The sequence below is a fragment of the Onychostoma macrolepis genome, chromosome 21 (assembly GCF_012432095.1).
Source record: "Onychostoma macrolepis isolate SWU-2019 chromosome 21, ASM1243209v1, whole genome shotgun sequence".
NCBI classification, from domain to species: domain Eukaryota; kingdom Metazoa; phylum Chordata; class Actinopteri; order Cypriniformes; family Cyprinidae; genus Onychostoma; species Onychostoma macrolepis.
Window position 1 is genome coordinate 11,057,810 of NC_081175.1, and position 288,358 is coordinate 11,346,167.

General features: G+C 37.4%; 3 protein-coding genes and 2 non-coding genes across 17 annotated transcripts; 4 read left to right on the forward strand and 1 right to left on the reverse strand.

Annotated features, from left to right (window-relative positions):
• The first annotated feature begins 14,243 nt into the window (after nt 1–14,243).
• Nucleotides 14,244–14,316, forward strand: trnav-cac (transfer RNA valine (anticodon CAC)). The gene has a single exon. It is a non-coding gene; the product is annotated as a tRNA-Val (tRNA).
• Nucleotides 14,317–14,801: 485 nt separating this feature from the next.
• trnav-aac (transfer RNA valine (anticodon AAC)) lies at nt 14,802–14,874 on the forward strand. Its single transcript has one exon. It is a non-coding gene; the product is annotated as a tRNA-Val (tRNA).
• A 340-nt stretch (nt 14,875–15,214) lies between these two features.
• Nucleotides 15,215–21,028, forward strand: mat2b (methionine adenosyltransferase 2 non-catalytic beta subunit methionine). Of its 4 annotated transcripts, none has more exons than XM_058759088.1 (7): nt 15,215–15,312; nt 17,996–18,190; nt 18,313–18,427; nt 18,515–18,661; nt 19,496–19,692; nt 20,081–20,194; nt 20,515–21,028. In XM_058759088.1, exons 1-7 carry the CDS (start codon nt 15,283–15,285, stop codon nt 20,689–20,691), a joined length of 975 nt encoding a protein of 324 aa, XP_058615071.1. In that variant the 5' UTR covers nt 15,215–15,282; the 3' UTR covers nt 20,692–21,028. The 4 variants fall into 4 exon arrangements, with proteins under 4 accessions (XP_058615071.1, XP_058615072.1, XP_058615070.1 ...); XM_058759089.1 differs by having other exon boundaries at nt 19,499–19,692; XM_058759087.1 differs by lacking the exon at nt 15,215–15,312 and adding an exon at nt 15,782–16,094 and having other exon boundaries at nt 19,499–19,692.
• Nucleotides 21,029–21,806: 778 nt separating this feature from the next.
• LOC131529394 (cysteine-rich and transmembrane domain-containing protein 1-like) lies at nt 21,807–28,461 on the forward strand. The gene is made up of 3 exons (XM_058759092.1): nt 21,807–22,076; nt 27,139–27,429; nt 27,921–28,461. The coding sequence occupies exons 2-3, from the start codon at nt 27,165–27,167 to the stop codon at nt 28,025–28,027; spliced, it is 372 nt and encodes a 123-aa protein (XP_058615075.1). The 5' UTR covers nt 21,807–22,076; nt 27,139–27,164; the 3' UTR covers nt 28,028–28,461.
• A 134-nt stretch (nt 28,462–28,595) lies between these two features.
• tenm2b (teneurin transmembrane protein 2b) lies at nt 28,596–220,482 on the reverse strand. 10 transcript variants are annotated; one of them, XM_058759075.1, is made up of 29 exons: nt 220,222–220,482; nt 202,104–202,379; nt 109,669–109,878; nt 96,598–96,823; nt 80,858–81,096; nt 68,735–68,857; nt 63,951–64,156; nt 62,226–62,421; nt 59,442–59,543; nt 56,713–56,907; nt 56,179–56,379; nt 54,964–55,149; nt 54,085–54,231; nt 50,651–50,861; nt 50,450–50,569; nt 50,095–50,356; nt 49,478–49,745; nt 48,983–49,126; nt 47,679–47,931; nt 47,141–47,161; nt 46,617–46,849; nt 41,914–42,068; nt 39,891–40,765; nt 38,589–38,764; nt 36,869–37,104; nt 36,314–36,610; nt 34,587–36,207; nt 34,337–34,467; nt 28,596–32,007 (listed from the first exon to the last, which is right to left on the reverse strand). In XM_058759075.1, the coding sequence occupies exons 1-29, from the start codon at nt 220,445–220,447 to the stop codon at nt 31,270–31,272; spliced, it is 8,274 nt and encodes a 2,757-aa protein (XP_058615058.1). In that variant the 5' UTR covers nt 220,448–220,482; the 3' UTR covers nt 28,596–31,269. The 10 variants fall into 10 exon arrangements, with proteins under 10 accessions (XP_058615058.1, XP_058615068.1, XP_058615059.1 ...); XM_058759085.1 differs by lacking the exon at nt 109,669–109,878 and adding an exon at nt 203,829–203,873; XM_058759076.1 differs by having other exon boundaries at nt 220,236–220,399.
• Nucleotides 220,483–288,358: the final 67,876 nt, after the last annotated feature.

Sequence of the window (288,358 nt, forward strand, 5' to 3'; positions counted from 1 at the left end):
CATGAGCCAATATTTTATTCACAATAGAATATAGATAACATAACAAATTTTTAAACTGAGAAATTTTACAATTCTATGCGCAAAATGAGCTCATTTCAAATTAGATGCCTGCTACAGGTCTCAAAATAGTCGGGACGGGGCATGTTTACCATGGTGTAGCATCTCCTCTTCTTTTCAAAACAGTTTGAAGACGTCTGGGCACCGAGGTTATGAGTTTCTGTGTTGGAATTTGGTCCCATTCTTGCCTGATATAAGTTTCCAGCTGCTGAAGAGTTTGTGGTCGTCTTTGATGTATTTTTTGTTTAATGATGCACCAAATGTTCTCTATAGGTGAAAGATCTGGACTGCAGGCAGGCTAATTCAGCACCCGGACTCTTCTGCTACAAAGCCATCTTGTTGTAATAGCTGCAGTATGTAGTTTTGCATTGTACTGCTGAAATACACGTTGTCTGGAGGGGAGCATATGCTGCTCTAAAACCTTTATATACCTTTCAGCATTCATAGTGCCTTTCAAAACATGCAAGCTGCCCATACCGTATGCTAGGGGTGTGCCATATCATACCGTCCACGATAATGCCGGTATAAATTTTTACATGATAAAAAAAAGTGTCATATCGCGATATCAATGATATAACGACGCAATGACGTATTTACCGAAATAAGAAATTTGCCAAAAGACCGAATAAATTGTACCGAACAATGACGTGACGCTAACAAATAGAGACGCACACTGTATTAGAGACTGTATGAATGCGTTGGTTGCTGTTACGGTACTAAATCACCTTAGAAGGTCGGATACCCAATTAATGTCCAGGGACCAAGAGAGGAGTAAAGAGCCAGAGCCTTTGAATTAGAATTCACTCAATGTATTGTTCACCAAACAGAAAATGTAATGATTACTCACACTTGAAAATGCCCATATATAAATTCACATCCGTATTGATTAAAATACAAACCGCGAGGCTCATGCAAACAATAAGCAATCAATATAAAGAAATAATATACAGAGAAAGGATTCAAAGATACAGAGATACTTAGATCTTGCAATGAGACAGTTCTTAGTTCTGATAAGTCCCAATAGTTCCAGGGAAAAGTCTACTTGAAAGGAGGGATAGGTGCAGACAGATGTTAGGACTCGGTGTAATCTTCACACGGAGACTTGAACAGGCGGATGTCCGTAGATATGTCCTCGTCTGTGTAGTGATGTACTGGATGTGTGATGTGCTGACAATTCTTGTATAATTCGTGAGATGTGTGTGGTTCTAGAGTAAATAGATAAAGTGCAATTAGTTTCTAATGCGATCGGTGTAACAGGTACCGAGTCATTATAGCTTCACATGACTAAACACGTGAGAGAAAGCAAACATATAAAGATACACGAAAATGTTGCAGCATTTCTTTCATAATTGAAGAAATGTGTCAACACATCTGATAACATATCAGATCACAATATTAAGATGAATAACAATTAAACAACACTTACAATCGTCAATGACGCACACAGAAAAAACCCAACGGGTAATACCAACGAACTCCGAAGCAAATCACAGCATCAGCCGACCATCCGCGTGGAAAACTTCAGTCAGTGTACAATCTGTATACTTATGTCCCATCCCCAACGCGAAGGCGTCAAGTCAACCTCATTTTTATCATTTCTGACAACAATTGCAAGTTATCGTCTTCTCTCTGCCGCTGCATCTGATCTCTCAATCTCTCTGAACTCGCGAGACTCTCTCTAACCACGCCTACTCAGCTGACGTAGTAACTAGAATAAACTGATTGCGATAGAACTATTATAATTAAATAAATTGAAATTAAGCATGTCCTTTTGCACACACACTAATGCAGCAAATATGACGGCAGTGTGGAAGCATTTAAAACTGTCAGAGAAAGACGCAAAAATCATTACAAGCACCGACAGCGAGAGACTATTTTGTACTGCATCTCATATCTCCGATGAGAAGAGGAAGGGTGGTTTTTGCAGGTTACTGTATGATGATTAAAATCGCGAAATGGCCTTAAACTTTTAAATACACTGCAGAATGTTAAGTTTCCTAATACACGCATGAATTGCATGTGTTCAAACAGTGCTGCGCGAGCTCACTCGCGGCGCTGTCAGTCTCGTTAGCCAGGGTTCAAAGTTCAAACCGCGAGGCTGAAACTGTGTCACTCGTCAGTTGCTCAGTAACACTTTTATGAATTTTTACAAGGCATGTGACAATGTGATACGTGCATCTTCCCAAATTAGTAATGAGAATAATTTATAAATCTGCTGCAGTCAACAAAAATAAGCACTGAGGACTTCTTGCGGGTTTCCGTCAAAATTAAAGCTCCATCAACATTCATAAATGTTAGTATTGTAATATTACGGTTGTTCTGTTAAATAAAATTAAAAAGTAAGACAATAATAATGATAATAATTACAACAGCTCCATTAATACATTTATTATAACGTTCACACAGTGTTCAAATTGGGATCTGTAATATTTTCTAATGTTTTAAAATAATTCCCTTCTGCTCAGCAAGGCATGAATTTATTTGCAAGCCTGATTCAAGAAGGGGGTCTCAAAAATGCCCACAAAATATTATTTTACTAACTTATTAATTTTAAGTTAAATTGTGCTTTGTTGGTATAATGTCTGCTACAATGTTAAAAAATGTTCAGTGTTAAATAAGTATTTTTAAATTGTTGTTTTGTATTAGTGTACAATGTTTAAAAATAATAATTTATTCCATGTAGTGTCCATTTCATTCATTTAACATTTAATATTGGAGGCATCCAAGTTATTTGACATATTTGAACTTTTTTTTTTTTTTTTAAGTAACGCAATAGTTACTTTCCCTGGTAAGTGGTTACTTTTATAATGATGGAACTCAGTTACTAACTCAGTTACTATTTGTGAGAAGTAACTAGTAACTATAAGTAATTACTTTTTTAAAGTAACTTGCCCAACACTGGTCACTACTATTGCACTATAATGATGCTTACTACCTTATGACAATAGATTTACACTTTGAATTACACTGTAACAAATTGCTGTAGATTCTACAGCAAAATTCTACAGAAATTTATTGTTTTAGCATTTTACAAGTTATTGCTGTAATTCGCAATGCATTATGGGTCAAAAACAATATTACAGTTGTTAACAGTATATTTCCCTGTCAACTGTAAATTGATTTACAGGTAAGAGGTGTTTTCACTGTAGTTCATACATTTTACAACAATTTACTGTGATGTGGCATTATGGGATTGCGCGGGCTGAATACAAGTTTGAAAACTGGTGGACTGGAGCAGGGCAAGAAGAGTTGAAGATAAAAGGCACTATTTACAACATTTTTGGTAAGTTAACTTAAATTTACGTCCATAAATATTACAATCTAATGTATTACTTAATGTTGTTTAAGCGATTCATATTTTGGACAGAATTCATAACATAGGCATGTTAGATGCAATTAATTTTATCAACTTAACAGCTGTGTTTTCAGGACATTTGGTTGTAAAAGTGTTTGATTCCAATATTTATTTAGAAATATTTAGAAATAAACGTTACGTTTATTTAGTAAAGGAACGTGTCTTTAATTTTAAATTTCTTGTTTCAGGCGTTTCTTGACAGAGCCATAGAATTGCGACGGGCGCCATAACAGTGGTGAGACGAAGCTGAACTGTTACAAGGTAAAACCATCGTAAATGTTATGGACGAATTCTGCAGTTTGTTACAGTTTTATTCGCATTTGCTCTCAAGAGAGTATTTTTTAGAGCATTTGCAGTTTGGCAGACAAGACAAATCCACTGAAGTGTTGGTGAGACAAAACTATACGCACGTGCAGTTAGCTTTCTTGACGAAAAACATTAGAATATAGCCTATAGCCTATATGATATTAACGTCGTTGGATGCTGTTATTTTCTCATTTATTTCACCAGTTTTGATTTCTTATCGAGAGCATGTAAAACCAGTGTTTAACAAAGGCCTGCGTCATAATTAAATTTAACGCAAAGCAATTTTTGGTTACGTCCATACTACAATCTAATGTAGGCTACTTAATGCTGTTTAAGCGATTCATATTTTGACAGAATTCATAACATAGGCATGTCAGATGCAATTAATTTCATCGACTTGTTAACAACTGCGTGTTATCAGGACATTTAGTGTGATGTAAAAGTGTTTGATTCCCATATTTATTTCCCCCGAAACATTACGTTTATTTAGTAAAGGAACGTGTCTTTAATTTTAAATTTTTTGTTTCAGGCGAGCCATAGAATTGCGACGGGCGCGCCATAACAGTGGTGAGACGAAGCTGAACTGTTACAAGGTAAAACCATCGTAAATGTTATGGACGAATTCTACAGTTTGTTACAGTTTTATTCGCATTTGCTCTCAAGAGAGTATTTTTAGAGCATTTGCAGTTTGGCAGACAAGACAAATCCACTGAAGTGTTGGTGAGACAAAACTATACGCACGTGCAGTTAGCTTTCTTGACGAATAACATTAGAATATAGCCTATAGCCTATATGATATTAACGTCGTTGGATGCTGCTATTTTCTCATTTATTTCACCAGTTTTGATTTCTTATTGAGAGCATGTAAAACAAGTGTTTAACAAAGGCCTGCGTCATTAACTAAATTTAACGCAAAGCAATTTTTGGTAAGTTAACTTAAATTTACGTCCATAAATATTACAATCTAATGTAGGCTATTGCTTAATGCTGTTTAAGCGATTCATATTTTGAACATAATTCTTAACATAGGCATGTCAGATGCAATTAATTTCATCGACTTGTTAACAACTGCGTGTTATCAGGACATTTAATGTGATGTAAAAGTGTTTGATTCCAATATTTATTTCCCCAAACGTTACGTTTATTTAGTAAAGGTACGTGTCTTTAATTTTAAATTTCTTGCTCTCAAGAGAGTATTTTTGAGCATTTGCGTTTTGGCAGACAAGACAAATCCACTGAAGTGTTGGTGAGACAAAACTATACGCACGTGCAGTTAGCTTTCTTGACGAATAACATTAGAATAGGCTTTATATGATATTAACATCGTTGGATGCTGCTATTTTCTCATTTATTGCACCAGTTTTTTTTTTCTTATTGAGAGCATGTAAAACCAGTGTTTAACAAAGGCCTGCGTCATAACTAAATTTAACGCAAGCAATTTGCTGCGAACAATATGAATATGCCTATTCGCCTTTGCTCTCGAGAGAGTATTTTTAGAGCATTTGCAGTTTAGAAGACAAGACACAATTACTGAAATGCTGTTGAGACAAAACTACATACAGTAAATACGACGGGCAGTTAGCTTCGCTGATGAAAAATGTTAGAATATATGATTTTAATTTCGTTGGATGCTGCTATTTTCTCATTTATTTCACTAGTTTGGATTTCTTATTGAGAGCATGTAAAACCAGTGTTTAACAAAGGCCTCGTCATTAACTAAATTCAAAATGACTGGCAAAAGATTTGAAAGTTCATTTTATAACTGTTCAAAGTTCCCATAGTTATCGTTTTGTAATATAACTTGAACCTAAATCTAAATGAGAAATGTATCACTGTAAATTGTGTCAACATGAGAGCAATACCATTGTAGGTTTTACTAAGCATATGAAAGGTCACAGTAATGTTCCAAACTGCTGTTTTACCTGTGGTGTACCTGACTGTTCCGTGCATTTACAAAATTTGCAGCTTTTAAGTCTCATCTATATAGAGACCATACAGGTTATCGGAAGTCTCGTAAAGGTGCCAGATTTGACCAAATAGACACAACACTGATTTGCCAGATTGGATATTGTCATTTCACATGTACAACTCTGAATGACTTAATTAGGCATTTAAAAGGCCATATTGATGAGGGCAGGAAATAAAATGCCCCTTTAAGAGTTGTGAGAGGACATTTAGTGTAAAATCCACATTTGCATCTCATATCTCAAGAAAACACAAAACAGCCCACCTGAGTTTCTAAATGAAGCATTTTTGCAAACCCGCCACAACATGCGTGTCAGCCCTGTACATCTCAAGATGAGAGTGAGGGGCCTGAGCCATGTGAGGTCTTTGAAAGTGTAGATGAAGATTATTTTCTGAAGAATTTGACTTTGTTTTATTTGAAACTGCAAGCAAAGCTTCTTTTACCTTCATCTGTAATTCAGACCATCATTGAGGAAGTCCAAGGAATTCATGATCTGGCCCAGGCAAGCGTCTACTCAAATCTTAAGGACAAATTGTCAGAACTTGGGGTGTCTAGTGACGCAATAATTCATGTTATTGAAGACCTCAAAAAGAATGACGTACTTAAGGCAGGCAATTATATGTTGCGTACAGATCAATGTCGCAAGACAGTCTTTAAAAACTCCTTCAATTACGTGGAGCCAATGCCTTTGTATTTAGGTACCAATGACTCTGGGAAAGAATGCTTTGCCCAGTACGTGCCTATAAAGGAAACTCTTAATGCCCTTTTTGAATCAGAGGATTTCAAAAAGCAATATGAACTATCTCATTCTCGACTAGCGAACAAAGATGTGTTTGAGGACATTTGGGATGGGCATAATATTGCCAATAATGCCTCATTTAAAACAGACAAATCATCTATGGCCTTAATTCTCTATCAAGATGCTTTCGAGGTTGTAAATCCTTTAGGATCAGGTCGAAAAAAACACAAGATTTTGGCAGTATATTTGACACTTGGTGACATTTTACCATACAACAGGTCCAATGTTGATCAGATGCAGCTTGTTCTTCTCTGCAGGGAACAAGATTTTAAGAATTTTGGACAGGATGTTGTTTTTAATCAATTGATTAAAGACCTAAAAGACCTAGAGGAGTGTGGCATTGCACTGAAGGATGGTAAAGTTATTAAAGGGACTCTGTGTGCAATAGCAGGAGACAATCTGGGGTCACACGGTATTGGTGGCTTCCAGGAGAACTTTAGCAGGAGTAAATTTAGCAGGAATAAATTTTTGTCGATTTATATTTTGCTCTCATATACTGCATTTAATTACATTTACAATGTTTTCCTTTTATTTCCTTTTTTTCTTGTAGATGTCAGCAACAGCAGCTGATGTGGAAAAAAGTTCTACACTTCCAGACTCTCCGAGACTGATTGTCTTAGGTAATGTACATTCCAAAATTTTTAAATTACTTAATACATTTTGCCTGTTGTATTTTAGCATACATTTTTATAAAGTGTTTCTTATATTTATTATTTTTAGGTGAAATTCTCACTGCAACCCAGTGGATGCTGAGTGTTGAGGGCCAAGTGGTTATGAATCCACACCCCAATTTTATGGCTGGATTTGCTGCTTTGTTTGCGACTTACTACAACTTTAATCTGGTGTACCAGCACGAGGCATCCTGCACACTTGAATTTGTTCAAAGGTAACAGTTTACTTAAATATAAATGTGTATATGTTAAAGGATTAGTTCACCCAAAAATTTAATTTCTGTCATTAATTAACTACTGACCTTCGTTCACTTTCGGAACACAAATTAAGATATTTTTGATGAAATCCTAGAGGTTTCTGAATCACACATAGGCAGCAAAATCATTGCAACTTTCAAGGTCCAGAAAGGCAGTTAAGACATTGTTAAAATAGACCATGTGACTACAGTGGGTCAACCTTAATGTTATGAAGCCACGATAATACTTTTGTGCGCAAAACCCCCAAAATAACGACTTTATTCAACAATCTCTTCTCTTCTGTGTCAGTCTCTGACGCTGTTAATTAAGCAAGCACAGTGCAGTGCTTCCAGGCTCTACGTTAACAAGTATTCTCATCACTTCATAACATTAAGGTTGATCCACTGGAGTTACATGGACTATTTTAATTATGTCTTTACTACCTTTCTGGGCCTTGAAAGTTGTAATGACATTGTGGTCTATGTGTGGCTCAGAAACCTCTGATTTCATCAAAAACATCTTAATGTGTGTTCCTGAAAATTAATGAAGGTCAGTAGTTAATTAATGACAGATTAATGAGTAATTAATTACAGAAATGTCATTTTGGGTTGAACTAACCCTTTATAATACATTAGTAGTGCAGCAAATGCGTATTGTAAAGTGGTATATTTTCATTAGTCTACACATGATCCTAAAGCTTCTGCTTGTGTTTTTCTGACTGATTTTTGTGTAGATGTTTTGTTGGAATCAACCCATCCACTGGTACCAAAACAGTCAAAAAAAGTGGGAAGAGCTCAGAGAAGAGGAACAACACAGTCAATCCTCATGTGTCTACTCTTCTCAGAAGGCTAATGGACTTTGAGTGGTTAAGCATGTAAGTTGTCAAATGTATATATATATAAAAAAAAAACTACAGGAGGAGATGTCTATAAAATGACACATAATTCTATAATCTTGTTCAGTAAGGTCTTGTTCTCCTGCCAAAGTGTTCAACTTACACAAAATGTAAAAAAGTATTTTACATTAAAACAGTTAAAATGTTTTTAGAGGGAAAGTTTAATGTTTTGTTGTACAAAAAAAATAATAATAACAAAGCAGAAATGTGAGTTTTAACAGGAGATGTGAGATAACCATAATGTCATTCGGTTGATTGTGCTTAAAGGAAAGTTCACCCAAAATGGAAATTCCGTCATCATTTACTCACCCCATTTTGTTCCAAACCTGTATGAGATTCGTTCTTCTGTAGAACACAAAAGAAGATAACGTGATCAAACAGTTGATGGTAGCCATTTACTTTCAATTGTCTGGTTACCAAAATTCTTTAAAATATAATTTTTTGTGTTCAACAGAAGAAAGAAACTCATACAGGTTTGGAACAAATTGAGGGTGAGTAAACAGAATGATGACAGAATTTTCATTTTTGGATGAACTGTCCCTTTAACTTTTATTGAACCCAGAATCTTGCTTTTAAGTCTTACAAGATATTTGTAGTTATTTTGTGACTGATTTTGAAAAGATTTTCTGTACTTGAAAAAGTAAAATTGCTGTTATTGCTGTTAAAATTACCAGTCTTGCAGTAATTTGCTTATTTTAATAAATATTTTTCTACAACAGCTTTGACTTTGTGTTTGTTTTTTTAAATGTTTATTTTATTGCATTTACATCAATATAATGGTAAATAATAGAGTAGTGTACTGTTAAAATTATTCTTTTCAGCTTTTTAAATGTTAAAATATTTACAGCAGCATCTTGAATTTTGGGTGTATTTACAGGATTTTATTGGCAATTTTATAGCCAGGTAAATACTGTACTTTAGTGAAATTACAAAAAATTGCTGTAAAATATATTTACAGGATTTTATTGGCAACTTTATTGCCAGGTAAATACTGTACTTAGGTGAAATTACAAAATATTGCTGTAAAATAAAATACAAGTTTAATTCAATGTTACTGTAAAAAACCCTACTAATTACTGTATTTAATAAACAACAATTAACTGTAAATTGCTTTACAGTATTATACTGTAATTAATTTTACAGCAATTACCAACATTTTTACAGGACTTTATTGGCAACTTTTTTGCCAGTAAATTCCTGTAAATTCTACAGGAAATTTTTTACAGTGTAGGTAATCTGTCTTCAATGACAGTAGCTCATTGGAAAAGGATGGAAAATGCTCTTCATTGTGTTTGCACTAATAAATGCTGCTGCCAGCCAGCTGCCCACCCCTACCGTATGCACTTATGCACCCCATACCATCAGAGATGCTGGCTTTTGAACTGAACGCTGATGACACGCTGGAAGACACATGACAGAATCATGAAGAAGAAACATGAAGAGAGAAAATGAAAGGAAACACTGACAGATTTCTTTTGTAAACCACCTAAAGTTACAAATAATGTTGTTATGTGTGTGTGCACTCTCTGTAGGTGTTTGGTTTGGTTTGGTTTTTGCAATATACTCGATAATGTCAAATCGCACATCGTTAAAACAACAATTATGATATTATCGCAGCTCCTTACGTGAGCATCCTGACAATTAAAGGCCTTAACGATTGAACCGCATTTACAGTGCGTTTTCACTGCATGATTGAGTCTATTAAAACGCAAAAACAAAATTCAAGATATGAGGGCTTTATATCATTTCATATAGTTAATATCACACGAACAGGGCCGTTTTTTTCCTCCAAAAATCAACATGATTACAAATGTGATATTGATTTTATACAACAGATCAATAAACAAGAAGTTAATATTAAGAGACTTGCGTCTTAGAAGCCATATTTCCTGTTTTTGCTCCATTTCAACAACAAAAATAATTCCCAAACAAAACCACAGCACTGTTTCGCGTCTCTGAGCAACATGACGGTTTTTTGTTTCATTCCTGAATGAATCAACCGTTTAAATGATTCGGTTCAATCGCAGCGACTCACTTATTAACAGTGACATGATGCCACCTACTGGCTATTGTAATTTCACATTTAAAGTATCTTGATTTTTTTTAAATAATTTCAAATATCAGTATTCAACGTTTTATGTTTACAGTATTAAACCATTATATATGCATGTGTAACTGCAGGTTAAATGCATTCATGTCCTGCATTAAGCAGGATGTAAGTGCATCTAAATGCCACTTCAGAAATTCAAAAGATGAATTTTGTTGATACTGATTTCATCAAGAACACCCCAAATGTCTTCTTATTCTAATTGACTGATTAAATGTAAGAATTTGACTCAAATGATGATGCACACTTTTAGTAAAAATGGCTTAATTGTGAAAATGACCATAAAAAGGTAAAAATCAATTTAAACTTATTGGAAAAGATTAATTTCTATCACTGCTGTGAACTGACCACCACACAGAATATGAAGAATATCAAAATCAGCTAGACTACCAGCACAATAACACAAGATCAGCACAATAACACAAGCAAAATATTGTCAGATAGCAGATTAATTTTGGTGGTTTACGAAAGAAATCTGTCAGTGTTTCTTTTCATTTTCTCTCTTCTTCAGCCCGCGGTAGTTATAGCTCCCTGTCACCTGACAGCGGAAAGCAGTGACTGGGTGATTGACAGCTTAATATATTAACCAATCTGCATTAAAGTTAAGAATGTAAAGATTAAATCTGTTAATATATCATTTGTAGTTATGGTGCTCATTAATTTTTGGTGGGTGTTCCTAAATTTTTGCTGGTGCTCCTAACTTTTTAAAGTTGGGAGCACCAGTGCTACCAAGGAAAAAAGTTAATTTCGAGCCCTGTTTTATGTTACAGACCTGATGTCAATTAACTTAATTAGTTGCTAGATGTTCTCCCAGCTGAATAATTTCAAAATGTCTTGCTTTTTCAGCCCTTTGTTGGCCCCGTGCCAACTTTTCTGAGACCTGTAGCAGGCATCAAATTTGAAATGAGCTCATTTAGTGGATAAAAGTATAAAGTTTCTCAGTTTAAACATTTGTTTTGTTATCTATGTTCTATTGTGAATAAAAGATTGGCTCATGTGATTTGAAAGTCTTTTAGTTTTAATTTTATTCAAATTTAAAAAACGTCCCAACATTTCTGGAATTCAGGTTGTATTTAGCTACCTTATTACCATCAAATCTGGAATGAAAACATCAAGAACCAATATGTGAAGTTAACTCTAGCGCCCCTTGAGTACTGAGATGTGTTACTGCCACAATAACGCACATTAAGAATGTTAAGAGCTTCAGTCTGTTCCTGTCTGTTGTGCTGCTGAGAGGTTTGCGATTGTAGCTCCGTGCTTTTTATTGAATCTCTACCTTACTTTCACTCCCTGTTGTTTAAAGTGATAATATATAACTTAATTCCCACCATATTTCTGGTGTTATCTTTCAAACTAATCTAATTTGATCGTTCGCTTTTAACAGTGGGGATTTCTTTAAGACTGCAAGGGAAGCTCAGCTTCCCCTATAATGTCAAAAAATTAATGGTAAAATATGTACTATTGTGTTAACATTTTATTGACTAGAAATGCTTTAGAACTCGTTCATCTCGAAGACGAGTTCGTTCAGAATCAGCTACATATAGCAGGTCGGACTCGATTTCCTTCTCATACATTCCCGTAGCGTCAGTGTATTTCTCTGTTGAAGCTTAGCGTCCATTGACTTCAATGGGGCTTCTTTGAACAGTTTTTTTCAGTGCCTCGAAACTAGACGGTCATTGGATAAATGCTGCGATTATGTCCCGCCCACGGACGCTCAGCGTCTCTGGGGGTGAATGGAGGAGTGGGCTGGCCTGGACGCTGAGCTTCTGCGTGATGATTGGAGGGTCTGTATCTCCTTTTGATTGACAGCGATTGTGTACAATAAAAAGTCGCTGACGCTGAAGCTATTCGAGCTCAGTTCCATAGCGGCTTTGCACTTGGTTCTTATCAATCATTATATATATTTTTTTAATTTATTTATAATGTTATGTTTTAATATACATGCTGCTAACTCGGAAATTTCAAGATATGCGAGCAAAAAATGCTCCCGACACTTAGGCAACACGACACGAGCAAGAGCGCTGTTTTTGTTTCGTTTCTGTGTTTGATCCAAATCCGCGTTGATTTGGGCGAATCACTGATTCACTGAGCCATTCATAAAAACAGTCATTTGATTCGCTCCTGAAGGATTCAGCCGTTTTGAAAGAATCATTTGAATGACTCAGCGATTCAATAACGAACTTCTGCCACCTGCTGGCCGTTTTTAAGTTTCCCATCTAAAAGTAGGCATATTACATTATTTTCCAACATATTTCTATATTCAGAATTTAGTATTTAAAACATTAATCTCATAACATTATTTATGAAATTATAAATACGGTCTAAATGAATAAATGCCACATCTAAATGTCACTTCATGCAGCTTCTGTGCAGTGCTAAGATGAGTTTTGTTTAGATAATTTCATGGATAACAATAGCCAGTCATTCATTCACATTAATTAAGTATTCAGAGAATAATATTGTCTGTTTTCACTTACATCTATTTATTTATTAAATTTTGATTCATTTTGTAGAATTGAATTATAAATTAAGCTGGTATAGTAATTCCCACATTTCCTTCGTTGAGTTTAATAATTAATACTTTACAAAAAATAAATAACAAAGAAAATAAATAAAAAAAACAACAAGAAAAGAGAGACAAAGAAAGAAATAATAATAACAACAAATAATTAATAAAGAATAAAATTGAAAGAAAGAAAATATTAAATAAAAAATAAGAAGAGAGAAAAATAAAAACAACAATAAATAATACAAAAGAAAAAAGAAAGAAAGAAAAGGAAAGCAAGGAAGCAAGCAAGCAAGCAAGAAAGAAAAAGAAAGAAAAGAGAAAATAACAGGGCAGTGATACAATACAATCAATAGAAATGCACTTTATGGCTGCATTCACAGTTACTGTTTGGGACTGACAGCAGTTGCTTACAGGTGAGAGACTTGAAATGTTTTATTTATTCAGCAGATTCAAACATCTACTTGTATACATATCTGTATGAATGAACAGCTGAAGTCATAACCGCATTCAGGACACTAGAGCGACAGAATCAAAAATGGCGTCATAACACCAGAAAGTTTTATCACAGTCGACAGCCCGTTTTTAAATAAATGAGCCCAGGCGAGGCTTGTCCAATCCATCACACAGTTAAACAACTAACAATGACTTTAAATGCTTTGTTAGTGAGTACAGAGAGCGCGTTTGTAGCGCGGCCACGGCACTGACGGCAGCTCCAGTGGATCTTCAGATGAAAGCGAATCATTTCTCCTTCTCCGTCTCTGTGGGTGAATTAAACCCGTCATGATTATATAGGAAACTTGATGTCCCATGCTGTTCCGTTCATTCAGCGCAGCTTTGAATGCGAGAATGCGGTTGTGAATCCTGACAATGTAAAGGCGTCAGTTCAGCTATATATATGCGGTTCTGACGGTCGTATAATAATAAAATGCTCTATTAACGCAAGTCTATGAAGTGATGTTGCCATACTAGCCTTTACCTTCTGCTCTAGAGTCTTGTTTTGTGCTAACCATGGCAGAAAAACAGTCTTAAGTAGGGATAACTGCAGGCTCGTGCAATGGGCGTGGCTAAAAGGTGCGATGTATCGACGCATCCCATGCTAATCGACGTATTTTCATAATCGACGTAATCGATGACGTCGACGAATCGCTGCAGCCCTACTGCAGATAAAGTTCTAATTGTTGGTGATTTTAATATCCATGTTGATAATAAAAAAAAATTTGTTGACCGAGTTAAGCTATATTGCAAAATATGCCTATTTGCATTTGTGTGTAAAGTATCTTTCTAAGTATGATGGATTCCCAGTAGAACATAAGACCACATACAAAGTTAACAAAACATGTGGTTTCCGTAGTGTAGTGGTTATCACGTTCGCCTCACACGCGAAAGGTCCCCGGTTCGAAACCGGGCGGAAACAAATACTTTTTCTTCTTAGTCTTTGTTTTACTGCCTACCTTTACTGATATTTAATAGTACAGTACCTGTAAAAATGTGAAAACATTACAATTTTTTAATGTTTGTAATCAAATCTCTTATATGCACCGAGGCTGCATTTATGTGCGCAAAAATACAGTAAAAAACACTAATATTGTGAAATAGTGTTACAATTTAAAATAACTTTTTTCTATTGTAATATATTTTAAAATATAATGCATTCCTGTGAGGCAAAGTGTAATTTACAGCAGCCATTACTCCAGTCTACAGTGTCACGTGATACTTCAGAAATCATTCTAATATACTGATTGGCTGCATTTCTTATTATTTTTAAGAAGCTGAATTTCTAAGAAACACTTCTATTTTATTCTGAATAAAATAGTGCTTTACAGTGTGCAATGTTATATAGGTTTGCTAGACAGGAAAAACATTGACATATTCAAAAATACCCACAAGCCCTTGCACAAGGTTTCCGTAGTGTAGTGGTTATCACGTTCGCCTAACACGCGAAAGGTCCCCGGTTCGAAACCGGGCGGAAACAAACTTTTCTTCCTCCTGCTTCTCAGAATACTAACCACACTAAGAAAACCCAGTTAAATACACAGGCCAGAAACATTTAAATATACAAACATAACATCAGCCAGTAAAATAAACACCTGGTTACCCCTTTTCACCCTATCCCTACAAAAAAAACAATTATAAATTAAAATTAAAATTCTTGAATATCAATTTTTGTTACTGACAATTTAACTGGGATAAAAATCAGGTATTATCTTAAAAAAGAAAGAAAGAGAAAGAAAGAAAGAAAGAAAATGGCCCACAGTTGGGACTTCTATATAAAACAGACCAGGACTTTTATACTGAAATCACCATTGGAACAGCAGAACAAGGACTTGAAAAAACATTTTCATGCTGTAGGCTTCACACTTCACCTGCATATAATCCAAATATGCCTGGTTTTAACTACGGAGATGATCAGGTAAATTTTACATGGATTTAAATGGCATGTATGTGATTTAATGTAGCCTCTATATATATGTTTAGAGATTTAGAGATTCCAGCTGCATCTCTGTATGAAGCTAATAAAGCAGACAATTCTATTCTTTGGTAAATGGTTTATTCAAACAACGTTTACATTATAGAAATCTGTGTTTCAGGGTGAAAACGAAATATGATTTCAAGCTGTTTGGAAACGTTTCCCGGCTATTAGCGTTGTATCAGAGGCTTTGGCTCTATTTTGAGAACTCATTCACATTCTGCCGTTAATCTATTTTTAAGTTTTACTCCTATAGAGTGTTTCAGTATTTTGTGATTTCTATTACATATTCACTTGCGATTATGCCGAGATATGATATTGATAATAGTCTTAGATACTGGAAGATAAAACGGCTGACGTGAACTATAGCGAAAGTCAGCCGAATAGGACCTGCGCAAAAGTGCGCAGCTATGATGCGCTAGAACACTTGTCTTTGTTTTGGTCAAAAGCCGCTGTTTACACTGCAAGGATGGCATAGAGATTCACTAATCTGCACAACATAAACAGGCGTCAGCGTTACGTGCGTATGTTCTATCGATCATATCGGACGCGGGCCTAATTTGATAGCAAGAGCCACCCGTTCCAAGAGGGTTTAAGGATTGAGTGGCGCATTAGAAATAGAGGTATCTCCTTCAGGATATGATAACAGTAACCACACTGAAATGAGTATCAGAGATAAAGAGCTTAAGATACATTTCAAACCCGGGCACGTTGAGCTTGTTCAGGTAAGACTGTTGGTCCATTTCTAAGGAAGTACCTCCATGGTATACAAGCCAAAACAACTTTAATTCAGATGAATGCCTTATAATTCGGTATAATTTTCGGGTTTACTACAAAAAGAAACACAAATCGTGTGTTATCGTTATGGCATATTTCAGTTGTGACTAGCAGATGAACGCAACTGATGATGCTTGACTTGTTTACCAGCACTTTAAACTATAAGGAATATGAGTGCTACCTAAACATTTGACAGATAGTGCTTATTTTTCATTTTCGGCCCATCCAAACTCCGTGAGACTGGTGTGTATACAGTGCCATTCAAGCCCTCTGTAGGTTAATCCTATTAACCAGTTTCGTTTTAGGTGTCTAGATACTAGTCAGTTGATTTCGAGTTGCAGTACAATATGCTCGAAAGCAGATATAAACGGAAAACCAAATTTAATCTGTACAAATTAAAAATCAGTAAAATGTAATTAAAAACGCATGTCTATCTAGACAAAAAATATAATCTATGCCAACAACGTGTGTAAATGGATTGTGAACATCTACAATGAGAGAACTTTCTACAACCTAAATCCAACCCAACTGTAGTTCCACTAACTGTCCTGAGGGTGGCGCTTTAGCAACTAATAAACACCTGAGCGCTGCAGCTTCAGCATCGACTGCACAACAACATCGAGAAATTTCGAGTGGCAGTTTGTGAGGCTGCAGATTTCAAACGTTTGCAAATCATGTAATTTACGAATGCAAAATCTGTATTAAAAAGGTTCTTTCCTTTTTTTAAACTTTTATTTTAGAGGGTTAAGCTGGTTGAGGAAGGTTACAGGGCCGTGAAAGCTAGTTTAACACCGATGTAATTTTCTAAGCCAATTTCCAATTGTCTATAAGCTCGGTGAAGAACTGTAGCCTACAATAACAATCGAATAATACAAAAAAAATTACCTCCTTTCTGTTACAAATATCAATCCACTAATGTATAAGTTACTTGGACTGAAAAGTGGAATTTCTTCTAACAACAACCACGGCTAATTTCAATTACTAAGACAACGTCTTTAAAATAACAAAATATTAAGTACAAGTTACCTTACACAATGAAATAACTGACTTTCAACATCTGAGGTAAATTGTATATGCTGTCTAGTATCACGTACTCCGCTCAAAGTCTTAAACTTTAACGTAACTTACAATTCATCAACACAACAAAAGCTAGATACTTATTAACGTCTCAAGAACGTTGTAAAGTCTTACCTTTCTTCACTTGTTTTGCTGTTTGCAAAGTAGTCGCACATAACCCAATTACTCATCGACACTGGCTTTTTCCATCAGTTGTCATTAAACCCCGCGAATTCGTCTGCCAATGATGTTGTAGGGGCGTGTCCAGAGTCTGTAAGAGACGACTCTCATTGGTTTTTAGATTGTCAATCACATCTCGGACTTGATATCGTTCTATTCAGTATTTAAAATAAATAATAATAGTATAATCAAATAAAATAAAACATCTCATAGACACAACGATCATGTGTCTTATAAAATGCATCCCCTGGATACAATTATTAAGAAAATATGCTACTCAGCCAGATTGCATCTGTTTTCTACTACAAACATCTAGATACAAAGATAATTTGTGTTATAAAATGGGTTCCATGGATTGATTCTTTCCAGCAGTTTTAAGTTAAGAAAACATGCCACTCACCCAGATTGCTTCATATGGAAAGCATTTGTTGTCTACTACAAACATCTAATAAACATATTTTTTTAAAAATCACAAAAATTCTAAACCATAAACTTCTTAAAGACATCTAAACGTTAATTTAACATCTGACATCTTGCAGATGAAAATGTGCACATCATACCTCAGCTATGTATGCATACTATTAGGGTATGTTTACTTGGTTCTGTCTTTAAGGATGAAGTCTACACTCCATACCGGCGCGTGCTTGTGACTGGTGCAACAGGGTTACTGGGCCGTGCTGTTTACAAAGAGTTCAAGAACAATGACTGGAATGTTTTGGGGTGTGGCTACAACCGTGCACGGCCTTGTTTCCTGAAGTGTAATCTCCTGGATGAAGACGCAGTGCGAGGGGTCATTCAGGGGTTTCAGGTAACTCATTACCATAACCAGTAAGATCACCCACTACCATTCTCCTACCACCAGCATATTTTTTTCCATACTGTACATGTTTGATGTGTCAAAAGTATTTTTCTTTATTTTTTGAATGTCAGCCTCATGTCATTGTGCACTGTGCTGCTGAGAGGAGGCCAGATGTTGTGGAGCGTCATACTGAAGCAGCCATGAACCTGAATGTTCATGCATGTTCTACTCTGGCCAAAGAAGCAGGTTAGTAGAGTGACAAATATGTGTTAGATATGGTTAAAAAAAAAAGTTAAATAGCTCATTAAAGTTCTCCATAAACCTTTCCCACAGGTGGCATCTTCCTCATCTATATCAGCACAGATTATGTTTTTGATGGACGTAATCCTCCCTATGGAGAAAACGATGCCCCTAATCCTTTGAATTTGTATGGGAAGTCCAAGCTAGAGGGTGAACGGGAGATTCTTAGACACTGCCCAGGTATATTGTTTTTCAACCACATCTGAAAGGATCTAAATGGTTAGTTACGCCTTCATCGCAAAAGAAAAACATTTAACCCTGTTAATTTTGACCTAAAATGACAGTCTAGGAACTGTTCATTGATTCATTAAAAAAAACAAGTTTGCATATGTATTTTTTTAAGGAGGATTTTTCATCTTCTTTTTGATTTTTATGATATAGGACAATATGGAGCCCATACTTTTATTCAGAGGCCCAAACTTATCAAAAATATGCAGTTTGGTGCAGATCTTATTTATTTGGCCAAAAAGTGAGATGGAATTCTGATATCTTGTAATGTAAATCAGAAGGATCTTTATAACAGCATTACAGGCAACTTGGGCATCAGTTGTCACTCTGTGTCTCCCAATAATATGTCATAAGATAATTTAAATCTTTAGTTTAATGATGAAATTTTTGTTTTTATTGTGGAGGTAAAACATAATGCAATGCAGTACAAAGTTGATTGAGAGGTATACAAATAAACATCAGTAAAGATTTCACAACAAAATGACACATGTACTACCTACAACCTTACATTTATTAGAATTATACTAATAAATACCTGCAAAGTATAAACTATTAATCAGATGACAGTAGGCATGTGTCTAGATTGTGTACAACAGGATTTTCAATGAAGTTTTGATCATGTTAATAATTTAGAGGCCTTAGAAATTTATAAATATAATAAGATACAGTAGGCTTTATTGTCCTCCATTTATAGAGTTAAGCCTGCTACTATATTACAGTATTAGGAGAGCATAAAATGTATATTCCCTTTAAAAACAATCTCTGTTCTCTAACTATTGCTCCAAGCAGGTGCAGCTGTACTACGAGTGCCCATTCTGTTTGGAGAGGTGGAGAAGGTTGAAGAGAGTGCAGTGACCGTGTTGTGGGACCGTGTTCAGGAGGGAGCTGAGAGCTGCACCATAGACCACTGTCAGCAACGCTTCCCCACTTATACTAATGATGTGGCACGTGTCTGCCGGAACATGGCTGAGAGAGCCCTTCAGGTGAGCTGCTTGGTCTATACCAGTGGTCTCAAACTCAGTTCCTGGGGGCCACAGCTCTGCAGAGTTTAGCTCCAACCAGCTCCAAATCAGACCTGCTTGGACGTTTCTAGTGATCCTGAAGACCTTGATTAGCTGGATCGGGTGTGTTTGATTAGGGTTGGAGTAAAACTGTGCAGAGCTGTGGCCCTCCAGGAATTGAGTTTGAGACCAATGGTGTATACTTTATAGCAGGGGTGTCATGCTCAGTTTAGGTCAAGAACTGGATTGAAATAAGTCACTGCGGTTCCCCTGTGTAGAGAATGTATGCACAGTATATGATCTACTTGAGCTAGTTAAGTGTAGAATCAACTTTTGACTTTTCAATACAGCATGTTTCTGTTGCCCCCAGGACCAGTCACTGCGTGGAATCTTCCATTACTCTGCCAAAGAGCAGATGACCAAATATGAGATTGCCTGTGCAATAGCAGACGCTTTCAACCTGCCCAGCAGTCATCTAATACCAGTGAGTAAACAAAAAGTTGAAAAGATGCCCTCAATTAGGGATGCACGATATATCACATGCAATATATCATGCAGCCCTACCCTCAATATATCCTCTGTCCTTTCTAAGTCAGTACTGTCTGTATATATAGTACATTCCTTACCCTTGCCTGTAACCACATGCATGTTATAGCAATATGTAGAATGTGGTCTGTTCATGTAAACATGCTGCCTTCTATTTGAAGAAATCTTTAACTTCAAATTTTTTTCTCCTAACTTTGGTTTCATTATGACCCATTTTGATTTGTTTTGGTCATTAACTTGGTTTATGTATGTGTGTAGATGACAGAGCAGCCTGCTGGAGCAGGGGCCCAAAGGCCGCAAAATGCCCAGTTAGAGTGCTCACGTCTGGAGCTCCTCGGTCTGAGTGCGGAACCCACCCCTTTCAAGACTGCCATACGGGACAGCCTCTGGCCCTTCCAGCATGACAAACGATGGAGGCAGACTGTCTTTCATTAAGGCAACAACTCTATCGCAAACTCAAGAAGAAAACAGGGCCACACTCTTTAAATGTTTAGCATTTCAATAGTTCACTGAAGCACCAATCCTATTTCACAGTCCTGAATGAAAACAGGTCCACGCTTTTTACAAGTCCAGCAGCTTTGTTTGATGTTTCAAGTATACATTTATTATAGCCAACAGGTATTTCACCTTTATGTGTTTTTGTGCGAATTGCACTGCGGGTTACTGAGTCTGGCCTCGACTGTACTTTGTGTTTCTTTCCTAACTGTATTACTTTATGTAAATGATAAGTTGAAGACATGAATGTTTGATAAAAGAACCGATGATATCCTCAGTTTCTGTTGTTCTCTCTTTTTTCCTTAAAAAAAAAAAAATTACTTGAGGACAAAAGAATGCAATATGATAAAATCAAACCTTTATCTCTTGTGCATTTATTTTCTTTTTTTTAATTGACGTTTTTATTACTCTTTTTATAGTTATATACTTTAAGAGTCAGGATAGATAAGGCTACAAACACTTGGAGATAACCGCAGCTGTTTTAACGTGATATTACTTTGTTCCAAAAGCACAGCGTCAAGATATTGTGGCTTAAAAGGTATGCCAGTAACCCTGCCTCATTATTACAGTATAAACATAATTCTGTAAATGTAAATGATGATGATTATTTTGTTTCTCTCAAATTTAACCATCACAAATGATGAAATGATTAAAGTTCCCTTTGTCCTGCTGGTTTTTGTAAGATCCCTTTACCTAACAAACGCCAGTTCCTTAATTGCATAATTTTGGTATTACTAGCTAATACAAATTCTGTAAGGTTTGGTTTTAATTGGTTGGTTTATTTCACTTTATATATATATATATATTCCATCCTGTTTCATAAAATTACAGCAATAGGTATTTAAAAGATGTTTAAAAACATGTTAATTACCTCGCCATTGTGTAATCGAGGTATTATTAATAAAGTTTAAGTGCCTGAGATTAATCAGAGCATTTTTAAAAGGCGAATATGATATCTTGTAATATCGTATAAGATAAAACGTTATTTTTAAAACTTGTGTTATCAAAGCTCGTGACACCGAAGTGGTGGTGACGTATCCTCATAGGGGCGGGGTCAGTGGGTTGCGGTGCACGCGTTGCTGTATAGCGGTCAGCTGATATTACCGGGAGTAACTTTCCAATGGGAGTCCGCGCACCGCTGTCTACGTGACATCACCGCGTCCGTTCTGACCTAATCGAGAAGCGTTATTTTGTTCGTGGTTGCAGCTTCAGCGGTTTACGGCCGACTTCAGCGACGAAGTAATAAATGACCAAACACTGAAACACAATAGAGGAAGTACGTTATAGGGCAATTCGCTGAAAAGAAACAAATTTTTCTTTCAAAGGTAAGGAAAATAACACTTTCTCTGCCTTTTCTATGAAAATATATTAATTAATTAAATAATTATTTCTATATATATATTATTTAGTCTTTTTAGATGGCGAATGTATTTGTATATTGATCCTGTCAAACATTGACTACTGAATGGTAGGATTGGTCTTCAGGGTCTTACCGCCCCTCCATTTTCGTCTAAACATTGTATGGCGTACAAAAAAATAAATTCATTTTTGTCTTTCTCTATGATGATATGATGCTGTTCTATTATTATAAGTCATGGAAGGTATAACGTATTTCATGGTTATTCCAGTTTTTGTGTTTGTGGTGTAAACTGCTGTGTTTTCATAATGTGTCGCACATTTATTCGCGTGGGCGCATGAGATCCTGACCTTTGTTTGGCAGCAGGTGAACAATCGTCTTCTTGTTGTGAATGAATCCGATCCAGAGCAGTCGCCTGATTCTCATTATTACTGTAACACTATACTGCATTCAATGTCATAGAGAGTGAGGCTTGTTAATGTACAGGTCAAAAACAATGTACTTGAGACTTTTCATCGTTCTTCTGTCAGAGTCAGCTCATTTTAGTTGGTGTGTCTTGGTTTAGCTAGTTATCAGAGTGTACTGTGCTCCCTCTGATAATTTGATTAGTCATTTGCCCTATAATTATCAGAGTGAGTTGTTTTGATGTTTTCAATAACTTTGTGCACATTAAATGATTTAAATTATAAAAATATCAGTCTGTTTTATTGGGGCCATGGGGTTTCAAAGCAGAAGTTTAACATACTGTTATGAATTATGGTTTTCTGACAATATTGTCCGGATTCACGGCAATCGTTTTTTTGTGGAAACAATCTCTGTATAGAGTGGATTTGCTGGGTGTGTATCAATCATTTCATTGAGTATTGTCTCTGTGTTGTTTGAGCAATGCATTGCCAGCTTGTTCCATTAAGAGCCATTAAGTTAATAATTTACCATCACTGAGTCGAGAGCACCGTTTGACTTCAAGCTAGATCAAATACTCTGTTAACTCATTGCTGTTGTAAGTATATTTGTCATTGCTGATGCTTTTTCCATTGACAGAATATTCCTGTTCATGAGACTTGATATTCACTGATCATTTAAAGAGGTGTTTTTGGCCCATGTACTCAGTGATATTTAGAAATTATGAGTCAACATAATATGATGCATCCACTGATTCAGATCAATGTATCATATTTAATGGAGTAAAGAGAATGCCTCTTATTTTCAATATATTTTCTCTAAATGCAATGCTTAAAATGTGATTTGAAATATTCATATGACTGTACTTTCGTTCCTTAATAGCCTCATATACTGGTTATATACAGGTATTCTGGTTAATCTACATATGTTGGGGTAAACGTACCTATTAAGCTCACGTACCCATTAAGCACACTTCCATTTTTTGAGCTCAGATTATAAAAAGAAAAAATAATTTATTTTCCTACTTGATGTCTTAACCAGTTGATATGTTTGTTACTATATACCTCCTATAATTTCAAGTCAATCAGATCATTGCACACTGAGATATGGGTCTCCATATGTCCACACTGTATGGCGTCCATTTTGAAAGCTGTCTAAAAACGTTCACCAAAACAGAAACCCTTTAAATGTGCTTTTTTTTTTTTTTTGATGTTTAAGCCTTTATTTTGGGTAAGTTTCACTACTTACTGTAAAATTAAGAGATTAATGTTTAGAATTTTGCATATTATAACCTGGAACTTGGATGGGGGAAATAATTACATTAGATCCAAAAGATAGTTTTTGCAACACAGCGCAGATGCTACAGAGCACAGTTAGCTGACTAGCTGTATAAGATTGTGTGCTACGCTAATATATTACTTCACAGGCATTACTGGCTTGTACTTTTACATCCATAATATTATAAATTGACAGTTTATTGCTGGTCTGTGGTTTTATACTGCTGTAATTTTTAAAGATTCCATATTATTTTAAGGTGAGCTTAAAGGGTGCACTACTATGAAAATCACACAGCTTCAGTGTGACATCAATATGTGTTAACATAATACATGACCTAGAATATTTATTTAGCAAAATCTTTAGAAATTTATTAAAAATTGTTGCTGCTCCCATTAAGCTCAGTGTGCTCTCTTTAAGCTCTTCCACATTGAACGTCTATGTAAATACTTCATAAACAGACTTTAAATATTAACTGATGGTCGTCACTTGAAGTTGATCTTTATAAAATGATTAATAACTTATTTTAACAGCTTTAAGATGACAAAATCGAGACATAACTATAGTTAATGCCCAAATATGAAAGAGGCATGTCGTCCATTCAAAGAAGGAGCCATCAGAAACCTGTCATATCTGTCCAGGAAAAAAGCAACTAAAGGCTGGAATACACTACACGACTTTTAAATGTGAACAGATTTTTAAAACACTACTTTGTAAATAGTTTATTTTATTTTTGAATGTGTTCGCTGAATGTGGACTAGTCTAGATGTTGCTTAAATGAAACTTCATTATGAATATATAACTGATGAAATCGAATGCCTTGTTGCTTGATTTTAGTGTTCGGTTTTTTTGTGATTGACTTTGTACCTTCAAAAACCATTTTATTTTATTTTTTAAAATAAACAATTTTTAATAAAACGTGAGCTTAATGGGAACAGGGGTGTGCTTAAAGGGCACAAAAATTTACCCATTAAGCACAGCCAGACTTTTTGCATTTAATGATGTATATAAAATATAAAAGTGTAATGGTTTTGTTTGAGAGATTAATATTTTATTTTAACATAACTCCTTGTACTGAAACCAATATCTTGTGCACTAAAAATGACTCAATGTAGATTTTGGTGAGCTTAATAGGTATGTTTACCCTTTATCTCTTGAATACTATGCTGTGTATGTTTATATAAAAGTTTGGGGAATGTGTGTGTATATATATATATATATATATATTACAGTGGGGCAAAAAAGTATTTAGTCAGTCACCAATTGTGCAAGTTCTCCCACTTAAAAACATGAGAGAGGCCTGTAATTTTCATCATAGGTATACCTCAACTATGAGAGACAAAATGAGAAAAAAAAAAAAAAATCCAGAAAAATCACATTGTAGGATTTTTAAAGAATTTATTAACAAATTATGGTGGAAAATAAGTATTTGGTCAATAACAAAATTTCATCTCAATACTTTGTTATATACCCTTTGTTGGCAATGACAGAGGTCAAACGTTTTCTGTAAGTCTTCACAAGGTTTTCACACACTGTTGCTGGTATTTTGGCCCATTCCTCCATGCAGATCTCCTCTAGAGCAGTAATGTTTTGGGGCTGTCGCTGGGCAACACGGACTTTCAACTCCCTCCAAAGATTTTCGATGGGGTTGAGATCTGGAGACTGGCTAGGCCACTCCAGGACCTTGAAATGCTTCTTACGAAGCCACTCCTTCGTTGCCCGGGCGGTGTGTTTGGGATCATTGTCATGCTGAAAGACCCAGCCACGTTTCATCTTCAATGCCCTTGCTGATGGAAGGAGGTTTTCACTCAAAATCTCACGATACATGGCCCCATTCATTCTTTTGTTTACACGGATCAGTCGTCCTGGTCCCTTTGCAGAAAAACAGCCCCAAAGCATGATGTTTCCACCCCCATGCTTCACAGTAGGTATGGTGTTCTTTGGATGCAACTCAGCATTCTTTCTCCTTCAAACACGACAAGTTGAGTTTTACCAAAAGTTCTATTTTGGTTTCATCTGACCATATGACATTCTCCCAATCCTCTTCTGGATCATCCAAATGCTCTCTAGCAAACTTCAGACGGGCCGGACATGTACTGGCTTAAGCAGGGGACACGTCTGGCACTGCAGGATTTGAGTCCCTGGTGGCGCAGTGTGTTACTGATGGTAGCCTTTGTTACTTTGGTCCCAGCTCTCTGCAGGTCATTCACTAGGTCCCCCCGTGTGGTTCTGGGATTTTTGCTCACAGTTCTTGTGATCATTTTGACCCCACGGGTGAGATCTTCGTGGAGCCCCAGATCGAGGAGATTATCAGTGGTCTTGTATGTCTTCCATTTTCTAATAATTGCTCCCACAGTTGATTTCTTCACACCAAGCTGCTTACCTATTGCAGATTCAATCTTCCCAGCCTGGTGCAGGTCTACAATTTTGTTTCTGGTGTCCTTTGACAGCTCTTGTTCTTGGCCATGGTGGAGTTTGGAGTTTGTTTGAGGTTGTGGACAGGTGTCTTTTATACGGATAACGAGTTCAAACAGATGCCATTAATACAGGTAACGAGTGGAGGACAGAGGAGCCTCTTAAAGAAGAAGTTACAGGTCTGTGAGAGCCAGAAATCTTGTTTGTTTGTAGGTGACCAAATACTTATTTTACCGAGGAATTTACCAATTAATTCTTTAAAAATCCTACAATGTGATTTTCTGGATTTTGTTTTCTCATTTTGTCTCTCATAGTTGAGGTATACCTATGATGAAAATTACAGGCCTCTCTCATCTTTTTAAGTGGGAGAACTTGCACAATTGGTGGCTGACTAAATACTTTTTTGCCCCACTGTATTTATTTATTTTTTTTTCAGCAAGTACACATTAAATTAAATATTGTTTATCAAAAGTGACAGTAAAGATATAGCCTAATATTTATAATGTTACGAACAATTTCTAATTCAAATGAATGTTTTTTTTTTTTTTTTTTAAACTTTCTATTTATCATCCTAAAAATATATAAGATATTAAGCAGCAAAACTTTTTCAACACATAATAATAAGAAAGTATTCTTGAGCACCAACTCAAGAAGGATCATGTGACTTGAGTAATGATGGGGAAAAATTCAACTTTGCCATTACTGGAACAAATTACATTGTAAAATATATTAAAATATAAGACCGTTAAAAACAAACAAACGACAAAAAAGAATGAATGAATTTTTTTTTTACCTTTTTCTTAGAAATTTTAAGATTTTGTAATAACTCTTATCTGCTGAGAAATGCATTTTGTAAGTTTAAGATGATAAAAGAACCAAAGGTCAACTTGATGTCACATGTCTTAAACATGTTGTATAACTTTATTGCTCTCTTCCAGGTAGTCCCCTCATCTGCAGTGTGCAGATGAATTACGAGCAGCCTCCCCCCTACACGGGGCCGGGCCCCACCGCTCCAGGATACCCCCCTCCCGTCGCTCCCGGGTACCCTGCTCAAGGATATCCTCCTCAGCCGTACCAAGGGTATCCAGTCAATACTGACCAGCCCAACCCTGGTTACCCAAACTACCCTCCTGAACCCCCTGGGTCATACCCGGTCCAGCCAGGATACCAGGGATACCCACAACCACAGTATGGTGGCCCAGTGTACGGGGAACCTCCTAAAAACACTGGTAAGATCCTTGAAGATCCTTACTGTCATATTCAGGTTATATTCACTCTTAACTTCCTCATAAACATCCTCATTTGTAAAAGTGAGGTCAACAGATTTACACAAAACACAGCTTGCACAGTCAGTGGACGTGTTTGTTGCTCATAGTTTCTGCAACAGTCATGTAATCATTTCATTTGTACAGTACTTGAATTATTATTTTTCATGGTGTTCTTCATTTTAACGAGTTTAGTAGGAGGTTAACACAAGTCAGAAGATTGCAGTATGTTTTTAGCTGTTTAAATTACATAATTCAATTGTTTAGCTTCTGTGACCTGCTTGGATTTAAATGACGTGTTAATTAGATATTGAGCTAGATTTTAATTAGGTGTAAATGAAATGTCTAATGGACTTTCGCATACAGTGGAGACCCTCTGAGACCAAATCTGCTTTGCAATGAACTTGTTGCCATTCTGAGCAGTGTTTTTCTCCATCTCTGTGTTTTTTCTCCAGTGTATGTTGTGGAGCAGGGCAGGCGGGATGATTCTGGGGAGCAGGCATGTCTAACTGCATGTTGGACAGCCCTGTGTTGCTGCTGTCTCTGGGACATGTTGACCTAGAATAATACGGAAACCACTGTGAGCCCCTCTTTTATTTGTAAAGATCTTTCACTCCATGTTTCAATCCTTATTTATGTGTGACTACTGAAAAAAGTAATTGAGAAACAAATAAGAGTAATGTTTTGGTTGTAGAGTCCATTTCCAGTAGTCCAGCTTGGAGCACCACTTTTTATTCCTTCAATGATGCACGATACGCACTGAAAGACTGACATGTGTCGATCTTATTTGTAGAGGCATATTAAACTGAATGTTTTTATTATTTGTCTTTTGAAAACAATACAGATGTCATCTTCATTAATGAATGCAAACATTTACATTTTGCTTGTTTATAGACCAGATTTGATAACCAAATATGGCCTTGAATGTTTGAGCTGTCTTAATATGTCAATCACAGAAAAAGTTTGTTTCTATTAAATAAAATAATGGAAATATGACACGTCATCACTTTTATTTACTCAAAATGTGTTTTCTGTGTAGTTTCTGCACGACTAACATACACCAAATGGATGTCCAAAAATATTGAGTCAGTGTGGCCTGTTCAAGATGTTTTGAAAGCGCTACTCTACAGAGCCACAGTGTTTACACTTTTTTTTTTGGTTGTTGAGGAAACCAACTTCTAGTTCCAGCATATTAAACTGATAGGGGCCATATTTAAATATTAAAGTGTTTTCTTTTTTTACAGACACAAACAAAATGTAACATTTAACAAAAAACATTGATCTCCTTTGCCCCGGTGAAGCAAAAATACTACTCTGAACATTTAATTGCAAATCTTGTGAACATTTTAAACACAATATGAGGGAACAGACCTTATCATTGGCTAATTTATCATCTGCTTTTTTTCTGTCTGCATTTCAGCTAGAAAGTTAATGTGAAATTGTAACTAAATTAGTATTGACTGCAAATCCTTTTAGGAATTGTTTGTTGAGCTGCAAATGAATTGTTAATGAGTAATTCTTTTTTTCAGCCATCACACTTCACTGGCTTTTCATTGTCTTCTACTGAAGCGCTCCACCCCTTAGATACTACAGATGACATGCTTTTGTCTACTAACATTCAAGCAAGACAAAAAATATTAACTGATTGGAATCTAGGATAGGTTGTTGTATTCATGTTCATAAATAAAGACCTGTAAAGAACCTGTAGATATGTTGACCCCATGGCTTTCCTGGAGCCTTTTTTAACTTATGTAGGTGTGTGTTGAAATACACAGGGTGACATCAAGTTCCTGGTAAGCAGCATTTTTTTAATTGACGACATCCTTTGTTTGTTTTGAGTTATTTAACATGTACTTAGCAGAATCTCGAGAGAAAAGTGCAACACTCTTGAGTGGTCCCTTCCCCCAGCACCAGTGTGCATCACTTCACTGGAAGTGGTTCCCATGGGTGTAAACTTAACACCTGCACTGCAACAGGCTATTTAAAGCAGAGCTGCGCTTACCATTTTCTCACTGTCAGCAATGACAGCTACAGCTGGTCTAATCTTTGGCCATTCAGTCTGAAACCTCATGGAAATAACAGCAAAACTATTAATAATTGCTATAGTGTTTCAATTCAATGGTAGAATTATTTTTTTTTTCAAAAGGTCAGAATTTTTAAACTCTGTTTATGTCCTTATTGTCCACAGAAATCTTTACAAAACACTTCCTGATGTTCTCAACCTTACTGGTCACAGACAATCATGGTTTTGACTTCTAGTTCTCTGGCATTTTAACTACAATTCTGGATAAGGGTTAGGGTTAGGACAGGACAAGTCATTGTTCTCTGAGGGTTCACAGTGTAGTAATCTTATGGAACTGCTGAGCCTGAGTAAATTACTATATAGACTTAAATGTAGAGCATAATGCTTGTATTTTTACACTGAAAAGAATCTGTTAGACGGAATGCAGTTTTCATGAATCTTTTTTAGATTCACGTTGGCTGATTTTTAAGTCATAAGTACAAACAAATCCAGACCAAATCGCATTTTAGAAATAAAAAAAAGGTTTTCCCAACAAAAAAATGGAACCATCTACATTTCAATAACCTTTTTCTTTTGGACAAAGATTTGTTGGGATTGAGGTTGGTCTACTGTGTACTGCTCTTAGATATTTTTGTGAAATTCTTTTTGGAAATGATGAAACATTTGTTCTTCTCAGCTGTAAAGGAAGTAATTCAAATTCAAAAAGCACAAATGCAAATGTTTTATTTTCATAGAATTTCCAAAGAACCTCCTTCCACAGGTGTCTGAGTGTGACTTTGCAAGTTGAAGCTCATATCCACACTGACTTACCACATTCAGAAGAGATTCTACACCAAGAAAAAAATGGTCAACGGCTGCTTTAGCTTTCGTAATATTCAAAGAAATCGACCTCTGCGATGAGTCTTGCAATGGATTTTCACACAACGTAATGATGAAGCCACTTCCTCGAAGAAATGTTCTTGATTTGATACACCCAAACTGTCGAGTCAATGAGAATATTTTACATGTGTAATATGTTTCACAGTTTTAAAAGATTTAAAAAAAACAATATTACGCTTTCATCTGTTTTCACTTGCCAAGTTGAATTTAAATTAATAAAATAATAATAAAAAACCCAGACAATCAATAGTCTCTTACATATTATACAAAACGGTTGGCTCATGTACAGTTTTTTGATCAATGTATCAGCCCCTGTGATTGTCATATATTGCGAACAGAAGAGGACAGACGGTGCGAGCTGATGATTAACACATCCAACGAAGGCCAATCAGAAAGCTCAGCCTCACACGGCGCAATTCAAATCTTAATACCGAACACTGCATTGACGTATACCGAGAAAATTCATGAGGAACGATACTTAAAGTGTCGAGACACTGGCGTTCCTTTTGAGTATGTTCCAGTGTAGTTTCACAAACACGTATGGGAGCAGGTGATGCTGTTTTATTGAGCACTGCGGCATGAAAGTGCGGTGAACTGATTGTGTTTTTTTGTGATGGTTTGATATGCAGTCATGAAAAACCAAAGCAGTGAGCCATCACACTATCATCACTTGAATGTCCGCCACTCACAGCCAGTCCGAAATGACTAAAAAATATTTACCACTTTCTATAAAGTCAAAAGGTCACTACAAAATCATTGTTCACAAGTGCTTTTTTCTCAATATTGGGTCATAGTGTTCTTGCTGCTGCCTGTTGGTTCTCCATTTTTGGGAAACGTCTCTGCAGCGCTCTGTTGTTTCTCTCCGTAGGAGATGGTGTGGCATCAGCGACGGCTGAACTCTGTTACCTCCTGCCCATCTCGTTCTGTTTGAGGAACTGGATGTTAGCGCTGCTGTCCGCCAGTTCAGGGTACTGCTCTACCGGGAGAACGTAGTAGCCCTCGTAGCCCGCGACCTTCCCAATGGCTAACAGTTGTTGCTTCTCATTTTCAGCCCACACGCGTCCTCCTTCCCTGCCCTCGCGCACTTGCCGTTGCTCCCTGGCCCAGGCTCCAGACAGCGCCCTCTGGTGGGCTTGTTCCAGCAGGCGGCTCCGCTCCTTTTCCAGAACCTCTGCTGACAGCCCGTACCGGATGCTGTATGTGAGTTTGGCGGAGTGGATTTCTAAAGTGACACCCCGGCGGGAGCGCCCGCTGACTGTCACATTGATCCCGCTCTCCAGCGTCTTATGGCCGCTGCTGAGTCCCAGGGCCAATAGGTCGCTGTCAGCCAGTCCGAGCTTCACGAAGAAGTGGCAGTCTCGTCCATCAATGGTGTAATGCGTGCCGTCCAGGTAGATGGCGTTGCTGAGGATCTGTGATATTTTGCGACTGTCTTCGCTAGCTGAGCTGGACAGGTCTGTTAATACGTGACCATCCTTGATAGCGATCATCATGCCTTTGCCTACGATGGGTGTGCTGGTGCCAAACCAGTAACCGGGCTTGTCGCGCTTGGTGCGCCGCTGTTTGTTGAGCCGCCTCCCCTCAAGAACCATGAAGGCCTGGTTGTGTCTGTCCACTGAATGCTGAACTCCAGTGAAAAGCTGTAAAATGGGTGAACAGTTAGTGACACCTGATAAAAGTGGTTCAGCAATACTATGATACATATGGCCACTTTCAGTTTTAGGTTGTCTGATGTGTCTAAGGTAGGGTTGCCACACGTCCCTTAAAATACGGAATCGTCCCGTATTTAAAGGTAAAATGATGCATCCCGAATCAAATCAATACGGGATGCGATTTGTCCCGTATTTTACAAATGCCAACATATAGTTGAATCAACAAATAAGTATTTTGCCCTGTTTATAATACTAATAGCAATTATAATGAAATCAATTTTATACGAGGTATTAGATAAGCTCATTTGCGCGTGATTGCATTTTGACGGAGTTTCCAGAACACGCACTGTTAAAGCCCTTTCACACAAGCGCAGCATGCGCTAAACAAACCGGTGCGGTTTTAAAACATTTAGGAGGTCACATCCGTCCTCTCTCCAGATGTAGGATTGAATGGGAAAGTTATCAATGGGTCTGTGCAGTAACTAATGATGAACGCGCAGTTCGCAGAGAAGCATTTCAGTTGCTCACGGTGAACTGTCTGACTTAAAGGGAGAGTTCACCGCAAAATGAAAATTTTGTCATCGTTTACAAGCCCACATGTTGTTCCAAACCTTAATAATTTCTTTCTTCTGTTGAACATAAAAGATGATACTTTGAAGAATGTGGGTAACCAAAGAGTTTTCTAGTCCCCAATGATTCTGATAGTATTTATTTATTTATTTATTTTTTGAAGTTACCGAGGACCAGAAGCTTTTTGGTTACCTGCATTCTTCAAAGTATCATTTTCATTTTTGGGTGAACCATAAAGTGACAGACACATCTGTGCTTCAAGGTATAGGCCTATTGTTTTATTAAAATTTGGATAGTCTGTTAATATAATATTCCATACATTATCAGAGCTTGGTAGACATAATTATTATATTTTTTTGACATTATTAGTTTGATTTAATGGATTATAATTAATGTTAGACCCTATTTATTAATTTATAATTTATATTAATCATAAATATATACATAACAAATAATCAAAAATGTCATTTACAATTTTTTTTTTTTAATGCTAAATTATTTAGATGAAAATGGGACAAATAAATATAGCCCTAATTTGAGCAAATTAATAAAAATAAATAAATAAAAACTCATCCATCCAGGTAACAGCTGCAGAATTGTCAAAAAAGACTAATAATAATTAATAGTTATAAATAATCAAATTTAAAGTAACAATATTAATATGTTCCGTTGGAAGTTTACATACTTGAGCATGTTTTTTTTTTTCTTTTTTGGTCGTGAATGGGTGTCCCTTATTTTGCCTCGCTGAAGGTGGCAACCCTAGTCTAAGGTACAGTATGTGTGAGAGCATTTCAGACAATTTGACAGAAAAGTAGTTTTTTTTTTTTTGTCCATTCTATTGCCTTACAAACAATTAGTTTTCTGTGATGTATTCTACATTGTTGTTGCAAATTCTGCAGATTTGCCCCCAGGATAATGTTATTTAGCTGGCTAACATAAATGAGGTTTTGTTGAAATTGCAAAAATAACTTTTTTTTTTTCTTTTTTTTTTAAACATTCACTACTGTTCAAAAGTTTTTTTAAGTTTTTGAGACTTAATATTTTTGAAGGACGTTTTTATGTTCACCAAGGCTGCTTTTATTTGATCAAAAATACAGTAAAACGGTAATATCGTGAAATACAATTGCAATTTAAAATAACTTTTTTCTATTTGAATCTATTTTAAAAGGTTATTTATTCCTGTGATGACACAGCTGAATTTTCAGCTATTAGGCTACTCCAGACTTCAGTGTCACATGATGCTTCAGAAATCATTCTAATATGCTGATTTTGTGCTCAAGAAACTTTTCTTCTTTAATCTTTATTATAACAGTTGCACATGCTTTATATTTTTGTGTAAACCATGATACGTTTTTTTGAGTAGTTCAAGTTCAAAGCTTGCACAGCATTTCTTTGAAATTATAAATTACTTTCATTTTTATCAGTTTAAGGCTTCATAACTGAAGAAGTATTAATTTCTAAATAAAAAGTCTTACTGTTTTGAACGATACTGAACCGAAAGATTTGAATGGTAGTGAACATATTTGTAACTAAAACATTTTGCAAATTGTCTTCATAAATGTGTTTAAAAATAATTTTTGTGAAGAAAAAACATCAAATTAAAAAATATATAAGAATACATGGAGTATAATCTGATAATTCTAAACATTATATGGTCAGTGAAAATATTGAATGTAAAATGGTGAAGCCATTTGCTCAGTAAATGTTGACAATTTTAATTGAAAAATGATTGCCAAATCAAACTGACCTGAATGTTATCAGAGTCCTGACTGGCAAGTATCTCATAAGGAGGGTCAACAAAGTAAAGCGAGTGTCTAGGAAACCCTGGAATGATGTTGCTGAGCTGGAAGCCAAACATAACCAGCCAACTCTTCACATCTGCAAGACAAAACAGGGAAAAAATTGCTTTTACAAGCTGTCACAGGAACCATGTGACACAGTCATTTACACATCTAATCTCAAAATATACAAAGCAGAACATTTGGTCACACTCTCACCTGTCACATAGTTTTTCACATCAATCATATCGCTGAGTGGATTATTGTTCTTAAACATATACAGGTTGAATGGAGCTGGCTCTTTGCCTATCTTTGGCCACAATGTATGGTCAGGTGCGATCCATCTTCCTGCCAGCACGTCGTAGTCTCTCTGGGCGAAGTGCACCAGCTTTGTGAGAGGATCATAAAGCCCTCCATGAAAGCCCAATATGAGCTGGAAATCCGGGTTGGAATCATGATAGATCTCTCCGTACGCCGTGTACTGCATCTGCTTGACCATCTGCCCATTGCTGCTGAAGATGGCCAGCGGAGTGCCTACGTTGTCAGAGGCGATGTAGTATTCCTCCCCACCGCTGACCTCCATAGCAAATAGATGACCCTGCAGGTCATAGTAGAAGGAGGTGATTTCGGCTCTCGAGTGGTTGTAAACATGGGTGACCCGAGTGGGGTAGTTCAAGTCGGCGTAGAAATACTGCTGATGCTCGCCTTCGTTAGTTCTGCGGGAGACACGACGGCCCAAGCCATCGTAGCGGTAGCGGACGCTCCAACCTCCTGCTGTGCGGCTGTAGGCTCGCTCGAGAAGACCTTTGGAATTGTACTCAAAGATGTCCGAGCCCCTCTGTGCAAGCACACCATCCTCATCGAGCTGATACTGCATATCGCCGAGCCGTGTGATTCGGTCTCGAAGATCGTAGCGTAGTGGCAGCAGACGGGCGCTGTTACCGGGGTTAAGCAAATGGAGATTTCCGTTTAGGTCGTAGCTGTAGCGCCAAGTAGACCAGTCATCAACCTTGACACCAACAAGCTGGCCGTCACCATCATATTCATAGCGGTACTGTGTGGTGTTAGCATATGGACCGATCTTCAGTTCACGTTTAATTACACGACCCATACTGTCATACTGCACCGTCATCCAATACATCAACGAGCGGAAGATCTCGTACTGCACTTCCTTGATGCGGCCATGTGCATCAAAATGCTTACTGAGCGTCATCACTGCTGTGGTAATGATTTGGTTGATGTCGTAGTATATGATGCCAAACTTGCCGAAGTGTTCGACCTTACCAGAAATCTCATCGTAGCGGTACAGGTCCACAGGAAGTGGGGTTTCCCCTATTACTGGCTTTATGCTGGCCACCCTGAAGCTGTTGTCATGATAGGTGTAGTCAAAACGAGCATTGACCATTCCTTCCTCTGAGAAGCGGTACATCTGTTTGTCCACTAGGGGGCCAAGTTTGCGATAGCGAATGGTGCAAGAGAAGCCTCCGCTCTGTAAGTTGACCATTTTAAGCACTCCAGTCGTTTCATCATAGCCAAAGGTGACGGCAGTGGCATCATACAGCACCTCCGAGAGCTTTCCGAGCTTCCCGTACTTGTAGAGCACACGCCGGCCCGTTCCGAGGTAGAATGTAGCGCGTGGACGCCCATCCTCGCTGAAGTCGTGGATAATGGTGGCATTGCTCTCAGGGGGGTTGTAGGTGTTGCGAATGTAACCAACAGACACGTGGGTGGCCATAGTGTGTCTGGCCATGCTTGGCATAGTGACCGCCGTGAGCCGTCCCGCTGTGTCAAAATCAAAGACGTACTGTTTCTGACTCTGCTGGAGCAGCAACACCATGGACTGCAGAGTGAAAGAGAAGGAGAAAAATGAAAGGGTGAACAAAATGAGTATATTAACACCGTAGGAAAAACAAATCTTTTGTTGTGGCTGAAAAGAGTCAACTCACTTTGTCCATGTAGCTGAAGCTCCAAACTTTCCCATCAACAAAGGTTCGGGACAGGATCCGTCCAAATGTGTCAAACTCACTTTTCTCGCTCATGCTGCCCCTCTGCAAGCCCACCAACCGGCCAGTGGGTGAATAAGACACATTGACCAGAGCTAAGCTGCTGCTGGGGAGCCAGGTGGCCGGTCGGCCCTGGGCGTCATAGATGATGCGTAGAGTGAACTTTCGGTGGTCATCGTAGATCTTCTCTGTTCTGGTGTTGCGGTCATAGTCAATGGACAGAAGGTTTCTGCTGTGGACCTACGGGAAAACATTTAAGGTTTCTAGAAGTTCTACATTCAAACATCAAATGTTGCAGTTTCCATAGCAAATTTCAACTGATTAATTGTTTATATTATCACAGAATGTAAAGTATCCCATTGCCAAGCTTTAAACTGCTAAATGTGTATATGTGTGTGTGAATTTCTGTAAAGCTGCTTTGAACACTGAGCACTATACAAATAAAATCGACTTTACTTGACTTGACAACTAACTTCAATCATAAAAAGAAAAGCTTACGCGCAACTTCCTGCCAAACACTGTGACCTTGCCCTTGGTCAGCTCTTTTCTCATGCGCCATTCGATAGAGTTGAGGCCACTGTCAGTGGGTAGAGTGATGTTGCGTCTCCCAATGGTCGGGCTCACTGATCCTGCAATTATGTGCGGTTCAGTGTGAAAGCTGATGCCCATTCCATTAGCATAGGACACTCGCAGTGTGCCGTTGTGGTACAACTGATAGCTATTCCTCACTTGGTCTGTGAAAAGGCAACAAGAATATAGGCAAAGAATTATAAAGTCTGATTATATTCTTTACATTATAAGCAAACATTATATAATATTTCACATATCATTATGAATGTACACATATAAAAGTTTAGTTAAGATTTGTTTTTTAAAGAAGTCTCTTACACTCATCAAGGCTGCATTTATTTGATCAAAAATACAGTGAAAACAGTAATTTTAAATAATCGTTTTATATCAAAGTATTTTAAAATGTAAATTATTCCTGTGATGCTGAATTTTCAGTATCATTACTCCAGTTTTCAGTGTCACATGATCCTTCAGAAATCATTCTAATTTGCTGATTTGGTGCTCAAGAAACATTACATATTATAAACATTAAAACATGTTTTGCTGTTTAATATTTTTCTGAAAACTTTGATACAGTTTCTTAGGGTTCTTTGATGATTTTAAATTTAAAAATAAAAATGATTTTGTAACATAATAAATGAGTTTACAGTAACTTTAGATTTTTTAAATGAATGCATCCATGCTGAATAAAAGTGTTATTTTCTAACCTGACCACAAACATTTGAATGGTTTTAAATGGTCAAATAAGTTTTTTAAGTAAAACAGAAAAAAAGAATAGTAAAACTAAATCAAATATCCTAGCATCTACAATCCAGAGAAGTCCAGACAGATAAAATCATGCTGACACCAAACTTTTAAATGGTAGTGAAATTCTTATGAAAATATATAAATATTGTTTCATGGCATTTATGTACACTAACTATTATCTATCTGTGAAGTATGTGTGTATTAAGGCGAGTTAATATGAAGTGTTCCCTAAAACCAGCCTCATTTAATTTAGTATGAAGCATTGGCTCTGATCTGACAGTCTATTGTGCATTAGGGGAAACGCAGCACTGTGGGGCGGATGTGTATAATGCAGCTTTTGGTTATAAAGAAGATTTAGCTTTGGCTAAAAGCAGCACAAACATCTTCAGTTCGATTTACAAGCTATAATTGGATCAGACGCTGTTTTCCACAGAAATGTACCTGGGAAACACAATCATGTACAATTTCAAAGTCATAAAAAAAATCCAAGTGCATTTTGGTACACTGTTAACAAGCAGAGGGCACCCAAAGGGTTGGTTTTCATGTAATTTGTCTTGAGTAAACAGCAAAAGCATACTCTTTACAGGAAGTTACAAGTAAGTTGCGTGAGAGAATCCATCAACACATAATCCACTGGATATAAAAGAAGAGTTTAAGCCTTCAAGCTTTTGCCTTCTGAAAGAACCCCTAAAGGCAGCCTATGGTAAATTGTAAAATGATGATTTCTCTGCTCTGCTGGACTCACACATTCAAACAATGTGGCCTCCCTGTGGGTAGTAAAGAGAAACATCCGTCTACCTGCCTGCTGTGTGTTTTGGTCTTAATGGATGTGATTTAGAGGGGAGACGGGGGGCATCAGCATGAGATCTGGACTGAGATATGTTCCTTCTGTGTTGTGTACCTTGAACCACAGTGTAGGACGCCTCTACGGACGAGAGATTAGTGATGACTGTGACATCATCATCTCTGTTTGAGCTCTCCATGTCAATATTGATGGTCTCCTCCATCTCACGATGCAGACTGGTCACCACACCAGTGGGATATGTGACGTTGGTTAGACGACCTTCACTGTCATAGCTGAGAAGAAGAGATACAAGACAAAACTCACTAACAACACGAATACAATAAATAGTCAGCACTGTCTTTGCACAATTATTTCTTTAATTAATTTATAATGAATTTTTTATGGTTGAAATAGTTTGAAACCAATGTTATTTTAGCACTATTTATATCATTTTTAATATTTTAAATGAGCTTTTATTTTGTATTCTCTTTTTTATTTTAGTTTGCGTTTTAGTAATTTTGTTATATGCTTTTGTCATTTTTTTTATTATTATTATTTTTATCTTCCTATATACCTTTTTATAATTTAAGTATAATTTTAGTGATTGTAGTACTTCAACTTTCAAAAAGGCCATTTTTTTTATTTTTAAATTTTCAAGTTTCAGTTGCCAAAAACGACTGGTAATTGAAAAATGCTAAAATTATATATATATATATATATATATAAAACACTGTTTGAAACAACCACAACTGTACATCTATTTAATGTCTAAAGCAGTTCTAGCATACAGACACTAGATGGCTGCAGGACCAAAGCGGTGCACTAGATGAGGATTCAAGTCAAGATGATAACCACAGTGCTTAGAAACAAAAGAAGTCAAAATTCATTGTCTATAACAACATCTATGAGACACTGGGGGCCAATTTTGAACACTCACACCACTTTTACACTGAAAATTTGACCACAAAAACCATCATTATATTCTCTATCCAGCTTAACAAAGTACTAAATGCGCTGAAATATCACTAGGTCATTTTAAATTAAGTCAATATCAGTCATTTCAGTGCAAACAAACCACATTTCATGTAAATTGGGTTTAATATAGATTATCTTATTAACAATGCCCAATAAACATGGTGTTATTACTACCCACGAAAAACAGATGTAAACAGAATTTTATTAAAAAGAGATTTCCCTGCATATTGCAGCAGTTATTCATCAAATAATAACCAAACACATGTCTAGAGATCTAGTGCAGTTATTACCCTTAACGTAAGAAAGTTATTCTCACTGAATTCCCCCTGAAACTTTGCGACTAATGAGTTTTTATATTTTTGAGTGTTTTAAATGAATTTCCTTAAGATTTCCAGATTTGCCTTTCTCTAAGTTCTATCGTCACACTGCACATTTCATACTCACTTGTAAAAGTTTGTCCATCCGGTTTCATCTGACTTGGAGGCTAAAAGTTCTGTGTTAGTGTAATAACTAAGCTGTGCCACTTCCTGGCTGAGGGCAGACACTGAACGTAGGCTGCCGGCTGGGTCCATTCCCAGTGTTACCACCTGGTTCTCTGGCAACAGCACAAGCCTGATAGAGCCAGACGCCTCCCTCCTCACCCGAAGTGTATTGTTAGAGGCATCGGTAACTGCTGCCAACTCTCCGTCCAGCCCGTAGGTAAAGTTATACAGGGCCAAGCCTGTAATGAGGCTAACCGTTTGCCTATGAAGGCCGTCAGGACCAAACACATATAGCTCCTGTTCCAGAGATGAGCCCACTTCATATTGTCCGCTTGCTGTGGCGTTAGGGCGGTTGCTGCGGACCGAACGTACACGGATATTGTTCAGGTCAGCGATGTACAGGGTACCATCTGGTGACACAGCCAGCGAAGCAGGACAATTGAGGCTGGCGTCCGCAGCGTAGCCCTCATCTCCTGAGAAACAGTTGCAGTTGACGTCATTCTTGCAGTCGCATTCAGAGGCAGCGCCAGCAAGCAGGGAGATCTCGCCACTGGTGCTAACTTGCCGTATGCGATTGATGCGCTTCTCATCGGTTTCGGCAATATAGAGCACACCTGTGTGGGAGATGGCGATGGCCGTGGCACTCTCCAAGGCAGAATGGATTGCTAGTTTGCTGAGCGAGTAATCAATGCCAGGGACCTGGCAGTGCATGGGCCGCCCTGCAATAATGCTGACCTGGTGGTTCTCAGAGATACGCAGGATGACGTTATTCTCCAGCACATACAGAGAGTTGTCCATAGGGTTGATGGCCAGGTCTGTAGGCCACTCCAGACGTACCTGATGTTAAGAAACATTAAATGTGAAGAGTACATTAACACAAAAAAGGACGATATGGGCATGCTGAGCAGTTGTGGTCTTCGAGTGTAAATTAAGCTTTGCCCAGTGGGATTTCCCTGCCTCTGCTTTTGATATCTCCCTTTCTGTTCGTTTGATCCCCAAAGGGGATCTGTTTTATCCTTGCTTCTGGTCAAACTGAATGCATTTCCCATTTCTGACAGCAGATTTCCTACTGGCATTTATAAAAAAATATGTGTTACAGATTCTTCCGAGTGGAACGAATCAGCAGGCCTGTGAATTTATTACAGTGATAGACAAATGATGACAGCTGCTTGATTGATAATCCAGTTCCATTGTTTGTCACTACCATTGTCAAATGTTAATACCCAAGGAGACACTCTGACAAGCAAATACTGGCAAGCGCAAGCTCAAAGACGCAGGAATGAAACATGAAGAAAAATGCATTCCACAGTGCAAACTGAAATAAACAGGCTGAAATGTGTTTACACAACTGTGTTTGACAATTTATCTTTATGCTTCATGGGGCCTGTAAATTGTTTAAAAAATAGTATTCAGTAAGTTACTTGTTAAATTTATTTAGCTTAAACAGTTAGCCTATTTCATTTACTTTTATTTTCACTGTATAGTTACATTGTCAAAACCTCAACGATGACAAATGTGTGTTTTTTTTTAAACAAGCATGTTTGATCAATATTAATTTACATAGCGTGCCATCAAACTTGCTCAAAAGAATTTATAATATACTCTGTTAAGCAAATTATCTGTCTCTGATTTTATAAAATAATCTTGATAATTAACAATGTTAATTTTAATCGATTGTTTCTATGTAAGGACACACATTTCATTGCTTCTGCATTCTGCATTACAAATGACAAATGAGTGATTTTCATATCCATTGAGATTGGTCAGGGCATGTATGTGATATTCAAGAAGTTAATTTGAACTTGCACACACTGCAGACAAATTCAAATAAGATGCAATACATCTATACACATTATAGGGCATCTGAACTAGGCATTTTAGCACAGATTTCAACAACCATTCATTTATTTTTAGGAGCATGAACCTATCTTGATAGACCGTCAACTGAGTGCAAGTGCAAGAGAGTTGAGAAAAGTAATTACAACCTGGCTGACATCCATGCTGGAGTCACAGCTGAGGGGCCTGACTGCAGTCAGGTCATTGGTCTTTATCAGAGTGGAGATAATGCCATTCTGATCTACTTTTCGTATCATGGTAGCATCCACAAAGTACATCAGGCCATTCTTATCCAATGCAACACCTGCATGAAAGAACCGACAGTGAATAAACTCAATACTGATAAATGAATATCTGTTTCACTCAATAATGAAACAAAGAGATCATGCTTTAAAGATTTTTCTTAAAACTAGACATGAAATAGACTTGCAGTTGTTTAAAGGACTGAGAAATCGAGTAACTAAGGAATTTCGTATTTTAAAATCAAATTACTACATTCACATATTATCTGAAGCTAAGGGAAATGGTAATATAATATGGAAAAAATTAATAGTTTAATAAAACCAAAAAGTAAAGCTCAGGATAAATATATCTTTAAAGTTGGAGATGAAATTGTTCATGACTAAAAAAGAATTGCAAATATATTTAATGATTTTTTTATTCAATCAGTAAAAGATCTTGCATCTAATTTTTTAAAAGTTGAAGTTGATAGGCAGTACATAGAGGTGGATCAAGATGCTAATCAATTTGAGAATATGGAGGATAACATTAAATTATTTGATATTCAGGAAGTGGATCAATCTTTAATTTTGAGAACTATTAATGAATTAAAAACTATATATTCTAAAGATATACAGTGGGGCAAAAAAGTATTTAGTCAGTCACCAATTGTGCAAGTTCTCCCACTTAAAGAGATGAGAGAGGCCTGTAATTTTCATCATAGGTATACCTCAACTATGAGAGACAAAATGAGGGGGAAAAAAAATCCAGAAAAATCACATTGTAGGATTTTTAAAGAATTTATTTGCAAATTATGGTGGAAAATAAGTATTTGGTCAATAACAAAATTTCATCTCAATACTTTGTTATATACCCTTTGTTGGCAATGACAGAGGTCAAACATTTTCTGTAAGTCTTCACAAGGTTTTCACACACTGTTGCTGGTATTTTGGCCCATTCCTCCATGCAGATCTCCTCTAGAGCAGTAATGTTTTGGGGCTGTCGCTGGGCAACACGGACTTTCAACTCCCTCCAAAGATTTTCGATGGGGTTGAGATCTGGAGACTGGCTAGGCCACTCCAGGACCTTGAAATGCTTCTTACAAAGCCACTCCTTCGTTGCCCGGGCGGTGTGTTTGGGATCATTGTCATGCTGAAAGACCCAGCCACGTTTCATCTTCAATGCCCTTGCTGATGGAAGGAGGTTTTCACTCAAAATCTCACGATACATGGCCCCATTCATTCTTTCGTTTACACGGATCAGTCGTCCTGGTCCCTTTGCAGAAAAACAGCCCCAAAGCATGATGTTTCCACCCCCATGCTTCACAGTAGGTATGATGTTCTGTGGATGCAACTCAGCATTCTTTCTCCTCCAAACACGACAAGTTGAGTTTTTACCAAAAAGTTATATTTTGGTTTCATCTGACCTTATGACATTCTCCCAATCCTCTTCTGGATCATCCAAATGCTCTCAAGCAAACTTCAGACGGGCCCGGACATGTACTGGCTTAAGCAGGGGGACACATCTGGCACTGCAGGATTTGAGGCCTTTGTTACTTTGGTCCCAGCTCTCTGCAGGTCATTCACTAGGTCCCCCCGTGTGGTTCTGGGATTTTTGCTCACAGTTCTTGTGATCATTTTGACCCCACGGGGTGAGATCTTGCGTGGAGCCCCAGATCGAGGGAGATTATCAGTGGTCTTGTATGTCTTCCATTTTCTAATAATTGCTCCCACAGTTGATTTCTTCACACCAAGCTGCTTACCTATTGCAGATTCAGTCTTCCCAGCCTGGTGCAGGTCTACCATTTTGTTTCTGGTGTCCTTTGACAGCTCTTGTTCTTGGCCATGGTGGAGTTTGGAGTTTGTTTGAGGTTGTGGACAGGTGTCTTTTATACTGATAACGAGTTCAAACAGATGCCATTAATACAGGTAACGAGTGGAGGACAGAGGAGCCTCTTAAAGAAGAAGTTACAGGTCTGTGAGAGCCAGAAATCTTGCTTGTTTGTAGGTGACCAAATACTTATTTTACCAAGGAATTTACCAATTAATTCTTTAAAAATCCTACAATGTGATTTTCTGGATTTTGTTTTCTCATTTTGTCTCTCATAGTTGAGGTATACCTATGATCAAAATTACAGGCCTCTCTCATCTTTTTAAGTCGGAGAACTTGCACAATTGGTGGCTGACTAAATACTTTTTTGCCCCACTGTATATAATCTTGACACTGTCTTTTTAAAAAAAATGTAAGTGCTTTAGTCAAGCCCCTTACTCATCTAATTAATCTTTCTATCAGAACTGGGCAGTTTCCTGATAGTTGGAAAAAAAGCATTGGTAAAGCCTATTTTCAAATCTGGGAATTCAGATGACATGGTTAATTATAGACCAATTAGTCTTCTTCCAGTTCTTTCTAAAGTGCTGGAAAAGGTTGTATCAGAACAATTTTTGCATCACTTAGAGAATAATAATCTTTTACATCCTTTACAATTTGGTTTTAGACATAACTACAGAAACAGCTACTTGCTTATTATTAGAAAATATTAATAAAGGACTCAAAGTTGGTGCAGTATTCCTGGATTTGAAAAAGGCATTTGATACCGTAAATCATAATATTTTAATGTAAAAAATAACAAAGTACAACAAAGGTTTGATTCGTATCTAAAAAGTTGTGAACAAAGTGTTGTCATTAATAATGTTAAGTCAGTTCCTCATAATATCAATATAGGAATTCCTCAGGGAACAATTTTGGGTCAGATTCTTTTTAGTATCTATATTAATGATCTTCCAGAAATGTGTCCTGATGCAAGTCTTCAAATGTATGCTGATGACATGGTCATCTATGTATCTGGTAGGAATTGTGTGGAAATTGAAGAAAAGTTATCAAGAAACTTAGAGAAAGTGTCAGCTTGGCTTGATGCCTCTTTTTTAACTTGAAATACTAAGAAGACAAAGTCCATATGTTTTTCAATAACAAAATTACTGGTAACAGAATCATTAAATATTAGAATTAAAAATGAGATTATAGAATAAGTATCAGAAGAAAAATATCTTGGTATGATTTCAGATTCTCAGTTAAATTTTAAAAGTCATGTTAAAAAGTTATGTAAAACAATCAAGGCAAATTTTACCAGCTTTAGAATAATAAGAAATTGTTTAACATATGATCATGCTTTTTTGTTTTTAAATTCGATGATATTATCACATATGGTATATGGATTATCTATTTGGTCTCAGACAAATCAATGCATAACTAATCAGGTTGAATGTCTTTACAACAGAGCTTTGAAAGTTTTAGATAGAAAGCAAATAGGATACCATCATTGTCAGATCCTCAGTAAATATAAGATGTTTAGCTTTGCTCATTTTGTCTTTTTTCATTATGTAAAGCTTGTGTTTAAATGTTTAAATGGACTTGCTCCTATGCCCTTATGTACATTTTTGGTGAGATTGCAGGGAAGCAGTAGATCCACTAGAGCAGCTTCTAGTGGAAACTGTAGAGTTATACATTGTAAAACATCATTTGCTCAGACTGCTCTCTCAGTGAAAGGTGTAAAATATTTTAATTTGTTGCCTGATTATTTAAAATCTACTGCAAATTATAATTATTTTAAAAAAGCCACAAAATCTTGGTTGATACATCAACAAACTTGTAGTCATGTTTAGTGTATTAGTATTATAAATTTGTGTACTACTTGTTTATTTTTGTAATTGTAATTTATAAAAGCCCTCCTAGGGACAAGTGTTGCGAATTAGCTTTGGCTATAAGCACTATGGTACATGCATGGGATTACTGTTGTTTCAGTTTCATCTATGTTTATTGTATCTGTCCCTAACAAATAAAACATAAATAAATAAATACTTGTGCATGATAAAGCTCATATTAAGACATTCTATAAATATATATATAATATTCAGCTGGTATTAAAAGGACAGTTGAGACAGAATTATCTATTGTTGTAATTGTCTAATAATTATGGTAATTTTCTTCTTCTTAAACTTCTCGTCAATGTCACTGCAGACTCTCCTAAAGAATTTCACTGCTCCCCAAGTATCTGATTGATTTCCCTCCCAGTCCGATAGGTGTTTTTTAAAGGCAAAATAATTAGTAGTCTGTGTGTGTGGGAGCAATGACCTGGAAAAGAGTCAGACGCTGTGCCGCTCGACTGCTACAGTTTGATTCACGCTGTCACGGTGATCATGTCAGAGTGCGTTTTATTCTGAGATAAGAAGGCAGAGTCGGTCTCTGAGTGCAGTCTGCTAACCTTACGATCTCTCTTTACCTTCTGTGTCATTTATTTTCCTCACATCAGTGGCCATGCTGGGCTTTAAGAACGATGTCTGGAGTCTAGAGAATTACAGGTTACTGAGGTTTGTGATAGCATAGAAAATGACAGCGCCTGGTAACTGTCTAAGGGATTAAATGTTGATGCTTTCTAGGTTCATGGAAAATAAAAATGTGTCTCAGTCGTAATTGTGAAGCGTCACAGCGTGGAAATGATACTTTGTCTTGCGTAAAAGCTAACTCTGAACAAGTTCAGGATGTAGTATGAAGTAAGGTGCAGTACTGTGTGTCATTTCTGCTCCTCCCAAGTCACAGATCGAGAAGAAAACTGGAATATTTCTTAAAAAAACATCACCTCTTGGGCTCATTAGTGTGGCTTCTACTGCCTTGCCTCCATCACCGCAGCGAGCCTCATCGAACGGGACGCACTGCTCTCCCGTCCCCGCCACCACCTGAGCGTTATCCAGCAACGGCCGTGCCCCATTCAGAGAGCGAACGCGGTAGATCTGCCGGGAGTTGGTGTCTGACAGGAACAAAGAACCCGACACCGGATCCACTGCCAAGTAGTACTTATGGCTTGGACTGTTGCTATGGAAATAGGGCAAATGGGAGAATGTCTCTTAATAACATCCTCTGACAAACAGCATGGTTACCTTGGTGAACATGATGAAATGTGAATAGTTCATTGCTGGTAAAGTAATTGGAGCTTGAAAAAGAAAACACTTTGATAGACAGGGGAAAAAATTCCGCTACATGCAATGAACTGTAGAAAAGAGTAGGACATAAGCACAACAAATCTCAGTTTTCAGACACATTAGCATGCTATTTAGACATGCACACATGATGAATATTTTTACATTATGCATTTATTTTAATTACCTGTGTCTCAAATCTTTATTTCTTCATGAAGCAGGGGAAGAGAAAAGAAAAAAAGTGCATCAGTTAGAACAAATTATCAAAACATCTAAAAGCTATTCCAGTTGTTAAAAACAACATTAATACTAATTTATTATCATAATAAATGTCCTTGGTGTAGTAGTGTATGATTTATCAATGCATGTCAAGTGTTTATTATTATCTTTCATCAAACTGCAATAACTGTTGACTTTGTGGTCAGTGCCACTGCTCTGACATATTGAGCTGTGGTGCTCATGGGAAACCCTTGATTTCACAGAACAATATCAAATGACAAGTTTGAATAATTATTTATCTTCTGAAAGCTTTTCCTGTCAGTGGATCTTGGAATTTAAGCCTCATGCATTTTTGATTTAAATGTGATTTGATTTAGAACCAACTCCAGACAATTATTATTGTAGCAGAATATTCAGTTCTATTCTATAATGTCTTATATTACAGAGGTGAAATTAATTACAAATGCAGTTTTAATGTTGTCAGCTGTGCATTCTATCAGCTTTACCTGAGCTCCAGTACAGCTGTGGTATTGAGGGACGGATAGACTCTCCGCACAAAGTTAAGGTCACCCACGTACAGGTTGCCCTCTCCGTCACAGGCTACGGCCATTGGCGCCAGCAGCTTGTTGCCCTCAGCCATCCCACTGCAGCTTGGGCACGAGATACTGCGTCTTCGGCCGTTACCCATAATACTGTTAATGATGGGCGGCTGCTGCTGGGAGAGGAAGATATTCTCACCGCTGCCCTTATGAAGGATGCCTGTGTGAAATAAATCAAACACTGTCACTAAGCGCAACTGAGTGAGATTTCAAACTTGACATATTTCTAATGGTCTTTACACGCACAAATGTGATGCTTAAATGAAGGCATCAATTTCTACAGTGTGACATATTTATTGCATTTCATGATCAATAGTGTGAAACCAGAAGTCATTAAAGACCTCATAATCATAAATAACAGCCAAAAAAATGTGCTGGTCCCGGAAACGAAGATAATTTTACCCTAATACAGTGATGAAATTATGAGCAATGGCAAATATGCATAAAAAGAGCAATATTACACAGAAAGTGTGAATTATTTTATAGTGCACTGGCATTGCCGTGTCCTTATTTGACTTTCCACTAGCCAAGCTCCAATCACAATAAACTGTTTTTCTTTTAACACGAACCTCCCTATCTCCTAAAGCAAGGGAATAAGTCTTCGGAAGGAGAAATTTAGTTGCTGCAAAGCTTGAAGATAAACAGGTGTGAAAAAGCATGCAGTAACTTCTGTTCAATAATGTTGCTTAATACCAACACATTGCACACAGTGTGAGTCAGTAATGGACTTTTTAAAAACGTTTTTGGAGAAGATTGTTAAACCATCAGCTGCAGGGATGACCTGTCCCTTCTGCATTGTCAAGTGTATTTCACAAAACAAGTGCCTCATAGGAAATACATCCTGGCTCATTGTAATTAGCCTGATCATTCAGGGATGGACAATTCTGGTCCTCGAAGACCACTGCACTGCAGAATTTATTACTTGAAACTTACAGAAAGGTGCCCCAGACAGCAAGCAGTGTCGGCCCAGATCTGGCCCACGTCTGGCCCGCATGGATTTCACATGGGCCAGATGTGGGCTGGATCTGGGCCAAAACTATGTTGCTGTCTGGGTTTGAGTAGGTATGGAGCTAAAGTCTTAAGAATAGAAACGTCTAGTCCAATAGTGAATTTATTTTCCATTGCTGATCACTGATGTCACTTACAAGTTCTTTTGACCTTCACTAATGAGTGTATTAACTTCTACATGAATAGGTGTTTCCAAGTCATACCGCTGCGGACGTTCAGCATGTGGTGTTTGTCTAGAGACCAGCCGCCCAAGTTTGAGGGGTTGAGCTCGTATCCCTGCAGCACAGCTGTCCTCTTCTCCCACAGGATCTGACTGGGACATGTCTCATACTCGTACCCCACAGACACTATAGAGAAAGATTGACAGATAGAAAGAGGGATAGGAAAGAAAAGTGAAGAATGAAGGCGAAAATGACAGAGAGGGAAGACACTTAGAGGAAGAGCAAAGCTGTGCTATCTTAATTAAACACTCCATCACCGAGCGGGGACATAACAATTCATTAGCTCACAGGAGGAACTTGCCGCTGGCACACACCATAATGGATGAGAAGACAGACAGTCTCATTAAACTACAAACTATCTGTGTTTTGGAGCTCAAATTAAGAGAAGACACTGGGAAACAGACAATAGCATAGACAAGAAACAAGATAACAGTTAAAATACACCTGTTTCCTGACATGACTCCATACCCCACTTACCCAAAGCCTCGGTCAGGCCGTGGACCCTCTGCCTGTAGGCGTCAGTCTTGTCCCAGATATAAGTGTAAGCCAGGTTGGGAGATGCATGGAACCATTTCTGAAGGAGATGACCTTCCACGGCCACCATCAGGTGTACTTTGGCCAGGCTGAGAGGCACTAGAGCTGGGGTCATGATCACCTTGAGCAGTGAGAGGTAGCCTGAGGTCCTAGAGCTCAAATAGCAAAGTTTAAGACTGGTGCCGGGAATCTCCACCTGCTCGTGAAGCACCTGGACAGTGAGAGGAAGCGAAAAGTGGGTTAATGGCTTCTCAGAGTGCTAAAAATCCAAAATTCTTGCAGCTGCTGTCAGTCTTTAAAAACTGCCTTAGAGAGGACATTAAAGAGATGAATTGTCAGCAGCAGAGAGAAACTGTGATTGCGAGAAGGTATAAGGACATGAATGAGTCAAAAGGAGTTCAAGAGCAAAAACGAAGATTAACAGCAAATGACCAGCCGAGAGTGAAGAAGGAGAGTAATAGAGAAAATAAAACGCAAATAAAAAGCCAACAGAAGAGTGAAATGACCTACGTGAACATGAAAGAAATGAGAAGTGATGGTAGTGGTGTTGAATGTGGCACCTGGCTCTCAGGGAGGATGTGTCTCTCTGAAGGGTTGGAGCTGAAGAAGGAGGACAGTGGGGAGGGAAGAACCACGGGATCGGGCCTGACAAAACCACTCAGGTCACATCTGGCTGTGGTTTTCTCCTCCGTTTGTAGCACCACAGTGTCCATGGCGTAGAAGCGATTCCAGGGCAGCCACACCGTTCGTTCCTGACTCAGAAACGGAGCCCGTTCAAACCGCAAAGTCAGAGAGCCTCCGCCATTGGCCACCAGATCAAAACTAGGGAGAACCGGGACAGGAAATAGACTTCAGCACATATTCAACTGCATGTGGAAGTATTGAAAGGGGTTTAAATAATGTGAAGTTACTCACGTGCCATCCTGGCGGGTCATGGTGTGACCATAGTGAGGGTACTTCACAAAGGTCACATTGACACCCACCAAAGGAGTGCCGTCTGAGGTCAAAACCTGACCTCGAATTAGAGATGCCAGGCTGAACGCACACAAAAATACAATATTAGAGCATGATAAATTTAGTAATTTAGTCCATCACAGTACAGGGCAGATGAGGTACCTGGCATTAAATGGGTTGATTCCTGGGATGATGTGAGTGCTGTCTTTACCCACAAGCATCTTGATTCTGTCATAAAAGGAAGGGACTTTTTGGACCTCTGACTGGCTCTGCTGAATAACCTGAAGTGGGTCACGTGATCCACGGCACAGAGGATTGGTCACACAAGAGCTCTGCGTGCAGCAGTCTGGATCCATGCAGTCAACCAGACCATCTGAGTGGAAAAGATGTCACCACATGTCATAAGATTTAGGTCTGTAACATGCATTAGCAATGCGACACATGAATTTTGTATGAAAATAAACCCACACTAGGGTTGTCGTCAGACCAAAAATTCAGTACTTGTTAGACATGCTAGGGCATATCTAATATATGCCATCGAACATACTAATTTATTTTACATAAAATATATAAATATTAATATAAGCATTTAGAAATAAAAGAAACAAAAGAAATATTAGCAATGGAATAAAGCCTTCATATATTTCTCAGTCAATTTTAGCAGCAATTCTGCTGTAACGGTTTCTAACGTACACTACAGTTTAAGTAACATGTTTTTTGTTTTTAATAAATTAATATTTTTATTCAGCAAATACACATTAAATTAATCACAGGTGACAGTAAAGGCATTTATAATATTAAATAACGATTTGTATTCCAAATAAAAGAATCCTGAAAAAAGCAGCATAACTGTTTTTAACATTGATAATAAGAAACATATCTTGAGCAGCAAATCAGAATGATTTCTGATGATCATGTGTGACATTGAAGATGGGAGTAACGATGCTGAAAATTCAGCTTTGCCATCACAGTGATATATTACAATTTAAATAAATTACATTGTAAAATATATTCAAATATAAGTTATTTTAAATTGACACTTTTTTTCAAAAAAATAAAAAAAATAAAATTACTAACCGTAACAGTAGTGTCTAATTTACAGATTGGATATTTAGACACATATCTGATTTTTATTAATTAACCTTAATTAGCCTTGCATGTGTCTATATGAAAACAATTTTACCTTTATTTTTTCGTGTTCAGCTTTATTTTACCAAAGTACTGAATTGAGTTTGTACTCAATGTTATCAATACTATAGAAAGATTTTTTTTCCCAGTATCGACTTGGTTCCAGATATACCAGCACATTTGACATCCTCAGCACACACATTTTCATGGTTTCAGAGTGGCAGATGGTTTAAAGGGACTTCTGAAGTCTCTCTGTTCATCTGCCATCTTATTCTCAGAATGTGTACTTTTGATGAACCCTTCTCAGTTCAAACCCCTGTGCTGCTTTGATGTCAAGAGAGAGAGAGACAAATAATATGATTAAAATAACTATAATAAGCTCAAATGTAGAACTTCTCATCATTATGGAAATGAAAATGAACAAATCTATTTATTTATCCCCATTGGGGTAATGAGCTCAACTGATAGAAGTGATCACTGAATTGAATCATGCTCTAGTTTCTCTTTCTCTCTCTCTCTCTCTCCTGATTTCACTTTTAGAGAACTTACATCAAAGTCACAGAGGGCATCGCTCACACCCCTGAGAGCTTCCCTTCCCGTTTCATCTTCCTCTCTCTTCCCGTCTCTTATTTGCTACATATCACAGTTCACTGTACATACACACCCTTTCAACCCTTCTCCCTAAATGGGTCTTTCTTGATCCGGAACAAACTCACAACAAGCGCCTGTTGCCAAAGACTTTTGCTCCATGTTGTTTTGCCTGGTGCTCTCTGATCTCTGAGGTTTCTGCGAAGTAACCCCCAAATGAAGAGTAAACAAAAGAGAGAGAAGAAAGAAGCAGGAAGCTGTGTACGTCTGGAGAACGCTTGTTTGTGTCTGGGTCAGACTGAGCAGTAAGTTCAAATGCCCGATTTAATAAGTCTTTTGTGATCATACTGTGTCAGTTACGTGAGTCTCACGCTCAGAGTTGGCAGTCCTGCATCTAAACATCACAGATTGACCTCACTGCTAAATTCAAATGACACAAAATTAAAATTGCTATGGTTTGCATGGTTTTGTATTATGGGATCCAAAGTATTTTCACAATGCTTTATGAAAAGCCTGGCCGTTTGTATAAGAAAGTGAGAACACTCAAAAGAGAAGATGCAGTGGGGAAAATGAAAACACTTTAAAATGAGAAACAACAAATAGTTCTTTCTAAAAGCCTCTCTGTGCTCTTAACTGGTCTAGGAGAGACGCTCAGTGCTTAGGGCTGACTCTGAACATCCACCTGTTATATAATCATTCTGCCTTGGGGTAGTTTCAAATCCCTCACTCTGCCAGCCAACAGACGCATCACCTTTTCATACAGATGACTGGAGCTTCTCTATTCATCCGTTCAGATCATCTTCATATTGCACATATCTCCCTATAAATTGCCACAAAGCAGCACTATATAGACAAATCTCAATCTACTGTATTAAACTGTATAAAATTCCCTTGATCTTTACATATTTCATTGTACTATAAAAACATACTGTAAGTTTCAGGACTCTAAACTTTCTCGTTAGTCTACACAGAACCCAAACAATAAAGATTGCTCTGAAGACAACAAGATGCTGTGCAGTGCCAAGTTGTGGAAAAACAGTCGTTGCATTGCCTTCCTTCTAATCCCAACGGATGCACTTTATTTTCAATGGAGTTCCAGACTGCGTCAGTAAGAACTTGGTCCTTTGTTCACTTCATTTTACCGCGAATTCGTTTTCAAACAAGGAACAATTCGACGCAGAATTTTCAGAAAGACTGAAACTAAAAGATGATGCTGTGCCGACTATATTGGATCCAACAGTAATGATGCAACACACAAGTGTGAGTTACTGTTTTTATTATATGTTACTATTGCTTTGTCTGTTAAACAGATAATTTGGTATGAGTATTTATGCGTTTTTAACCTAAATCACTAGGCTGTCAAATGTACACAACTGTTAGCCAATCATAGCAGTGGGTGCCTATTCAAACGGAGCGTTTTGATGCAGGGGGTCAAAAACAGGACAGAAAATAGCATATTACTTAAATAGTTTTTTAATGTAAAAAGGCAGTTCATGAGCCATTTAAAATGCTTTTAAAATTATTTATAGTTTTTATTTTTATTGATAGTTTTTATTTTTGCATTCAATTGTTTAGATCAGTGCATAAAACAAAATGGTAGATGGGCTGAATCAACATGTGATGGCAAAGAGATCAGAACACCTCTCTGTAAAAAATGGTCACCTTAATGCCATATGAAAGTTTGTCTGAAGTAATAGCCGTTTATCGCACCAAATATTCGTTTTTGTGTGAACAGGCCTTTACAACAGTTAAATAACAACTGTTCTAACCAAAATTTCTGCTTCTCATCAGTGTAGCTTTTTTCCAAGTCTTGACAGATGTGATGCATATGAGGCCAAAGGGGATAGAAATAATTTCTGCATTCAACATGCATTTCTCACCTCCTTCATTGTCCTTGTTGTCATTGCAGGAGGTCTCCATGGCAACACTGCAGCCTGGCCCTCTCCAGCCAGTGTGGCACTCACAGTGCCAGCTGTTCTGACCCATGATGCATTGCCCATTCCCATTGCACAGCCCCGGACAGCCATCTGCAAGAGAGGAGGGAGAGATTGATCAACTGTGTGATTATTTTGGATTTTGGCTGATTTAGTTTGGTGCCTATAGGAAATGTTACTCACCACTTAAAACTCATTACCATAATAACAACATGCATGCCACAGACCACTAAGAAAACCTGTCAGACAAACTTTTGATGGACATCAATTATCAATCAACCCAAGCAAAACCATTAAGGATGACTTTTGGTTGACTGCTACATTTTGGCTTGTGAATTCAGCGTTAACAAGTGTTGTGTGCATAGAATCCATCAGCTATAATTGTCTGAAAACAATGACGTGAAAACAGTGGTGGAGAGGGAGAGCTGGACTCATTAGCATTAAAACAAGCATCCTGACACATGCAACCAAAGCGGCATCCATTAGTATTCCTCATCCAGCTGGACTCCAGAGCTCAAAAAGTCATTTAATATTCTTATAGATGCCGATCACACAGTGAAGACCGTGTCCTTTGCTCTGAATGAGATTATAAAATAATGGCAACACACACAAACATACACCTCCGCACAAATATGTTTTTGTACTCTATGTGTGCTGATGCAAACATGAGCAAATCAATCTAGACCAAACAGCAAAACAGCAGCCGAAAAGTCTTTGAAAAACACTGGTGTAAAAGAAGTCACAGAACCAAGGGAAATGCCTTTGACTAGCTCAAAGCTTCAAAGCAGGATAAGACCATATGTGTTTGTGTGTGTGTGTGTTTACCGATGGTGCAGTGCTCTCCGTTCCAGCCCTGTTCACATTGGCACTTGCCATCCCTGCAGGTCCCATGTTTCACACACTGTGGGTTACACAGTCTCTGGTCACAGCTTGTGCCTGTCCAGCCCTCCTCACAGTGGCAAACGCCCCCGACACACACGCCATGGCTCCCACAATCTGCTGAACACACCTCTGGAGAGAAAGAGAGAGAGAGTTGTTTTTACACTTATTTTTTCATCTCTTGCATATATCTTTATTTTATTCTTCTTAATTACTTCAATTATTAAGTTTCTTTTTATTCTGTTATTATTGTTTCTTTTTTATTCTGTTATTTACTTAATACTTGAATCTGTTATTTAGTTATTTACTTAAGCAAATAAACTATTTGCTTTTGCACTGTTTTAATGATCTGCAAATGCTTTGGCAATGTAAATAATTAAATTGCTAAAAACAGCACTGTTATGAAACTGTCAATAGCACACTAAAATATCTACATGGTTGGGGTCAGTCAGATCTTTTTTGAAAGAAATTAAAACTTTTATTTAGCAAGTGTGCATTAAATTAATCAAAAGTGACAGTAAAGACTTATATTCTTAAAAAAAAAAAATTCTGTCACATAAATGCAGTTCTTTTGAATGATGCATTCATCAAAGTAATTATAGTAAAAAATAATGGCTGCTGAAAATTCAGCTTTGCCATCACTGGAATACATTATGTTATAAAATACATTCAAATAGAAATTTCTCAATATTTCTATATCAAATCTTATTCACTAATCACCCACAATCCATTATAACAAGTCACTATTTGTGCTGGTTGTGCCATGTATATTTTAATCAAGTCACTGTCGTTATTTTCAGTTCAAACAAGTCTCGTTTATATAAATTATACATTTTATTTTTGAATATATATTTTAAGATTATTATTATAATATTTTATTTATGAAGATTATTTTTGATTGCACCTTATCAACCAAAGTTGGAACTGCGTCCACCATTTTTTTTGGGGTGTGTTTGTGCCGTTACCTGATTTGCATATGAATCGGGTGCTAAAACAGCACACGCAGCGAGTGCAAATAAACAACGCTATCAGCGGGCGCAATTCATGCTTAGTGAATCCCCCCGAGAGTGTAGATGGATGAAAATGAAAGATTACAATATATTGCAGCACAGCTTGAGAAGACAATAAGTGAGAAGGTGAAAATGGCTGATGGGAACACACCCGTGGAGCAGTCGGGGCCCATCCAGTTAGGGTCACAGCTGCAGAGGCCCGTGTCAGGGCTGTAGGCTCCGTGACCGTTGCACTGATCTGGGCACTGGGCTCTGGATACATCACATAGAGGTCCGGACCAACCTGGCTTACAGTGGCACTGACCGGACACACAGCTGCCATGTCCCGAACATGTGGGGTCAAGACAATCCACTGAAGAGAGAGAGAGAACAGAGAGTTTGAAAAGACTTTTTGATTCTACTTGCTTTTTTCTTCTCTTTCCTCCTCATCTTTCACCACTCTCTTCTAAACTCACCTCTGGGATCTCTCCACTTTCAAAAACCAGCTGCAGCTCATATGAACATGCGCTCAGAGACTCCATTTCTGGCCAATTTCTTAAAAGCCAGATCAATAGACTGAATTTCATCGCTTTAATAAAGTTTATTATGCTTGTACCAGCATGCTTTTATAGCAGACATTTGAAAACCGAGATTCTCAGAGGAAGAGGTTTTTCTGAGTTTTGAAAAGAGTCGATGCGCTCACTACCTTCCTCGCAGGACTCTCCACGGTAACCTGCTTCACAGGTGCAGCTGCCCTGGGTGCAGGTCCCGTGACCGCCACAGCTGGGGTCGACGCACTGGCCCTGTGGCACGTCACACTCTAGTCCCTTCCAGCCGCTGTAGCACATGCACACACCCTTGCTGTACTGTCCATTCCCGCTGCACAGCACGGGACACGCCACTGTAACGGAGACAGAACGAAAGGATGCAGGAGGGAAAACAAATGAGGGAGTGAGGGAAGGACAGAAGACGAGGATGTTTGAGAGGAATTAGTGAAAACCAGCTTCATTAAGAGAAGTTCAGGTATGAAATGTAAGATAAGATAAGAGAAAAGTAAAGCATAGAGTTAATCCAAACAAATACACTGAACTGTATGAAATCACCTCAAACCTGAATCGCCCTCCTGAATTGTTCTGTCATAAACAGTACATAGCTTTGTCATGTCTGACATGTTTTATTAATAAATTGGTTCATTTGGATGAACCAGATAAAAAGAAATGATTAGTCTCTCTGTATAATCAACTTTCTGGTGGAATGTTACATCTTCTATATCCACATAGAAATTCATTAACTTTTCTCTTCATGTTTAACCCTATTGATTAAAAACCCTCACTGTTTTTAAATGATAAATTATATAATGTGATACATACCATACACTACCGTTCAAATGTTTGGGGTCGGTGAAAGTTTTTAACGTTTTAAAAAAGTGCTCACCAAGGCTGCATTTATTTACTCAAAATACAGTAAAAACAATAATTATTGCAATTTAAAATAACTGTTTTCTATGTTAATGTTTTAAAATGTAATTTATTACTATAATAGCAAAGCTGATTTTTTTTTTTTTTTTTTTTAGCAGCCATTATTCCAGTCTTTAGTGTCACATGATCCTTCAGAAAGAAATATGCTGATTTGGCAACCATGACACTTTATTTTTTTTTGCCAAATATGAAGTTCGAAAGAATGCATTTATTTAAAATGGAAATGTTTTGTGACATTATAAATGTCTTTATTGTCACTATTGGTCAATGTAATGCATCCTTGCTGAATAAACAAGTCTTTAAAAAAAGTCTTACTGACACCAAAGCTTTGAATGGTAGTGTACATAGATGTCTGATTTGTTTGTAAATCCGTTTATTTGAGTGAACCAGATTAAAGAAACTATTCACCAATTCCAGTCTCTGTGTAGAATAATCAAGAGTCATTTATTATAAACCCTCATATACAGTGATTGAATTAGAAAAGTTATAATTTGACATCATATATTGCCCTCTAAATTACATAATCGGATACATACTGTATCATGTCTTGTCCCTTAAAAAGTTGCAGTACTGCATAGCTGACTTTTTTTTCAAAAGAGTATCTTTAATTTTCTATTTTAAATTGGGAGTAGTTTTTATCTTGACAAGTTAAACTTTGTTAGATAGTTTCTCCAGCAGTAGCAGGCATACAGTCTTCTGTTACAGTTTCTGATGAAAAATTGCCTGGAATGAATGAATGAATGTAGGAAAGGAAGAAAAGAATCATCCCTCGCATTTTTCCCACAGAATGTTCGCTATTCAGCCTCAAAGGCAGCATAAACACTGCTGAAGCTGTCTGAATATGGTGATAAAGCAGACTATGCCTTGTGTAATTAAGGTAAGAGATTCAGAGGCAATATCAACGGCACTCTGCTACTCAGAGGAGACGCCATTCGACAGTAATAAACTAGCTGTCTATAGCCTCAGGTGAGCTTAAACACACACACACACACACACATTTCTCTTTACGAAGCTTCCACTGAGAGCATTTCATCACTCAAAAAGATTGGTCTGGCACAGTAAAGCCAACAAACCCATCAGACATTTTGGCATAACTGAGACGGGATTAATCAGTGATGTTGTAATTCATCCGTCTGGATCTCAGAGTGATGTGACAGTGTCATAGAGCCGCTACGACGAATAGCCAGAGCTTATGTACACTGATGATCTGATGACAAATGCTGAGCTCGAGGGAAAATTCTGACATATGCTTCACACATCTATAACTTCTTCACAGTTAAACATGCAGCAAGTCAATTTAAAACTTATAATACTAAATAAAAAAACTCATTAAAAACTCACAAATAAATCCAGTAAAGTCACTGTAAATAAAATTAAATATAAAACTAAAGGTTTTCTAGCAACACAGCATGGAATGACATAATGATTAAGTTTGATATTAATTACTGATATTAATTAGTTTACAGATCACATGTAAAATGACAGGGTGACAGGTCATGTTTATTTTTATATTATTATGAATATGTATACATTTATATAATATTATTTTGCATAAAGATATATTATAAGATATGAAGAAATATTTCACTTTTTTGTTGCAACACATTAATTATAAATTATTGCAAAGTCATTTTACTGGGTGGATATGTGCTTTCTTGACTTACAATAATGACACAATGCAAAAAATAATCCTATTGGTTCTAAAATAGGCTTAATATAATTTCTTATTTCTATGCTGAATAAAGAATGTTTTTGACTTTGTGAGAAGAATCACAAATGGCAGGTAAATCTCTTTGCAATTAGAAATGTGAAAGTAAGGTGTTCTGATTTAGTGAACAAAATGTTATTACAATGCAGCTTTTTTTGTATGACTACGAAAATGTTTTGACAAATGCTGCAAAATGAAGCATAATTTTTTCCAGCATAAACATTCCGGCAGTGTGACAGTAAACGGTACCTTTGGAACAGTCCGTGCCGTGGAACCCTGGGAAGCAATGACACGCTCCTGACATGCACTCTCCGTTGCCATGGCAATTCTGGGGGCACTCTTCCACCGAATCTGAGACAACACATAACAGATGCGTGCATTTTACAACCCTCAGCTATTAATGGGGGACAGTGGAACATAACATTCACAAATTCAAAAGAATTTAAACGCTGCTGCCTGACAAAAAAAATCAAGTCTCAGCGCTATGAACTGTCTGTCTTGCATTTTGTGAAATAATCTCATACACAGCATGGCACACTGTGAACTTTCAGCCAGTGTTATTGATTCAGTGGCAATGTGTGAATTACTGTGACACATTTCACCAAAGCTTTATGGGAAATATAACACTATGACTGTGGTAAATGCTAAAATAAATGATGCTTTTCAAATCAACAGTAGCCATTACCTGAATAAGATGCACAGACATTCATACAGTATGTGATCAGATCTAAAATGCCTCAAGAGCAAAATGTATGTGTGTGTGTGTGTGTGTGTGTGTGTGTGTGTGAGTATGTATGATTAACTATTCAGTTTGAGGAGAAACAGTTATGAATATAGTGGACCCAGAAAATAACTTAAGCCACACTTAAAAATGTATGAATGTCATTGCATTAGATAAATATCAAAATGGCATCTGCAAACAAGCTTTTCTCCAGGCTAATTTAACTTTTCTGAATCATTTTTGCAGAGAACTGTAAACAACTGATCTCAAGGTGATTTTGAGTGGATGTATGAAATTGGTTCTTCTCGAGTTCACACAGGTGTTCTATGAGAGCAACTGCAGGTGCATTACTTAAAATGTTTAATGCCTGACAACCAGAAAGTGTGCAAATACTGTACATTTTAGTCTTTTTTTATTTTTAAACCAAACACTCTTCTTTTGTGAAATGTGTTGAAAAGTGTGCTTGTGCTGTCTTTCTTTAAGATAAATGCCACTTGGTTTGATACTCTGTTATCTAATGCAATGGCATTCATTCATTTTAAGTGGCTTAAGTGCCCAAACACTTTTAGCACTTGATCTCTATGGATTTATTCAGACAGCAGACAGGCAGCAAAAGTCCTTTTTCTGTGACATACTCTACTCAAATAGAGAGAGAAAAAACATATAGTTCAAAATTTTGTGGTTAAATGTGTCTGAAAGAAGACTACGTTTTTTTATATTAAGGGTCCTTATGTACTTACATCTAAATTAATCATTTAATATGCACTCATTGTGTACATACATGCTATTACATTGCACTTATATTTGAAAATACTGTTCCTGTCATTACATCTGAAATTAATTACACTCCTAACCTTACCCATATCCCAACTCAATAACAGCAAAAGTGTTCTGCATGTCAACATGAATACAATAGGTACATTGTACCTAACAATTCATTATTTTATTATGTAAAGACACCTAATAGAAAATACAACCGTCAATAAAAAAATTATTCACAGTATAAATGTGCTGTGCAAGTAATGTTAAATGTAAGTAATGTAATTATCAATGTTAAAAATTGGTGTTCTGCTTTAAACAGTTTTTAGAAACTGACACTTTTTTTTGAGAATTCTTGAATTAATAGAAAGCTTAAAAACATAATTTTAACCTTTATTTAAACATTTATTTTTTAATAATATAAAAGTCTTTAATAGTGTAAAAGTCACGTTTGATAATTTTATATAAAAAAAGGGTCACACTTTATATTAAATGGCCTTAACTACTATGTACTTGCATCAAAAAATAAGTACAATGTACTTATTGTGTTCATATTGTATTGCAAAACACTTTTGCTGCTATTGAGGTGGGATATGGGTAAGGTTAGGGACAGGTTTGGTGGTATGGGTAGGTTTAAGGGTGGGTTAAGGTGTAAGGGATGGATCAGCAGTGTAATTATAAATGTAATTACAGATGTAACTACATATAGGTATTTTAAAAAAAATATAAGTACAATGTAAGAACATGTATGTACACAATAAGTGCACTGTACCAAATGATTAATTTAAATGTAAGTACCCAGTAGTTAAGGCCACCTAATATAAAGTGGGACCAAAAAAAGATTTAAAAAGTCTATGATATATACAGTATAAAAAAATATTTACAAACCTCAAAGCACATTTGTATTACATTTTTCAAAACATTACATTTGGGAAACAATTTCTATGTTTTTTACTTATTCATTGTCCATTTATTGAAGCGTACGCCAGTTGCTATGTTCTGAATATTGAATGAGTGAACAAGTGAGCGGTTTATGCATGAATATTTAAGCACACAATATATAAAGTACATGAATATGTAAAATACAGCAAGACCTCCTATACGCTTCATGAGTTCTGCATCACTGCCTGATGTCATGACAGACATGAGGCCAAATTTCCGCTTTGCTCTGACAGCTCCTCTCAACTGTTGTAAAAGAAAGTCTCGGAGTTGGCATTGTGCTTATGCTAAGTCATCACTATAGCAACCGTTGTAGAGAAACTGCCTGAACAAACATATTTCAGTGTTTACTTTTATTTTATAAATACAGCTATTCCTTCTGTGACCTAAAGAGAAATGTAAGTGAAAGGAATAAAACCAGCTCACCCCGTTCAACTGCTCACATTCAAACTGAAATATAAAATGAGGTTAAGGGTAGACCAGGTGTACTTTGCAAGCGGCTTGCAGTGAAACACATCTTCTAAACAGCAGGTCTCCAAACAACCAAGTTTCTATTTACCATCTTCCTTTTAAATGTTGACTTTAGTGTGTAAATAAAAGCTGGAGGTGTCTACCTAGAGCCACAGTGCTGAATGAGACAGGTTCTTTCTCTTTGCCGTCGTTGTAGAAGGCCAGGTGCCAGGTGCCCGGGTCCAGATACTGCACAAAGATCGCCTCGTTCTGGACAACGGTCTGAATACTGCGCCGCTCGCGAGGAGACTCGATAACGCTCCACTTCTCTTTTCCATCCAGCCTTTCCATGTAGTCATACTGAAGAGACACAGAGAGAGGGGGAGGTGAGGACAGAGGGAGAAAACTATCAGCGAGGCAAGTAGCTGCGGGACATCACCTTCACTAAAAACTGTAATGACAATCAAAATAGTCAAATTAAATCAAAATGTAGAAGAGATAACAACTCTGGAATGTGTCAAGACAAGTGTAAGAATTCTGCAGACAAATATGCAGCGATAATTTGGAAATCATTTACAATTCATAAAAAAAAAAAGTTGCAAACAAAAAAAGTCCATCAGCACAGATGGTCTCTTCATGGTAATTAACAAAAACCTGTCTTTTTAAAGAGGAACATCACAGGGAACCAGATTTCCTTGCTCTGTACTGTCCCAACAAATGGCAACCAGCCCCAATTTCCAATGGTCGTTGGGTTTTGTCAGATCAGTATGTTGACCATGTTGGCATTTGCTGGGTTAGTCTGAACATAACAGTGTCAACCATTAGAGTTACTGTAGATATCAACATGCTCATGAAAAACAAATTAAGACAACACAGTAATAAATAACTCTTAATAAAAATCCTGGCATAAAATTACCAGCACCTTTTCTGTTAAGTTTATGGACATTCCTTCAACCCTAAAATATACTGATATACTGATTTACCGTAAGCTCACGAGCATTGAAAGGATAGTTCATCCCAAAATTTAAATTCTGTCATCATTTACTCACCCTTATGTCGTTTCAAATCCATAAGACTTTTGTTCACCTTCGAAACACAAATGAAGATACTTTTTATGAAACCTTAGAAATTTCTGTCCATCCTTTGAAAGTCCAGTCCAGGAACTTTCACGATTCAAATGTCTATAACGAGATCATAAAAGGAAACCATTTGAATTGAATGGTTTAATCTAAAGAGACATCATTGCTTTATATATTGAGCAGATTTAGTTTAGACTCTTATTAACATATAAAAATCTATAAACATACATACAGCACATCAAATATGGCAAACAGAATTTCAAACATGCTTGACGCACAAGATCTATCAAGGTTTGTTCTCACACAAAAGTATGTTTGAGCTACTGTTGACCATATTTGATGAGCTCTATCTATGTGCACTGATTAATACGCAAATCAAAGTCTAACTTTTTAAATCATCATATTAAGCGATCGTGTCTCTTCAGAAAACTTGCTCAATTTAAGATTTCTTAAAGGCATTTATACAGTATGTCTTTATGAACTTTTTGAATTGTGAATGTTTTTGAGCAATGGGCTTTCAAAGATTAGACAGAAATCTCTCACATATCATTAAAAATAATTTAATTTGTATTTTTAACATGAACACAAGTCTTATCGGTTTGTAACAGCATGAGGGTGAGTAAATGATGACAGAATTTTCAGTTTTTTGAGAACTAACCCAAAAAAAACAAAAAAAACAACAACTGAAAGTCATTAAAATGTCATGCTTTTTACTATTTAAAAACTGGAGAATCCAGAGAATCAAGCTGTGATTATGAGTGAACCAGGCTCTTTTAAAAGAAGAAACAAGACATGAGGCGATTTGCTCACCTGAGCATGTGAAGGAGGCAGGCCTTTCCGCATGTAGACCCCAAACAGTGCATCCTTGCCCAGGGAGATGTTGAACTTGAGAAAGTGCGGCTGACGCAGGTGAAGCAGAGACCTCCAGAAGACGCCTGGAGGAACATCCTGACTGACACGCTGACCCAGCTCCAGCTCCCCGCTGTTTATACTGCTGTTCTTCAACACCCACGGCCCTGAGATGGACGCCAAGAGAAGAAACAAGATTTGTTTGAGGGGGGAAAAAAACCACAGATAAAGTCTTTCAAAGACACAGAGAATGGGGAATATCCTCCGCTCCATGTGAAAATATTTGCAGGGTGTACAAAGAAAAATCAACATATATTATTCCACTGAGACACAGCTCTGTGCTAATTTGTGTGCGGTGTGGGCTGCCAAAGTCATCAACCCTAAATCAAACCCTGTCTTCTCCCTGGAGATCATAATACCTCTGCATGACAGAACTGGCCACACACGCACTCCTCCCTTCCCAATACACCTGCTAAGTCTGTCCTCTAGAGAGAAAACTGTTGCTGCTTTGACAGCGCAGATAGATCGCAGAAACTCCAATAAGAAAATAACCGAGTAAATGGGCCTTGATAGTATCGGAAGCAACACACACACGCGTTTGTTTTTGTGAAAAGTGGGGACATCCCATAGGCGTAATGATTTTTATACTGTACAAACTGTATGTGCTATTGCCCTACACCAACCCTACACCTAAACCTACCCCTTACAGGAAACTTTGTGCTATTTCAGATTTTCAATACACTCCATTCTGTGTGATTTATAAGCGTTTTGAAAAGTGGGGACATGGGGCAATGTCCTGAAAAGTCACCTTCACCTTCTAATACTTATTTCATACCCTTGTCATTATACAAATTTATGTCCTCATTTGTCACAAAAACACGCGCACACACACACACACACACACACACAAACACTCTTTTGAGTCTGAGGGGCCAGTGCAACACGAGTGGGCTTGGTATTAGCTGTCAGTCTAGTCTGCTTTCTCAATGTTTGATGTGCCCTGATAAGCAGAGACAATCTGTTTCCCTGCTTGCTAAAACCTCTGGCTGCATTTAAACGAGTTATGGAGAGAAAGGAATTGAACTGAGCAAGCGCGAGCAAGCTCTTTTCCTAAATGGATCAAGTCTTCTTTTTGCAGGAAAACATGCGCACGCACATGCAGTGTCAGGTCTGAGTGACAGGTCGGTTAAAACAGCTCGGCCTGGTAACCAGTGGGAGTCCACACCAACCTCCCTCATTAATACAGAGCATGGATGGACAACTCTGCGCTTAACGAGAGCACCACACTGAGAGAGCAAAAGAGAAAGATGGAAAAAGTGAGGTAGATAAAGAGAGAGAAATTGGCAAGCAAAAAAAAAGGGTGCGAGAAAGTACCCTAGAGAGGGGCATAAGAAGAGTCTTGTATTCTGGAGCTGAAGTTCACACTCCTCAAGCTCTCATCCAGCCAGAACTACTGACATCAGAGCCACTGAAAAAGGCACTTTCCTCTCACGAACGAACACTCACACCTAAGTCTTGATATATGTGGGCTTTCTTGTTTAGTGTAGATATGACTAGGTCAGTCACCTCAGATTCTGCAACCTAAAACATACAATAAACCTACAATAACTCTTATAATTTTCTAAAATAACATCATAAATTGTTACCTAGCACTACAGAAAATGACTGAATGTATCAGTATGTTAAAAGTTTGAAGGACTTAAGAAAGGTTGAATGCACTTTTCCTCAACTTTTTTAACTTCTTTTACTTTATTTTTATGAGAATTTCCCCAGAAGCAAGTTAGTCAGATGTAACTCATTTCTGGGCACAAATTTGTTCCCAAAATATTGTTGATTAGGTACATACGCACTTTTATCCTTATAGTGTTTCTATACTTTGTTTCTCTACTGATCCCTATGGCTATATTAAAATACAACCACTTAATTAGGTCTACTTGTTCAATTAAAATCAAATTGTAAAATGATAATTAGTCAGTAAAATATTTCATTTTAAAGAGTCATAGAAATAACCACAGTACAGTTGAATGGAAATCCCCATAGAGATGTCCGAGTAACAAATATTCTGAATAATTCCAGAATAAAAATGTTCCTTAGATCTTATTCTATTGAAATAAATAAATATGTAAATAAACAAATACATTAATAAAGTCTAAATCTTCTGGAATAGAGGGAGATATTCCAGAGCGATGTGGAGTGTACAGTATGTTATTGTATAAAAGCCATTTAAAGAGGAATGCCATATAAAATTATATGGGTAAGGGACAAATGTAATCATTTTGGTTCGCATGTAACATATCATCCTGAATTACTAAATTGACTTTTAGTGGATGGCATCCATCAGAGGGTTAAAAGAAGCTTAAATAACTTTTTTCACATTTTTATTATAAGTCCATAATTCTGGTATGTAATGCCCACTTTTCTCAATCCAATTGATTCCCAATGGATGAAATGAAGTTTTGCACTACATTTTCTAGCTTAATGTCTTGTTTCACTCAAAAGTATGTCACATTACAGAAGTCAAATGGCCTGCAAATGTTGCTTTTGTAGAAAACATAGGTGAAGAATCAATCACCTCAGCAACCGCAAAGGCTTAGTAGCATCAAAGATCCCTCAAGGTTTCAGCAATGTGTTTTTTCAGTCACGAGCTCAAATGCATGTTAGTTCTCTTGCTTGCTTTCAATATCTCAAACTGTCAAGCTATATATACATAAAATTGGACTTCTGTGATGATATAAGATGCACTTTTCATGTCAAGGTCAAAAAGACACATGATGCTTGTGTTGAGAGGTTCTGAAGGCCTGACATGAGTCGTGTGAAAGGGCCTTGTAGATTCACATAACAACAACGTTCAAATGGTGTGAGTCTAGAATCATGTTTCTCCTCCCCCACTGACAGCACACTACAACACACGTGTCTGTGTGCATGTCTGTCTGTAGGACAGCTAGCCCTTCTTCAGAAACTCTCCATCAAAGTGAAGGGGAAAAAACACTTTAGAAAAATAGAGAGAGAGATAGAGAGAGCAAATGCACTCTAAAGCCTATGCACACAATGTCCTTCCTCCCACATTATGTTCATCCAGTATCAGACAGGAGTCATTCCATTACCAACCCAGACTCACTGGAAAAACATGCCTGTTGTGACATTTCTGCAAAGTAATATTACACATTTTGCAACATTTTCAAAGTGAAATGTCCAGTGGGTGATGCTAAAAGCATGTTCAGTTTTATCTGAAACAGATGAATGTGAATGTGGCAAGGTTTTACTACCTACAAACAAAAGCAGACATGAGATAAAAATGTTTTAGCTTGATTCTACATGCGTTTGATTCAGAATTGTGACTCCTGTTTCACTGGACTCGTATAAGCACGTACCAGGTGAGCTAACAAGCAAGTTTACTACATCAGAAAAGCCATATATATGGAGCTGGTGATGCAAATGCCAAAATGTATTAGGTAAATGTGTTTTCTGTTCATAACATAGAATTATGCAAGGAATTGGAAACCGCGGTTAATTGTATGTATATGTACGTTTTTGGAGTTTTGGAGGCACATATTTTTTCCCCAATGAGCCTATGTTACACCCCAAAACAAATTTTGGAGAATTGTGCACACACATTCTCCACAGTTAAACCTAGATTTGCACCTATGTGTTCTCTCTCATAAAGACCCACTCTTTTAGACCAACGCGAGAAGAAGCTGTACTCTGTGTGAAGAACGTCAATACCGGCACTCTCTAAAGGTCAGCGGCAGTCGTTATCATCTGAACGTGTTGACACTGATAATGATAAATCATTTGAGGTGAACGCACAACAAACGGGGAGGTTCTTTTGTGCCGGAGCCACTGAGAGTTAGCCAGAGCTTTGAACCATTAACTAAAGTCCACTGAGATCCAAAACGTCTAATTTAAATAACCCAGTTTATCAAAGGCTGTCGTTAGAAAAAGACACACTAGACTGTGATTTTACACTAATGTACTCTCTCAATATACAGTACAGGACAATCACTGGTTGGGCTCAGATGATTCTTACAAAGCCTCAGGCTGACAGAGACTAACATGTGTTATGACAAGCCAACAGTGAATAAATCTAGTCATCATTTCAAATAAATGCATTATCATTACTTTCTCATGCAGAACTGCAGAAGAACCACTGAAAAGAGCTGAAGACAGTAAAAACCTGCAATCGTAACACATTTAACATATTTCTAAGTAAAATAAAATGTTCTGGGAGAAAAAAAAGAGGTTGGACTAAGTGAACATAGGCTATGATGTTATCATACAAGTTATTACATAGTTATTTTCACTTATCAAAGAGTGAAAAAATATTTAGCTACAAAAATGTAGGGTGGGACTTAATGAACGAGAATAGTTTAGATGTAATTGCTTAATATTTATTACGCTGTTATTAATAAGTTATTACATAGTTATTACATTAGAAAATTTTATTTTGCAATTACTGAACTATTCAGCTAGAAAAAAATATGTTGAATGGGGCTTGAATCGTGATTTTTTTTTTAAAATGACATTAATATGTTATTATATAAAATGAATTATAGAATAATAACCCCCTCCCCCCCTCACTAGAATAACATGTGCTCATGAATTGTGCACAATAAATGACTGACAGGTGTAAACATAAGGCAGTTTGGGCTTTATGTAATCAGGGGGTTTGCATTTCATGTCATCAGGTCATTTGGATTTCATGTTGATCACATTTCAGGGTTTTGGCACGAGTCTTTCGCTTTTACCTCTGCCTCCGGAGGGCACTGTTGCCACGTCTCCAATGCCAGGAATACTCATGCTGAGGCCAGTGTTCACTAGATGCCCTTCAGTAGGCTTCAGTCGCCAATTCAAGCCAAGCAGATTAAGAGCTGTGAGGGAGAGAAAGAGAGAATTAAAAAATAGAACATGACACTACATTACACCTCCCAACCACTTTATGTATACATGGATGACACGTCCTGACAGCCGAGAGCCTGCGACACCCATACAACTATAACTCTCGCTGACAGAGGAGACTTTAGCATACAAATACACTCATTATAGCCAATGACACTTTGACTACAGTCTGTGCTTTGTTTGGGCTCCGTGCCCAGACAGGTTTAGTTGGACCAAGTTTAATCCAAACTGCTACAGGAATACTAAACTTGCCGTAGATATGAATATGTCACCAGAAGCTGGTGGCACATAAGCAACACAATACAGCGTCAGGAAAGAAGTGACACTTATCTTGATATTGCAGAGCAAGGCTTGAGAGGACAAGAAAATTGTCTAGGAAAAAAATAAACTGAAGACAGTTTAAAGTTGGTGACAGATGCCAAATATTCTCAACACTTTCTTGTTTTTGTGTGTGCGCTAGAGAAAATGTTGGCTAGCCGCCCGCTTCTCTCCGCACCCCATATGTACTATAATCAGTGCTTCAGCGCTTCCAAGACTTTGCAGAGACTGATTAGCTCCAATGGAGATCACTCGATATGCAATATTCAAATATGTCAAGTTGTGTTTAAGAAATATGATAATGATCAGAGAAAGTTAGTTTTGTGATGTGCTGGTGGAAATTACGAATGAGATGCCCCAAGGGAAAACAAGTGCAGCCATACACACACACACACACACACACACACACACAATCTTTCGGGAAAACGCTGACGTTCGCAGAATCAACCATAACACCTCACCTCCGCCCCCTAGTTCTTCTATCCCTCCCTCAATCTCATCCACGCAAAATCAATGCCAACTCAGTCTTTCCCTACCTCCTGACTGTACATCTGAGGGCACTTTATCACTCTCGTGTAGAGGGGTCAAAAGAAAAAGCTGACTCCTTCAGGCTGTCAGATGCTCTGATGTCATCTAGTCATTGTCCCACACGCATTATTCCTCATCTTATCTCTCTATACTCTAATCAGCCTTATCTCTCGCTTGTTCATTGTTCTTTTCACCTTTCTCATGTCCTCCATCCCTCCTGCTTTCTCTTCGTCCATTTCATCGCAGCGCTCGCTGACAAAGGTGGCCTGTTATGACCTGAGACATCTCGTCACACTAAGCAGGGCTGTGAAGAAACTCTCTAACATAATGTTTTATTCCTCTGCATGCTGTTGGAATTCAAAGCTCAAATTGCAACACAAATGCAAATATTTGATTATATTTTAGTATTATTCTAGATGTTTTACAAGTTAACTTTTTTAGACAGTTTAAGCAGCAATAAACAAAAGATACAGTTTCCATCTTAAAGTAAAAATAAATTATTGGAATTCAATATGTAATTCAATGAGTCATTTATTTTCAGTGTAATTGAAAGTAAATAAAAATAATAAAATAAAATAAAAGGTGACTTTTCTCTCACAATATTGCAATGTGACTTTATATCTCAAACTATTACATTATATTCCGCAATGTGACTTCATATCTCACAACATGACCTTGTGACTTCCATGTGAAACACATGTATATTTTTCCCTTATAATAGAGAGTTGCATTCATGGCTCAGATGATCGGCCACAAAAATATGCTTCTGGAGTTCTTTTTAAGCAAGATTCCAGTGTCCAGGTCGTATACTTATAGGACAGCAAGTACAGGTGAGCAACAGCCTTTGAAATGAAATGAAAGGCTAATGGATTGCTCTCCTCACATTTATTAAACCTTTTGGAATTCAATCACAAAAGAAAAAAAATCATTCAACCTTTAAATATCACTGAATAGCATTTTAGCATCAGGGTTTCTTCTAGTGGAGCAAATATGGTCAACATAATGAGATTAAAGCATGGTTTCAATACAAAGTGGAGGATGAATCGCAAATTATTTTCACCATAGCGAAAAAAAACTAATATTAAAATCTGGATTTATGTTCAGACGAACTTCTTCAAATCTCTGACCCAATTAGTTTCAAAGGTATTAAACAATATATTACAATGAATTCATGTAAGGTATGTCACTACCTCATGAATTGAAATATGTTCAGCCATTTCAACAGCATGTTTACAAGTTTTCATTTGCTGCAAATGTGTTAACAAGACAACTATTTGTCAACAGAGGATACTCAATTAACAGTAACAACAGTAAGTAACCAAAGTAACTGTAGAATAAATAAATACAATTAAAATAATTAAAACATTAATTTACATACTGCAGTTTCATTCAGCATCCATCTGGAGAATAACACTCATGACAGCACAGGAAATATCTTGATATTTTTGGTCAGGTAAGGGCTGCACACTGGTCTCATGTCTGGCAGCATTAACATTACCATTAGTGTCAGTTTGCACTTTTTTTCTAATCAAATCTGGGGGAGATCTTCAACAAACTCATTTTCGGTCTGCGCAATAAGCATTAATTATTAAGAGGAAATGTGTTAGATGTGAAATTCATGAGATGCTCACTTTATGTAATCACTATGTATAATTCACCTCTTCAAAGTGATGAATAATATTACCTACCTAAAGCATGGAGAGAGAAACAGGAAGAAAGAGAAAGAGTGAGAGGACAGACGGGGATACAGATGACAAAAGTATTCCTCTGTCTTGCCTGAGTAAGTCTGTGTCTTCAGACTGGAGTTCTTCTCGGATTTAAAAGCACACTGAGAAAATGAAATCTATAACCGACATGAGCTGCAAAACTTATTTCACTGAGCTGTACCAGCTGAGTTGTTGCTGACAGCAGCACTGCAAAAGTGGAACTCTTTCTTCAGCAATCCATTTTGAAAATAGAACCGTAATGCATTTTTGACCTTATGCTTATATGCGTCACATGTTCAGTTTAGGGTTAGAGTTGTGACTTTCAACTGACTCTGTTTTCACTAGAAGGTCTAATGCACTGATACTTTAATATGAATATGGATTATCTCTGCATTCATTTTAATGACATTAGGGATGCACCAACAACTTATGGCTAATATGATAAGCTTGCAATTATTTTTATAGCATGGTTAATATCCACTACTGTTACAATATTTTGGGGTGAGTTTTTTTTTTTTTTGATTAATTGATAATCATTTTGAGATTGGTCAGTCAGAGTTAGCACTCTGCACTATTGATCCTGTAGGAAGACTGATATCCTTACATTATTGTACTCTTTACCGAAGAACACATATTATATCATCCTAACCCAGAACTGCTTTTACACGATGTGTGTGGCATTTTAAACCACTGGCGGTCCATGAGGGGCCTCTCAAAGATCTGGAGTGTGTTCAGTGTATGAAGGTGCTGCTGATGTGATCCATGAGAAGCACTGACCTCAGGCTCGGCCCTGAACATCAAACCACGAGTAAGTCAGCTGATCTCCTTCATGAGCTCACGCTTGCAGAATGACTGCAGAAGAGAGCTGACTCACCTCTGACAGCATGAGAGATGCTTGGAAATTGAGGACGACACTAAACAGATAGTGCTGTCAGCTTTATGAAACAGCTATACGTGGCCGTCGTGCTGCTGAGGTGCTCTGCGGAAAGTCTCTGGAGGCTTGACGACATGCGTGAAAGTCTGTTGGAGTGCATAACGGTATTATTTTGCTCTGCATAGAAGCCACATCAAATGGCTGTGGTTACACAGACGAATCTAGGGAGATGTGCTTGAATGGTAATTATTGGTCAGGTGCACAAGGTGAACATGCTAATTGACATGATGGAGCAGCTGTCTGTCACCTGTCTAACTCTAATGTGAAGGAAGGTTTAAAAATCTAAAAATCTTTTTCACTTTGCTCTTCAGGGTTAAAACAGGGGGAAAAACATGTGTCCCTGAATTATCAAAGTTGACAGTACATGCTATTTTCTTTTTTAACCTTGATGAGGATGAATGTGCAGGACATCTGGAAAGTAACTGTCAAACATAAAAAAATGAAAGAAATAGACTCAGGAAGGCACTATTGCTGTGCAAAAAAAAAAAAAAAATTCGATATTGCACCTAAAGACCATAATTGTCTGTCTCCATCAGCAGTACAGTTCCACCCCCAAACCCTTGTGCATGATGTCACAATTTGTGGGTGGGGCCTCATATAATGGTTTTGAGAGACGCCAGGATTTGTGGTCCACCAATGGTTCAGAAAGTCAAAAACACACTTGTCCAATTTGCACAGCCAGCAAACCCAGTTACATACAGTAGCTATTGTGTTGCCACCCTTTGGAACACGGCTCACTGCCAAACGCTTCATATCAGAAACTACTGATATTTGCCCACTGTTCCATTATTTATTAGGCCTTGTGTAGCATTTATACCCCCGAGGGATATGTATGGATGAAACAGGCTGCTCCCTATGGGCACCATTCCAGCAAAAAGCAAATAAATTGCACAATCAGAAGCCGCTTTGAAGTCAAGCTACAATGGCTGGGAGGACCAGAAGACAGTGAGATGGTCAGCGAACCCAGTGAGAGGAAAGCTCACCAGAGGGTAAGAACCCCCAGAGTCTCATCGTTCCCTATCTTTGTCCGGGAACAGTTGCTACCTGAATGAGCTGTGTGAATGAAAACAGTCATGCAAGTGTGTCCCAGTGGAGCGCACATGCACGCACACACACACTGTTGTACCTCAATCAACCTGATGCAACTCATCCTCACTTCACAGCAATCTTCACCTGATGTTACAGAAGGCTTGTTTAATGTCTACACAATGGCTGCACAATTAATCAAAATACAATCAAAGTCGCACTGCAGGCTAGTGCAGTTTAATTAAATAAATCTATAGCCTGCATGCACTGTGTGCTTTAAAGAGAAAAGATGGCATTCTGTCCGTCTGTTGTGTACTACACACTATAAACATGTATGGAGCTCATGGTCTCTTTTTTGTGAAATCAACACAAAAGTGGTTTGTTCGCAAAAAGAATAAAAAGTCTGGGACTCAACCAAAGAAATGTTGCATGAAAGTAAAGCAAATAAACCAATATAAATATTATATAAAATAAACAATAAAATTAAAATAATAAATAATTTTATTTAAAATTTAAATAACAAAAATCTAGTATTAAATAATAAGAATAATAATAATAAGTATATAAAAATGTATGATAATGTTTATTATTTTACAAGTGTTTTGTTAGGGTTTCAAGTGGTGTGGCTTGAAAGTAAAGAATATTTAACAATATTCAATAATAATAACAATAACTATTATTATGTTGTGACAGTATGCTCTTGTGTTGGGCATTTGTGAAATAGTATTGCTTATAAAGACAGACAATTTTTATTTGTGGCAATATTGTGTTAATATTAATAATATTAAACATACTAAAAACTAATATTTAAAAAATTAAATATTCACTTCGACTGGGTTATGAATAAATAGCAGTCTAAGAGAAAACGTAACTAAAAACTGGGCTTGTTTAATTGGAGGGGTATATTCACAGGTGGTATGAATGCAAATATATTTTCCTTAGTTTTTGCACCCCTTAGACAATTTCTATAATTTTATTACTGCAAAATAATTACAATATGACTTGTGACCAGATTATGTGGTCCTACTCTCCGCCTATCTAAAAACTTTCTGACTGACCAAGAAAGAGGAATGCAAAAGCAAAAAACACCCCGGTCTTGCATATCACCTTCAAAAGCAGACACACACACAATCAGCCTCTTGTTGAAGGTGAAACTGTTGTTTTCATTGCTGCTGATCTCCTTGGAGTGTGTGTGTGTGTGTGTGTGTGGCTTTGATGTGTGTTTTGATTCAAGGTGCACGAGTCCTGCTGCTATGAATATAAATGAAAGGCTACAGTGAACCGCCGCACCCCGAGGACCAGCTCCATCTGATTACATCAGCTCACTCAGTCTTGACTGTTGACCAAAAAACTCTCAAAGCACCTGGGAAAACTTCCAATCCCTAGATAAAACTTGTCCCAAAATGCCACACAAACACATATGCGCTCAAAAAAATATATAAAAAAAAATAATAAAAAAATCAAGGATATTGCTTCAGGCATGCAAGGTCTCTGAGTTTAACACACACACACACACACACCTCCCTGAACCTCCTGCGTGGGCATGACGAGATGGATCCAATCTATTCCACTCGGCTTGTCAAATACCCAGAGCACAACACTCACTCCCCACGGTATAAACGCACACACACGTGCAAGCAAATTCACCTCTTCTCCCTCTCTCAGTCCTATGCACCGGCAGAAAGCCTGATGCTTTGACTGACAGCATTTTTTATCGCCGGTATAGAGTGACGATGGGGATCCCACGATCTCTGTCCCACGATCCGAGTGTAAATGCTTGCAAAGCTCTAATCAAACTATTTGGCTCTCCTGTCACTCAGTGGCTTTAATATTAAGCAGATGTCAGAAAAACACGGAATAAAGGGGAAAGTAAATATAAAAGTGAAAGTAAAAAATGAAAAGTGTCATTTTAATCAGCTTCGGGCATGTACGCTGGAGTGTGTCAGTTTGAGTCAGGCAGACGGCGCGGGGCTGCGAGTTAGAGATTGGCTGGCGAACATATTATCTCCACGAGACAGAATCTCCAACATCTCGGGGTGTGTAGGTGTGTGACTGATTGTTGTGTTTGTTTGCGTGCCCGTATAAGCAGAAGAGTGCACCACGAGGCTGCCAGGGTGCGCGCGAGGACAAATATAAAATGGGCAGGTGACAGTAAAAGTCCCTGCTGACAGAGAGCGCTGGTAAGTGGACACATAATGACTCATTCTGACTGACATACAGCATGTTACCGTAGACCTGACAGAGACTTGACCTGTTTCCATAAACAAGTCGCTGTCTTATTGGCAAGAGCTGGAATGGTGAGTCATTACACTTCCTGCTCACGTTGCTCTGCAACTGAATAGATGATGAACAGTCAACATGAAATCAAAGCAAATACTTTATCAATTCACAAGCTGGACTTAATGTACATGATTCATCAGCAGACAAGGGAATCTTCAGTCTCCTCACAATTGATTGCAATTGAGAGAATCACTGTAATGATACTCAAAGCATCTAAATTATACAGCAATAGCATAGGGGCATAGTTTTTACTGACTTAAAAACCACACTAAAATATGATTTTGATATATACAGTGTGGGAAAGTTTACTTTGGAAATGTTATAGGTCACAGATCACAAGCTCCCCCATTTAATATGTAATAAATAGTATAACTATTTAAATTACTTTTTGATTACTTTTCTAAATTTCTAATGAATGTTTTCAACTGATAGTCATTTGAACCAGGAACCGGGCAGGGTTAACCTCACAATAGGACTCAACACTTGAATTAAGATAAACAAAATTAAACCACACCAGTTGCACCGTCCAAAGGACAGCCCTCTTAATAGTTATGATACTGTTTTTGATATAAAATGTTTGCATAGCTATGACAGAAAACACTGGCATCTAACAATGCCTTGGAAAAAAACAGTTAATCTTAAAAAATAAAGCATATACATAAACCCGAGTAGGAAATTAAATAAGCAGCATGTGTCCTATTCTGTCTCCTAAACTCCTGAGACATTGGTCTCATATTTTAGAGTAGTCAATATAATTTGGGAAAGAAATCAATTAAATCTGTATGCATGTGAAAATATTTAGATGTAACCCCTTTTTTAACCATTAACATTCTCATAAATAACTGTAATTTAATTTCACTTTTTTTCTCAGTAACTGTAACTGATTACAGTTATATTTTGTAATTAAATTATGCAATTCCGTTACATGTAACCAGTTACTATATATATATATATATATATATATGACAAACAAGAACAGAATAGCTGGGTATATTACGTTAGACTCTCAGACGGCGGTCCAGATTTCATTTTGTATAGATGAAATGCAGAATAATGTGACCCAAAATATTGTCATTGTCAAAAATTTGTTTTCTGTGGATGCACAAGCCAGTGATCAGTTTTCAAGGGTGTAATATATTATGTCAATGAAAATACATATTTTGGTCCCACTTTATATTATTCTTTAACTACACTGTAAAACAATTTTGTTTAATTTTCTCCCAGGGCATTATCCATAAATTTTACAGACATTTCCGTTAACCATAAAACACAACGCAATGAAGTGCAAAATTAAAAATACAGGTTAAACACCTGTAAAAAAAAAATCAATACAGAAAATTCCTTCATATTAATAAAGTTCATTGTGCCATTTTTTTTTTTTTTACAGTGTACTGTCTATTTATGGCAAACAAATAATGGCAAATAAATAATAAATAAACAAATAAGTAAATTGTTAAATTAAAATTAAATTGTTGTAGATTTACACATGTAATTACAGAAGTAATTACAGATGTAATTACATGCATGTTTTCTTTAATGGAATTTTTATTTATTTTTTGCACAGTAGGTGCACTGTATGAAATTATTCATTTAAATGCTATTACATAGTAGTTAAAATCACTTAATGAAAAGTGGGTGCTTTATTTTCTTTAAATGTAGAAATCATGATGCAGAATGGTTAGTCCGTTGTAAAAAGTGTATTCAGCCTTTCTTGGTCTAGGCTATTAAACTTCAAGTCTGATATATGCACAAAAGTAGTAATAATTATAATTCAGATTAATTTTAGTGGATCAATCCAAAATCATCCGATAAAGAATTGTGAATCATTGGTATATCTGCATTATACTGACACTGTAAATCCAAACAAATCAGATTAATAAATTCATATCTCACCTGCATAATTTCCCTTTGAACATTTACTTTTACTCAAAAACACATCATGTTATGGAACAGAAATGCATTGTGAATGTTATTTCATATTGTCGTTAAGTTTGTCTAATCAAGCGGTCGAATCCCTCACTGTCTCCTGAGAGATTCAGGTCATCTAGACTGTGGCTCTCACTTAACTCTTCATTAAAACTGATGTTCGTATGCACAGAACGCAACACACTCAGCTATCCGCTGCATCTATGTTTGCGTGGAGGCGGTGGGGGGCAGAATACTTCACTTAGCCTTTAGACATCCATCATTTATCTCTCCTTCTTTCATCTGCTTCTTTCATCATCTTTCAGCAATTAGTCCAGATTAGTCACAGTGGCCTTATGGCAGCCAGACGTATCCGCTGAGCCCCGTGTTGAACCCCCACCTCCCCACTTCCTCCCACATCAGGACCGCAACACCTGTCTCCTAGCAACCTGCATCCAAATCTCAGGCAAAGGATGCTGCCTCTGACACAAGAATGACAAGACAAACATTCTCTGGATCAGCCATCCAAGAGCTTGACAATGTAATGATGCCCCGGGTGAGCAGTGGACAAAGCACTGGAATGCTTGATTTTTAATGGGAGCGCACTTGGAATTCTGGAACTGGAATTATATTCTTTTATTAATAATGCAAATGTGTGTTGAAGCTAGTTCATATTACTGCCACAGATAAAAATGAAAGTGACAACTCTCTGCTGACTGCTATCTGGTCAACATATGAAGGTTCAAAATAAATAAAAGGAATTTAAAAAAAAAAAAGGTATAGTTTCAAACACATGTGCCAGATTAGAAATTTATTCATGTTTGTTTCATATGGCTTGGAAAACCTTTTATGATACTTTCAAGAACAAAATAGGTAACACTTTAATATAGAGACCAATTCTCAGTTGCTTATTAGCATGCATATAATTAACATATTGGCTGTTTATTAGTTCTTTTGAACTTTCTATTCATCAATAACTGCAAAAGTTATCATGTTTTCCACAAAAAAATATTAAGCAGCACAACACTGATAATTTTAAGAAATAGTTTTTGAGCACCAAATCAGCATATTAGAATAATTTCCGAAGGATCATTTGACACTGAAGACATGGCTGCTGAGAGAGAGACAGAGAGAGAGAGAGAGAGAGAGAGAGAAAACACTGACAGATTCCAAACTGTATTTATCATATAATAAACAAATGCTTGAGAAATTACTGGAAAATAATATTAAAATATAATGCCAAATTATACTACTATTAGAAAATACAATTAATTATGTATTATGAGGACTATAATACACTATTATTTCTTTTGAAAGAGGCAACATTACTTATAATATCCAAGGAAAACAAAACAAAGCACAATATTATGTGGTGTACGGTATGGACCAGAAGAAGTGCAGCTTTCAGTCCGAGTGTGCGTTCAAATACAAATGTGTTGTGTGAAGTCTGGTGGAAACTTTTCAAGAACCTGTGCGATTCAGGCAATGAACAGTGTTGCTCAGTGGGTGGTTACAGCTCAGTGGACCAGCCACACATATGCATTAAGAGTCCCATTGTACCGGCAAAAAGTCCCTGAGGTTTTGGAATAGTTTACAGAACACTTTACAGGCCACTGCGCATGACACACACAAATACACTCTCATTTAAAAACACACTCACATCAAAAGTACCTTGAGCATATATTCAGAGTGTGTTTATATGTGTGTATATTTATAAATGTCTGACGGTATTGAGGCAAAAACCAACTCGGAAATGTGCACAAAAACTAAAAATAAGGCAGAAGCCAAGTACGCCTGCAAAATAAACAAAGAAAAACAAATGAGATATTGAAATTGTAAATGTGACAGAGCGTTGTTTTCTTCACTGCTTTGTAAAGGTGCAACTCTCTCGCAGACTGGCGCAGACTCAAGGTGCTTGGTGACATTTACCGTCGACTGTGTTTCTGGAAGGGATCCGACTCTTATCGGACTCTACACACAGTCTCTTTTGCTTTTCCTTACAATTCAAGTGCAACACTCTACCACGAAAATACACTAAAATGTGTTTTTTTTTTCCTGTCTTTTTTTTTTTTTTTTTAATTCACTTGAGGATGCATCAGAACAACTTTTTACTACTTTTTGCTTCTCCGTTACTAAGAACTTAACATAAATCTTTTTTTATAAAAAGAGAGGAACTTTAGATTTGAAACTAAGCAACACTCCCTGCAGAGAGGTGCCTTGATAAGACCAAACCCTACTTCCCAAATACATCCGAATCACAGCTCATATCAAACAGCAGATGAATCACATGTTGCCGTCTGAAGTAAACGTCCACACGCTGAGGCTCCTTCCGCCCCTCTGCGTGGGTATTTGCTTTGCTGCAATTGTACCACAACAATAACACACATCAATGGTTTATCAAAGACGCTTTGAAGCGCTTCGTTCTTCGTGATAAATGTCATTCTTCTGAGTGAGTCATCTCAGGGTCATTCTTTGAGCTTTGAAAGGCCATGGTGTGCTAGAGGACACTGAGACTGCCCGGCAAACCCTCTGCTAACTACGCTAATTCGTGCTCATGACATTTAAGGAGTGTCTAATTAAATTAATTGATTTATCATGCCGTGGTTGCTGACTTATTGTTTAGACAGCAATAAATGATCCATCAAGGATCCATGAATTCAGTTCAGGACCTAATTATGCATGATTGAATTGTAAAATGTGAATTAAATATCACAGTTTGCATCATGATAAATTGCTTGAAAAGTTACTGTTATGCAAAGAAAGTTTCTTTGAAGCACGTGGTTCATATAACAAAATATTAAAGACTTGCCTCAGCTGTGTATGCTGAATTTTTCTGCCACTGATCACAACTGAATCAAACACTCAGCAAAACAAATTCAATGCCAGATTGCAATTCATTTGAATTAGTGCTGTCAAATGATTAATCGCATATATATAAATACACACACATGCAGCATATATTTTGAAAATATTTACATGTATTTACATGTATATGTTTATATTCATATAATTTATATTATATATAAATATACTTCATATATAAATGTAACATAATAAATATACACAGTACACATATATTATGTAAACAAAAACGTTTATTTTGGATGCGATTAATCTCGATTAATTGTTTGACAGCACTAATTTTAACATCTACTAATGAAATACAAACACCTCCTGAACAACTGGGGATGCTTCCTCTGTAGTAGATCCTAGCTGCATACAGTATTATTTGGGGATAAAATTTTCCATGACAAACAAAGATTTGAAGGACATACCTATGACATAAGACAGCAGGACGGCCAGCAGCACAGCGGCTGCGATCGCAGACACAGCAGCGCATTTCCAGCTGCAGTACTTGGAGGGCTTCTTCAGCTTGAAGGAGCTCCTGGAGAATGTGTTTCTGGGTAAGAGCCGGGGTGGTGGGGAGTAGACGGTACCACCGGTCAATGGATAACCTGGTGAAGAGCTGCTGAACAGAGGAGTGCTCCCAGACGGCGTCTTGAAAAGAAAGTGCCTACAAGAAGAAAGAAAAAAGAAAGATAACACAGCACTTGTCAGCACCTTTTAAATCAACAGAATAAAAATCTTTTTCTTATCTTACTTCTAGACTAAATGTTCTGAAAATTGTCAAAATGCCCACGGCTTTACTGGACTTTGATAAATCTCATAAAAATCTTCTTTAATGAGCTGAATGACTAAAAAAAGCCTGTTTAAGCTTATTTAATGGCTAACTCTGGGGAGTATGCTATTTGTTTCATTCACATTTTCCAGAAGCTCATGTTATTCATTTTGTTCTCATGCTGTAGTTTTTCTAACAACCAGTTCAATTTTTACAATAATGGCTTTAAATGAGGCTCGTTTAACACAACTCATTAGACTACTACTTTGTGTACCAGCAGTGAAGACTGAATGCATCATAAAGACAACTCCAATCGAATGGTCAGCAGAGAGAATTGATTTTTGTTGTTGTTTAATCCCTGTGCTCAGTAGGATACTGAATAACAGGTCTAAGCACATTGGACTGCATCAAACCTTTATAATTCAAAAGATTATCACTATCAGACATAACACAAGAGGTCATGGTGATGATAAAGTGCTCAGCAAAGCACCGGTTTGCGGTGACGTGGAGGGCAATGTTACTGCAAATAATGCAATAACATTGGAGTCAAAGGTGGGCTAAAAGGGAGAACGTGTGTGTGCGTTTGTGGATGGGGGCAGATGGGAAGGGGATGACAGCAGACGACAGTTGACCAGGAAGCTTTGATGAGCACTAGGTTTGGCTCAGGCTGAGGTCCTATGCTAAACCAGCCTCAGATCTTTGTCCATGTGTCTTGTTCGGGACAGGCGGTCCACTCTGACTCCAACAGGCCTCTCTGTCGCCCCCCTGCTAGGCATCCAACTGCTCCCTGCTGCCCACAGCCAGAACAACCCATGAGCACTGGCCAGAAACTCAACTACAAATCTACAGCTAGAAATACACTAGAATAACATCTAACACCATCTACTCACCTTCATGTTATTCAACATACTGTTTAAAGTTTGGGGTCTGTATGTTTTTGAAGTCTCCTATGCTCACCAAGAGTGCATTATTTAATGAAACATACAGAATTTTATTAATTTAAATATTTTAATTTGTTTTAAAGTGTAATTTATTTGTATGATGCAAAGCTGATTTTTTAGCAGCCAATCAATATATGAATGGCACTGGTTCTTGCATGTCACGTGACTTGGCAGTTGTGATGTGGAAGTGTGAATGAGATTTGACAGATTTTGATTGAATAACAATTTAAATTTCCATTTAAATCCATTGTATGGGTTCAGATGATTGTAGATTATTATCTTTCAAAAAGAGTATTTTTTTTTTCTTTTATTTTTTGAGCTTGTCAGGCCCTGGTCACTGTTTTCTTTAAATGTATGAACTGCTCTTTTGAACTTCTCCTTTTCAGGTCCAGAGAAGAAAGAAAGTCATATGAGTTTGGAAAGACATGAGGGTGAGAAAAAAAGGATAGAATTTTCATTTTAGTTTGAATTGTTCTCTTTTCTGCGTTCGGTTGCTGCTGCTCATTTCAGCGCTGGAAAGAAGTAACAGGTTGTGAAATGGCACTGTCAGGTTCCTGCGCAGCTGTGGGTTGAATTCACAGCAGAATAAGTGGGTGAGTTTGAACTGTGTTTTTCATACGAGCTGGATGAGAGCAGTGAAGTGGGTAGAGAGAAAATCTGTCATTCCCTACTCTGCTGCCTTTACTTTGTACGTGTGGCCTCGCACTAAACAGTGCAATCTTGCTGTGCAGTCACGGCCATCTGTGGACAAGCTCTGGCTCAAGGTAACTCATTCAAGCCTTTACCATTCATCTGAAAGCAGGCAGACAATCTTTTTTTTTCCATTCTAGCTTAATAACACACAGCACAGAATATTAAACATTGTCTTTCCATAGCAGGGACTTGCTATGTGTCATCATAATAGTATACAAGAAGAAAATCTAAAAATAAATAATGCAGTTCAAAATCTATATTTAAAGAGTAGATAATATCCAGGAAATGCTTTGAAGTCCAAACATATTCCATCATATGGCTTGACAGACGTGTTAGATAAATCAACTTAAGAGAAGCGTTAAAGCCAGACATCGGGGCCATGTGAATAATCGACCCTCTAGGCCAAATTGCATTACACTGAAGAGGAGAGATGTGTGAAAGGGAGACGGGGATGGATAAATGGAGAAGGACCGAAAAGGAAAGAGAACTAAGCGGCCCATAAAAGCGTTAGAGTAGCAATATATTCATACTGTGACCCACAGTCATTAACCCCTGAGCTACATCTACAAGGTAATGGAAACAACACTTAGGTTCGGTTTACACACATACACACAGTGATTAATGAGCACACATACAGAGACAGACAGGACAGACCCTGTGGCTATCAGGCATGTGACTCAAAGCTGCATCATATCTGACGGACACTAATTGCAAAATGGCATGCAGAAGGAAAATTAATTGATACTCCATCTTATACGTTTTTAGTGTCGCTGTGCTTTTCACAAGAAGGTTTGGAGGTTATACAGAATCAAAGAGACAGATCTATCTATCATCTATCCATTTATCATCTATCTATCTTTGTGTTACAAGTGTAACAAGTTGGTTATTATATATACTATAGTATGCAGTCAAGTTTTGGTTGCAATGGATTTTTCATTTAAATAACTAGTGTTGTCAAAAGTATTGGTATTTTGGTACCAAGTCAATACAATACATTTAAAAAAATTGAATGATGCCAGTCTTTCTACAGTAGCGGTAGTACCAAGTACTGACCCACTGATAGGCGGCTGCTTTCAAACGCTCCCATATTTGAGTAAGTGAAGAGCATCAAAGGTTTCAATTTACAACGTGTTTTTGTAACAGTGAACATTGTAGCCAATCAAAGATACGTTGGTTGAGTATGTGAACGCAATGGCCATTCAGAGGTGTGTAAGTGAGAACTGCCAAAGTTCATTCAGCTTGAGCGAACAAAGTAACCAACAACGAATAAACAAGATGTGAGCTTCATTGATTAAAAGAGAGTGTCTTTGCTCACTTCCTGTTTATAACCCATTTGAATAAAAAGTAATTTTTCATGCTATGTACACACTGTAAAGTTTCTAAAGTGACAAAAGTCTCTAAAGTGATGTTTGATATTGTGATAACTATAGCAATGGATAGGACAAAACCAATTTGTTGTCAAAATAGATCTGTGCATTAAGTCTTGCAGTGTAGACCGGCCACTTGTTCTGTTACCTGTAATGTGTTTCTTTGTTATTTTATTACTTTCATTTGATCGTTTTAATACTTGCTGCTTTTCCAGCATTAGGCTGAACAGTTCTTGTTGCTTAAAAGGGTCCATTCTGTGCAGATCCAGGCAAGATGGCACAGATTTGGTTTCATTTTCCACTGTGGGGGTGATAACAGAGCTCGTAATTCAACATGTGTCCGGTCCACTTGCTGTTCCACAACTTCCACTCCAACATCAGCTTTAGTAAAATAACCTGATAGCTTTACAATAACTCGTGTTTTTCCCTCTCTCCTCATTTTTTTTTTTAGAATAGTTGACATTTTTACTCACAGAAGATTGTTCTTTGCATGACCATTTCCAGATTATGCCAGAACGAAGCGAAGAGAGGTGAGTGCGAATGCAGAGGTCACCTGATAGATACACAGGTCGTTCAAAAGCAAAATATAAAATAAATGCATTTGATTGGTAAAACAAATTCAAACGTGAATGAAATTTATGGAAAAGCTTCACTAAATAATAGCGCTAATAAGTGGGGGGCGTGGTGGGGCTTTGGCGATCGGCGCTACCAACGACCTGTCAATCTATTCCACAGCCAATCACAGGCCCCCTCCTTGCTCGGGCCCCAGGGGTTCAGCCCCGCCTAGCCCAATGGTTAATAGGGCCCTGAGTATGATATGTAAATAGCAATTACGTTATGGAGGATGATCAGATATTTCTGTTTATTTTGCTCAAATAGCACGCTTGGCCAGCTACAGAGAGAAACCAATAGCTGAGAACAGTTCCTAACCATGCCGTGTCGAGCCAAGTTAAGTGGAAACATAACTGGAATCATTCCTTGTTGTTCTTCTTCGGTTGATGGTGGAAAAGCAGCCAATGTTTACATAATTGAACAATATGTGAAGGCTACATGCTACTGTTTTAACGTCTTTACTTATAATTATTAATAGCATTACAATAGCTTTTACTATGGTACCGAGAACTGTGGGATTTTACTGGTATTGGTACTGACTACTGTCACGGGACGGGAGAGACAAAGACTCAAATGCTGGCAAAAGGAATTTTCTTTATTTACAAATTACAAAATAAACCAGAACACAAATGAAACCACCCCGAAGGGGAAAAAGCCAGAGTAAACACAACCACTGAAAACAAGACATACACAAGGCACAGGGCAGACATAAGTCACAGGCATACCTGGCACAAAAGTGAGACAAACGAGCCCCGAACAGAAAACACAGGAAGCCTAAATAGGGACGGCAATCAGGAAAACAGCTGGGGCAAATTAATCAATAATGAGGTGAGTGGAGTTTGGGGAATAGAATCCAGGAGACAGTGACCTCTGGTGGTGAGAGGGAGAAACGCAGGACCCAGACTCCTGACATGACCCCCCCTCTAAGGAATGGCTTCCAGACGTTCCCAAGCACCCAACCAGGGGGATGGCCAGGCGGGAACAGAGCAGGGGAAGGGGAGGGATGGGGGGCCATGTCCATGTGCTGGTGGGGGACCCGGGGACTGAGGCAGCGCCGCGGGATGGGGACCCAGGGCAGAACCAGCGGCCACCACAGCAGTGTGTGTGGAGCTGCCACCCTGAAACAGGCAGTGGCTGGCTCCGCTGCTTCGGGAGCCTTGTGAACGGGCGCCGCCGTCTCGGGAGGATCGTGAGCGAACACCGCCACCTCGGGAGGATCGTGAGCGGGAGCCGCCGCCTCGGGAGGATCGGGAGCTTTGTGAGCCTTGTGAACGGGCGCCGCCGTCTCGGGAGGATCGTGAGCGAACACCGCCACCTCGGGAGGATCGTGAGCGGGAGCCGCCGCCTCGGGAGGATCGGGAGCTTTGTGAGCTTTGTGAACGGGCGCCGCCGCCTCGGGAGGATCGTTAGCGAACACCGCCGCCTCGGGAGAATCGGGAGCTTTGTGAGCTTTGTGAGCGGGCACCGCCGCTTCAGGACGATCGTGAAAGGGCACCGCCGCTTCGGGAACCTCGTGAGCGGGCACCGCTGCTTTGGGAGCTTCGTGACTGGGCGCCGCCGCTTCGGGAGGAACGTGAGCGGACACCGCCGCCTTGGGGGAACCGCGAGCGGACACCGCCGCCTCGGGAGCATTGTGAGCGGGCGCCGCCGCCTTGAGAGGAACGTGAGCGGCCACTGCCGCTTCGGGACGATCGTGAGCGGGCACCGCCGCTTCGGGAACCTCGTGAGAGGGCACCACTGCCTCAGGAGGATCGTGAAAGGGCACCGCTGCCTCAGGAGGATCGTGAAAGGGCACCGCCGCCTCGGAAAGGCCTGAGATGGGCCCCGCCTCAGGAGGATCGTGAAAGGGCACCGCTGCCTCAGGAGGATCGTGAAAGGGCACCGCCGCCTCGGAAAGGCCTGAGATGGGCCCCGCCGCCTTGGGGGAACCGCGAGCGGACAATGCCGCCTCGGGAGCATTGTGAGCGGGCGCCGCCGCCTTGAGAGGAACGTGAGCGGGCACCGCCGTCTCGGGAGGATCGTGAACGGGCACTGCCACCTCAGAAAGGCCTGAGATGAGCCCCGCCTCCTTGGAGAAAAGTTCAGCGGACACCGCCGCTTTGGGAGCTTCGTGAGCTTCGTGAGCTTCGTGAGCTTCGTGAGCGAACGCCGGCGCCTCAGGAGGACCGTGAGCGGGTGCCTCCGCCTCAAGAGGATTGTGAGCGGGCACCGCCGCCTCGGGAGGATCGTGAACGGGCACTGCCGCCTCGGGAACTTCGTGAGCGGGAACCGCCACCTCGGGAAGGCCTGAGATAAGCCCCGCCCCCTCGGAGAAAAGCTCAGCAGACCGCTTCGGGAGCTTTGTGAGAGGGCGCGGGAGCTTTGTGAGTGGGAACCGCCGCTTCGGGAGTTTTGTGAGCGGGAACCACCGCTCCCCTCACCGACATCAGCGGAGGATCCTCCACGCTGCGTCTCAGCCCGGGGCACCCAAAGAAAGACCCCGAGATTCTGGAAGTGGCTGGCACGATCCGAGGAGGTTCTGGAGCAACAGCCCAGACTGGGAGGGGGGCACCCTCCCGCAGCTCCACCTCCTTCAAATAGATGACGTGGTCGACCATTTCCCAATAGGACCACGTATCTAGCTCCCCCAGCTCCTCCCGGTTGACAGGCTCATCCAGGCCCGCTAGAAACAGGTGGATGAGGGTGCTCCCTCCAATCCCTAGCTCCAGGCCTGCCTCGAAGAGGTCTTCGGCGTACCGCCCGAAGGGGCGATTGTTTTGTGGGCAGGGATGCGGCCCACTGGCTGGGGCTTGGTTCCTCTGTCGACCCGGAGCTGGGTACAAGAAAATTCCCATTGCCGCTGAGTCTTCAAGTGGCTCGTTTGTACTGTCACGGGACGGGAGAGACGAAGACTCAAATGCTGGCAAAAGGAATTTTCTTTATTTACAAATTACAAAATAAACCAAAACACAATGAAACCACCCGAAGGAAAAAGCCAGAGTAAACACAACCACTGAAAACAAGACATACACAAGGCACAGGGCAGACATAAGTCACAGGCATACCTGGCACAAAAGTGAGACAAACGAGCCCCGAACAGAAAACACAGGAAGCCTAAATAGGGACGGCAATCAGGAAAACAGCTGGGGCAAATTAATCAATAATGAGGTGAGTGGAGTTTGGGGAATAGAATCCAGGAGACAGAGACCTCTGGTGGTGAGAGGGAGAAACGCAGGACCCGGACTCCTGACAACTACTGAAATGTAGGTACCATGATAACACTAAAAACAACTTTAAAAATTAAATATTACAAGGAAATTTGGCATTGGGCTAGGAGTTTGGAAAGAAAGAAAAAAACAACACAATAATTTTATATATACACATAAAAAAGTCTGCTTAACCTTAACAAATCTACATTATCAAATGAACAAATATGCTTAATGTTTTTTTCAACTTCTACCATAAAAATCACAATAATTCCTCAAGATGATGCAAACACGTTTATCACAGATTACTGTGATATGAATTCCTAGAGCTTCTTCATCAAAGTGAAAAAAAAAATACCAATCTCAAGTTTTTGCACATTTTTATTTGTTAAAAAAAAACTTGTTTTAGCAAATAAACAGCAGCAAACCAATCAGAGAATGCTCACCCTACTGGGACATCTCACCAGCAAACCTTCCACACCAACCAACCAGCGCAAACAGAGCACGGCCGAGAAAAACGGCAATAAGCAGAAACAAGGCAAAGTTGCAAGAAATCTCACTTTCACAGTAAACACCTTTTCTCTTCTCCTGTGGGAGAAGCGGAAAGGTCCAGAGCAATTAACAAGCAAACATAAGATTTTAACAGAGAACGCCATACACAAACATCTCTCAAGGTGAATTAGTATTCCACACAAATACATAAACAGTTTGAACTGTCCAAAACATTCAGCCTAATTGGGATTTCCGATTCAGTGACAAAGCCTCTGGTTTGGTGTTCAACATGTTTTACAGAGCCAAGGTCCTTTGCTGTTTGCATGTAATGACCAAAATATATGGTCACTTCAAAGATGCAAGTCTGCTGTTTATTTCCACAAACTCAAAATATGATAAATGTCTACACAGGAAGCCCAGCCAACCAAAAATGGTTTTATGTTGAGGTCCATTGAAAGGGCTCACTAGAGACTCTCTCTCTCTCATACAGCACATTGATCTACTGCCGTGCTCAATATAAGATGCAGTGGCAGCATTCAGAAACCTCAAACTGAGGTTGTTACATTCTGTCCACTTTATTCTCATCCGTCTCCAGCTAGTGAAGTGTCTTAGATAAGAGCTATTCCCATCCACTTAAGAAAATAATGTCGCACAAGACGTCTCCATTTTGTACCATCTGGGAATTGAAGCATCCACATTTTGGCCATTGAGAGTGGGGAAAAAACAGCAGTTCAAGTGAATCTGTAAATGCATTTTGAATACACAACAATGTCACAAAAGTATATACTGCTCAGCCCAGATGAAATGTAAACCCATGTAAACGTAAATCCCATAAAAGACAGAATTAATGCATGCACAGAGGTATTAAAGGATTTGTATATTATACTGTATAATTGCCTGATTAGGTACATTATAGTCAGGCCTATACAGCAGCATCTCTACCCGCTGAAATCCTAGGGCTCAACAGTGAGGTAATATTTCAGTTTCAGTTATATTTCAAGAGTAGATTTTTTTCTTGCCTCACCAGTCACCACATATTTCAAAGGACCACCACAAAAGTATATATATATATATATATATATATATATATATATATATATATATATATATATATTTTTTTTTTTTTTTTTTTTATTATTATTATGTTTTTATTTGTCAGAAAGTAAATGAAATTTTTAACTGAACATATTGACAGAAAAATAAAATACACAATCAAAAAACAAATATTATTCACTACAGTTCAAATGTTTGAGGTCAGATTATTTTTAAGAAAATTAATACTTTTATTCAGCAAGGATTATTAAAAGATCCTATTTCAACTAAATACTGTTTAAAAAGAAATCATTCAGTACAGAATCCTGAAAAAAAAAAAAAAATGGTTTGCACAAAAAATATTAAGCAGCGCATCTCTTTTTATCTGTGATAATAAGAAATGGTTCACAAATGATGTTTCTTTAAGAATGATTTCTGGCGTAATGGCTGCTAAAATGATTATATTGATATGAATTATATTCACAGGAATATAATTCATTTCAAAATATATTAAAATAGAAGACTGTTATTTTAAATGTTAATAATATAGCAAAATATTGCTGTTTTTATTGTATTTTGATTAAATAAACGCAGTCTTGGTGAGCATAACCATAATGAATAATAAATATACTAAAATGTATTTGAAACACACTTATTTCTAATTAAGTATACTACAAATACATTTACATATTTATGTACTTTTAGTATACTAAACTGGTATACTTAATGTCTGCTAAATTGGAACAACTCATTTTGTACTTAATGCAGTTTAATTGTACAGAAGTAGTGCTGAAGTCCAACTTATGATATGCTTAAGTATATGATTGTGCTAAAGTGGAACTATTGCAAGTATACTTTAGGAATGTCTTAAATATCTTGCATTTAAAGACCAATATTATTTAAAGATCATACAATCCACATCAATAGTCACATTAAAATACATTTTAAGCTTAATATTAAGAAATGTGCATAGTGTACAAGCAGTACTTCAAATAAAGTTTAATTATTATTTTTATATCAATAGGTCTTGAGCAATATATCAGTAAATATGTTAACAGACTCGAAATATACTTAGTATGAAATCAAAGTATTTTTAAATATATTACTTTTTTACTAGAGAAGATACTTCAGAAACATCAAAAAATCTTACATGTACCAAACTTTTGAATGGAAGTCTATATATTTTCTGCTACTACTGAACATGTACTCTCAGCTTAACAAATTTGACCAAGTTTCATTCTGTCCACAGATCCCCTCCAGCCCAAATCTGTGCACAAAAGTCTGCAGATTCCACCTGATCCATTTATATATCTGGCAATGAACAAAAGCAGTTAGTGATAGCTGAGATTCAGAGCAGGAAAGGCAAGTATTTCTTCTCTGTATTTGTCTGCGGAGAAGTCAGAGGCCTGTTAGGGGTTGACAAGTCATGTGCAGAACAAGTGAGAGAAATGACAACGGTGTTTCAAACAAGCCCACGGGGAGAGCAATAGAAGAGAAAAAGAAAAGAAAAAGACAGCAGGCAGGCACACAAGCTCTTCGCTGACGCCTAATAGAGAATCTTCTCCCATTTCCGTCCACTAAGATGGAGCACACCGTCATTAGCTCCAGCTCAGGGGGGCACTGCAGGAGTTTAAGCCCAAGTAAACCACCTCTAATTGGGCTCCGTCTCTGTGGCAGGCCCAGTTTTTTTTCCACATAAATACTTAGCTTCCTGAACACGAGGCTGAAAACTCTAGACTATGGAGGAGAGCTCCCAGAGCTCAAGTGTTCAGCGCACTCTGATATTGCGCTATTAGCACACACTCAGTTGAGATTTTGATGGTGGTGTGACATCCCGGAGGAAAACAGTTTGAATAAAAAAAGTTTCTTCTCTCTGCTGCTCCTCAGAACTGGGCCATTTCTTATGCACTGACGGGAGATAACGACGGAGATCATATTTCATAAGATAATTACTTTTGCATAGCTAGACACCGTGAGCCTGCATTTTTTCAAACCTTTGAGCATCTGGAGTTTCCCCTCTGTGCAGCAGAAACTGTAAGAGCGTTGAACGAGTCTGTTCATGTAGACCAATAAGCTTGGGAAAACGTGCATATTAAGGTCCACTTGTGTGACTGGCCAGCACAAGGAAATGGTTTATTTTCATCTGTCACCAAGAGATTTAAGACATAGCTAATTACAACTAAAAGAAATGATGCTTCTAATGTAACTAGTATTTTTCAGTGCAGTAGTTTTTGCTTGACAGTAGTTCAGCTGCTTTCAAAATAGAAAACAGCTTTTCCAGAAACAAGCTACTTTTTCCAGTAAGTAACGGTATAGCATGACAACCGATGCTATGAGTAATGAAACACGCTCTCCTATCTATTTGTAATACGGTTGGGAAATCTGATATTTGTTTTATTGAATCCGTTCATTCCGATGGTTTGTTTAGCAAATCAGTTCATTGAGCTTAATTTTGAGCTACAGGCAAAAGAAGTGAAAAATTTCAGTTTTGGTCGAATTTGAAGTTTTCACAAAAATGAGTTTTAAAAGCCCTCTTCTAGTGATCCCGACGCTCAAAATAGTAATTAAACATCTAAAATGATCTTTATTTGTAGGTTTTCTGAGAGTAGTAAATTTTTTCTCTGCTCACTTCTGGATGACTGCTGCTGCTTCTCACCACAAGTTGTAGATCTATTGTTGCAAAGTGCAACATTCCAGCTTTGTGAATATTCATAATGAATTCTCGATTACATGACGAGTCCAAACCAGTGAAATATGGTCAGCTGACTGAAATTTGCAAAGCATGTGCATAAGACGCGCCTCTCAGAGAGCGCACAATGTCCCTATAAAGTTCATTTTTGCAAAATATGTCTCGGTGAGATTCACACAAACATTATGTCCCTATTATGTTCCTTTTTACAAGATGTAATATTGGCCTTGGGTGTCCCCAGAATGTGTCTGTGAAGTTTCAGCCCAAAATACCCCACAGATCATTTATTATAACAGCTGGAAAATGTCATTTTTGGGGTGTGTCTAAAAAAGAGCTGATTTGGAGTGTATGGCTTTAATGCAAATAAGCTGCATATTCCCTCCCCGTCTCCAGAAGAGGGTGTCGCGTATACCTCTCTCTGCATTGCATACCTACAGCAATAGACAGCCAGTAGACGCTACAGAACTGAGAGCGAGAGAACTGGAGTTTAGCCGTACATATGGGAAGTCAAATGCACTGAAAGTAGGACGAAACAGCGCGATGTTACAGAGCTCGCGCCATGCTGACCTGACCCCGGATCAACTGACCGAGCTGCGCGAAGGAATCTCATGCTACAAACGGCGCACACAAATACGGTTAAAATGCTAAGCACTATAACGGCATGACATTCACAAAGGAGTCTGGAGTGATACATGTATTTAGGTAGATTTTGAGGCACATTACCTTGAAAAATGAAAGTAATGCACAGCGTCCTCAGCAGCTCAGATGTTGGGAGAAAATTAAGACTCTTATGTTCAGTCTTGCATCCAAACACAGAGCACAGAGATCGCTTGCGAGACATTGTTGACAGATATTGAAAATGGACAGCTAACTATGCAAACTATAGCAATGCAGGGCTGTCAATCAACCCCCGTGGCCCAGCCCTCCGAAATGTGACGTCACACTGCGGTGAGAATCAAAATGGCAGGCCTAGTGAGACTGACTTGGTTTAAAGGGGATTAAAAAATGAGGAGTGGGTGGATTTTTATTATTGTAGGGTGCTTGTGTTCACACACTGCCAACACACATTTATGTCCAAACACCATGTAAAAGTGGATTTTGCATAATAGGTGCCCTTTAATGTTTGGGGAAAAATCTGATGTGTAACATTATATTAGATCCATGCATTACAGTAAGTCTTAATATAGATCTGTCTCAATGTTAATCATACATTAAAAGAAAAGATGGAATCACTCGCTGCTCTTGATTAAAACACTGTTTATTTGCATTTTTGTTCTTATTTTTAATAACAAAGATAAAATAAAAAATAGCTATATTGTGATTAATAATATAGTAATTATTATTAAGAAATAAATTGGAAGAAAATATGCAACTTTGCTTGGCGATTTTGCTTTGGAATCTTCAGAAAACTTTAACTCGATTTTTCTCAAAATTAACTCTGCTGACTCTATCGCCTTCAAAAAGTTGTACCTCAGTCATTTTTCGTCCGATTCCAACAAGTCATATATCATTCATTTTGAAGGTATTTTAATGGAGAATGTGAAACTAAATAGAACTCATTTTTGAAAATGTGCTCATTCCAACTCATTTTGCCAGCATGGGTCACAAATAGTAAAAAAATAAATAAATAATAATAAAAAAAAATAAAAAAAATAATTGCTGCTTAATGCGCAATTACATATTTTTATATTTTAGAATTTTTAGGATTTTTTTAGGATTCAGTGTTTTCAGTTAATATTTTTATTTTAGTTTATGTATGATGGTACCACCCTAAACATGCTTCCTAAACCAAGTTCCATGTCATATATTTCAGATGTTAAAATAATTTAGTAGTGCTGTCAAATGATTAATCGTGATTAATCGCATCCAAAATAAGTTTTTGTTTGCATAATATATGTGTGTGTTCTGTGTATATATATTATGCATATATAAATACACACACATACAGTATATATTTTGAAAATATTTACATGTATTTACATGTCTATATTTATATTCATATAATTTATATTATAAATAAATATATTTAATATTTAAACATAACATATTTTTTCTGAAATATATACATGCATGTGTGTGTATTTATATATACATAACAAAAATACACAGCACACATACATACATACACCAAATGTTTTATTTTGGATGCAATTAATCGTGATTAATTGTTTGACAGCACTATTATTTATGATCTTATAATGGTCTAAAATATATTTTTGCCTTTAATGCATTGAGCTTCGTTTTAGTGTAGTGTAATTTTATATTTTTAAATATTATTTTTTATATATGTTATAATATTTTTATGTATTTTATATCTTTTTTTAAAATATTGTTGATCATTTGCTAACGGTTTTTTTTTTTTTTCACACATCCTAATAGCCACAGGGCAGACAGCTGCATCAAATAGTGGGTCAAATCACCCCACCGACTCCACTACAAAAACACGGCAGAGCTGAGAGTAGCTCCAAATTGCCTCTGTAAATACCCGATGGTATTTATCTCATGAAACTTTCGTGAGAAGTGCTGGGTTTGCACTTTGTGGCAGACATGGCTGTCTAACAGACAAAGCAATATGAGGTAGAGGGTGTTTGAGGTCACGTCCATATGCCCTGAAAGAAGTCATTCTAATCTGCCAGCCAAGGGTAGAGCTTTGAAGTGTCAGGGGATTGTGGGTAGTCCGTCCAACGTCTGGAGGCAGCTTGATACATTTGAAGGATCTGAGAGTGCATTTGCGTGCGTGTGCATGGAGAATATTGAAGAAGCAAACCTGCGGCCGCTTAAAACTGCGATGAACTGGGATGCAGCTGCATGCGTCGGCGGTAAAAACTCCCTCCAAACTCCACCTGCGGTCCCCTCGGCTCCAGACTCCCGACCACTGAGACACTTCATCTAATGTGACAGCTGCACATTCCTCACTTTCTGTGACTCTCAACCAATCTGTCACCATATGGCCCTATTCCTCTCTTGCTAGTACTCTAGCATTCAAAGCAGAACTTTTCGTATCCCGTGCACGCCGTTGCAGCCCTGCTTTGCATGCGTGCCATCGCATGACCTATTTTTCAGGCGGCGCTTGCTTCATCTGAAAGTGAGTGTCAATTTTTTTATGGGAGAGAGCGACGGAGAGACAGAGCAAGAGGGATCTGTGTGGAGATGGATGGTGACTGGCGCTGATGGACGTGGAGTGTGTGTGAATGTGTGTTTATGCATGTGTGTGGCCTGGCTCTTCATGAATTCAGCGGTGTGAACGTATGTGCCGACATGGTATTGGACATGCGGCGTGGTGCTGGGTGGGGTAATAAAGTAACTGGGTTGTGATGTGTATCGGAGCACCTGGTGAATAAAACATCTGAACGATAGGGGGATGGGAACTGAAGAAAAAGAGAGAGAGAGAACAAGAAATAGACACAAAAAGAGTGTGTGTCTCATAAATAGTGTATACGGCAATAGAGGAGAGTATTGTTGAGTCAAGGAGAGCAATCCTGCAGTCCTGCAAGAAGGGATACACTATACTACAAAATAAACAAACAAAAAAATACAACCCGCAGAGACCCAGCACACACAATCCAATGTGTGTGTGAGTGTGACAGGTGAGGGTCTCAGGGTGGGTGGGTGGGTGATCTGACTTTGTGTCTTTTGTGTCTGTGCACTGTAGACTGGGGTATACTTAGATGCAGTGACTGCCAAAAATCAAAATATGTATATATTATAAATGCTCAAGTGAAATATATATATATTTATACAGTATATACAATATATATTTAAGTCTGGAAGTGCATTCTAGTGATTGAAAATTGTATTTTATTTAGGACAATTACTATATAATTACTCACAAAAATATATAGATTATATTATTTTATATAATTCAATTTAAATATAACTGAATGTAATATAAATGAAAATAATGCATTTAAATAATTATTAATATAAACATAAAATATAAAAACGTATATTATGTAAAACTGTAGTTTTGTAAAAATCTTGTTTTGTATTAGTAGTAAATGTTCATTTACTTTTTCATTTTCTTTTATATGTATATATTTATATTTGATAAAAACACTATACAATTCTGGTATAATTAGTCATTAAACAAATGGATTATAATATTGTATTAAATAATTGTTGGTATTGTAACAGTATGAATGGAAATGAATAATGCATTTGAACAATTATTATGTTTTATGTTGTATTTTATTATATAATTTGAATCTTAATATTTTATAATATATTTTATATATTTTTATAATATAACAATACTGCCCCCTTTATTAAGACATAACACAAGAGATCATAATAACACAATATGCTGTCAATAAAAACTCTATAATTTTCCCAAAATGAAATCTGCAGCCCTAGCAGGTGTCTTTTGGTGTTTTTGTGAAACTTACCGTGTCTCCAGCGGGACACTGCTGTTAAGAGCCCAACTGTCCTGGAGCTGGACGGATTCAGGGGTGGAGGGTCCATCTGGCGGGGCGGCAGTAGGTGCGTGGCTCTGCGGGTTCCGCCGGCTGGCCTGGTTGCTGCGATTGAGGGAATTAGCCGATGATTGGTGGTGGTTGTGCGGGGGAGGTAGAGGAGGTCGCAGGGAGGTCTGACTGTGATGACTGGACGCACCTGAAAGAGAGAGAGAAAAGGGAGATAAACCACAGAACTTCTCTTATAGGATGCTGTCTGTAAAATGTTTTAGACCACAAATTCAGAACATCAAGTTGTTCAGGTTGCTTTGATTCAGTGCAACTCTAATCTGTTTACTGTTCAATAGTCATGCGTGAAACGCTTGTAACTGAAAGAAGGAGAGGTGAAATGCTAGACATAATGCAACAGAGAGAAGGATCAATTACGGATAATAAGATCTAAGCAAACACAAAAATAAGACTTTGATAAAATCTATTGCTAGGTGGAGAAATAAATCATATTCTATGAGTATGAAAACAACAATAAATTTGTATTGCCTTCTAGCTCCTGACAAGCTTGCTACAATAAAAAAAAATATATTTAACATTTATTTTAACATTTATACTTGACTACAGATTAATAATATGAATTCTAAATATAATATAATTATTATATTATAATATGTAAATATATAATTCTATTATATACTATTACATACTATGAATTCTAAATGTAATAATATAATATAACATACTATACAAAATAATTGCAATAATAAGAGAAATAGTCCAGTGTCTTATGATTTAGACATGAAAAAGTGTTTTATTTTATAAACATTTAATGACAGCATGTAGTGTCATTATTATGAAATCATCTTAAAATCGGCAATCATCAACAACCGAGATACATAGGTAGGTACTATGTTTTACAGCACATAATAAACTAAGATATTTGTCCCACCTGACGGTCTCTGAGCAAATATTGTTTTCAAGCGTGTCTAGAGGTTTAACAGATGTGTCTACATTCCTGAGTGTCTAAAGTAAAAATTCAATTATCCACATGAACTACCTCAAAGGCCTGGGTTTATTTCTGTCATATATTCCACCTTTTATTTGTTTTTCTTCAACGTAACGGTTGCAAACAACACAGTGAATATGATAATGCGCGTTTCACACCCTCCGCCGCACCTCCCGGCATCGGCGCATGAGGTCAAACGGAAGCAAATTCTTCCAGGAGCCTGTGAAAAGAGGGGAAAGCAAGGGATTCAAAAGTGCCTTTGTGTCCCTTAAGAAGAGGTTCCGAGATGAAAGAGGATTTTAGACCAACGGGAGATCGGCTACGGTCTGAGGGCCAGGGCTGTGTAATCTCTCTACATGCAGTGTGTCAGAGCGCTCTAAAAACGGAGCGCGACAAAACCCGGCCGGGCACAAAGCCCTGCTCTCTCAGCTTACAGCGCCAGAGGAACTCTGGAGGAACTCTTCGGCTCCAACAATGGTGCTCAAAACACTGGATTATCGCCCAATGACATGCCCATCAAAACCAGCCCAGCCACTTTCCACACACTGGAACAAAGGCAGGGAGGAACTTGTGCTTTTAAGGGTTTAAACCGCTGCCACGACCGAGGCATCATTCTTTGTTTTTTCAAGGGGACCTGGCGTAGTCGGCCGAAATTGATGCGACAGGCGCAGAAGAAACGCCGTCTGAATGGGCTGTTGTGACAGTGGCCTTCAATCGGCAAATAAAGGATGGTGCTTCTGGGATTCTCTTCTCGTTCGCATGTGAGAACGGCACGCCAGGGGTCTCAGTGTGAAGCGCTGGAATCACAGAGGGACAATGGGCCGCTCCTGCGCTTCCATTATCCTGGACGTGGAGCTCACAGCCGGAGAACTGAGCTAAAGTCAGTACAGTAATGCAGAGATTACAGGCGACTACTGTTATTAGCTATTAGTTACGTGAAAGAGCCTAAATACAAAATCTCTCACTGTAATGTGCACATCTTTCCCAAGCAGGAGGTAGAAGTCAGGGGGTCGTTTAAGACGCCTGTGGAAAGAGATATTGATTGCCAGAGTGTGTGGCTATGAATTTGCTCTCTGGAACATTCCTCCAACGGATGATACGGCAACTTAATTGAACATATGACTAGAGGTCAACCAATGGTGGATTTTGCAAATAACAAAAGCTAAGAGGAGGAAATAGGCCGATAACAGAAGAATCTGTTTTTAAAATGAATCATATAAATGAACATTTTCCATTCAATGTATAAAATAGTTCTGGATTTCACTACAATGTTCACAATAATGACTTAAACATTAAAGATGTTTTGTAATTACATAAATTAAATAAAAAATAGCTATGCTTTATCACTGTTGACACACTAACAATTTGTATTATTTTATTGTCATATGACATATATGAATGATGCACAAGAAAGGGAGAGAGAAAAAAAATACATCAGTCTACCCTAGAGGGTAAACAATCAAATAATAAATAAATTGTACAATACACAACAGAAGGACATTCAGTATCCTAATCTCAAAGAACTAAGACAAAATCAGCTAAGGCAGGTCTTCTTCTCTTGCAATAGAGACAATAACAAAATTTCACCCTGGTGTTGTTCATGACTGAGTTCTGTAAAACGAACTAAAAGAGCTTCATTTTGTGCAGGGAAAGAAACTCTTTCACGACACAAGGTCACAGATTCTGCTCTCCTGCAGCTCGTTCCCTCTCAAAACTTCCGCTTATAACACAGGCTCCATAATGCTCGATTTATTGGGACACGAAACAGCTGTGAAGCTATTCTGTCCTCCGTTACTGACATTCATTTATTTCCCACCAGCCTCCATCATCACTTTCTCTTTTCAAAAGGCTGTGTTTCTTTCTCCCTCAGCTTTCCGTTCTTCACCATTTAGCAGTGTTTATGAATAATTGAGTTTTGATTCAGTGAGCGAGCGGCGGAGGCAGACAAAATAGTCGACAAGCAACACAGGGAATGCGACACTATGTGGGTTCAGAAAAGGCCTTTTTGCCTAAATCGAAACTTCCTGCTCTTCCTGCCAGCCTGTCCTTCTTTAAAAAAACCAAACAAAAAGACACATTTACATTCAAGGCATATCAATGAGAAACTGCTATAAAGATAGTGGAAAATATCATTTATTTGGCTTGCTCTGTCTGGCTACACAAGCGACAGATGAAGCCGCGAGAATTTGGAAATCAAGCGGAATAATATAGAAGGTGTGTCTCTTGCCCTGCCCCCAAACACACACACACACACACACACGTTTGTTTCTGTGAACTGTGGGGACTTTCCATAGACTTCTATTACTTTTATTCTGACCAAACGATATTTTCTATCCCCTTACACTAAACCTACCCCTTACAGAAAACCCTATTGCATTGTTACACTTTCAGATAAACATAATTTACTATTTTTAATATTTGTTTTACCCTAATGTCAAACATTTAAAGGTTTTACTACCCTTGTGGGGACATTTGGTCCCCGCAATGTAGCATAAACAAGTACACACACACACACACACACACAGATTATATCTAGCTAGTTTCATTTTATTTGTACAGAACCAGATACAAAAGATATATCATAATCTGCAGATTGTATTGTAATGATCAGATTTTACCATTTTCAAAACGGCTTCGGGTCTGCTACTGGTCGGACAGATGGTTAATTAATTAATTTATTTTCAATTTATTTAAAAAAAAATTGTATTATTATTATTATTTTGATATTTGTTTTGTCATTATCATTTCTATTTATTTATTATATTTAATTTCTATTTTATATTATTTATTGTATTTTTTTTATAGTTGACTGTACAATAAGTAAAAAAAAAAATACACCATTGAGCTAAATCTTTAGTAAAAAGAGTGTAAAAAAAAGGAACAGAAAGAGAAGGACAGATGCGAGAGAGAGCGAACGGGCCAGAAGAAATGAGCTGGTGCTGGTGAGACAGGCGGAGGAATGGAAGAAGAGACATGGGACAACAGCTCTGCATGGCGGCTTCTTGTTTCCAGCGCATGGCAATGGTGAAATTACTGCAGCCAAGCTTTGCTAGGCTATAGGCCATGCCATGACAGGGATTAAAATAAATTGCCCAACATGAGCGGTGGGAACGGTGGAAAAACAATAGGAGTAAAAGCATAAATGTCAATTTGGAATGATAAAAGACACAATCTAAATGTGGCAGGAGGAGCCTGGAGACAGAGCGGGGGCAATTGAGCTCCGTGCTATAGAGTTGAGTGTTTACAGAAAGAGAAGGAAAGAGAAAGAGAAGGAGAGAGCAATGAGGTGTCATGATTGGTGGCCAACCACCTTCTGTCTTTCATCCATCCTCAGACTAATTCTTCACGCACCAACCGCCGTTTTTTTTTTTTTCTTTCCCTCGCTCGACAGATCTGGCTAGACAGTTTATGACAAGCAACAATATTTCAGAGCTTCACTGAGTGGGAGTATGGGAACCTTGTCAATAACATGTTCACACTGTCATTCGAAGGTATGAACATGTGAACACTGAACTAATATACAAAAATATCTGCAACTAATTAAAAAACATATAAACATGTGCTACTGCAATGCATTTGGAACTCAGCAAACTACAAAGTTACAGCACACATCGCCTTCAGAGCTGAGCAAAAAACAACGCCCTACTGGGGTAGGTGGTACAACTGAAATTTTACAGTATGTCATGATATGAGTAATGCATTTTCCTGGAAATTCAACCAAGAATTGATTATGGTCAGTAAGGTTTTCTTTTATTCTGAAAGGATGCATTAAACTGATCAATTGTGACAGTTAATAATGTTACAAAAGATCTCTATTTAAAATAAATTATGTTCTTCTGAACTTTCTATTCATCAAAGAATCCAAAAAAAGTATTAGAGTTTCTACAAAAATATTAACACACGCAATGGTTTCAGTGTTGATAATAATAAGACATGTTTCTCCAGCATATCATTTCTGAAGGATCATGTGAGACTGAAGACTGGACTAATGGCTGCTGAAAATTCAGCTTTTCATCCAATTCCATTTGCCATCACAGAAAATAAAAAAGAATAAAATAGAAAAGAGTTCTTGTAAATGTAAATTATAATTGTATTTCACAATATTACAGTTATTACTGTATTTTAAATTAAATAAATGCAGCCTTGGTGAGCACAATATGTCAAAATGTCAAAAACAATACATGAAAAATCTAACCGATCCAAACCATGTGGTAATGCTTCTGTTCAATTTTTTTTTTTTTTTGACAGTAACATCATCTCCAATGTTTTTTTTAAATATTTGGAACTCAATGGACACAAATCAAAAACTACAATTATAACCAGTCTTGCATCAGTGCAAAACAGATTCTTCAGTCATTTAACACAACAAAAGTAAAACTATATAACTGCTATAGTTGTGACCGGATAAGCCTCATGGGCTTATTAATATAGACAACACATAAACACATACACGCATGACGTGAATCAGTTTGGCAAGCGATAACAGCTATACTGACGTGCTTATCAACACCCTTTGATAACAACTTCTCAAGCTCTCACATGTTAAGTGTAACGTCATTCCGACTGATTCATCTACTGTGGCCGGGTTCCCACACTTTCTGACCAATTAATTTAAAAGTATTTTTCCTATTATTGTTTGTGATGACTAGATAAGGTTTCTTTATTTATTTCTTTATTTTAACAGAACAGACTCAGTAAGAATATTTCAAGAAATAAATTAAAATGACCATAATTTAAAAAAATTACATTGATTATAAAATATCTATTATTTTTCCAAGAATCACTCTTTTAAAGTTACCCGATTTTTCTAGGACTGCGAGAACCAGATTGCAGTACAAACTGTATTGCAAAATCGCAAAACACCAGCTGACACAGTCATGCCACCCATCACTATTTCCTACAATATACTGTCTTGACATATGAAGCGGTTTTATTCTCAGCAAAAGTCAGATCTGCATGCAGAGAGATACAGTGAGATCAGCTGACGTCTCCCTCCTGTGCTATTGAAGAACTGAGGATCCAGATGGACAAAAATAGCTCAGTGCTGGACACCAGCTGGCCTTTCCTTCTTCTTCGTCTTAGTTCTAGGATTTAAAGCTGAAGAGTGTCATATTTAAACATTTTTTTAAATATTCCAGTTTAATATGCAGGTCATATATAATGTACATTTTGAGGATTTAAAGGGTAGTTCACTCAAACATTACAATTTTGCTCACCCTTATGTCGTTACAAATCTGTGTGAATTTCTTTCTTGTGTGGAACACGAAAGAAGATATTTTGAGAAATGCCTCAGTGCAATGAATTAAAATATAGATGATACACTGTCCCAACACAATGTTGAATTGCCCATACAAGTAATTCAATGCTCACCAATATTATCCTTCAAAATACCTTCTTTATTTTGGGGTAAACTGTTCTTTTAATTTCCCTGAAAAGTGTAAACATTCACAAATGACTGGTTTTGTGGTTCAGGGTCACATATTATAAAAGTGAGTGTAAAAGAAAATACACACAGTCTGGTCAGTCTCAGACACTTGCCTCCACTAATTAGGGAGTAATGACATCCTACTCTGATTACAAATGCCACCCAAACAATTTACAAATCACAATTACATTCATTATACTGCAAATGTTTAGGTCCCCTAATATATAATTTATTCTGACGCTTGACTGACACAAATGAAACCGTTTTATTCGCCTCACAGCTGAAAACATAGAGCTCAAGCCATGACACAAACTTCCACCAATTTCCTTATTACCATTTTTTTCCCACAGACAAGACACTCTAGAAATAGCGAAAAGAACAACACAGAAACTAGACATGAATAATTTATCTGCGGCATTAGCACGCTAAGAGCGAAGCTCTTTCCAGGAGCGGCGAGCGGCGAGCCGCACAGAGGGCTGGAAACTGGGTGAACAGGATGACTCGACAGGGAGAGGATGACAGAGGAAGGAGGAACGGAGTGCGCCACAGAAACTCTGACGGGAAGAGTGTAAGGCGATTGAGGGAACGGCTGAGGGAGAGAGGGATGGGAAAAAGAGCGAGTGAACTGACAAGACAGGTCTCCCAGACGCACATTAAGCTCTGGTTCCCGAGCACACCTCGGCCGCGTGGATGACACCTCTGAGAACGAGAGGCTCGAGCACGACCCGTCTCACTGCAGAATAATCACACACACATGCACGCGGAGGAGAAGAACATCAGTGCATACCAATTACTCTCGCTTCAGGGGTGGGAGGAACGGGGCGCAGTGTGCTCTGCTGCCACCTCAGACCTATAATGTATGTTGAACAGCTTGTATGTCTCGTAACTGTGCTTATACAACATACCAACATCGACCATTATTATTATTATTATTAGAATATCAGTATTAGTCAGATAATTTAATGGCTTATTTATTCTATTCTTTCTTGCTTGCTTGCTTTTTCTTTCTTTCTTTCCAGTCATTTTCAGTGCTTTTTTGACAGTGATTTTCAGTATAAAAATTACAACCACTATTGCACTTTATGCATCAGTATAAAGATTTTAACAGATACAGTAGCTGATCTTATTTTAAAGTGTTAGACATAATTGTTTATGTTTTAGTCATTTTTATGCATACATTCAAGCAAATATATAAAATGTGTTCCATGAAGATATTTTGTAAAATATGTATTACCGTAAATATAGCAAAACTTAATTTTTGATTAGTAATATGCATTGCTAAGGATTTAATTTGGCAATTACTTTAAAGGCAATTTTTTTTCAATATTTGACTGGTTTTGTGGTCCAGGGTCACATATATGCATGATTAAAAATCTTTTTCTTTTTTTAAATAATCATATATTTAACTTGCATATATACATTAAAAAGTGTGCAGTCATTATTTTAGTAAATATTAATAATTACATAATAGTTAACAGCTATTGTGTTTGCAAAAATTTCTATATTGTTGTAACAATGGGTTTTGATCCAAAAATGTTTCAGCAGGGGAAAACAATGCTGAATACAAATGCAAACACAGACAGGTTGCATGACATGCCCTCATCCTTACAAAAAAAGAGCAAAAACTATGCAAGGTTATAAAAAATACAACCCAGACTGCGCTTGCAACAAGGATAAACATTCTTTGTGCTGAACACAATGTGTTTGTGCAATTAATTATTGTCTGCCGGAAGCATGAAACCTTTAAAATGAAAGAAACATTTAGAAGAATTCACAAAATGTATTTCTAAAGTAAAAAAGAACAAAAAAAAAAAAGAATTAAATCCAGACTTGGTCATGTTTTTTCAATATTTTGATTTTTTTTTTTTTTTGCACATTCAGATTCCAGATATTCAAATGTATCTCTGCCAAATATTGTCCTATCCTAACTTATTTATTCAGCTTTCAGATGATGTATAACTCTCAATTTCAAAAAATGGACCCTTATGACTGGTTTTGTGGTCCAGGGTCACATACGTATATGCATGATTACATTTTTTATTTATTTATTTATTTATTTTAAATAATCACATTTTTAACTTGCATATATACAAAAAAAGTGCGCATTCATTATTCTAGTAAATATTAATAATTACATAATAGTTAACAGCTATTGTATTTGCAGAAATTTCTATATTGTTGTAACATAGTACAAGTGCAGAAATTGATTTTTCATTTCTTTCATACTAGCAAACATCATCTAAAACAATAAAAATAATAATAATAATAATAATTATCAGCTATCATATCTGGTAAATTATGAGAATTAAGAATGAATAGTCTGCACAGTGATGCTGCTGTTGATATTGATGGCGAACCATGATAATTCACGTATGCTTAGAGCTGACCGTAAAGGAAATTTTCAAAGGAATAACAGTTCTGCATGATCACCCATATGTTAAATATCTGCAAGTGTTTCACATGCACAGAGGAGTAATATGACTGCCTGGTGTCATGTAATGAACCTTCATTACGAAAGGATTACTGAATATAAAAGGAAAACATCTGTGGTATATAATCACATCTTACTTGAATAAAGATAGGCCTATAATTCCACTTCTTCTATAAAATTCTGACCCATTTTAAGAAGGAACAGCGCATGCGGTATGATCTGTCATTTCTGCTCTGCTGACTGATAAAAACACGACTGGTGCAAATATCAAAGGTTTTTTCTCATTCTGCATGTTTTCAAAGAGTGTTGAAAGATTCCTAGTTAATTAACACTCTTAACTTAAAAAGGTGTCAAAGCTCGATGGTAACATATTTGAACTGGAATCACCACAGCCTTCATAATTTAACTAAACAGACTGTTTGTACGCTATCTTTCCCATGATCATGCATCAGGTTTCATCATGTATGAACAAGAGAAAGCATATATATATATATATAAAAAAAATTTTTTATTTATTTTTCTCAGTCTGGTCCAATAAAATATACTGGTAATAAATTATTGTATATAAAAAAAAGTGCTAATATTATCATATTCATGTGGTAAATGATTACAATCTCAAACTCTCCGATTAATTACCCAGTTGTAACAATGATTTGAATATAATTATAATGTATTATTCTAAAAATCCAGTTGCTCTGGCCGTGCCAGTGAAGCATCTACTTAAAGTATTACAACAGATTAGAGTACATTTGATTAAGCAGACATGAAAAGTTTTCAATGTAAAATTCATAAATACTGCAAAAACTGAGTAAAAAGAATCCATAATCAAAACTCACAAGCTACAAAACACACACACACACACACACACACACACACACACAAATTAATGAAATACTTCTATGTAATGATCTATGTCAATAAAGAATATGACTTTTTTTATGTATATATGCACTAAGAATATAAAATACAGTATAATAAAAAAGAAAGAAAAAAAACATTGCGTTAGTGTGAAATGATGTGCCATTTCTCACACATGCATGCAGAGAAAAACAGTGGGTTAAAAAAAACTCTGCCAACCAGGTTTTACAGGAGACACAAAGCTTCAGAATACTACAATACTAAATCTATTCTTAGTGTCTTTAATTTATGAATTATGTTGTATTATGTCTCAACGAATTACTTTGAAATCACAGGCAAATAAAACATATATAATTATGGTACTCTGAATTATAAAAATGTATTGGGGAAAAAACTTTACAGCAGATAGTTTGAGAATATGGTCTGTTTAATTACACACCCACAAATAAAATAATGAATTTCCTAATCCAATTTACACTTAATAAAATAAGCAAAGTGTGATTTTATATTCACATAATAACTATGATGTAAATGGGTATCAATATATTTTATATTATATTAATATAAAATATGTATATATAATATAAATAAATATAAGGTAATAAAGATAAAAAGGTTATCAGTGTAATCAGGATCTCTTTAAGTTTAACAATAGAAGTCCCATTACATTTAGCCTAGTTTAAGAGGTTATGGAGAACAAGAGGACTGTCAATACAAGCGTAAGGAAAGAAAGAGAGTGTGCGAGAGAGCTAGACGGGGGGAAGTGCACAAATCCGCTGTGGCGGGCCGAGGGTGTCAGGCTAGAATCGCCTCAGATCTCTTTCCCGTGACAGACTGTTAACGGCACACAAACTCACCACCCACCCAAATGATCATGGTTTTTATAATAGAGCACCTTCAAACAAAATATCAAACTTATATAGAATTTATTATTGACATATTTATTTTTAATTTTACAACTAATAATGATATGAACCAAACGCTTTAATATTTAGTGATAAAAGCGGCAAAAAGTTCACTTACGCCTGTGGTTCTCAGCTAAAGAATGGGTTTTGATCCAAAAATGTTTCAGCAGGGGAAAACAATGCTGAATGCAAATGCAAACACAGACAGGTTGCATGACATGCCCTCATCCTATGCAAGGTTATAAAAAATACAACCCAGACTGCGCGTGCAACAAGGATAAACATTCTTTGTGCTGAACGCAATGTGTTTGTGCAATTAATTATTGTCTGCCGGAAGCATGAAACCTTTAAAATGAAAGAAACATTTAGAAGTAATTCACAAAATGTATTTCTAAAGTAAAAAAATAAATAAAAAAAGAATTAAATGCAGTAATAATCTTGTGTACAGTAATTTCAGGAAAACTGATGTTTATTTTTGTATAAAAAAAATCATTCTGGTACTGTGTTGCATTGCCACATGGCTTCCGATTCAAGAATGATTTTTGCAAATTCACAACAATTCGATTCGAGATGATTCACAATTCGATTTTGCATTCGTTAAGTGCATTGCCAGGATTATTTAAATGCTTCCCCTAAATTCTTTAAATGCTTAATCAGGGTGCAAATTACACAGCAGCCTTTATGGGCAAAAAAAAAGCACTTTTGTCAATTGTTAGATGTTAATTATGCAATAGCATGACATATGACATATGTAGAAATTTATGTAAGCCAGAATTTAAGAAAAAAAAGAAAAAGTAAGAAAAAAGCTTTAAAAGTATTATTTCTGTTAACCATTGTCTATAGTGTTAATATGCAGGCTGTCATTTTATGTCACACCTTTGCATGATGTGAGCTTCTTTATGTTATTTATCTAAAATAAAATGCTACAGTATTTAACTTTTCCTTCCTATCGGCGAATTATGATTCTGAATGAAAACGCGCCCGTTATCTGTTTGTTATAGTAACGAATGCAACTTTCATGTATGTGATTGAGGGATCAACCTCGTGCTCTTATTTCAAGGCTGTTGTTAATGCTGAAGTTATTTTAATAGTTTCCTTTGTGCATTCAGTTTAATGACATTGTGAAAAGTAATTTATCATTCAATGGAATTGTGCGTATGCTTTTAGACACTGACATTGTTTTTGCTCCGTCCATGCAATAAATGCGCAACCTTCAACTGCTCAGGTAATGTCAATGGTATGACTGAGAGCCACTGAAAAACTACAGAAAAGTCAAAATACTTTACTAGAGCTATGAACGGAGTGCGAGCACAATCCTGTGACGGGTAGTAAATAGTGGAGCGCGTGAAGGAGAGATGTGAGGGCAGAAACAATGCTGTTCATGGTCTCCATTCATTTTTAAACATTTACAAATATTTTAAAGCATTAAATCCCTATAGAAATCGTGATTCATTCAATCCATAGCGTTTTAAATTGCATCGTCAGCTTTTGTAATTGATGCATCGAGAAAACGTGTGAATCGTTACACCCCTCATAAATACAGAAATGAATTATATTTAGAGAATACATTCAATACACTTGATTTTCGATAAATGAATTAACCCAAATGTAAATAAATACTGGATTATATTTTCCAACCACTAAAATAATCAATGCATGTAATTGGTCTAATTCAATTTTTTCTAATAGTGACCAAAAATAATATGAAATTTCTTGTTGCATGATTATGAAAAAATGACAAAAAAAAAAAAAAACACATAATTCACTTTGAATTCTGAAGCAACCTGATTGATTGACTCATCAAACCCTTGGAGAAATCAGAGGTTAATCTTGTTTAAGAGAAAACTGTGATCTCAGCAACGCTGCAGGTCATTGGTCAGCACCAGTTGGGATCAACCAAAATTGAACCTATAATTCTTTTTAAATAAATATCCCTAGATACCTTGTTTACATAACATTTTATTTTGAATGAATAAAATTTTATAATATTTTCATAATATTTAAAAATGATAAATAATACATTTCTCAATCTCTAAAATGACTGCTTTTATGTAACCAAAATTAATATTAAGCAATAATATAATTGTTCACTTTTCATGATCCAATACAATCCCTGTTGATAATTTTCAGTCTTACATTACATTATGCCCCCTTAATGTTTTGTTTAAATTTTCAGTTCATCCCATAATAGAAGTTAAATGCATCATGAACATAATGTTCCTTTTATGTTTCCTTTACAACACAGTCTAATAATCACCCTAATTTAATTTAAATTTAATCGCACCTTTTTCCTAAAATCTGGGTTATGGCAACGGGACAGCATTCATGTACAGGACGGTTGAGTGTCGGTGGAGGGAGGGGCTGGGAGCGATGACAGTAGGGTGCTGGTTATGATGGAGAATGCGGCAGTGCAGTGAGACGCTCTTACCAGTGGTGGGGGGCTGTGCACGAAACAGGTAGGAGTTGGGGGAGAACTCGTCATCGGGAGGGGGGTCCAGTATGGCATGGGATGAGCCGCTGTCCAAAAGGGGCATCTGACACTCCCTGATGGAGGTGGCGGCCTGGTGCAGGGGGGCGGAAGGGGGAGGAGGGGCTGGGGGGAGCAGACTGGATGAAGGCGTGGGAGGGAGGGGGCGACCTGAAGGACACACACACACACATACACACACAGTGGGAAAAGTGTGTTACTTTATGGAGTGAAACCGTTGCTGATTGCTGAAATTCTAACCAAATAAAGTGAATCACAACCATTTTATTCACTTCCCAGTTGCTCATACATTCCCTTCACAGGATCTGTATGATGTTTAGCGTTTATATTCCACAAGACAAAAAAATTCAATTTACATAAATGATCCTGTTCAGAAATTTAGATACCCTTGGTACCGTTGCTTGCAGCCTTTTGTAACAGTTGCGTATGAGTATATCAAATGTTGCAGGATGTGAGGAGACCGTGCATGATGTTAAGAAACTTGCAAATTCAGTACAATAAAATGCATTTTTATTATTCCTCTCATGTATTTTTAATTATTATTATTATTATTTAAAAAGGGAGGGGGGATGAGTATGAGAACTAATGAGCAGGATTGTATGAGCAGCTGTAGCATAAACCCAGAAGCACTTATTTTAACAGACGGCAACACCCTCTGTTTCTGAACTATGTTTGTCACCAAAGACACTTTCTTTCACATCTGTTTGTGCTCTGGATTTTCAATCTCTGCACAAAGTAAACTCTGACACGAGTCATACAAAAACGAGACAGGTGCACAAAAGAAAACATAAATGAAAACTCAGAAATGGAGCATTGAAATACAAGGTAGAGATACATGAAAACCAGAAACTTGTAGAATAAATACCACATTGAAAAGAGAGAAATGTGAAGCTTTGAGATGCTCTAAAAAACCTTCAACTCTAAAAGCCGTGGTCTGAAAGGAGGTCAGCTTTGATGTGGCTTTTAAATTAATGAATAGGGTATGTATAAATAGATGCAATATCCTGACAGTCTATATGCAGAATGCATTCACAATACAGCGAAAAATAATATTCAATATCTTGAAATATACCTCAATATTTATCTATTTGCTCTTCAAAAGCTTAAAGGATTTGTTTTTCAATCAAAACGAACATCTTTTTAACCAAATAAGCATTGTAGCCAAGCAGATTTTGCATGTAAAAGCATCATCATTTAGGAATATGTTTAGAAAGTAAAATTAATTGAAGCATGCCACATTTTCCACATTTTTAGCACTAAATGAATACAAAATCTGTATTTAATCATTTCAATGCATTCAATCGTTTAATTTCAGTTATGTGCATCAATATAAGGATTAAATATATTACACAGTAATAAGCAACAACATTTACATACTGTACAAAAACTTATCTAGACAGACTAAAAACCATAAAATAATCAAGAGATTCAAGATGTTGCTTCATTTTATATTGCCAGTAAAGTCATTGTGAATATATTATGAATCTTCAATATATACAACATCATATGCAGTGTTTTTCTCTTTGTTTGGCTGACCGTGGTGATGACACAACAAGCAAAGAAAGGGATTCAGATACATGATCAACCCATCAAGCACATGCTGGGTTTGTGATTGGGAGCAAGGCCAGCTGATATATTCTGGACATTTTACCACCCCATGCCATCCGCACTCGTGTGCAGCCAACAGTCAAAAGAACTGCTGTGCCGGAGTGGAACTGTGTCATCGGGGCTCTCCATGTCATGTCTACAGTGACTAATTTAATCAATTCTTCTTTCTGTGTCTATGATACCATCCAGCCCTACTGTGGACGTAAAACACACACACACACACAAACACACACACACTCTCTCTCTCTCCAGATGTAATGGCTCTCATTCACTAATAATTATGAACAAGTGCTCTTTCTTACAGCTACATAAAATGTCCTCAAACAGCTAAATTTATTTGTATCCTCTTTCTAATATTAATAAATGTGAATTGCTTAATACAGGGATTCCTAAAATTCAAACTATTTCTTGAAGTTTTTGTTTTAATAATATAAAAACACATTTGCATGTTCATGGTTCTTTGATTTCAGATGGTCAAATGACATGTAGGCCAACAAATCTTTATTTTTATTTAGAAATTATTAAAATGATTTAATATTTTAAATTATTAGCTTCTCATCAACTACAAACCCTAATTTGGAAGCCTAGCTTAGTAAAAAAGTTGTTTTAGGAATTTCATTCTTGTAGTAAGGCTTTTTTCTTCACAATATCAGAACAGATAAATCAACCTGAAATTTTTGACTTTATGCCCACAAAAATATCAAAGTAATTAAAATAATTCACAAATTCTATTAAATTGTATTAAAAGGATACTATGTAATATCATAACAGTTATATCAACCTGATATTTTTGACTTTATGCCCACAAAAATGCAAAATTAATTTTAATGAAGAAATTATATTATATTATATTATATTATATTATCATAGAAGAGGTATATTCAAGCGATTGTGCATACAAAAGGCATTAAGCATTTTTAAATGAAAAAATGCAGACCAAAACAAAACAAACACAGTTAACTCAGTCATGAATCTCAATTTCTGTGAGAAAACGTTTGTGCATGCACAAATATGTGCACACACAGCTAGTCACACTGCGATTATGATTTCACATCCTTTTTCAGATGAGTGAATGAGAAAGAGAAAATCTGCAGTGGCACTTTATTGTCCACCATCAAAGGTGGAAAGACGGGAGAGGACGCAGTCAGACTGTGGGAAAAAGAGTGACAAATCACACGTAACCAGCGCAATTTATCACTCACCACACTCGCCCTTTCTCCTTTATCTGCCGTGTACACAGAGCAGACACCTGTGGCAGGCCAGGAGACAACAGCACACACAAACAAGAACTGCAAACCACACACTCTCTCACACACACACACACACACACACACACACAGGCGATCGTGTTGCCTTTCCCTGTCCTCTGCAAGTGTGAGTTGGCAGGTCTTCAGGCTGGAGTGCAGCAGTTAGCTCTGTTTCAGGGCTGATCCACTCAAGCAAACAGAGCAACTCCTGCACAATCCCTCTTTCAAGCCCTCTCACTCATTCTCCATTTTTCCTCTCTCTTTCTGCTCATCCTTTTCCTCTGTTACACTCTCTCACATCTTGATCTGCTGCATCTGCGTTCACAATGGGTTGGTCAGTGACATTTGCGAAGATTTATCATATCAGTGTCCAACATAACAAACAAAGGCAAAGGAGGGCTGTGAGCACAGAGGGGGGGAGACATTGAGCGTCACCCGCACAAAATGGGGGAATCATAAGTCACGCATCATCCCAGCGACACATGAGGCCGCCAAACAAAACAAATGTTATTGCCAAGATTTTCTCATGGAACACAATCAACGCCTTTCAAAATAGGCGTTCAAAATAACTACAATAATTAACTCATGTCAACTCGGTTAAATGACCTCAGTAATGGCATTTTGCTTATAGACTTTAAAACGCAGTTTCAAATTCGCAGAGAGGAAGACAAAATAACTCGCAATGTAATGAGTTACAGAATGGGATCTGAGTTATGGAGGAAAATGAGAGGTTGCTGTTTCATAGCTCAAAAGACATAATCGAGTTCTCCTTTATGTTTCATATCAGCAAATAATAAATGTGTTGAGCTAAAAACTAAATCGGATCTTGGTCTTGGGAGAATTTGAGAAATGTTTGAGCTCATATTGGAATCTCCAGCCTGATCTCAGGGCAATTCGTACATATTTTACGAGGTGGCTAATACATACGAATTTGTACGAGTGAGATTTTTGCTAAATCGTACATATTTTACGAGTTGCCAATTCGTATGGATTTGTACGAATGACCTACACCTAACCCCGCCCCTAAACCTACTCGTCACTGGGGTTTAGACAAATCGTTCTAAATCGTACGAGTGTATTAGCCACCTCACAAAATACGTATGAATTGGTTGTGAGATAGCGTTGCAAGCTCAGATGTTTGATTGTAGACATGATGGTGTCTTGGTAACACTAAACAGTTGTTAAGATCTCTTGTCGAAACCACTGTGAAATTACTAGTAGAGACAGAATATTTAGCTTGAATATTATTTGTAGCAGTGGTGCTTTAAAGGGAATTTTGGAGACAACTTCTTGGAGTAGATTTTAGCATGCTGTGCTTTAGTGTGCAGTACTCTCAGCATGGCAAGGCCCCTCTCCAAGAAGTTGTGTCTCTAAATCCATCCCTTTTAAAGCACCACTGCTTCAGCCTTCAATTCACAGTTTGTAGGGCTGCAACTAACTAATATTTTGATAATGGATTAAACGAATACTAAAAGGGGTATTTTATTTTCATTATTATATATAAGACTTCGAAGACAGAGAATAAAACGTCAGACCCTATCTAGACATCCTATGAGGCTTAAAACACATACAGTGCTAACATACTAACACAGAGCTCCAAAAAACTTTTGGAAGCTCATATAATTATTTATTTATTTGATATTCTGGCAAGAAGGAATACTTTTACACCAATATGTAAAACAAATTCATCTAACAAAATAAAATTTTAATTGCAACACATGTTAGAGCCATAAGAATTTTAACAATGGGTTTTGCATATTTATGTATGTATATTTTAAATAATTATACTGCATCACATGACTTCATGACTTCACTGATCAATTTTATACAAAATATGCATGTGTGAGTAGCCGTTAATATTTTTTAATTAGAAGAAGGAGGAAAGGGGTTTGGTGAAAGTTAGTCATGTGACCGCTGCTTAAACCCAAATTCAATTTGAAACTTGGAAAAGTGTAATTAGTTGTTATGTTTGATTTTTAATTTTTGCTGTCACATGACAAATGAAAAGTAAATTGTTACACTGCACGTTATGGCTTTGTGTGTCAAATCCTTTGTGGCTGATCCCTATAGGAATGGATTATAGACCAATATTACAACACATTAAACAAAATACTTCACCCTCATGTGTTCCAAAGATGAAAGAAAGTCATTTTTAGGTGAACTATCCTTTTGAGACTGACTTGTTGCTTAAACATTCAGAAAACTCAATAACTAGACCCGAGTCGATTTTGAAAATATGTAGTTTTATACATCCCTAATTAATAGGCTTTTTCTCAGGTGAAAAACATGAGCAAAAGACTGATGCAAAAGTCTTTATTTGCTCTTTTTAATCTCATTGCTGTCTAGGTAAATCAGCTGAGATGCTCTATTAAAAAGATCTCATTTCTGATTTCTTTTTTATGTAGGAGAGCTATAAAGAACAAGTGGAAATGCAGGTGGAAGAAGAAAACGGTAATGATGGTGAAGAGCATATTTGGCCTTGAATGTACATAAAGACAGTGATTCAGCACCACATCAAAACTATTCGTGATAAAATACAGAAGGAGTAACACAGAAGAAAACAAGCTGTGAGTCCTCTCAAAATCTCTAAGACTGACTGTCTGAATGTCAGTAGTGGCAAGCACACACTGGCCAGCTGGAGAATCACAGTCGGGTGGGATTTCAGAATCATTTTTGGGTAACCTCTTTAGAAGTGCAGTAGTTCCCATGGTGACTGAGCACCTGTGGTTTGCAGATAAATCGGAGAGAAATGGAGTGGGCCACAGTACATTCCCTTGATAACACCTGTAAGCGATAAGTTCAAAGCAGCGCGGTGCTTCAGCCTCCTGGATCACTTTGTGAAGTTGTGTGTGGGGGTAATTATGGAGTCGTTAAACTTGAAGAATATCTAGGGAAAAATGAACTGCTTATGCCAAACACATGCAGGAAAATATCAAGAGCTGTGCAGGTGTATGCGAGGATTTTTATTTTATTTTCTAGCTTGGTGAAAAACAGGTGTGGGAGCTACCTTTTCATCTCACCGTCTGTCTCGGCCCATCTGTGTGTTTCCTCGTCTCTCTCTCAGTCTGTTTGCTTACATTGAGTCTCCATTTCAGTGTCGTGGGATGCAGTAGAGCTCTTGACTGCCCAGACTCTGTTTTCTGTGTAATAAATCTCAGCCTTGAACAATACCAGTGGAGGTGCTGTTGGAATGGCTCGTTTGTATGGTAACCTTGGCATTGCGAAACCCCAGGAGACTTCAATTACCAATAAACATCCTTATCAGTAACAATCAAACGGCACTCCCATCAAATCCTGCAAATCTTAAACTGAGTAATAAAGACAAAAAATGATTCTAAATGTCAACATAAAGACAGCCAACGTCAAGTCAAGTCCAACTCTCTCTGATCTTTGCTTTTATTTCAGTGATAAAAGAGGTAAAGTACAGAGTCGAAATGATAGGCAGAAGCTGGATTCAAACTCAGGTTGCCTGTATATTCACATTAACACTGCGCAATATGTCGCTGCTCACGCATGACCCACCAAGCCACATCTCTGACGGTTCTTTGCTTCTTACGAGATCTAATGCACTCTTAACAGAATGCGATATTTGGCAATAATGTGATATGACACTTGTGTCACTGAGATTTGACCCTTTCTTTTTAAAGGCCCTGGGGGAAGTTTGCTGCATCGGATGGGCTCGCTATTTTTGGGAAAAGCGCAACAGTTTGGGGGCACACAGAATATGACATTATGGCTGTGTTCCAAAACCTAGAGAGCTGCCTACGGAGGCAATATTTTAAGGCATCATAGGCATGCTCCTGACATTGCACACATTTCAAAACTCAGTTCTTTGTTTGATTTCTGTTTTCTGTTTTTTTTGTTTTGTTTTTTAAGTCTCTTATGCTGTCCGAGGCTGCATTTATTTGATCAAAATACAGTAAAACAGTAATATTGTGAAATATTATTGCAATTTAAAATAACTTTTTTCTATGTGGTTGCATTTTAAAATGTAATTTATTCCTGTAATGGCAAAGCTGAATTTTACTCCACTCTTCACTTTCACGTGCCTTAAGAAATCAACCTAATATGCTGATTTCATGCTCAAGAAACATTTCTAATTATTACTAAAGTACTGTTGTGCTGATTAATATTTTGGTGAAAACCATGGTACATTTCATGATTCAGGATTTAACAAACAGCATAGCTTGTTGTTTTTGCACTAATCATCAAAAAAGATCATTAAACATATGGATGAGATAGCATTTGGGAAAACACACTTTGATTTTGGTTTAGCTCCCTCTTGCCATTACTTCATCTTCCTCTTTTACTCTTTCCTCTCACATTTTTATTGGCTGTTTCATCATTACTCTCCAGTTTATCTGAGGTGCTCACCTGAAGGCAGGTCAATCAGATTTCAAGCATATCAAACTGGCTGAGAACTGGGGCGCAAAGGCATCTAGCATATACAGTTTTTGACTCTCGCTGAGACAAGTCATAAACATGAAAGAACGATGAGTCAAATCAAGTTCATTTGTATAGCGCTATACATAGTGCTTCAAAGCAGCTTTACAGAAAACCATTCCCTATTGCCCGCATTGAGAAAGCCAAATGAGATTTTGGCAAGAAAAAAATGTTTAAAAAACATCCTCCTCTGGCAAAGTATATATTTGACTATAAATGCACATATGACAAACATTATCATAAAGCATGGTATGCGTAATACTTTTATGAATAAATTATTGTATATGTTAGTAAGACAAATGTTTACATTGTAAGGATACTGGCTGATTTATGGTCTAAGTCAATCCTATAAAACAGAATTATTCAGTGAATCATCCTTCACTGTCAGGCTGGTATAGTCTGTATCTGTCAGTAGATGTCACTCCCTATAGTAATTTATAGTCTTTGAAATCCATTCTAAAAAGACTGGAGGAGATGGTTATGTAATAGCTGTATAGCTGGAATGTTATGACCAATTTTAAAATGCTGCATTATAGAGTCTAAATAAATTGCTAAAGATTGCATTTGTAATAAGTAATTAAATTAGCAGCCTTTTTTTAAGATGAACTTTAAGTGAGCATTAGATGACTGTAAAGGTTAACAATATCAGCTGATTTTGATGAATTAAAAAAAAATCTCGAAATGTCATCCAAAAATAACCAAAAGAGGTGCTGATATATTGTGCATCCCTATAGTTCAAGTACTAAAATGCTTCAAAATGCCCATCACTAGATATTCTACAGATATCCCAAGGTAGAAGCAGGCTTTTTTTCTTGACTTCCAAGCAAGACTTTCAAGTATGTTTCTCTGATTATATTCTGCAAGCTACCGTATTAAGAAACATGGTAATATCAGTACTTATCATTCAATCTGAATGGGTTTATCATAAAAGAGAGTCTGCTAGTGAACTGCTGAGTCTGCTCTCATGTAACACAAAGCAGCACTTAGGACTTCTCTCTGTCATCAGCTTTTGGCTCTTCTATGAGGGCATGAATTACTCACTGCACCAGCCCACCGACTGCAGCTGCCTTTGACGTCTGCTACAACGAACAGACGATATTCTTAACTGGTGTCGTGAACAGAACAAAAGTGCCCTACTTTTTTCACCCTCTCCTCCATTTTTTCCTTCTTTCTCTAAAGCTTCCACCCTTCTCCTTCATACAACATCCTCCCACCGATGCGCCTTCCCATGTCTCAAATCTTAAGAACTCCGCAGCCTTGCCAGGGATCAAAGAGAGATGAGTTTCATCCAATGAGAACGCTCCTCTCCGCATGACAACACTTGGCGCGTTCCAATCAGCTCGCGCCGTTTTTCCTACTTTCCTGTCTGTCTGAATCACTGGCATAACAAAATGCGATTTATTAGTCCGCGCTCTCACATTGTCTCAAATGTTAACAAGGACGTGTTGTTTTTTTCCTCTTGAGCTGTTTATTTTCTGAGAATCGCAGACGGTGAGGCACTTCTAATCCATGAGTAGGGATTACTAAATTTAACTGAAGCCTTTGAAGTTACTGCACTAGATTTGGTCACAGACACACCATATTGCCCAGAGTTTTGCACAGCAGGTCTCAGCGGTAATGAGTTTATGAATCGGCGGCTCTCACAGGATGAGATTATCAGCAACATCTTCATTAATAATTGTCTCTAATAATGCAGAATATTGTCATTTGGAACACATTGTGTAAATATCACACACAAGCATCAGCGACAGAGACTCACTCAACGGACTTAATTCCTGAACTTCTGCTGCTATAACTGGAGAAACAAGTGCTGTCTACGTGATGAATTATTGAAATAAGCTGTGCCTAATCTAATGGAGATCAGGGTTGTTCGAGTGCTGGAAGGCAGATGTCAGTCAGAGCTGACACATGTGACAGCAGTGTGTGTCAGTGTCCAGAGGCGATGAGAAGGGCCCAAGGGAATAGCTGTCTTGGGTCATTAGTGAGGAGAGGGCTAGTGGGCAGGGTGGTCAGCCCTGTATCAGGCCAGACAAAGTGGGTCTGTGACGGATGACACGTGGGGCGGACAAACCCTCGAGTCCGGTAAGGATGAGGAACGCTGCACTGAGGCAAACTCGGCAATGCTTTGCATCATCAGACCCCGAGGAGAAAAGAAGCGGCTGTTGTTCAGCACAGCTCCCCCTATAGAGTATCAGTGCTAGGAGTGATGCAACTCCTGTACAGCTAGGGAGCTATTACAACACACAAATGCACATGCACTTAAAAAGAAAAAAAGAAAAACAAACTGAAAATAACAAAGCAAAAATGGTTTCAATTCTAAAAGCATGTTTTTCTGAAGCACATTATTCTATTAATCTGCCCACTTTAGTTACTGCTGCTAACTCAGACAATTTTTATACAACATCCGATGACTGATCTGAATGAACAGGAGAGTGTGATTTTCAGCAAATGTGTTCATACAGTGGATAAAATGGATTAGCTTTTATTCTTATGTGGGCTTGAATGAATCGAGCACTTCAAAGTATTTTTATCTGTCATGTTTCTTTGAAATAAATTGTTAAATTGCACAGAAACATACAGATGAGAATCAAGGTAAACACTTCTAACAGTCAAATGAAAAGAAACTAAAAGCAATTAAAAGCGAAAACATCTCTGTTCCTAACATTAGTACTGCGCTGTCACCACTGTGACTCTTCAGTTACGATCAACACTATGAAGTGCCATTAAATTAGTAACATTAATTCACCTCAGAATTGAAAAGAAATTTTTTTTTTAACAAATTTCATACAGACATTGCTAATAAATTTCACAAATAATTACAAAGAACTGGCAAGTAAGAAACTGAACTAAATGTGAAATTTTGAAGTAGAAAGACTGAAATAGTATTTTCCTGTCAAGCTTCATATATATATATATATATATATATATATATATATATATATATATATATATATATATATATATATATATATATATTCATATATATATATATATATATATATATATATATACAGTAACAGTGTGTAGGTGTTTCACTTTTTCTAATGCCATAGATAGTTTAATCCACTAATCCACAGCATGAACCTTTGAAGATTTATTTAAAGAAGAAAAAACACACATGCTCTCTGGGTACCGTGTTTAACTATTATAAGTGACCTGGCAGCAACATTTTACCATATTTTTGGACAACATCCATAAAACTGCATTAAAACAAGCCAAACGCGCAGATGCTCCATAGACTTACATGAGAAAAGAGAAGAAGCCTGTTTGAGAAAATGGCGGATGGCAACATTTACTACGGTAGGACTGACGGAAACGTTTTTTAAGGGCTTAGCGATGGGTCAGTAGATGGATAAGAAACACAATTCCCAAGTGCACAACAGGATTAAGTCTTTAAAGACAGCAAAACACATTCTATTGCTGCTTGGAGAACACTGAAGTGTGAACAAGGAAAAACTGCTCTGAAAACAGTGTGCATTGAAGTCTAAATGAAAATGGCTTTATAAATATTAATATTGTAATGAGTCATGTTTTACTTTCCAGATGAAAATATCTCGCTCTATAAGACGCTTAATTAAAATGATTGTTGGAATACTGTACATTAGCATGACAATGATAAGTGCTACAAAACCATCCGTCTTTATTCTGCATATAAAGCTACATACATTCAACAGAGACTGAAAGAGGAAAAGCACAGCTGTAATTAACATGAAGAAAAGACTAGGGATTTAACAGCAAACACTAATTCCTTATGACCTACTTATTCAAAAAGCATTTCCGGACTGCCTCCGGTTGTAGCGATACTACAACAAAACAGCAAGTTCAGATGCGTTGGCTTTCCAATCATACTATCCTTTCGTTCAAATTTCAAATTTAAAACTTATACAACAAAGCGTGAAAGGAGAAACCACGGCAGACGGACTAAACTTAGTCCAGACTAAACTCCTGTCCATTAGTAATGATGGAGTGGGCCTTTGAGACACAGGCCATTAGGCTGGAGGAGTGTGTGCGGAAAATGGGCACCATTTCTCACGCACTTCCTCTTCGACAGCACCAGTGACGATACTCAAAGCATGGGCAGGAGTGAGGGATGAGCGGAGGATGAGAGAGATGAGTGTGTCCCTGGAAAACTGAGGCTGCCGGACAACAGTGACGGGAGAGGGAGTGTTCCCTTGTCTCTAAGCCTGGATGTTGAAATGTAGGCCAGGGAAGAGAGGAAGGAAAATGAGGGGCCGCAGAGGTAATGGCTCTATGACTTTCCATAAATCATGAAATATGGCAGCATGGTGTCTAAAGCACACATATTTAGTTGGTGATGCTATAATGGTGAGTTTCATCTTGACAAACAAAAATAATGCAGTAAGAAGATACAAGCTCCAAAAATGTCAATTACTAAGCTGCCTGAGATATCCTGATAATTACAGTATCACAGATGCAAACTTTGATTGCAATCAGGATGCCACAAGTCAAACTTTACATATGGGTGTGTCTCCTGACATAATCAAAACTCGACGAATATAAATTAGCCCTATCATACATCTCAGACTCATCAGACAACAATAATTACATTTACCAGTTGAACAATGTCAGTTTGAATAGAAATACACTGGCAACTTGCTGTGGATTATTCTCGCGACACTAATGCTTAGTCAAGGTGAACGGTAATTTGATTATAATGAGTAATATTTAACTCGAGTCATTTCTCGGTAAGCTAAAAAGGATTTCGCTGTCTAATTCAGTCCTGTACATACGCGCGCTCACAAAATAACTACTAAATAATTGACGGAGATGTTTACGCTGTCGTGCAGTCCCAGACGCTTGCGTGAATAAAACCAGTTAAAACTGTTCTTCCCATTTTTAGGTCTGCATAAGTTATCTCAGCATAATTATTACGAAACCAAAAATGATGCCATACTGCATAGTGTCCGGATGCATCATTTTAAGGCTCGCGCGCGCATCCTTATCGGCAGACGCGTCTGCATTTATCACTAAACTTAAATGTCTCTCCTCAGGAAAAGAAGAAACGCCGCTGAAAGTCAAACTCTCTGTGTCAGTGAGACGTAAATGGATCTAATATTGACACAGTTAGAGTCTTCTGTCACACGAGAATCTCTTACCTTTCCTTTTATCCATACTGAAAGCACAGCGTCCTCTCTCTCTTTCTGTCACTCAGTCATTGTGCCGTAACAAGAGTTTCGCCGGGCAAGAGAGCTTTTTCCTCAACGGCGCGAATTTTGAATTCCTGTGTTGTTTTCGCGTCGTTGTGTTTGTCAGTCAGGCGGCGGAGCTGGAACAGAGCGCTGATGGTTCTACGGAGAGATGCGCCACAGCGAGCGGCTCAGAGACGCGGCGGGCGAGTGAGCGAGCGTTAGGTTGGTGAGGTGAGCTCATAGTGTGTAATAGTCACTGAGCTGATTTGAATCAGGGCTCCTCCTGCGCGCCCCTCACGTCAATTCTCCTCCCAAAAATGTATGCGCTCATGTTCTGCGCTCCGGTGTCTCGGCTGTGCCTCAGGAAACCAAAACTGATCACATCGGATACGCGGTGTTGTTTTATCGATATTTCATCACTGACACCGTTTCCAAAGATTGATATTCATTAATCAGGTGCTGAAAGATTCATATTTGACATTCCTGCTGCCTTCAAGCCAGAATAAGGTCTAATCATTAAATGCCTTGCTGAAACAGTCATTATTGGCAAGCCTCAGCGGGCAAAATGTAACGCAGAGAAGAGAATTTGCAATCCGGGTTATTCTAAAAACACCACTGGGTATATATTACATGTAGTACTTCATGTTCTGCTATATTTAAGACTATCTAAACTTTTCATATCTGTCACTTACCCTCAATCACCTGCATGCGTTTCTTTCTTCTGACCATACAATAAGATTATTTTGAAGGATGTTGAAAGTAAACCTAGCAGTTTTTGTGACCAGATTCACTGTATAGAAAGCAAACAGACTTTTCTTAAAATATCTTCTTTTATGTTCCACAGAAGACAAAAACGCACATAGTTTTGGAATGGTATAAGGATGGTATAATGATAAACTAGTTTGGGTGAACCCTAAAGAATAAACAGTTTTAGTGTTAGTCAGGGTAGCGCCTATTTAATTTTTGACAGAAATGAAAATGAAGCTGTTAAACTGTTGTTTAAAAACTACGATTGTTGAGCTAATGAAATGTCCTTGCAAAAAACAAAACAAACCAAAAAAAAAAAACACAAAATCTCTAAAGCAGTTTTGAAAGTTGTAAAAATTCGATGATCTAGGACCTTTTTACAGTGTGCGCCATTGAAAAAACTGCAAGTCTATCCCTCACAGCCTTGTTTTCATCAGTGTTAAATTCAATATGCTCTCTAACTTGACACTGAGGAACATGTGTGCATATTTAAAATATGCACCCATTCGCTCTTAATTGTGTGCTTAATATGCTGAAAATAACACTTGTTAATGTTTCTTGTCTCGTCACATTCAGTTATTACTTCGATGAATCATGTAAAAGATACCCTACAGTATATTTTCAAATACAAATTCAAAATGGTGAAATTTGACTAAAGTCAAGTAGCATGCAATATTACTGTTGATTGTCAGATATTAAATGATTAACTACTTGCAATTTACTTCACACTCTTTCACTGTTAAAACTGAAGTGTATCACTGAAAATTATGTTAGGGTTCTGTGAAATGTAAAGTCCGCCTTCTTTTATTTGAGCGGTCATCTCAGTCATTTTGAGATTGATGAGCACTGTTATACCATTTAGACCATGTTTTGTCTGCTCACACATATTAGCTTAATCTTTCTCGCACAGTTCGAAAACGAACAATAGTGGCGGTTGGAACAGGACTGGAAGAATAGGTTGGGTCAGTTGAGGTAATAAACTAAAGCTGATCAGATCATATTCTTATTAGCTATCATTATATAATATATGTTTTAAACTCAATTAAACAAATCAAGAATATAAAAAACCATTAGGTCTGTTTGCTGTCACACTATGACAATAGAATCAATTTCCCTGGAATGTTCCCAAGGATTTCCGGGATGTCACAGTGCCCTCGCTGTGGGCTTGTCAGCTTGTCACTGGATATTATGATAATACATTACATGCGAGTTAGACATTATCAAGGAGCACAAAACATTACCCATGCAGCACCTCTAGCACTGCCAGGTGGCGTCACTTTCCTCCAAGACCAATTTTAAGGCACACAATTCCTTTTAGAGACAACGGCTGTGAACACAAGAAGTGATCTCATTAGAGCTTAATTCAGAGACAAACTGTCTCGCCTAAAACTGACGTTCTTTTGGCGTGGGGATCTATTTGCTGTGTTGCGGTGCCGCGCCTCGACCGTTTCCAAAAACCTTCGCATTGTGCGGTGAGACACTACAAAGCAGCCGGCTCTTCCCACGCGCGGGCATCCGTCCTCATTACCCCAGCACGGGCCCTGCTGCCAGCACTCACAAAGAAGCCAACCGCCCAGAGACAACGCAAGTACTGCTGCTCCAGCACTCTGACAAACAAGGGAGAGAGAGATGGAGGAAGAGAAGAACAATGGAGGAGAGAGAGACGGTGCACTATAGATTTAAAAGAGCAAGAGAGGAGGCCAAGCTCAACTTTGTGTATGCAATTGCCATAAACCCACATAAAACTAGTGGAAGATGTGCCGGCACTGCTATGGCGTGAAGCTCCTCTAAGGAAGCCTTGGCTTGAATGGTTGGTGACATACATTTTGTGTTTTGTTTTGGAGGTATGCCCATCCTGTCAATCTTAACATAAGGGAAATTGAGAATGGTGGGCGAATACCTGCCAAAATGGTTGCAATATTGTCCTGTATACAGAACAACAAAGGCATTGTTCAGTTTTTATGGCAAAATGAAACTTACTCTGTCTTGCTATCAAGGGAAAAGGTACTGATGACAAACACACACACACACACACACACACACACACACACACACAGAGAGAGAAAGAGAGGTCAGAAATACTTAGTGCCCTTGGTGGTTCTGTTTCACTGAGACTCTACAAACTCCTGAGTCTCCATTAGGGGGAGAGAAAGTCAGTCTCAACTGATAGCTACACACAGAGACATCTTTATACACTCACAAAAACCTACACAGAGATGTCTAACTTAAATTAGCAAATTTGCACTGAATACTTTTCATACTGTTCATAAACAGCATCACAAACTAAACAAATAAACTGTCAGACCTTGGCCCAGGAGCAAGACAAATGTGTAACTTACCCACACAAACAAATTATGTTAAAAGGATCGACATCAGTTTAAAATGACATCACCTGCTATGAATGACATCACTGAATATCACCCTCATCTTTTATTGATGTCTAAATGCAATTCACATTTCTATTTAATGACAGCTGGAGGCTCCTCCATGCCAAAATGGTGTTCCTGCTGGACCTTTATAATGTCATTTCATATCGTCGACCTCTGTTATGGGCATAAGCACATGACAGATGAAGAGATACTAAAGTTACTAGCATATTTGTGTTATTCAGTCTAGTCTCTCTCTTCCATATTAACCTACCCAAATGCATAATATGTCCATGCAAACATCGGTGCAACTTTGCTTTGAGTTAATCAGACTTTGTCCCAAGAAAGAAAAAAAAATAATAAAATAAATAAATACAATAAAAAAGAAAAAGAAAACATGAACTCTAGTTTCAGTTGACCCTAAAGTTGCCTAAAAGCAACAATATTCGGAATTAGACAGCATGTATGTATGTATGTATGTATATATGCATGTATATATGTATTTATAATAATAATAATATTATATAATATAATAATATAATAATATTATTTAACATTTGTTAACACATATGAATAATATAAATGCATTTATTTAAAAAAAAAATGAAATCCATTTATTTTAATAAATAAATAAAATAAAACAAGAATTAAAAAAAGAAAAATAATATTCCAAATTCTACTGAGACCACAGAAACGAAGAAAAAAAACCCCTGACATGCATTTGTTCCATGAAAAGTGTTCATGCTGCATGCATGAGCAACAGAGTGTCACTGAACATTCAAAAACAGCCAATCAGCCTTGCACATTGACAGCCTTTGTTTCATCTGTTCATCAAAACTCAATCAAATTAGTTTTTTTCAAGCACGTCTTTGCATCTAAGCAACAGGGTTTCTTTTCAAATGTCGGTACCGTGTCTTACATGCTGCCCGCCACCAAGGGTGGTAGATGAGCAAAATTACTCCCCACTACACAAAGTAACAACATTTGGCTGGTGGGTTTTAATTCCACACCCTGCTTCAGTCTGTCCTTGATTTATGAACTGCAGAGCAAGTTTGTCCTCAACTTGTGCAGGAAAGTCACAGGCAGATCTAATGCGGCGTGGGCAGAATCTTCCTGAGCTCAAACGCAGAGAGTGGAACCAGAACATTAAGCACTCTAATGAGCCACTCAGGTGTTCTGAGCTGACCAGAATGCTGAGGAAGTTCAGCCTTCGTTCTGCCCACGACACACTCTCTCTAATAACCTGCTGTCTGTCCAAGCCTGAAACGTAGAAACCGAAGGTATGACAAACCATTTTTGACCTCAGTTAGCTCTAGGTAAAGTTTAACTAACTTAAGCCCAAAACACACTACACGATTTTAGCAATCGTATAAGATCACTGCATGTCACACTGTGCGACATGGATCTAATAAACTTGGCTAAGACGTTTGTGTATACTGTATGATGATGACACCTATTGACTCGTACGCTACGACGCACGTTACTATAAAAGAATAAAACGTCATCAGCATGCGCTAGTGATAAACAAAACGAGCACGATAAATCACATTTTAGCAGTTGTATTTTTTATTTGTGCTGAAAAAAAGGGGAAGCGGCGAAAGAGGAAGGGATAAGAGCTTGAGGTAAGCAGTGTAATGTTTTAGTGCCATGTCGTGTTGATTTCATGCCACATTTTTATTGGTTGGTCAGTAAACGTGGATCGTACCAGCAAACACACTGTGCGATGATCATGCTGTATGGTAGGCTATCTTTGATCGCAAGACTGTGACAACGGCCGTCTTTGAACCTCTCTCACTGTATGACACTGGACCACCAATTAGGAGCCACGATCACAGAAATCACGATGCCAATCTTTCATCTGGGACAGCCGGAAATCATGCAGGGTGTTTGGGGCTTTAAACTGTTTCATAATGATGCTGCATTGGCTATTCACAAATAGTCTCCCACAAAATGCCTGACATATATAGCACACAAAATGAAATCACCAGCTCAAATCTGACGGCTTTACACAACTTTCTGCAGTCATACAAAGTACAGTTCATAATGAGCACATTTGAGGAGAAAATAATCACAGGATTTCCTCAAATTTACAATTTTAGTGCATCCAGTAGTTTGGTGCTAATTTAAAAAAGATTTACACAGAAATCATTTTTTTGTGTTTTTAAAAGAGTCATCTGAATGGTGTATACTTAAATGAGATGATTATTACATTTTCATACACTCAGCTGTATGTATGGCATACACACGGTGGAAAGATTTGGTGATAGAATAAATCCGGAGTAGTGATGTCCCAGTTGCTTCTTTTTTTGTTGGACAGGTAAGGGAATTAGATGGCAGTGCAGTGAGTAGCGCCATAGTAGTATCGGTACTTAAAGTACATAAAGAACAGTTACGGTAATGCTTGCTAAAGAACTTTTGAAGTTATAATTATTTTCAGACTGATTACAAAGTTTTTGCATCCTTGTGCTAATTTCTTGTTACCTAATTTGTTGTGTTCTGGAACACAAAAGAAGATGTTTTGAAAAATGTTTCATTGTCCACACAATGAAAGTCAATGATGCCCAATGTAGTTTTGGACTGAGCTGATTATATGAAATTATATATCAAAACAGCATTCTTTTGAGTGCCACAGAAGAACGGAAGTCATTTAGGTTTGGAATGACTTGAACGTGAATAAATGACCAGACTGTAGGGTCATTCCATTTACAATAAATGGGTACAGTCTGGTCCACTTTGCTTAGGCAACTTGTCCAAACTATACAGCATCAGCAACCTGTGTAGTACAAATCTACGCTCAAAACTTCTTTGTTCATTTATACAAATAAGCTACATCTGATGATTTTATCTTTTGGCGCTTTAGCTTTGACGAGAAGATCATCACACTAATAAAGGTTGAGTCTGGCTGTCCTTCCCTTCTCTGCCTGCCATCTCTCCGCACACACTGCGTCTCTCCTCAGGGATGCCGAGGCTTCTCCTCATGCTTCTGATCCTGGCAGTGGGCCTATTGTGTGGCAGCATCCTCTCGTCTCCTCTCGTCTCGTATGAGTCTCGAACACATTCACATTCCAGGAGCAGTCTCTTGTCAAAATGGCATCAATGGCTATATGGCACAGAACGGCCTTTGAAAGCACCTCAGCCTCTATTACCTCTTATAATCGAAAGAGGCAGAGGAAAGAAAAAAGGGAGAGAGGGAAAGTCACTGTGGTGTCAGGGACTGGTTTGTTAAAAGTGTCTTTCCCCAAAGGTGCACCAGTCTCTGTTTAAATTCATGTTATCTGCCTCGAGTCTTTTCTTTTACTGTGAAGCGCATTCTTTTTGTTTCTTCCTTTCCAAGATTCGTTTGTTTCTGCTTGGCCCTTTTACGTGAAGTAATTTCTCCTTTTTGTCCTCCCCTGCCACGTCAAAGCTCCCATGCTGGGAACCACTCCCCTATAAAAAAAAATTGCACCAGAAAACCTCATTTTTTTCCTAAATGGAATCTTTCCACACTGCTGGGCGTCAGATAAACAGATCCAATTTGGCCTCTTGCTGGTCGTCCCATAATGAAGTCAAAATGCAATTATCAGTAATGTTTTAGAAAAGAGCAGATATAGAGGAACTGGGTGCTGCGCACATACAAAGCACACACACTCGTACACACGAGCTCTGGGATTCAGTAGTGAGACGCCTAGAACTGATGATATAAACAAATAGAGGGGAACACAATAGACCAATAGCTTGTGTTCCACGGGAGACATTTTCAAGCAACATCATATAGTTTTTCATTCAGAGCAGCAAGATTTGCCGTGTGTAACAGTTCTTTTGTGATGACAGTGAGCAGAAAGCAATTACGCCAGCGTTGTTTGAGTAAACCACGCGCCTGAACCGAATTTGCAAGCTGCCAGGTGCTGTAGACTTTTGCAAGCCTTTGTGCCATCCAAGCTAATAAAACGCTGTTATTATTCTCTATGCGCCCATTTTTATTTTATTTTTTTGCTGAATGCAAATAGATCTCTCATTCTTGTTTTTTTAATTTTTTTTTAAACAATTAAACTGCTTTGTGCTCGGGTCCAGAGCAGCAATGAAAGCTCAATAATTTTCCGAATTTGATGCACTTGGGAGAGCTTGAGGTGGTGAGTGCTTATGAATTTTATTATGTGCAACAAAGCGAGCATTGTGCAGAAAACCTTGAATTTGCGGGGCATTATTTATTCACACTCATATAGTTCCAAACCTTTATGAACACAAATATGACATTAATATTAAAAAAATTTTTATGTGAAAACAATGTGATATTTTTGTCCATAAAGTGATTCAGTGGGGTCCAATGTTGACTTTCATTTTTGGACAGAAACAATTCAAGTATTATGTATTGAAAAAATTAATTGGAAAGACATACCTTACATACGTAAGACAAAGTTACGTCGTCCGCCATTTTAGAGAGTATCACAATGCATACGCACACTTTCGCCTAAGCTAAACAACCCTTATTACGCAGCTTTTGTTCATGCGCGCGATTTCCCCCCAAACGTAAAAAAACGCTGATTACGTCAAATATGTTCTTGGGTACTCTCCAAAATGGCGGAAGACGTAACTCGGGGGAGAAGAATGCTTGAGTAAATTGTAAATCTGTATGTATTTTTGACATAGTAAACTTGCTAGGTAGCTCACCTGGTACATGAGTGCTCTGGTTACAGTCCCGTGAAACACAAGTCCCAAAAAGGAGCTTAAAGACTTGTAGAAACAAGCTAAAAAGGCAGAGTTGCTTCAGCAAATCTGTTCTATTTCTAGAGCATTTTTAGCACCACTCACCAAAAAATTTATTTCTGCACTGCTGTGATACAATAAATGTAATAAAATTTTGTCAGATTCACGTCTGTTTTGAATAAAACCGAACAGGGTTCTAACGGACATTTCACTTTCGAATCATCCCAGAACATGCAAGAAGCAACATAGTGTTTCCAATGAGCTTAGGATAAAATGTCTTCTTTAATGTTCTGCAGAAGAAACTACAGGTAAATCACCCAGGTTTGGAATGACATGATCCCTCTAATATAGATCACTCAAGAGATATCAGCCAATATAACTGCTATCCCTAGCTTTTAAAAAGTATTAAAAAAGAATTACCAGTGTAAAGTTTTTTGAAAACTACGCTCAGGTAATAACCTACATCTTTCAACTACATCTTCAAAACCTTATGTGCACACTCAGACGTCATTACAGGAGCAGTTCTGTTACATTTTGAAGCTCTAATTGAAGGTGCCGTACATTCCCACTCCGTTCGTCCTCAGGGAGTGTGTCAGAGAACATTGAGTCAAAGAGCCACTTTCCATTTCTTCTATGTTGTACGCCCCTGGAGCCCTCACTCCCAGTCCAGATTTCTGCTCATAAAGTGGATGTCCCCGCTCATTAAATTTCACTTAGCTGTGGAACACAAGCCTGGATGCCGGCACCAAGCCGTGCCGTCCCCTCTGAAAAAGGAGGGGACGGAGAAGGACCAGCGGGACTGTGCTTCCCTGAGCACACTGGCAGTTTTCCTCTACGTCTCCTGACTTATTAAACGAGAAAGAGAGAAATACTGAATGAGACTGAATGCTGGACAAAGAAACAGGCCAACAAAAAAAGCCCCAGAGATGGAAGCGTGTACAGGAGAGCAACTGTGCATGTGTGTGTGTGAGCGACCCGCTGAGAATTCAGTACCGTAGGTGTGTGTAGTGCCTGCTAGGCTGTGGAGGAGATTATAGAACAGGTGGTGCACTCTGTAGAAGAGGACACAATGGAGACCAGATACTGTAAAGTTAAACACACACCATAAAAGATCGTTCTCAGAGGGCTAGCCGATGGCAAGAGAGGCAGTGGGAAAAAAAACCCATCTTGAACCTCACCTGGATCTGCTCGTTGGATACAGGCATCAGTTTGCACTATGAATTGCAGTAGTCAATAATCATACAAAAAAAAAAAGATGTAGGCCTATTTCCAGCCTGTCTTTTCGAGGGCATAATTATTGGAAAGTTTTCTGGAGTAAATTTTAATAGAAAGGAGACATTCTGAATAATCCATTGTACTTGAAATGAACCAAAAAGGGATATGAGAACAAACACCATTTTTAAATAAAGTGTATTATCTCAATTCATCTGGCCTGACAAGCTGCTTTGGGACAAAAGGTTAGTCAATGTATGTGCCTTAAAAGTAGGTTTACTCATTTAGCTTCTATCTTTTTTGTAGTAGGCTACTTACACTTCCATCCATCAATCTGTTCTCAAAACTGCCTTTTCTTTTGTTTGTCCAATTTACCTATGATGTGGAAGAAATCCACACTAACACGGGGAGTACATGCACTTTCAGAAAAAAAAAAAAGTTACAAAGCTGCCACTGGGGTATTAACTTTTCAGTAGGTACACTTTTGTACTCTTTAGGTACTAATATTTACCTTTAAAGAACCAATATGGACCTCTTAGGTGCAAAGGTACAGCCCCAGAAAAAGCTTTTGTACCTTTTTTCTGAGAGTGTGCAAGCTCCATAATTAAAGGCCTCCTGGCTCAGCCAGGACTCAAACCCAGCATCTTCTTGCTGTGAGGTGACAATGCTACCCATCAAGCCACCACTGCCACCCCAGTACTTATACTTATCAATAGTGCAATAAAATGTGTGACATTTTTCATGCATCATTGATGATACTAGTCCTCTCTGACACTATGATCTATTGTTTTTGGTGATGCTAATTCTCTGAACACACTGATCACTTGTTCATGAAGCAAGTTATGATAAACGAGTCATAACTTACTAAAGCTTAATTAAAATGCATTCCTGACACTACAGAGAAACAGCAGATGTTAGCATAAGCTGACATGAGTTGAATGTCAAATCATAAATTCCTTTTCATGTCACAATTTAGATTATAATACATTTTGAGAATCACAAAATCTCAGTCTAAAAGCAACACCAAATTCTGCACACAGGCTATGATAAACCTAGACAAAAGTAGGGACTACTTTATATTATTTGTATCATGGTTTTTACAAAAAAATATTAAGCAGCACAACTGTTTTTCAACTGTGATCATAAGAAGATTTATTTTTGAGCAACAAGTCAGCGTATTAGAATGATTTCTGAAGGATTAATTCTGAAGACTTCACTTATGGCTGCTGAAAATTAATCTTTTCCATCACAGGAATAAATTTAATTTAAAAAAAAGAAAAAGTATATATACATATATATATATAAAAAATGGAAAACAGTTATTTTAAATTGTAATCATTTAAATTAAATTTCACAGTTTTAATGTTTTACTTTATTTTGGGCCAAATAAAAATAGACTCAAAGGATAACATACTTTATTAAAAAATAAATAAATAAATTACAGACCCCAACCTTTTGAACAGTAGCGTATATTTCGTCATTTAGTTTACCTAAAGACCATAATTACCATGAATTTTCATATTATTACATTGTTCATATTATTTATTTTGCTTATTCCTTTTATCTATTCACTTATATTTTCAAGCATATCTGTTTTTTTTCATATATTCTTTATGCTTCTGTATTTCCTTCTGCAAAATAAATAAATAAATAAATAAATAAATCTAAATCAACTAGTATTGTATGGTATGCAATAAAACTCTAATCATATCATTTTAAGTGTCTTTGTTTTTGAGATTTGTAAAAGATACAATTATCTTTATTAAACATACCATGTATTTAAAAAGAGTGCTAAATTACAGTTACCAATCCAAAACATTCCTCATCAGCAACATCTACTTTAACCAGCAGGAGAGGCAGCATCTAAGGGTAAAACTGTCTCTGTGTGAAAAAAAAAAGGCTGTAGGTCATTAGTCGGATGTAATCTAATGCCTCCTATTGAGACTCTGCACTCAATTAGACCATTAATTGGACAGAGAGTCACCTCACCTTTCCAAGTTAAAAAGAAAAATAACTAACAAACAAACAAAAAAATGCTGATAGCATTCCTTTGACTTCACCCTAATTAATTACCATGGCACCTGGGGAACATGAGAACAACATTACAGACCTGCAGTCATATCTTCCTCCTTGTTAAGGTTACGCTTTAGTGAATATGAAGCCATATGTCATGCAGTGATACTTTCTATGAGACAAACTTGGAATAACATGCATTTTGAGAAGTGCTGCACAAATAAAATTGAAAAATGTTTCCTTATGATGCAAATTAGAGGTGCTTGTGAAGATCTACCTGCCTGCAGAGTTTAGTTATATCCCTCTGGCAGAGCATGTCTTTCCAATTCATTCTCCATGCACAGGGAACTGTGGGATTGGCAACGTGAGAGCATCAAAAAGTTGTGAAATGCTAAAACTTTATGCAAATGAGAGGCAAATAACCCTGAACAACAGCCAATATCTGTGAAACGAAGGCAAGCCAAGGTTGTAACATTGCTGTCAACAATGCTGGGAGTTTTGCTGTTTATATACATATCAGTATATTGGGTTGGATGGTTGGTGTTTTAATGCAATTCCAGCTTCCTTGGATATTTTCATGGTGAGTAACAAGTTTAAAAAAAAAAAAGAAGCTATTTAAAAACCTATAAATCATATACTCTAAAATGGATTCAGGGTTGACTCTGTTAAAAATTTCTTTGAAAGTGTTGCTAAGTAATATAATTTCCCAAGAGAAACCAGCACAATTTAATAAAATATGTTTAAGAGATACTGGGCTCTCGCATAAGAAGCATTGCAAACCTGTGTGTGATTCTGGAATGTCCTGTTCGGCATCGTGTACATATTGTATGATCCGATTCCAGTTATTATTGCAAATAAAGATATGACTTCACAGTAGGGTTAATTTCATACATTTATCCCATTCAATTTACAATTTTTACAAAGACATAAGAGACTATGGTTGTTTAGGGATATACCAGTGCTGTACCCAGTGCAAATAGATTCCAGTTCCAACGAATTCAAATAAAGACATGAATTTTAATCTGTTATTATTAGGACGTCTTTCTAGTAAGTAGTCTTTATATGGTCTAATGCTAAAATGATAGCATTAGCTTCGGCAGTCAACACTGAACTCTTACTAGAAATTTCCACTTTTATGATGATTAATGATTAATACAGCTGACACGTGTTCTCCAGACTTTGATTCAGCTGTATAAATGCCCTGATATCCAAGATTTGTTGTAACAATAGCAAGATATTCATGTATTAAATATAGAATTTCCCCAAACTTTAATCATGTGTGTGTGGACTTTTTAACCTTGCTTTTAAAGTTCAGACACACCTCCAAATCAGCAGAGTGAATTTCATCTGCACTGTGAACTCATTCGGCAACACACCTGACTGTAATTTTCAAATGAACCCGAGGACCTCGATAAGCCCCCGACCTTGACATCAGGTGTGTTTGATCGAGTTGCAACAAAACTCTGCAGGAAATTAGATCTCCAAGAGTGAGATTGAGCATCCAAGGTAAATGGAAAATCACAGGCCTGCTTCAGTAATGGATGGTAATGTAGTCACAAGCTACGCAGTGTCACAGTGATCCTAATTCTGTTGGTACACACCCTGAGAACTACAGAGGCCCGGCTCAGATCTGTGAAACAATCAGGAGAAGCACAGTGAAGAGAATCTGATTAGCCCCACTCGAGAGTCCAGTCCAGCTCCACCATTATCCCATTACTGCAGTGTGTCCTCTCTCTGCTGCAATTAAGACAAACCTTCAGAGACATAAGAGCTCCATCTCTTTACGGCAAATGCCATCCATCAAACATTTAGCTTCATATCAAGGGAGAGAGTGGTCGAGGCTCTTTATCGGTATGTCCGTTCGCTCTAGAGCTGGTATGAAATCACGGCGGCGAAGCTCTGGGCATCTCTGCGGCAAGTCAGCCAGGATGATGCATCCTACGGGGCTCTGTGGGGGTCGAGAGGCTGGACTGATGAGATAGGATCTGATGTGTCCTTGCCAGCTGTGGAAGTTTAATTAAAACCTGCAGACACGCCACCGTGGGAAGTGCGAGTGTGAGATGAGAGACAAAGCCAGAGTGTGAGAGATTTGTTGTCCAAAACAAGCAGATCAAGATGAGGTAGGCCCTGTGCTTGGCGAGGGACGTCATGGATATTGCAAGAAACAGGGCATGAAGCGATGGTGATTTAAAGTACTTCTAGCTAGTGGATGAGTGGGGATGTAAATGAAGGTTGTGAAGGGTCTTGTTAGCGGGTAACAAGCCATGGCACTGATGTCACTCCTCAGAATGAGATAAGAGGCAGAGAGGAGACAGGTAGAGGCTCTCCAATTCAAGCGTGATTTATGGCAGCTGGATCCGACTGCAAGATTCAATGGTTTACTCCATCTGCATGCACTAAAGCTCAGCAAAACACTACAGGTGATCTGCTCAGTTCAGAGAGACGCTTTTTAAAAAGTGTAGTCAGCACTAAGATTTGGTTTTAGTGTTTTGATAATCTGCTTCAATTAGTTTTGTTTCCAACCTACAGCTTGATATTTTTGGGAAGAGGGTGACATTTGCCTCTCTTTTTAGTCAAAAAAGAGGAATGGGCGGGAAAAGGTTCAGGAGCTGCACAGCCAGACTTGAACCAGGGTTATTACAGTTAACAAAGGGGCAACTCAATTTTCAACTAAAGACAGATTTTTTTTTTTTTATTTAATGCATTTTGGCCTTTCATTTACACATCAACAGCATTTTGGGTGGCCTGAAAAAGCAAACTTTTGAAAACGGGTTTCAAAGTGCAAGTATTTGAAAACGATACCATTATCATCTCTGTGTAAACTACAAAAATTTGAAATTGTGAAATGGGTATGTGTATTACTTGTTCAGTCTGAAAGTGTGTGTACAGGCACGTAAATCTTTCTTTACAAAGTGACATTGCCAACTACTGGTCTGGCATGCACAGTACAGCTTTTTTAGTCATTTTCATGGATCTGTGTGAACAGGAATTGTTTTGACAATGCTGTCATGTTAATTTTTCAAAATCACAAAGAAAAAAAAAATAAATATATTTTTGGGTGTTTTAAGCCTTTAATGTTGTGGAGATATGTCGAGAATCGAACTTGGGTTGCAGGAAACAGTTGTGCTACATGTCGGCGCACTAACCACAAGGATATCAGTGCTGACAAATTCTTTAAAAAATGTTTAGTACACTGATGTCACTGTGTAAACGTACCCTGTGCCACTGTGCAAAACTAGAGAAAAAGTCATAAAAAAATATTGTTACTTGAAATACCCTAGTGAAAAAGAAATATACTTAAATGTATTTGAAATACATTTATTTCATGCTATGCACATTTTAGACTTAATATTAAGAAAAGTGCATAGTGCACAAGTAATATGCCAAGTAAAGTTTAATTAAATTTTTATATCAGTAAGTCTCGAGTTATCTGTCAGTAAATACAGTATGTTAATAGATTTGAACTTCACTTAGTATGAAATAAATGTATTTTAAATATATAATTTTTTTACTAGGGTAGAACAAACATACTGAATAAAATAAAATAAAATATTAAATGAAAAGTTTTATTTCAGCTAGTTTCCATTTCATTTAAAAAAAATAATTCAGTTGAACTTGATGTACTTTGAAATAAAAAAGTCAAAAAATGACAAACACAAAACAAAATAATTAAAACTTTAACTAAAATGAAAATGAAAAACTAATTCAAAATATTTACAAAAAAACTATAACAGTATCTCAACGATACTGAAATAACACTCACTTGAACCCGTATAATCCACATAAGAACCAAAGCTCAATGTATCATGAGCATGTGTGCAAGCTGTTGCACCAAGGCTGACTTCAATATTGATATTAAGAAATAAACCTACAAAACAGCAATTTCCAAAGTCATTGGTTAACTTTAAACCAGGTACTAATCTGGAAATAAATAGTTCCTGTGACTTTCTAACACCTACTTATGACTAAAATCCTTCCCTACCTGGAAATAATTCTCAGTTGTTGTTGTCGCACTCAAGAAGATTGTGACAGGAGGGAAACTTGGGAATATGATGAGATATTTCGCACAAACAAAACATATTTACCTGTGTTGTTGTCACTGTCATTCTCATGCAGTGACACCTTCCTACTTCCTTTCAGGATGGATGAGGGGAGAGAAGAATGGCAGAGATTGTGTTTAGGAGGCAAAGGCAAATGGTGGATTTGGAAAACAGCAGGAAACAAAAACGCGACATTCAAAAAGATGAAGGAGCCAGACAAAAGTAGCTTGTGAGACAAACACTGAAGAACTTGTGGAGGTAAAACAATGTGCAAAGAGGAAAGCAGACAAGAAAACAAGCTAGACAATATGCTGTAGAGCGCATACTCTTGCTTACTCGTGAAAGGCAAAAGCAAACGTCTAGAAATAAATACCTGCTCTAATGAGAGAGGTGACCTATCGATTGTCTGGAAGGGAGGTGAGAGGGCTGACAGAGAGCTGGGAAGAGGATGATAGAGGCTTCTGTGAGACAGATTGAGGAAAGAGACTGTGGAACCATAACAAAGGCCTGATCCTGTCCAAATGAGAGCAGTCAGAAATAATCCCAAAGAGAGCGCCTCTGATTTATGATCTGACAATATCCGCCTGGAACACTTCTCTCTCAAACACCGTGCCCCAGTCACCATTTACAGGCAACCTAGACAGAAAAAGACACACTACAGAGAGGAAACGAGAGGACAGCTAGTGCACATTAATTACCTGCAACAGCAGGTAAATGGAAAGTGGGGAGAAAGCTTAAATACTACATTCCAAGTGAACATTTTCGCTAACACTGACCAGGCTCATTTCTCAGATATACAAAGCTAATTGCTGGCCTTTCCTTTTATTTCACTTGTCTAGAACAGTGGTTTTCAAACCCTCGGGTGGGTCGCCAGGATGATAAGGATAAGGAAAACATATGTAGGTAACCAAGTTCAAGACTCAGGAAAGAAGCAACTAAATAAATATAAAGTAAAAGTAACATAAAGTAAAGTAAACGAAAGTAACTGGCAGCCGCCTCAGGTCAGAATCAAATGTGTATTTGTGTTTGCGCTCTGTTTTTGCAGCGTTGTACATTGTAGCAAATCAGAGACATATCTGTTGATTTCTATAATCCAATGGCCAATCAGAGGAGTTTTAGTGAGTCAGAATCCACTCACCGCTCAGAACGCAAGTGTTCTTGTTCAGTCCAGAGCTCTGGAAGCTCATGACGCGAATCCTCTGATTATAATGAACAAAGTGTAGGTGATGTAAATAAGAGATTAATTGTGTAGTGTTGACAGATTCATTGATTATAGCGGAATTAGATATCACGATAAACTGAAATGAGTTACAGCTTTTTAAGGAAGCGCACTTTTCGCGCTTTCTTTGCTGTATATAGCCTATTCTCCATTCAGAATTTGAAAAAGAGTTTGGTTTTTCATGCTGCTAAGAGGACCAATGTGGCGTACTTGTAACAAACTTTTGGAAGTGACATCCGCATATTCTCTCGAAATCGCAATGACATTGTGATAATCATAACCATGGACTGGACTAAATATGATATGTCAGAATAGATGTGCATGAAGGCAAAGCACCCTCACTAATTTCAGAAGCACCGACAGTGATTTGATTTTGGAACAGAGCATCCTTCCGGAGCTCTACGGTGGGACTGTAGCGCAGTTGTCTTTCTTTCTTTCTATATATATATATATATATATGGGTCGCGTCAATTTAAAAAGAAAAAAATAGGGTCGCTCTTAAAAAAAGTTTGAAAACCACTGGTCTAGACCATGCAACTTCACGTAACTGAGGTGAGCAGAGGACAGGTGTTGATCATGTTGGTAGCTGATCACTCCAGGTGTGAAAGTCTAATCTTGTAACACTGAGTTTAGTTATTTACACGAGTAACACCTGCTTTTGCTAACCACATTACATCTATATAGTTGGTACGTTTTAACTTAAAAACTTAAGTTCCGTTGCTGCTCTAAAATTTTAAAAGAACAAATAATTTCAACTCACTTTATTGTACTTTTAAGTTGATTTAAGAGTAGTGAAGGTCTGTTGATGGCAATAAATAAATAAATACATGATGAAAGCAAAAACATGACAAAAAGAAAAAACATTACAAAAAATCTAAAAGACAAAAAAATCTGACTTAAATAGCAAAATAATTTGATATTAAGATAAAAAAGATAAGTAAAAAAGGTAACAACTTATAATAAGGGTTCCATTTGTTAACATTAAAAATATGAAAGAATATTTTAACATTAAAATATTAAAGAATATTTTAAAGAATATCTTACTCTTAGCTAATATCAAAATTAAAAGCTGTATCTGTTAATATGAATGAACCTGAGCTAACATGAACTAACAATGCCAAGTTATATTTTTATTACCTACACTGTAAAAGAAAGAAGTAAAGGTTTACTGTCAGGGAACACAGACTCAGACAGATGGTGAGATACAAAGACCCTCAACGGGTGTGTTTATTGACAATCATCAAAGTTCAGCAAGATGAAATGGACGAAATTGCTGAGATCGTTGGAGATGAAGTAGAATCCTTGGAAGGAGAGAATCACACTTGGTGAGTAGAGTAGCGTTAACATCTGTGATCCACGAGGGAGACCAGACAATGAGTGAGTGTGTGCTTATGTGCGTGCTGATAATTACGTGACAGGTGTGGCTGATTAGTATTTGGGTGATTGGGAGCGTTGAGTGGTGGAGGAGCCTGGTGTAGCCGTGACAGTACCTCCCCCTCCCAGAAGGCGCGTCCCGCACCGTAACAGTACCACAGGGGAGGGGGGGTGGGCACCCTGGAGGCTGGTGCAGGACAGGGACACTAGGGAGGCCTCCAGTGCGGGTCTGGGGACTCCGGTGGCCATGGTGGGACAGGAGACTCGGGGAGCCATGGTGGGACAAGAGACTCGGAGAGCCATGAGGGAATCAGCCTTTCAGGAGGCCATGACTGATGAGCCATCGTGGCCTTGACCAAAGTCCCGAGCATGGCCAGTATGGCTACCAGGACCTGGCGGCGTGCTTACTTTCCCCGCGGACTTGACTTGGCTGGCATGTTTGGACTGGATTCTGGAGCTGGCGCCGCCTCCCTTTCACCTACTTGATATGATGATACTGCAATCCATAAGGCAAAAGTCAAGTATTGCGCCAATGACCAGCTGGGATCTCCTAGTGGCATCACAATCTGGATTTCCTCATCCAGCCCAACCCTGAATCCCTCCATTAACGTGGGATCGCTGCAGAAGGCTTGGTGACAGGTGTCCACAAACTCCTCCACATAATCCTCCACACACCTGCCATTCTGGAAAATAAACACAGTACAACCTCCAGAAAGTTCATCCTCCTTCCTGGGGCACACATTAATGGAGGCTAACTTCAGCCTCATCTTCGGTATGGGTCTGGTCTTCTGTCAGGGAACACAGACTCAGACAGATGGTGAGAAACAAAGACCCTCAACGGGTGTGTTTATTGACAATCATCAAAGTTCAGCAAGAAGAAATGGACGTCAGGAGACAGATGAGACCCTGAATTGAATGCTGTCTTGATTACCAGACTTGAGAAGCACACACAGCACGGAGAGGTGAGAGTCAGGGTTCCAGAGCTGGGGAACAGGTGAGTAATGGAGAATGTTCTAGGAGATCGTTGGAGATGAAGTAGAATCCTTGGAAGGAGAGAATCACACTTGGTGAGTAGAGTAGCGTTAACATCTGTGATCCACGAGGGAGACCAGACAATGAGTGAGTGCTGGGTGGGTGCTGATAATTACGTGACAGGTGTGGCTGATTAGTATTCGGGTGATTGGGAGCGTTGAGTGGTGGAGGAGCTTGGTGTAGCCGTGACAGTTACCCAAAAATATGCATAAAATCAAAAAGATATTTTAAATATAAAATATTGAAAAGTATAATAAACAAATGTAAAAATAGTATCAAAATATTAGTATTAAAAATATTTTATGAATCTGATTTTAAAAAACTGAAACAGATGAAAACAGATAAACTGTTAAAAATCAGTTTGAAAAGGCTGAAAAAAAAAATATTGTGAGGAGACAATTAACTCCTGCACTGTCACAACACTTTGCAGCATGTAACAAGCTTGGCATTTTCATCTTTCTATATCATAATATTGTATTTGCAGAGAGCTATATGATTCATTTTCTAGCTGAACTAGTGGCTGAAGCGGTTTCAGAAATGCTCACTGGATTTTTCATTGGGAGACACTGTATTTGACTACAAAATCTACAAAAGTTAATGTATCTCATTTCAAAAGTATTGTTCTGTATATCAAAGGACAGATTTCCTTTTTTTTATCATCTTATAAACCTGGAGCTTTTAAAGCTATTGAAGCTTTTACCACATACAACATGACAGCCACTTGAAAAATCATCCCTACATGGCCGACACATGAAAAGCCAATGGGACCGCTTCCAAATAACAAGCAGCACAGCTATTTCTGCAGTAGTGTATGTGCCAACAACACCGCCATAGCACCGTCAAAGAGTGAAATAATTCATTTGCTGAGGTTTAAGTGGGGCTTTACCACAGGGATCCCTCACTCACTCGTGTTTCTTGTTCCTGGGCAGCTGACATGGGTGAAGCTGAATGATCTGACAGCACCGTGTGCTGTCTGCTAAATTTAATCATCTCTGTGTTTGGACTCATCAAATATGAATTTAAAGTTTTTACTTTTCAGAAGAGCGAAAAAAGATGGTGCTACATCTTTGACAAACACGGCAATTTTACTGCAGTGTAATGAAAGTAAACAAGAAAACATATACATAGCAGAGGGGGAAATAAAATAAAAAAATCCAAAAGAAAATCTGATAAAAACAGAAAAAAACAAAAATACAATAAAAAAATACTAAAAGATTTTGAAAAACTCAGATTCTGATCAAATCAGATAAAAAGAGATTATTCTGATGAGTAATCTCTCACACAGCTTTTTCCGTAATTTAACAGCATTTTTCCATTTAGAGGTCATGTGTGAATAAGTTGTTGAAATGCTGGCAAATCAACAATTTTACTGCAGTGTTACAAAAGTGGTGCATATGCCTAATATAATGTCTGAATATACTTATTTTTGGCCTTTATTGAAGGTGAAAAGATATTATTATACGAAAGCAACAATTTAATGCATATACAATGAAGCAAATTATACACAGAGCTATATCAAAGTAGGTCAAGTAAAACTAAATTGCCTCTACAGACTTGTGTGTACGAGACAAGACTTGACTACACACGTAATTTAACACAGGCTTTATGACGTGCCTATATTTCTAATGTGGTGAACAGCCTCAGTAATAGTAGTTCACCTTCATATCTGTGTTTAGCATCTTCGATTAAGCCGTATGCTAGCTGACTGCGTAGCACTGCAGCCCAATGCTTCCCTCATGAGTTTCCGTGAACTACTTGATGCTTAAAGCCCAAGATCAAAGAGAGTGAGATTATTTGATGGTGTTACCACTGCGACAGTGCTGCCCGCTCTAGGTCTATTTGAAGGGAACGGGGTGGCTTACCGAGCAGTGTGGGAATTATCAATTGGTCCTTGAGGAGTTTTGAAGAAAAACCAGCATGTCTGAGGATGGCTATTGGGGAGTTTGAGCTCTCAAAACTAGAGTAGTGAACATTTTCAAGATGGCCTTTGATGACTAATATTGATTTGTTAAATTACTTTTTAATGATTATCTTTTTTTATGCCATTATCATGAATTTTTTATGTTTTGTTCTACTTCCTAATATATAATTCCTTTGTGAATTGAATTACTTGTTACAAATAATCTATTAAATATCTAACATATATTTACATTTCATTTAACTATATACATTGTATGTTAATATAATTAAATAATATATTAAAAATGGTTACACTTTATTTTAAGGTGTCCTTGTTACAGTGTAATTATACATTTAAGTACTGAGTAATACTTATTATATGGTCAGGGTTAAGGATTAGGGTTTGGTTTAGGGTTACTTGCATGTATGTAATTGCATGCATTATGCATAATTCATAATAGTAAGTATGTAATGTGTAACAAGGACACCTTAAAATAAAGTGTTACCTTAAAAATGATTTGTGTTTAAAGGCAATGTTTTAATAATACTTAATGCTTTTTATGTTTGCTAACCACACTGGTGACCTTTTTGTGTTTCAAGTACATTCTTCAACCTTTTAAATAAATGCAAATTAGAAAAGCCTTCTACAGAAATTCATTTTACTCGCAGATTTTCACAAATGTTGCTTGCAAAATGAGAAGAAAGCTATCAATGAATAAGAACGAAGGCCAAATACGATATTTGAAAGCAGTCATTAATGAATACTCCTAAAATACGTAGTGGATCCATGCATTTTGACCATTTTTAGGGTAAAGTCTGTGACCTCACATTCAAGTTAATCATTGAAGGTCCCAATGTGATGGCCAAGGGTTCTATCTTGTAATATCTGGCACCCATTTACTCACCCTGACGGCTGCACCTACATTCAAAGCCGTATCATTCCTTTCAGTTCACTGACCTCCTCGCGCTCCTATTCTTTCCCCTCTTCTATCCCACTGCCTCATCACAGACAGGCATTGTGAGGACGTGCCCGGCAATTAAAGCCAGCCTGGCGCCGGGGCTAATGAGATTCCAGAGCCACACTCTCTCTCTCCCTAACACCTCGCCAAGGTTATCGGCTAGCAAGCTCGCCCCACACACTGCTCCCAGCGGACCCCGGCAGAGAAGCTCTCTACTGAGGCAGAGCTACAGAAAAAGCCAAGATAATGTTAACTCCTGAAATTCATTTGCTCTGCGAGGGAAAGCGAGAGAGAAAGGAAGAGGAAAAGGAAGGGAACAAGAGAGAGCGAAAGCGAGAGACCGAGCTGCCTCATTAGTGTTTCAGTCACAGCATCACTTTCTGCTCACGCCAGGCTTACATACTGAGGAGAAAAGCTGCAGTGGAAAATCACCTCACCTCTGACAAGTGCTGTTCACCAGGCAGACATAGAACAATAACGGTGTCTTACAGCGAGGCCTCCACCTCGCTCTCACTCTCTCTCTCTCTCTCACCTACTTCTCTTTCTGCATGCTGTTCTCTCTTTTATCAATAATGGATATGGTTTGAGAATCTGCAGATTTAAAATCCAAATGGTAAAATATATAGAACAATACATTTTTTACATTACATTATTTAAAAAGTGTCTATAATGGATTTTTGCACCAAAAACAATTAATTAGTTTCATAAAGTATGGCGTTCTAAGATAATTTTTTAATTCTTCAATTTTTTTAAATATATATTTTTTTCTCTAATTGCTAATGGATTTTAATTATTGTTATAGTAATTTTTGTGAGCTCACAATAATTTAGATAATATTTGCACTTCCAAATGTTTGGACAAAATTTTACATTTTTAAAATGAATGAGAGTACAAGAACATCCTTTTACAGGTGACCTTTTATGGGACTTATAGCATGCATAACTAAGGGAAAAAATTAATATCTTGAATAAAACATCATGGACATGTTGAATAATTATGAAACTTACCACTGTTTCTCTGATACTGAGATTTAAACAGACTTTTTTGTTTACTGTACCTTTAAGACTAAACTCTTGAAAATAAAGTTCCAAAAGTGGGTTTCACAGTGATGCCATGGAAGAACCATTTTTGGTTCCACAAGGAACATTTCAGTGAATAATTATTATAAAAAAAACTTTTATCTTAGTATGAAAAACGTTTAAAAAATCTAAAGAACCTTTAGTGAAATAAAAAGGTTCTGTGAATGTTAAAGTCTTTCAATGGAACCATAGAAGCCAATAAAGGACCTTTATTTATATGTATATGAATGGAGATTGTTTTTATTGGTTAATCATTGGAACAGTTCCCGCTAAATGTGCTCATGGTTGTGATGTCATAACCATAACAATTTCTAAATGAATCTTTATGATTATGTACAGCTTAGTTTTGTGCAGTGTAGGTGGACTGGAGAAGCAGCATTGTGCCAAACCTAATCAAAGTCTTATATTTCAAAAGAATAATGTTTGATACTATGTTTCAACCTAAATATGCTGACTTAAAATTGAGAGCAGACAGACACTAACTCGCTTGTCCATTCTAGAGCCAAAACAGAGGGAAATATACAGTATTGGATTATCCTCTGTAAACATAAAAATGTAGCAGGGGATGAGAAAACAAACACTGCTAGCTTCCCAAAAGGAGTTGAGGGCTATTCTTCACAGCACAGAGAGCAGCTGGGGGTGGAAAGCCCTAGTCTCACCAGATTTACTGTTGTGAGTCACATCAAAAGCAGAAAAATATCCACTATAAATAACTTCAGTGGCTAGCGCTCAAACCCATGTTTTTCGGTTTAGAAGAGACTCTTCATGCAGGGAGAGTGGGATGCTATGGGGCCGGCTGTGAAGAGGAGCTGCTCAATGCCAGTTTGTGTCAGTCAGCACAGATGAAACCCCCTTACGGACAAATTCTAAACAAGGCCTACTGAGAATTTCAGAAAAAGGAAAGCTGCCAGAGGTTCCTTTAGGATTAGACTTGAAATTTCTGGGTCAGATTCGATCACAACATGCCGAGTCAGTGGCCAGATGTATAAGCGATTTGGTGACTCTGCTTCAACGAGGCTTATGAATCAATCAAAAGTGGACTCTAAAATGACACATTTGAACATTTAAGGGGGCAATTCACTTAAAATCATAATTTATTTATTTAAAATCTTCTCATTTATGGTGTTCCAAACCCATATGTCATGTCACACACACACACAAAAAAAAATCTGTGGAATGCCCTGGATGCTCTTTCTCACATATAAACAGTAGTGACTCACTATCATGCCTCAATAAGGATATATATTGAAAAACGATGTGTGTGTGTATATAATTGTATTAGGGATGTGCGGGTCTAGTCGTCTAGTCGACTAAACGGTGCAGCTCCTGCTAGTCGACACTGAAATCAATAGTCGATTACACGAGAGAAAAATATTACCATAATTTTAACGTTACATTTAAAACATTTTAACAACAAGCTAAAATAAAACTTTTGAAAAATAATAAATATCAAAATATTTAAATATATAAATATTTTTAAAAGCGTATCTGGGCTGAAACCAAATTTTTACCTCAGACCTCGCATGCCTTTTCTTCATGTCAGTTGTCAAATGACCACGCGAAGAACCAGCAAGGTGTGGGATTATTTTGAATTAAGTTATTTTGAGATTAAGTATTTCAAGTGTAGGCTGTTATACACGCACAGTTTTTTTTTTCTTTTGCCAGTTTTTGGGGGTTTCTAGCTTTTAGATTAGTTGGATACAAAACTTCAGTTTAAACGACAGTCAAATTAGTCGTAGCGCACATCCCTAAATTGTATATGTGTGTGTGTGTGTATATATATGGATATTGTGGTAACACTACACATACAATAATATCATAAATAATTCAGCACCATTTTACACCGGTTGACACTCCAGCATAGTAGGTGGCAGTATTGCACTGTAACGTCTTTACACTTCTCTACAATCTTAGGGAGTGTCCGCAAAAAGACTAAAACACTGTAATTATGCCAACGCTATCTCACAACCAATTTGTAAGTATTTTACGAGTTGGCCAATTCATACAAATTTGTACAACCTCACTCGTGCGATTTTGTACGATTTCTGTGAGGGGTAGGTTTAGGGGCGGAATTAGGTGTTCCACCTTGTAAAATACGTACGATTTGTGAAAAATATGCAAGAATGAGGACATATGAAATTGTGTGAATTAGCCACCTATATGTATGAATTTCCGTGAAAACGGGTTGATTATGCATGCCAGGCCAGTATTTGGCGATGTCTGTGCACATACCTATAGACTGAAAATGTTATACTTATACACGACTTTCACATTTTACACAGAGACAATAATTGTATCATTTTCAGAAACCTGCACCTTGAAACCCATCTTCAAACGTTTGCATTTTCAAAACGCTGTTGTTGTGTAAATGCCTCCTTATTTTAAGTGTGATCCATTGGCCAAAACACCACAAATCAAACCAAATTAAACATGAATTTGACAGATTTTTAAATTAATTTAAGCTTTTTTTATTGAAACTGTCTATAGATAATACAATAATATCATTATTAGTAATTATTTGGCCATAACAATCATGTAGTGAAAATATGTTATTTTTTATATACCAATATAAATCTTTATAATGACTAAATGCTTATTGTTTATTTTCTTACCAAAACCACCTACAAGTAAATAATAAAAAAATTGAAGATAAATTGTAAAATAAGAAATAAGTCATATTGCAAGACATGAAGTTGTAATTGTGAGATACTATTACTATCTCATCATCCTTGTCTGAATGTGGCCAACACCGGGACTGTTCTCCACAGGTACACATTGTCATTACGGGATGTGTCCCCTGGCAGCTCAATGCATCAGACAGTCTCAAAGAGGGAAATCCAGTGGGCGTCAAAGGTGACAGCTACCCCGACTACCTGACTAGCCCACTTCCTTCAACCATGGCATCCGTCGGAAAGAACATCTAGCACTGGAAGACTAACAGACAGTGTCCTCTATTGGGATTCAAATGCTCTTTGGATCCACATGACATTCTGAGAGTATCTTACAAACAGCGCATTATTCTTAATATATTCTTGTAATCAAGTTTCATTAGCATGAGGCTATTCACGCTGCGATGTAGCAAGTAAGCTCGCTATTTCTATGTTGTCGCTATTGTCACTATACCAAGTGGCGGCTGTAACTTAACGTGACGTGATTTAAGAGTATTAGGAGAGGCGGTGATTACAACTCAGACTCACAGATGTGAAGGAGCCCGTCGCTCGGCGTAGTTAGCATGCAAAGTTTAGCATGCAAATTCAACGGTTCAATGGGGCGACAAACATGCACATTAGCATCGCCGACACTCAAAACAAATCTTCTCGCCCTGCTCTCAACGTGACACGTTCCACCAGCCAAAACCCCCTGCAAACAATTAGGCCACAAGCCTTTTAAGTTCACTCATCTTTCGTTTTAGTCACAATTGTGAACAAAACCGCGTTCTTACCGATAAGCCTGATGGAAAGCTTTATTATGCTATTTAACAAAGGAATGAATCGGCCCCTTTTTCTCTCGCGCCGAGCAGCATACAAAGCACTTGACAAAAGAATGCTCTGGCCTGACAGGCTCGGCTCACCTTCGCTGTGGCTCATTTGAATATTCCCATCATGCTTCATTTCAGGGTTCAGCCAGGTGGCGAAATGGGGTAAACCAAACACTTCCAAATGAGAGGCTTTCTAATGCGCGCTAAGAGACCCCTCTTATTTTCATATTTCAGACCGACCTGTGACTTTGTGTCTGTAATTTGCATGAAACACAATTGTTCATCTAATACAGATGGGGCCTGATTGAATCTTTCCTTTTCATTTAATCAAAAAGAGGACAATTGCTGTATTTTTCTCAGGAGCAACGGGGGCCGTACCTTTGGCCCAGAATGAGATGGCAGTGATTGTTCCAAAAGAGTTTTTGTGTTATTTCATTTATTCATCTACTTATATTCATAAATCTTTTATTTACCATTTCATATCAGTATCTAGGAGTTTTCCCTCCCCCGTGGGACTGGTTTGTAATTGAGATTGCTCCAGAAGACCACAGCCTTCTGATCCTGTCACATTCATTTCCTGCTTCTGCCTCACAGGAGAATTCCAATTACACCTGCCATCTATTTGGTAGCCTTAGTGCTCCGTGCCGCTCGCTGTTTGTGCTGGAAAAGTGTTTGCATCAAGGAAAAAAGGAGGGTTTAATCAAGAGGAGGATGCAAAAAGTGATTGCCAGAAGGGAAGATTGCTGAACTCATCAATGACATGCTCGTCAATAGTAAAGTTAGTGGTCAGGCTGCAAATCGATGGAGACTACAGGGAATAGTGGAGAATCTTCTCATGCAATACTTTGGAAATATAAGAATGTGTCATTTTATATATAATATAAAATTTAAGATACAGGAATATTTGCTGAGAAAAGTCACAATACATATAGAACTTCTGACATTACATTTTTGTGACAAAAACATTAAAAACGTAGCTTTAGAAGTGAGTATACTGCTTTTATTTCCATTATGAATTTCATACTTGTTTCAGGTGCAATCTCTAAGCTGTTTGTCGTCAAAATTCGGTCTGTTCAGTTTCTCGATCTGAAAAAGTGGTTTTCGAACTGAACTTGGGTCCATTTGAATAGGTGATCTGTAAATTCATAGGAATCTGTCCTAAATGGCATTTAATACCCAACTTTGGGCTTTGACAATTTTGATGTTTTTAAAAGTCTCTAATGCTCACTTCATTTTGTCATGTCTTCATTTACTTTTGAACATTTGCAAAAATGCATTAAAAACAATTAGATTAAGAAATATATCAATTTAAAATAACTATTTTATTTTCAGCAGCCATTACTCTAGTCACATGATCTTTCAGGAACCATTCTAATATGCTGATTTGGTGATACATGTGGAAATATGTCCCCCACACCCCAGATTTTGTTCTTACCATAAAAAAAAAAAAAACTGTATTTATTTGAAGTATTTTTTTTTTTTTTGTAATATCAATGAACATTTTGCTGTCGCTTAATTTCACTTAATTTAATACAGCATATCATTTCCTAAAACAATTCTCTCTGATGGTAGTATATAGCCTATATGAATAATCACGTTTAATTAACATTACTTTGACAGGCTTTGTCAAAATATTCTAGTCATTCCAGCAGAGAACAGTATATCCCAGTTACTGAGTCTCACTTCCCTCAAGACAAGCTTCAGTTAATGTGCTCAGTAACAGCCTACAGTGGGCACAGTTCACAACCATCAAACTCAATAAAACCCACATCAATCATCACATATTTGGCCCTACACAACACTACAGTTGCGAAGTGAAATCACTCTGGCTATTTACACTCTATTTTAATCTTTTGGATCAGTCTGTGGGTTGTGCTTTGGGAATCTGGGGGTACTAACTGGCAGATAAGTACTCTTTGATGGAGCGGCTCCTCCTCCTGTCTCGTTGTCATGCATGAGTGTGCGTGTAGGACTCTTATGCGTGTGGCAGAGGCAGCAGACTGTGAAACAAGCCTTCTTCACTCAAACTGAGAGCTAATTGGGTGTGGCTGAAACAATATGGCTTCCTACGGCTCAGTAGAGATGAATGGCCCCTCTCCCGAAGATGGCAAACTTTGCTCTTCCAGGGCATCAAATCAGCTTAGACAATCAACAAACATCGGAAGGATCCATTATAAATCTCGCCATGACAGGCCACTGAAATGAGAGATTTTACTCAAAACGACAATAACTGTCAAATAGAAATAGGATTAGGATTCCTGAATTGGAGGCTCACATTGCACATCGTGAGTGAGAGATGTCATCATGACTGTGTTTTGCTGTTTGAATTGAGTGATTTTTCAGGTTGAGTGAAGAAAACCTAATGTTATTTGAGATCGGAGTAATGCTGGAATTCATCTAACAACGGCATGAATGATTCGTACACATTATCAGCAATTGTTTTCAGCAATGAAAAAGGGTAAACAAAGAGACGGCTGACGGGCTGAGAGAAAATTCTCCCACAAGGATGCACACTAAACCGCAGAGATTCAACCAATCTCACATGCATTCGTCCTCTCTTGTCCTCCATGTAATATCCCAGTGACTGTCTTTGAATGAATCACCCATATCACTCAGGAGCACATGCAATAAGCTAGAACACAAATTGAAAGCTAGTTTCTTTAACCATAATATTATGTTCAGTTGAAATTCTCTTTATGCTGTGTATGATTGGGGTTCTGTGATGGACTGGCCATCCAGGGAGTTTCCCTGCTTACGGCCTGAGACACTGGGATAGGCTCCAGCATCTCCACAGCCCTAGACAGGACAAGGGTCTGAGTGGATAGATGGATGGATGAATAAACATGAATGGATAGGTGAATGGATAGATGGATGAACACGAACATGAACATAGATGTGGATGGATGCATGAACATGGACGGATGGATGGATGGATGAGCACAAATAGATGAACATGAATTAATATATGGATGGATGGACGGACAAGAATGGATAGATGAACGTGAATGGAGGGATGGATGGATGAACATGAATGGATGAACACATGGATGGATGGATGGATGGATGGATGAACATGAATGGATGAACACTAATGTATGGTGGGTGGATGGATGGATAGATAAATGATGGATGCATGCATGAACATGGATGGATGGATGGATGAGCACAAATAGATGAACATGAATGAATGGATGAATGTGAATGGATGGATGGATGGACGGACGGACGTGGATGGGTGGATGGGTGGGTGAACGCGGATGGATGGATTAATGGATGGATAGACAGATGGATATTTTGAAAGTGAAAAATTTTAAATTTGAACTAACGACCTAATAATTTTAAGTTCCACTTACACAATGAATATCAGATTAGAGATATTAAAGCTAAATTCTTTGTTTTGTCACAAAGTAGGCATGCACCTTTTATCCAGAAATTATTTTTCATCTAATAGATCATTTTTGGGATAAAGTGTAGAAAAATATAATAAAACATAATTATAAGTAAAAAAAAAAAAAAAATTACTTAATGTAATCTATTACAATCTTGACATTTATATGTTTTATATGCTTTATATCTGAAGTATCTGAGACTCCAAAAACAAGTAATGAAACATTTTCATGGTGGACATTTGATGGATGTTATCATATTGTTCCAAACATATGACTTTATTTTTTCTGAAGAACACAAAAGAAGATTTTTTTTTTGTCAACAATGAATGTTGAAGGGGACTGTACTGACTTTCATTTTATTTGAGAAAAAAAAAAAAAAAACTTTTACGTTCCACAAAAGAAAGTAAGTTATACAAGATTGGAAGAACATAAGATTGAGTAAATGATGACAGATTTTTTTTTTTTCATGTGTAGGTGAATTATCCCTTTAAGCCGACATTTGTTTTGTTGAAAGCTGGCACAGTATAGTCTTTTTATGTTTCATACATTACACTAACCATAACATTACTTTAGTCATTATGTGGTTTTAACCCAAATCGGCTCTATGCACTGCATTCTGTAGTCTGTAGAGCTCTGCATGACATGAATTAGTGAATCACAGCAAGGATTAAGATATAGTAGGCACACACACACACACACACACACACACACACACATAATCTCAAAAACAACTTGTTGCAGTTTAATGGCACCACACCGTAAAAGCCAATAAGTACTAACATTTGCAGTCAGCTACAAACCACAGTCTGGGTCTTCAGTCTCCAGCTCAGATCTTATCGGCGTCCTGTGCAGAAGCAAGACCTAACTTATCTAAATTTGCCATGGACTCAGCTAGAGAAATCAATATCACACCATCTTTGTGCACAACAACACACAAACTACGACCAAAGGAAAACACACTTTACAATCTCTCGAATCTTCACCCTACACCTCTTCTACAAACACCAAATATCAAGCAGAGACAACAAGGAGGATGTACTTGTTTATCTTGGCAGTCTAAAGCGATGCACAATATCCTTTGTGCTATCAGTGTTGCTATGTTGTTGGGTTTCAATTAGCATGTTATGTCCAATACAATAATTTATTGTCCCCACTAAATATGATGTGGACATACAGTAATGCCTTAAAGGAATAGTTCACTCAGAAATGAAAATTCTGTCATCATTTATTCATGTCATTCCAAGGCTTTAAATGACTTTTGTTCAACTTTGAAAAAACAAATTAAGATATTTTAATGGAATCTTAAGAGATTTATTGCAACTCCATTCCACTAAAACAATATGAATCAAGCAGTTTAATCCAGGTCTTCTGACGAAACAAAAACATACAATGTTTTTATGAAGCATTTTTTGAAGCATCAAAATTTTTTAGTGAAATTGACTTTCAAAGGAGGGACATAAATCTTTCAGGTTTCATTGAAAAAAGCTTCATTTATGTTTGAAGATGAATGAAAATCTTAAGGGTTTGGAACAACATGAGGGTGGATAATTGATGACAGAATTTTTAGTTTTGGGTGAACTCTTTAATGCTAATCAAAAATGAAATTTTATTTGAGAAAATGAAATTCTACCCTTCACTTTTCTGTGGAACACAGAAGAAGACATTTTGAAGAGTCTTTACACAGTTCAATGTCATGTCAATGTCAATGACCATAGCTGGTAAGCTTCAAAAATGTCAAAAAGACCATAAAAGCAACTGCCTTAATTACCTAAATTTCAGTGTCTTTTTCAAATAAAGCTACCAAATTATTTGGGCCATAGCGCAAAAGTCATTTGGAATAATTTTATGGTACTTTTAATGGTATTTCTGGACTTTTTTGATATGGACAATTTTTTTGTTTTCCACAATAATAACAAATAATACACATACATTTTTATTCAAATACTATTGTGGCCCACAAAATGAAGTGTTATTTTATGCATTTTTGAATAACAGGAAAGACCTGTTAGTGTTTATCATTTATTTACATTGAACATTTAGTTTCTGTTGTTAAAAGTTTTGTGGTTATTACTGTGCTCAAGAGTAGAGCTTGTGAGCTTGTTCATTTTACTTACGTGAATTGTACTTAATTCCCTGTGTGAAATTTACTAGAAAATGTGCAAAAACTTTCAAAAACCTTTTTTTCAGAGTACGCCATAAGGGCAGTATGCCAAATTAATAAAGTCATATTACATTGTAAAATGTTTATAGCGATGTGTACTCATCTAATTCGTTACCACTCTTAGGCACCAGAAATAACACTGCTGGTCAGGCATTAACTGGCCATAATATCAAACATCAGGCCCTCTACTAACTCCTGCGTGGAGAGGCAGTAAACAGGATATGTGCTGCAATTACAAGTGTGCATTTTTAATCAGAGCAGGGCCTCTGAGTCAGGGATAAGCATGTGACTCAGCCTCACATCATACTATATTATGTTTCAGAACCCAAAAGAGGTCTCACATGTCTCTTTATGTACATTACATCAGTTTTCATACATATGTTCTGAAATCAGAGCCACCAGAAGGTGCACAAATGAGTGGCTGGATCAATTAGTAGTACACTGCGAGCATTTGGAGAGCCCAGCCTACGCTGGCAGAAACCCATAAAGACATATACAAAGAGACAGACGGGCTGGAGTACATACAGCTGTATTCCCGTGAGGGCAGTTAGGGAAAAACGGGGCAGACAAAGCAGCTCAGGTAATTAAACTCCATTCATGCTGTTAGTGAGGATCAATACCGCCAGTTAAACCGCACACACTAAAGGCTAGAGGAACTGGAATATTAAAATCTTTTCATATTTCAAAAAGTCACCATTAAAAGCAGGCCGAGCGATCCCACAGATCCCAAATCTCAAAAATGATTGTGTATGTGTGGCACAATCCACCCTTTCCTGGGTGTCAAATGCAGATTACAGTGATTGTGTCACATGCTTCCCCCAGGGCTAAGCGGTTCTAAATGCACTTCAGAGACGGGGAGAGAAGAAAGCGGTGGCCAGGACCCCTGTGTGCGTCTGTTCCTGGACCCGGGCAGGGGGCGACGTGGGCAGCGTGTTCGCCGCTGCGGGGTGCCCGCTAACAAAGGGGCACAAACTGCATGCCTACTGCTCGGTTTCTCGGGACGACTCGGATGTTTAGGTATTTACCAGGACAAAGCCATCTGCTTTATCAACAAAGTGTAGCGTCTCCGTAAAGACCACAGAGACATACAGAGAATGATAAAGCGGAGCCGTATCACGAAGACCACAGGGAAAGGAAGGGTTCAATCATAATTAAGAGAAACCCCCCACATTTCAGCTAATGAGATCCGGTACCCTGTTGGCATGGAAACGTGACAGAACGTGCCCCCATCACCACAAGCCTCTGGCAGGAACTGCCATCTCGTCTAAGCAACAGCCTATGAAATGAAAAGGCAAGGATAACATTTAAATCTGTGATATCATGGACGTGTTAAGATGGATGTATTTGTGCATGTGTGTGCGTGTGTTGACAGCGCACCTGTTGGAGGCGTGGAAGCGTGTCAGTAATCATTAAGTTAATGACAGGAACAATTATCCAGCGACATGAATGACAGCCTATGCGCCGCTCATCCATCATCCGTCATTTTGACTGACATGTGTTCAGGCTGCTTTTCTTAACCCTTACATTACTGCTAAAGTCCATTATAGCATCACAAGGCAAAAGAGAACTGGACAGATGAATGATGTCATTTATAAGCAATGACTCGTAAGCAGGGTCACTACATAGTGTTCACTGCTCACTACACACTTATGAATTTCACGTCACTTAACAAAACGTATTTTTATGGAATTTCCTGCAACACATTATACTATATTATATTATGATATGTTATATTATATTATATTAGCTATATTATATGTGACCCTGGACCTAGTCATAAGTAGCACTGGTATATTTGTAGCATTAAGATATTTTGTAAATTTCCTACTGTAAATATATAAAAACTTAATTTTTGATTAGTAATATGCATTGCTAAGAACTTCATTTGGACAACTTTAAAGGCAATTTTCTCAATATTTCGATTTTTTTTTGCACCTTCAGATTGCAGATTTTCAGAATGTTGTATCTCGGCCAAATATCGTCCTATCAATGGAAAGCTTATTTATTCAGCATTCAGATTATGTAGAAATGTTAATTTAAAAATAAATTGACCCTTAAGACTGGTTTTGTGGTCCATGGGTCACATATTATATTATATACATTCAAAATAGCATTGATTTAACTGTTTTTTTTGATCAAGTGAATCAAAAATTTTTAAAAAGTCTTACCAACCCCTAATTTTTGAAAGGTAGTGCATATACAGTGGTGGCCAAAATTGTTAGAAAACTTGGCATATTTAAGTATTATAATAAGAGGTTTCAGTTGTTTTTGTTGAATTGGCCAAATACAATACCCATAAAACGAACTATTGCCGGAACTACCTGTGACTGAAGCAATCTGCTGGGACATTGAAAATGATGTACTGCCCCCCTCAAACCCCATTAAGCAAATTTGGGGCGAGTTGGAAAATAAACTGGACAGATCTATTGTACATTCAAAGGAAAGCCTTTGGCTTGAGTTGCAGAAGGCATGGGATAGCATTAGTGTTGAAGTTATATTGACACTATGCCAGAGAGATGTGCTGCTGTAATTGCTGCAAAAGGTTAAAAGTGGATAAAAACTCACTTCATCTGATATTTGTTGTGCTGAGAGCAACCATCTGCATGTTTCATGAACATTATGAAATTAAATCTTGTTTCGGAGGCAAAAATGGTCAGTATTTTCAGATCTGTCAGGTATTCATATAACGGATTACATGGACTCTGGATTACGTAATCTGATTCCAAAAATCTAGTACTCATAATTTGAGTATATTTGGGATTTGCAAAACCCCTATTATTTAGTATTTAAGTCTAAGTTCTTTTGTGATGCGCAAGGACTGGAAGGAATGTTAATGTTCCTCTCCACCTTCTGAAGTGATTTATTTGCTCTGTGCGATCTGGAGTCTCACTTAAGATGGCCGAACACCCTCTAAGCAGGGCTGAGTAATTGGAACGCACCCATAGACATCACCTTGTGTAATGTTCTATTTTTGATGCCCAGTTAGCGTCGTGTGCAGACAGAACGCAGTGTGACACAAAGAGAAATGCTTCTGCAGTCCCACAGACCCACAAGTCTACACTTCTAACTATCAGACACAGGCAGATTTTCCTGCGAAATGACACCCCGGCACTGATGCTCTGAAGTCTGCGTGAAAGCAGACGCTCTGGGCTCTTTTCCTACGTGGGAAGAAGAGAAAATGCAACACGGTTTGACTCTAAACCCCAGACACGAGCTGTCATCCGACATAATGACAGATATCATAAGATTCACTCCTCCCTCTCTCTGTCTCACTTCTCACTTTCTCTTCATTGATCTGTTTGAAATCCAAACCACATGCACCTTTCATCAACAAACCACGTCACTTCTAGACAAGTAGAAATGGAGTGACAAAATGTAGATGTGGCGCATGGGTATTATCTACCAGAGTGTTCTTATCAAGTTTCTATGATTTATGTATTATACAAACAAGTTTGTGGTCAGGACATTTTTTCAATTTTTCAGCAGCTATTACTCCAGTGTTCAGTGTCACATGATCCTTCAGAAATGATTTGAATATGCTGATTTGTTGCTTAATAAACATTTCTTATTATTATCAATATTTTTGTGATCCATGATCCATAACATGTCTTTACTGTCACGGTCAATTAAATAAATGCATTAATTAAACAAATAAAATGGAATAAAAGCATTAATTTGCTTTTTTGAACCTCTTGTCAATTATGACACTCCTGACATGTATATATCGTATTAATTTCTTTCAAAAAATCGTATTGACCCCAAAATACAGTATGAGATTGATACACCCAGACACATGCTTTATATAAACATCATTTGAGTCATATGCACGAACGAACTCCATTCTGTGCTAAAAGAAGAGCACAGAGGAGCCTGATGAAGGTCAAATGTCAATCTCCATCACTGTGACAAACGAACGAGACAGAGACAGAAGCGATGTAAACAACTTTTCTCCCAAAGGTGACGTGGCTGTTTTGTTCAAGAATCCCGAGTGTTTCTATGTGTGTGCTCGCGCGTATGTGTGTGTGTGTGTGTGTGTGAGAGAGAGAGAGAGAACGAGAGAGAGAATGCTTGTTTGTGTGTGTGAGTAGGTCAGTGATGGATGAGGAGGGCATTCGTCTCTCCCCCGACCCTCACCCCCCCAACGAAGTTTAGCGCTGCTTATTTGTCATTGCCATCAGTGGGCCAGAGCTCTCACCACAGGATCAAGCCCCACTTTATCTCTGTCTTACAAAACAAGATGGTACCACTAAAACTACACAAAATATCATTCAGCCACTGAATCCTCTCTTCTTCGCAGTGATCGTTCAGTGCCAGAGTCAGAGAAAGCTGGATGGAAAATCTGCAAATTAATGTTCTCCTTGATCCGTGTTGTTTGTTGTGCTGCCCTGAGCCTTTGTGGAATATAATATCTCACTATCACTGGCGTCCACCTGCCCTTACAGTGATATTTACTTCAGATATTAAACTGCACATGGTAATATTTGTTCATCCATAAACAGTACTTTACATTCATGCTCATATGATGGTGTGCTCGGGCAAATCCAGAAGAAAAGAACATGCACAGACATGATCGTATATAATTTTCACCTCTGCTCTCACCTGTGTGATTGAGAGGTGCTAATGGGCAAGAAGAAAATGCGTAAGTGATTAACATGGAAATAAAAGAAAGGGATGAGATGTGATGAGACAATACAAGAAGAGAAGTAAAATGCAGAAGAGATGATACAACAACGAAAAAAAGACAGGACAACAAAATAAAAGACAAGAAAAAAAGGAGACAAAATGAGAACAGAAGAGGAAAATAAATAATACAAAATGAGAAAAAAAAATAGAAAACAAAAAGAGTAGAAAGTAATAAACTGTGGGAAAAAAAAAAAACATGACACCAAGCACAACAAATTCTTTTCTCTAAAGAAAATAAAAACAGAAAAAGAAAATAAGACAAAATGAGAAGAAAAATGGTGAAACAAGAACAAGAAGAAAAGAGACAAGATGACAGAAGAGGTTTTAGCAGAAATTCACTTGTCAACTGACCAAAATGTAAAAAAGTGAGCTCAGAGAATCTCCTAGCCCTTCACACTACACAGAAAGACAACATGGGTGGCAGAGACTGATCATACAGGGCAGACTGGACCATGTTTCATATGACACTGCAGCTGTGCCCTTCAAGGTCCCAGAGGAATGGCAGCCATGTAACGCTCTTCTACATCTCCATCTAAGACTCTACAAGGACGTGAGCGCACACACACAAACACAACATCAGTTCATCAGAACATAACAACTCTCCAGCCCTTATCATTTTCTTCTCTCTCGTCTTACTGTCTCTGACCCTCTCTCCAGTCTGACCCCGCAACAGTGGCCGTAATGTGCGAGTTTAACACATTAAGTGCTCAGAGCACCATGGATTCACACACTCTTTATAGCTCAGCCTGCTCTCACACAACAGCTCCACGTATCCACCTTCCCTTTCTGAATCACTACTGTCACCTCAAGACTTCTCATCATATTTCTCGGAGTCTAACAAGCATCGAATCGATATCTGATAATGAAGGAAAACTTAAAGTGTTACAGTGTTAAAAAAGCATCGAGTCAGGTCAAAAACTCATCAATAAACCCTAAATAATCTATTAGATATTCCACTGTTCCAGATTAATTTGAGGGTTTGCCAAATGACCGATCAAATAAATCAATGGAGATGCTGCAGTGAGCCCTTAATCTGTGTGTTAATTAAGGCCAGCCATGGGACTGATGAACTTGGCACTCATTTCCCACTGAGAGCAGCAGAGGTGCAGGTGAGCACATCAATGCACACACATACACACTGTGGTCTGCTGCTTTAATTAAAAGTAATAATAATAAAAATATTAGAGCTGCACAATTAATCGAAAGAAGAACACGATTACGGCTGCCAAGTTATAGCATTGAGCAAGACACATCCACTGCATAAATGCAGTGGCCAATTAAATGTATTTAAATTAGTCCATGAGGCTATCGATAGGGATGCACAACGTGTCAGTGGTCATAACCTGTATTGGTCAATATACTGTATAAAAGCCAATAAATGACAGTAAATAAATAATAATGCATTTTCTGCAATATAACCTGTTTTGAAACGTACTTGGTGTCAACTGAAGCGCATAGATTTATATCTAATATCAGCCAATATATTGGTTATTGGCTTCAAAATATAAATAACTAAATTTCCATCGGTTTATCCATACCTATCAGTAACGCCAATTACTGTTAATGAGCGAGGCTGAAGCAGTCTTATTTTTCATATCTGTGGGGGGGCGACGGCCCACAAAAAAGAGAACTGAAGAAACATCACCTGGCACTCAAAAACAAGCTGTATCCTACGTGTCCACTGGCGCAGTAGAAATCTGCTCAAAACGTCAGGGTTTTAGCTCGAGCTGTGTATATACGTTTCTATCAGTGCGGTGTTTATTGCAGCTATCCAAAACACTTTAAGCTGCTCCCAATGTGCCTATTCCATTAAGTTGATATTGATGAAAAATTGCAGTTACACTTAAGACCCTGTAAATTAACAAACTGTTGGCTTATTAAAACAATAATAGATTTTCCTGTGTTGCTCAATTTCCCTCGCCTCTAATGAGATGCCAGCAAGTGGCCCTTGCCTGCAAGGTTAATGGATTCCATATTTTTCAGTTTAAAAACTGGGTTCTTCTAGCTCAAGAACCAATGCAAAAGTATTGCTAATTAGACAGCAATGGCTCAAAAGAGCTTAAGGAGACTGTCGAAAACAGGCAAGCAGCTTGCCGCTCCACATCCACTTCTGGGGCTTTTTTTTTTTCAAAGATTTACTGATATAGGATTTGTTTTTCCCCTCAAACTCTACATATCTTACCCCACCATGTGTTTAAAGCGCAGCTGCTCGTGTTGCTTTGTGAATACACGCTGTAAAACAGGAACACTGATGCTATAGCCATGGTCTTCTCTAGCAGGGGTGTGTGAATGAGGCAGGATCAGGTCTTTGAACGCCGCAGTGTCTTTCTGTCCGAGACAGAGGTGGATGGAGGTGAAGTCGAGGGGTGATTGCCCACTGAGCTCTGAATTGATAGAGACAGGCGGTGAAGGGGAGGGTGGAACTGCCTGCCATTGATCACACATTCTGGACAGGAGGCTTTTCAATCACCCCCTCTTCTCTCTCTGTCTCCTGCATCTGTGGGCTAAGAGGCCTGGGCTGAGTAAATTGCTTCATGCCAGTCTAATTTTAAGAAGCTCGTAAAAGCAGAGATATGCCGCTCTCGCTCACGTTCTCTCCCCGGCTCCCCGAAGTGCACAGCTACGCTCTCGTACAGAGATGAAGAAGAAGGATCTCATTCTCTGCAGAAGACAGCATGCTTTTACCACACACGTGCACACACACACACATACGCTGGCCAGAGCGTCTGCTGGACTTGTCTTAGCGGAGACCATTTAATTTCAGTTTGGACCTCTGGGCAATTTATCCAGCCGTCTTCTCTGTGTGTGGCCTCTCCATCATACCGCTAAATATGAGTGAATCCATCTCACAGCCATTGGGTTTTGCTCTGTAAGCGTTTATAATCAATGTGCACTATAGTTCAGATAAAAATGTAACTGCACTTTGTAATGTTAGTTGCATATAAAACACTGTGAAAAGCTCATTCTTCCCATCTCCCAAGCATTAATCAAAATGAAAGTTTAAAATGGCTCAATGTGACACATTATTAACTATATTGTTTCTTGGCCACTGTTCACAGCATGTGGATGAATCATACTAATGCTGATAAAACAAAGACAGAATGAAAATAAAACACAGTTGGGAATTTAGTCATGGTAATTAGGCATAAGTAGGCTACAGCCTACTCAAATCATTCACTTCATTGTCTTAAAGCAAAAGCTTTATAACTTTTTTTACTAATAACTTTTTTCCACTAGCCTTGTTTTTTATTCTGCGTCTTAGGCATTTCTTACGTCAAATGTCAGACCTTCTGTTTTTGATTAACAGTAAGTGGATGGTGATCTTTTCAGCCATAAGGGAACCCATACAAGTTCAACAGGTCATTGTTCACTGTATAATTTACAGTAGGCCTATCAAATACACTTTCACTGTACAGAGGAGAGTAGCTCAAATATTCTGCCTAAATCTCATGTTGTGTTTCACAAAATAATGAAAATAATATGAGGATGACATGAGGGTAATTAAAAAAAATATTTGGTGGGTGAACTATTCTTGTCTTCTTTTGAATAAAAACAGTTAACAACATAAACCAAGTCTCAATATACCAATAAAATACTTTTTGTGCCATAAATCTGGTCAGTGTCTGTAGGCCTAACTAATGAAAAAGATAATGATGATTAATGGATATTGTCTTCACCAAAAATATAATAAAATAAAATAAATAAACGAAACAACTAACTAAATGTTGAATTTAAGCACAATACAGCCTTCTAGTTAACTCGAGTTTGTTTAACGGTATGCGGAAACCGCTTCCGTCAGGTGTGTGTTTGCTTTTAGTCGGTTATTTAGTCGCGAAATATATCCGAATATAGAAATATACGTGAAATACATGTTCTTTGCAGAGAAATAGGCTATATCGATTTGCCTGTGACAGAGAAAGTCCGCGTTCGTCTCACATGGTCGCGCGCGCTTTGCCGGTGGCACTTTCGCGCGCATCTCACGAGCCGGTATTTGCCGACAGTTCGCGCGCTAATGTCTGTGAAGGAGTGACTCGGCTTTCTTACCTGGATCATGGTGGAGCGCTTTCGCCCTGTGTATGCCCGGGTGGTACATCTCTCCCCGGGTTTTCGTAACGCCGCCGCTACCGGCTGTGAAGTCAGTCAGAAATCCTTAACAGGTAAAACGGATCCTAAAACTTCGCAGGTTTGATAGTCAATCTCAGACACTTAACGATATATTGAATCTCCCCACAGCAACAGCGTTCTGTTGACAGTTCTACACGCCACTCGCAATCATCTCTGTTTCTTTTATTTTGCTTCGTTTTGGTGATAAACGTTCAGAAAGTTAGGCTACATGAATGAAAAGGCAGAAGAGCGGAGAGAATTCCTGGAACAAAAGAGTGTAGTTGTGGAGAGACAGAGCGGAGCTGTGCCTGCTCTTTACTCCACACAAAGCAGATGCTTGCAGCTCTGATTGGAAGGGAGGGGTGGGATGTGGCCGGGAATGTTCATGAAGGAGAGAGTGAGGGATAGCTTAACTCACATTAGTCAAATATTACGATTGTTTTTCATTTAATTCCTACTTGGATGATATATTTGACTTTATATTGTTTTCATTTTAACACATATATGGGCTACAGATGATTTGTCTAGTTTAGTATGCACACCGTAGCCTACCTATTTGAAGAAGTTATCTTATACGAAGAAAATATTCATGATTGTGTGTAAAATGTGTGCAAGTAGTCTGAATCATACAGACTGAAACATGAACAAATTTAAATAATGCAACATATATAATTTGAATTTAACTAAATAAGGTCTATCCTAACATTTAGCATAAAACTATGGAGCAATATTTGTATTATACAAAAAATATTGAATTTAAAATATTTCTTGTTTATTTTGTGTTTATGCATCTAAAATTATAGTGGGTAGGAAAAAATGCATGCACTGTACTTTATACTGTACAAATTCAGTATTTTCCAGAAAATGTTATTGATTTACTACCTTCAGTAACAATATAAAATCTAATTAATCATGTATAATGTGTCTTAATAAATAGAAATATTTAGCTGTCTTTTACATTTTAGTAGGGGTCCCTCACAAAGTGATCATCGTCATATGTGGGGCTCTCTGGTACCTAAAAGTTTGAAAACCCCCGACTTAGTCTACAGAAAACACCAAGTGGTGTAGTAGCTTTTAAAGCCCAGTCACTAAACATTATCCAAAGGATCATGTCTTGTTCAGGTGGCAATCGTAAGGGCATAACTGACCATTAGATGTCCAATGCTCCTGTGAAGCTTCAAGCTGCCACATTGTTGCCCTGTGCCTGCTAGGTTTCACATAGCCAAGCTTGGCCTGCTGCTCTCCATCCTCTCCCATATGGGTCAGCTTCCTGTTCCTGCTGGGCAAAAACCTACTACAGAACCTATCCTTTCATGCTGACCTATGAGCAGTTCTCCTCACCTAAATCCCATCCTGACTCTGAGCCACTTCAGTAAAGCTGCTCTCTGACCAGTGCCCATGAACCTCCAGAGGAACAGGCAGATACCAATCCTGCGCCTAGAGTCTAAGTTTGGACAATACGAGCTAACAGCTTCTAATGCTGGCACTTCACTTCTACCATGGTCTATAACTAGAATGCAGGATCGTTTCATGAATACGTGTGGGATATATGAGAGCTGTCCAATTTCCAAACCAATAGAGAGCACTTTGGGTGGTGGAATTATTCAATGGACCCAAGTGGTGGTACTTACAAAGGCTGGTGCCTTTGTACAGTATGTATGTGAGTAGATGATGGACTAATATGGCTTCTCTTAGCTTTTTACCAGATATATTTGGCCACTGTAGGTCACCTACAGAGTTAAGGGGTCAATGGTATGATATTTTTGGGTCCACATCTATCCATTTATTTAAAATCACAATGGCATGAATATACTCTGATGAGCATGTTTTCATTGTTTAATTAAAATTCATACAAGTGATATCATAACACATTTCTGAAATGTATTAAAGCCCTTATTAAGGGCTTTGACATAGTCTTCTATTTATTTATTTTTTAGGGAAAAAAAATGCTTCAATGCTTTGAAAAAAAGCCTGCCAAATCAGTCGAGGTCCAATCAACATGTAGAAAAAAACATAAAACAGGAAACAATCATGTCAAAATGATCAAATGATTATGATCAACTCTGCACAACCTCATTAACGTCTAAGCATCGTAAAATATCAGATCATTTGACATTTTTATGACATGGCAAGAATAGTTCAAAAATGAAAATGTCAAGTACTCGCCATCATAATGATTCAAAGGTATACACTTTTTGTTTTACTTGTTGCACCACAAGACATTTTTAGAGTTAATCAATTTAAACATCTCTTGAAAATGGTTTATATGAAGTTCCCAACTGAGGAGCCTAATAATCCAGTCCTGTCAATCATCAAACAACCGAATATAAGCAGCAGTCATTGCTCTGTTCAAGCGACAATTCTTCTGGCATCCCTCCACCTCCCTTCTCCTCCTCTAATTGGGGGGGGGTCCTACTCGGAGCTCAAGCCGAGCCTCGAGTTTTGAGCCTCCTTTGCGGACAGCAAACCAAGTTCATTTACCATTACCTGACAGGGCTGAATGGGCAGGCGAACTCGTAAAATGGTTTTCAAAACCATATGAAACCAACATGAATACAAAGAATACATTTCTAAAACCATTGTTGTCATTTTTACATGTCACTGACCCTCGACACCTTAACCTACAGTATTGGCCCATACGCAATCTTTCTTCCACTCAAGACTGTAGACATTGTATATTATGTAAACAGCATCTATTTTGTTTTTCAACACAATCCTCATATACGGAATATATCTAACATTGGAATGTTTTTATCTATGTGCAAGGCTTTGATCAGGTAGACACAATTGGGTCAGCAATTCATCTCTTTTTTTCATGGTATAAATTTCAGGAGGAGGAGAAATACAGACAAAGGACTAAAAAACAGCATAATAAATAACATATATATTATGAATTGAACAATGATTTCTCAAATTTTCCATCAATCTTACAGAAGCAACAGCTGTATATTGATGGGAGAATGAATATTTAATCAGAGAAAAGCAGAGATAGTAATATTAATAATATGAATTTTAATGATAATGTTTATTGGTGAGATCAGAAATAAGCACAAGCACATAATGCAAATGTACTTTGCACATATAAAATACTCTCCAGTAAAAAAACAAACAAATCTAGTACCAAGGGAAAACTGACATCTCTTGAGATCCAGCGGCTCATTCCCTCGTGCGTCTCTGTTCTTACTCTGCAGGCTGTCATGGTTTGGGCTAATCGCTGCACAGGTGTCTGCCTGTGGCTGTCACTCATCTAGCTCACTACGATATGCAAATGATCTTAAATGCCGTCGCCTCTGCTGGATGAATCGTCCAATCCAGTGTCATTTTGCATGGATGGGTTTGTGCCAACAGCATCAGTTATAACCTCCCACTCCTCCCCAAGCTCAGAGCCAATCAGACAGACTCATCAACCACCATTAATTTTTTTTTGTAAAGATTTCCTCCAGCGCTGTGTCTAACTGCCGAGGTCCCCAATTAAGCAGAAAACAGAACGCAGACGTTCACCTTCCCTGCCATGCCGTGAAGCCAACGGCTATCAGTAAAACTGCTTACACAGAAGCTGCTCTTGGCTATGTCACACTAAAATGCCGCTAGCCATGCACTTGACAGTCCTTGCGTATTTCAAATTACTTCCAACATATCAACAGTTAGAGTGAACTGGTGCCATAATTACACACTTAGTCAAATTGTTCAATTTCTGCCCAAGTCATATTAGTGAAATTTAGAGTGGGCAGAAAGAGTTTAAATTTATTAGTGACTCAAAAATGCTGGAGTCATATCACTGAGCAACAGTACAACAGTCATCCAAAAATGTTAGGAAAGTAAGAACATATTACAGGCTTTTACTGACAAACTTGAGATTTCTACTTACTTGAGAAATGAGCAACATTAATAAATTGCTGTCCAATTTTTCAAACGCTCCAAAAGATCGCATTGAGGTTTGGAAGACGGTAACTAATTATAGCATAAATTTTAGTTTCATAAAGCTGATGGTGAAATGAATATGGTTCAGAGAGGTGGCCCTAATCAAATATTCCCTTTCAGCAGAGGAAGAACAAAGGCTATCAATGGCGGCGGGATTACTTATGCCCTTTTCCCTCGTTTCGTGTCCAGTTCTCGCATTCTCTTTTACATGAGAAGCGGCTTTCATTGTGTAGATAAAAGCAAGAGGGTTTGATTAGAATAACCTGCCGTACACCTGCATGCATGTGACGTTCTGCTGAAGAAAGAAATGTCTACTAGAGATGATTTTGCTCTAAGACCAAGATTTTACACTGGACATCAAGCAGTGATCCAAGTAACCTGTTTTTAATATAGTACATGTCATATATATATATATATATATTTTTAGTAGTTCTGTTCACAATTTTCAAGGATGAAGCCATGTTATGCAAACTGTCCTTATTTGCAATGGCCTCAACAACATATTTGAAGCATTTTCTCCCTTTCAAAAGTTACGCTGATGTTTTTTGCACAAAAAGTTCCACGGATGTTAAAGGTTCTTCATAGAACCATAGATGCCAATAAAGAACCTTTATTTTTGTAATATTAGCGTAACTTTGTCTAGCATCTATTTATGAGTTGTAAATGACCAGTTAAGAAACACTGCGTCAGATTCTTGGCATCCTAATGTGTTTGGGATTATAAAACATTGTTTGCTATCTCATAAATGTTATTAAGATTCTTTAATATTCATGAGGCTTACAATACAGAATGCTAAAGGAAAGCTAAGAAAGCGAAAGTCAACATCACTTAGAGGGATATGTCTGTCTGCCTCAACCTTTAACCTCATTGACTAAAGAACATCTATAAACATCAGCAGATATTACGGCTCATTCCGTTTATTCCATTTGTTTTGTTTTGTTTTGTGTTTTGGCAAGGAGCAGCTCTGCAACTATCTTTGTCACATCACATCGTCTCATCGGTGAAACCCCCCCAGCCGTCTCTCCCAAGAGTGATTAATCTTCTAACACTAATTAGATATTTGCTAATTAGCATCTGACATGTGAGGGGAGGAAGAGAAACATTTGCATGCGGACACGGATGACTACAGTCGGCAAATGCCGGGCTCAACCGTAGCAAAGCACCATCAGTGGAGTCGGGTACACGGCGCAGCTCACGGAGCAGGATGTGCTGATGTCAGAACGCCTGCTGGGTGATCTACCTGCATATAAGAGAATGTCAACGTCCAGGGGCTCAGGCATTATTTTATTCATTTTCAGATGAAGTCACCCCCTACGTTTCAAATGAGCACCGTCTAGATTTTAATGACCATCGTGGTGGAAACCTGGAGCTGAAAGGACATTAATCTGGATATTGCCAATTTAGCAGGAAGCCTGGTGGGAGAAAATCAGCAGGATTTTGGTGCTCTGTCTTCGCCTACACAGTCTCCTTCTGTCCATATCCAACTCATTTTATATGCCCTCATCAATTAATGACGACAGCTTATTATCATTTCATCGTGAGGGTTAAAAGATCTGTAGCAGATGGAGAAATGCTACCTGTGAAAATGATAAAGCTGAGCCATAATCAGACTTGTAGATTATAGTGCAGTAGGAACGACTGCAATGACCTCGCTTCGCTGAGTGAGAAACAGAAGATGTTTTACACTAAACCGGCACTATATGTGGATGATATTATATTTGGCCAGTAAGAAAAAGTTACTGGGAGTCATTCATGCCAAGGGATGGGTATCATAAATAATTTAACAGTTCTGGTTCCTTATTGATTCGATTACCAGGTATTTTATATTTATTTATATGTTTTTTTATTTTATTAATTAGTAAAATATTTAAAATGAAATAAGTGCAAGTTACACTGTTACAAAAAAAATCTATTTCAAATAAATGCTGTCCTTTCAAACTTGAAGAATCCTGAAAAAAGCATTAAGCAGCACAGCTGTTTTAAACATTGATAACAACACTGAAGACTAGAGTAACGGCTGCAACGCCATCACAGGGATACATTACTTTCTAAATATATTAAGATATATTACATAGAAAACAGCTATTTTAAATTATTAATATTTCACAATATTAATGTTTTTAAAACATTTTGATCAAATGGTGAGAATAAAAGACGTCTTAAAAAGTACTGAAAAAATATTACCGTCCCTAACTTTTGAATGGTAGTTTACATTTAAAACGGTTCTTGAAAAAGATATGCTTTCATGTTATAAAGACTTTTTGGTGGTGGCTTAATCTCTGCATACTGTATTTAAGTAAACTAAAATGTTAAACTAAAAGTAATGAAACATTTACCTAAAAAAAGTGTGTTTGGTAGGTGAAGGCTTCTCTCACAATCTGCAGTGTCTGCATGGTTTCTCTTCAGTGCTAAATCATCACAATTGGAGCACTATGGGGTTGGCACGATTTTTTGAAAAACAGTTATGTCAAGAGTAATTACTTCTTTTTGTCCTTTGCAACAGCATGTCTGCGAAAAATAATAAAAACACCTTGCACACCATAGAACACATCAGAAAGGAATGACACTTAATCCAGAACCCTTATGTCTTGATACTAATATCACAGTCTTGTCTTTGAGATAAAATGACAGATGTACCATCTGTGAGCCCATAAAATGAGGGTGATTCTGACAAGCTATCTGTTACACGACTTTGGGCTGACCGAGGCAAACATGGGACCACAATTCAGTGTTCGAGAGCCTCTCGATGCCCTGCTAACAATTTTCATGTGTCGCAGGATTTCACAGGGTAATTAAATGCCTAACTAGTGGCAACTTGAGGGGGAAAGCGCCACTGTCACAGGGGGGTGGTTAGCTGGATGCGTTTGAGTTGGTGAAATATGTGATTTCACAGGGAAATCGGCTCACAGATGTCTCATTAACTTCGTGTCATTTGCACCCACTTTTCTACGTCATTATGGAAATTCGCAAATACAGAAAATGATACGAAAAAGTTTGTACTGTAGAAAGTTCTGACTGTGATTTGTCAGGTTCATTAGCATTTCCGGCACAGGATGTAACATACTAAACCATTAAGCTTGTGTACAAACCATTTATCTGGCACAATGTAAAACAAATCCATTGACCAAATGAGGAATTTTTCATTGCACAAACAACTGCACACCATTTCAGCATAGAAAACCAGCCCTGGTGTACAATATGTGCAAAAGCTCAAGCAAACGTGCCTCACAGTAATGATCTGGTGTGTGTGTTTTATTCATGCACTTTAAGCTTCATATTGCGAATGATTTCCATCCAAATTTCCCATCAGGGATCAATAAAGTCTGTCCGTCTGTCTGCCTGTCTATCTATCACACGTGCTTTTGCAGACTCCAGCTATAGCATAATGTGCCACTGCTGTGTGTTTTGTAAACAGGAAGAGCTCCTGCTGACCAAATAAGATTATTCAGAGGACACGTTGTTTTTTTGCTTACAGCTCAAACTGTGAACATAATCAGCCAGCTTCCTCTTCCCCCTCTTCACAATCACTCTGAAACACATCAAGGTCAAGTGGCTGAAGACACTGTCATTACAGCACTGCTAAAAAAAAAAGAGATCAAATTCACAAGTGTTATTTAACAGAACAATGAAAGATCAGGAGAGAATTATTGCAAGCTGCATTTATGCATTACAGATACTTATCAGATCTACAAATTTCGCTTGGCAGACGATAAAAAAGGCGAGTTTCACTGGGCAATCAACCGCTAGAAATTGATCGTGAAATCTAATACTTTAATACTGGCATAAAAATATCGATTTATTTTTTAAATATTAATCATTTTATTATTTATTTAGCATCAAAAAAATTGAATTTGCATCATAAGCTTCAGTGTTAAAAATGAACTTTGCTAGTAAGTTATGTAGGATAGTAACTATTCTGCTCATTTTAAGCAGCAACACTGAAAACCCAAAGTGGTCACAACCAGCACTCAGTCACAGCAGTCACTCAGTGACAGAAAAAAAAAAATGCAATATGTAGTTATTATTACAGTAATCTTTATAGTTATTGTTCTTTGTGTGAACAGACCCAAGTTTCACAAAAATACAATAACATAAACATATACTAATATATACAGTATATATATATATATATATATATATATATATATATATATATTATTTTATTTTTTTGTGGTGAGGTTGATAGAAATCTAAACTTCAGAAATTGTTGAATGAATGATCAAAGTCTGATAATTTGCACCTATTGTCTATCCCCACCACTCCTATTTTCTTGATAAAATGGAAAATTATATAGTTAGATTTTTCACTATGTGTACAAAAAACATGTCTAAACAAACATAAAGAGCAATATAAATAGTCCATGTTAAATTATCTATAATTTACAGTAAAAGATCTCACCCATGCTTATTCTACTTTGAAATGGGCTGCTACGATATTCTGCTGTTCAAGTGTGTGCTGTAGGTGTCAATCTTAAAACTAACTCTGCATATCCAAGCGGCCAATTAGTGTGTGAGGCAGGCAGGCGTCCACGTGGAAAACTACATGTGTGCGTGAGCGGGAAAGAGAGAAAGTCGATGAATTCAAACGACACTGGCTGAGAGCAAGTAACTTCTTTTGGGTTCCTGGTAGTGGACGGTTGCAAACATCTCAGATAAAGCAGAGAAGTAGCCTTGCAGAAAATCAATAATTCATAGGTGACGATCAGATTTCTTCTCTGCCCGTTGTCAAGGTGAGAGCATGCCGAGCTCCAGGCTGAGCCAGCTTTCTGCAGCAGCCTGGAAAATGACAGCAGGCTTGTCAGGAAGAAATGCCTGCTATCGACGCCTGCCTGCGTAATGATGTGCATGCCACTGTGCACTCGTGCAAACGTGCGTGTGCGTCCTCGCGGTATTGCTGACTGACAGGACATCTCTCTCGCTGTGACACTAAGAGCTCCACGGGCTGAAGTTCCAGACACTTTCAGACCAGAACCTCACTTAGATCTGGCCACAGTTCTGCCCTGCTTCTCACCAGCACAAATATTTCAGAAGGATTCAAACCATCAGGCCATTACCGAGACCTCTGGATCTGGCTCTGTCTGTCAGAGCGTTTCCATTTGACTTTGCATCTCGGTGATTGATAGAGAGCGGGCGTTCTTGTAACTGGCTCGGTATCAGATCCGAAGATTTGATGCGATGTGACAGGCAGCCATGAAGCTCCTCGGAGACCCCTGAGGAGAACTCGACTCATTCTCGCGTCCACGGTTCCTCAAGCGCGAGCAGCGGACCACAGCCAGATGGCAGAGCGGCAAGGACAACCCACCCAGCGCAGGGCACGACCAATCGGGTGTAACGAGCAGAACTCTGTAACGGTATCCATGGAAACGGCGGTTTTCTTGGCCTATGGCACGCGAGTGACAGGGAGCTCAGGTATAAGATCTCGCAGCGGTCATCAATCACTTCAAAGCAGAGGCTGCTCCACCTCCGCAGTGCGGTGAACTTTAAACAGAGAACAACAAAGAGACGGGCTTTCAATCAATCATAATGACACGCTTCTCCACGGCCCTGTTCAACCAGCAAACCTACTCGCAGTCAACTACACATCACTCTTCATTTAGCACTTAACGTCCAACCCATCTACTAAAGCATTAATGTATCTCGCCCTCTCAGATGCACACAACAATCAAACTTCAGATATCAAGGTGGTAGGAAAGTTATGGAGAAAGCAAGACGAGACTAGGTTTGCAAGCACAAAAGGAAGTTTCAGTGCTTCAAACTAAAGAGGTTTTGCAAGTAATTTGTCTGCCAACACTTCATTCAAAACTGCTGTGTGATGTGACAATCTCAGTTAATCAGAATATATTTGAAGTTTAATATAGGTCTACATTTAAATGGGACCAATTTTGGACCAATGAGATTACACAGTGGGCGGGGCTACCAGGAGTGTCTGCGTCACTGCAAAATACAAACCGGACAGCTGACAAAATGCAAAATGTTCTACTGCAGCCATTTACTGTACATGGAAAAGGTATCACTAAACATGCATAATATGTCAATGCCATATTGTTTATTGGATGATATTTAAGTTTTTATTATTATTATTATTATTATTGAACTTCTTAACACTTGCTTAAACTTAATAGTCAAAACTACTATCAAGAATGCAAATATTACAAATGAAATTAAATGGCTAACACTCTATTGATTTGCGAGATAACTCGCAACTGAGAAAAAATATATATATCTTGCAATTCTGACATTATAACTTCTAAAAGCAATTGCTTTTATATTATGCAATTCTGAGAAGAAAAGATGAAATTGCGAGATGAAAACTTGCAACGGTAAGAAAAAAAGGCAGAATTGTGAGAAAAAGTCGCAATTAACTTTCATTTTATTTTATATTCAGTGGCAGATATACAAGTGCCATGATATATCAGTTATTGGCTGGTATTTGAGATTAATTGTCACAGTATAACTCAGTCTATTGTAAGTCTAGCTAATATGCAAATAACTGAAAAAAGAAGACCAACTACAATTAAGTATGCAAATATTACATTAAGCTGCAAACATTTTATTGATGCAAATCAACTGGAGATTTTCAAAATTTAATCTTAAATTATGCACAATTTTAAATAACTTGTTTAATATTCAAAGACAAAGAGGAAAAATTAGTCGGAGGAATTTCAATGGATTTTTCTTTTAAAGAAATAAACAAATGGTCCTACATATTCTCAGCAATGAATGCTTCTAAATCAGTTATTTGAAGTGCCTCAGCAAGATGTTCAAACCTAATAATGGCTCACTGTGTAGTTCTGTCTAAAGCGTACTGTTTTAACATGTCAGTACATATTCACAAGACTCTAAAGAGCACAATCATTTACTGCGGCAAGTCGCAGCTGTTGTGTTTTGCATCTGAATGCAAAACAGCACGAGTGATGAAGAATAAAAACAACCTTTTGCTCAAAAAGCAACTAAAATTAGATTGAGACTGAGAAAAAAAAAAACATCAACGGGGTAAAAAAGCCTTTCTAGGGCTCTGGCGAGGCTTAATTACGCTTGTTGAAGCAGTTGTTTGCAGCACACCTTTCTGTCTCCCACTGCCTCTTTACCTGTGATCCCTGTGATTTCTGAGAGAATGTGCTTGTGCATTTTGGCAGATGTATCAAACGGTGTGAGAAAAAATAAAGGCAGAAAAGGATACAGAGAAAAAGAGAAGAGAGATGGAAAGAGAGAGAAAAGAGAAAGATAAGGATACAAGCGCACAGCTCGTTTGATATGGCTGCACTCAACACTGAAGCTGTGCCAGTGCTATCTTCAATGGTACACATTGGCAATGGGGTGTGAATTGTGAGATGCTCCCCAGGCAAGAGCTCGTTTGCTGAGGCCGCTCATAAGGCTTTGAATGCAACTGCGGATCTCTGTGCCTCCTCTCTGGGCTGACTGAACAGCAGATCTGGGCCACTGCAGGGTCGCAGCCCGCTGTGTCCCACACCGAGTGGGTGAGGTAGGGTTACGCACCACATCACTTACGGATCAGCAGGCCCACACGGAATCTGTGGAAAACTTCAATTTCTGTCTGTCCTTCACACAAGCTATCATATGGCTTTAGAGAACTCTGAATATAAGGACTACTTTTATAGAACTTTTTTGTCCAGTTGCAACTCACTTTCATTATACAGAAAAGAGAAGCCAGAAAACTTAAAAAAAAAAAAAAAAAAAGTTTTGATACAGGTATGAAATGACATGACGGTAAATAATAATAATAATAATAATTTTATGGATTTAGATGTATTTGAAGGAGTAGATTATGCTAAATTAAATGCAATTAATTTTGTTTTATTACACCATTACCGTTTTTTAGACAGTAAGTGTTACTATTATTTTTTTATTTATTTGTTTGTTTATTCTTTAAGAAATTGATTTTATTCAGCAAGGATGCATTTAATAGATTTAAAGTGACAGTAAAGACCTAATTGTTACAAAACATTTTCTTTGCAAATAAATGCTGTTCTTTTCAATTTTCTATTCATCAAATAATCTTGAAAAAAGTATCACATTTCCACAAAAAATCTTAAGCAGCACAACCATTTTAAACGTTAAAAAGCATATTGAATGATTTCTGAAGGATCATTTGACACTGAAGACTGGAGTAATTGCTGGAAATTCAGCTTTAATCGAAGGGGGGAAAATACATTTTAAATTATATTAAAATAGGAAACAGTTATTTTATTGTATTATATTGTAAATAATATTTTACAATATTACTATGCATATAAATGCAGGCTTAGCAAGCAAAAAAAATTTTTTTTAAATCTTACTGACCCAAAATGGTAGTGTACATTTTGATTATTATATTTTTATTACTTATTTTATTGTATTTAGCTTTGGGTAAATATCTTCTTTAAAACATTAAATATATTCCATCGATTCCACAGATTTTTCAGAAAAAAAAAAATAAAAATCAGCGAAAGAAATCCAAAAAGTCTGCATGCAAAGTTCATATAGGCCTGTGAATCGAGACCCAAATGCAAACAGATGAGTTAAACAAGCTTGTTTGGAATCCCTCATCTTTCAGGGTTTGTGGATGTGAGGACTTCATGACAGATGTTAAGAGAAGGAAACAGTAAACAGTGTCTAAATGATCCTCATATGATCTTCCGCTCAAATTGTGCTTGCGGGGAAAGAAGGTTGATTATGTAACCACAGCTCTTCTGCATCATGAGTAATCCTGAGTATATTTTTTCTGTCTTGGCCCTGCTGCCAAGCAAAATGTTGCTGGAATGCATCATCAACTCAATCATAGCAGCAAGGGGCAAATTTGTACATTACACTGCACAAATTGGGCTGTCTCCTTACACTGTGACCTAACTCTGCACAATGCGACAAGTTTGTAGTGACAAACAATTTGTCTGTGCACACTGAACATAAAACACTTTTTAACTAATTTTGCTTCATCACTATTCAACTAGTTATTTCTCAGTCTAAAGCTAATAAAGAACTGCTGTGTAATGCAGCATAAAAGTGATCAGAAAGTGTTTTATTTATATACCGTAGGTCAGAGGTGTCGAACTCAGTTCAGCATACTATCATCTCAAAAACATTTCAAGAATTAGATATTCTGTTTCCAGTCAAGACTTGGATAAACTTGTTCTTTATCACCAGCAGGGTGGACTATTGTAATGGTCTCCTCACCGGCCTTCCCAAGAAGACCATTAGACGCTGCGGCCAGGATTCTGACTAGAACCAGAAAAACTGAGCATATCAGACCAGTCCTCAGGTCCTTACACTGGCTTCTAGTTACATTTAGGATTGATTTTAATGTACTTTTACTCGTTTATAAATCACTCAATGGCCTAGGACCTAAATACATTGCAGATATGCTCACTGAATATAAACCAAACCGACCATTACGATCGAGTCAGTTAGAAATACCAAGAAGAGATCAGATGTGCTAAAACACTAGCCACATTTAAATCTAGACTCAAAACTCATCTGTTTAGCTGTGCATTTACTGAATGAGCACTGATTGCACTGTATTTTATGTACTGTATAATCATTTTCTATTGTTAACTGTTTTAATTCATTTTAAATCATTTTAAAAGTTTCAACAGAAGGCTAAAGTATGTGCTGTGAAGGTAAAGCGAATGTGGGCAAAGAAAGACAAGCGTGTTGGTTAATTAGTTGAAAGTAGGACCTCTGAGTTCTACTTGTTTGGTTAATGAGGATCAAAGTAAGTAGTGGAATAGATTTTTCACTTAGTGGGGAAGAGTTTGAACAAAGCTTGAGAATGTTTGTTTCTGTGTTAAGAGCACATCACTAACAGTAGGTTTTTAAATTCCTTGTGATTATTATTATTATTATTTTTAATGATCATTTTACTTCCTTTTATGTAAAGCACTTTGAATTACCACTGTGTATGAAAAGTGCTATATAAATAAACTTGCCTTGCCTTGCCTTGCCTTGCCTTGCCTTGCCTTGCCCTGCAGAGTTTAGTTCCAACCCTGCTCCAAAACACAAACAATGTATTTTTCAAATAAGCCTGAAGGACGTGATTAGCAGAACGCTCTGGAATTCAAACTGGGAGTTTGACACCCCTGGTATAGGTATAGTGATGAAACAACATGAGACACATTACATTCCAAATTGTGTGGTTTTTGCCAAATCATTCAGCGCTTCAGTTACTCCAACAATGAACTGAGGAAATAGTTCGGACTTGAAGCGAAGAACTGATACAAGCATGCGTGAACCGAGCACTTGAATGAAGGAGCAAAGTGAAATTTTTCATGATTTCTCACAGTTTATGTGAAAAAAGGTGTTGTTTAAGAATAGTATGTTTTAGACATGTAAAATATACTCTTTCCATATGATTATTGGGTGCTTCTATAATATTGCATATACACTGTACGTTGTCATTGTGTGATTGCATATCAGTTATTTGACTTAAAAGAACAAACTAATCGTTTCACTTTGCAAGACCTCAAAATATCAAGATTTATTATTATTATTATTATTTTGACTCTCTATTCTCATTTGTATTTGTTTTTTTTTTTTTTTTCTGTCATCTCAAAATGACAGTAGTCATTGACATTATGAATCATCAAAAAGTCACTGGATTAATTTTGGGGTGAATAGACCCTTTAAGATGTATTTCATATAGATTATTAATTATAAATATTTTATGTAAATATAATTAAAAAAATTAAAATGAATTAAAAATGAAAACTGTGTCATTCCGAACCTGTATGAAATGCTTTCTTCTGCAAAATACAAAGGAAGATATTTTAGAGAATGTTGGTAACTAAAGTTTGGTGACCACAGACTTCCATTGTATGGACAAAAAACACTACAAGACATTTCTCAAAATATCTTCTTTTATGTTCCAAAAATCCAGAGTAATTCCGAAAGTATGTACTATATATGGTCAAAAGTTTGGATTGATTGATTGATGTTTCTGATCCATAATTTATGTATGTTTCCGATACATCAATTTTAAATTTATGTGTATTTATGTAGAACATTTTCAATTTTGATATGTTTTAAAATTTACATGTTTTTAAAATGCAGATTTTTTGGTGAGACCTGACCTGTTCTGAAATGGAGGTTTTCGTGACATTTTTATACACAGCTTTATGAAGGAAGCCTTTGGACCAATGATATTTCTCAGTGGGCGGGGCCACTGTGCACAACGCTGCAGAAATAGAAACCGAGCGGTCGACAAATTATCCAGCCGCTTATCACTCTTTCTCTAATGCCGTTGAAGAAATGTGTCTACTCTGAGCTTCATCTCCTCCTGCTCTCGGGGAAACACTTATCGCTCTGCAGATGCCGGGCCAGGAAGAGCAAGAGCGAGGCCCGAACTGCCCCTCCGGCTCTTATCAGGCCATTGCAACCGGGTGGCCGCTTGTGTAAGGCAGAAATCGGAGCACCAGCGCAGCCTATGGAGTCATTGCTCAGGTGGAGGAAGAGGTGATAAGTCTTCACATGCATGCTGATACAGCAGACACACACGTTCTTGCACAGATTAGCATAAATGGTGTAGCAATAAGAGCAGCATGCTACTTCATTCTATAACATGAACTTATTTCGCGTCCAAGTCCATTTCTAAATTTCGCCAGTTAATCTTTCACAAGCTTCTCCATTTCCATAATAATTGCCGTCAAATTGTGCCAGGCTTTATTTGGCCTCACACAATGCCGGAGACTCGCAAGGAGTCGCTGACCCGCTCAGGATGGCTTCTCCGTGGGGTACGAGAGAGCGCGCCTGTTTGTCTGTGTCTGTATATCTTCTCTGGAGAAAGCCCGCTAAGTCTCTCTCTCTCCTGCCCCCTCAGCCCCATAAACAGGCCAGCGGACAGAATCATTATGCTGCAATTTTCCAATTTATTCAGTGCCTTCAACTTCTCATTAGTTTCTCCCTCCTCCATAAAGAGGGCACATTATCAGAAGCTGTCAGCAAAGAGCTCACAGGAGCTTCATCATCCATTTGGACTCTGGCAGAGGAGATGTTTCTGACCACAGGACATAGCTGTGTAGAGACTTCCACTACTGCTCAGAGTCAACTCATTCTGTTCACTGAAGCTAAGTGAGTCAGATACAATATGCCAGATGCTGATTTTCACATGCAGCTTAATTAAAAAAAATGCATTTGAAATGAAAAAATAAATAAATAAAATTACATAAAAATTATAAAAAATAAAGGAAATTTTTACTTTAAAATAAGGAATAAAGTCATATTTACAGTAATACTGAGTGATTATAAAATCATTGTGAAATATAAAATCACATTATGACAGCCTAACAGATATGAAGTTGCAATAATTACAAAAAAGTTTCAGTTTTAGATATAACGGTTGTTTCACATGATTCGCACCATGGGTTCAATGCACTTCTGAACATAAGCGGCAGGTATTTGTACTCCTCATTTGTGAATCGCTTTGGATAAAAGCATCTGCTAAATGATTCAATGTAAATGTGCTGCGACACCTTGACCTCCACACAAACAGCAGTGCAGAGAGCGTCACGGAAGGATGATTTTACGAGGTTGCCAGGAAGCAAGGCAGCAGGAAGTGTACAGAGTAAACAGTGAAAATATTGAAAGCAAACGAAGGAGCATTGGAGTTCAGAAGGGGGAAAAAAGACAGCTTATACTGGCTTATTACAGAGCTAGAAAAATAACAAAAATATCTGAATTTTGTATATCAGATTTTTAGAAGCTACCTAACAAAATATTTTGTACGGCAATACAGTATTTCAAGGTTGGCCATTTTGTTCCTAAATCCGTGTTTTGAACTGTTGAATTTTCTTGTTTTTTTTTAGGAGGGCTTATTGTGGAGTAGAAAAATGGCAAAAAAATAAATAAAAATTGCCTTTTGAAAATAAAAATGTTAGACATTACATTTCACAAAATTGATTTTGTGGCATTTTTTTCACAGCCATTTTAAAATGTAAACCTTTTAAATTCTTCATAGATTTTACAAAACTTATGTCAAGCTGGGTACCATAGTAAAAAGTATGTCTCAAAAATAAAACAAAATAATTAAATTGATCTATTTAAACACTACGAGTGGAACTAGATATTAAAACATTATATTGCATAGTAAGAAAAAGGACAATAATTTAGTTTTTTTCTAAAGATTACATTTAACAGTTATTTAATTTATTCATCATTTAAATAAAAAACAAACAAACAAACAGAAGTTTGGCACTTGACCCATTGCTCCTTTGAGTTGTTGTTGATATGAGACATGTGAAAGGGTCAAAACAACAAATGAAAAATCACATGAGAAAGGAATTGTCTCAATAGCGCTCTGATTGGCTGATTATCCTGTCAATACGTCAGCCTATCATTGGAGACAAAGTGACATTGATCTTTGAGAGCCCTTCACCAAATGACAGTGGTGGTTGTCAGACATTCTCATTATCTTCCATTAAATCCATTGTCTTCTATTTATTTTCCACTACAATCATCAACACACTTTTTACTTTCTAACTGTTTCTTTGATTGAGCAGAACAAATGAAATGTGTGCCAAGGATGTAGGCGTGAAGAGTGAGACTCCATGCTCTCTGTGGTGCTGAGCTCTGGGAATTGAATTAATGGATAAATTTCCCCTCAGAAAACAAGCTCTTTAAGAACGAGAAGGCAGCATTGTTCTCTGTCTGGTGGCTGACGCTGATAAATGGCCGGACACACCTGTAGAGCTGTAGGTCGATCAGGTGGATGTCTAAACTGATATTTTTCTACAGAAGGACCTATATGATGGAAAATCTGCTGAATAACTTTGCTGCTTCTTCTACTGGTGTCTGGTGAGCTGATACACAGTATGGCAAGAGATTTTGCTGTTTTGGATGCTATTGTTCATTTGGTGTTATTAAGAAGAATAGCATGAAAGATGTACATCATAAGTATAACTGAACACAAAGCAAATTTTGTGTTGCTACTAACTTTGATTATTAGTCACATTTATTTCAGACCTTTAGTCAACAAATCCACTGTAAACACAACAGATGTCATGAAGGTGCAGCTTTAATAATAATTTAATAGAGATGAGCAGGCACTAAAAACCAGATCACTCACAAAACATTATTTCATATATCTTATCATAACTTCCTTACACAGTTAATTTGGATTCAGATGTGACTAGAAGTGGTAATCTCCAAGTGGGTAAGTGCAATTCAGCAACAGGCTTAACTATTTTCACCAGACTGACCTATTTAGTCCAATTTTGATTAAATTTGGACAGGTTGTGAACATGGAGGACATTTACTGATTCCTCTCACATGATTTTTCATCTGTATTTTGTCATTTCGCCATCAGATTCACACCACGTTTAACCCTTGGGGGTTGGGGTTGGGGGAGGCATGATATTTGTGTTTTTTTTCAGGTAGTTAAATAAAAATGTTTCAGGAACATTTTAATGTATTCACAAATAGTGCTGCAATAACATGTTAGCAACATGTATGTACTTGTCTGCAGTTTTTTTTTTTTTGAGAAAATCAAGTATATGCATGTTTAGCAAAAATAATAAATAAATAAATATTACTGTAAATGAAAATTAATGGAAGCATGGCAAGAGCAATTTGCTTTAGTCTATTTAAAAATGCAATAAACAAGAAATAAGTACTATTTGAATCAAAATATGTAAACATGTAAGAAAATACATTGTTTCTGAATGAATCTGCATTTTGAGTTAATTGGTTGTATGACTGATTCAGTGACTCATAACAAGCAGTCAATTGTTTTGTTGCTAAATGCATCAGTATTTTAAACAAATCGGTTGAATTTATTCAGAGTCGCTTGAATTAATGAATGAGTCGCTTGCTGTCACATAGTCCACATTATCAAAAAAAAAAACACATTTGCTTAGTTAGGGCTCATTCCACGTCTTGGGATGAACAATTAATCCATGCAAGTTAATCCACAGAAAAAGAAAAAATCTTCATAATCTTCAGTCGAAATGTGAAAATGTAATCACTCCCCTCCAACCACCAGTGTGCTGCAAGCTAGAGATGGCAAGGAGATGCTCTAAAATCAAGCCCCACTCTCTATTCTATATTCCGTCCCACACAGTAATGTTTAAAACCTGAAGTAAAGCCAGTCGCAACCTCGAGTTCACACAGACTTCAAATGTGATATTCTTAAAACCACATCTTCTCATAAACGACCATCATTTAAGTCAATGTGGTTCTTCCTCTACAGCCTGCACTCCAAGCAAATAAAAAGTCAGCGACTCAAGTTCTCAGAATAAACCCAATAAGCTTCTCACTACAAACAGCCCCACTGACAGCTGATTTCATATTTGGCACAGAGTGGGTTAAAAGAAAAGCCTCGACTTGTTTTGCATTTCATTTATGACATATTGAGGTGTCATCATCCACGCATGATGTTGCAGTATTTTTTCCTCCCTTTAAGTGTGGAAGCGACGGTGGCGAATGCGCAAATATCAAAATAGAATATTTAGACGTTACGTAACCTTCTACAGATTTAAACCCACAAGTGAATGTTTTCTCTGGCTTGGAGTCAGATGGATGCAGTTGTGGCCCATGTGCAGCTTCAGAGCCATCCGTACGCCCCTTTAATGTGCTGCCAGGGAAATAACACTGGGGCAGAATGAACTTCGAGCGTGTCGCTTTTATCATTTCATATGACCTTCGGATATGAATAGACTGAACGACTGTGAGCTCAAGAGCAAGAAAAGGGAGGAGGGTATCTGAGTGACAGAGAAAATATTTCATATATGCAACAATATTAATAAGCCATAATCAAAGTGTGAACCACATGGTGCATGGTGCATTCCGAAAGGAAAATAAACTAAACTAAACTAAAGTATGCAGTAAAGGAACTCTACATCATTGGCCCTTTTATAAATCTCTCCAGCTATTTATAATCAATGCAAGATGGCCTTCAGCTCCATTTCTTCATGGCTTTTTTTATATTTTAATCGGTTTAAAATTTTAGTAAGTTCACATTCGGTCAACATTGCTTGATGACTCTAAAACAACCATGGTTGGGGATGTATTGGGTGCTCATATACAGATTGTTTGGATCTTGCAGCTCTCACTTCATTTCCCATATTTCTCAGCACAAGCATTTATCACGTCTTCGCACATCGCAGGTGTCATCATTCCAGACGGCATCTTTCCTTCTAGTAAATGATGACTGTTGGCAGCCGACAAGGGCATTCTGTAAGTTAACTTAATACGGTTTCAAGGAAATTGCTGGTTTGACAATGCAAGCAGCAGGTGTTTCTTTAAATCTTCTTGAGAAGCCACTTCTGTGCCCGTACAATCTCACTCTAGAAGGGGTGATAATGAGACTATCGCTTCATAATTGAGTGCTAACCACGGACACCATTATAAACGGATATTATTCCTGACCTCATTCACACTCATTTTGAAACTCATTATTGATATTGCGGACAAATGCAAAGTTTGTTCAAATGTGAGAAAACGAAGATCAAATTCAAAATCGGAAAAGACAGTTTTAATTCGAGAATCATGGATGAGCATGTGTTTAGAAAGTCAAATATTTGTTTTCAATAAAAATATTAAATTACATAATTTCACACACACACACACACACACACACACACGCAGGGTCTAAAATTGGTAAAATAGGCCTTTCAGGGTTTGATTGTTGTCTAAAACAAGTCACTAAAATGACTTTTTCAAAGACAGTTACTCATGTTATTGAGAGAAATGGACTGAAGAGACTGGCTTTATGCCATGTGAGGCTAATTGGCCTTGGGTTTGTTTAAGGCATTGTGATTAATGAAGTTTCTAATGAGAGCTTTATGATGAAGGCAGCAATCTGTCAGCCTGTGACTGCAGCTCTCAACAGGGATAGAAATTAACAGTTAAAGGGTGATTTGAAGAAGGGAATTCTCCTGACACAAAAACACCATTTTTAAACAAAAGCTTTCTTAAAAAGCTGCTGCCATCCAATTTGTAGTGTTCCCGCTATTAGCTTAAAAGTCTGAAATTTCATTAAAAGAAATCTGTGGCTTATTATCAGATTTGGTGGCTGAATGAAAGATGTTCCTCTTCAGGAACTCGAGCTGCGTCCGAAAAGGCTAGGGGAACTCCTCCAGCGTGTGCGGCTCTGAAGATCGTGTGCAATCTATCCAATGGATGGGTGAGACGTCATGGACGGGGTGACATAATGACCAGCTGGTATAAAAGCACGTGCGGTGAAACCGGTGTCAGCTTTTTGTCATTCAGCAAGTGCTCTGTGTGTGTATTGTCTATTATATTGCGGTTATAAAGCGATGCCTCGGGTGGAACAGACACTTGAGAGCTATCTGTCCCCCGACGCTGCGTTGTCTCTAAAGGCTCCGTCCTTGCTCTCCAAGCCGCTGCGTACATCTTCAGCGCTTGTGGGCAAGGAGTACGTGGTAGCGGGTCAGGCTGGCGCGTGCCTGCACACTATGTCGGTGTTGCAGGCATACCAGGCTGACCTGCTTAAAGAGCTGGATGATCGCGAGGCAATGAGCTCCGATGACATCAGGGAGCTCAGGCGAACCACTGATTTGGCTCTCCGTGCCACCAAGGAGACCGCCCGTGCTATTGGGCGGTCTATGGCAGCCCTGGTGGCAGCGGAGAGGCATCTGTGGTTGACCCTGTCCGACATCAGAGAAAAGGACAGGGTCTTCCTCCTGGACGCCCCACTTGCGCCTCCTGGCCTGTTCGGCGACGCCATCGATACCGTCGTCGACAGATACCAGGAGGCCCGTAAACAAGCGGTGGCGTTTCAGTGGTTCCTGCCTCGCCGCTATTCAGCTCCGGCGGCTGCTGGACGGGAGCAGCCCCAGTCACGTACTAGCTCCTCGTACAGGGAAGCACAAAAACAGAGCATCGCCACTCGTGCTCCCCTGAGTCAGGGCCGGGGCCGGACCTGTGGGTCGTACTTCAGGCTAAGAAGTCCTCGGCCAAAAAGCCCTGACGCCCATGGCCCAGGGCTTATGAGGGTAGCCCCCTCTGGGGAAGAGCGGTGTTCACCGCAGTGCACGGTGCCCGTTCCTCCTCAGTGCCCTCAGGAGATCGGGCTGCTAACCCTGCCATGTACGATGTTCCAGAGCGCAGCGATCTCCAGTGAGCACACATCTCAGTCTCTTCCGCCCGGAAACGTAGCGGAGCTGAGATGCTCGCCTCCCCTTCAGGGGTCTCTAGAGCAGCTAGTTCGGCCATCTCCTGATTACACCAGAGGCCAGTCTCGAGAGACTGATTCCCTTAGTAGACTATTTGGCAGCATGGAAACTACTGCCAAATGTGTCTCGGTGGGTCCTGCATACTGTAGAGAGAGGCTACAGAATCCAGTTCGGTTCTCCTCCGCCTCGATTCGACGGGGTGAATCCCACTCTGGTGGGCCCCGAGCAGGCTATGGTAATGGAACGAGAAGTAGACACTCTCTTGAGGGAGGAGGCCGTCGAGGTGGTCCCTCCTCACGAAAGAGAGTCCGGGTTCTACAGCCGGTACTTCATAGTTCCAAAGAAGGATGGAGGGTTGCGTCCCATTTTCGATCTGCACCAATTGAACCGCTCAGTCATGAGACTGAAGTTCAGGATGCTTACACTCAAACAGGTTGTGTCTCAGATCAGGTCCGAGGACTGGTTTGTCACGATCGATCTAAAACAGGCATATTTCCATGTCTCCATCCTTCCCACTCACAGGAAGTTCCTGAGGTTTACTTTCGGAGGCGAAGCTTACCAATATCGGGTTCTTCCCTTCGGTCTAGCACTCTCACCCTGCACCTTCACGAAGTGTGTGGATGCTGCGTTAGCTCCGTTGCGGCTGCAAGGCATCCACATACTCATACTCATACTCAACATACATCGACGATTGGTTAATTTTAGCTCAATCAGAGCAGATGGCGGTTCGACATCGAGATATCATTCTCGCTCATATGGAAGTGCTGGGGCTAAGACTGAACGCCAAGAAAAGTGTGCTTTTTCCAGCTCAGAGAACCACTTATCTGGGCGTGGGGTGGCATTCGACCGCGATACAGGCACGTATGTCACCTGCTCAGATCGAGTCAATCCTCACTGCAGTCGCGAGAATGATAGAAGGCCAGTCACTCACTGTAAAGCAGTTTCAGAGACTGCTGGGTCTGATGGCAGCTGCGTCTAACGTGATACCTCTTGGCCTGCTGTACATGAGACCCCTACAGTGGTGGCTCAAGATCAGGGGGTTTTCCCTGAGGGGAAACCCACTTTGCATGATCAAGGTCATGCGGCGGTGCCTACGTGCCTTAGACATGTGGAGACAACCCTGGTTCTTGTCTCAGGGCAACAGACAAGAGACAATCCTCTCGAGACAGGGGCCGAGGCCCGGGGAATGGATGCTTCACCCAGAGGTGGTGAAGCAGATCTGGAGAGTGTGGTGGACCTCTTTGCGACTCAAGAAACAGCGCAATGTCCCCTCTGGTACTCTCTGACTCATCCAGCTCCAATGGGGCTGGATGCCATGGTACAGACGTACCATGATGGCTCTGCTCCCAGGAGTTCTGGCGAGAGTGTGCCGGGACGAGGTCAGTCTACTACTGGTAACGCCATTCTGGTCGGGCCGAGCTTGGTTCTCGGACCTGATTTCTCTCCTCGACGGCTCCCCATGGGAGATTCCCGTCAGGAGGGATCTCCTCTCACAGGCAGGGGGCACCATCTTTCACCCCCGCCCGGAGCTATGGAAGTTGTGGGTGTGGCCCCTGAGGGGGCACAGCTCATAGCTTCCGGTCTCTCAACCGAGGTTGTTGAGACCATCCTCCAATCCAGAGCTCCCTCAACGAGGAAACTGTATGCCTTGAAGTGGAAACTTTTCACTTCATGGTGCGGAGACCGCCAGCTCGACCCAGTCAACTGCCCGATTGGTACAGTTCTGGAGTTCCTACAGGCCCGACTCTCCACAGGGTTGACCCACTCCACCTTGAAGGTTTATGTGGCTGCGATATCGGCCTACCATGCCTCTCTTGGTGGACAGTCAGTGGGCAGACACCCCCTGGTTACACGTTTCCTCCGCGGTGCGCTGAGGCTAAGGCCCCCAGTACAGTCTCGTATTCCTCCTTGGGACCTGGCTGTGGTGCTCGAAGCTCTCTGTAGGCCTCCCTTCGAGCCTATTGAGGAGATTTCTGATCGCCATCTCACTCTGAAGGTCACTTTCCTTCTGGCGATATCTTCTCTCAAGAGAGTTGGGGATCTTCAGGCCCTCTCAGTGGTCCCTACTTACTTGGACTTTGCACCCGGCATGGCCAAAGCCTTTCTATACCCTAGAACAGGGTATGTTCCAAAGGTCCCCTCCTCTGCACCACGGCCAGTCGTACTGCAGGCCTTCTGTCCTCCTCCCTTTCGGGAGCCTAACCAGCAAAAGCATAACTGTATGTGTCCAGTGCGGACACTGGACGCATACGTCCACAGAGCTGCCATGTGGAGAAGGGCGGACCATCTGCTAGTATGCTACAGTCCCCCTAAGAGGGTCTGCCTGCTACAAAGCAGACCCTCAGTTGGTGGATTGTGGATACCATTAACCCTCTGGGGTCGACAAACACATATATGCGTTTTGAGGCAGATTTTCCTGATAAGCCCGAAATGAGCTTGAATTACTCTGCCATTTTTGATCGTACAGATAAGAGCAATACACCATTCTAATCTGTAAGGGGTCTACTTTTATTTGTATACACTCATAATAACAACTAAACTTTGTGCTTTTGAAGAATAAAGAAAACAAACAGGGTGCGTTCTCAGTCTTCACTCTCTCCGTGAACTGCTTTTTGAAACATGTCACTAAAATGAACTGTAACTCAGCAAATACTTCACACAGAGACATGAGAAATATATCTATAGAAAGCTTGACATGTCTACTCTTAAATGGAGTAAGTCTTACCGAAAACAAATCTTCTGTGATAAAGTAATCCGTATGAAACCAAGGACATGTCCAGTTTTTCCGTCTGGTCTCATTATCTCTAATTAGGTTACGCCTACGCGCTGCTCAAGCTATTGATAGTACAAATCTCCACGCGAGATACGTGGCATGTAAACGCCCACACCACCGTAAACAAAGCAGTAACGCGTTCATCTCAGATACTTTTCAGTTTTGGAAGAACATGCTGTGAGGAATAAGCCTTGTATTTACTTCAGAAACGCGCTGAGAGGAAAAAGCCTTGTATTTATCCCCAGAAGACGCGCTGAGAGGAAAAAGCTTTGTTTATCTCACAAACAGAACGCGAGCGCAGCTGGAGCCGGCGGAGGAGGAGATATTTTATACCGAGTAAGTAATGCTTCTTATTGGCATTCGATAATGTGTTGCTGTGACAAAGTTGAACGCATTTACTAGTTGAACTTTTCCCAAACTATAACTCCAGAATAAAATGTGTAAAATCGAGTGCAACATTTTGATATAATGATATAATATAATGTACTGTTTTTGCTTTGGATCAAATAAATGCAGGCTTGGTGAGCTGAAAACACTTCTTAAAAAAAAAAAAAACATTACAAATCTTACTGTTTAAATAATTTGACTGGTAGTGTATGTATTGTCACGATGTTTGCTTTGTCTTTGTCCATTCATTGTGTTGCTCACGTCTGATTTGTGTTTTCTCATGCAGTTTCTGCTCTCTCCCATTTTCCTGGGTTCCAGTTTCCTGCCACTGTTTTGGATATTGCACCCACCATGTCTTGACTCTTCTGTTGTTTATTTGTTTGTTTGTTCCTAATAAACTGTTTAACTGCACTCACAAGTGAATCTCAAGTTATTTTATGTGATAGTTATATGTATACACATTTCTTTTTTCCTCACATTCTTTCTTGTAACAATTCCCTCTCAGTCACACACCTGACTCAATGGCTCATTATGGAGCTCATTGTGTGGGCCTTTGTCTTCTCAGCTGTGAGTCACAGCATTATCCAGGATAGTTCACGCCCTCTCGCATAGACCCTTTCTACTCAAAAAGTGACTTAGAACATTTAAATCAATATATCGTTTTCTCTGAATGAGTGAGTTAGATTATTTTCAGATCATTTTGAAGCAAAAATTCTAGGCTACAAGATCCAGTTCTCAAAAGTCTTGTGAACAAATGTTCTGTATGTGTTTTATGGCCTTATTTCAGTTACTTTAAAATTTTAGTTTTTTTCTGACCACGCATAAAAAACACAATCACGTACGTATTTTTGTGTGTACTGTCAGGTAGAGTAGTGAGATACGAACGCTATGTGTTTACTGATACGTTAGTTCATTGACAGATTGATGTTACAGCTAATGGTCATGAAAAATAAATTCGGTAAATGTAGGCTTGTCAGTGATGCGTAACGTTATCTATGCAGTGTTAGGTACAACTCTCAGGGCGGAAACCATTAATTTTCATGCAGTTATAACTGTTTTTTATTTATTTAAATTTTTTACATTACTTCTTAACAGACACCGTTATAAACCATCTACAAAAGTAAGCTTAGTGTAGTGTTATCATGTTAACTTTAATACCTGCGTACACAGTTTGTAATAACACAATAATGTTTTGTTCATTATAAACGTGGGATTATTAATTATATTGAGAACGTCGTAAATAGAAAACATGCATGTACCCTGAATGTAAACATTAGCCACATAATTACATCGTGAAGCGTGCTAGCGATTTGCAAAGATTAATATAAAGGTTAATTAAATGTTACACTCACTTCTTCTGGAGGTTCAGCAGGAACACGAATAGTTGGTACCGATTCTTTTTTCAGGAGCAGCTTCTTAGCAAAACCAGCTTTATACTGACCTTCATTTATAAAGCAGTCTGGTGAAAAATGATTCGCGCAAACATGAAAACATTGACGTTGCTCGTGGGGAATATTCCCTTCAAAAGCAAAACTCAGCCACTGTGTCTTCAGCGGTTCGGACTTAGGAACATCAAAATGACTGCTGTGTTCATTATTGCACCCGAGAACAGAACACCACAATCGCTTAGACACCATTCTGCTCATAGACAGCTCCAGCGTATATCAACAATGACGCGCGGACTATGATTGACAGCTCGCTCACGAGCAAGGGCGGGTCTGTGTTGAAACACTGCTGTCAATCAACCATCGTGGGAGGGGCGTCCGACCGTGAACGGCTTGATTTGAGACAGGGTAAAACAAATAAGGAGATTAAAAAAAAAACACTGGATGGATTTTTATTATTTTATGATGGTTGTGTACAGGCACTGCTAACACACATTTCAGTACAATCAACTTGTAAAAGTGCATGTACCATTATATGACCCCTTTAAGGGAAAAAAGTTGTCCAAACCTACCTGGCCCTACGTGAAAAATTAATTGCCCCCTCCTATTCAATCATGAAAGAACTGTGATTAACCACATTATTTTAGAAAGCTGAGTTAAATTTCACTAGCCAAACCCAGGCCTGATTACTGCCAGACCTGTTGAATCAAGAAATCACTTAAATAGAACCTGTCTGACAAAGTGAAGCATGTTTAAAGAGCAACACATCATTCCGCGATCTTAAGAAATTCATAAACAGATGAGAAACAAAATAGTTTACATGTATCAGTCTGGAAAGGGTTATAAAGCCATTTCTAAGGCTTTGGGACTCCAGCAAACCACGGTCAGAGCCATTATCCACAAATAGAAAACTTGGAACAGTGGTGAACCTTCCCAGGAGTGGCTGGCCTACCAAAATTACTCCAAGAGCACAAAGACGACTCATCCAGGAGGTCATAAAAGAACCCAGAACAACATCTAAAGAACTGCAGGCCTCACTTGCCTCAATTAAGGTCAGTGTTCATGATTCAACAATAAGAAAGAGACTGGGAAAAAACAGCATCCATGGGAGAGTTCCAAGGCAAAAGCCATTGCTGACCAAAAAGAACACAAAGGCTCATCTCACATTTGCCAAAACATATCTTGATTATCCCCAAGACTTTTGGACAAATATTCTGTGGACTGATGCGACAAAAGTTGAACTTTTTGGAAGGTGTGTGTCCCGTTACATCTGGTGTAAAACCAACACAGCATTTCATAAAAAGAACATCATACCAACAGTCAAACATGGTGGTGGTAGTGTGATGGTCTGAGGCTGCTTTGCAGCTTCAGAACCTGGATGACTTGCCATAATTGATGGAACCATGAATTCTGCACTCTATCAGAAAATCCTGAAGGAGAATGTCCGGCCATCAGTTTGTGACCTCAAGCTCAAGTGCACTTGGGTTCTGCAGCAGGACAATGATTCCAAACACAGCAGCAAGTCCACCTCTGAATGTCTCAAGAAAAACAAAATTAAGGTTTTGGAGTGGCCAAATCAAAGTCTGGACTTAAATCCAATTGAAATGCTGTGACATGACCTTAAACAGTCCATTCATGCTCGAAAACCCTCCAATGTGGCTGAATTAAAACAATTCTGCAAAGAAGAGTGGGCCAAAATTCCTCCACAGCGATGTGAAAGACTCATTGCCAGTTATCGCAAACGCTTGATTGCAGTTGTCGCATTATTTCAAAACTACATTTTGTATTTACTTGGGTTATCTTTTTGTAATATTAAAATTTGTTCGATGATCCAAATCTTTTAAGTGTGACAAATATGCAAAAAATTTAAAAACAGGAAGGGGGCCAACACTTTTTCACACCACTGTACTGTATGTATATATATATATATATATATATATATATATATATATGCATATATACAGTGAAGAAAATAAGTATTTGAACACCCTGCTATTTTGCAAGTTCTCCCACTTAGAAATCATGGAGGGGTCTGAAATTGTCATCGTAGGTGCATGTCCACTGTGAGAGACATAATCTAAAAAAAATCCAGAAATCACAATGTATGATTTTTAACTATTTATTTGTATGATACAGCTGCAAATAAGTATTTGAACACCTGTCTATCAGCTAGAATTCTGACCCTCAAAGACCTGTTAGTCTGCCTTTAAAATGTCCACCTCCACTCCATTTATTATCCTAAATTAGATGCACCTGTTTGAGGTCGTTATCTGCATAAAGACACCTGTCCACCCCATACAATCAGTAAGAATCCAACTACTAACATGGCCAAGACCAAAGAGCTGTCCAAAGACACTAGAGACAAAATTGTACACCTCCACAAGGCTGGAAAGGGCTACGGGAAATTGCCAAGCAGCTTGGTGAAAAAGGTCCACTGTTGGAGCAATCATTAGAAAATGGAAGAAGCTAAACATGACTGTCAATCTCCCTCGGACTGGGGCTCCATGCAAGATCTCACCTCGTGGGGTCTCAATGATCCTAAGAAAGGTGAGAAATCAGCCCAGAACTACACGGGAGGAGCTGGTCAATGACCTGAAAAGAGCTGGGACCACCGTTTCCAAGGTTACTGTTGGTAATACACTAAGACGTCATGGTTTGAAATCATGCATGGCACGGAAGGTTCCCCTGCTTAAACCAGCACATGTCCAGGCCCGACTTAAGTTTGCCAATGACCATTTGGATGATCCAGAGGAGTCATGGGAGAAAGTCATGTGGTCAGATGAGACCAAAATAGAACGTTTTGGTCATAATTCCATTAAACGTGTTTGGAGGAAGAAGAATGATGAGTACCATCCCAAGAACACCATCCCTACTGTGAAGCATGGGGGTGGTAGCATCATGCTTTGGGGGTGTTTTTCTGCACATGGGATAGGGCGACTGCACTGTATTAAGGAGAGGATGACCGGGGCCATGTATTGCGAGATTTTGGGGAACAACCTCCTTCCCTCATTTAGAGCATTGAAGATGGGTCGAGGCTGGGTCTTCCAACATGACAATGACCAAGCACACAGCCAGGATAACCAAGGAGTGGCTCTGTAAGAAGCATATCAAGGTTCTGGCGTGGCCTAGCCAGTCTCCAGACCTAAACCCAATAGAGAATCTTTGGAGGGAGCTCAAACTCTGTGTTTCTCAGCGACAGGCCAGAAACCTGACTGATCTAGAGAAGATCTGTGTGGAGGAGTGGGCCAAAATCCCTCCTGCTGTGTGTGCAAACCTGGTGAAAAACTACAGGAAACGTTTGACCTCTGTAATTGCAAACAAAGGCTACTGTACCAAATATTAACATTGATTTTCTCAGGTGTTCAAATACTTATTTGCAGCTGTATCATACAAATAAATAGTTAAAAATCATACATTGTGATTTCTGGATTTTTTTTAGATTATGTCTCTCACAGTGGACATGCACCTACGATGACAATTTCAGACCCCTCCATGATTTCTAAGTGGGAGAACTTGCAAAATAGCAGGGTGTTCAAATACTTATTTTCCTCACTGTATATATAACAAAATACACAGCAAACACAAGAAACCATTGAACATATGGTAACTTACTGAAATAGTAATCACCAAACAGATCTTCATCCTCGTCATCAAAGTATGCTTGTAATAAAAAATGAAATCAAAGTAAAAGGAAAGCAAATTATAAAAACAACAAATGTAGTGAACACAAACACACATGAGAATAAACTAAAATATAAAAGACCTTGAAAATCAAAGTAACTAGATACAGAAATCCCAGTTGTTGTTTTTCTTTCCTGAACAATCTGACGCTGTGTGTTATTTGTGTTAGTCCTGAGTGTTATTTCTGGGGAATGTTAAGGATGTCCATATTGAGGTAACATTTGAAGAGCCAAGCATGTTGCTTTGGATTTATTTCAGTTCAGTGTGCTTCTGTGCAAACAAAGCATCTGTAGACTGCGCCAGGAACATAATTTATGCTACAACAACAAAAAGGAAATTTATGTGTAGACTAAAGCATGTAAGCACAGAAATTGTAATTACAGTGTATCTATGGATGAGGCAACCTGACAAATGCAACATGCAAACAGAACAGATCAACAGAGCATTGCATCACCAACACATATTATTTACTCAGTCTGTTATTACATGACCTGCTATTCATTTTTCTATCTGTAACTGGCTTTTGACAGAGCCAATTACATTTTTAAGTCTATCCACTTCAATGATCAACAAAAGTTTTTTTTTTTTCACTTTTTAATGCCAATGACTCTCAAATATGATGAATCCTTTGCAAGTGACCTGTTACTAAAATAGTGAATAAATGAACAAAGGCAATATTATATTGTCATGTATAAGCAACCATTTACTATATATTGTGTTAAAAAATATTAAATGTGGTATTAAAAAGATCTTAATATTATATAAGTGTTTAAATATTACCATTGGAAAGCAAATAGTTTAAATATTATGTGGAAAATATTTAATTCATATTAAATAATTTCTTTAGAAAAGCTCACTTTTCTTTCTTTTATTTATGTATGTATGTGTTTGTTTGTTTGTTTGTTTGTTTGTTCATTTATTTATTTGGCCCAAAACTACTTTATATGCAGATATACCGGTGCTATTACTTTCCAATTATCCAATTATAATCAATATAATTCTTCAGAAAGCAGACTGAAATAGTACCAAAATACAAATACTGAAAATGTGAAAGTTAAAATCATTATATACATATACTTTCTACATAAACTTACTTTATTATGTGCAGACCCCCTAGCACTGGGATAAAACTATCCAATTTTAAAGATAAAATTAGACATTTGAAATAGCACTGGTATTCTCATGTCTTATTCCCTTATTTTTTATGAGTAAAATAACGTCTGTGGTTAACATTACTTAAACATATTTGTCAAAGTTATCATTCATTTCCACATTTATTAAAAAACTGTTAGGGCACCTTTTACATGTTTCAGGCACAGGAAATGTACTCAGGCGTTAGTATCATCAGCTTTTGCTGCAGTTGTTGAGACTGTGCAGCAAGCTGGAACAAAGAAACTTCCCTCTACAAAGCAAACGCTTTGAGGTCACAAAAGCGAGAACAGATTAAACCACAGTAACGTGCTCCCTACAATGACTCTGATGCAGACGACACCTCTGAACACTGTCCCTTTATTACCACTTCTCACACCGTCGGTTCGCCTTGTGCAAAGGACAAGGGCAGACCCCATTAAGTGGCAAATTGCCGTCTCACGGCTTAATCAGGCGGCATCAGCATTCTGTAGGGAACATATGAAAAGCCATTATGGTCAAATCAATTCTCAATTACCTCTTTGCCACCACCATCGACACGTTAAATAAACGTTCAGCGCTGTCACAGCTATTTCTCCTTGTGAGGCGACGATGGAATAGCTGCGCACGCGTTATTTGAGAGCCATGCGAATGCTAATGGATTGTAAACAATCATGAAATAACAGCATGATGTGAAAGTGGGACAGATAAGCATCGGAAGGAACAAGCAGCATTAAGAGATTCATTAGAAGCGGTCACACTCGCACCAGAATAACGGCTCGCTAGACGTATGTCATAATGTGCCACGCACAACCACATAAACACACGCGCATGATTACAAAGATGCTAGCATAAATATACAAGAGAACATTCTTTTAGCCACCAGAAGTATTAGCAAAAATTAGAGCACTTAAAGCAAGTGTGTAAAGAAATGAGAAAATTAAGAAATTAGCTTTTTTTTGCATAATAGGCCTACTGTACATTTGTGCTTTGAATGTTTTAAATATTTGAGGAGGATATGTCCTTACACACCACATTCTTCTTATATTTGTCTTTTTCACTTCACCTTCTTGTGTATTTGAAATTGTATCTTATTTAGAAGTTGATGTGATAAAATGAGGATTAACAGGATTTTTAATTAATTACTGCTTGCCTTCGCCCTAGACCCACCCCCCTTCGTTACTGTTGCTATGTCCGACAAGCCACACATCACGCCACACATCATGTTCTCAAGCTGTTAAAAATATACCATGGAGCAAAGAGTAGACAGACAGACAAGACAGAGCAAATTACTTTAGTTATGAAACAAAGTCTCGGCTTCTATTTTTCATTTCAGTATCAAACAATAAATACCATTTTGTGGCTCTTTAATGTGTTATGACAGATTGCTGTAGCTGCTCAGTTCAAGCGGCACGTGAACCGAACATCTCTTCTCTTAGGATTGTACAGTCATGAGAGAAACAATGATATGCTTGGTAAATATTTTCTGGTTCTTTAATTTTGTATATATTGGATTCATTTAAATTGTGTGCTTATCCGGATCATTATACCCATAACAGCTCATTTGACCTTTACACACAACAACACTAACAAACACTTTGTATTTTTTGAAAATGGAACATTAATTTTAGAACCCCAAAGTCTTCGAATAAACATTATAAATGATCCCTAAAACATACAAACACACTTTCGCACACCAACCAGACACAGCACACACACTCACTGCTGACCTCACCATTTGGTTTCACCTGTTGTCATGGAAACCAATTCCTCCTTGAAAAGTCTTTAAAACCTCTAGTTATCGACATACCTGTTACTAGACGTATTTGGAGTGGGGTGTTCATTAAAAAGCTAACTGTCTTCAGTTTCAGTATTCACTTCCTTTTTTGCTTTAAGAAGCGACGGGTCGACGTCAATGGCAAAACTGTGTTATTTCTGCTACCAACATGAAAAAGAACAGAAAATGAGAAAAATCCTGCAGATTACCTAGTTTTCATAATTGTAGATAATCTTCAAGCTCTTTATTCAGACACTTTAATTACGCGCGTGCCAGAAATCTTCTAGAAATTAGCAGATGTTCCTCTTCGCCTAATGAATTCAGCACTAATTTTCGGTTTTAACAGTACGTCTCTACAACAGTGGACAGGTCTTTTAAAGGCATTTTTAGCATTCAAGGTTTGATGTTAAATCTAAAGAACAATGAGTGATCACCTTTGACCTTCCGCATTATTCGGATTTCTTTATATGTAATTTTGTTGATTTATGACACCATAATTTCAATATAGCTGATGGAAGTGGTTTGGCTTTGTTAACATTAGTTAATAAAAGAGGGTTACACTTAATTAATAAAAAGATTTGGAAGTAAAAAGGTCACACTTTATTTGAAGGTCCAATTCTCACTATTAAAAAAAACATTAACTTTTGCCTCAGTAAACTCCTAATTTGCTGTATATTAATAGTTAGTAAGGTAGTTGTTAAGATTAGGTACTGGGTAGGATTAGGGATGTAGAATATATATGGTCATACACAATATGTGCTTTACAAGTTCTAATAAATAGCCGATATGTTAATAATATGCATGCTAATAAGCAACTAGTTAATAATGAGAATTGTAGAAAAGTTGTAGTTAATAGTTAGAATAATAATATTGTAAGAATTGGTTCCTAAACTAAAGTGTGACTATATTAACAAATGAAACCTTATTGTTACCAAAATTTCCAAGGAATACTCTCAATCAGGTTTCACTGATGAATTTTTGTACATTTCAAATGTATATGTAATATATAATGATGCTTTTTATAATTAAACAATATTATGCATCATTTCAATTTTAAATACTGATGCTTAGATTGTGTATAAATAATATGGCTTACACTTTATTTCAATGTGTCCTTATTACAGTGTGATTGTACATTTAAGTACTAAATAAAATTAATAACCAGCATGTATTTACTTTAGTGTTGGGATAAGGATTAATATTTGGTTTAGGTTTATTTGCATGTAGTTATGCATAATTTACTATTATTACTATAGTAAGTAAATGTAATGTGTAACAAGAACACTGTAAAAAATAATGTTACTAAAGAGAGCAACAGAGAAGTATAGCACAAACAAAAACGAGTGTGAATGATTATATTCTTGTTTTAAAGCAATCAGAAACACTTTTTTTGCCTTTGTGACTTAATGATTCATGCATCAGAAGGTTAATCTGCACACTCATATTATGCAATCATATTTGGCCAAACTTTGTTTTCACATTTCACAGTTGATTTTGCAACAAGTTCTTATAACATGTGCAATGACTCCCGAGAGCTGAAGTTTGTGTCCTTAGACTAGTTAATGGCCTCAGTGCAAGCTGTGTGACAGTACACCATGAGAACTTAAAAGAGTTCGAACAGCGCCACGAGCAAACTGTGGCATTTTAATGAGCGCTCCTTCTCTAATCATTTAGCTGTAATCTGCCAGGGACATGAACCCACTGTCTGTAAAAGTAACCAAGGCTCAGCGAACAACAGAAGACAGGCAGATCTGAGCGAGGAGACTTGGGAAAGGGAGCTCAGGAACGTCGGCCGGGCGTTTCTTTGACGCCGAGAGTTGACCCGTGAATGCCAACAAAAGCGAGTGGTAATGAGTGTAAGTGTTGCCTGAAGGTGCCGTCTTTATCATATCATCATGCCACGCTCTTCACACACACGGTGGCTGAACACGCCGCCTCAGGACTCACTGCTGCGACTAGTCACCCAGCATTCTCTTGATCAAATCCAGCTCTCGCCATCCCTTTTAATTAGCTCCCACGGTGGAAATCCATTAGTGGTCGGAGTCCTGCTGCGTTTGCATTTATTTCAATGTACACAAATACACACACAAATGGAGAAACTTATTTTTTCTTAAATGTTGGTGCATTAAAGTAACACACACAGACTTGAAGTGGACTCAAGTCACAGTAGGCAGAAGAAAGGGAGGAGTTTAGGACAGAGGGATTCAATTTCTGCCTGTGGCTCTGAAAGGGAAGTTCAGAACGGAGAAGAAAGAGAAAAACAAAGATCAGTGGGCCGCTCTGCGTGGCTCAGAGCAGCGGTGGAAACAATGTGAACGATTCTTCTGAGAACATCATGCTGCTCCCAGCGTGTGCGCACATCGATGCTGTGGTGAATGTCTGTCACAGTGGCAACAAGGCCACCGATGCCGCCAACAGGCCAAACGTGCATCAAACTCAACTTCTACTTTTTTTGAAACGCATGCTGTGACTCACTTGTCCACTACCCGAGTGAAGAACTCGTGTCACCAAGAATGTGAGATGGCAGGTGGCTATGAAAAAAACGTCACTTTGGTGTTTGTGTGCTAATTACAAACACAGCTGGACACAAAGCAGATGCTCAAATGGATGAAGATTATTCATAGAAGCAGCCATCTGAGTGGGTGCAGACCGTAGAGAAAAGATGTAATTAAGGCAATAAAAGAAGATCGATTAAGTGGGAAATCATGTTTATGATGACTCATTCTTTGTGGAAGGCAAGATGCAAAAAGTTTGGGGTCAGTAAGACTTTTGAATGTTTTTGAAAGAAGGCTGCATTTATTTGATCAGTAAAAAATCGTACTACTGTGAAATATAATTTTTATGATGGCAACATCATCACTCCAGTTTTCAGTGTCACACGATCTTTCAGAAATCATTCTAATATGCTGATTTGGTGCTCAAGAACCATTTCTAATTATTATCAATGTTGAAAACAGTTTTATATTTTTGTGGAAGCCATAATACATTTATTTATTTATTTTTCAGAATTCTTTGATAAACAGAAAGTTAATAATAACAGCATTTATTTGCTACATTTGCAGCATTATAAATGCCTTAACTGTCACTTGTGATCAGTTTAATGCTCATGTATGAATGAGGATTATTTATAGATGCAGCTATCCGAGTGGGTACGGAACATAGAAAAAAGATTAAATTATGGGATAAAAAGAAGTTCGATTGAGTGGTAAACTGTGTAAGTGGTGATTCATTCTTTGAAGGAGGCAAAAATGAGAGCAAAAGACTTCACGTGGCTAACGTTTAAGTGATAATCACTGTTGAACAAACACAAATTCATCCAGATTTATTTTTACTCCCTATTTCTATAGCATAAATAACTGTCATACCCTCAAAACTGTTTTCTGTTCTGGAAACTGTCCACATTGTTCATATGCTTACACTCACTTGAAAGAAAGGGTAAAAGCGATGAAGGAGTTGATCTTGTCAAATGAAGCACTGCTGCAGAAGTATTGCTTTTTACTGTTTTTAATGTCTGCGGGGCTTGAGACATTCGCTGCAGTCTCGAGAGGTTTTCAGTGGCAGTGTCATCAACCACCATTCCAAACAGAAAGGCTCAAAGTCCCTTCCTTCAAAGACACACCAAAGAGCCTATGAAAAATCCCTAGGGGTGTAGCAGCCATTGGCACTTTCCACAAAAATGGTACAGGGCTTATATCTATAAAAAATGAAGTCAAATTTTTACTTTTCAACCAAGGGTGTGATTAATTGTCAAATTGTTTTCATCTCCTGTAGGAGGTCAATCTATATAAAAACAAACAAATCAAATGAATAAAGTCGCTATTTTTGTTTTCTTTGCACACAAAAATTATTCTAGTAGCTTCAAAACATTACGGTTGAACTGCTAATGTCATATGGACTATTTTAATGCTGTCCCTTCTACCTTTCTGGGCCTTGAACGTGTAAGTTGCTTTGCTGTCTATGCAGGGTCAGAAAGCTCTCGGATTTAATCAAAAATATCTTAATTTGTGTTCCGAAGATGAACGAAGGTCTTACGGGTTTGGAACGACATGAGAGTGAGTCATTTTTGGGTGAACTATCCCTTTAATCAATTTGATTTGTTGAACTTGACAAATACACTATTATTGTGTAAATAGCTACATTTAGTGTTATTTTAATTTTGCCAACTGATTTTATCTAACATCTGATAGTTTAACATTGTATTGATTAAAGTCACATGACTCCAGTTTAAACCCTATTAGTGGAAAGTATCAATTTCCCGTGTTACATCCTCCGACTGTGTGAGAGATAATCAATACTCAATGCCCAATACCCAATTCTCCTTATCAACATCGCCATCGTCTTCCTGTCTCTCATACCACCAGCACATGTGAAGGCTCACAATAGGAGCATTTCACTAGAAGAAGGCGAACAAAACTGGAACACTGCTGGCAGTGCGTGATGAGACGCACCTGGTGCTTATTGCATCTCGCCGCAGGTATCATAAATCCCGCATTGTGCCTTTCCTTTGCACAACCTGCTTCCATTAATGCATGTGGCGGCCTTGATGTCCAGGAATGGAACAGAATAGCTGGGCTGGCTTTGAACGATGACTGCCTGCATTCAACCCTCTAGATCTACTTCCCCTTTCTGCACACATGCTCACCTCAACAAGGAAGTCTTGCTCCTTTTCTGTTAGCACCCCCTGCAGTTTCACATCTCCTCCCTAAACACTTTGCTCCACTTTGCTTCCTCTTCTTTTTTATTTTCTGTGTGCAATGAAAGCCTTTCAGAGGCGTGCGACTCTAATCTCAACATTTTGGAGAACCTGCAGTGCTTTTTTTGTAAGCACTAACAAAAAAGTTTGCTTTTTGATTTTGCTTCAACTTTGATATCACTGACTCATTATGACAATAATTAAATTTGAAAAATGTTTACAAAAATACTCACAAAATTGATTCAGATCATATGTTTTGCCTCTCTTAAGTTGCAAGAGCTGATCACTAGTACACTTAACCTGAGCAGGTTAATCAGCTCACAAACCCATTCTATACATTAATATGAGATTAATAAACTGTATCCATAACTTAATGTAATGTTAAAATTTATATTTACACAAACATTGAAGCAAATGCACAGGAGAAATTCAGTAATATGTCAACTCAATAATAATGAATAAACCACTGCGAGCACTGCAATGTTCTACACCTAATGCAATGAACTAAAAAGGAAAACATGTGAAAAGAAACTAGGCTATAAACATTGAAAATAGTATAATATATGAAGAATTCACATTACAGTATATACTGTATACTTATTGTATGCCATCTTTCAGTCCATGTTTTCACAAGGACAGTTTTCATACATAAAAAAAGACTTTTGAATTTTTTGAAAGATTTCTCTTATGCTCACCAAAGCTGCATTTATCAAAAAGAAATAAATAAATAATAAAAGTACAGTAAACGCAGTATATGAAAAAATATTACACATTTTTCTATTGTAATGTACTGTATAATGGACAAAAAAATTATTAATATTACACAACACTAATATAATTAAATGGACATTTCCATCAAAGACAAAAACTACAACTAGGCCCTAAAACAAAATGTGTAAAATGAAGAATGATCTTAAGATAAGCTTTTTAATGAGACTAGTGTCTAGTGACTGTTTCAAATATCTTTCTGATGAGACTGATAACAGAAGTTCAGCTGTAGCTCACCACAGTACATCCACACAGATGTCTCTGAATTTACATGCTTGTGTCTGGTGCTTGTTTTATGAAAGCTAAACTGTGTCAGTTCAACATTGAGCAAAAAGCATTTTACAAATATGTCCTGATAATCAGATAAACGCATAACACGGTACTTGACATTGACAAGTTAGACGGGCTGGTCTGTTGCAATAAAGTCTCGTTATATCAAAGAGAAACGCCACTTGAGATTGCAGGCATTGAGATGATTCCTCTTTGGTTTGTAAATCGCTTTGATCTCGCCAGCACAGTGAATGTAGTCTTCAGAAAATGCTACGGCTTTACAAATATTGACGCCTAAGTGTTGGGAATCATATAAATAGTCCTTATTCAATGATTCAGTATGCTCAATTTCACCCCAAAAAAGACTGAAGGCCTTTGGGGGAATGAGAACATTTCATTTAGATGTCTCATTACACCGGCATTCGTTGTTGGAACTAATGTCTTACCAAATTACAGATTTTCCACTTAATTTAGATGCACTACCCTTCTGATAAATCTCCAGTCATCAGTGTCTTTTCATTTGTCTCTTCATTTGTTTCATTTTTCTACACCCAAGTGTTTTTCTCTTTCTCTCTCTCCTACCTGATTCTTCATCAGTCTTGTGCTCGTTTTCGGAGTCGGTGAGAGTGAGAACCGAGTGGTCAGGGCTGGACAGGCAAGAGCTGCGGTGGGACTTCAGGGGCTGCCCGCTCCACAGCTGGACGGCGCGTTCCGGGGTCATGACCCCCTCGGGGTCCGAGTCGGCGTCAGATCCGGCGTTCAGACCGTATCTGTCCTGCAGCAGGCTTATATCAGAACAATATACAGTGGATGATGGGGGAGGCTCACACATGCCCAGATCTGCCAATGCGAAGCTCCCTGTAATGAGAATACAAGTATTAATGCACGAAAACAAGACAGACTCCTAACTCCTAAAGAGCTGGATGACTCTCACTAAGAACTTGCTTTGCTAAATTACATAACACAGTCTTCATTCTAGCAAGTCTTCATTTTGGTGTGTAAATTAATTTTAGCTCTGTATTGTCCCAGTCATCTGCATTCAGAAAGGCAGTGAAAGGAATGAATGTAAATTATGTTACGGTAGGATAAAAGGCCAATTAACACCGCACCAACAAACACCGACAAACAGCAACAGACACGTTTGTCAGGTTTTGTCTGATCAGTGTGAACTGGCCTAAAGACTACTGGCTATTTTTACAGCTACAAGAACAATGTAAACCTTTGCAAACACTTTCGACTCTAAAGCAAATTTGTTTGGGAAAAAATTACAAACATAAAATAGAAACTTTATATGTAGAAATTTATAGTCAAGGCAAAAACAGTGAATCAAACTGCAGATTCACACACACACACTAACATTACTACTTTTTAATTATTAGTATTACTTATTATTTTTCAATTTTTTTAAATTAATTTATATAATACTATTTTGGCTAATATACAAAAAAGGCAGCAAATGGTAATATACATTTTTTTTTTTTTTTTTTATTATCTTCATGGAACATGATCTTTACTTAATATCCTAATGATTTTTGGCATAAAAGAAAAATCTATCATTTTGACCCATACAGTGCATTTTTGTCTATTGCTACAAATGTACCTGTGCTATTTATGACCGGTTTTATGTAAACCGTGAAATATATAATACAATAAACTAGATAAATGTTTATTTTATTATTTAGTTGTAACTGATTTCATGCTTTTAAGCTCAGACTTTAGATGAAAAGTCTTTTAAGAAGTGCAATGTGTTGTAGTATATAATAATTTATCTCGTAGTATATATTCATTTTACAACACTTACGTGTCTCTCTATCAGCTTAGATATATGAATTCATTTAATTTACATATGAATTAATAAGGGTACGACTATGCATTAATGAGATAAACATTAAAAGGACAAGCTTATTCGTGAATGAGGATGATCCATAAATCTGTACACTGCATAAAACCACAGCCATTAATGACTTCAAAATAATGACTCACTATTACATTAGAGCGATGCAAAGCAGGAAACCACCGATATTTAATAATAATTTCATATGTAGCTAAAAACATTATGCTGAATGGGCTTTGCATTCAACTACTCAGCAGGTTGAAGAGGAATTTGCAAGAATAACATATTGGAGAGTTGTATTTTGCACAAATATGGGGAAAAAGCACAGTGCACATCCACATAATATGATTGCACGACACAATAGTTAATGAGGGAGAACAGAATAGAAGGCACACAAGGATTTAAATAGGAGTAGGAGGTGTTAGGGAAAGAGTCTCGTCCTGCACCAAGACATAGACCAACACAGTGCATACCTGACACGTAGTAACGAACGGCAACTGGGGCCAGCTCCACGTAAGCTGTGAGTAAGAACAGAATGTCCTTCCGTCATCTAATAACTTCACTCGCAACACAATGCAAAAGTTGCACCGCGCACAACAAACCTGCTTCATATAACAGAAACTCCGTGGCTGTTTTTATGTGTGGAAAAGTCATGTGGAGTGCTCTGCCTCCCTGCTGTTGTGTGTCTACTCCAAAGGGAAAAATCTTCCAAGGTGTAAATTTGAGATAGTGTCTAACTGAACAGCCAGAAGGCATTCGAGAAAAAAAAAATCTCCCAAAAGGACCTACTTTATAAAAAAGACCAAAACCCCCAGCCTCCTAGAGCGCCTTGTCTGTTTAGACACAATTTCCCCCTTTTTCTCAGACACCTTGGACATTAAAGTGAATATCGCTTTTCAGCAGGTGCTAAAATCAGAGAAAGTGGCAAGGTCATTTGTTGAGGGAGGGGTTACCATGGTAACATAGCATTTTTCGCATGCCGTCAGGTACAGTGAAGCGTTTGCATGAAAATCTCCCTTCACTTCAATCATCTCTTTTCAGGCCTCAGACACACCCTGATTGACAAAGAGCCCCGCTGTGACGGAGATGCAAATGTTAACACAGCCCGCTAAAAGTGTGAGGTCCCATCAAAACATTCCAGGAGAGGAAAAACAGGATGCATGCTGTTTCGAAACCCCATGGATTTGAAATGTTCGCATCTTCATGTTCACAGAGCAAAGAGGATGGGTCCGCGAGTCCTAAGTATATAATGCAAACTATCAACACATATCAACTGCTCTTGCAGGGTGAGCATTGTTTTTTTTTTTCTGTTTATTTTCAGATGAGACAGGTAGATTTGGCAGAACATAATCTACAGCCAAACTATTTTCAGCTAAATACCAGAGGATAGGTTTTTATTTATGTATTTACTGAATGAATGAATGAATGAATGAATGAATGAACGAATGCATTGACAAATTTTCCATGATTTTTAAAAAATTATACTTTACTAAATATATTAAATAAAACAGAAATGACTAATTAAAATTGCATTTTTCATTTGAAGTAATTAAAATTAACCCAAAAATGAAATTAACAATCAATAAAAAAACGGTAACACTTTACAATAAGGTTCATTAGTTAAACATTAGTTAATGTATTAACTAACATGAACTAACCATGAGCAATACATTTGTTACTGTATTTACTAATCTTCGCTAACGTTAGTTAATAAAAATACAGATGTTCATTGTTAGTTCACAGTGCATTAACTAATGTTAACAAGATTTTAATAATGTATTAGTAAATGTTGAAATTAACATTAACAAAGATTAATAAACACTGCATAAGTGCAGATTATTATTATTTCATGTTAACTAATGTAGTTAACTAATGAACCTTATTGTAAAGTGTTACCAAAAAAACAAACAAACAAGCAATTAGGCAATATAATTAAGCAGGCAGAGCTGGTGAAACAACGCTTTTAGCCAAAACAGCAGAGGATAAGCCTTAATGAAATGAAACTGGAATAGAAGGCTGAATGGATTAATGAATGAATCAATTATTCAATGAATCAATGAATCAATCGATCGATCAATCGACTACTTTAAATTATATTATATAATTATAATATTATAATATAGTATTTAATATACTACTTTATATATTATATACTTCTAAGAATTAATGAATGAATGAACAAATGAATGATTCAATCAATCAATCAATCAATCAATAGACTACTTTAAATTATTTATATAAACTTCTAAGAATTAATGAATGAATCAATCAATCAATCAATCAAAATTAAATTATTTATATAAACTTCTAAAAACAAATACTAAAAAGAATACATAAAATGAAAAAGTAAGTAATTAAGCAGTCAGTGAAATAACAGTATACTTATTTTTTATATGTTTATTATTATTTTGCAGAGGACAGGCTTTAGTTAAATGGAAGTGGAGAAAAGGAAAGAAAAGAAAAGAAAAGAAAAGAAAAGAAAAGAAAAGAAAAGAAAAGGTTATTTATACAGAATTATTATTATAGTAATTATATTCATAAATAATATTCATGCATGATTACTCAAATAAAGAAATACATACATACGTACATACACACATATATGTGACCCTGGACCACAAAAGCAGTCTTAAGTCGCTGGGGTATATTTGTAGCAATAGCCAAAAATACATTGTATGGGTCAAAATTATCCATTTTTATTTTATGCCAAAAATCATTAGGATATTAAGTAAAGATCATGTTCCATGAAGATATTTTGTAAATTTCTTACTGTAAATATATCAAAACTTAATTTTTGATTAGTAATATGCATTGCTAAGAACTTCATTTGGACAATTTTAAAGGCGATTTTCTCAATATTTCGATTTTTTTGCACCCTCAGATTCCAGATTTTCAAATAGGTGTATCTCGGCCAAATATTATCAGATCCTAACAAACCATACATCAATGGAACGCTTATTTATTCAGCTTTCATATGATGTGACTCAATTGACTCATATGACTCAATTTTACACTTAAGACTGGTTTTGTGGTCCAGGGTCACATATACATAAAATATAATTAAGCAATCTCACATTTGCACACTGCTTTTCTGAATACCAGTATGCATGTATAGCCGGGCCTCTCATGGATGGGCCTTTTTCTCATTTCCTGCTAGAGAAACAAATCCTCTCTCACAAGTCAAACAGTCATGGTGTAAATGATGCCTTCTAAAAAAGGCTAGACCTTCACAATGAAGCCTATATTACTTCATAAATGTCAGCCTATTTCAATAAATCCTCCGACCTTTCTGAATTCCATCCCAGATGCTTTGGTCTTTGAGCATTATTGTCTATGTTGCACTTCTTTCCTTTTTGTGAAGCTAAGCAGTCGTGCTTTCCATCTCCAGAGATCAATACCATCAGGGTACAGAGGATGCAGTCAGCATGCCCTGAATAATGTCGGCCCGCTTGACTGAACTGCTGGAGAAAATAGCTGCTGTGGAAGAGAGAGCTTGCCTGATTCCTCCAGCCGCAGCACGGGCCATTTGGGTCATTTTGTTGTGTATTGCTCAGTGCTTGAGCTGACTGTCTAACGGCTGTTTCCTCGTCTGGGTCTCTTATTCATGAGAGCTACTCTGGCTGGCTCTCCTCTTTAAACGCCTGTGGTGACATCAGAGCATTGCATCCTTCTGTTATGACACCTTTATTATTTATGCCTCTGCTTTCTTAAGTTTGCCTTTGATTCACAATGCAACTGCTGCATGTTCATCGCTGACAACAGAATAATGTTATACAGGTGTTCAACAGCATGGCGAAACTATGACAGAACAGGTCAGACAGTAAATTGCAAATGTTTTACTGAATATATGACATTATACTTAAAGTGTTTGTTGCAATTGTTAGTTTTAGGGCTTTTTTAATAAAATGTCTATATAGCATTTATTATTATTTTTTATTTATTAGTATTAGTTTATTTCAGTGTAATTATTTTAGTATTTTAGTATTTTATTTTCATATTTTTATTTACGTTATTTCATGTAACAAAAATGTTTTATGGTTTCAGTTTAGGTTTTATTTTACAATAATAAACCTTATTTGAACAACTATTTTACAGCCTTTATTAATGTAACATTACTTTGCCCTTAAATTAAATATTGCACATTTAGATGCATTGCATCAGGTTTGACATTATTCCAAAGGTAATGGTTGTCAGGGAGTCTCAGTCACTTCAGTCACCACAGTCACCAGCCCCAACGCACATCAGATACCAATCACCAGACTACTGATTACCAGCACCTGTCATGGCTCATCAAGCTCCCCATATCACTGCACTCTCCTCGCTGCCTCATTGTCTGGTCTACAGTTTGCTTTGCCTTACTAAACCTGACTGCTTACCTTGCTACTTACCTGTGTTTACTTACCCGTAGATGCTCCTTCGCTCCACTGTTCCCTCTCTCCACCGATCCTTCGCTCCTCCGGATCACCTGCAAGAGACAATCAACCATTACCTGCAGCTAAGAGACCTGAAACCTTGATATTCCAGTAGTACTCACCTTTGAACTGTTGCCTTGCTTCCTACTGCCCAACTTGTCAATAAACCTGCTGTTTTGATCACTTACCCCTGTTTCTCTGGCCTATTTCCTGATAGATGACCTGATAGAACAGACCAAATACATTCTCCAGGCTGTGATGGATCCCCGGCTCTCGACTCCAGCGGATGTGTCGGAGGAACTCGCCCACCGCTCACCCACCAGCCTCACCCGCTGCCTGTTCTCCAGTACCAGAACCCTTGCAAGTGGATTCAACCCGCCTCTCACGCACGGAGCGTGCTCGCTGCCTCATGGCTGGACTGCCTGTATTGTGGATCTGCAGGTCATTTCATCAAGACCTGTCCCACTCGACCCCCATGCCCGGCAGTGAGTACCCTTCAATTAGACCCTGACATTTCCTCCTTGTCACTACTACCAGTCCAACATATTACCCCACATCATTCTGTTGAAGTGTCTGACCTCGTCGACTCAGGCTCCTCGGGAAGCATAATTTCCCAAGAGCTCTTGCATCGTCTGAACTTGCCCCGCAGATGACAAACCCGGGAGCTCCAAGTCGAGATCATCCAAGGAAATCCACTAGTGCGCGGGCGGGTAAAATATCGGGCTCCCCTGATGACGCTACAAGTTGGCTGCTTGCATAAGGAAACGATCACTTTTCTGGTACTGGAGGGACCCACCGTGCACATCATCCTGGGACGCCCCTGGCTGACCCAACACTCCCCCGATGTCAGACGGGATCCCTGTGAAATCAGCTTGTCACCAGAAATGTTCCTTCGCAGTTCCCAAACCGCCCATGTGCCCCGTCGAACCCCAAGTCTGTTCCACACTCATCGAAAGTCCCGAACCTCAGGATGTACTCTCGAACCCATCTGACTACGTGAAATTCCAGGATGTCTTCAGCAAGCCTGCAGCAACCCCTTAGTCCCCACACCGGCCATGGGACTGTGTGATCGACCTGTGATCGACCTGCTGCCTGGAGCTACACTCCCCAAGGATCGAGTATATCCTTTGTCCATCCCGGAGTGCAAGGCAATGGAGGAGTATATCCAGGAGGCTCTCCAGCAACGGTTCATCCAACCCTCCACCTCACCCACCGCATCCAGCTTCTTCTTTGTGGGTAAAAAGGATGAAGGCTTGAGGCGCTACATCAACTACTGGACCTTGAACTCGCAGATGGTGAAATTGCCATACCCACTTCCCCTGGTCCCGGCTGCTCTGGAGGAACTGGAGTTCCACCGGACCACTGTCCAGGTCCTCGGCTATGTCATCAGCCCTGAAGGTATCCAGATGGAGCAGGGGAAGGTGCAGGCCATCCGGGAGTGGCCACAGCCCCAGACTGTGAAAGAACTGCAAAGATTCCTAGGATTCTTTCATTTCTACAGATGCTTCATTAATAACTTCAGCCTCCTCACAGCACCCCTCACCTCCATGCTCCGCGGTAAGCCCAAGTCTCTGTCCTGGAACCCAGAAGCCCACGCATCCTTTGCACAACTCAAAGAAGCCTTCAGCATGGTCCCCATCCTCCGTCACCCCAACCCTCAAGTCCCGTTTGTGGTGCAAGTGGACGCATCCACCATTGGGGTAGGGGCCATGCTGTCCCAACACTACGGAGAGCCTCCTCGACTCCATCCTTGCGCTTTCTTCTTCCAGCAGCTCACCCCAGCGGAGCAAAACTACGACATCGGAAACAGAGAACTGCTCGCCATCAAGTTGGCTCTGGAGGAGTGCTGACACTGGCTGGAGGGAGCACAATTTCCATTCACCGTCATCACGGATCACAAGAACCTCCAGTATCTGCGAAGTGCCAAAAGACTCAATGCGGGGCAGAGGAAAGCTGCACTCTCCCCGCTGCCTCATCGTCTGGTCTACAGTTTGCTGTGCCTTACTAAACCCGACGCTTACCTTGCTACTTACCTGTGTTTACTTACCCGTAGATGCTCCTTCACTCCACCGTTCCTGCTCTCCATCACTCCTTCACTCCTCCGGATCACCTGCAAGAGACAATCAACCGTTACCTACAGCTAAGATACCGGAAACCTTTATATTCCAGTATTACTCACCTTTGGACTGTTGCCTTGCTACCTACTGCCCAACTTGTCAATTAACCTGCTGTTTTGATCACTTACCCCTGTCTCTCTGGCCTGTTTGCTGAGAATGGTATCAAAGCTACCACATCATTACTTGTAAAAGAAAAAAGGGAGGGGGGTATGGTGGGGCACAATACCTTTTCTTTCACATGCATGAAGATAATCAGGCTTTCAATAGGCTTATTTTAGACAAGTTATAAGGCACCGTTTTTTTCCTCATAAAAGAGCCAATCGTTTCCAGGCTAATTTGCAAGGCTTATGAACCCCTGGATATTTGCATTAGAGCCCATTAGGGTCTGGAGGGGGCGATAAATTAGGGTTCACTCCACTGGCTTACCATTTGCCTTGTACAAATGAGCCAACTTAAAAACTCTGAGAGTCCTGGTGCTGGGTGGGACTAAGAGTCTAATAGGTTACCTTGAGTGCAAGGAGAACAGCAAAATGCCAAAGCCACTTTCTCTGAAGAAAAACACTTTTATTTACCCAACAGCAAAGTTAAAACTTTTAATCTTCAGAGAATAGAGTGAATTTAAAAACTGTTCATAAACACAAACAAATAAATAAATCTCATATCAAACTTGTCTGACTCAATTTCTAGATCTTCATTTCTTCATTCAATGTGAAACCACTGGGGTTGAGCACTCTTGCTAAAAGAACATTTCTGAAATTAAACAGAATCAAGTTTTTTTTTTTTTTTTTTTTTAACACAATGTCCAATACTAAATTAAGTACAACACTGACCTTGGTGGTACTAAAGACCAAGAATTAAACCTTTGAAAGATGGGCTGAGAAGAGGCAAGATGCTTTCTGGGATCATTTGTAGCAGACCTGCCCTTGAGCCTATGCTTCACTAGATAACCATATCAAAGCCACACACTGGGAGGGGAGAGATAAACGGCAGGACTTTGAAACAAGAAAAGAGAGGTATTTTTCTTTTTCCTATAGAGGACAGTGAGGAGTTCCTCAGGGAGCAGTGCTTGGTCCCCTTCAGATGTAAAAAAACAAAACAAAAAAAAACACTATGACAGATTATCACAAAATAAGCATTCAAGGTTAACATATATATGTCAGACAGAGATATTCTACATCCACATAGGGTATTCCTAGCATTTCACTTAAAAATATAATTATAGTATAGTACTATATGTATTGTAAGCATTTGTTTAATTCACACCACATTATTTCCATTCTGAAGTTGAGTTGTGACCAGGCCATAATAATTAGAAAATTCTTTTCACAATTAATGTCTCTCCCAGAGTTTAGTTTGCAGTTCACTCATTTGTGGCTAATTGTTTGCCTTGCCGCAAATTTAGCACCTTCAGTCCACAGCTGCTAACAATATTCCTGTGTTCTCAGATTTAGAGAGCATATGGCTGACTAAATAATGTTAATGTCTAACAAAATAGCACTACTCCCTCAGTTAAAGTCATAATGTTTTCAAATATTAAAGAGCTATAATCTTTACACATTAAGTTTCAAACATGTCTCGTTTCTTGAGAACGACATGGAACATAACCCAACAGACACACGCAGTGCCATGCAAATAACAAATTATACTGTTACATAATTTTGTTAAAAATTAAACTGCCTGCAGAAAAAAAGAACAGATGAGTAATTAACACTGTACGTCTGGAAAATTAAATATTGACATGATGTTTAAGTGCACCGTTCAGTCCTCCTTTTGTTTAGTTTTTTCTATAATCTATAATATAACCAAACAACAACAATGGTGCCAATCCTCAACAACAAAACATCAAAAATGTGTAAAATATTCAAAGGCGAATTCACTAAACTCCTGTGCATGCACACACAGACACACACAATCACTCTCTACAGCAGGCTACAGGGACAATCCCCCTGGAATAACCTGAGGTTAAGCGGCTTGCTCAAACGCACAGACGATAGCTCAAGAATTGCCCTTTGTGTGGTTCGAACCAACAACATTGATGTTTCCTGACCTTTAACCATTTTGCCTGCAAGGTGCACTCACAATGACTGCCATACATGGTTTGACATAGTTTTCAATATAGTTTAAAAGTCAATATAAATTGCTGTTCACAATTTTACTTCCATATTCTGAAATATTTTGCTTGACACTGGATATTGTAGGACGGTACTTGATTGGATTGCGAAAAGTGGGTGTTAAGGTGCGGTCACATATAGTTTCACAGACAAAATACATTGATTTCAAAAGGAATCCATATAAATGGGATTTTGTTTGAGGGCAAATTATTTCCTCACACTGATTTTGTAATGGGTTAAAGTTAGTCACAATTAGGGCTGGCTCGATACCACTTTTCAGAACCGATCCCGATCCGATACCAAAAATTCTGAATATCTGCCGATAACGATATCGATCCAATACCAGTGCAGTTTTTTTTTTCAGTGTAGAATTTCTATACCTCAGTGTGTGTTGACCTGATCGTCACTCTTTTGTGTGTTACACACAATCTACTTAATATAGACAACTTCATTATAAAGAAAAATAACATAAATAAAAATATAAATAAATAAAATATATGGATTTTCCTGTTCCTGTCTTTATTAGTTAATTTGTGTCTGTGACGAGTGGGGCAGGGCCGAGAGCCGTGGGAACGGAGCGAGGCCGGTGGAGTTAATGATAATGAGCGACACCTGCGCCACTCACCGGTCTCGAGTCTCACAGAGGAGCTCCGGAAGGATAAAAGGAGGAGCGACGACAGTGCAAGACGAGAGAGGACCAGGCCTGGACTTTTATTTGTGTTTTGTGTGCGGCAGTCATCCGTGAGGGGCTGCCGCTTAATTTTGTGTTTGTTTATTTTATTAAAGTCTTAAATGTTTGCCGGTTCCCGCCTCCTTCTTTCCGTTCTACGAACTGTGTTACAGTGTCCAGCTGTGTTTGTTAATTGTCTCGTTTAGTTTGATTATTTAAACCCTGTGTTTCTATGAGTCTAATGTCTGGTATTGTATGTCGATGTCGTGTTCCTGTGTGTCGCTGCCTGTCGTATGTCCCCTGGAGTTTGGAGTTATTAAAGACTGTTTATGTTAAGTTGATCTATGTCTCTGCATTCCTTCGTTTGCCACAGAGCTCAACCGTGACAGAATACCAGACCTATACAAAGTGAGCAGCTATCTACCCTACGCTTTATTTTCCCGTTTTAACTCAGTGTTTTCTTTTGATTTTTGATTTTTTTTTTTTTTTTTTATATATGGATCCCCTCAAGCGCTCCTGTTCGGTCTATCAAGACGGCCGCCCCCTGGAGGAGTATATCCAGGAATTCCTCACCTGCTCTCAACAGGTTTCCCTCGACTGGTGGAATCTTATGGACTGTTTCCGGAGTGGTCTGGATGAGGGGATCGCTAAGCGGATGCCACTGGCTGGGTCCAGGTGGGCTCTGCCACATTACATCAACCTGGATGGAACCTCAGCGGATCCCGTCTCCTCGCCGCCAGCCCAGAAGCATCACCCATTCATTCCATCCATCCTAAGTCAGGCCCACCGGCTGTTCGTCAGTCAAGTTTGCGGGCCGCCGCTCACTCAAGCCCGCCGTCCGTGGGGAAATCCAGGCTGCCGTCCGCGGCACATTCAAGCCTGCCATCCGTGGGGAAATCAAAGCCTGTCTTGTGGGGCCTCCAGAGCATCCACCCTCCTTCCCCTTTGATGTAATATGGCGTGAGGACACGCCTTCTGGAGAGGGGCATCATGTCAGGCTTGTGTTGTGTTTTGTCTTGTGTTTTGCCCCTGGTGTGCCCATATATGGATTTTCCTGTTCCTGTCTTTAGTAGTTCATTTGTGTCCAGCTGTGTTTGTTAATTGTCTCGTTTAGTTTGATTATTTAAACCCTGTGTTTCTATGAGGCTAATGTCTGGTATTGTATGTCAATGTCGTGTTCCTGTGTGTCTCTGCCTGTCGTGTGTCCCCTGGAGTTTTGAGTTTGGAGTTATTAAAGACTGTTTACATTAAGTTGATCTACGTCTCTGCGTTCCTTTGTTTGCCACAGAGCTCAACCGTGACATTAATAATCTTTTATTGCGCAAAAGTATTATAATATGAAAAGGCTCCAATACAGAGCAGTACAAAGCGCTTATGCGCATCCCATGCGCAGAATGATGCGCTTGAAGCAACACGGAGTCACAGGCTAACGCGCAGGGACAGCGCGCCACATGAAGAAGTTCAATATTCAAATATTCGTCTGCATCTCACATTAAACTATGGAACGGCTTCAGCACACTTGAAATATGGTGTGCAAAAACTTTATTGTGCTGTATAAAGCTTTTGTGGGGCTTAACAGAATAATATACGCAGAATATCCACGATTTGACCGATACCCCGATCCAGCAGAAAATGCCAGTATCGGAGCGATACCAATACTGAATATCGGATCGGCACACCCCTAGTCACAATGACTCACCGCACTGACCAACAGAAATCTGTTTGGTTTGAAAGTGACTTCTGTATGAGCTGTGCTTCATACATAGCTACACTATTGGCAATAGATAATGAACCTTTTTTATTTGCGAAATTTCACTGAGCTTTCACTATTGTGACCAGCCCCTAACATACCGGATTGGAGCCAGAATGAATGCTAAAACTGAGCCGAGCTATTCGACATCAGCAAAAAGCATTTTTGCTTTGAAACAACATGAACTGTTGAATCGTTCACAATACATATATGCATTACAAAAAGCAAATAGTATGCATTTTAACTTAATGTACACTTGAAATTCTACTAAAGATTTCATTGCATTGGCCATATTACTGTAAATTATAAGAGAAACAGAGATTGGGAGAGTGAAGAGGGAAACAGAGAAACAGAGAGAGAAAGATGCCATGAGACAGTCAAGGCCATCACAGAATGGAAAGCAGAAAAAAAAATATGCTTATACAGTAAATGAAATCCATTGTATCAACAATTTTTGAAATTATTCATATGCCACAGCACACAAACATACTGCCTCTTGCTACACAAGGTCGACATCTCCATGAATAGAAAAACCAGCAGCCATCAAGATAGGTCTGTTTAGGTGTTTATACACCAGCTAACTCATCTTCACCATTTTACCTTCTCATTCCCAGTGCATTCTCATTCTTATTCCACTACAGTCTCCAGTAAGAGCTCTCCCATCAATATTACATCTCAAGCACTGCCCATTACACACCACTCTGTAGCAAAGGCCTAATGTCCCTCTTCAACATGGAAATGATCTCTAATTGCGATAGAGACTCACCTGGACCCCCACAATACTTCAAAGCTCCTGTAACAGGCAGTGGGTGTAGGAAAATGTTACAACGCCATTAAAATATAATCTGCTTTTCATTGTCAGTTAAAGACCGTGAGCGTTGCTCACGTCCCTCTGTCGACTTTGATGGCCACCGGCTGTATTGTGGATGAAAATCCTATCAAGAGCTTGTTAAACTACCTACTCTTACTCCAAACAAATCGAAACCTGAAAGCGATGCAGTCACATTGGTATTGATCTTGAGTGACAAGTCCATATGACGCAGATCTAAAATTAGCCATCATGTGGGAGAGCAAAATTCAAAAAGGAAAAGTACAGACTCCTTATTTCTTTTAGTATAGAAAGCTTAAGTGCACTTAAGGTCCTGTTTACACCTGGTATTAAAGAAATTGTTCACTGATAATAAAAAATTGCCACTATATACTCCATCTAATGTTTTTCTATCCCTGTGTGCTGTTAGTTTTTTCCATGAAAAAGAAAAAGGGGGTTTAAAGCAGCTTCTTGTGAAGATCCATGGAACTAATCAAGCTAATTTGAAACTAATCAAGCTCATTTGGAGCTAATCAAGAAAAAAGTATCATAAAAGTATTACTATTCCCAGTCTTCTGAAGCCATATGAAAAAACTGTGAAGAAACAGACCAAAAATAACGTTGTTATTCACTCAACATTTTACCTTCACTACTATCAAATCAAATATGGTGCAGGTTTGATGTCATTGTGTTTGATTACGAGACACTCAAAAACCATAGAGATTTGATGTTATTGGAGTTCAACTTGCACCATATACATTGGAGAGCTACAGTGGAGGTGAAGATTACCAGTGAAAAATGACTTTAGGGATGCATAAGTCCTCATTGAATTTGCTTCTTGATGCAACAAGGACAACATGAACCACCTACTCAGATAACAAAATTACTGCACGAAAACAAGGGTTTGAAACAACGGTAAAAAATTATGACCATTTAGTTCACAACAGTAAATCAAAACAACTTTGGCATTAATAATAATAATAATAATAATAAATGCCAAATTATTTATAATAGCTACCATGAAATTCTTAATGACTATTGTTAAAATTGCTATAATAGTTAAAATGATTAGGAATACTAAAATATTGCATATTATATTACAATAATACACTATAATATAAAATTAAATGTTATAATAATTACAGGTTATTATCATCAACTAAAACAATACCATAAAACGGATTACTTAAAATAAAATAAATGTTAAATAATAATAATAATAATAATAAAGTCTATATGGACATATTCAAAAATAAAATAAATAAAAACTAATAAAATGACAAAAGCACAACAAAATTACTAAAACATCAACTTAAATGTAAATGAAAATAAAAAATAATCTGGATTATTAAATATATATATACAACGATGATAATATACAACATTAATATAATATAATATAATATAATATAATATAATATAATATAATATATGACAATAACCTATTCATGCTTGCTATGTATGTTTGTTTTGTTTTTTGTTTTTCAGTGGAATGATTTTTTTTTGCTGAAAAGCAGAAATAAAAGTGTAATTCAAATTCTGCATATCAGTTATCAGAGATAAAAAATAACCTGTATCGTACCAGCCATAAAAAAAAGATAATATCAGTACACGACAGGCTGATCTGATGTATGCGGTCATGAAATCAGAGATGATTCACTTGACGAAATCCGATCAGAAGTGGTCACCAGCCATGCATTTGACACGCGACATGTCAATACCAAGTATAAACTGTAATCCCTCTTGTCTGATCAGTTCTGATTGGATCATCCGAGCTGGATGTTAATCCCAGGTGTAAACAGGGTCATAGAGATGGATATAGTTACTGCTTTCCGCCTGATTCACTCTCCTCTATCATCATTTTTCCCGTATCCCCTTTACCCACATTACCCATACTGTAATCTCAATGTTCTGCTATGTTTGGAGCAGCTCTGCTTAGTAAGAGCTCGAATGGAGGACGATAAGCACATGCTACCAGATGTTGTGCTGGAAAAAAGTGCACTAAAGGGACCATAAGAGGGTTCTGGGCTGCCTAAGAGGCAGAGCACTCCTTTCCACAAATGTCCATAACGAGTGCTCCCATACTTCCGAAGCTCCCTCGCCATATGGCCTTTACTGAGGCAAAGCTGCATGCGGAGCCCTGTTCATTCACTACGGCCATGGACCACCAGCTTGGAGCGTCCTACAACCAAAAACTCCTCCCTCGACCATATGAGCATATCCATGGCGAGTTTGTTCAGATGTAATGTGGAGCAGACTACAGCTGGCAGGTAAAAAAAAAAAATGTGTGGACTAGAAACCTCAGGCTACTGAAAGCTAGAGACTGCTAAATCTTGGTTCTGTGTCTATCATTTTCTCTCTGTAAGTCTGAGTCTGTCTGATCCACTCTGAAGATGAGACAGCAGTGTGCAGCTCGGTCTCAGTGGTTTGGGCTATTTTTACAGCACACGGTGAAGGAGAAAAGTGACGATAAGGTCACCTCTTGCTTCAGGTAGATGAAACTTTGCTATAATGAGATGTGGACACTGCTAGTGGAGCACATCTCATCTCCGACTATTAAAGATTTTCTGTTTCGTTCCGTTTTTGATCTACACCTGAGCCAGCATATATGGAAAACAGAAGCCTGTGAAACACACACACACACACACACACACACACACACACACACACACACACACAATGAATGACAGGCAGCATCCCTCTCCTGGACATTCCCGAATCAAAACCTGACAAAAAAACGCTTCAGGCTGTATTGCGAGTTTGGCTGAGTCTCCACAGAAATACTGTGCTGGTGGAATTCAGACAAAATAACCGTATGGTGATCCTGGATGCAATCCGGACTGAGAACCGAGAGTGGAAAACCCCAAACATAATCATAATAATAAAGTGTATTTCATAATAAGTATAAGTTTGTAAGTAATAAATACACACCCTTTTGGCTGTTTTGCAGTTCACCTCAATCTCACAAGTGTAACCAACTTATTATAACCAATATATATAAGAATATAATATGTATTTATTTATTTATTGATGGAAATAAAAATTCATATACCTTGATATAAATACTGTATACACTACTGTTGAGAAGCTTGGGGTCAATAAGACATTTTTATTGTTTTTAAAAGAAGTCCCTTTTGCTCATGAAGGCTGCATTTATCTAATCAAAAAATAAATTAAAACAGTAATATTGTGAAATTTCTATTTTCATATATCTTAAATCATTACCCCAGTCTTCAGTGTCACATGATCCATCAGAAATCGTACTAATATGCTGATTTGATTTTTTTTTAAACACTTTTTTTTCTAATGCATATTTTCAGAATTCTGTGATGAATGTATATTTATATTAGAAAATAAAAAGAGAATAAGTACAAAGAAAAAAAAAACATGATATATTATTTGTATAGTCAAAGAATAATAGTTTACTAAATAAATATACAAATCCCATTTACTCTTTGGTACATTCAATCCATTGTAACTAATATTTGCCAATCTCTTCATCTTTTTCATTATGGAAATATCATTCATTATAAAAAAATGAGAAGACTTAGGCCTATACTTTAAAAGTACTGAATATAAGATGTAGTCTTTCAGTTAACAAAAGCTCACAAAAACTGTTTGTATGATGCATGTAAGCTGTTGCAACTGCCAGCCATTCTAATATCTAAAAACTCACAGTTTTTCTACTAGATGAAATTTAAAATGTGAGAAATAGCCTGAGCAAATATTGAAAGGATGAAGGTTCCTACTTCAATACTGCATCTCACCTCTATTATCTCTCTATCTGATATTGGCAAACCTGGCTAAAGGTGTGTTTGTAAGGACAGCTTTCAACATAGCACAATGTTTTCAAAGCCTTTCATTTTCACCATCTGTTTTCTGTGCAACAATTGAATAAGGTCAGTTGGTCGAAAAGTAATTATAACCAGTTAACACTTCATAGTAAGATCAATTTGAGCAAACCTCAAAAAAAAAAAACCTGTTGGGTTGGGTTTTCTTGGTCCTTGGGTAAAAACAGTCTCTCAGGATACTTTTTTTTCACTTTTTTTTTTTTTTGTAATTTATCAAAAGAATATTTACTGATCTGATCTGACCCTTAAGTTAATGGCTAAATGGCTAAATACCAGACAGAACACAAAAAAAAAATCCTTGGTTGTGATTAAAATTAATATAGGCTAAACATCAGTTGAAAGTGCTCAATGATATTCATATGGCAATCACTGAAATAACACCTGATATGACCATCTTCACTGTAAAAATTAAATGGCATATGATTTGTTAATGACAATGAAACTGTACACAAATGCTTCTATGAAATTTAAAGACCAGAAAACCATGGCATAATGTATTCTTTCAGTATATAAAACAAATCTTTCATTTATCTTCAATTAGTCATTTGATTTAGATTTAGGTACCACGTGATTTTTTACAGAATCACTGCTCTAATCGGTTTAGCAGGTCAGTGTCACTTGCATGAACAGGAACAGGAACTTTTAACAAATATTTGTCATGAAATGCTGGCACAGTATGTGCACTCAGATCAAAAGTTTCAATAGCTGCAAATTAAAACTTACCACAGAAAAAATCATCTTCTCTGTTTTTATTACAAGGGGATTATGTGGGTTAAAATGGATAATACTCATCTATGATGGCATTTGTATTAAAGCCCAAACTAATGAGAAAACTCTGACCTAAAGACTGCTGTTTCCAACATGCACTTAAGAATTGCACATACATTTGCTCAATTCTTCTATTTGCTTTAAGGTTACAGTATATTAGAAGGGAGCATAGATAAATGTACACATAAAATTTGCCATGTTGACCAACAGAAAGTTGCTTGGTTTCAAAAAAAAAAAAAAAAAAAATGGAAATTGAACTTTCTTGTAAAATGCTAAATTTTGCTGGTATTTCACTAATGTGATTGTACCAAATAGAACAGCTACCATATTTATCATTATGATTTCTTCCACTCATATATTAATTAGGTAAAAATCTCACCTTGTCTGACATACTCTTCTGTCTCTTGGTGCACCAGCTCCGCAACACATCCTCCATAGCGCAGGTGTCCATCCTGCTGGTAAGCCTTCAGCGTTTTGCTGGAACTGTATGATTTCTGTGACACTATATGGCAGTTCTCACTGTCCAGAGAGGATGTGGCATAGTGCAGATCCTTTCCGCGCTGACCCTGTGTCAGAGAGCGCTGCCGTCTGTCCTTCAGATCCATCACTGCAGGAGCTAACGGACAATTATGTCAATTACCTGCAGAGGGAGACACGGGAGACATTAAGGGCTTTGCAATTTCAGTGTACCATATTTTAAAGAGAATGTGTCAAGTTTAAAAATAGTACAACTTTTGTGTTTGATTCACTTCAGTTGTTCTGTGTGAACGCCCCCTTACATGTGTGTCTGAGGGTTTTTTGATGTTGTTGTTTACATAAAATAGTCACTATAATTTCAACAAGTTTCCAATGATATATATCACATCCAAACTGCAAGGTGTTTTTCTATACTTGAAAAAGGTCAAGTGCTTATAATTTCTTATAATCTTTATGTCTTATAGTTGCATTTAGCAGAGCTGGGTGATAATATATGTACATATACAGTGAGGAAAATAAGTATTTGAACACCCTGCTATTTTGCAAGTTCTCCCACTTAGAAATCATGGAGGGGTCTGAAATTGTCATCGTAGGTGCATGTCCACTGTGAGAGACATAATCTAAAAAAAAAAATCCAGAAATCACAATGTATGATTTTTTAACTATTTATTTGTATGATACAGCTGCAAATAAGTATTTGAACACCTGAGAAAATCAATGTTAATATTTGGTACAGTAGCCTTTGTTTGCAATTACAGAGGTCAAACGTTTCCTGTAGTTTTTCACCAGGTTTGCACACACTGCAGGAGGGATTTTGGCCCACTCCTCCACACAGATCTTCTCTAGATCAGTCAGGTTTCTGGCCTGTCGCTGAGAAACACGGAGTTTGAGCTCCTCCAAAGATTCTCTATTGGGTTTAGGTCTGAGACTGGCTAGGCCACGCCAGAACCTTGATATGCTTCTTACAGAGCCACTCCTTGGTTATCCTGGCTGTGTGCTTCGGGTCATTGTCATGTTGGAAGACCCAGCCTCGACCCATCTTCAATGCTCTAACTGAGGGAAGGAGGTTGTTCCCCAAAATCTCACAATACATGGCCCCGGTCATCCTCTCCTTAATACAGTGCAGTCGCCTGTCCCATGTGCAGAAAAACACCCCAAAGATGATGCTACCACCCCATGCTTCACAGTAGGGATGGTGTTCTTGGATGGTACTCATCATTCTTCTTCCTCCAAACACGTTTAGTGGAATTATGACCAAAAGTTCTATTTTGGTCTCATCTGACCACATGACTTTCTCCCATGACTCCTCTGGATCATCCAAATGGTCATTGGCAAACTTAAGTCGGGCCTGGACATGTGCTGGTTTAAGCAGGGGAACCTTCCGTGCCATGCATGATTTCAAACCATGACGCCTTAGTGTATTACCAACAGTAACCTTGGAAACGGTGGTCCCAGCTCTTTTCAGGTCATTGACCAGCTCCTCCTGTAGTTCTGGGCTGATTTCTCACCTTTCTTAGGATCATTGAGACCCCACGAGGTGAGATCTTGCATGGAGCCCCAGTCCGAGGGAGATTGACAGTCATGTTTAGCTTCTTCCATTTTCTAATGATTGCTCCAACAGTGGACCTTTTTTCACCAAGCTGCTTGGCAATTTCCCGTAGCCCTTTCCAGCCTTATGGAGGTGTACAATTTTGTCTCTAGTGTCTTTGGACAGCTCTTTGGTCTTGGCCATGTTAGTAGTTGGATTCTTACTGATTGTATGGGGTGGACAGGTGTCTTTATGCAGCTAACGACCTCAAACAGGTGCATCTAATTTAGGATAATAAATGGAGTGGAGGTGGACATTTTAAAGGCAGACTAACAGGTCTTTGAGGGTCAGAATTCTAGCTGATAGACAGGTGTTCAAATACTTATTTGCAGCTGTATCATACAAATAAATAGTTAAAAAATCATACATTGTGATTTCTGGATTTTTTTTTTTAGATTATGTCTCTCACAGTGGACATGCACCTACGATGACAATTTCAGACCCCTCCATGATTTCTAAGTGGGAGAACTTGCAAAATAGCAGGTTGTTCAGATACTTATTTTCCTCACTGTATGTACAAATATACATTTTGCGTCGATACAAGCAATGGTTGAGATAATAGACGTTGAGATAAGCGATATAGTATAAATCACCCCACTTGAGTATATTTTATATGAATGAAGTTGAATGAAGTTATACCTATATAATACAATACTGTGCAATAATACAGTTTACATTTTTGTGACAATATACAGTATACAGTACAAAATTATGCTGCCGAGAGTTGCTATATAGTATATGATATATATATATATATATATATATTTTTGCAAAAACAGATAACTTGTTTTTTATTGTTATCATGTTTTTCTTGTGTTTTATTGTATTAGCTAGCTGTATTTTTTAGTAATTTTTTAACCTAATCAAAATAAACCAACTGCAGTTTGATTGAGATTATTGATTGACATTGGAATGCACAATGAAAAAACATGATTTTTGAAAATTGTTAAAAACGGAGTTATCTGTTTTTGCAAATGAACTCTTCATATATTGCTTAATGTGAGTATACTATATGCATCCTCTGAATTTAAAGCATTTTGAGAGCAATTTTCCCCAAAGTAGTTACATTTGCAAGATAACAGTTCTTTAACTCACACATTCTAAGTGCATTTTTCTGTTAAAATGGTTGTCACAATGATTGTCTGTTTTGTAAAAGCTTCCACGGGGCGATTTATGAATGCCAACTTGATAAATAGAAAAACATGTCTATTTGTACCTGTTAAAACCAACAGTTGCTTCTCTATTAGCAAATTCCCAAAGCCGCATTCTACCGAATGGCTCCCTATCAGCTGTAGATCAAGCCGATAACCACCCGCGAAAACTCTCTAAGCAGATCAACGATGGATGTCATATTGCAGGAGAAATACATACCCTAAACATCACAACAATGTATCAAGCCTCCTAAACAGAATGTGCTATCTTCAGCTTGAGACAGACGTATCCTCATGATGTCTTATTATCAGGTAGAGACACAGAGTCTCTATCACACCCTCCCACTCTACATCTGTGTCGGTGTGCTGAGTTAGCCAGGCATGGGAGCCACCGGAGGATCCAATCAAAACATTGAGTCTTTGGCAGAAAGCCTGTTGTTTAGGACTTTTACATCATTTAGTCATGAAAAATAGCACTCTAAATGTTACATACAGGGAAACAGGGGCAATGAAAGAGATACTACACCTCTGTCAATTACGGTCTTTTAGGTTATGTTACTCTCCTGCAAAAACTATACAGCCAAGGCCAATAGTTTCACCTCAATCTATAAAATGTAAGCCCAGGGAGACGTTGCTTTTACCGTCAATTTCACCCAGGAGATTAATAAAGTACCGTCCTACGCTCTCATCCACTTACTGTAAATTACCGCGTGGTTTCGCTTACAATAGTAAAGTGGCAGTTGGCAGAGATCTAGTAGAGTTTGAATCAATTACATCCTGAGTATGTAAATGAAGAGGTGAACTCATTTTGTCCATTTTTATTAGAGAAAGTTTTTGTTTGGCAAATACAACCGCCATAAGGAAATATGGGTTAAATCTCATAAAGCATTTAGATCCAATTTAAATCTGTTTCACAAAGTGAAAATCTGTCTTCCTCATTCAGCGAGAGTTTGTATTATGACCTTGTTTTTGAAAGAAGTCTCTTATACACACCGAGACTGATTTATGTGATTAAAAATACAGTACTATTGTGAAATAGTATATATATATATATATATATATATATATTTAAAATAGATATTTTGTATTTGATTATATATTAAAAATGTAATTTTTTCTTCTGATGGCAAAGCTGAATTTTCAGCAGCCTGTCACATGATCCTTCAGAAATCATTCTAATATGTCTAATATTTCTTCTTATTATTAATGTTCATATTAATATTTTTTTTGAAAGCCATAAAACATTTTTTCAGGATTCTTTGATGAATAAAAAGTTCAAAAGTATTTATTTCAAATTGAAACTGCTACATTATAACAATATAAATGTCTTTACTGTCACTTTTGATCACCTGAATGTGTCCTTTCTGAAAAAAAAAAAATAATAATAATAATAACTTACACAAACCTTTTAAGCGTAAACATATATATAGACACATAAAATATCAAAATTTGTGCTGGCACCAGACATTCATTTTGCTACCATAAGCATTAGTCAGTTAACTTCAAGCAGACAATTTTGATCCTAAAAAAAGCAAAATGCCTTTGATAAAAAGGTTGTTTGGTTGAAAACATTAAATCAACAGTGCTAAAACACAAATTGAGAACTTCAAAGAGAATCAATCTGAGAGCAAGGCAGCAGGAAACAGCTCTGTAATTGTTCAGGTTGGACACGGCACTGCGCTGTCAATATGTTCAATGGGGACAGTGTTTACATATAGGGAGGCGCTCTGATTATGTTTATTGATTGCCAGTTGGTATTTACATTAATAAATGTTTCACTGGCAGACGGGACTTGCAGGCAATGCAAATCATTTGTTTTGTGGAACAATAATATGACAAATATACATTACAGTTTCATGCTTTACAAGTTTCATATAAATATATGTTTGATGTCACCCTTGCCATTGATCTGGCCTTTGATAAAGTGTGTTCAAACAGGAAACATGAAAACTAACCAATCAAAAGCATTGATATAATCATGTGCATTGCAGGCATGCTGGTTGTGATGTCAAAAAAAGTAAAGGCTTATGAATATTAATTAGGTTATGCTCTAAAAATTTAATGTGATCTTTTGTGTTTTAGATAAATCAACAGGTTATGTGATCTATTGATTCAGAGATAAGGCTTGTAGTTTAGTATTCACACATTACAGACTCAAAACTGAAATTTAAACAATAACATTATGATTAGAAATGCCCAAAAATCCTTTAAGCAACAATCTCAGTGGAGTTGCTGAGTGAAAACACTGAGTTATTAGTCAACATAAAATTAAATCCTAATTAAACAATGATTTGAGGAAGTGTTCAGTCTTACTGTACAATTTAAGTCCGCAAATGAACTGTGATGTTTAATAATTTTATTCCTATCTGTCACTTTTGTTCCTGGGATATCAGAGAACATTGAATAAATCAGGGTTTTTTGTATTAACTAAAACTTAGGCTATACTAAAAAAAAAAATATATATATATATATATATATATATATATATATATACACACACAGTCATGGCCAAAAGTATTGGCACCCTTGGCAAATATGATCTGTGAAAATGGCTGTGATAATCTGCATTGTTAATCCTTTTAATCTTTTATTTAAAAAATTCACAAAACTCTAACCTTTCATTAGAGAATAAGAATTTTAAATGGGGGGAAATATCATTATTAAATAAATAATACATATTGGCCACAATTAACGGTACCCTTTTATTCAATACTTTTTGAAAACCTCCATTTGCCAGTTTAACAGATCTAAATTTTCTCCTATAATGCCTGATGAGGTTAGAAAACACCTGACAAGAGTTCAGAGACCATTTCTTTAATCTAGAATCACTCCAGACCCTTTAGATTCCCAGCTCCATGTTGGTGCTTCTTCTCTTCAGTTCACTCATTTTCGGCAGGGTTCAGGTCAGAGGACTGGAATGGCCAGCAGAAGCTTGGTTTTGTACTCAGTGACCCATTTTTTTGTGTTGATTTTGAGGTTTGTGTTTGGATTATTGTACGGTTGGAAGATCCAAACATGGCCCATTATAAGATTTCTAACAGAGTCAGTCACTTTTTGATTTTTTATCTGTTGGTATTTGATAGAATCAGTGATGCTGTGAGTCTAAACAAGATGTCCAGGACCTCCAAAAGAAATATAGGCCCACAACATCAAAAATACAGCAGTATATTTCATTGTACACATGGGGTACTTGGTCACACTTTATATTAGGTGGCCTTAACTACTGTGTACTTACATCAAAAATTAAGCACAATGTACTTATTGTGTTCATATCGTATTGTAAAACACTTTTGTTGCTATTGAGGTGGGATAGGGGTAAGGTTAGGGACAGGTTAAGTGGTATGGGTAGGTTTAAGGGTGGGTTAAGGTGTAAGGATGGGTCAACAGTGTAATTATAAATGTAATTACAGAAATTAATTACAGATTTAATTACATAAAGGTATTATTAACAATATAAGTACAATGTAAGAACATGTAACACAATGAGTGCATTGTACCAAATGATTAATTTAAATGTAAGTACATAGTTAAATTTTTGTGATTTAAAAAAAAATAAAAGATCAAAAGGATTAATAATGCATGTTTATTTTCAGAGCCTTCTTTGATCATATTTACCAAGGGTGCCAATACTTTTGGCCATGACTGTATATATAATATATTATATATAATGGTTATATATATATATATATAGATAGATAGATAGATAGATAGATAGATAGATAGATAGATAGATAGATAGATAGATAGATAGATAGATAGATAGATAGATAGATAGAGACATAGATAGATGTGATAATAAAGTATATAGTACTACATCAATACAGTGTGTGTGTGTGTGTGTGTGTGTGTAATTTGTCATTGCAATTTAGTTTAATTTGAAGTACTCAAATAATACAAAAAAATATAATGAAAATGACAAAAACACAACAATATTACTAACTATAGTATTTTAATGATACTAAAATAACACTGGATTAAATATATGGATCAGCAACAAAAAGTCAAGTATGACTGGTTGGTTTAGTGTAGGTATGCACCAATATTAAAATTTAAATATGATAAACTTATAATTATTTTCATGTTGTAGCCAATACCAAAAAAAAAAAAAGAAAAAAAAAAAAAAGAAAAAATATTTTATGTTTAAAAAAGTGAATTTAGACATCACAACATTATGTAAAGTCTTAAAAATGACTATTCATTTTGACATTTTTAAAGATGACATTTAACAGTATTATTACATTATTTTAACCATTAACCTTAAATGAGCATTAGATGCCAGCAGTACAGCTTGTACAGCTTAAATTGAAACGCATAAACAAATATAATGACTGTATCATATATCACCCAATAGTCAAAATAGAGCTTGATGGCTAGAGGACAGCCATTAGCTTTCAGATAAACATGTTAAGAGTGCAACTGCAGCCACTTTAGAATATTTTTAAAGGACAGGTCAAGTTTGCAGCATTGGAGACGATCCACACAGACACCGCTCCAACAGTGATCCATACGAAAACTCTGCTGAATGTCAATAATTGATACAACCTCTCTATCTATTCGGGAATCTCAGTGGCACCGTGAGACTGGCTGTATCGGGCTACTCTATTAAAGTTAATCCACCAAAATCCATCTTGGGCAGAGCAGTGTCTTAATCAGTCTAGAAACAAAAGGCCACGGCAAACGCCACGCTGAGACTGACTGGTGCTCACGCCCGGCACAGGGTGACCAACTGTTAACTGTGACTGTTCAATTAGAAATGCTTAGATCAAGACGGCAGGGAGGGGAATGATAATTATAACAGGAAATGAGTGGGGAGAAGCTGCTGGAGAGAGCGGAGAGATTTATAAGGATGTGAGAAGGTGGTGCTGTGATGAGGAAGAATGAGAAATGAGCAACGTACCTGATGGGTTCAATTTAAGGAAAAGGGATAATTCACCTAAAAATGAAAATTCTGTCATCATTTACTCACCTTCATGTGTTTTGAAACCCGTATGTCTTTCTTTCTTCCTTCCTTTTCAATGAATAATGAGTTAAATTTCAGTCAGTTTCTCACACTAAAATTTGGAATATAGCAGGTGGGCTATATGGACTATTTTTATGATCTTTATTTTATTTTATTCTATTTTATTATTATTGATTGATTGATTGATTGATTGATTGATTGATTGATTGATTGATTGATTGTCCTTTTTATGGCTCAGAGTCCCTAGTCCCCATTCACTTTGCATTGCATGAAAAAGAGCAGCATGAGCACTCTACAAAACGTCTTCTTTTGTGTTCCACAGAAGAAAGTCAGTCATATGGGTTTGAAATGAAGTGAGGGTGAATAAATGATGACTATTTTAACAAACTATATTATTAAAAGTGAAATGGCATGATTATCTTGTTCATTTCCAGTCATCGTTCACTTTTTCACAGAATGAACATAATTCAAAATGTCTTCTATTGTGTTCCACAGAAGAAAGAAAGTCATATAGATTTGGAATGAACTGAGGGTGTATAATTGATGCCTGTTTTCATTTTAAGATGAACTATTTCATTAAAGGTGAAATGACATGTGTCATGGTCCTCTCTTGTTCATTTCCAGTCATCATTCACTCTTTTTTATGGCTTAGAGTGCCTGGTCCCCATTCACTTTTGTTATATGAAAAAGAGCAGCATGAACATTCTGCAACACACCTTCTTTTGTTTTCCACACAAGAAAGTAAGTCATGTGGGGTTGGAATGAAGTGAGGGTGAATAAATGATAACTATTTTAATTTTAAGATGAAGTATTTCGTAAAAAATGAAGCAACATGTGTCATAATCCTCTCATTTCCAGTCATCGTTCACTCTCAAAAGTAGCCAAAAGCTGTAAATTATCATTAAAGAGACACGGTGCGTTACAGAAAAGGGTTTAAAACACACAATAGTCATGTATATTTACAAGAGCTGCTTGAAAAAAATGAATGGACACTGTATCGTAGCTATTTTTCATAGACACATTTGACACAAAACCATTTTAGAAATGCTAAAAAAGGACTGTATGTGAGCATCCAGGGTTACAGGATCTGAGATATACGACAGGAAGGAAATGCAGATTCTTTTCGACAGAGAATGTTAAAACTGTAGGAACTGATATGATATTAGCCAGAGCTGAGAATGCAATAGATCTCGCTCCTCTCCCTGTGCTGGAATCACACCTCCATGCTCTGAAGAACTTTCCAGCAGAAGAACAGTGTCTATTTTCGACACGGCAAACTCGATGTCAAAATCTCCTCCCACTCTGCGGGCACCGGAGGCGATGTTGAGTTCTTTTGTGCGGTTCTGAAGTCTTTGAAGGTAAAGTACCGCGGTACTGAACATGCAGCCGGAGTGCAGTACACCCTAAAGCGAGCACAGAACACATTTGCTTTACCTAAAGCCCTGGGGCGGCTATGCACTCTGTCTCCTGGGCTGGGATAGATCAGCAGAGGGACGCTGGGGTTTTCTCCATTTATTTTTACAAGAATCTCTAGTGGATGAAAGAAACTAACAGCTCTAGAAACCCAAAGAGATGGGCAAAAGGCCTTAACTGTGCCATGGAAACAAGCACAGAAAAACAAGTGGAGAACAGCTTAGCCTGTGTTTAATAGCTTATCTAATGACCACCACTTATACTTTGTTTCTCAGCAGTCTCCTTCACACTTTCTTTTCTTTCTCGCTCAGTGCTCATTATTTATTACTTAGAAACACACTCCCAGAGATGTATTCTGATGCAATGAAGCATCTTTTCCCACTGATGGATATTTTAAGTAACTATATATTCAAAAAAATAAAAAATAAAAATTAAATATAACTCTGAACTTTATATTATAGAATAAATGTAATGAAAAATATGAATGTAATTGTAATAGATAATAAAAGAATATTTAATTATAATATAGAATAGCTAAAACAAAATAAAATTTTATGATTTAAGTATATTTTAGAATAAAAAATAATTCTCTAATATTTAATTATACAATAAAATAAAAACAATAAAGATGTGAATCATTAATATTAAATGATAATATGGAAGAGATACAAATATAAATATATAATATTTAACTATAATATAGAATATCTATAGTAAAGATATAATGTATTAATTATTAACTATATTTTAGAATAAAATATTTCTTGCCTAAAACGTAATTGCATTATAGAATAAATACAATAAAATTATGAATCATCACTATTAAATTAAATATAAAACAGATAACAATTATAGGTAATATGAATAATGGAATATGAATAGCTAATATTTAGAATTTAAAATAACTATAATAAAATAATCCAATAATATTTATGGATATATTACAATACAAATACAATTTGTATAATATTTAATATTTAATTATACTATAGAATAAATGTAATATAACTAAGAATGATTGATATACTAAATTATAATTTATAATAAACACAAATATGAATAGCTAATATTTAGATAATAAAATTAATATCTAATATTTAATTCTAATATAGAATAGCTATAATAATTTAATATTTAAGTTTATTTTAGAACAAAATAGCTAATTTAAAAAAATATATTTTTAAGAATAGCTAAAGCTAAAATTACATTTATGGCTCAAAACAAAAACAAAAAAGATCTGTGGCCATAACTAACAAGCAAGCAGGTGAACGGGTATTTCTCCGGGTATTACAGACCTACCGAACGGGCTAAATTTGTCTGCATAATAAACAATAATATTGGAAGAAACATTTCAGTGAATAACGGCTATTTTTCACAAAAATTACACCAAAGTGCGCTGAATACCTCAGTTTGTCTCTATTATCTCATCGTGCGTAACCCGGCATTTAGCTCTCCTGTGAAAAATAAATGACACTTCAGTCCCATTTCTACAGTGCCAATACAAACGTCTGAGCAGCGTGACGAAACCTAATTTTACAAGAATTCACTCACATACACTTGTACGTTGTAATAGTTTTAACACTATGTTTCACAAATGTGGAATTAAAGGAAGAGACAGAGATCAGGGGAAATCGAGATGCTCTTCGGGGGTGTTCGCTCGCTGGTTGGCTCTCACTCGACCGCAGCGTGAGTGGCTGTTACGAGGAGCGACGCTAATAAAGACAGAGGCAGGACTGAGAAGTGGCTCACAGACACACACACACACACACAAATAGACCTGCAGTGCTGTCTAAGGGCTGCTCCACTGGCCACTTCAGCCTCCTTCCCCCCAGGCCTGGATAATAGGACTGCTCTCAAAACACATTATATTCCATGGCAGTCGGGCAGCACAAGTGGCCAGAGAGGCCTGTAGTCTGTACTCCCAAGTGCCATAAAATTAGAATGCAGACACGACACGGTGCTTCAACACACACTCACTGAGCATCTCTTTCCTTTACACAATCTCATTATTTGCCCTGTTCACAATATGGAAGTGTATTTTTCACTCCAGCTTTTTAAAAATGAGTATGGACGGAGCTTTTTCTCTCTCCTTTTCCCTTAATGTTCCTCTCACTTTTTGGGCTAGCGCAGCTGCATTTTGGGGGAATTATTTTACCATTAGAAAAACATGGACAAAGTGAGCCAAAGCACACAGTGTCCTGATACAGTCCACTGAAAGCCAGCCTAATTGCCTAATTAAACATTTGGACATATTTGATTAAATGTACACTATTAATTTAAAAGAAATTACCACAAGTAATACTTTTATTCAGCAAGGGCACTTTGAATTGATCAAAAGCGACAGAAAAGACATTCATTTAATCAGTAAGGACTGAATCAAAAGTATCCTTAAAACAAATTTCAGTTTCTACAAAATTGTTAAGCATCAGAACAGTTAACAACATTTTTAATAAGAAATGTTTCTTTGACCAGCAAATCAGCATATTAGATTGATTTCTGAAGACAATGAATTAATGGTTGCTGAAAATTTTACTTTGCATCACAGGAATAAATCACTTTTTAACAAATTAAAATGGAATATAGTCATTTTATATTGTAATAATCTTTCACAAAATAACTGCTTTTGAACAGTAGTGAATGTTTATGAAGATCTTTAAAATCTTAAAATTGTTTTGAAGATGAATATAAGCAGACTTGTGAATCTGTAGCAAAACTAGGAAGATCATAAAAAATGAAGAAATAAATTAAGTAATAAAAATATTAAGTATATGCATTTAGCAACAAGATTTATAAAAGCAATGTGTACGTGCTTTATAAATGTAAAAATAAATATAATTACATTTTGAAAGTGTTTAATATATTATTTTTCTCTGACATTTAACTGCATTTTTAAACATGTATGTATATTTATCTGTTAATCAAATCTTTAATTTAAGCAATTTACTTCCTCGCGTTTTATTTTTACATGAATAATTGATTTCACCATTTTATTTTTAAATGGCGCTGCTAGGCCAACATAAAATAAATATAAGGTAGGATTTAATAAATAATAAATAAGGTCATTTTGATTGCCTTAACATTTCCAGTCACTACATAATTGCCACTCTTCAGTTTGTGTCAATTCAGAATTTAGATTTCATCATCATTCTGAAATGTCAAAAAAAGGCAATAGAGAGTGAGTAGGTGTCAAAATGTTTGATTAGTTGTGCATGTGTAAGTAAATTCTCTCTGGCTCTGTGTAGCAATTACCACCCATCCACCACAGAAGGTACAGCAGATCACAGAGATTTTCTTGTGTAGAATTACACCCAATTACTGCCTCTGCAAAACACAAAAATGCCGGTTGTTTGCAGATTTATCTGCGGGAACTGTTTTGGTTAATTACCATTTAACAGATACTTTTCATCCAAGCAACTAAAGGCAACGTCCCACTAGCTGACTCAAACAACTACAGATTTTTGTAGAGATGTCACACCTAGCAACTGTTTTCACTGAAATCTCACCCTTTTCATTTGGAGGTCTTTCCAAATCCCTCACGTATTGCAACGGCCCATTTTGGCAGCAAATCAATGTGAAGATAAGAACAAGAGCACCATGCGAACATAAACTATTGTAATAGACTGAATTAGGATATGGATGCGTATTTGTCCCTTTGGGGCCGTTATAAGTCCATGCGCCGCTTCGGCAAGAAAAGATGTATATTCAATAAACACAGACTGCTCTGCCTCCGCTTTCTTTTTTTATTAGTCATTTAAGTGTAGGAGAACAGCAGGGAAAAAGATGGTTATGCAATCGGAGTATGCGATATGTGCTGAGGAAAAAGTTTGGATCAGATCTGAGCAGCACAATGCCTTGTCAGATCTTCAATGTGAGGAAAAACTCTGTGGTCACTTCCAAGGCCACGAGAGTCCGTCCCAGCCACTGCCTGTGATAATATCAAGCATTCTAGATGTTGTGATATAGTCGCAAGGCCATTAACTCAGCAGGGAATTGAGTCACTGAGGCTGTTAAGGCTCCCTGCTGAGAGACGCTTCCTCTAATTCTCATATGGCTATGTAAATGAAGCTTCCAACTGAAAATTGGCTCTCAGGACACCAGCCTTTGACTATACTAATTGTAGGGCAGTCCCTTTGGAGCAACCTTGGGTTAAGTGACTTGCTTGAACTGTCCAGTTGTTATAGTTCAAAGGTACTTGAGATTATTCTACCACCTTGTGTTAGCAACTCTCAAAATCACTGAAACAAACTATGTTTCAAGATGCATCATCAAGCAATTATAGTTAAGTATGTGTATTTTAGACTGTAGAATTAACACAACAGATGTTTGAGTCTTAATGGGTGACTCTTGTTTTACGCCCCAAAAAATCTAAAGAAAAAGTAAAGAAATAATATATACAGTACAAATTAGTAGAAAGTAAAATCCTCTATTAGGACCTCAAAGATATTTTGCATTGTGTTGTTTGTTTCTCGTTTTTTTTAAGAAAAAAATAAGTTAATTGAGTTCCCATTACTGTAATACAGACAAAATATTACATAAAATTATATGCAATTTAAGGAATTTATATATAATGGAATCATCTGTTTTCCTGCCTTTAAAAACTGATTTTAATCATTATAAATAATAATAATAATAACAATAAATTATATTGTAATATAATTTGACTATATTGCAGTAAAGACAATTATCATTAAAAAATAATGACAAAAAGAATACCACATATTACAGTAATGATCATTAAAGGATAAAAATGTTGTATTGATTGATTGATTGATTGATTGATTGCAAAATGCATTTATTTATTGGCAAAATGTGACCTTGATATACGTTCACATATGTAACTTATTATGTTACAATGGCGCTAAAGACAACTTTTAAAGGAATGGTTAACCCAAAATAGAAAATTTGCTTAAAATTTACTCATCCTCAATATGCAGATAAGCTGTAAAAATTACCATGAATTTAACGGTACAAGATTGTAAAAAATGCTACAGTAAAAACCTGTTAAATGGTTAACGGTAAGTTCCCCTACTATATACGATGTAAAACTGTATTGGACATTACAAGTAATTTTACTGTAGTATACTGTTTTTGGAAGTGAAAAAGAATATATAATTTACAGTGAATAACTGTAAATAGACATTCCCAGAATTCCCTGCATTACATTTAAAATGTGATGTTTTTTTGTTGAAATAACAATGTTTCTTCTTTTTTTCTTAGCAGTTTTGTACATTGGGGTTGTATGTTACATCTAATGTTGTTAAATTAATGTTTATTGCATTATTTCAGTTTCATGTGTGTTACCATGATGGTGTTTAGTGTTTGTGTGAATGACACTGACACAGAATGAGAGTCCAACAGCTGATAAAAACATCACAATAATCCACAAGTAATCTACACGACTCCAGTCCATCAAATAACCTGTTGTGAAGTGAAAAGCAGCATTTTTGCCATAGGCACCCATTCACATTTGTGTGATGAAATATTTAAATATGTGATTTGTGATTTTGACATTTTTGGATGCCAAAATCACTCCCAGTTCTACATCACGATGGGATTCTCCTTGTGACCGCTCAGGTCACCAGTGTTGGGTAAGTTAAGGCCAAAATTTTCACACGTTGAAAAATAAATACGACCTCACATTGTGTCAATCACGTTTACACACTGCCTCCGAAACTTTCGTCCATGATAAAAAATCAGATCAGGTTCAATTTTCTGCATTTCTCGCTTCCGTAGCAGCCATTTAGAGAGGTTTTGACAATTCAGAGCCACCGTACAAGCGAACGCCAAAATCCTAATGCCGATTGTCAAGTTCATCTTTTCATCATTCATCATTTTTGCAATAGGCACCCATTCACATTTGTGTAATGAAATATTTAAATATGGATGATACAACATTACATGAGTAAAAAAAAAAGCAGTTTTGTTTTGGCTTTTGTTAGGCTTTTTATTATGAAATTACCTCAAAGACAACCATTTGTCAACATGGCATACAACAACCTTGCTTTCTTTAAGCAGATGTTTAGTACAGTGTTGTGGTGTTTTCTGCAATTTTGGTTTTGGGGAAAAATAATATCAGCAGAGCCTTTATTTTTTGCTCTATGAGATGAACGGCACATACTGTAGCATGTGCTGCTCCCTCCTCTCTTTAAACGCACGTCTTTTTTCTTGACCTCTCATTTTAGTCAGGGTCCTCTCTACCTCTTCCAGGAGTCCTAATTATCTCAAAACAATTAGCGCCAATTTGCCGCTGCGCCACTGAGAGATGAAAAGGAAGCTCTTCTTCCTGTTTTGTGTAAGATTCAGAGAGGCTGAGAGGGGAAGATGAGGTCAGGAAATGACAAAAGAGCTAATTACAGAAGTGTACAGCTATTTCAGTCCTGTTCACATTTTCAGGGATGTTAGAACAAAAAAAGTGAAGCGCTGCACAAGACATCAAAAGGGTCAAAGATCCTGCAATTCAGGCTGATGAACTTCCTATGAGGTTTTACTTTTTGCAGCCCACATTTATGTGACATTTTTACAATGGATTTGTCGTTGATGTCACAGTTCATGCGTGATCTCTTTCAGCAGATGGCTGGAGGAGGTGGAAGATACGAGTTTTACTGGCAAATATGTACCACCATGTGGCTGATTTTTTCAGAGAATCACTCTATTGTATGGAAATGGTGTTGTTTCACCATGCAGTAAGCACTAAGCACTCTATGAGATGTCCTGTAGAGAATTCCCAAGATGTCATCTGTCCCAGAGAGTCCATGTGCGTTCCTGTACTAAGACGCTGAGGACATATGGGCAAATCAAACTCAGCTCAAATCACTGGGTGCAACATTACTCAGCCACTGAACTGGTTACAGGTGAGCAGATGCTTCCACAGAGTGGCTGTAATGAACCACGTAAGTGAACAGGAGGTGCTCAGTTACAGCGCACAATTTAGCAACTAACCAGCTAGTCCAGTACAGGAAGAAGCACTTTACAAGCTTGAAAGAGGGAAAATGTTCAAGGAATCTTGTTGATGTACTCAGCAGTAGGAATTGTGAAGATATGTGAAGCAGACTACATTCACTCAAATTCCTGTGAATCACTTTTGACATGAGCAGTAATGTGTCCACATCCTGCCTCAAAAGTTACATGGCAATGAAATTATTCAATATTCCAAACTTAGAGGGACAATTAGTCTGAGTGATGGAGCAGCCTTTAAATCGCTGTTTTTATTGAATTTTTACAGTTCTTATGATTTTTATATTTACAAGTGGTTTGCTGGTTTATATTTCCTATTTATTTGCTTCTTATGTTTCCTTGCCTTTAAGGAATTGCGAACTTGTGGGGAAGTGCTTATTTTATCTAATTTTTGAAAATGTTTGTGCAAATGTTTGGTTTGGTTTTATCCATCCTTTTAATTATATTTACCTATATTGGTAGTAAAGGGATAGTTCACCCAAAAATAAAAATTACGTCATTAATTACTGACTTGGAAGGGCATTCCAGTTAAAAGTTCCTACTGGTAATTCGGAATTTCCAAATTCCGACTACAAATGGAACACACCATAAGATGGCTATCAGTACTAGCAGGGGGAATGAGTGGACGTACTGTGTTAAAACTAAGTTAAATTAGGTTACTGTAACGCTGCTTGAATGCGGTAAACTCTGGCTATTTAGACTATTTTAATTAATAACCTTTGTTTTATATGTTCTTAACCATATTTATTTGCACATTTTGCACAACTGCTTCAAATAAACACATTTTTGGTTGCCAAAATCACTCCCAGTTCTTGGATGTGATTCTCCTTGTGACCGCTCAGGTCACCAGAGTTGGGTAAGTTAAGGCCATTGCACACTGAGTCCTAAATTTTCATCCCAAATTTTCACACGTTGAAAAATAAATACGACCTCACGTTGTGTCAATCACGTTTACACACTGCCTCCATAACTTTAGTCCATCATAAAAAAACAGATCGGGTTCAATTTTCTGCATTTTTCGCATCCGTAGCAACCATTTCGAGAGGTGTTTTGACAATTCAGAGCCACCGTACAAGCGAACGCCAAAATCCTAATGCCGATTGTCAAGTTCATCCACTTCGTTTCGCAGAAAAAAGCACTATAAAGATCCTTGCACACTGAATTCACAGAAATTGGTGGTCTTCTTTTTAATATGTGGCTCTAGTATCACTAGCAAAGCATCAAACTGAGCCACTGACATCCTGAAGTAAACTTTGAATTACCCGTGATTATCCCGCTGCTCCTTAATAAGAAGGGGGAACTCTCCTTCATCTCTATATCTCAGGATTGGATGGACCCAATATTTCCTTTCTTTTTCTCTTTTTAAGAAGCGAGAGGACAATATCATCCTCACTGCTTGAAGACTCCATTTAGTTCTGTTTTGCAATTTTTTTTCCGCAACGTTTTAATTAATTGGACTCAGTGTGTAAGGTTTCTGTGCGTGATGAATTTTTAGGATGACGAATACGAAAAAACGCATATGAAAATGTTTGACTCAGTATACAAGGACCTTTACTCCAAAAAAGTAATCCACTACAATCCACTAGTCTCCGCGAATATATTACTGAAACGAGTCTCTAAAATGAACGAAAATGACATGAGAAAATCAAAGAAAGCTTGAAGTGTCTGTTTTTAAATTAAGTAAGTCATGTCGAAAACAAATTTTCTCTGATAAAATAATCCTTATGAAACCAACACGAGGTACAGTCTCTCCCGTCTGAGCTCACCTATAATATGGTCACACCAAGATAATCATCAACGCGAAACCAAGCGTGAATAAGTGAACGCCCACATCACCTCTGTAAACAAAGAAAGATTCATCAAGTTCATCTCAGTTTTTGGAAGAAGACGCACTGTAAGGCATAAGACTTGAATTTTGCTCAGAAGAAGAAAGAGAAGCGACACGGCTAATCCAGTGGAGGATCTCATTCTCATAAGTCATTTATTTTTTACTTATATTAGTGTTACTGTGACATAAACTTTTACACTGTGTGAACTTTTCCCAAACTACAATGCCAGACTAAAATATGTGAAATAAAATAGGACTCGTCTGTAAGGGCACACTGACGCGCAAAACATGATTTTTACTTCATATTTTTAACACTGCATTTATAACTTAAATAACGTAATTTTATTGACATTAGTAACTGTAATCAAATTACATAAATTTAAAATATAATGCATTACATTACTGTGTTACTAGGAAAAGTAATTAGAATACAGTACTGACAGTAAAATGACAAAGAAAGTTAACTTTGATTTCTAAGTGACGTTAAAGGTTAAAGTTGACAGTTGTGCACCTTAAAAGAATAACATGTTCTAACACTAAACAAACAGATGCAATGATTACTGGGAAATAGTGTTACTATGTGACCTTTACGTCATAAATGCCACTGACAAAGACACCTAATATGTTTTTACCTTCTTCCTCTCTCACTCTCAGTTCATTCTAATGGACTCTCCCAGCATCTGAAGACCAGGGCTGACAGTAATCAGATTTGTCTGTCCTATAAAAGTGCTCAAAGATAAAAGCGTCTGAGGCTTTCCACACTTTGACCAATTACAAAGCAGGAGAGAGAGGGAGAGAGAGTGACCTGTCCACTTTATCATTATCACAATGTCGATCTCAGTGCAGTGACCAAATGAACATTGAAATAAAGTGAAGATCGCTCTCTGTGCTTCTTTGAGAAGCTGGTATTATCAGGCAGGTGCATTTGATGTTGGACACAGCAGGTAGAGCACTTCCATTAAATAGCGTCTGTCAGCAACCCCAACAAAAGAAGTCAAGCAGAGTCATCTAATGAAAACCCACTGAGCAAAAACTTCATTAAAATGTTAATAACCGTTCCGCCGAAACATTGTTTTCCTACCAACAACAGCTCCAAATTTGCTTGATTGATTGAAAACAGGGGTTTCAGACAGTCAACGACCAATTCACCACTTGAAAATTTATTATGCTAATCACTGCCTTTTCAACATTGTTTAAAATCAATTCCATGTTGCAATTTAATTTACATAGTGAAATGTGTCAACAAATAACAACTAGAATTGTTTAAACCAGTGCAATTACTTTTTTAACGATTTTTACATTTATGTTGACACAGAATATTAAAAAATACACACTGGCTAAAAGTGTGCAGCCACACAATTCGAATGAAAATCAATCTTAAAGTTATAGGTTAGCTAAAAATGAAACTGATGTTATTATTTACTTCTTTCTTTTGCAGAACATATTAAGAGATGATTAAATTGTTTTGGTGAAAAAACATTTTGGTGAATACAAAACAAATGTTCTCCTGCATCATATGGCTTGTTTATGCACCAATGTAAAAGGTGCATTTCCGCCTCCTACTGGCCTGGAGTGCGAGGTGTTTTATAGTGCCAAAGTCACTTTCATGGCAAGTCAGTTTGCTAGGCACCCATCTTGGAAATACAACTATTGGCCATTATGCAAATACAGCTCCTATCAACTCCAGGTCTCTTATCTAATTGAATAACATATTTCAAACCAGCAAGAAAATCTGTCCAGAAATGACCCTCTACTAAGCACTTTTGGGATGAATTCAAAAAGTGAAAAACATCCCATCACTAATATTTATATACTATTTTATTTCAGCTTTAATTTAATTAACAAAAGTGATTTTTAATCATTTAATTAACAGTAGCAACACTTATTGAAATTCTTCCCAGAAGATGTTTAGGAAAAGAAACTCAATATTAAAGAAAGAAAGAAATATGGGAAGGATGTTTGGATATCCAATATATATATATATATATATATATATATATATACAATAAGCCTATAATTCAATGGTCAGAAAAGAAGGTGAAAACCTCTCACACTTCCATTGGGAAATGTAAACAATTGCTTTACTCAGGTCCAAAAAACCTTCTGGAAGCACAGAAGTGAAGAATTAGCAGAGAGACCTTTAATATTGACGGAACCCAGAGACAAGACATTGACGGATGGAATCGGGATCAATTATTTAGATGGAGCTTGATATGAGAACGGCAGAAAATCCTGAGCTTCTAAAGGGCAAAACGGAGCGCAGTATAAAAGGGCATGATCAGTGATTATAGAGTAACGAGAGATGTAGATTAAAAGCATGTGAGCACAATAAATCGTGCAATAAAAGCAATTCTCAACAATTACCAAACCGTCTCTAGAATTTCGGAATTTGATACCTGGTGTTCCATTGATCTTAAAATAATCATCAGCTGTTTTCATCCACTTCATTTCCATGGAAATGTCTACATATTTCTGATAATCAAAAATTCATTAGAGTCAAAGACAGAGAGAGAGAGAGAAAAAAGAAATCCTCTTGAGGAATCCTCTTTCAATTTCCATCCTTTCAACCATCCTCCAAACTCCTTACACTCTTTCCTCATAAATATTTAAGCGTGGAACCGGGACGCTGGTATTGTGCCACAGGAGGTACAGAAGTGCGGTTCTTTGGCATCGATCAAATAGGTTCAGGCTAAATAATTAAAAGCTCACACTCCCCGGACAAATGAGGGAGGCTGCTGGCGGTTCTCTCTTCTCCACCGTGCTAACAATGGTCAGGGCCCAATTACATGTGCACATGTGCTTTTTGACCTTTTCATGTTTGTAATGGAGCCTCTAATGGTAAAAATAACCCTGAACAAATCCCCAGGCCGAGGCAGCCTAAGGAGACACGAGGCAGATAAGAAAGGCGGGGTTCCGCGGGCCTCGGAAACGAGAGGAGGAGGAGAGGAGGAGAGGAGGCCAATTCTGCGCTCTGCTGATTCCTGCAGTCGGCGATTTGTTTTGGTAAGCACGGAGCGCGCTAGACACCACGGCCAACATGCTCTTAGTTTTAATCAGAGAGGAAAAAGACTTGCCTCAGTACACTAATGAAATGGGGAGCAGCTGTGCTCAGGAAAGCGCAGTAACCACACATTTAGTTTGGCAGAACGTCTGCCAAAGGCAACTGTATATTTTGGGGCGGCAGAGGGAACACGTGAGGGCATTACAAGGACGCCTCGGCTGATATGAACCTGTTTCCTGGTAGTTATACATCTGAGCAAATGGTGAAATATCCTCAAATGATTAATTATAGTGATATGCGTTTACTTATGAAGAAGTGAAGTGTGATGTTTCTGAAATGCTATTTAGTATGACCCACAAATTCATGAAATTAATGGCCGTGAAGTCTATGATTTTATACTTTAATTAAGAACATAACTTCCAATGTACAATAGCAACATTTCGACATTTATCTGCAGATTTCTATAAAGACCATACATTATTTTGCTATAAATTGAGCTACTTTGCTTCTAAGAATAATGAGTATTACATGCGTTTCCTCACACTTACAGCAACACCTACACACCGACTTGAATGGAAATAATTGAGTCCATTAGAACACATAATGAATTTGCATGAAGTCACTTCATGCATCTTAATCTAACAGATTTCTATCCAACTGGGTTGAATGTCCCATTTATACTATGCCACTTGCTTCACACCCAAGATTTTTGGGGGTGTGTGCAAGTTAAGTCACCTTTATTTATAGTGTATAGTGCTTTATACAATACTGATTGTTACAAAGCACACTAAAAATGACCTGAAGATGGTAACATCCAAATTAACTGCTTTTATTCAAAAGTCACATTTTAAGTCAAAAATATTATTTAACATTATTGAATTAACATAACGTAAATATATTATTTTATGCCAACAAAATTCATTTTTATGGGATAAATCAGGTTGAAATAGTTATTTAAATATAACAATTCCAGGTTCCCACTTTTTACAGTGCATGACAAAAACAGATTCAATGATGCAAACCTCATCAAATATGAGACAAATTTTAAATTCTGCAGCTCTAAAAAGACAATAGGGTCATTATTTAGTTCAAATAAATTCAGTGTTGATTCTGTTTAATTACTGTGTAAAGTTAATGAATTATGAAAGAAGTTCAGTTTAGCTATAAGCAGTTCTACAGATGGCTATATTGATTCAATATTGATTCAATTCAGTTCAATAACAGTATCGACGTTGCAAAATTCATCAATTATGAAACAAATTAAATTCAGCTATGAAGCAGCTCCACAGAAGACAATAGTGTAATTATATAGCTCAAATAAATAACATTTTTGTTCTCATAGTGTCAGTGCAGTCAAATCTAAAATATTACTGAATATTAAGTGTTTTGTAACCCCCAACAAAGCAAGCCAAAGGCGACAGTGGCAAGGATCCCAAACTGTAAAATACTAGCAAAAAGTCCGCACACTCTCAAAAATCAAACCTAAACTCCCATCAGGTGACACAAATGAAGAAAAACTTTGGGAGAAACCAGGCTCAGTCATGGGGCCAGTCTCTTCTGTTTGTGGGAGATGGAAGAGTAATGCTGGATATGCTGCAAATTCTCAAATTTAAAACCTGATCAGCATCCTCTATCCTGACACCCACAGTGCATCCTGCCCAAATCATGGCTCACCGAGCTCCTGAAATTCAATATGATCACTCAGATTCATTCACATGTGCATCTACACCGTTGTTCGAATGTGGTCTGCATAGTCACAGAATGTTCATTTAATGCCATGTGAAGACTCTGCTTCTTAATTCAAGCAATTTGTCTGTTCCATTAGGTTGGTAAATTCAACATTTTATTAAGAATAAAAATCTTAGAATTTGACTCCAAATGTGCGCCCTTTATTCTCATTAGCATCTAGGAGGAACATGATCTTGTTCATACTTATGGGACTGCACTCAGACCAAACACTTGCCAAACCCCAGTCGAACAAACTGTCTTCCAACAAGCAGTGGGCAGAGAAAGAGAGAAGGTCAATGCTCCCTCTCCAAACGGCACTTTTGTCAGGAGACAGGCATGAGCAGATGCAGATATACATGCTGGCTAGGCTTCCCCCGTTTAAACAGGTCAGGCTTGTTCTGCAGTGAAGGGAGAGAGTGAATTAGAGCTGCAGGAAAAGTGCTATCTGCCAGGCCTGATATTGATGGAGTCCCTCAGTAAAAAGCCACTGGCGTGCGTCCAGCTCTCGGCACTATCCTCACGTTCAGTAACAGATGATTGACTGGATGTGGTCCAAACTTGGCTCTTGACACAAAGCCCGGCTAATCCACGGCCCAGGCCATGGCACTTTTCACTCCAATTAGGTCTTTAATCGAATAAGCACTATAGATTGTTCACAAGGATGTCAGAAATATTGTACGCTATTAGGACCGAAACACGGGTTAGAGTAGGTTTTGTCGGAGCCAGAGTGAATCTCACTGTGGGAAGAAACACAGTGGAAACACTTGCTCTTTCTTCATTCAACTGAACATTTTTTATGAAATGCAGAGATACACATTTAGGTCACACAAGAAGAAGAAATAATACAAGAATAAATAATATTTTATTTATATAGCGCCTTTTAGCTAACAAAGTGATTCAGCTGTGTGATTTGTTGTTTTTATACAACAGTAAACAAATAAAAGGTAGTCTACTTTTGCTTTGTAAACTAAAATAGCTCAAAACGAACCCAAAGAAAAATAAAGAGTTGCCAAACGCACAATAGCTTTTGTTTGTTTGTTTTGTTTTGCTGTTTTGCATGAAATGAGTTAGTGACTCGTTAATAAAGACTCGTTTCACTCATGATAGAATTGGTGTTTTGAACAAATCAATTGAGTGAATGATTCAGTGATTCAGTGAGTCATAAAGAGGCCACTTGTGCTTCTGAATGAATTTCTTAGTGAATGACTTAATGACTCAACAATAAATATGGTCACTTGTTTAATTCCTGAATGAATCACAGAGTGAATGATTCATTGACTCAACCAAAAAGACAGTCACTTGTTTTTTCCCTGAATAAATGAGCCTGACACCCGCAGAGCATCCTGCCTGAATCATGGCTCACCACAATCTGTAGGCCTACTGTAGTTTTGCTTTGCTTTGTTTTGTTGTTTTTAATTAATTAATCAAGTGATTGATTCAGTGACTTGCTAATGAAGATTTGTTTCACTCATGATTGAATTGGTGTTTTGAACAATTCAAGCGAGTCATTGATTAAGTGACTTCTAAAGAGGCCACTTGTGTTTCTGAATGAAATGCTTAGTGAATGATTCAATGGCTCAACCATAAATATGGTCACTTGTTTCATTCCTAAATTAATCAATGTTTTTGAGTGATTCACAGAGTGAATGATTAATTAACTCGGTCAAAAAGATGGTCATTTTTATACCTGAACAAATGAGCATTGAACAAATTGGTTAAATGTTTTCCTGAGTAAATCATTGAGTCACTAGCCACCTCCTGCCATCACTACGTAACCACAGAAAGAGTCTCTGAAAAATCCCCACCTCTAATGCACAGACTGAAAGTCTACGCAAACACAGACAATAAATATTCACATATGGAAGGAGAAAATAAGGTCAGAGAAAGCAGCAACATAAACGAATCTAAAACTGAATAAGTGGATCTTGAAATCAATTCTGTGAGTACAATCAACCAAGTAAATCGAATAAGTACTAGATCAAGTTTTGACACTGTTGTAAGTTACACATATTGTTAGCACATTTCATCTGTCTCTACTTATTACTGTCTATGGCATCTCTCGCTTTTACCCAAAGGACAAAAATGACTCATAGCACAAATACACACAAACAGCCGGCTCATCAAACAGCTCATCAATCTACTGAGTAATCCGAAAGGAAATCAAAGGAAAGCGTGTCCTTGAGCTACAACGTGTGTTTGAAATATGTGATGAGTTAGACAACAGTTTTGATACAGAATTTCAGCATTTTTTTATCTCACCTTCTACCATTTTCATAGGGTTATTTGTAGGAATAAGTGTTGAAGGCTTCGAGACGTCCTATTACCATAGCAACAAGTGTTGAACCAAGGTAGGATCTCTCTGCCACAACATTCAACCTATTCTCTTGATCCAGTTCAAAAAGATAAAGCTATAAAAGCACCTTAGACATGCAGTGATGTAGCTACAACTGTCATTTTTGTTATAAAAACAGGGTAGTGACAATGAGTCATGCCGCCTACTTCAAGCAACGACTACATGAATCCTATAAAACATATTTCAAAGAAAAAAATTGAAGCAATTTTTTTTTTTTTAATACAGAAAACAACTTATTTACACAATATATACTGTATATATATATAAAGTGAAACATGACAAGTAACTTTTGACTTTTCAAGTCTTGAAAGACTTGACAAAACAATTTGCACTCTCATTCTGACTCAGGCTAATTGAAATGGCACATCTTGATCATTTGCAATTGACTTGATTCATACTTGTGAAATGAAAGCCTATACTTAACTAATTAACTTTTTAATGATGTTGTGTTCTAAAAATGTGGAGATGATGAATGGTGTCAATGAACTTATTCTTCATTTATGACAACACATTTAACATGTGACGATCTTCTGTGACATTTATCTTGATACATTTAATTGCACTTCTCCAAATAGAGGATTGTATAGTAGAGGAGTAAAATACATTCACAATACTTCACAAAAACTATCTTTATTCTCATTTTAATCTTCTGGCAGCTTAAAATCCAAAAGTATGTGTGCAGGCTCATGATGTCTCATTAAAGTGTTCATGTGCAGCGAGCTTCTTCTCAAAGGGCTCTGAACTCTAAAAGAAGCCACAGTCAGGCACCGAGTGGATGACACCAGCGGCTTGAGGAAAACAGCAGGCACTTCAAGCTCATTTGGCTTCAGCTCAAATGGAGTTTAAAAACGCTATAAAATCACTGCCCCCAAAACACAACAATATGTGAAAAATGTTTGGCTGATTTGAACACTATTCCTCCAAAAATTAATGATACAAACATAATATTTTTACTGTATGCATTCTCCCAAACAAGTTGCTTTTACAAACCAGGGATGGATTTATTTAATCAAAAATATGGTAAAATCAGTAATATTCTGAAATATTATTACAATTTAAAGTAACTGTTTCCTATTATAATATATTTTAAAATATAATATATTCCTTAATGGCAAAGCTGAATTTTCAGCAGTCATACTTCAGGCTTCAATGTTCGGGATGCTTCAGAAATCAATCTAATATGCTGATTTGCTGCTAAAAAAAAATTCCTTATTATTATTATTAAAGTTGAAAATGGTTTGGCTGCTGAAACAGAACACTTCTGTAATATTATAAACATTATAACATGATAAATGTCTTTACTGTTACTTTTGATCAATTCAGTGCTTTCTTTTCAACAATAACAACAAAGATTCTAACAGACCCCAAACTTTTGGATGGTAGTGTATGCTGTTCAAATTGTTTACAGAAAATATTACATGTTTACAAAGTGTGTCAATTTAAATCTAGCATCAACAAATGGTTAGTTAATTAAACTAATGAATGCATCTTTCATGGTATATATTCAGCTTCAGACTCTCTATTTCATCATATGAAAGAAAAATGTATTTTCATTCATGAGAACTCATTCATGGTCCATCTGGGGTCTGGATCTGGGTCTGCATGCACATCAGTTTCGTTTTTCTTCTACCTGATATTTTTGCATGTGTAAATATGATGAGAACATGTTAAGGTAGTCAGGAGCACATTTCACATTTGGGTATGAAGCCTCAGGGGACTCTTTTTACTGCCCGTACAGAGCTGGGACATAATTCATTTCATAAGACTCAATTTACAGAGCAATCAGAGATTAATGTTCATCCCAATCTATAAATCAGCATTTTTATCAGGCCTGAGACCCTCTCAGCATGCTAATGGCCAGCATGAGAGCAGCTGTGTTTGAGAGAGCTGGAAGGAACAAGCTCATGGCAGTAATTGGAATGGTCACCCCCACAGGCCACAAAAAAAGACTGAAGGAAAGAGTGGATAGTGTAAATATAGTTTTGGGAGGGAAGGAGATCCCATTTGCTGTGACAGAAATCAATCAGATCTGATGATATTCACAGAGTTAAACTACTTGGCACAGGCTGATTGGTTCATGTTGCATACTCAGCCAATGAGCTTTTACATTGAAATAGCTAGTTAGCATTCACTAGAACATTTTGTGGCACACTTTCAGAGTTCCTCTGAAACCCTCCAACTTCCCCAGCTCCACCTGTATAGATCTGCTACAAGTTATTTTATATGCTATTTGTGCAGCAGCAGTATGCCTTAAATACTCACAGCACCATATATAATGGCAGTAGCAATAATCTACAACAACTGAAATAACCAACAGCTGCAACAATTCAGCAGATCTATTCCCCAAGAACAAATACATTAACATTGTCATATCCATTACCGTGCTAAAATTTTCCAAGAGTTGTCTTGGTAGAAATATAAATGTTATATAACACTTCTTTCATGATGCTTTCGTGGCTTTTTGGGGTCCTTGTTAAAGCACTTTTCCATTGTGAGAAAAAATGTAAACCACTAGAAAATAATAATGACAAAATAATTTACATTAGGTATACAATTGTTGTTCCAAACCTGTATGTGTTCGTTTCATCTGTTTTTTTTCCATATTATGGAAGTCAATGGGAAAAGGCAGTTTGGTTACCCTCAATCTTCAAAATATATTCTTTCATTATCAACAGAAGACAGACATTCATACAGGTTTGGAACAACCTGAGGTGAGTAAATGATGACATAATTTTCATTTCTGCATGAACCACCCCTTTTAACGCACCAAGCAATCTTTACTATGAAATGCCTCCCACAGTATGACAAATATACATCATATCCTTTCATCCACAGTATCTTCCTCCGGCTTAGTGCAGGTAGAATCCATCTCAGATTTATCCACTTACAACCAATTACTGTAATACTTACAGTGGCCAACTTCATTCATTTAAATGTCATGATTACATTTGTCTAGTGAGGTAAAGAGTGGAATGAAACTACTAAAGTGAGAGAGTGAGAAATAGATAGGAACAAAAGAAAGATAGGCCTCTGCGCCATTATTTGGAAGATTGCCCTGGAGAGCAGTAAGATACATCCTACTGAAGTGATCAGATTCTACTCAAGTAATGAAGCAGTCAGCCATTTTAATGCCTTGGAAATTACAGAAGAGAAAATGGCTATTTAAATGCAGTACTTGACCGTGCTGAAAAATGACTTACTCTCTCCATTACCCAGCCTGTCTCCCACATTAAACAAAAGTTACCGGCACAGGGTTCATATCTATCACCTTAGCTACATTCACGGTAAATGACAAATTAAAACTGCCAGTAGATCGAATGACTGGATAACAAAAAAAGCTGATCCATATGTGGTTTGAATTCACTCATTTTCACTTTCTCTGTGCATGCTGAGCAAAGCTGTAGTCACTTTTCATCAGTGTGTCTGAAGAAAAAGGAATATAAAAGTGTTTCTTATGAAAACATTACTCTGTAAGGTCCAATACAAGAGAATCTGGAACTGGAGTGTCTTTCTATGGACCTCTTCATGGTGTATACATGAAAATATAACAATTTCCATATTCAACATCACAGCACAAATGCACACAGCACGCCACAGTGCACACAAACATCTACTGTAGATTAATTTAAGAAAAAGACATCTGTGTTATGAACCTATTATACTGCGGAGCATTAACCTCATGCTGTTAAATGAAAGATCTTTCACACTCATAAACATTTGCAGCTACATTTGCTGGGCATTTAAAACTATGTGAGATGTTATCGAGATTCTAGTTACACAAAAAGAGATATTTAAAAACCTTTGTTTTAGTGTGTTTTTCATAAGCTAGCGAAGAGTGATCACTTGAATGCTGGGGCTCATACACACTCATTCAGTGCTTGCGAAGGACAAATGTATTTATTAACTGGTGTGACACTTAAATTGAGCTATATAACATCTTACAAGACCAGATTCAATGCAGTCTGTATAAACAAATAACAAAAGTCAACTAGTTTTTTAGTTTACCTTGCAACAGCCAAAAAAAATTTAAAAAAATGCACATAGCTCATATCACCATTTCTGTGTTAATAGAACCGAACTTAAAGTCATGCGGTGCGGTCAAGTGCAGAAATATTACAGTAACATTAAACAGCAAATGATTTCAAAGAAACGTTTTTGAAAGAGGTCTCTCAAAATTGCATTTATTTGATCAAAAACACAGTAAAAACAGTAACTGTGAAATATTATTACAATTTAAATTAGCTGTTTTCTATATGAATATATTTTAAAATGCATTTTATTCCTGTGATGGCAAAGCTAAATTTTCAGCAGTTAATACTCCAGTCTTCAATGTCACATGATCCTTCAGAAATCATTCTAATGTGCTGATTTAAAGAAACATTTTTTATTATCAATGTTGAAAACAGTTGTGCTGCTTAATATTTTTGTGAAAACTGTACATTTTTTTCAGGATCACTCTTAAAAATAAAGGTGCTTAAAAGGTTCTTCACAGCGATGCCATAGAAGAACCAGTTTTGGTTCCACAAAGAACCATTCAGTCAAAGGTTCTTTAAAGAACCATGTCTTTCTTACCTTTTTATAATCTGAATCCTTTTTATAATTCTTCAGATGTTAAAGGTTCTTATGGAACCATTTAGACAAAAAAGGTTTGTCTATGGCATCGTGAAGCACCTATATTTTTAAGAGCGATACTTTGATAAATAGAACATGTAAAGAACATTTATTTGAAAATAGAATTACTTTGATGGTCAGACCATATGATATTTCACAAGAATGAATTAGTTTAAACTTTTCTTGAAAATGGTATAAAGGCTTTGCAAAATAATCTAAAAACAACATGAATATATACAAAGAGTACATTTCCTAAAAAAATTGCCGTGTTTAAAATTTGATTTTTAATTTCGTTCATCATGGAGACTGTTATATGTTATTGACCCACATGAGTGAAACTTGGTTCGTCATCAGCCTCACCAACATCTCTCATTCACATCTATGGAGCGTCTATTTTCATGTCTTCTGTCTCGGCATCTGACTCATTCTGGCACTATTTAATGACTGAGGTAATCCAAAAACTGCATTTAAACTTAATTCTACTTGTGTAATTGTTAAGCCTCAAGGGCAAATTAAATGTCTACATCTACACCGCTATTAAAAACAAACAACTCTTTGCCTCAGTTCAGTAGTCAAGAGTCTCTCGAAGGCCACAGAAAGCACATATGAAACTTGCTCCGTGGACGGTAAGTGGCTTGACAGATCACTAAAGGTCCTGCTTGCCATACGGAGCTTCAGCTCTGAGAGTTTCAGAGTTGAATGAGACTTCTGAAGCAGTCGGGCAAAAAAAAGGAGCCATGATCTGATCACCCTCTGGCATGTGCTTCTTCATCCCTTCTGTTTTACAATAATTCTCCATTTCAGTGGCAGCGAGCTGCCAAGCAAGCCAGACCCAGCCCCACCACCAGCTGGTCCTCCGACCTGCAGTTTTATGTTGTGGAAATGGGTTTTCAATTAAAAAGTCTATTCAAACAAGTTGGGTTTTTTTCCCTGAAATGGTGGAACTCATTAAAACCCTGAAATATAGTACATCAAGTGAAGTGTGAAAGTTTTCTTGTTCTTTATTTATGTGGTGATTTATAATAAGTAAATTGATAATTCGATAATGTGAAGAAAGCAATGACGCACCATTAGAGGCTGATGAAACGAACCATGCTCTGTTGCTCTCAAGCTCTGAAACAGGAAAAGAGTCAAGGCTAATACAAACAAATACACAAACATATGTATATACACACACACAAACAAACGTGCCCTTATTTTTTATTTACTGCTTGTTGAACACTCACTTTCCGCTCTTAAATGTCTTGTATGCACTTGTGTGTGTGTCTGTGTCTGTGTGTGTGTGTGTGTGTGGGTGTCTATTTTTGCAAACCAAACCATTTAACATTGGATAGTTTGCCGGTTGACGGAACACTCGCCCGCTTAGGAATCCATAAGGCCGCTGAAACATGCCAGAGCTTCGCCTGAACAGATCTGTCCACAAGCGTGCAGAATAAATACATAAACAAGCAAAACTTTTAAATACACGCATAAGCAACCCTTGCCCACTGCCTCTGAAGCAAGGAAATGACTGTGGAGATGAGGTCCACTAAATGGACAGGGCCATTAGAGCTGGGCAAACAGTTGTTCTCTCAGGCCACTGATGGCTAAACTACTGCAACATGTTGGTGACGTCCAAGAGCTGCACACAGCAGGGCTAAATAGACAGGGAAAATGTTTAGGGACTCTGGGAGGCAGCTGTGAGCCTAACAATGGCTTTCTTTTGACAAGGGAACTGTTAAGGCAGGCTGTCACAGGGAAAACGCATTTAGTGTAGCCTACATCTTCAGTTGTGAAGGAATAGAGGAGATAGAGAAAGAGAGAAATTAATAATGAAGAGATGGAAAAGGGGAGGTCTGTAACATCTGGAGAAACATGAATTGGGAAATAGTTCATTGTTAACAGACCTCCAAAAAATAAATCAAATAAAATCAAATGTACAAATATGCAAACAAACTTGCTCTTATTTATTTTATTTATTCATTCATACATTCATCCATTAATTCTGGAAAATTCTGGGATTTCATTTAATAAAAATTATATATATTAATATATATTTCCCAGAAATTCTGATTTTGCCTCAGTGTCATTTTAGTTTTTTTGTTTGTTTTTTTATAGTGTAGTACTATACTATTTATACTAAAGTATTTTTTATAGTATTTATTTATTTTATTTTGATTTGATTTTTAATTTTATATTTTCAGTTTTCTTAGTGCAACTTTGTTTTGTTATGTGCTTGTCATATTATTTATTGGTTTATATAAAACACACACACACACACACACACACATACAGGTGCATCTCAATAAATTAGAATGTTGTGGAAAAGTTCATTCATTTCAGTAATTCAACTCAAATTGTGAAACTCGTGTATTAAATAAATTCAATGCACACAGACTGAAGTAGTTTAAGTCTTTGGTTCTTTTAATTGTGATGATTTTGGCTCACATTTAACAAAAACCCACCAATTCACTATCTCAACAAATTAGAATACTTCATAAGACCAATAAAAAAAAAAAAAACATTTTTAGTGAATTGTTGGCCTTCTGGAAAGTATGTTCATTTACTGTATATGTACTCAATACTTGGTAGGGGCTCCTTTTGCTTTAATTACTGCCTCAATTCAGAGTGGCATGGAGGTGATCAGTTTGTGGCACTGCTGAGGTGGTATGGAAGCCCAGGTTGCTTTGATAGCAGCCTTCAGGTCATCTGCATTGTTGGGTCTGGTGTCTCTCATCTTCCTCTTGACAATACCCCATAGATTCTCTATGGGGTTCAGGTCAGGCGAGTTTGCTGGCCAATCAAGCACAGTACCACCATGGTCATTGAACCAGCTTTTGGTACCTTTGGCAGTGTGGGCAGGTGCCAAGTCCTGCTGGAAAATGAAATCAGCATCTCCATAAAGCTTGTTAGCAGAAGGAAGCACGAAGTGCTCTAAAATTTCCTGGTAGATGGCTGCGTTGACTGTGGACTTCAGAAAACACAGTGGACCAACACCAGCAGATGACATGGCAGCCCAAATCATCACTGACTGTGGAAACTTCACACTGGACTTCAAGCAACATGGATTCTGTGCCTCTCCACTCTTCCTCCAGACTCTGGGACCTTGATTTCCAAATGAAATGCAAAATTTACTTTAATCTGAAAAGAGGACTTTGGACCACTGAGCAACAGTCCAGTTCTTTTTCTCCACAGCCCAGGTAAGACGCTTCTGATGTTGTCTCTGGTTCAGAAGTGGCTTGGTAGCCCTTTTCCTGAAGACGTCTGAGCGTGGTGTGTATCTTGATGCACTGACTCCAGCTTCAGTCCACTCCTTGTGAAGCTTTCACAAGTGTTTGATTCAGCTTTGCTTGACAGTATTCTCAAGCTTGCAGTCATCCCTGTTGCTTGTGCACCTTTTCCTACCCAAATTTGTCCTTCTAGTCAACTTCGCATTTAATATGCTTTGATACAGCACTCTGTAAACAGCCACACCTTTCAGTAATGACCCTCTGTGACTTACCCTCTTTGTGGAGGGTGTCAATGATCATCTTCTGGATCATTGCCAAGTCAGCAGTCTTCTCCATTATTGTGGTTTCAAAGAACAAGAGATACCCGGAATTTATACTGTAGGGATGGTCATTAATTGAAACTCAAATGTAAATATTCTATTATTTTGAGATAATGATTTTTTGACTTTCATGAGCTGTAAGCTCTAATCATCAAAATTAAAACAAAAAACTTTTGAAATGTTTTACTTTACATGCAATGAATCTAAAATATATGAAAGTTTCACTTTTTGAAATAACTTACAAGAAAAAATTTACTTTTTCACGACATTCTAATGTATTGAGATGCACCTGTATATACAGTATATATATATATATATATATATACACAGTATATATAAGCTGTTATTAGCTATTTATTTCATTTATATTTAATTTATTTCAGCTTTATTTCAATTTAAAATGTATTAAATTTTTTAATCATTTTATTTTTGGTTAACAACAGCAACACTGTATTGCATGCAAAATGGTGTAGACATGGCATCTACCATCAAGATGAATTGCCTGGAAGAGAAAGAAATACTGATTCCTTTTTTATTGTTGTTGTTGTTTTGTTTTTTGTTTACTGGCCAATACAGTGACACTTGTTGACGTGGATGCAGCGTGAAGCAAAAAGCTATGTGTCTCTGTACAGATACTCTATTTACAGCGAGTTTGTCACTGATGATTAATTTATTACACAACCAGCTGTCTAATAATAGTGGGTTACTGAGATAACATGCAATGATAACAATAATGAAGCTGAATCAAAGCTTAAATAAAGTTGTCAAGCAGACAAAACACTGGAGGGAGCCAAACATATGAAGAAGAACCCTCATTTACAAGACCAGTAAACCAGGGCCTAACCTTGTTTGCAGGAGAACTGGAGCAAAGCAACTGGGCAGCAGAACAAGACCTCTGCCAGCATCCACAGAGCTCAACCGTCTGGGTGAGGGATTAAATAAGAGAGCATTATACAAAATAGCGGCTCCATTCTGTTCAGGGATCAGGTCTGTAGGCCATGCAGATGTGTGCTGTAATGCTCTAATAGGATTGACTGAATGCAGCACAGGAAATGCTGGGTCTCAGCACCTCTGGCCAGGTCTTTGTGATGGGTCAGAAAATGACAACTGTAATGGGGTTATGTCTCTCATGCTGCCATGTAGCTGTTTTCTGGGCAATTATATTTTTAGGGTGTTCAGGAAGAAAAATACTGAAATGCTTCCTCTGCATGTTGGCTGTCAGTGTTGTTAGCTGTCACCTTGGTTTAGTTTCTGTAACAATCTCCCAAACTCAGTTTTTTTAAACATTGGTTTTTCCACATGAGGACTATGCTCTTTTTCTCCTTTCTCCTTTTGGTGGATCTGAGTACCTTTCACGACAAAGTTTGTTCAAATTTGTCGGTGTGCACAAACGGATTTGCAATTGATAATATAATTTGAGATAATTTTTTTTTTTTGAAGAGATGTAGGACAGAGACATTTAATTGTTTAATTCTGTGAATCAGTTCAAACTGTGTTTTAAACAATTCAAATAATAAAAATTAATTTAAATACTATATTAACATATTAAAAATTTCAGTGTTGGTAACAGTTTAGTATAGGGACCAATTCTCACTATTAACCAGTTGCTTATTATTAACATATTAACATATTGGCTGTATATTAGTGCTTATAAAGCATTTATTACATGACCATATTCTACATCCCTAATCCTACCTAATACCTAAACTTAGCAACTACCTTACTAACTATTAATATTAGCAGCAAATTAGGAGTTTATTGAGACAAAAGTCATAGTTAATGGTTTGTTAATAGTGAGAACAGGACCTTAAATTAAGTGTGGCCACAATGTTAATTATACATATTATTATTATTATTTTTTTTATTATTCACACACACAAGCAAAACCACTGTGGTGAATGTAAATTATGAGCACTCAAAAATTTCAAGAGTTCATTATCAAGCTGCTTGCAAAACAAATCCATTAGTGCCACAAAGTCAAGCTGTCAGATTGTATGTATATTTCCAGCGAGATCGTAATATGCTGAGACTGATTTGAAATGCAACAGTTTGACTTCAATGGAAAATACTGAGAATGTCTTGAATATTAAGGTGTTCAGTAAGATGAATGCATAATGAACAGACAATTTACTCATGCCTCTTTCCTTGTCTGTGACAGACTATGATCCTTCACAATGTTAAACCATGATGCAATGACTGACAAGCTGCCACATTAGACATTGCTATAGCCAATTTCCACCCTCACAAAACACCTTTCATTCAGTAGTCACTCAAAACTAACAGACGAGTCTGTCTGAATCACACAGATGACAAGGGTATTAAGCAAAGTGATTCAATAGTTTACTTTGTTGTCAACAGTATTTTGCCACTATTCATTACTTGGTTACAGCAAGATCCAACACCTGGCCTACAGTGCACAATGCACGTCACTCTCCTGACAAATCTAATAATCATAAAGCTGCTAATGGCCTAAAAACAAAGCACAGCAAATCTGCTCTCATCATCCTAATAACAAGGACTGTCTATCATATGACACTTTTCTTAATACAACACTAATGCACAGTAATTAAGTCATATTTCGATAACAACAACTGCCCACAATGAAACATCTTGCCATTCTGGCGTTTTTACTGCTTCATATAACTTCATTAACCTTTAAAGTTTTTATTAACCTCTTTATATTGTATGCAAAATGTTCTCGTATTGTGCCAAATAAACTCTGTTTAAAGTCTATTTAAGAGATACAATCAGTTGCCAACAGAGACATGCATGTATTTGCTAATAATTAAGTCTGAATATCAGCAAATATTTCTGATATTTCAATATTTCTGTCTGGTGCTGTAGCTTATGATGCTTTAGTCTTGCTAAACCATAATTTTAAAGAATTACAGATAATCAATCAAACATACCATGCATAACCTTGGCAAGAAAGGCTTAGAAAAAAGAAAAAGAAAATGAGAGCTAAAGTCAATCAAATGGACATGTACCAAAAAGGAAAAACTATCCACAGAGCCGTACCGCAATGAATCCATTATGAGCAGTCACCTAATTCTCTTTTTCACTGGTGAAATATTACAAAGCTCAAAGAATTTTTAGCAACCCTACTTCTTTAAATGAGGTTTCAATGATGTCTTTATGACTAAGAGCAAGAAAAAGAGGAAATCGCTGTTCTTTTCAGTAGTTATTTTCAACTTACAGCCAGCACGAATAATTGATTGCGTGCTTTTATTAACTTAGACAATATTCCATTACCTCTAAGGCAGGGCTCCTTGTCGGTTCCTAGGGATAAGTTGATTTAAAAGGATCGTTATGAAGCCTCCTGAGATGGCAGCACTAATTGTACAAATGATAAAACAAGTCTGCCATTATCTCACAGGTGACGGAGCGTTTTAAATGAGCTAAAATGATGTTTCAAATCCATTACATGAGGGACAGGGATCCGGTTTAAGATTCTGGCTTACTAAGATTCCCCCACTCTTGAGCAACTTGCATGCTGCTCGTAGATAGTCACTTGGAAAAAATGTTCTTTGGATTTTAACAGTTAAACAAATGGTTTTAGCAAACAAATTTGTTTGTACTGTGTACTGTGTTGACTTAATCTCAGTTACTCTTAAGAAAACATCACGAAAGCAGAACCCTGTTTCCATGGCAAACGCCTTCTAAACAAACTCCAATCTGGAAGCGGGCGATGCATCATCAAATTCTCTATTGTTTGAGTATCATGCTGCATTTGATTTTGTCCTTTGTCTGAAGAGTTCTCAGTCTCACTCCTTAGAAACAATGCAAATGAGAAAAGCAATCAGTGCATCGGCTCAGAAATTTAAGCTCACTGGCTACTTCATTTAGTTCAAAGGTTCGTTTAGTACAAAGGATTGAATAAGAGCGTGAAATCAAAATGAAAACCCAGCCTGCAGTCTGGCATTCAAGGCTAGAAGTAAGCCAGTCTTAATTCAAAAACCTGTTCCCAGCTCTAATGAGTGCTTAACAAATTAAGCCGAATGGATTTCTTGATTTGCAAGCCAACACAACACAATCAAATCAAACTTTGAAATGAATGTATAGAGGAGACCGGGGTTAGTCGTCACAGAGGTTTGTTTGCCTAGCAAACAAATGATTGTAGCAGTATAGGTTTGTGAAAATATACAGGTTTCAAGAGTTGTAAACTTCAATTTTTGATGACAAAAAAATGGTTTAATATAAATGATCTAACTTTTATATTTTTGTTGTTTCATTAACTATTTTGTTTCATAGTTGTTTTACTTTTTAAATACCATACAGAAATGTAATGTATGACATATATTGCCCTATGTCAAGAGTGATATTGCCTTATATTGCCTATATATGAAATAAAAAAAAATAAAGAAATAAAATAAAATAAAATTATATATATATAATTTTTTTTTTTTTTTTTTACATATACATACATTCTCTCGGTAGATGAGATTTTTGTAATGTTTTTTTTTTTTTTTTTTTGCATTTTTTAAATATATGTTTATCTATTTAGGATATAATATCAACATGTATTGAGGGGTTTTAGGATGGATATACCTGTACAATGACATATATGTCCAAAAATGAATTACAAATATAGATATATAATATAATTCATATAAGAAACATTGGTAACACTTTACAATAAGGTGTCATTTGTTAACATTAGTTAATGTATTAACTAACATGAACAAACAATGAACAATGCATTCATTACACTATTTATTAATCTTTGTTAATGTTAGTTAATGAAAATACAGTTGTTCATTGTTTATTCATGTTAGTTCACAGTGCATTAACTAATGTTAACAAACACAACTTGTGATTTTAATAATGCATGAAATTAACATTAACTACGATTAATAAGTAGAAGTATTGTTCATTCTTAGTTCATGTTTACTAATGTTGTTAACTAATGTTAACTAATAAACCTTATTGTAAAGTGTTAACGAAACATTTTATATATGTACATTACATTTGCATATGGGTTAGCTGAAAATTAGTCAACTTACCCCATACAGTGTGACAACATGCCCCGTTAAATAGTCAACATGTGGTCAATAAATTGTATTTCTTCTAAAAATGTCCATAGGTGTAGAGTATGTGCCAAAATTGAAAAAAGACAGAAAACTGAAATCGGAGTAAAAAAAAAATGACAAGCTATTTAGGTCTCCCCTACCATAGTTTTTGTTTTGACTGTAGCTTTCACTTGTAGTATTTTAAAATAACACAGCAGGGTTACCACAGACAAATAAGTGGGTCAGTCAACAAAAGCACAAAATACAAAGCCACAGGCACGGAGGTCAGTCACTGCAGACCAGCGGCTGGGCATGAGCGTCTCTTGGCGCATTAGAGAGCAGCGCGCCGCGCGTTTTCCACTAGTGTCTGTGTTACTGCTGAGGCATTATGGATATTGCACAAACTCTAGGCTATATCTCTTAATCCTCTAATCTGCAGAGCACAGGGAATAGCTGGCTACATCTATAAGACCCTGGAATGCCGGGGCAATGCTCTTAACATAAAAATGTCATATTCACTTCCCTCGGCAGAGATATGTTTACACAAGTCGCCCACACTCATGCATTGTAATTTGATGTAAGCTGTTCAGTTGATAGGGTGGTGTTCTGAGACGTGGCTGTATGAGTTTCCCAGGTGAGTTGGTGGTGACAGGCCAGGCAAAGCTGATGATGATGGCGCTCACAGACCATGAGTCCCTCAGCTATTGAATATACTGCAGCAAGCAAATAGTTAAAGTGGTAATGAAATTACTATCATCCTTAAAGTCACTCATCAGCAGTTAATGCTTTTGAAACATGGATTGAATAAATTGACTTAAATATTAATAATATAAAATATTTGCTGTCGGGCATTAAATTTAGGTTTAAAATAACCATACATAATTACAATTTTACATGTAATGCTAATAATGATATTTTTATAGAAATTTGGGTAACACTTTAGAATACCGTTCTATCATTAATGAATAACTACACAAGAACACGAGTAACGCAATAGTAGCACTCTAGTAACTACTAGTAACTAACAAGAAACTCTGATTAATGAATTAGTAAATGATAGTGCTTAGTCGAATGTGGTAGTTCACTATTAGCTAATCAAAAACTATTATTTTTTCATACCTCCCCAAGAACTACTAAGAACTACTGTATACAGGTTCATAATTAATATGAATAATACATAATGAATAATTAATTATAAAGTAAAGGTCATGGTAACCCACTAGTAATGACTCAAGTATTACCAACTTCTTCAGAAGGAATTAGTAATTATTTGGATCAGTATTATAAAGTGAATAACATGATAATTCTCTAGTTATTACTGAAGTCATTGTAAACGTTTAAGGTTTTTGTAAGGTTTTGGTTAGTAATTCATTTTGCTAGATTTGGTAACACTTAAATCATTACTAGTGGGTTACCTTGATCTTCATTTTAGAATACTGATCCAAATAATTAGTAGTTTCTTCAGAAGGATGTAGTAACACATCAGTCATTACTATCCAAAACCTTACATATATTCAAAAGCTTACAATGACGTCAGTCAATATTAGGGAGTTATGATGCTTTTTACTTTAGAATACTGATCCAAGTAATTAGTAGTTCATTTAGAAGGATTTGATCATTCTTGAGTCATTACTAGTGGGTTACCATGATCTTCATTTTAGAATTAATTATACATTATGCATAATTCACATTAATTATGAACCTGTATACAGTAGTTCTTAGTAGTTCTCCAGGATATATATAAAAAATAGTAGTTATTGATTAGTTAATAGTGAACTGCCAGTTTCAACTTAGCGCTATTACTTACTAAATAAATAATCAAATTACTTACTAAATAAATAATCAAAGTTTACTAAATAAAATGAATAAAGTTTTTTGTTAGGTAATAGTAGTTACTACAATGTTAATAGTGCATTAGTCACTTCTTCCTGTATAGTTATTCATTAACAAAGGATCAGTATTCTAAAGTGTTACCAAAATTGGTTTCACTGTATTGGATAAAAACTGAGCATGTGGATTGTTTTTCAATAAAATACAGAATATAAAAAAAATGGATTGAATAAATTGACTAAAATATTACAGATTTTTTCAACTGCTTACACACATTTTCAAAACTTTGCCTCTCTTTTTCATAACTTTACACACAAATCCAAGAATTGCACACACAAAATGCAAATGCCTCACATCTCTTGCAAAATGAAGCACTGCATTCAAAATATCACAAACATATCTCAAAATCAAACATTTGTCTTCCGTTGCAAACACTTTCGCCATAATATTATATTTTTGGATATATCATATACACACAGTTATTCAAAACATAAAGCTCTTCTTTCATGAGCTCCTATGTACATTTCTGTACAAGATTGAAAGTAATTGGCAGAGAGATTAAAAATTCCATGAAAAATTCATGATAAACATGAACGTAAGATTGAAAACAAACCTTTTTTTCTTTTTAAACTGTAAGCATTCGTGGTTCTGAATACATTATTACACAGTAAGAAAGAAAGGAAATACATTGTTTGCATCCATTGTTCAAAACCTACAGTACAGTTATTCTTAGTCACTTTGGTGCATTTCTCGAATTATCCTTACTGTAATACTGGCAAAGAAATATGTGCATTTCTCAAAACAATTTGTGCAAACAGCACCACACAATAGATTACCTGCAAAAGCCTGTAACTTACTCAAAATCTTTAGTTCATCTCTCAAAAGTAAGTATTTATGTCAATGAACATATTAGTGCCATCAGAACAAAAAGTCCTTTGTTTCATTGTTCACAAACAAGATAGTCAAAATGCTTAGTCATGTTGTCAAAATAACACTGCACTCTGTTAGTATTACCTGATGTAAACTATGGCAACAGTTTGGATGACAGTTATTGTATTGAAATGCAGAAGGCTGCACTTCGTTTGTATGCCATATATCCATTTCAAAAGTACAAATTTACACTACTGTATGTGTGATATTGATTGAAAGAGACTGGATCGAATTCACAGTTAAACTTTTACTAGTGGTATGACTTGCACAGAGAACTATATAATACATTTTGAGCAACATGACATTAGCAAATGATAATGTAGGAAACCGCAGACAAATGTACATAATCAGTTGCATAAATGTACCAAAGCAATCACAACTTGTTCAAAAGAATGAGAAACTGCTTTTATGATGTGCCTAGATGAGTGAATAGATGATGTGGAGGTTGAACAAAGCAGTTTTGAGAATTTCATTTTTGATCTGAAAAATGCATCAAAGCGACGAAGCAAGAAGAACTGTATAACTTGACCTGTGGCCTATTTATAGGCCTATTCTAAAGCCATGATTGGTTGGTGTTAAATAAAGCAATGAGTGTTTGTGCATGTGAGGAGTTAGTGTGAAGCACTGATGAATTAATGTGGCATTTTAAATGGTTGTGTTTGAAAAAGGAAATCAAGATATTTCCTGTTAGATTTTTGTGTGTTACATAGAGAACTGTGTGTTGTGTTTTGCAAAAAAGTTTTTCTGTAAATGAAAACCCAGTCAAATGCCGAGAATTAGTGTAAGGTTTTGCAGATTTGGTGTCAGGGAGTCAGGTTCCAGAAATTGTGTGACAAGTAAAGATTTTGTGTGTAAGCAGTTGAAAAAAACTGTAATGATGTAACATTTGATGTTGGACATTAAATTTAAGTTTAAAATTGACCATATTTAATTGAAATTCTATGTTGTCAGGATTATGGACTGTGTGTGTGTGTGTGTGTTTCTCCCCACATGCTCCCCGTGACCCAGTTTCCCTACGTGTGATTGTTCATGTGATTCACCTGTGTCTCGCCTATTACCCCTCGTTAAGCTATGTATTTAAAGTGTTGTCTGCCCCATGTTTCCTTGTCCGGAACACCGGACCTACAAAAAGAAATTTGCGCGTTTCCCCTCTGTTTATTGTTTCTGCATTTTGTTCAATGTTTTTTTTCCCCTTGTTTTCCCCCATGGATGCCTTTATCCGTCCTGACTACCTCCTCCTCCTGCTGGAGCAGAGGGAAGATCGCTCGAGAGCCATACCAGACCGTTTCTGGACATTGCTCATCTCACCAGCCACCCGGATGACGCGCTCTGAGTCGTGGACAGCGAAAGTACGGAGAGGAGCTCCACCCCCTGCACCATGGCTGAGGGTGAGCTGAATGTGGATCTGGGACTGCTGGACTTCAAGGGAGAGTTTATGGAGGTATATGTTGACCTGCCCCCTCTCCTCCCTCTGTCAGTCCTGTCCCCACGTCAAGCCCAGAGAGGGCTTCTGTTCGAAGATCAGCCCAGAGTGGGCTCTCGTTCCTGGGATCAGCCCCGAGTGGGCTCCCGTTCCTGAGTTTAGCCCAGAGAGGGCTTCTGTTTCCCCGTCCTGCCCAGAAAGTGACTCTGTTCCCGAGCTCAGCCCAGAGAGGGCTCCTGTTCCTGAGTTTAGCCCAGAGAGGGCTCCTGTTCCTGAGTTTAGCCCAGAGAGGGCTTCTGTCCCTGAGCCCAGCCCAGAGAGGGCTCCTGTTCCCATTGGCAGCCCAGGGAGGGCTTTTGTTCTGGAGTACAACCCTGAGAGCCCGGAGGCTCACAAATGCCCACCCATCCTCCCGCTCCTTCCTCCTCCACCGCTGTCGTCTGGCAGCCCCTCTGCTCACCCTCAGCCCACCATCTGTACAGTGCGAGCTCTGCGAGTCTGCCAGTCTCCTTCGTCAGCGTGGCTGGAGAATCCCTGGCCTCCGCCTCCAGCCTCTGAGTCCCGGACTCTGTCTCGGCCCATCGACCCAGCTGCTCCACCATGGCTCCTAGCTCCCTCTTCTCCGCCGTGGCCCATCAGTCCACTGGCTCCGCCGGGCTCCCTCGTCCCTCCGGTTCCGTCGACCATCCGTCGAAACTCCACCTTTGGGAGGTGACTCCACTCCTCTGGCTGTGCCTCATCCTTCCGGCTGCTCCTCGGTCCTCTGTCGCGCTGCCTCCACCGCGGCCTTCCAGATCCCCGCCTCCGCATCGGTCACCTGAGCCACCTGTTTCGCCGTGGTCCTCCGGATCCTCCTCATCACCCTGGCTCATCGGCTCTCCGTCTCTGCCTCGGGCTCCTCCGCCACCTGCTCCGCCGCTGTCGGTCAGCACCCTGGAGTCGTTAGCCCTTCCTCCACCATGGCTCCTCCCTTCGTCGGCTCCACCATGGGTCGCCGTTATGGCTTTGGCCTGGGTCCTGCTTGGCTCCTCCTGCTCCAAGCCCCTCCATCCTCTCCACCTGGAACTCTGTCTGCCGGCCCCCTCCCGGGTGCCCGTCCTCCTCCCGAGCCTCCTCCCGAGTTCCCAAAAGTCCCTTCCTCTATTGTTTCTACGGCACCAGGACGCACCTTCCGGGAGGGGTTTGCCAGGATTATGGACTGTCTGTGTGTGTTTTTCTCCCCACATGCTCCCCGTGACCCAGTTTCCCCATGTGTGATTGTTCATGTGATTCAACTGTGTCTCACCTATTACCCCTCGTTAAGCCATGTATTTAAAGTGATGTCTGCCTCATGTTCCCTTGTCCGGTGTTGAACGTCAATGTTGTGCTACATGTGTGTTCCTGCCTACCCTGTGTTACCCCTGTTTGGACTATTAAAGACTGTTCGTATTTATCCTTCGGCTCCGCATTCCTTGCTCCTCTCCGTAAGCAATAGTGACATATGTGTATTACAAAAAATTAGGGAGACATTTGATTTTTTTGTAATGTAAATATTTTTAACCTTTTAAATACATACATATAGACTTCACTTTGCTCACTGTATTGGATAAAAACTGATTTTTATTTTTTTCAATAAAATAGAGTATAAAAAATCGATTGAATAAACATAATATATTTAAAATATCTGTTTTGGATATTAAATTTAGGTTTAAAATTGACCATATTTAATTGAAATTCTACATGTAATGCAAAAATTGCTTTTGCTTTAAATATTTGTAACCCTGTAATACTTGTACATACATACATATAGGCCTACGTATAGCCTGAATCTGCACACTGTATTGAAAAAGAACTCTGAGCATGATATTGAATGTTTGTTACGGGTTGTGGTTGTGGCGTGATGCAAAATGAATATAAATAAAAGACGGGAGAACGAAACGGCTTCAACACACTTTTTCCCATTTATTAACTTAAGATCCGACAAACACAGGGGGAAAACTGAGGACTTATAAAGGAACAGGAACAAAAGAGCAAACAACGTAATTAAACTCAGATGGGGACAATGACAGATAATTAACTAATGAGGACAGGAACTAAACCAAATAAGGACAACGGGGACTTCAGACAGGGCAGACACGTTACAATGTTATTTTTTTCTTCAATAAAATACAGGGAATAATCAACTATTTAATTAGTTATCAAACAGTGATGCTGCAGCCATAGTACATACAACTAACACACTACATCTTAAGGAACAGTTGCGATTAGTCAGGACACCGATGTGCAAACAAGACAAACAGTATGAATCATTTGTCCACCTGCTTTGCTGGGTTGTTTTGCAATGCAATCAGATACAGCCTCATTTTAAGCCTTCATTTGCTGTAGTTGTTAGGCTTTTCAAAGAAGTGTAATTAAGGTGACAACTCTAAGACAGGAAAATGGAGCCACTTTTTCACATGCGTATCTGATGGGTGGTTAGCGATTGTTTAAAATGTCGAAAGACTGATGCTAATCTACTTTCTGTTTTGAATATACAGTGGATAAGCACCTTCTATTGCTGTAATCTTCCATGCAGAATGCCTAAAAAGACGTCAAATCTGTTTGTTTTGTTACAGGCAATCAGTGAAAGCACCTTAAACTACAGCATAAAGAGACAGATAATCAGACAGAACATAGAGGGGTGAGGGAATAGGTATGCGTTGAGGTTTTTATTTAACAAAAATAAATATTTTAATCCATTATTTAAAAATAAAAATGTTATTCCACATTATGCTCAATGTTGGCCCAAATAATGCAGGGCAATTTGAAGGCTATGAAAACAAATATGACTGTATCTATGTAAGCTATGATTTACTTTATGTGCAAAGAAAATGTTAAAATATAAACTTTACACATCAAACCCCTCAAAAACAGCTGCTGATTGGTTCATATTTTAAAGCAGAAGTTCAAATCACTAAATTAAAAATTATTTTGAAAAAAACCACACAGAAATGTTAACTACACAGTTATTGTTAACTAAAACTAGAAGTTAAACTATTAAAACATTTTTTGTTAGTTAAATAAAATAAATTAAATATGAATAAAATTAAATATAATAAAATATAAATAAATATATAACCGAAACTTATTTCAGTTAAAACTCTAAAATTACTAACTGAAAAAAAAAAAAGAAATTAAACTAAAATTAAGCAAGCCTAACTAATATTAAAAACAAACGCATAAATTACTAAACATGTAACTAAAATTAAAATGAAAATATAAAATAAAAGACAATTCAAAATATTAATAAAAACTATAATAGTATATAAATAATACTAAAATAGCACACACTCACCTGTGTTATGTTTAGAATTCTAAACATGTCTAAGAACCTACATTTAATGTGGGCTATAAAATTTGAGCAAAATATATGCTGCTTGCTGTCAGCATGAGCCCTAGTGCAAAATGGAAATACATTTATCACTATGTGGAAAATTTCCCAGTTGAATGACATTGGGATGTGTAAATAATGACAGGTTTTTCATGTGAGCTATCCCTTTAAGAAACAGCACTTTCCCAAGAGAAGCTCCAACGTGATGGATGTGTCAAAGGTGGTGATAAATGAAGCTTTTACTGAGGCAACTGACCACCAAAGATTTAAACCCAAAAACAAGCAGCCTAAAGCAGATATTCTTCGCAACTAATGCCATCAAAAGCTAAAGTGCAGATTAACTGAGACCAAACAGAAATGCTTATCATCACCACGTCAACTTCAGATCTTCACATTACAACCATGACTAATACATGCAAAATAGTAGCCTACTTAGTATCACAATGCATAAAAGAACACATTTGATCATTAAATTGTCAAAATGAGAGAGAAAGAGATTAACGTACTTCATATCAACGAGAAAAACACTAAGTTGCGGTTTTACCTAAGTCCCCTTCAGCATTTACTCTAGAAAGTCTGCTAGTAGGCTATAGACAGCGGTGGAGTCGTGCCAATAATAATACTCTTCTAAATTATTGTTATTTAGGCCTTTAAATGCGTTATTATGTTCCGTCAGTTCACTGCAGCATGTTAGTTAGTATGCGAGCTCCGCTACTGCGGATGAGATAACACGCGCGCGCGCGCACAGCGGCACTGATACAGCGATATGTGAAGGAATTTAAACTGACAGTTAGAAAAATAAAATAAGAAAGAATATTTACCTGTTAAGACGGATTAATGTCTTATAAGCACATCTTTTCTCTCTCTTCTTCAAAAGTTTTAGTCCTCGCTCACGTCGGAGTGGTTGTTCTCGCGCTGTTTCTGCGTTCCAGTCAGAAATACTTATTTCATTCTGTCTGTTGTAGCGCTACAGAACGAACCTGCACTGGCGTCTGTCGAGGACCTAGAAAACTAAAACAAACAACCCATTCCAGTGCGAATGTCCATGGTGTCTCGCACAAAGCGAATGGTTTGGTAGTAGAGCAAGCACATGTGTAGATGTTGTCATTCGTGCGGCTGTAACCATCAGAGGGAGGGTTGAGGAGATGTTTGCCTCAGTAAGACGCTCCGAGTGTTGTTGGTGCTCACTGCAGGTAACAAGGTGAGAGATTTCTTGTATCACCGTAAACTAGCCGATTTGGATACTATTTTAGACGTTTCAGTACTTAAAGGTATGGAAGCTTTGAATATGACTGCAAAAACAAACTAAAATTCCGTGGTGCCTTCCTTTTTGCCTATTTTCGGTATGTTTTTCCGTATTTTTTGTTATCTATATTATTATTATTATTATATTTTGTTATATTGTTATTATTGTTGCATTGTTATTTTATCCACCTTTGTTTGTTTGTTTGTTTGTTTGTTTGTTTGGGGGTTGGGCATTTTTTATTCGGAATTTTTATGTTTTCTTCTTTATTTAGGCCTATTTATTTATTTGTTTATTTATAATTTAGCTTAGGCTACTGGATAACATTTACCATGCTGTCGCAACTCTGGCCACTAAGAGCGCTAACAGAAAAGGGGCATTGGCGATGTATCCGAAATTCCAACACGTTTCTGTGCTCTGATTTGTGTGCGAGTGGTGTGTGTGTGTGTGTGTGTGTGTGCCTCAAGTGGCATTAATATAGCTTTTTATACAATGCCGTTCAAAATCAGTTAGATTTTTAATGAGTCTCTTATTCTCATTAAGGCTGTATTTATTTGATCAAAAATACAGAAAAAAATAATAATATTGTGAAATATTAAATGTTGATTTTCTATGTGAATATATTTTAAAATACTATAATTTATTTCTGTGACTCAGCGCTGAATTTTCAGCATCATTACTCCAGTCTTCAGTGTCACAAGATCCTTCAGAAATCAATGTAATATTCTGATTTATTAACAGTATTGAAAATGTTGTGCTGCTTAATATTTTTTGGAACATCTGATACTTCTTTTTTTTATTCTTTGATGAATAAAAGGATAAAAAGAATAGCATTTATTCAAAATAGTAATATTTTATTTTAAACAATATACGTCTTTACTATCACTTTTTGTCCATTTAACACATCCTTGCTGAATAAAGTAAATTTCTGAATAAAGTATTAATTTCTTTTTTCTTTTTTTAAAGGAGAAAGTACTAGTACTAACCCCCCGAACTTTTAAATAGTGTATATTGTAACACAACATTCTATTTTTTTTTTTTCTTTTTTTTTTTTGTTAACAACGTTTTATTAAATTTTCTTCTGGGAATAGTAGTAAAAACAAAAAGCAACTGTGCAAATTTAGAACCCATCCCACCCCCTGGTAGACTTTAAAAAAAAATAATCTTTTTACAAAGATTTTAGAAAAGATGACACAACATTAAAAGCTGAATGCCATAAATTTACAGTTTTCACATTAGATCCATGTATTCGAGAAGTTGAGAGTTCCATCGAGATGATGTCGAACAAATACACCGTCCAGGTTCATATGTCCATTGTGTGAGGAGGATTCCTTTATTGCACGGACAAGGTGAAGTCCCAAAAGTCATTCATGGAAAAAATGGCACGGAGTCAAACATATCTCAGTACCCAAGAAATATGATAATAAGAAATATGAGAGCTGAGTCCAAAAAGGTGAGAGAAAGGGACACTCCCATAAAAAATGCAAAAACGTGCCTAAAGGTCCTTGCGAGCAGAGATTACACTTAGGAGAAGATGACAGATTCATATAAAAACATTTCATTGGGAGTCAAGTAAACCCTATGCAGCCATTTCCAATGAATCATTGGTGATTAGGGTTTTTAGAAGACAATTTAAACATACCCCATACCTGATCCGAAAATAAAACATGCACATCCTCATTAAGATCCTTAGCCCAAACAGTTGTAATAGATAAAGGTTTGTATGAATGCTCAAGAAGAAAGAGACAGATGACTGAAGCAGAGGAGGGAGATTCCTCAGAAGGAAGGATTAGTTTGCGCAAATAAAATTTCTACTTTGAATAAACACTGTTCTTTTTAACTTTTTATTTATCAATGAATCCTGAAAAAAAGTATCACAGGTCCCAAAAAAAATATGAAGCAGCACAACTGTTTCCAACACTGATTATAAATTAGCATATTAGAATGATTTTTGAAGGAAAACTGGAGTAATAATGCTGAAAATTCAGCTTTGTTTCACAGGAATAAATTATATTTTAAAGTATATTAAAATATTTAAAAAAAAATTAAATTTTAAATTGCAATTATATTTCACAAAATGTCGGGTTTTTTTCTGTATTTTTAATCAAATAAATTCAACCTTCACTGAAAAAAAAACAAGAAGTTAAATTTACTTAATTTTTATTTTGCAAGTTTTTGCACGCATATTTTTTAAGTAAAATTTAAATACGGAATTAAGTCAAATCTACATAACTAAGCTATGTAAAATTAGCAAAGGAAATAAGTAAACAGTTTGTAATTATAAACTTTACTCAAACAACATAGCACTGAAAAAAAGGCATATAAAGCATGTGGTTAAGTTATCACGTATGTAAGCAAGTAGACCATGTAAATACATCTTGAAATCAGAAAAAAAAAAAAACCTTATTAATTATTCATGCCCAAGTGCATAATGGGAGCAATGGGATCATGACGTTTCTTATAAGTTCAAACGTTAAATTCTACAAGCTTAAATTGAGTACTAATATTGAATTTAATCTTTTTTTCTTGCCTGAACTAAATTATTTAAAGTAGAAATTACATTTGTTTTTCTGTAATATTTACTTCACCACAAAATCATTCTTATCAGTGTTGTTTATTGAAACTTCTTTAAAAAACATTAAAAAACTTACTGATCCCAAACTTCTGAATGGCATGTATGTGTGTGTGTATATATATATATATGTGTGTGTGTGTGTGTGTGTGTGTGTGTGTGTGTGTATGTATATATATATATATATATATATATATATATATATACATATACAGTATATATATATATATATATATATATATATATATATACACACATATATATACAGGTGCATCTTAATAAATTAGAATGTTGTGGAAAAGTTCATTTATTTAAGTAATTCAACTCAAATTGTAAAACTCGTGTATGAAATAAATTCACTGCACACAGACTGAAGCACACAGACTGATTTTGGCTCACATTTAGCAAAAACCCACCAATCTCAACAATTTAGAATATGGTGACATGCCAATCAGCTAATCAACTCAAAACACTTGCAAAGGTTTCCTGAGCCTTCAAAATGGTCTCTCAGTTTGGTTCACTAGGCTACACAATCATGGGGAAGACTGCTGATCTGACAGTTGTCCAGAAGACAATCATTGACACCCTTCACAAGGAGGGTAAGCCACAAACATTCATTGCCAAAGAAGCTGGCTGTTCACAGAGTGCTGTATCCAAGCATGTTAACAGAAAGTTGAGCGGAAGGAAAAAGTGTGGAAGAAAAAGATGCACAACCAACCAAGAGAACCGCAGCCTTATGAGGATTGTCAAGCAAAATCGATTCAAAAATTTGGGTGAACTTCACAAGGAATGGACTGAGGCTGGGGTCAAGGCATCAAGAACCACCACACACAGACGTGTCAAGGAATTTGGCTACAGTTGTCCTCTCCTGAACCACAGACAACGTCAGAGAAGGAGAACTGGACTGTTGCCCAGTGGTCCAAAGTCCTCTTTTCAGATGAGAGCAAGTTTTGTATTTCATTTGGAAACCAAGGTCCTAGAGTCTGGAGGAAGGGTGGAGAAGCTCATAGCCCAAGTTGCTTGAAGTCCAGTGTTAAGTTTCCACAGTCTGTGATGATTTGGGGTGCAATGTCATCTGCTGGTGTTGGTCCATTGTGTTTTTTGAAAACCAAAGTCACTGCACCCGTTTACCAAGAAATTTTGGAGCACCTCATGCTTCCTTCTGCTGACCAGCTTTTTAAAGATGCTGATTTCATTTTCCAGCAGGATTTGGTACCTGCCCACACTGCCAAAAGCACCAAAAGTTGGTTAAATGACCATGGTGTTGGTGTGCTTGACTGGCCAGCAAACTCACCAGACCTGAACCCCATAGAGAATCTATGTACCCTACCAAGTATTGAGTACATATACAGTAAATTAACATACTTTCCAGAAGGCCAACAATTCACTAAAAATGTTTTTTTTATTGGTCTTATGAAGTATTCTAATTTGTTGAGATAGTGAATTGGTGGGTTTTTGTTAAATGTGAGCCAAAATCATCACAATTAAAAGAACCAAAGACTTAAACTACTTCAGTCTGTGTGCATTGAATTTATTTAATAAAATAGTTTCACAATTTGAGTTGTATTACTGAAATAAATGAACTTTTCCACAACATTCTAATTTATTGAGATGCACCTGTATGTGTGCGTGTGTGTGTGTGTGTGTGTGTGTATGCGTGTGTGCGTGCGTGCGTGCGTGCGTGCGTGTGTGTATATATATATATATATATATATATATATATATGCATACATGTAAGTGTTCCCGTGGCTCAGTGGTAGAGTGTTGCTTTAGCAGCGCAAAAGGTTGTGGGTTCAATTCCCAGGAAACACACATACTGATAAAACCAAATGTATAGCCTAAATGCACTGTAAGTCGCTTTGGATAAAAGTGTCTGCTAAATGCATAAATGTAAATGTAAGTTGGTCCCCCCCCAATGTTGAAGACATGGTTACGGCCTTGCCCCATAACCTCATTAAATTCCTTACATTATTCCACTAATATAGTCCACTGAACAAGTGAATAAAATGAGTGAATTTGGACGCTGCATACAATAATAATATTATTATATTTTGTTATATTGTTATTATTTTTGCATTGTTATTTTATCCACTGTTTGTTCGAATGGCATTTTCTCACAAGAAAGGAAATTGTTCAGCATGATGCTTAGAGTGCATGGTTGTTTTCTAGTGGCTAGCCATTGAGTGTACGTCATTATTGAGGTGCATTATGGGATTGAATGCGAGCACTTTGTAACATGGTTTCGGACAGCACGCAAATAGTTCAATATATAAGGGTATGGGGGTGATTTTGGACACAGGCAGTGTCTGTGGCTTGAAAATGATCATTTGGTGCCAACTTCGGCCACTAGGAGACTCAATAATAAAGTATTGTTCACACTGACAGTGAGTTACATCAACAAATGAGCAGCGATGCAACAACTACCAATAGGAGTGCAGACAGTGATCTGTTGCCTGATTTGAATACACTGACACAAACCAGTGATGTAATCACTGTCAGTGAGGGGCTTAAGCATGAAATCTTATATTTAACCATATGGTGGCAGAATGTATGTTACTTTATTGTTAAATAATTTAAAATAAGATGTTTTTTACACATTTTAATAAATAACCTTCTTTTACATGAGGAAAGCTGTACAATATGTATATATGGCAACAAAATTGACACATTGATATATTCATAAATGTCATGAATTCATCATATTCATATGAATTCATATTCATAGCTATCAAGAAACCATGCAAATTGTAGTTTCTTATTATCAGGGCACTGTTAAAAAAAAAATTCCATATGCCTTTTGTAAAATCCACTCTTATCATTCGTGAGACAAGCTCATCCACAGAAATCAGCCCAGGATAAATGATTTAAATTCTCTTTCTTTTGGTTATGTAACTGTCTGCCCTGTGTCTACATAACTGATGAAAATCAATTGACTGAACCTCTGCCCACGGATGTCAAGCTGGATTTGGGGAGGAAGTAATCACACATTTCTGCCTAGAATAACTGACTGTGGTATGATACAAACATATTTTTCTCCACAACACTGCTGGAAAATATGGTCCGAGCCCCTCTTGATAATGACATATTGCATTCATTTAGTCCTGCGACAGAGACGCCCCTCCAGAAAAATACAGCTAATGGAAATGGAGGCCAGAGATCAGAGAGACCACACAAATACACCACTGATCTAACACAGTTATTAATTATGCCAAATAATACCTGCTTCTGAAAAAAATGGATTTTGAAAACAGGACATACAGTGTAAGTAAATGTTTCTATTATGCATGTAATAATGATCTTTTATGATTATCCTTTTGAATAACCAAATAAAATCTGATTGTGGAGGCCAAACATTATTATAAGATGATCTGTAAGACTTTACAATAAGGTCCAATCAGTTAAGCAAGGGATGATGTATATGCAAAAAATAATTTTAATTAATAAAAATACAACTATACACAACTAGATACATTAAATAATGGTTTTGATTTTAATGATGTTTTAGTAAATGTTCAGTAAATGAACTTTAATCTTTATTGTGTTCATTTTGACCCAAAGGGGATTTACTTTTTTCCTAAAAATGCTATTTAATGTAAACCTATACTGCTTTTTGTGTGTTTTTTGCCCACCTTGCTACACTTGTAGGTTGTGGCCTACTAAATAAATGGCCTACAAAGAATTACATTAAAAAAAATGTCTTTATGCTATATTACTGCCAAATATCGGATTCAGTTATTTTATCAAATTGTTTTCTTTCAATTAGCACAGGTTTGTATTTCTTTTTGGAACTGATTGATCATAGCCCTCATTGATCTGAACTTACACACCTCAGTTTTTGAGTGAATATTGCCAAAATAATCTACAAATAATGTTTTTTTTTAACTAAAAAATAGAGATGTATAAGCACAGATCAATGAGGCCTATTTTCAGTAAGTTCCAAAAAGAAATACAAACCTGTGCTAATTGAAAAAAAGATTGAACAAGACAAAAAGATTGAATCCAGGATTTGGTGAATATAGCATATAATGGGAGATTTACAAGCAAATTTTAAAAGGCTGGTCTTTTTTGTCCAGGAACAGGATTTTCAACACAGCACAAGGGTTAAGGAAAACTACTAAATGCTTTAGAAGTATTTTCCATTGTTATCTCATTTAAATAATGCAGTAAATAAATGGAACCTTATTGTAAAGTGTAACCAGATAATCAAACAATCACCTTTACAGGCATTTTGTGTATTGCAATGCTTTATCTTGGAGGGGTACAAAGCACTGGAGGCTAAACGGTACAGACCTAATGTCGCTACACTCCAGCTGTTCTAAAGGTGGCCCTATCCAAATGTATTTTTGGAGAAACGTCTTGACGATACATTGGAGACGCTGTGAGCTCGGGAGGTGGTTGACTCCTGTGGTGAAATACTTGGAGCATTTTGAGTCAATGTGTGGTAAGGAGGTGTGGGGAGCAAGGCGCAGTGTGTTGCTAATCGCTGTGTTTTTTGCATCCTGCGGAGATATGTTCACGCGGGGCTACGACACAAAGCCACAATACAGTTTCCAAAGCAACAGTACCAACTACAAATAGGAGATGCAGAAGGAAAACTGTTTTCCCAGGTGCCATTGATTGGCTGTCATAATAACAGTGCCATTTGTTTATTTTTGGCTTGATAGGGACAGAGCAATCCAAGAACGTGGTTGTTTTTGGAAGGAAAATGAACCGAACTCATGTTTTTTCAAATATACTTTGGAATTAAAGTTAATGAATATTCACTATCAAAAAGTAACTGCTACTATAAACGTATGGACATGTTTTTAAACTGGAATGACCTAATAGTTTTCATTATGCTGGTTTTACTGCTATCCCATTAGATTTGGCTTCAGGCCAGCTGGACACATTGAGCAGCGTCACTCATTCCAGCTTCTAATTGAAATTGTGACAATGACATAATCAATAGGCAGCAAATGTTTCTTTCTTCAATTAAGGCCATGTCAGAGATGGCAGATGATGGAAACTGATATACACCAGTGCAATTTTGCTATTTAACATGATATAGCAAGCAGACCCTGCAGGAAGATGCTGTAATTACAGCAATTTGTGGGCAAAAAGCATTTCCATTAATGATTTTGTCTACAATACTGTTCAAACGTTTGTTTGTTTCTGTTTGTTTTTTTTGGGTTTTTTTTTTTTTTTTTTAAGTCTCTTGCTCACCAAAGCTGCATGTACAGTATTTGATCAAAAACATAGTAAAAACAGAAATATAAAACAACTGTTTTCTATTTTGATATATTTTAAAATGCAATTTATTCCTGTGATGCAAAGCTGAATTTTCAGTATCATTACTCCAGTCTTCATTGTCACATGATCCTTCAGATATCATTCTAATATGCTGATTTGGTGCTTTTGGTGCTTTTTTGGGGGGGCGACTGTAATATACATTGAAAATTTATACTGTATTATAAACATAAATTCCTTTGAATTTCTATGTATTTTAACTTCCTTACATTCAAATTGTAATTGCATCCTGTTTACTATACCTCAATTTATGTTCATTTTCATTCATTTATTATATTTAATGTCATATTTTAAAAATGTGGTGCTGATCATGAGGATAAGCGAGTACTTTAATATCTAATCATTCACAGAACTGCAATGCAGGGTTCAAGCTGGATGAACAGAAAGAGTTAACAGGCCAGTGGATTGATATTTCCCCTTGAGATGCAACTCACCTTGAAAAGCTGTTTTTGATGTTACGCTCACCTTTATCTTTTTCACGCTCTTCAGTCATTGCCTTTTGTGGCGTACTGAGGCCAAATCTGTTGACTGGACAGGTTTCTTAGAGACAACATTGAAAGTGCTTATTAAAATTTCTTCCCTGTCTGTCCGTGGCCGTGAGATAATGGAGATACTGAAATCATTCATTCTGTCCTACTGCATTTGTGACACTGGGTTATCTACCGTCACTCATACCAGAAGTGTGTTAGCCACAAACTTTAGGAGGCAAAATTTCCACTGCAGTGTGTAACATATTTTGTTTTAATTATCTGACATAATTAAAATTATTAAAATTATCTGACAAAGTGGTCTTTATTTTCATATTTTCCCACTGAGGTCATAAGTGTTTTCTTCCCTCTCTTTGAACCTTAAAATGAAAAAGTCTATTTGTTTTACTTTGTCTTTGCAACATTATATTTTGTAACTATGTGTGTGATCATTTTGACTACATTGTCTCTGCATATAAAATGCTTTAGTGCTCACACAACAACCAGTGAGTATGCTGTCAAGTCATATACAGCTTTTAAAGGGGTGGTTGATTGTGATTTCACTTTTTTAACGTTAGTTAGTGTGTAATGTTGCTGTTTGAGCATAAACAATATCTGCAAAGTTGCGGCGCTGAAAGTTCAATTCTGGCATTTTAATGCCTACAAAAACGACTGGTAAGGGACTACAACGAGTTACTTCCCAGGTCCGTTACATCACGAACCCAGATAAACCCCGCCTCCGGTAGCACGCAAGAAAGGGGGTGAGGCCATGCTGAGCTGCTTTAGAGAAGAGGAAGAGAAAAATATGAGTGCATGTAAAAATCTATTCATATATGAATCACGATTCTGTCTTCTAACTGTTCTAATGGATTAAAAAGTTTCAAAATCATGTTCTAAAAAGCAGTGTTCTCAATCCTGTTCCTCGCGTCCCCTCTCTCTCTCTCTCTCTCTCTCTCCAACAATGAAATGTTCCATTTATACACTTATTTTCACACAGCTATGACAAGCGTTAAACATGGACATGCGTGTGGTTGCCATACTGTATTAAAGCTTTAATCAGGATAAAACCGTATATTAAAAGCTAACAGAAGCAGTAGCACTTACAAATAACAGCATATCTAAAAGTATGAGACATCAACAAACAAAAAACATACCATTAAAAGCCGTGCTTGCACAGGTTCTGCGCGATCCTCTTCACTAATATCCTCTGTGTCTCAATCGGGCTCAAATTGATAAGCAATATTGACGACGCCATTGTTTACAATACAACCGGAGCACATGTCACTGAGCTGAGGGGCGGGACGTTTAGATGCGCATTACAGGTGGTTTAGCCAATCACAACACACTGGACCAGCTGACCAGTCTGAGCCCATTGCGTATTTCTGAGGGAGGGGCTTCATAAAACCAGGAAATGATCAGCGCGTTTAGAGGAGAAGGTACGGAGCAGTGTGGAATAAAGGTAAAATATGTGAAAAATAATGCGTTTTTTAAAAATGAACCATTAACACATGTTAGACTGCACCCCCTAAAACACAATCAAGCCTAGAAAAAAAAAACAGTCAACCACCCCTTTAACTGCACCATGTTGCAAAAGTAGCAGCCCTTACGTACTCTGTATAAGAGATTCACAAAACAATACACATAGAAAAGAGAGAAACAAACATCATTGTTGTGTAAATGTGGGCGGTTAGCTATTTAGTGTAAGATTTACAGTACTTCTATCTCTTGTGCTATATCATTTATTTTCCCAAACTTCAAGGTTCCTTTTTTGGCGATCATTAATTGGTAGTTCTTGACAGATAACACTTAAACCTAAAGGTGTAATGTCTGTGGCTGGCCAGCTGTTCAGCGTAGCATCCAAATAGCAACACAACACATCACCTGAGATCTCGAGCTTTAAAACAGAGCCAAGTGTCAGATGTATTCACAATGGCTCGATCCATGAAGGTTTTTCCCCCTTTGTCTGTTTTAACTATTGCCATTTGTAGATTGCATTTCACAAATGGAAATGTCAACAGAAGAGAGTACAAACACTTCAAATGTTATTCCTCCTCAGACATGAACTCTTCTTACATAAGAGACTCCATTAGAAAAATTCACTGTTCTCTCAGCCAGGAGAAGAGCTTTGAAATGAAGCTTTATAGAAAGATCAAAAAGAGAAAGTCAATCAGCTTCATATTTGCAGTGGCTGATAGCGGCACAGTTGTTATGACAACACGTTTTAAAAGCTCCATAATGATAGATTAGAGGAAACGTGACTCGGTTTTGCAGAAGGCTTCTGTGATCGACAAGCAGACACGAGCACATCAAAAGCGGTTCTTCGAACTCATTAGCATTTCGCATTAATCTGTGTTTGTGGAGCCACGTTCAGTTATCCATAAAACACCATGTGTGTTCATTATTTGTATTCATACGCAGTGTGAAATATGGCTGTTATATGAGCATTTAAGAGGTAGATACCATCATAAATTAAATACTGATAGTTCATTATGAGGAAATCCATTGAGGCTGAACCAAGACTTACCATATTTAGACAAATCTCATCAAACTTCATTTCAAATTGGCACACATAATGCCCCATTAGCATTTGTACAGTTTAAATGTGTCATAACATGATATTTATTGAACTGGAGTTGTAAAATGATGTCTAAAAAAACTAGACACTAAATTGTTAAACAAATACTTTCTTCTGTGTAGTTTCAGCCAGTGGGGTACAAAATAACATTTGAATTTGTATGAACAAAAAATATATATATATATATATATATATATATATATATATATTATTTATTTATTTTAATCAATACAGGTTTGGAATGACATACATGAGTGAGTAAACTGATTTTTGGTAACACCTTACATTAGTTAACTTTAATTAACTACAGTAGTTAACATGAACTAACAATGAAAAATTCAGTAGCACTTCATTTTAAGGTGTCCTTGTTACATGTTACATGTACTTACTATTATAATAAAAATAAATTATGCATAATTACATGCAAGTAACACTAAGCCAAACCCTAATCCTAACCCTACCCATATAGTACATACATGCAGTTAATTACAGTTTTTCTCGATTGCTAAAACACTATAACCAGGCTTTTGAACTAAAATTTCAAAATAATAAGGCCATGTTTTAAAAAGCACACCCATTCAGCTAAACTATACACACTATTCCCCTGCTTTGACACATGAGTCAGTATTGGTGAACTGTTACTGCAAAACTCTACACACAAATCCCTACATTTCTCAGTGCTTACACCATGTGGTCATTTAGAAAGCACCAGTATTCAGTATTTTTTACTCAAGTCTGCAAAGTTTGAGCTCAATTAGCACACAATTACCCAAGTGGAAACACTATGAGTCAAAATTTATCACACACCAATCAGAACTTTCGATGGATAAAAGGCCAAAGTCAGTTTACAGTTTTTCTCAGTGGCTTTGGTGCATTTTTCAGATCAGAAATAAAATTCTCAAAACTACTTGTTCAACCTCTACATCATCTAGTCACTTGTGTACATCATAAAAAGTTTCTCATTCTTTTGAACAAGTTGCAATTGCTTTGGTACATTCACGCAACTGATTTTGAGTAAGTTACAGGCTTTTTCAGGAAATCCATTGTGTGGTGCCGTTTGTAAGAATTGTTTTGAGAAATACACATACTTCTTTATAAATATTACAGCAAGGATGATTCGAGAAATGCACCAAAGAGACTGAGAAAAATTGTATTCAGGTTTGAACAATGGATCCAGGCAGATGTGAAGGAAGAGGTCAAGGATACCACAGAGGAGGAGGAGAAGGAGTAGGGAGTAGAGAAAGAAATGAAAGAAGAGGAAGAGTAGGAGGTGGAGAGGGAGTACAGAGAGGAAGAGGAGGAGGAGGAAGAGCAAGAGGAGGAGAAAGAGAGAGAGGAAGAGGAGATGAAGAAGGAGGAGGACGACGACAACAACATGGAAGAGAAAGAGGATTGGGAAGGGCAAGAAGACAAGCAGTCTCAGATATTTTAGTTGCTGCGTGCCAGGGTTGGATCAGGCATGCAAGAAGATTTTACCCCCGCTGCCTGGCCAGGGCCAATATAGCCTGTGATGTTGAAGAGGGTATTTGGCCTGTCCCAGACCAAAGATGGGATGCTGGCACAGAATTATTATTTGTGTTGTTGTTTGCTGTATTGTACTGTACCCTACATACTCTACAGTACATTAAATTAAGGAATAAAACACATGGGGAGTACCACAAGCAACACTTATTACTGTAGTTTTTGTAGTATTGTTTTGAATTTATTTCATCAGTGTGTAAGACTGTGTTGTAGTGTGTGTGCCTGAGAGCAAGTTTGGTTTTTCAGCAAGATTGAGTTGTTTTGAGTGGAGAGCTTCATTTTGACCTGAATAAAGGAAGTTTGGGGAATTGAGTCAGAAGTTATGGATTTGTTGCAAAAAAGAGTCATAATTTCAAGAAATGTGTAAAAAAAAAACTGAGAAAAACTGTAATATTACTGTAAAGCATTGTAAAGTATAAACCAGGATTTTTGGTGAACTATCACTTTAAAATGTTCTTACTTTGAGTGACTACAATAGTAATCAAATGATTTCTGCAAAAAGCTTCATGTCAGGTTGTTTATTCTGGGTGAGGTATGTTTGGCAAACACAGCTGGGCATCTTTTTTCTCTCCGTCTTACTCGCTCATCCCATCGCAGTCACATCCACACTGTCTTTCGCTCCTTCCTGGCCGCATCTCAGACCTGTGTTTGCTCATCTTACGCTCTGTTTGCTGTGGAACCCCCTGAGGAGGCCTCTATAGCAGAGGTCAGACTAGTGTGTGTGTGTGTGTGTGTGTCCACACATCCACCACACTGGTCCGCTTTGACAAGATATGGCACTTCGATGTGCGAGAGAAATTGATTTATTCCACTCAGCTAACACGTTTTGCACAAAGATGAGATTATTTTGTGACTATCCCCTGCCATAAAGGTTAGCTCAAAAGATGTGCTCTGGGTGGGTTTGTTCAGTGCGTTGTAGCGACACGAATGGATCCCGCAACATCAACACTGTTATTTATAGTGACCTTTGTGCTAAGGTGCAGCATATGACATTTTGAGTCTGGTATCATAATGTTTCCTTGGAGACGGTGGTAAGAAGAGAAGCTCATTAATGTTGCACAGGATTTTATGGCTAAATTTTTCAGTTTAGAACGTGATACACTTACAGTGATGGTGGGTATCGCTTGAAAGCAGTCGCTGAACGTTCTGTGCTGTTAATGCTGACTCTAATGTATTGATTTGGTTTCTCTGTCATCTCAGTTGCTTAACAAAAACAGTGCAGCGTTAATTCAGGTTTAATGGCAAATTAACATGCCTGAAATCTTTAAAGATCTATTTTAAAACACACATGTTGTCAAGTCCTTGTTTTTTATTCCATTTTCCTTTTTTTTTTTTTTTTTTATAAAAAAAATATGAAGTAGGGTACATTGTAAAAAGTGGAATCATTTCTTTACCTGATTTATACAAATATTTTTGTTTGTATAAATTAATGTATTTAGGCTTATTCAAAATGTTAAATAATATTGTATTTATATTTTAAATAAATACACAAAATAAAATAATATTTTAAAATATGTTGAATCTATTTTTATATGCAATTAAAAATGTCAAATTACCTGATATTTTAAAGAAAAGCTTACAATGGCACAGTTATGATAGTTTTACATTAGTGATTTCTATTATGTAAATTTCTATTTTATGGTTTTCTGAACAAAATGATTTAAATTAAATATTAATATACATATTAAATATAAATTAAATATTAATATACATTAAATATAAATATAAATATTATTATAAAACAAAAGTGCCACACTGTGATTTTTTTTTAAGTATAAATGTATATTCTGACAAAAAAAAACCTGAAGCAGCTATTTCTATGCGTTGTGAAGACGGAAAATTATTTTGTTGTCCAATGTATTTAAGTTTATTCAGTTATGTAAAATAATTTGACTTGAATTGAAACGGTTAATTTAAACGATTAGGCATGCATTAGGCACGTTTTCATTTTCACATTTTAACTAATAAAACATTTCGGTTTTTCACTGTGGAGGCATTTAACTACTGCCATTATGTACCTTTACTGTAAGCAACGCACAGAATTCATCATGGAAATGCACTGAGGAAAAGACATTGCATTCATTCTCTGAGGGTCTATATTTGAATGTAATGTCTGGCAACAGATTTCTATTTGGCTGAACTTCAGGCCTGATGAGTCAGCCATCAATGAACTCCTCCTGATCGCCTCTAAACTTCTTTTGATCGTGGGGAGCCTGTGGGTTGAAGGCAAATCTGCAGACCTCCACGTACATTATGTTCCCTTACTGACGTCTGTACATGACAGACAGCTCATAGTTTAGGAGTTTAGTTCACTGAAAGTGACAGGGTAGTGACTGATTGATTTACTGTTCTTCCTAAAAGCAGGCCTTAGAGGAGAGAGGAGAGGAGACAGTACTGGTACAATTTCTCCAGTAAAATTGTACACTGTACTCAAAGCCTGCTGTGCACAATATGCAAATTTTATGCATGCACAGAGCACATGTATGACCTACTACATTTGTCACAATGTGCAATATATTATGTAACCAGAGCACACTGTGTGGAATAATTCATCACATAATGCAAGGCTGTTGACTTGACCTTCTATTTCAAATGTGACAAATGAACCGGATGTTCATCAGCTGTGATTTTCATCACTTTATAGATTGATACAGGGATGACATATTTTTATAGGTCAAAACCTGAAAACAAGTGTAGCATTTTAGCACCTCTGGTTCTATCGTGCCGGAGTCAATGGGTTTTTTGAATGTGTTTTTGGTTAAATCTTTGAAATAAGTTCTGTGGTTAAAGGGATAGTTTTCACCCAAAAATGAAAATTCTGTCATTAATTACTCATCTTCATGTCGTTCCAAACCCATAAGACCTTAGTTCATCTTTGTAAAACAAATTAAGATATTTTTGATGAAATCCGAGAACTTTCTGACCCTGCATAGACAGCAAAGGAACTACCACGTTCAAGGCCCAGAAAGGTAGTAAAGGCATTAATAAAATAGTTCATTTGACATCAGTGGTTCAATCTTAATTTAATGAAGCTACAAGAATACTTTTTGTGTGCAAAGATAACCAAAAAAAAAAAAAAAGTAATAAAGGCATTATTTTTGTGAAGCTACTAAAAGCAATCACTGCTGCACTCTATTAACACTTTCTATACAAAATATATATGAAAATTACATGAAAATGAATTGAACGTTGAATTAAACATGCAATGTGACAAAGCAGCATACTACTATTTTTCTTATATTGTATTATTTTTTAATATATTATATTTTATACCCATATTCTGTTGTAAGATACCCTTAAATTCGTTTAAATTAAACCATCAACTATTAGTTTACTATTCACTACTCAAGTATTCCATTCTGAATATATCCCCATGATACTGAATGGATATAACAGATGTTATATTTGATCTTTCATTAACATGCTCTCCACATTCATTGAAGGGGAATCAGCATCAACATCTGTATCTAAATAACTGTTAGATTACATGTCTGATGGTTAAGTAAACCACCAATCAAGCAGCTCAAAGATCTCATCTCATCACTGCGTGGAGGGATGAACCTGTAACCAATTCTGCGGTGTTTGAGAACATCATAGTGGACACCTTCACTTGGCAGCTCAGTGTGGATTGGGTGAAATGAGGAGATGTATGAAAGTCCAGTTCCAGTGCTAATCCCTCTGCAGCAGACATGGAAAGCTGGCCTACATTAAGACTGAGTGTGTGTGTGTGTGTGTGTGTGTTCAGAGGGTTACATAAACAACACAGCCAGATGGCATGGCTAGAAGAGAGACTTTGAACTGAGCTGCTCAAAGGAAATACAATTTGTGGAAGAAAAAAATAACCAGGGATAAATTCACTCAATAAACACACTGGTCCATTCAGTCATAATCTATGGAGGTAAACAGTAATATCCATAAATACAGAGTAGTTTTACGTGATTAAAGCAGATCAGGATGGATTTAGATCCAGAGGAGAACACGTGAGGTGATGAGGTGGAGGGAGCGTGGATCAGTGCTTCAGCCAGAGGGAATTTTCATGACCTCAAACAGCTCGAACATCATGACGTGCCTGTTAGGAGACCAAGAACAGGGTTTGCAGATGCAGAGACGTCCACGTCTGCTCTGCCTTTTCCATTCTGACCTAGTTCATGAATGCTAAACTAGCATGTGAACGTATGAGCCATGGTGATACATGAGAATCGTGCTGGGCCGCATTTATCATACAGACACATCTTGCAGTCTGACATCTCGTCCACGTTATGCTTTCCCATGAGTCTCGAGTCCCTACACGGAAACACGCACGCTGTGAGCAAAACTCAAGGCTTTCTCTGCTGGGGCGACGGGTCTTAAAATAAATGAATACATTTCCCACCTTTCTTTCTCATTTTTCTTTATTTGTTTCTGATTCTGTCAGTTTGCAGATTCTGTCTGCGAAACATTTATTCAATCTGAAATTAATTCTTGACTCGTTCATTTTCAAGCTATATGTACTTTTATTAAGTCTCTTTCTGTATATCTATCTTATATACATATTTATATTTTATAGATGGCACCTTAAGATTAATGTTGAGTTGTGACATATTTAGGTGAAAGTTTAGCATGTGTAGGATGGTGATGCATCAACCAATGTGTTATTAAGGGAAATGATTAAAATAGAAACATTTACTAATTTAGTTTTATAGCACAAAAATGTCAAATTATTCAGTGTCCAAAGAGGTCGTCTTACCCCAAGGGTCTAATTTTATCTGTTCACTTCAAATTTTTTTACTCCACAAATCTAAAAACAAAATAGTTTTAGGACAATATTTCACAAATCGTCCACTGAAAGATAAAATTTTGATAAAACCCAATAAGACTATGTATATTATAATATATACAGTACTATTTAACAACAGAAATATAAAGAAATACTATACAGCACTAATTATTGCAATCCAATTTTAGATCGCCAAATTCATCAGCCAATCAAATTGTTCTATTTGTACCTGGCGAGAGTTGAGTTACAAATCACGTGACGTATAAAACAAACAGCAGAAAAGATGTTGTGCATGGCTGTTTTTGGTGTATTTTCTAAACATGCAAAAGATAACTCATTTTCACTTCACAAATTACCGGTAAATGTTTGAGTTTGGTAGTTTGTCGATTGCTTTAAACAATCTTGGGTTAGGTGTGGTTCACACAGAACACGTATTTGCGTTCCTTGGGCTGTATTTTAATCGTTTTTTGCTTATGCCATGCTGCTTTTTCCATGTCTTGCATATGAGATGCGTATTTTTAATGCATGGTAACTTAAAAAACGCAGCTTGAGATCTAATGTCACTATGTAGATGAGCTGTAAAAACTGTGTATATGATATATGCAGGTCCTCATCTCGCTCAGAATGAAGCAGGAGGAAGAGTACGGAAGAAGAAACTTCACTTCTACAGTAACTCTCTGTTCATCCTTATTTATTCTGTTGGATATCCTGCTGTTGATTTAATGAATTGAATTTCTTTCATTTATTCCTATTTGAAGATGTGCATTTGGTTTGAGCGAGGCCATTGCAATACACCATCAAGACTTCAGGCTTCAAAGGCCTTTTTTCCATCTTATGGCTACAGTTTGAAGTTCTCTGCAACTTAAAAGTGAATTTGGAAGTAATGCAGCACGGATGGCCCGGTGTGCGCTCGCCGTAATCTATCAATCAGACATAACATTTTTCAACGAAAAAACCTCATTGTCTAACTGCGCCAAAAAGCAAAAAAAAATCAAAGAGCTTCAAACCCGAAGAAATATGAGTTCGATTGAAATTCTGTTTAAGTGTGTGCCTGTTTAATATGACCTCACTAGTATCTGTATTCATGCGCTGGCCCAACAGTAAGCCTCTCAAGGATAGAGGTTTGGGATGGCTTAAGGGCTTTGAATTGAAAAAAGAAAAGGGAATAAAAACAAAAGTGAGAGATGAAAATCTAGGGAGGGTAGTCAAATCAGTCCTCGTTAAAACTGTATGTAAACTCCAGGTTGGCACGCGTTGACGTTCATGATGACAGATGTGATAGGCACAGGTTTTATTATAATCAGATTAAAGCATTGTCATAGTTTAATCCAACGAATGTGGCATGATTTTATCTTTATTTGGACCTACTGCTGAAACCATGGACCATGCAAGTTATTTTTTTTCAAAAAAGGGACAGGACTTGATGTTATCAATTAATTGATTAGACAAGGGAAAATGCACTATATGGGCATTTTAATTACTCTGAATCAATGTGAAAATAATTATTGTCTGGCTGATTTTAGTTAATAGGCTAGTGGTTATTAAAATAATAGAAAGTGGATCTAATTTTCAGGACTATGGACAGCTCCACCACAACATTAGCATTAAAATAGTACATTTAAATGTTAAGTCTTGAAAGGTCATTTAGTTTCTGTCTCTCTTTGTCAGTACAAGATCTTTGACCACAACATTTTCTCTCAGTATTTGTACTTGGATCTTCAACAGGTTTGTTGTTCTGTTCACTGGAGCTGGTTCAGTGCATCTGTGTGGTGTCCAGTCATCCATGAAAAATTATACTAGACTGTAGGTGTTGGTGTGTGTGTGTGTGTGTGTGTGTGTGTGTGTGTGTGTGTGTGTGTGTGTGTGTGTGTGTGTGTGTCTGTGTCTGTGTGTCTGTGTGTTTTTGTGACAAATGAGGACATAAATTTGTATAATGACAAGGGTATGACATAGGTATGAACATTACTTTTCAGGACATTACCCCATGTCTCCACTTTTCAAAACGCTTATAAATCACACAGAATGGAGTGTATTGAAAATCTGAAATAGCAGAAAGTCTCCTGTAAGGGGTAGGTTTAGGTGTAGGGTTGATGTAGGGCAATAGCACATACAGTTTGTACAGTATAAAAACCATTACGCCTATGGGATGTCCCCACTTTTCACAAAAACAAACATGTGTGTGTGTGTGTGTGTGTGTGTGTGTGTGTGTGTGTTGTTGTTGTTGTTGTTGTTGTCTCTGCATGGAAATGTGTGTTTTTGTGTAGATGCATGTGTTTATGTGCATACTTGTTAGAGAAAAATAGACTTTTTTGGTTCAGTTTCACTGGAATTTGTTGGAATTTTATTTTAATTGGCCACAACCAAAGGATGTTGAATTGCAATAATAATACTATCAATTATTAAATATATTTACTATATATTAAATTAACTACATTAGAGTATTCTGGGAAATTAAGTGAACATGGTTCATAAAATTAAAGTTAATTAAAAAGTTAAGTAACACTTTGCAATAAAGTTCTATTTGTTTACATATGAACTAGCAATTAGACAAGGTTTCTAAATAATTTATTAATCTTAGTTAATTTCAACATCTACAAAGATTTATTTATTACTACTATTTAATGAACATGAGCTAACATGAACCAACTATGAACAGTTGTATTTTTATTTACTAATGTTAACAAAGTATAAGTAAATGTTATATTTCACATCGTTAGTTAATAGTTAGACCTTATTGTAAAGCATTGCCAGTTAATTGATGAAATATATTGTTATTATTAGGTGCTTATGACTAATTGATATGATTTTTGTATTCCTTTACATATCATTCTGTTTCCTTAATTTTCCTTAAAAAGCAGCATAAAGTTCAAATCATTTCATATTAAGAAACAGAATTAAATTTTAATTCTCAAGTCAATTCTGAATGGCTCACACCCCTGCATACAGGGTTTAGAAAACTGCCTCAACTGAGATGCACACCGATTCATATGACGATTCTCCATGTCCACATCTGTAATCTAACAATATCTCTTTTGATGCCTCTTGTGTGAGGGGACTTAAGTAGCCGGATCATTGCTGAAGATAACAAGTGCTGAATTCCATCATTCTAATGCATAAAATCTGACTACTTCAGTAAATTCTCCTCTGTGATGCATGCATTAAAGATAACTGGAAACTCTCATATCCAAATCTATGAATATGCAATTGAGATGGCAAATCACATTGCTTATATTGCAAAAGTACACATCCAAAGAAGAAAAAAACAGAGAACATGGTAGAGGACAAACTACTGGATGGTAATATGACTGATGTGCATGCACAAAGTTTGAAGCACATGAAACGGAAGTTGTTTGCTATTGCTGTGATCTCTTGTGAGTGATAGGTTGTCCTGCCCTCGAGTTGGTAAATGTGTCATCAGAGAAGAGATGAATTAAAGATTAAAGTTAAATTAAATGGTCTATACTATATATATATATGATTTACAAACTTAGTTAAAAAAAAATCCCAAAATAACTGATCTACCTTATTGCATCACTACCTTTAAAAGGATTACATGAGCATGAGAAAAGACGGTATTTAGGCTGACATCAAGCTCTGTGGCTTAGGGAAAGGCTCATGAAGAAAACCCAACCGCTCAACAATATTTTAAAATTTCCTGTTTTAGGATTTCAAAGATCTTTTGCATACTTTATCATAATATTACCTGTGTTTTCTTACTAATATACACTTGACATGACTGTTAAAACTCAAACCTGCCACAGCCACAAGAGGGTGCACATTCCTCCCTCTACCTCTAATAGAAATGCTGGAATATTTCCTACACTCTCAGAAATAAAGGTACAAAAGCTGTCACTGGGGCGGTACCTTTTCAAAAGGTACACTTTTGTACTTATTAGGTTGAAATATGTACACTTTAAGTACTAATATGTACCTTTAAAGTACCAAAATGGACCCTTTAGGTA

What these genes read in the sequence shown, in the direction of transcription:
- mat2b (XM_058759086.1), top strand. Translation starts at nt 16,032, where the DNA reads ATGAGTATCAGAGATAAAGAGCTTAAGATACATTTCAAACCCGGGCAC. An exon ending in GGGTCATTCAGGGGTTTCAG is followed by an intron (nt 18,191 to 18,312) that starts GTAACTCATTAC and finishes TTTGAATGTCAG; the next exon opens with CCTCATGTCATTGTGCACTG. An exon ending in CCAGCAGTCATCTAATACCA is followed by an intron (nt 20,195 to 20,514) that starts GTGAGTAAACAA and finishes GTATGTGTGTAG; the next exon opens with ATGACAGAGCAGCCTGCTGG.
- LOC131529394 (XM_058759092.1), top strand. Translation starts at nt 27,165, where the DNA reads ATGAATTACGAGCAGCCTCCCCCCTACACGGGGCCGGGCCCCACCGCT. An exon ending in GGAACCTCCTAAAAACACTG is followed by an intron (nt 27,430 to 27,920) that starts GTAAGATCCTTG and finishes TTTTTTCTCCAG; the next exon opens with TGTATGTTGTGGAGCAGGGC.
- tenm2b (XM_058759075.1), bottom strand. Translation starts at nt 220,447, where the DNA reads ATGGATCTGAAGGACAGACGGCAGCGCTCTCTGACACAGGGTCAGCGC. An exon ending in CGGCCTGACCGAGGCTTTGG is followed by an intron (nt 49,127 to 49,477) that starts GTAAGTGGGGTA and finishes CTTTCTCTATAG; the next exon opens with TGTCTGTGGGGTACGAGTAT. An exon ending in GCTTCAGCTACATGGACAAA is followed by an intron (nt 36,208 to 36,313) that starts GTGAGTTGACTC and finishes TTCACTCTGCAG; the next exon opens with TCCATGGTGTTGCTGCTCCA.